The 288358-nt window shown below is 35.6% G+C and overlaps 2 protein-coding genes across 4 annotated transcripts; both read right to left on the bottom strand.

Moving 5' to 3' along the window:
• Window positions 1-5659: 5659 nt before the first annotated feature.
• On the bottom strand, window positions 5660-161466 carry LOC150101179 (uncharacterized). 2 transcript variants are annotated; one of them, XM_090401504.1, is made up of 11 exons: window positions 161357-161466; window positions 133376-133506; window positions 114184-114987; window positions 83340-83492; window positions 78846-78956; window positions 54697-55012; window positions 48832-48994; window positions 44790-44974; window positions 24926-25037; window positions 18440-18506; window positions 5660-6020 (listed from the first exon to the last, which is right to left on the bottom strand). In XM_090401504.1, exons 2-11 carry the CDS (start codon window positions 133494-133496, stop codon window positions 5929-5931), a joined length of 2124 nt encoding a protein of 707 aa, XP_090257630.1. In that variant the 5' UTR covers window positions 133497-133506; window positions 161357-161466; the 3' UTR covers window positions 5660-5928. The 2 variants fall into 2 exon arrangements, with proteins under 2 accessions (XP_090257630.1, XP_090257631.1); XM_090401505.1 differs by lacking the exon at window positions 161357-161466 and adding an exon at window positions 160970-161053.
• A 25219-nt stretch (window positions 161467-186685) lies between these two features.
• On the bottom strand, window positions 186686-284451 carry LOC150101180 (uncharacterized). 2 transcript variants are annotated; one of them, XM_090401722.1, is made up of 8 exons: window positions 283132-284451; window positions 259388-259543; window positions 255009-255080; window positions 230120-230248; window positions 216276-216445; window positions 207457-207776; window positions 194304-194562; window positions 186686-187093 (listed from the first exon to the last, which is right to left on the bottom strand). In XM_090401722.1, the coding sequence occupies exons 1-8, from the start codon at window positions 284110-284112 to the stop codon at window positions 186706-186708; spliced, it is 2475 nt and encodes an 824-aa protein (XP_090257848.1). In that variant the 5' UTR covers window positions 284113-284451; the 3' UTR covers window positions 186686-186705. The 2 variants fall into 2 exon arrangements, with proteins under 2 accessions (XP_090257848.1, XP_090257849.1); XM_090401723.1 differs by having other exon boundaries at window positions 259388-259503; window positions 283132-283299.
• Window positions 284452-288358: the final 3907 nt, after the last annotated feature.

A 288358-nucleotide genomic window follows, 5' to 3' on the forward strand; every position in this document is an offset into this window, starting at 1 on the left:
GTACTATTCATGCTCGGTAACAGAAGATAGTTATCTGAAGAATCCAGATCTAATTTGTAGATAGGAGTGGGAAGGGGATTGTGCCACATTCTCCACTGAATGTTGGCATCTGGTTTGGTGTCTCTAGTGCGATATGGTAGGTCGCAGTGAAATGGTGTTTACTGGAATGATACAGGATTATCCATTGAGGTGCTTTGGTTGGACTGTTGTATTAGATTGCTGTAGATTTGTTTACAGGAGGAGGATTATAAGTCTCGCCCATGTATCTGTGGTTTTTCTCAAAAAGATAGGCACTGGATATGCTGCCTCAGGAGGTGCAAGTTCTTCATTATTCTATCAGGAATAGTCGACTGTAAAGCAGATTACACAATATCATGCTAAAGCTGGCCTTGGCCTGATTCCCAAGTTTGTGAATGATTTTGGAAAGTGCCAGGTGAGGCTCAGAGGAAGAATGTCAGACTCTCACTCCTCACCAGCTCCATGGAGGAAAGAACCCCATCACTCTTTCAGTGATGGGGTTCTTTACCATTATACTGTGGAAGATGAATTCAGTGAGGATTTCAAGAAGATAGTCTGTCTTCACCATGTGCTGGAGGTTTAAGTTCTTCCATCTTCAAGTACATCTATAGAAATTTTTTACTTATTACAGCCTTAAGAATGACAACATAGGCTGTTGTCAATCTTAAGGCTGTGGAGAAAGTCCTCTAGTAGCAGAACTGAAAATATATTCAGTGGTGCATGTGTGCCATTCCTGTTGCTGAAGAAAAAGTGAGTGCAAAACTCCTTGTTTAAGAGCAATACTTAGCTTCAATAGGAGAGCCAGTTTTTGGTTCCATATGAATCAAAAGATGGTTGAACGTATTTGTTTGATAAATTGCACTGGTGTCATGAGAATCTTTAGTGTATGCCCAAGGACACAGGTGGCTATTTGATTAACAGTTATTACTGTTCCTCTTCTGGAGGCAGCAGCTGGTATTCTGCCAACTTTCTTAGTACTTGCTTAAAATATTTAACTAGTGTATCTCGGTTCTTGTACATGTAAGAGGGCTTGTTTCCTATGTGGACAATACATCCACATCATCAGCATGTGCTTTGAGAGTTAGGGCTTGGTAAGAAAGTTTAAGACAAGATGCCTTAAGCAACATGTTTACTCTGTGCAGAAAGGGCTCTGTGGTTGATTGTGTGAAGGGGACCAGAAAGCAGACAGCCTTGTTTTAATACCCTTACTGTATGGTATAGAAGATATGGTGAGCCTGTTGTTTAATCTTTAGAGGTACCTGTCGCATAATAAATTAATAACTTAACACACATAAACCAACAGTAATAACTTTTAATGAATTAAAGGTACAAATATTTCTTACTGAAAGTAACAGTACATCCTCAGTGTAGAACAAACAGTTAAAGGAATGGAATACAAAGTACAGAATAGTTGGTGGATCACCAATTAAACTGTTGTCGCATGCCAGAAGATTAATTAATGAAATATTAAATAATTCTTTAAAGATAATTATTTCATTGATAGTTGCATAAGATAAGAATCTCCCAAACTTTTGGGAGATAGAATCATTTCAATTCAAATTTGGCCGATGTAAAAAGGCTTCACAATTAACTTTCTTTAAAAAGGCATTCATATTTAAACCTGCATCTGTGGAGAAGACAAGCTTTATCCCAATGGATATTATGATTAGTGTCAATGCTATATTGTGCTAGACCAGACTTATGAGGTTTCATGTATTCGATATAATACTGATGTTCCTTCATTCTTTTTTCTACAGAAACGGCCTGTTTGTCCAAAGTATGATAAATTACATTCACATGGTATCTGGTAAACACCAGCCAATGATAGAGGTGCCAGTTTGTCTTTTGTAGATGGCAACAAGTAAGAAATTTTGTTGATAGGAAAATATGTGGAAATAAGATGATACTTCTTCAAAATTCTGCCAATAGGGTCTGAAATGTAAAGGATTGGAACTTCGCGGTCTGTTGAAGAATCCCGAGGTGTTAGAACAAAGGAGTCAATTATCTGCTGGATTTGATTAGGGTTGTAACCATTAGATTCTATTAACTTTTTTATAGTGAAAAGTTCTTGTTGTAAGCTTCATGGAGAGAGTACACTTTATGTGCTCTATTAATTAAAGATTTGATAATGCCGATTTTTTGAGAGGTGTGATGAGCAGTCTTTTGATGAATGTATCTGCCAGTAAAGGTAGGTTTTCAATACACTTGTAGACAAAGCACCAGAGGATGTGCATGTAAGGAGGATGTCCAAGAATGGTAAACTACCAGACTTTTCTTTTTCCATGGTGAACCGAATGCGTGAGTGAAGGTTATTTATCTGTTGTAGAAATGTGGTAAGTTCCTCTAAAGCATGTGGCCAAATAGCAAAGACAACATCATTGACATAACGAAACCAAAGAGAGTTGGGGACGAATGGATGAAAACAGGCTGTCTTCCAGATGTTTCAAAAAACAGTTTGCCAGTGGAGACAGAGGGTTACCCATCAGTACTTTAGACTAGTTTGTAGGTCGTTTTTCCAGCTGAAATATCCTGAACATATAACAAATTCAAAAATATTTGCAATATCTGGAGGGTAATCATCATATAGTAAGTTGACAGTGTCAGCTAATGGAATATTGGTAAAAAGGGAAACATTATCAAAACTGACTAATAAGTCAGACTCTTTGATTTGAACATCCTTGATTTTTTGGGCATTATCAAATCTTTAATTAATAGAACACATAAAGTGTGTTCCTCTCCATTAAGCTTACAACAAGGACTTTTCACTATAAAAAAGTTAATAGAATCTAATGGTTACAACCCTAATCAAATCCAGCAGATAATTGACTCCTATGTTCCCCCCAGGATTCTTCAACAGACTGCAGAGTTCCAATCCCTTACATTTCAGGTATCTCAGACCCTATTGGCAGAATTTTGAGGTAGTATCATCTTATTCCCACATATTTTTCTATCAATAAAATTTCTCACTTGTTGCCATCTACAAAAGACAAACTGACACCTCTATCATTGGCTGGTGTTTACCAGATACCATGTGAATGTAATTTATCATACTTTGGACAAACAGGCCGTTCTGTAAAAAAAAAGAATGAAGGAACATCAGTATTATATTGAATACATTAAACCTCATAAGTCTGGTCTAGCACAACGTAGCATTGACACTAATCATAATATCCATTGGGATAAAGCTCATCTTCTCCACCGATGCAGGTTTAAATACGAATGCCTTTTACATCAGCCAAATTTGAATCGAAATGACTGTCTCTCTCCCCAAAAGTTTAAAGAATTATTTACTATTTTATTAATTAATCTTCTGGCATGTGACAACAATTTAATTGGTGATCCACTGACTGTTCTGTACTTTGTATTCCATTCCTTTAACTTTGTTCTACACTGAGGATGTACTGTTACTTTCCGTACGTAATTTGTACCTTTTTTAATTCATTAAAGTTATTACTGTTGAGCCTATTGTGCAAATAAATTAGCATATAACATCTGAATGATACTGAAGGTTTTGGTATCTTTTATAAAATTTTAGTCGAGTTTCTCATCTTGTTTTTATTCAGTGTTCTTTTAATTGTTCAACAAATTTTCTGAAATTTCTTCATCTATATGTTATTATGCAGTCTAAATAATTAGACCGTGTCATCTGTTCTATTATTTTATATAACTGTTTTTGATCTAACATTATCTCGACCTTTAAAAATTTCACACAAGAAAAACGTCATGGCATTTAAATAAATAGTATTGTTGGCTTATTTTAATTCATAAAATGATTTTTGAAGGTCATCTGCATACAGCATTGTACTGAGAGCTGTTCTTCTGGTTAACTACATACCTTGTTTTATTGTAGTTTTCCATATTTTAATAATCTGATCAATATATATACTGAATAGAGTTGGAGATAAGCTACATCCCTGTCTGAAATCTTGATTTATTTCAATTTCTTCTGTTAATTTATTTTTGTATAGTTTGTACCAATGTAATGGATATCCTTGTTTTTAATTATATTCCATAGTTTTCTCTGTGTATGTTATCAAAGGTTTTCTTGTAATCTATATAAAGACCATATAAATTAAATTTGTTTTTTTTATGTTAAAGATACCAAGCAATTTTAAACCTGGTTTTACTCCATTTTTCCCAAACAGACAAAAATGTCAAGTTTGCGCCTGCAAGTGATGCAAGACTAGCTATAATTGTTTTAACATAATTATTTTCATGAATATTGTCTATACATGATCTTCAATGTTTTGAGAGTATATTGTTTGCAATATTTTTACGCCTTTTTATTCAAGGTTTTATCGTAAATTTTGCAACCTGTATTTAATAAACTTATTCCTGCGTTAATTCCACAATCATCTGTCTCCTTTCTTAAATGTAGATATAACCTTAGCTTTTAACCAATCTGATAGAATGTCGCATTTCCTCCAACAGCTATTTATTAATTTTAATCTGTAATGTAAATATTCTCCACCATATTTCTAAAGCTCAGCATCTATGCCATGTAATCTAGTTGATTTTCTATTTTTTGATACCTTTATTGTTGCTTCTAGTTCTTCCAATTTTATTGGTTCTGTCTTAGTACAGATTTCTTAATTATTTTTTGTTATTAAATTTGGGTCATACCATAAATTCTTAGTGTTCTATCCATTGTTTCTCTTGTATTATTCTATATTATTAATAAATCTGTCCAAAGAATCTTGGTGAGCTTTCTATACTATAGTTTTAACGGAGTGATTTGTATGCAATTTTGTTTTTCTATATCTGTGTTCCAGATTAACATCTTTCTTTTCTTTCCAAGTGCTTCAGACGGTGCTTTATGGATTATCTTCATTAAAGTTTTTATTCTTCTATGTCTTCACTGATTTGGGTTTCTTTTAGGTAATCTGTTAATCATGATTGATATAGCATTCTAATGCTTTCTTCTTGTAATGGATATATTTTGTATACTTGCTCTAATTCTTGTTTTTTTCTTATTTACTTCCTTTCTCCAGTTGGCTAGTATTTGTATTTTAGACTACTAAATAATCTGAAAAATTTTCACTTCCTCTGTAAATATGGATGAAGCTAGTTTCTGATTAGTAATATAATCAAGTATAAAGGATGAAAAAAAAAAAGTATTAGTTATTTTAAAATTATTGAACGTACAAAAGTCTACTAGTTCTTGACCATTGTTTTTCATGCAAATTTCTCCATATTTTTCTAAGACATTTGGGATTAGGTTATTTCCAACTCAAGCATTAAGATCTCTTGATATTAATATATAGTAGTTTTTATTACATTTAACTGTTTTTTGTAGGGATCATAAACTTGTTCAGAATCCTCTTTCCTACCTTCTTCACAGGCATACACTATGATATTTAAGTAGTTCCGTTTGTTTTTAATTTAACTGTTATAATTCGATCATATACAAAATTGTACTTTATTCTATTTTTCCATTTATTATCAATTAAAATGGCCATACCACTAAAGTTCTGATAAGTTAGTCCACTCCACTATATACATAGTAAAACCATCTATATCTTTGTTTCTGTTATCACGGCTATATTAATATTTTTTTGTTGTTGTTGTGAAGCAAATTTTTCAGATATAAATCATAAAGGAATAACAGAACCAGCTGGAGAGTTTTGTGTAAAATGTTTATATAAATACTTCTATTTGGCCAGATCAAAACTGAATATTTAATGTTTTCAGTGTAGCTCAAAATGAGCTCTATCACAACTCAACTGCGAGTTACATTAAGAGGTTATTAATAATCAAACCTCTTAACCTCTGTACTTATTCAGATTTCCTTTTTCTAGATTTTGCAAACTTACGATTTTATTTTTTAAAATATACCCTTTTTAACATTACTATTTAACATACAAACTGAAAAAACAAGTATTTTCAGCAAAATACATGCAATATTGATTATTACGGAAATCCTATTCTATAGGTCTTCTCTTGATCCCTTCTTTGAGATTCAAATATTTTAGTAGTCTCATCTATCTTACGCTGCAATACAGCTACAAAAAAAAGAAATCAATAGAGAATTAGCAATTGCCTAGTGGATTAAAATTTATTAATATATATATATATATATGGCAGCATCTATTCAGTATTAGCCATTTACAAAGTACAGGCAGTTCTTGGGTTACACACGACCCACTTATGGCATCCTGTACTTACGAACAGGCTCCCCATAAGGATAATTAAATTAATAATTCAGAAACTAGTTTCTTCTGCGCATGTAAACAAATGGTGGACATCAATGAAAATGATGTCCTTGATTTGCTAGATTCCCATTCACAAGAATTAACCTATGAAGACAAAAAAAAAAACTGCAGCTGATGATAACACAAAGAATCAGAAGATCCAGAGGTAAGAAAATTACAACCTAAGAATTAGTTGAAGCCTTTCATTTCATTAAAGCAGGATGCAAATCCTTTTCAATGAGACGAGAGGAGGAGGAACAAGATCCTAACATTGAACGGTTTACAAAGGTTTATTGTGCAGTTAATGAGAATGTCATCTGCTACAAGGCCATTTATAATGAGAAAAAGGCTGTGAAAACAACCCTGGATACCTTTTTTGAGTGGTAAGCTCCCCTCCTCCAGCACCATTTCCATCATCAGCTTCCGATTAATGCCTATGTTCTTGCCTCAAAAATACCCCTTCCAGTAAGCAAGACACTGATGCAACATTAGGTGAGTGTTAACCTTTAATATTTTCTTGAAATATCTCCTATCTATACTTTTTTGTATAAGTTTGCTTTTATGTTCTGTTTCTTTGAATTAAAAGAAAGAGCACAATAGTTTCATTAACTTATTACAGTACAGGGGTATTATTATTGCCACATATGAGCAATTATAGTATCGTTGTTATTATTACCAGATATGCATTGTTCATGAGGGATCTGAGTTGCATACAAATCAAACCTAAAGATGTTCTCGGGGACTGCCTGTACTGGTTTCCCGAAGGAGATTTTCACTTTGTGGCCCCAATCTGTGAAAGATTTATTTGTAAATGTATCGTACATTTGCACTGTAGGTGGGCTATGGTTTTTTTTTTCCTGTTTTATATATGCATACTTATTGTATTTTCATTTGTTTTTCTTACATGGTCCAGAAACCCTGCTTCAGTCTCCACCTCCTTCAATAGGAGGGGGGGGGTAAATTGAAGAATAAAACTGAAGAAAGCATACTGAAACAGAAATTCAGGATTAATTTTGATAAGAGATGAAAAAAAAAATTAGACACCTTAAAATGTGAACTGCAGTACATAGTATCAGCAATACTGCATAATTGAAAATCCTACAAGTTCACATAGTACCAATTTATTAAAAGAAAAGGGGGTGGGAAGGGAGAAATACAACATAATATGGATCTATATTTAAGCTTTATTGATATTTAAAAGGCATATGACGAAGTTCCAGAGATAAAACTATTTAAAAACACTAGATATAATTTATACCAAAGATGCAAATTTGGAACTGTAGGATAGGAAGATGGTTTGATATAAAGTCACCTGTGAGACAAGTGTGTACACTATCTTCACCGTTCATCACATTATGAAGAAAAGTTTGTATCAGTTCTAATATCAAAACTGGAGAAGCTAATCTCAGCATTTTACTTTAGGCAAATGTTATATTCCTAAATAAATCCAGTATAAGTCTAGGAATTTAAATTGAACAGCAACTGTAACAAATATGGTTGGTTGCTGCTGTAGTCCAGAGAATTCCAGGAATGATCTGGAAGACATATATATCAGCAAATTACTACAATGAGTACAGGTCAAGTGATTATTACGAGGGAATCCAACTATGGAGATGTAGCCTGGAAGGAATAAAAATCACATGGCAGAAAGGAAATGGAATTTATACATCTACTGAGAGATGATTACTGGAGACAGCATATGATAGTGGGGAACTAAGAGTGGGAGAGTACTGAACTTAGTCATACAATCAGAAGAGCTATCCATAACTAAGGTGACCACATCACCTCTGAGATTGCAAAACAGGAGCAATATCTGTCAAGATGGGGTATATGGGGGAACTACCAGGCAGGTGATTATGAGAAACTTAAATCCATACCATGACATACAACACTGCAAGAGAAGGATGTTAATAGTCATCTAGAAAAAGCAATATTAAATTGTATACTTAAGGAGGATTGTTAATCGGATAGGAGTTAGATTGATGAGTAATATCATTAAGCATGAGCTGCAGACAAAAATGCTATGAAGGGTATATATATATATATGTAAGTAAGAAGAAAGTGAACAGTACAGCCAAGAAGGCAAAATCAAATTACAAGAAGAATCTAGCCGAGCAGGCCAGAGGAAATCCCAGAGAGTTCTTTCATTAAGTAGCAAGAATGGCTGTGGGGGTAAAACCTTAATGAGTGATAATGGTCACAAGGTAACAGAAGCAAATAAAATAGTTGAGTTACTGATGACCACTTTGTAATGGTATATCATCCAAGGGAAGTTACTGTTGTAACATATGTGGGAATAGAGGTGGATGAATTGGATGTTCTTGGAATATTGCAGAATCTCAATGTAAATACATCTGTGGGATTAAATGGGATATCAGCTTGGGTTTTGCAAGAACACGCAAAAGTGTCTGACTAGACTGTTTAAGTCTCAGCGCTGAGAGTGTAAAGATGGCAAAATAATTCCCTTAGATAAGGGAAGTTTTAAGACTGCAGTAGCAAATAAAAGACCAATCAGTATCTCGGGAATGGTGGTAAAAGTACTGGAAACATGTTATGCAAATTATGGAAACAACTACCCGTAAAACTTTAGTTTAATATAAACCAAAATAAATACTCGACATTTCAACCTTCACATAAAGGTCATCAACACATATACACAGTGCCGTATTTAGGTATCTCCCCCCCCCTAGGCCCACAGAAAGTGCCGCCCATCATGACCTGTCCATAGGCAGGTCATGATCCCAACCTCAAGTGACTGAAGTTGCCGTTAAATCCCACTTGCTTCACATCGCATGACTTTCTTCTGGGTAGTGTCATTTTCAATTTCGGAAAAAGTGGAAATTATTTCCATCCATCTCTCATGAAGACTCTGACCAACCAGTAGGCGAAGGACATTTGATTGCTTTTGCAGAAGTTTCCAGGTGTTTTCTGAGAAAACTCCACTGATGTGTTGAAGATGTCAAAAATACGTACAGTTTCTAAAGGAGAGATCAAAAAATGCGGAATAGTACGGACAGGATTCGGCAGCGCAAGCACCAATTAGAGACAGAGAATGTCCAGGGCACAGTGTGAATTCTGCCAATGGATTTATTTCAAGAATTCTTGCTTGCAGTCCTGTGTACTTGCATTATCATATGCCTGCCCTCTGCCACATCAATTCCACCTCTTGTAACTCTTCAGATTTGTGACTTACGTTAGGAATGAAATGCTCCACAGGAGTTCCATGTTCTTTCACATATCGTACAATGAAGGACAGCTGATCAACACGAGACATGTGGTGTTGAGTCAACACTTATGGAATAGTACTTAGCTATTTTAAGTTCTTCCACAGTAAATTTTAATCACTGTCTCGCCCATTATTTTAATAAATTCCTTATGTGCCAAAGGAAAGATAGGAAATGCAATGTTTTCCTTTTTTCCTGCTTTCAGCAATGTGCTCAGTAAGAAAGGGATCAAATTCGCTAATCCCTTGTGTCAACTTACCGACAACAATACAGTAGCTTTCCGGGCACGTGTCTCGGTCTGTTTAGTTATGCAGAATCTGATTACATGTTAGTATACTTGCAATGAGGAAAAGAAAAATATTTCTCTACTTGTGAGTAGATGCGGCGTATAAGGAACGTTATAATTACAAAAATGAGAGCCTGGAAATTTCCGTTGCTGCTCTAGGCCTATATGGACCATACCTAAATATGCCACTGTATATACACAAAGAAACAAGCTGCACTACAATCTACATGGCATGTAATGGTTGGTCAGTAGCTTTAACAACTATTGGCCTGACCTCTGGTGAAAAAAAAAAAGTTACAAAATTGAATTAAGCTGGTGAACAACATGTTTACAAAAAGGAAAAAATTAATAAATAATAATAAAAAAATTATTACTTATATAAGTATACATATAAATTACAGCCAACTGGTATGGGTAGTGGCCAATAAAAGCTGAAAAATTGCTTAGTCCCAATTTTTCAGCTTTTATTGGCCACTACCCATACCAGTTGGCTGTAATTTACATGTATACTTATATAAGTAATAATTTTTTACCTTTTTGTAAACATGTTGCTCACCAGCTTAATTTAATTTTGTAAACTAATGGATAATAATAGGACTCTAGCTTTGATGTAAAGTTTTTTCCCCACAAGAGGTCAGGCCAATAGTTGTAACAGTTGGTCAGTAGCTTTAGCATGCCATGTAGATTGTGGTGCAGCTTGTTTCTTTGTGTATGTGTATACTGATAATGACCTTAATGTGAAGGTCAAAACGACAAGTGTTTATTCTGGTTTATATTGAACTAAAGTTTTACTCTAACACAGTAGTTGTTTCCATAATTTACGTAATGTATTCTGATCACTGTGTAAGCACTGAAGGAAAGGATACTAGAAACACTGGTTAAGAAAAAGAATTCAAGAATAGGTGGATGTATGAGGGGTCAGTCGTGCCTTAGCTGTTATTGTATCATAAAAAGTTAGTAAATTACTAAGTTGGATTTTATGAAGGCATTTGATAGAAAGTCTGTCAAATGCTTTTCTGTGTAACAGAGTTCCTGTCAAATGACAGGAACAAATTACAGCAAATGGGAATGGATAAGATGGTGACTGCTGGACAGATATCAAAGAGATATATGGAGGAAAGAATCAAGGCAAAAACAGATGACTAGCAGTGTGCTGCAAGATTCTGTGCTTAGACCACTACTGTTTAATTTGTACAAAAATGATATAGGAAAATAACCTGGAAGGAAATATTCAGTTGTTTGCTGATAAGGCAAAATTACATCTACATCTGGATTAGCATGCTCAGGTCTGGTCTCCTAGCTTTCTTGGAGATGAAGCAGTGGAGAAGATTTTGAGGTGAGTGGTCTGTGGAATCTTCATTATGAGAAGAAATTGAGGGTGTGTGAACTGCAGTAGTTAGTTGATAGAAGAAAACGAAGGGATATGACAGTAACATTTAAGATGCTTAAAGGGTTTTACAGGATTAATGCAAGGGAAATGTTTCAGCATTTGGCTAGAGGGGACAGAACACTAGGTCAATCCTTGAAGTTGAATAAAGGTGTGGGTAGTGGGATGATGCAAGGATTAATTTTTTGTTCAGAGAGTTATGAATAAGTGGAATGGGATTACCTGCAAGTAATTTGTATGTTAATGGGTTCAAGGAGAGGCATGATAGATTGCATGGATAGTCTGGGTCTGCTGCAATGAGTCTTTGGACTCCATGGAGATGCACGCATGATAAAAATATCAATACAAGTGTGAACTATGAAAATAGGCAGAAAAAACATCAACTGCATTTTGAATAAGATACCTGTGGTACAGTATAAATTAAACACTGTAGATATCCATGCATAAAAATGGAAATGTATAAGTAAACTTTCTATGACAGGAAGCCAGATGAATACAATTACATGGAATAAAGTAAATGCAAAATTAACAAAAAATATCAAGTTAGCAATAGATAAAGACAGTGTTCAAAACCAATATGCAGTTTTCTATCCATAAGCTGGCTTTTAACAATAGCTGATTAAAGAATGAAGATATGAAAAAATTAGAGTGAACAGACAGTATCAATACCACAACCATACTAGAAATAAATTATTTGATATTCTTAATATTCAAGAACATATGCAGAGATAATCTAAATGATATGACCACTTGAACAAACACCAAGAGGGAAGATAATTCAAGGTATAAACAGATTGATGCAATTTGGAGTGCTTTAGAAAGCTGAAACCTAAGAGATAAAGCTGAATCAGAGCCGACATGTAAGGGATCAATTGGAAAGAAAGCCGATTGAAAATTAGTTGATATGGCTTTCGACCAACATAATAGCCAGTACAATCCTAGTAGGTTGATATGTGCTGCTGACAAATGAAGCTGCATGTACCTGACCCCCTCCCACACACACACACATTCTTGCCTCTCAAACAACATGTGATATTATGCATATTCAAGTTAGCATTAAATTTAGTCTTGATCAGACTAAGACTATAAAAATGGTATTTGAGGATACTCCTATCAAGAACTGATGATTCTATGCCATTGCCTTTTTTATTTCACTTTATTATATTTTCCCCATTACTGGTCTGATATCGATGAATGCACAAAATAATACTGATTTTTACAATAATTCATATCTTATGAGATTACCAGTATATCCAAAGTACAAGTTCAGAAGTTTTATAGGCTCTTTTGGTCTGCTTCCTCAAGATTATGTAAAATAAACTTAGTGCTGTGTATATTTAATATTTCTATCATATTTTTTATTAGTAAAAAAAACTGTTACAAGTTTTTTTTTTACTTGTAAAAAAAAACTTGTAACAGTTTTGTTACATCAGATAAACTAACAATTACTTTATATTAATAATGTCAAATATTGCATTGTTGCAAAGTTACACCTCTTTATAACAATGAACAAGTGGTTGAATATTAAATCATGGTTCTTAGTACACTCTTTGAGTGAGAAAATCTCTTTAAATGCTTCTTTGAACTTATAGATGCAGCTTATATCTCATATAAAAGTTACATTTAAGTTCAAAAAAAAAAAGAACTAGGATGACATCTTCATTTCTGACACCACCCTGTTTTGCTGCCAAATAATTCTTTCTCCAATTGTGTAGAAGGCTAGATCAGACTTGTGTTCTAAACCAAGGATGGGCTTGAAAACAGTGTGCTTGGTCTGGTTCAAACTGATAATTTTCAGCTCAGCATACCAACTTCACTATGCACATATCTATGCAACTTCGATTTGCTACCCAATGGAATGATTATTATCAGGGCAAATTACCGTTTTATAGACACTTACCTGAATCAGAATTAATCAGTCAACAACAACCCGAAACCATGGTAATGTGGTTTTGGGTTGTTGCTGATCAAACCAGATAAAAGCTATTATTATCCTTGATAAAGTTAGTTTTCTCCTTTCCATTTTTCTTCTTCCATTCATTTACTGATTTTAAGGTAATTGTATATCTTCATTTCTGATGCCCAAGTCTTGTAATAAGAATTTGAATATTATACCTCAAGTCAAATATTTATATCATTATTACATGAGACCTCCAAGAATTCATTGCAGTAGGGGAATCTGATAATTTAATGTGTTTTCTGAATTATATGCTGGAAAGACCTGCTGCCTCACCTTTAACTGAAAAAGCCCATGTAAGATTTTTCTCATGAGGAGAACAGAACTTTTTTTAAATATAAGCAAAGGGTACAGTGTCCCATTTTTCTTCCAGCTGCATTAGAGAATCACCTTAATACATAATGTCATATGTAATTCATCTGAATTTCTAAATATTTAGTTAGACTACAACTCAAGGTTGCCTACTAATCACGTTTCTCCAGTTTCTTTTTTCCCCCTTTTTTGAAATATGTTACATTTTAGCAAAATACTTCTCTCTGTAAATTATCGTTGGCCTCTACTATACCATGTTATCCTCTCAATTAGAAATCTTTATGAAGGTGTACATAAACATAACTTATGCAACGTATATGCAAAATACTTGGTCATGTATGTCACCACATATTCTAGGCTAGTATCTGAGCACACTGCTGGAAAATCGTCATGTGTATTGATCACAATGGAAGAATTTTTCAGAGTTTGGTAAAGGGCTTATTGTGGGTGTCTGTCTGGCTGGAGTCATGGTACTTAAAACAGCAGAGCTGACTGATTTCCCGGGTGTTTAATCAGAGGAAAAATAACCCACTTAACTTGTCTACAGTTATGCTTCTTAGTTCTAAGATAGTCTATTTATCAGAAATGAAATTGCCATCATCTGAGAAGGCTTGTATGGATAAACCGAACTTCCTGTGTACAGGAATTGACCAAAGCATTTAATGAATGATGTTCCTGACCCATGTGCAGAGAATTGATATTGGCAATTGCATGTCTATATGGAAACTGATTTCTGTAAAGAACTGGAAAGTTCATCTACAGTGATGTCAGGAACACAGTGACTGGAAGATTGTAAAAAAAAAAAAAAAAAGTCAAGTGGTCTGACAAGTCATGGTACACCTTGCTCTATACCAACAGTAGGCAGAGAGCCCTATGAAGAAATGAGAAATGAACTCAGCTTGCCTTGTAAACACAACTTAAGTTCTGGAGGTGGTGTCATGATATGTTAGTATATTAAGTCCCTGATATTGCTGGAAGGTTGGGTGTCCTCCAAGAAATAACTGAACATTGTTCCTGATCAAGTCTATTCTGCAATGTTGACTTTTAATCCAGTAGGTGATGGACAGTAATGTTACTGTCTGTTGAGTAAGAATTGTTCAACAGTGGTTCAGTGAGCATGACAGCAAAACCTGGATCTGAACCCCATTGAGAATATATGGGACATGTTAGAAAAAACAGATCCAGGAGCAAGTCCTCTTCCATCAAATCTGAGCTAGTTAAAGTAATGTCTGGTGCACACCTGTTGTAGTCATAGATGCAATCCAACACTTTGTAGAATCGATGTCAAACCACATACAGTGTGCCCATTAAGTAATGAGACAACAATTATATCAAAACAAAGAACTATATTCAGAATTGTCAATTACACAGATTCAAAATAATCTCTCTCCAACTCCGCACACACCATTTTACATTTTTGTCATACAAGTGTTTGAAGGCACGATGAACGGAAATGTCCTCCAGTTTCTGGGTCACATCACAATGGATGTCCTCAATGTTTCTGAAGCATTCCCCTTTCAAGCCACACTTCATCTTTGAGAAGGGGGGGAGGGGAGTCTGCAGGAGCCAAATTTGGTGAATGGGTCGATCACACAGATCTACTTCAAAGCCAGAAACTGCTTCACAGGCAATGCACAGCTGTGGAACAGTTCTTTACTGACACCTCGCATGCAGGCATACAGATATTGCATTACTGCTAAATAATACTGACCATTCACAGTGGTGATGGTCAGCATTATTTGCAAACAATACTGACAAATTTGACTCTGGAACAAATTTGCAAATATCTTGATCAACTGCATGGATGAAATTTTGACAAAATGCAACCTGGTACTCTCTCTGTTTGTGTGTCAACATGTGGTAGCACCAACCTCGAACAAATCTTCCTCCTGTGCAAATTTCGTTCTAAGATTAATCTTTTTCTCATTGTTCCATGACCCAATTTTTGACTTGCGCATACACACTTTTCAATGGTTGCCACATGAAAACTGCTGCATCACCCGACTTGAAAGTTGCACCAGCGATTACAACACACTAGCAGTCAAAACTATAAACACATCTGTTACTTTTATTCAAAGGGCTATCCTGTAAAAAAAAAAAAAAAAAAAAATCTCATTATTTAATGGACACAGTATGTGTGTGCTGTAATTTGGGATAAAGGAGGTCCAACACAGTATTAAATAAAAGTTTCTTATTCAGTGGCTGGTATGTGTGTACCATTGCTATGCTGCATCAGTATAGTAGTTTAGATTTAATATATTATCAAATTTCATTCCTGTTTAAACTTTTTTTTAATTCTGTTATTATTTAATCCATTAGAATATTAAGCAGTAGTGGACTTAACAAATCATCTTGTCTAATTTCCTTCTTTATTTCATTATTGCAGCACTTTATTACATGTCTACTACCTGTATGAATATTTTTGATTAACTTTACTATCCATTTTTTCACTATTATATTTAGAATATATTAATTTTATACTATCAGATGCTTTATGTAAAAACTTGAGTTATATTCTACAAGCTGCAATGTTTGTAGTTATAAAAAAAAATAAATTAAAAAAAAATTGCACACACTCTTCCAGATCACCCTGCTGTGTATTTAATATCAGATTCCTTTACAGAACTTGTACGGATTTTCAAGATAAACTGATAACAGGTTAATTGATTAATTAACCCCTGTAAATTATTTAGAGATTTATTTATTTAAATGACAGTCTAATATTTTCCTCCTTTATCTGGTACTATTATTTTAGAAAATACTTTAATAGTTAACTGAAATATTACTTCAGTTACACAAAGTATTAACAAACTGTTAATGATGTACTTCTCGCTTAGGTTAAAATAAAAGCATATAATACACCATGATGTACGTTACTCAATGTGGGTCCACTGACTTGCATATGGAATGACATGAAGGGAATTTAAAGCAGAGTTCCCAGATTATCTAATTTGTAGGCCATGTTTTTTTTTTTTTTTTTTTTTTGAATGTGGCTAAGGAAAGGTTACAAACCTTTAGTACTGTGGGTAGGCTAAGGATTTTAAAATTTTATTTTTTACCTAATTTGGAAATTCTGCTCTAGAAGCCAATTGTGGTGGAACTCGAGAGTTTGATAACATGCTTATTCTATACAGCAGTGCCTTATTTAATCAATCTTGTTGGCTGGAATCCTGCAATGGTATGATTTAGGCATAGACTAAGGACTATTTCTGCTAATATAAATCAAAGTGAAAAAGTAACAAATGATCCATTTATAATTAACAGTAAAAAATTTCATCTATTCCTCTATCATTAGCTAATAAAATAACTATGCTCCTATACACAATAAGCATGGTATTAAATTCACTAGTAATACAATTAGGAGCTTAATGAATATAATTTCAAAATAATCATATACAAACATGGAAATTTCTCATCACTTCAGGATTCCAATAATTAATGGTACAACAGACTGCAGATTGGATAATGCAGAAATAGCAAAATATAAGAATGTTTAAAATCCAGAAAAAAACTAGCAACCAATATGAAAGGAAAATAAGTAAAGTTTGTGCTTAAGAATTGTATAGCATGAAAGATTAAAAGGATTAGATTATAATGACTGGAAAACTTATGGAATGAATGATTGAAGAAGAAAATAGACGAACAGGTTGTTCCTATATATAAGCTTGCTATTAGACTCACTAGTAATACCATTAGGAGCTTAATCAATATAATTTCAGAATAATCATATACATGAAACTCTTTCAAGGCCACCTGCAGCTTCCAATAAGTGGAATAGTGGTTCCCTAATGAGCGATAATATTAGTCTTCCCCTTGAAGACTATCATAAGCATCCATGCCATGGTAGCAATTGAACCTGCAGCCTGGTATAATAACCACTTGTCCAACCACAATACCAAAGTGCTATAGGTTTATAACTCCTTCATGGATGCAAATGATCTGATTTCATCTTCCATTTATATATTTAACCAAATAAGGTAGTAAATAGGATAGTGAATATCATACAGTCTACTATGTTTGCTATTTAGTTAGCCTGAATTTTGGAAGTTGAGGATAAAATCCACCACTATATGAAACTAGATGCTCACCTTCAGTTGAAAAAGACTCATCTACCTTGTGCTTTCAGTTTCAACAAGGAAAATATCTCAACACAACTTTATCCAATCCTAAATGGGATTCAATGGAGGACTTTCCAGTCACTGGTGATTAATGTGACCTTGTAACTAAAAGAATTTAATAATGGAGATAAGATTCTCAAAAAACTTCTGAAACAAGAACTTTTTTTAAAATAACCATATCTTCAAGCACTGAGCTTTCAAGTATCAAACAAAATTTCAGTCTTTAATGAATGAATTACCTCAGGGTAAATAAAATTTACAAGGAAATCACATCTGTTAATTGTACATGTTCTCTAGTTGGTCTTATCTCTTGCAGAGAGAGTAGGTATAAATTTCAAGAGAAAAACTTGGCCACATCCATGTAAGGCTGGCCTAACTCACAGTTGAGAAACTTATAAATACCTTAGGTTCAAATCTTGTTAGGCCATATTTCAAACCAAAGGGCACTGTCACACTACTGACTGTTCTATGGACATATTAAGAAATCAAGTTAAAGTTCTCAGAATCTTTGAAATTAATGGCAAATAAATACTATTTCATGTTGTAATAGTTAAAAAAATAAGTACACAATTCATTCCTTCTCATGGATCCATAGGTACTATCTATCTATAGCCCTTAGAATTTGCACACACACAGGGTCAGAACTACTGAGCTTGAGGGATATAAAATTAAATATTTTTCACTGGATATGATATCTTTGCAACCTACGTGACTCTCAAATCATTACTTATCACTATTACTTAAATGTTAAGCTAACAAGATATACTTTAGATTCAGTAATGTGCCTCCATCTTAGTGAGCAATCTTTTGTGATTCAATAATAGGCTGACTAAACTACCTTACCAGCGTAAGAGTAGATAATGTAATCCATAACAATAATACCATAATATAACATTGTTATATATAAATATATTGCTTGTAGTCACATGCAATAATCAATACTTACTTGTATTTTCTTCAATCCACTGCAGTGCATCCATATGAGCATTAAGGATTTTGGAAATCTGTTGAACCTAATGTGATGATTTGGGATGGGGAAAGGAAGAAAATTTATCATTCAAGATCTATATGAAAAATACTTGAAAAAATAAAATCATAACATGCCCATATTATCAGATACATTATTTTTCTATATTTAAGAGAGAAATTTAGGGGTGAAACCATTACATATACATTGTAGAACAGACCAAAAATCTTTTTAGTTTCCAAACTGAACAGCATAAAATATCATCCTTCCCTTCACAACCAATCAAAACAAACACCCACTTAAATTACCTCTCAAAAAATGCAACACAATAATTTTAACTACAGTCATGTTATTTTTTTTTCTTAAATGTACTTAAAGACAAACAAAACAACTAACACATCATGGGATTCCAAGTATGATTTCATTTATCTTTACAATTTTGATCAATTCAAAACAAATGGTTGTCTCAACATATGTCAAATTTTTTCATGGTTCATCTTCAAATTTATAGATCGTAATTAAATGTTTACTTCTTTATTGAAATTTATTATGGAATCTCATCATCAAATTCCTGATATGTATCCACAAGGGGTATACAGGATAAACTTTCATCATTACTAACTTCTTATCTACAATTTTCCTCCAAATCAATCTATTACCTGTCAAGACTCCAATTTTATCAGATCTTATATTTCTATCTTCTAAGACCTTGTTCTTCAACCTGTGGTCTGTGGAAATTTCCTGGTGATCTGCCAAAAATGTCTTTGTCTCTCAGAAACAACGCTCCACCACGTATATCAAATTTTCTAACCTCTAAGCAGCAGCAGATGTCGCACTAGCTAAAAATCGTAATTTTATAACAATGGATTTAATAAATAAAATACTATCTACATTGGTTTATGTTTCTGAATTAACCGTCAGCCAATCTGCGAAATATTAACCTGGTCCACTGGTGAAAAAAGTTTGAAGAACGCTGTTCTAAGGCACTTTTTACTGTATCTATCCACCTATATCCAGGTCTTCCTCTGGGTCTTTTTCCTGTCTGGCAGAAAACACTATTGCTAATCTTTGCTCTCCCATTCTGTATAAGTGACAATACCACCTGCAATTAGCTCTGCTAACACATTCCTAGATGCTAACAATGTCAAGTTCTAGAAAATAAGGGGATAAACAACCTTTGTTGTTTTATAGCCAGTAAGCGAAACTAAAGATCAAGAACTACGATCTATAAGTTTCATGCCGAAAAACTATCGGTGAAGGCAATTCGAAGTAAAGGTGGAGCAAGCTCCGTCACTATTCTTGATATTTTCTCATAACGTAAAACACAGCTCCTAGGAGATGTAATACTGTCATTACATTATTACATCTCCTAGGAGCTGTGTTTTACATTATGAGAAAATATCAAGAATAGTGAGGGAGCTCAAGAATGGAGAGGTCACTACCCCAACTATATTAAGGTGCCAGAAAACTAGCCATTTGGCTTTTTATCTTAACTAAAATATTAAGTTCTATTCTAATATCCTCGTTTTTAACATGATATTGCCATTGATGCCATCTGTTCACACCCCTAATCTTTCTCAAGACTCCACATTTGTGGTCTCTAGTCTTTGGTCAAGTGTTTTATTTCTAACCCAGTTCTCAGATCCATGAGTTAAAATTGGTTTGAACACTGTCTTATATACAGCTAATTTAGTGTTTTGAATAATTTCTTATTCCATATAAATTTATTCAGTTGACTTCCACGCATACCAGCTTTGTTGATTCTGTTGTCTATTTCCATATTTAATTTACCATCTTCGTTAAGCATCATGCCTAAGTAGCTGAAATGTTTTATTTGTTCTATAGGTTCTCCATTCACAATGCAGTTGATATTTTCAATGCTTTTGCCTATTTTCATTGTCTTGTTATTGCTGACCTTCATACCATATCTATTGCAACAGTTATTCAATTTAGTAAGAGAATCTTGCAGACTTGTAGTATTTAGAAGTATACCATCATCTGCATAAAGCAAAGATCAACATCTAAAATTTCGATATCAGGTTTAATACCACTTTCCTTCATAATGTGATCCATATAGATAATGAATAACAAAGGGGGATAATATATATTCTTGTCTGACACTCGATTTAACATTAAACCATCATCCTGTACTTCAATTCTAACTGCTGACTTACAACTCAAAGACTGAGTATTGCTTGATATAATACCAGATTGATAACATACAACTATAGTGTTTTGAATAGCTTCTCTCTTGGCACCGTGTCATATGTCTTTTTCAAATCTACAAAGCTTAAATACAGATGTTTGTTATATTCCCATGATTTCTCAACTATTTGTTATAAAGTGAAAATCTGATCCTGAGAGCTTCTATTTGACTGAATCCAGCTTGTTCTGCACCAAGCTTCCATTCCACAATCTTTCTCAAGTATACTTGCATAAATCTTACAAGGAACACTCATTACAGAAATACCTCTGTAATTCTCAAATTCAGTTTTATTTCCCTTTTTATATATAGGTACTAGGAGGGCGCTCCTCCAATCATCTGGAATTCGTTCCTCTGAACTATACAGTGCAGCCACTGTAAAACTTATACTTCCATACTTGAGTATTTCTGGTCAAATATGATCTACTCCAGCTGCCTTTCCACATTTCAGTCTTCTGATAGCATATCTGTTGAGTATTCTTTTTTAACACTGTGCTGTCATCACTGCCCGCTTGTTTCATTTAGCAAGTTTTCCAAGTAATTACTTCATACATCAGGATGCCTTTTTCTCCAGTTTTCATGTTACCTTTATCATCTCTAATCCCTTTTACAGCACTCTTTCCTCCATTTCTGGGCTTTTTCAACAGCCTCCAGTATATTTATTTTCTATGTTCTTAAAGTTTTCATATGACTTTTGTTTAGCTAGTTTTACATAGTGTTTAGCTCTCTTACATTTGTCTCTGTATTCTTTAAGAGTACAAGCTGACTTATTTGCCAGGAACTTTTGATATGTTTTCTTCTTTTCCTTCACTTCCTCTAACTTCCTGTGTCCACCATGGATTTCTGATTTTTCTATCCTTGCAGACACCCTCACCACATGCCTCTCTGACTGAATTAATCAATGTTTTCTTCAGGATTTGCTACTGAATCTCCTAGCTATGGTTCTTGTTCTCAAACTCTTTCATTTTTTCTTGAATAATGTTTGTGTATTTTAGTCTACAATTCACATCTGAGAGCTGCTCAACTTACATTTGCTTTAAAACTTTATTACATATTCTTCTTTTCAATATGAAATTCAATTTTATCCTGCTCAAGACTAAATGGGTATGAAAATGGAGGATTTCAAAATGGAAGTGATCACTTCCAATTTTAAATCCTCTGTACACTCTGGTGTCTTGCGGCAGGGAGAAAACATTACTATCAACAATAACATAGTCAATGAGACTTTTCTTATTCCTTGCGTCCTCTCGCCATGTGAATTTGTGCACATTTTTATGTTGGAACATTGTGTTAGTAAGAACCTGTCCATGTTCTGACCGAAAATCCAACAGGTATTTGCCATTATTATTAGCTTTGCTCTTTTCTGCAAATTTTCCCAAAATATTTTTGTATGTCTGACAATCATTTCCTACTCTGCTATTTAGATCCCCAACAAGGACCAACTTTTCCTTTTTCATTGTGTCAGTTGCTTTCTCTAAAGCCTCCACTTCTACCTTAGTAGAACCTTCTGTGGGACCATAGGCACAAATAAGTCATTGTCCAGTATCCCAATCTCATATTTGCCCACATCACTCTACTTGAGACTGCCTGTCATTCAATAAAATTAACCTCATATTTAGTGTTGAATACTATGGCTACTCCTTATTTTCTTTAGTTGTCATTGCCTGAATATAACATTTTGTATTTATTGCTCAGAAAAAATTCACCAGATTTTGTACAATACAGACAGCGAGGGACAAGGATAGTTTGGGCCACAGGATTCAAGGTTTGATATTCTTAGGATTGTTAAACTCTGAATGTCTGACTTCACAAATGCATAGGTTCCACCCTGATGGGAGGAATCATGTTAAGTGTAGTTAGGAAAACTGAGATGTAAAGCACAGGTTGGGCTACTAGTTAGCTATTTTCAGAATAACAGATTAGGTTTTGATATTTGCAAGCAGTGGTATACGTAATTTAAAGTGGATATGAATTTTCTTATATTGACTTTCATGGTTATGTTAGAAAAAAAAAAGTGGGGATACACAGCTGGAGTGGAGGACCTACACATCCAGTTTCTAGTGTATTGCTTGGTATTGGTAGTCACATAATCTGGAAATCCTTGGTAGTTCCCATGCCATCCCGATTATGGTGGCAAAAGGATTATTTAGTAGCTGACTGGAAGCTTCCTGATGCATTACCATTTGATTGGTCTTATGTACCATCTAACAGCCAGCTTGCAGAACAGTTTTACAACTATAACCTTAAGAATATGTGGGGATTGCATTGTTGGAGGGTCTGTGTTCAGCATGTCCATGGGGCTGTCACTCACACCAAATGTAAAAAAGAAAGGGGGGGGGATTTGTTCTGTGAAGCTAAACATATCAAAAGCCCCCCCCCCCCCCATAAGCAAGGTGGTGTCTCATGAGACAAAGAACGTTATCTACCACCTATTAGTCTAGATGGAATTTCTTCCAACTAGGAAGGTATACATTTTTTGTGATGGCATGGGTATATGTCGCATGGCACTAGTTAATTAATTGCCAAAAAAAGCAAAAGAATGTTGTTTATAGAAAACATGAGTTCTGGCTAAATCAAAATTTGCCACTTGAGTACAAAAAGGCCACCTGGTATAAAATAAGTCAAAGCATTTTAATAAATAATGCCAAATTTCATCATAATATGCCCAACTTTTATACTTCTATTTCTATGCATTTCAGTTCATATATTCTTCGCATTACTTGCTCTTCTTTCTATATTTCATGTTCTAATTGAATGTATTTTTTTTTTAAAGTCCCATCTTGATGAAATGAAAATATGCTTCAATTAATAAGTATCTCTCAGAAGGTCGAGTCAGCAGTCTCACCCTGAATTCTAGAAAACTGACTATAGTCATGTTGTTTATTTTTTAACGGTATATATTAGAACACAGAAAAATAAGTAAATAATTAATTTATTAACTTATTGCTGATATTTCACTGGTGTTATAACCAGCATCTTCAAAGCACAAAAACACAGGTTGTCACAATACACGAGACTTATAACAACATGGTGTAATCAACGGACTAGTTAAACAAAATTGTAGCAGCAACACAAAGACTAGAGTCCTGATTTTGGCGCCCTCTATATGAAAAAAAAAAAAAAAATTGCAGCTATCACATGAGACTAGAGTCCTAAACAGAGAAAAACCCCGGTACTAGTTTTTTCTTAAGATGACTGCCTCCCAGATTTAATCTCCCAGATTAAATATTTGTTGAGAATATTTATTTCTCAACAAATATACAGCCATATTTGTTGAGATTTGGAGTGTGTTTCAGGGCTTCTGTTGCCTCTAAGAACAATCTCTCTGACTTGTAAGAGCTTCTGTGCAGTACTTTTGTGTTCTTTCAGTTGATCCTGTGTGCAGGGGTATCCAGAGCATGGTCTGCTAGGCCTGACTTACCATAGTGATAATGCCGGATGTATCTTTTGTGTTCGCTGATGCGGATGTTCACAGTTCTTCCTGTTTGACTGAAGTAGGCTTGATTACATGAGCAGGGTACTTCATAGACTTCTGGATGTGATAAAGGGGGAATGCTGTCCTTGGGTGAGCAGATATTAGCTCATAACAAGCAAAGATATTCATGTATGAAGGTGATCAGACTATACAGCATGAAACAATAAGAAAATATTTTAAGTGAATTATGACACTGGACATCCAACCAAACACCATCTTCAATCTTTACTGTTAGTTTCATCCTTTTTTTCTTAAGATTTTTACCTACCAGCTAATTTCTTGGGAGGAAGTCAGATTTAGTCTCTCTTTTCCTTCCCCCCATCATACTGAGTTATTGTGGTTGTAACAATAACATTATGCTATATTTTAAAACAATGAGTTGGGTAATTAATAATTTTCACTTATTTCAAGGAATAGCAAAAATAACTTAATTATCAAAAGTAGAATCATGCAAATAATTTTCTTGGATGCTAGTTTTCAGCTAACTGATAGAAATAAGCATGGTTGTTGTAGACTAAAGTATGGGCAGGCATGAAAGCATCTTTCATAGTTCACAATTAAGAAGTTGTGACCTAGACTTTGTAAAAATCTATGTCATACGATATGCTGATAGTTTAAGTGACTTTCTTTTTTTAAACTATTCATAATTTTTATTACCATCTAGAAATAAGTTTAAATGTATGAGTTATAGATCAATATTATATTCAAACTAATATGCAACTATTTTTTTTAAAAGGTAAAGATTAACTATATGAATGTATAAATTCACATGAAAACAGTTTCTTACCGGATCATTTTCATCTTGGATGCTATTTGTGGTATTCAAATATTCGATTATTTCCTTTATATCCTCAGCCATTCTCTTCAACTGGGCATCAATATTTTCTCCCAAGTGATATCTATTAAAGACAGAGCAATACACCAAGTATAATTCACTTTCATAAATAAATGTATCAATGTATAAAATAATAATAACTCAATAACAGTAAGCTAACTTCTGTATGAAACATTCAAGGGTGATCCAAATGATTGGATTATCACTCACCATGTTCAGTGGAGTAAACACACATCTAGAGATAATAATTTGTAATTTATTATGTCAATATTTTGCCTTGGTCACCAAGGCATCGTCATGGAACATAAATACACTAAGCAGCACGCACCTGCAAGAAGGCCAACAAATAAGACTCTCTGACCAGGCCTGAATTATCTAGTGTAGCCACTGTAAAACTTTTAAACATCCATATCTGAGCATTTCTGATTGATTTTTCCCCCCCGTTTTTAATGGATTTGTCTACCTCAAATATCAATTATATTCCTGATTGCTCTTCTTGAATGTTTTTTCTCACTGTGCTGTCATTGCATGTTTCAATTAGCAATCTTTCAAAATAATTACTCCAGACATCTAGAATATATCTTCAATGGGTTTTTAGCTAGTTTTACACACTGCTATGCTTTTTTACATTTTTCTTCGTACTCTCTCTCTCAGAGAATGTACTGACTTAAATTCCAGAAACTTTTTGATATGCTTTCTTTTTTAACATGACTGTCTTTTTCTTCTCTAGTCCACCATGGAGTTCTACTTTTGAAGACAACTTCACTACATCTCTCTGAATGAATCAATGTTTTCTTCAGGTTCTGCAACTGAATCTCGTGTTTTGAAACTTTTTTTATTTGAATAATAAATGTATATTTGAGTCTATGGTTAACCTCTGAAAACTTCTGAACTTTGATTCTTTTTTAAAACTTTCTTACGTTTTTTTTTTTAATTTTTCAATAAGATATTCGAATTTATCCTACTCAAAACTTCCTATTTCAAATCTGCTATATACTCTGTCCTGAACTAGTATGAATATACTAGTATCAATAATAATAAGTCAATGGGCCTTCTTTTTTTTTTTATCTTCTCTCTTTGTGAATTTGTGCACATTCATGTTGGAACACAGTGTTCCAACATAACACCAGGCCTTTAACAGAAATCCAGCAAGTACTTATCATTAGTATTAGCTTTGTTCTTTGCTCCTAATTTTCCCAAAACACTTCCATATGCCTGGTCATCATTTCCTACTCTGCTGTTCAGATCTCTAACAATGACCAACTTTTCCTTTTTTGTTTATGTCAGCTGCCTAAATTCCTTAACTTCCTCATTAGCAGAATCTTCTGTAAGACTGTAGGCAAAAGTAAGTCATTTTCCAATTCGCCATTCGTGCAGTTCAAAAGGAGGCAGTTCAGTTGGTTTATGGCCTATCTTTCTCTGTCACACACAATTTTTCCAACCAATGTCTCAGAAGTTTTTTGCATTGTGTCTACAAATATTTTCATTGGTATTGTTCATCAGAAATTGTATCCTCTATTTCTACTAAATCTACACCAACATGAGACATGGCTGCCCAACATCATTTTAAGAACAACCTATTCAATGAAGTATTCCTCAACTACTATAACTTTTTTCTCTTCAAGAGGTTGTAGTCCTTGGAGAACAGGATCTTAAAAAAAAAAGTTGTTGAAAAGATTGAAATATGGATAGACATTTAAAGTAAATAACCTGAACTGATGAAAGTTTTACAGTGCCTATACTGCACAATTCAGAAATATTAGTGAGAAGGTCAAATTTCCATAGCTGAATGATTAATGTATCCACTCTCCAACCAATAGGCTTCAGGTTGTAGATCTGATCCAATCCAGCAATGGGAAATGAATTTCATCACATGGTGTAAGTGGTCTATGTAAGACCACTGCCCTGCTTATAGGCCTCTGAAGTAGCTTGAAAAAGTTCTATGTTCAGTCTCTTGATCATGGTTTTAAGACTGTAAAATATTTAAATATATATATATATATATATATATAAAGTTACTAAAATGAGAAAAAAATCCTTAGCCCTCTATTTAATGCATTATATGTTAACTTTTAATGGGTGAGAATCACAAAACAAAAAAAGGAGGGGGGGCTGAAAATTATAAGAAAGATTATAGAAGAGAATACTGGTGATTAATAATTTGGATGTAGGCCAAATAAAGGTTGCAAAGACCAGATTTTTAATATCATTGTAGCTTAAGTTATCAAGAATCAGGGAAATATAAGAATATTTAAGCTTTATTGATTTCATTAAAACAATAAAGTACTAAGGAGGAAATTATTTCAAGCTGAAATTTAAATATTACAACTAACTGTTACACATATTATAAATTTTAAACAAACTGAAAAAACTTTGCAATGGTTATATAGATAAAATATTGTAATTTTGTATTGACATCCAGCAGAACACACACTGATTGTAACCTTCGAAATTTTGCTCAATAAAAGAAATGTTATACCAGAGTAATAATCCATATGCGGTCCTCTTAACAGTGCTTCCCAAGCCAATCACTGGTTGAGAGACATAACTACACTGGTGTGCAAAAACTAAGGACGAAATATTTTTACCTATATATGAAAACATTTTCATGACTACAGCCAAATGTTGACATAAATTTATTAGCAGCAGACTAATAAATTATATTACACAAAGAAATGTGTTATAAATTTTGCATGGATTAAATTGCAATACATTTTTGGCAAAAGTTACAATTTCCTAAGGATGCAGTTAAGGAATTAATGTACAGTGCTTACAGAAAACTATGTCGATAGACAAGTCCGTATGGAATATGTCCACCTCAAACTGCGATGCGGCTCTCACAACATCGTACCATGCTTAGAACCAAGTGATTCAGGTTTGGTTTGGTTTATAGTTTATTTGGCACAAAAACTACCAAAGGTCATACTGTGCCATACTAAAGGTTACAACATTAGCATTTAAAAATTGTAAACAATATGTCTACAAGAATCTAGTTTCACAAAGCAGCATCTCTAGGTAAACAGAACTGCTGCAGGGGGCATAGTAACACACAAGGTTAGAGGTTATCACAGTAGTGCAAAAAGAGTTAACAATATAAGTTAATACATAATATATGAAACACTAAGCCAAGGAATGCAGTATCTACATATGTAAAATTATAATAGATGCCTTTATAGCAGTGCAAAAATGGATTATTATAAAATATGCATGGATGAAAATTAAATTTAGCAATGCAGTAGAAACAGAATATAGAATACATATAAATAGAATTACTACAAAGTACACAAATAGGTAAGATGTCCTACAGCACTACATGAATATTTGAAAAATAAAGTAGTAAATAAGATGCAAACACAAAATGTATGTTAAGTGATGCAGTATCTACATACAAATAAAATTACTGCAGAAGTTTCAGCAGTACATAAATAGACAATACAAAATACGAGGCTAATCTTCTTGAATGACAGACAGTATCGAGTACAGTGATGCGGGCAAATATCAGAATGGGGAATTGGACAATGAGACTTATTTGTGCCTATGGTAACACAGAAGGTTCTACTAAGGTAGAAGTGGAGGAATTTTTTGATACTTTAGAGAAAGCGACTGACACGATGAAAAAGGAAAAGTTGGTCCTTGTTGGGGATCTAAATAGCAGATAGGAAATGATTGTCAGATATACAAAAATATTTTGGGAAAATTTGGAGAAAATAGCAAAGTTAATAATATTGGCAAATATTTGTTGGATTTATGCTCAGGACATGGACTAGTTATTACTAACACCATGTTTCAACATAAAAATGTGCACAAATTCACATAGAAGAGGCAAGGAATAAGAAAAGTCTCATTGACTATGTTATTGTTAATAGTGATGTTTTCTCCCTGGTGCAGGACACTAGAGTGTACAGAGGATTTGAAATTGGAAGTGATCACTATTTTAGCCTTGAGTAAGATAAAATTGAATTTCATATTGAAAAGAATAGCATGTAAGAAAGTTTTAAAGCGAATAAAAGTTGAGCAGCTCTCAGATGTGAACTGTAGACTAAAATACACAAAGATTATTGAAGAAAAAATGAAAGAGTTTGAGAACAGGAACCAAACCTTGAAGAATCAATGGAAAGCCTTGAAGAAAACCCTGATTGATTCAGCCAGAGGCATGTGGTGAGGTTGTTGTTGTTTGCAAGGATAGAAAAATCAGAACTCCATGGTGGACACAGGAAGTTAAAGAGGCAGTGAAGGAAAAGAAGAAAGCATATCAAAAGTACTTGGCAAATAAGTCAGCTTGTGCTCTTAGAGAATACAGAGACAAATGTAAGAAAGTTAAACACTGTGTAAAACTAGATAAACAAAAGTCATGGGAGGACATTGGCAAGAACATAGAAAATAAATATCAAGAAGATGGTATGATATTCTGGAGGTTGTTGAAGAAGCTTAGAAATAAAGGAAAGAGCACTGTAAAAGGAGTTAGAGATGATAAAGGTCACATGAAAACAGGAGAAAAAGTTATCCTTAAAGTATGAAGTAATTACTTCAAAAAATTTCTGAATCAAACAACCAGTGATAGCACAGTGGTAAAAAACACTCAACAGGCATACAGTCACAAATACACATCCATACTTGAAGTAGAAAAAGCCATCAAAGGCTTGAAATGTGGAAAGGCAGCAGAATTAGATGATATTCGACCAGAGATGCTGAAGTATGGTTGTATAAAAGTCTTACAGTGGCTGCACAGCATAGTTCAGAAGGCCTGGACAAAGGGACGAATTCCTGATGATTGGAGCAGAGCTCTCATAGTACCCATATATAAAAAGGGAAATAAAACAATGCGAGAATTACAGAGGTATTTCCCTACTGAGTGTTCCTGGCAAGATATATATGCCAGTATACTTGAGAAACGGTTGAGAAGAATTGTGGAAGAAAAGCTTGAAGAGCAAGCTGGATTCAGACCAAATAGAGGCTTGTCAACATCAGATCTTCACTTTGCAACAAATAGTCGAGAAAGCATGGAAATATAACAAAGATCTGTATTTAAGTTTTGTCGATCTGGAAAAGGCATATGACAAGGTGCCAAGAGAGAAGCTATTCAATACGCTACAGCTAATGGGGCATTATATGAAGCAATACTTCGTCTTTATTTGAGTTGTAAGTCAGCAGTTAGAATTTAAGGAAGTACAGGAAGATGGTTTAATGTTAAATCTGGTGTGAGAAAAGGATGTACATTATCCCCTCTGTTATTCATTATTTTTATTGATCACATTATGAAGGAAAGTGGTATTAAACATGATATCAGAATTGGAGAAATTAATGTCAGCTGTTTGCTTTACGCAGACGATGTTATACTTCTAAATAAATCTGCTACAAGCCTGAAAGATTCCATGACGGTAAACAATAAAAAGACAAAGATAATGAAAATAGGTAGAATCGTTGAAAATGTCAACTGTGTTGCGAATGGAGAACCTGTGGAACAAGTAAAACATTTCAGCTACTTATGCACGTTTTTTAGTGAAAATGGTAAATTAAATATGGAAATAGACAACGGAATCAACAAAGCTGGTATGGTAGGAAGTCAACTGAATAAATTCATATGGAATAAGAGAAAAATTAGTCGGAACACTAAATTAACTGTATACAAGACAGTGTTCAAACCAGTTTTAACTTATGGATCTGAGAGCTGGGTGAGAAGTAAAACACTTGACCAAAGACTAGAACCCGCAGATATGAGAGTCCTGAGAAAGATTAGAGATGTGAACAGATGGCATCAATGGCAACATCATATTAAAAACGAGAATATTAGGAAAGAACTTGACATTGTCAGCATCCAGGAATGGGCGAGGAAAGATTAGCAAAACAAGTGTTCTCTGCCAGGTTGGCAGGAAAATGACCCAGAGGAAGACCAAGATATAGGTGGGTTGATACGGTACAAAGTGCTTTAGACAATAGAAATATAAGATCTGATAATGTTGGAATCTTGACAAGTAACAGACTGATTTGGAGGAAAATTGTAGATAATAAGTTAGTAATGATGTAGGTTTTTCATGAAGTACTATCGTATCCTGTACACCCGTTGAGGGTAGATGTCACGAATTTGATGATGATAAATAGATAACCATAGGTTAACATGTATATACAAAACAAGTCGAGCAAAGCGGTGCCTACATCTAGTAAGATTACAACAAACATCATCATCAAATTCCTGACATGTACCCTCAAGGGGTGTACAGGATATGATAGTACTACATGAAAAACCTACATCATTACTAACTTATTATCTACAATTTTCCTCCAAATCAGTCTGTTACTTGTCAAGACTCCAACATTATCAGATCTTATATTTCTATTGTCTAAGGCACTTTGTACTGTATCAACCCACCTATATCTTGGTCTTCCTCTGGGTCGTTTTCCTGCCAACCTGGCAGAGAACACTTGTTTTGCTAATCTTTCCTCGCCCATTCTGTTTAAGTGACCATACCACCTGAGATTAGCTCTGCTAACGCATTCCTGGATGCTGACAATGTCAAGTTCTTTCCTAATATCCTCGTTTTTAATAAGAAATTGCCATTGATGCCATCTGTTCTCACCCCTCATCTTTCTCAGGACTCTCATATCAGCAGGATCTAGTCTTTGGTCAAGTGTTTTACTTCTGACCCAGCTCTCAGATCCATAAATTAAAACTGGTTTGAACACTGTCTTGTATACAGGTAATTTAGTGTTCCGACTAATTTCTCTCTTATTCCATATGAATTTATTCAATTGACTTCCTACCTTACCAGCTTTGTTGTTTCTGTTGTCTATTTCCACATTTAATTTACCATCTTCAGTAAAATTGTGCCTAAGTAGCTGAAATGTTTTACTTATTCCACAGGTTCTCCATTCACAACGTAGTTGACATTTTCAATGATTCTACCTATTTTTATTGTCTTTGTCTTTTTATTGCAGACATTTATACCATATCTATTACAACAGTTATTTAATTTAGTCAGGGAATCTTGCAAGCTTGCAGCAGATTTATTTAGAAGTATCACATCGTCCACATAAAGCAAAGAGCTGACATTAACATCTCCAATTCTGATATCATTTTTAATACCAATTTACTTTATAATGTGATACATATAGATAATGAATAACAGAGGGGATAATGTACATCCTTGTCTAACACCAGATTTAACATTAAACCATCTTCCTCTACTTCCTTCAATTCTAACTGCTGATTTACAACACAAATAAAGACTAAGTATAGCTAGATATAATGCCCCATTGACACCATATAACTGTAGCGTATTGAATAGCTTCTCTCTTGGTACCTTGTCATATGCCTTTTCCAGATCGACAAAACTTAAATACAAATCTTTGTTATATTCCCATGCTTTCTCGACTATTTGTCATAAAGTGAAGATCTGATCCTGACAGCCTCTATTTGGCCTGAATCCAGCTTGTTCTTCACCAAGCTTTTCTTCCACAATTCTTCTCAACCGTTTCTCAAGTATACTTGCATAGATCTTGCCAGGAACACTCAATAGGGAAATACCTCTGTAATTCTCACATTCATTCTTTTTTTCCCTTTTTATATATGGGTACTACGAGAGCTCTACTCCAATCATCAGGAATTCGTCCCTCTGTCCAGGCCTTCTGAACTATGCAGTGCAGCCACTGTAGGACTTTTAAACACCATACTTCGATCTTTCTGGTCAAATATCATCTACTCCTGCTGCCTTTCCACATTTGATGGCTTTTTCTACTTCAAGTATGTATTCCTGACTGCATGCCTGTTGAGGGCTTTTTATCACTGTGGCATCGCTGCTTGTTTCACGTAGCAATTTTTCGAAGTAATTACACCATACTTCAAGGATATCTTTTTTCTCCTGTTTTCATGTCACCTTTATCATCTCTAACTTCTTTTACAGCACTCTTTCCTCCATTTCTAAGCTTCTTCAACAACCTCCAGAATATTTTACCACCTTCTTGATATTTATGTTCTATGTTCTCTTCAAAGTCCTACCATGACTTTTGTTTAGCTAGTTTTACACAGGGTTTAGCTTTCTTACATTTGTCTCTGTATTCTCTAAGAGCACAAGCTGACTTATTTGACAGGAACTTTTGATATGCTTTATTCTTTTCCTTCACTGCCTCTTTAACTTCCTGTGTCCACCACAGAGTTCTGATTCTTCTATCCTTGCAGACAACCTCACCGCATGCCTCTCTGGCTGAATCAAGCAGGGTTTTCTTCAAGGCTTGCCACTGAATCTCCAGGATTTGGTTTCTGTTCTGAAACTCTTTCATTTTTTCTTCAATAAACTTTGTGTATTTTAGTCTACAGTTCACACCTGAGAGCTGCTAGACTTTTATTCGCTTTAAAACTTTCTTACATGTTATTCTTTTCAATATGAAATTCAGTTTTATCCTACTCAAGACTAAATGGTGATCACTTCCAATTTCAAATCCTTTGTACACTCTGGTGTCTTGCGCCAGGGAGAAAACATTACTATCAACAATAACATAGTCATTGAGACTTTTCTTATTCCTTGTGTCCTCTCGCCATGTGAATTTGTGCACATTTTTATGTTGGAACATTGTGTTAGTAAGAACCAGTCCATGTTCTGAACAGAAATCCAACAGGTATTTGCCATTATTATTAGCTTTCCTCTTTTCTGCAAATTTTCCCAAAATATTTTTGTATGTCTGACAATCATTTCCTACTCTGCTATTTAGATCCCCAACCAGGACCAACTTTTCCCTTTTCATTGTGTCAGTTGCTTTCTGAGCAACTGACATCTAAAGCATCAAAAAATTCCTCCACTTCTACCTTAGTAGAACTTTCTGTGGGACCATAGGCACAAATAAGTCTCATTGTCCAATTCCCCATTCTGATATTTGCCCACATCGCTCTCCTTGAGACTGTCTGCCATTCAAGAAGACTAGTCTCGTATTTTGTGTTGAATACTATGGCCACTCCTTCTTTTCATTATTGTTATTGCCTGAATATAACATTTTGTATTTATTGCTCAGAAAGATCTCACCAGTTTTTGTCTTTTTTGTTTCGGTCACCCCTATTATGTCAATCTGCTACTTATCCAATTCCTGCGCTAGCTGCATTTCTTTGCCATTCAGGCTTCTTATGTTGATAGTACCGATCTTTAACACTGGTGATGTTGAGTTGGGGTTTATTTTCAGATTTGTTCCAGTAGCTGACTTTTCGCCCTGGTTCCTTGGTGAAAACAACGTGGGCCTTGTGTAACCAGGCGATGCCCCAGCCGGCATGAAATTATTGTTTATCATCATTTTGTATATTGGTTTAAGCTAATAAGAGTACAATTTGGTAAGCTAAATCCCAAATTGCCAGCCCATCCTCATTCATTCAGTATCCAGGTGGATACCAAACAGGGTGCACCACGAGAAGGTGAGGATTGGACATTAGGTCAGAAGCCCGGGTCGGTTCTCCGCATTCCTTTAAAAGCTATGTGGAGGTCTCCTCCCAGTTATACAGCGTTGACCCTTAAGCACCCCTACAACAAACATTATTATACTAATACTTAAAGAGTCGGAAAGGAATTATTATACATCATTGATGGATAAAATTTAAGTTTAGCATTATGGTATTTACATGTTAACAAAATTACAGCAGGGTGATACAAATATACAAGATCAAGGCCCATGGTAATACATAATTGGTCAGATTTAACCTAACGAATAATATATATGTGTAAAAGTTAAGCAAAAAAAAAGTATTTACATATAAACAAATTTATGGTCAAATGTGTTTGTACAAATTAATTCTTTCTAAAAAATTAAAAAATCATGCAATTTGCCTTAGTCTGCTAGCATTTCCCTGAGTGTATATGGCTTGGTTAGATAGTGAAAATTTCATTCCTCTCTCATGTAAATATTTGACAATCTACCAGAATATGATGAATAGCGAGTTGTGTGTTGCATTTTTCACATATGGGAGGGTCATCAGCTCTCAGTAAATGAGAATGCGTAAGGTGTCTGTGACCTATGCGGAGCCTAGCAAGGACAACCTCCTCCCTTCTCTTTGTACGTTGACTAGAATGCCAGTATTAAATTAAATTATTTTAATTTAATGTTATGTTGATGATGTTTCTTGCCATGTTAACTTCCACTGAGCAATTAGCTTTGATCTTATAAGTTGTCTGTAGTCTGTATATGGAACTATCAAATAGTATGTGGAGAAGGTATTTGCTGATTTAGCAGCTGCATCTACAGTCTCATTTCCTTTGATTCCGATGTGGCTGGGAATCCAGCAGAACTGAACATCGAAATTAAGGATTTTCATTTTGTTCGAAGCAGGTGTAGCACTTCATAAAGTACTGGATGAGGATTATACATAGGAGAGGAGATAGCCTGTAAAGAGCTCAATGAGTCTGTATAAATTATACACTTTTGGTAGCAGTTTTCTTTTATATGCACAAGTGCAAGCTGAATGGCATGTAACTCTGCTGTATAATTACTGCAGTCAGGTGGGATCTGATTTGAGATAATGTCAAGAAACACAGCAGCACAGCCAATAGAGGTGTTAATTCTTGAACCATCAGTATAGATGGGTAAGAAACCAATGTGTGCTGCTCTGTGTGCATTAAACAATTGCAGGTAAATGGATGATGGGGTATAATATTTCTGTAGCTGACAAAGTGAGAGGTTGCAGGATGGTGTGCAAACCAGCCATTGATGAATACTGTTATGTTTAGTGTAGCTAATGTTATCAACATTTATACTAACAGCTTGCACAGTTTCTTTAATATGCATACCAAAAGGATGTATAGCAGTTTGATGTGTGTGTAATACTGAGCTTCCCCATGCAGAGAGAAGATACTATTCCATGTAGGGCGATCTGGGAGAGATTTTATTTTTAGGGCGTAATTAAGAGACAACTGTTTCCGTCAAAGTGATGGAGCTGGTTCATTTGCTTCCACATAGACTTGGAGTGGGTGAGGTGCGAAAGGCACCAGTAGCTATCCGCATACCCTGATGATGGATGGAATCCAACCATCGTAGGTTACTCTGTCTTGCCGAACCATAGACTTGGGATCCATAATCCGGCTTTGAACGTATAAGTGCACGATAAAGATGGAGCAGTAAAGCTCGATCAGCACCCCATCGAGTAGAGGATAGAGTGCAAAGGAGGTTCAGAGTTCTTTTGCACTTTTCTCTTAGTTGACGAATGTGTGCTAGAAATGCAAGTTTTCTGTCAAAAATGAGTCCCAAGAACTTGGTTTCTGTAGTTACTGGAATAACAGCAGGCCCCATTCTTAGTTCAGGATCTGAGTGATGAGTGAGTTTTTGACAGAAGTGTACACAGACACTTTTTTTCTGTTGTAAACCCATTATTAAAAGCCCACAGAGAGAGACATGATCAATTGCTTGCTGAAGTTGTCTTTCAATTACCCTCATGTTATGTGAGTGACAGTAAATTGTGAAGTCATCAACATATAGAGCATTGTCTACAGTGGGAAGAAGCTGTCCGATGATTGAGTTGATTTTAATAGCAAAAAGGGTTACATTTAAGACAGAGCCTTGGGGAACACCTTGTTCTTGTAGATATGGTCGAGATAGCGTACTTCCCACTCTGACTTGGAAAGTTTGCCTGGACAGAAAGTTTTTGATAAATATAGGGAGGTGTCCTTTGAGACCTAAGTTATAAAGGTCTTTTAATATGTCATATCTCCAGGTTGTGTCATAAGCTTTTTTCATGTAAAAAAAAAACATGACAAGATGTTCTCGCTTCAGAAATGCATCTCTTATACAAGTTTCTAACCAAACTAAATGGTCTAAAGTTGATCGATGTCTACGGAAACCACATTGTGTATTGGAAAGAAGACTTGCTTTCTAAATACCAGAGAAGTCTGGCATTAACCATTTTCTCTAGTATCTTATAAAGACAGCTGATCAGAGCAATGAGTCGATAATTATTTGCTTGTGTTGTATCTTTTCCTGGTTTTGGGATAGCAATGACAATTGACATGCCAAGAATTTGGAAACTCTTCCTCTGCAAGTATTCTATTGTATAATAAGAGAAGAAGAAGATCCATAGAGGATGATGGTAGATGTTTTATCATTTCATAATGGATGTCATCAGGTCCTACTGCACTAGGGTGAGATTGTAAAAGAGCTCTTTTTAGTTCTTCCTTGACAAATGGCTGATTATATCGCTGAAGAATGTTAGTAGAAAAATTAAGCCTTTGTTTCTCTTGCTACTTTTTCAGTATTAAAAATTCCAGAGAATATGAAGCTTTTGCTGAGATTTTAGCAAAAGTTTCTCCCAAAGTATCTGCAATAGCTTTGGGATCAGCAAGAACACTTCCATTATAGTCTAAGGTTGACAAACAATGTGTACTATATCTGCCTTTCATTTTCTGGATTTTATCCCATACAATTTTTGGACTGGTCATTTGATTAACTGATGTAGTAAATTGGATCCATGATTGTTTTTGACTCTGACGTCTTACAAAACATGCTTTGGCTCAAGCGCGCTTGAAAGTTATTAAATTTGATGTGATGGGATATCTACGAAATATGCTCCATGCTCTGTGATCTTTTTTGGCTGCCTGACATTCTGGGTTCCACCAAGTCTTTGGATAGACTGGAAATCGAGATGATGTTTTTGGGATGGAGGTTGTTTTTGCCTGGACAATGCATTCTGTTATATATTTTACAGCTTCATTGATAGGTGTTTGACTGATGGCATCAGCATTAAATTTTGCAAGAAGAGAGAAAGTGTTCCAGTCAACCTGGTCCATTTTCCATATAGGTATCTGTGTGGGTGAACATGGTTCCTGTGAAGACATTGTACAAAGAACAGTAAAGTGATCACTTCCATATATGTTCTCTTCAACGTCCCACATGAGCAGTGGAAGAATGGAAGGGGAACAGATTGTAGGATCAATTGCAGAATATGAGTGGGTAGGCATATGGAAGAAAGTATTGAGTTTATCATTTAGAATGGAAAGGTTATTATTATCAAGAATTTTTTCAATGATTCGACCGCATCTATTAGTATTGGCACTACCCCATAGAGTATTGTGACCTTTAAAGTCACCCATCAAAAGTATGGGTTCAGGCAGTTGCGAGATAAGGTTATCAAGATCAATTTCATTTAACTCAGCATTTGGTGGTAAATAAATTGAACATACTGTAATAAGGAATCCCACAGAGAAGCGAATCACTACCACTTCCAGAGAAGTATTAAGCTGGACCTGATGGAAAGGAGTATGACTGCCCACTAAGACAGCTACTCCTCCATGAGCAGGACCATCTCCAGTTCTAAGTTCTATCCTTACATACAACAGTACTTAAGGATAGAACTGGAGTTAATCCTGCTCATGGAGGAGTAGCTATCTTAGTGGGCAGTCATACTCCTTTCCATCAGTGATTCAGGAGTTCTTGAGGCAAAATTGCCCAATTCTCCTTGAGAGAGAGAGAGAGGATAACACCTTGTTTGTTTTCTGGAGGAGAATTTTGAGCAGCAATACATCTCTCTATTGCATCCCAAATGTGTTCTATAGAGTTGAAATCTGGGGAGTGTGCTGGCACGCCATTCGATTAATATACTTGATCTCCAGAAGTATCTCCACTGCTCGTATATGATGTGTGGAAATGTCATCCATAAAACTTGATTCTTCGGTTTACAGCACCACGGAACAAACAAACATGACGTTGAAGAACTTTGTTGAAAATGTCTTTCACTAATCATAGTCCCTTTTTCAGTGAATCTCTTAAGCATAATGCCTCCCCACATCAATACATTGATGTATCTATCCCTTTCAAGAACATTCTTGTGATGGTAAGCAATACCACTTTCATGCCAATCAAGTGTCATCTAGAATTGGAGGAAATACTAAAACAACTCATCTGTAAAGAGCACTTAGCCAATTAGTGTCTTGTCTAATTTTTATGGATACCACACCACTGTAAACATACTGTATGATGAGCTGTGGATAAAGGGACACAGACTACAGGCTGCAGTTTGTCGAGATATCTGCGTAGCTGTGCTTGATTGGAGAGCCGACTTGCAAGTGTCCTGCCATGGTGTGATTATGTTTTGCTGATATAACAAAAAAAAAGATCTGTCTTCATGCTCTGTAATAGAGCAAGGGCAACCTCTTAGACAAGATCTGGAACATGTTCCATTAGTTTTGAAATGCTGCTCAGAGCCTGGATACAACGCTATGTGACATTCCAAACTCTGGCAATATCAGTAATTCTGCAGCCTTCTTCAAGCTTTTCAATAATTCTTCCCCATGTGAAATCATCTAGATGATGTCTTTGAGATATAAGATATCCAAAGTTTGCAACTTTATTCCTTCACAAAAAGAGCTTCCTTCAAACACAATTTGCTTAGCACAGCCTTTTATCCTGTTGAGTACTACCATATGCCCCCTTTGCGCACCATTTGAAAATTTGAATGGTTATCTGCTTTCTACTTTAAAATCATCAGTTATACAAATTTCTACAAGCTGATTTGTCTGAATTTGCAGTTGTAATCTTCAGAAATAGTGTTCATTCTTAGGTTTTGGACACTAGTGTATTTAAATTTCTTTTAGTTATATGATTTATGTACTAAATTTCACTTAGGAAGATACTTAACAATTCAGCACCTGACTCATATGAGATTTTCTGCATGTATGTTTCTCATACCTCCCCCCCATATTTAGCAGTGTGCTCTCATCCAATAAAGATTTTGCATATAATGACATGAAAATACACATGACACTGCAATATAGCTTCAATTTGGTTAACAATTATTCTGCAGGTATATTACTCTTAAGGGGGGGGGGGGGGTTGGTTCTTGTACAAGAATAAATCAAAAAAAGTATTAAAAAAAAAATCTAGAAAGGTAAAAAATAAAAAGCAAATTCTTTTATTATAATAATGCTTTACCAAATACTATTTAAATTGGTCCACAAGCTTCTTAAGGCCAAATATTTTCTGATGTTTGACTTTTTTACATGATGAAATTCATGTAAAAGACAGAGGACCAAAAGTGATATTTGAAGTATACACTGACACAAGTGAGAAAGAATTCGAACTTAAGTTCTTGAATAGTTTCAGTGGTTGTATCAGCTAATAATGTCAAGAATGCATTTTGACTGCGATCCTCTGTTTAGTGTAAATAGTTTCTCATTTGAACCTATTCAACATTTTTTGACTTATATCACCATACCATGCTAATATTCTTTTGTAAATCTTGTCAGACCAAAAAATTCTGTGACAGCATGCTTATCACCTACTGCACAATCAGAAACCATACCTGAAATGTTTACTCCTCGAGTGCAAGAGATAATGAACACCAGCAATTGTAAGCATTCAAACACGTTTATTTAAGTGAAAATTATGTAGGAACACATCATAACATGCCATTCTTACTTGCAAAATTGTCTCGACTTATTGTTACTAAAGCTGCTATTACGGAAGAACCCCCCCCCCTTAACCATAACATTATACACAATAAACAGAAGATGGGAGAAAAGCCAAAATAGCCATGTATTTTAATCCTTGGGAATACTGAAGTAAAAAACATGCTGTTCCTAAAAATGTAAGTAGTGATGCATGAAGAAAAAGAAAGGAAAAGTATGATTTTTATTAGGTTCTCAGTAAAGTAGAGGATAATGGATACCAATTCAGCTGAACAAATGACAATGGTAGAAAAGAGTGGAATGAAATGTGTGGAGTGGAATGCTAAAGCTTTCGCTTGACCACTTGGCAGTTGATTCAAACTGGAATTGAAAATCTGAATTTGAATGCAGTAATGTTTATGGAAGTCATTGCTTACTTACTGGAGGAGCAAAGTAGCAGTGGAAAACTATTTAGTTTCCCCAAATAAGGTTTCTAGTCATAGCTTAACCAAATTAATAATGTGCTACAGGTTTCCAATTTCTCTAATGAATATGACAAAGGATTTTGTGAATGCTTTCCTAATGGAGTTTCCTAACAAATGAGAACAGGCCGTGGTCAGTTCAAAGGCCTGCTGGCTATGAAGCCAAAATAAATCACATTTCAGGTATAGCAACTAAATAAGGCTGTCTTCAATGATCAGATAAGAAATATTTAATTATCCATGATTACAACAAAGAAATTCTACTGTTTTTCATGCACAATTTGTATGTTATTCATCATCATCATCAAATTTCTGACATGTACCCTCAAGGGGTGTACAGGATATGATAGTACTACATGAAAAATTTACATCATTACTAATTCCCTATCTACAATTTTCCTCCAAATCAGTCTGTTACTTGTCAAGACTCCAACATTATCAGATCTTACATTTTTTTAGTCTAAGTCACTTTGTACCGTATCAATCCACCATTTTCCTGCCAACCTAGCAGAGAACACTTGTTTTGCTAATCTTTCCTTGCCCATTCTATTTAAGTGACCATACCACCTGAGATTAGCTCTGCTAATGCATTCCTGGATGCTGACAATGTCAAGTTCTTTCCTAATATCCTCGTTTTTAATAAGATATTGCCATTGATGCCATCTGTTCACACCTCTAATCTTTCTCAGGACTCTCATATCAGCGGGATCTAGTCTTTGGTCAAGTGTTTTACTTCTGACCCAGCTCTCAGATCCATAAGTTAAAACTGATTTGAACACTGTCTTGTATACATGCAAATTTAGTGTTCTGACTAATTTCTCTCTTATTCCATATGATTTGACTTCCTACCATACCAGCTCTGTTGATTCTGTTGTCTATTTCCATACTTAATTTACCATCTTCACTAAAAATTGTGACTAAGTAGTTGAAATGTTTTACTTGTTCCCAGTTCACAATAACCCAGTTGACATTTTCAACAATTCTACCGATTTTCATTGTATTTTTAATGCTGACCTTTATACCATATCTATTACAATAGTTATTCAATTTAGTCAAGGAATCTTGCAAACTTGTAGCAGATTTATTTAAAAGTATAACATTGTCTGCATAAAGCAAAGAGCTGACATTAACATCTCCAATTCTGATATCATGTTTCATACCACTTTCCTTCATAACGTGATCCATATAGATAATGAATAACAGAGGGGATAATGTACATCCTTGTCTCACACCAGATTTAACATTAAACCATCTTCCTGTACTTCCTTCAGTTCTATCTGCTGACTTACAACTCAAATAAAGACTAAGTATTGTTTGATATAATGCCCCATCGACACCATATAACTGTAGCATATTAAATAGCTTCTCTCTTGGCACCTTGTCATATGCCTTTTCCAGATCAACAAAACTTAAATACAGATCTCTGTTATATTCCCATGCTTTCTCGACTATTTGTCACAAAGTGAAGATCTGATCCTGACAGCCTCTATTTGGTCTCAATTCAGCTTGTTCTTCACCAAGCTTTTCTTCCACAATTCTTCTCAACCATTTCTCAAGTATACTTGCATAGATCTTGCCAGGAACACTCATTGGGAAATACCTCTGTAATTCTCACATTCAGTTTTATTTCCCTTTTTATATATGGGTACTATTAGAGCTCTACTCCAATCATCGGGAATTCGTTCCTGTGTTCAGGCTTTCTGAACTATGCAGTGCAGCCACTGTAAGACTTTTATACCACCATACTTCAGCATCTCTGGTCGAATATCATGTACTCCTGCTGCCTTTCCACATTTCAAGCCTTTGATGGCTTTTTCTACTTCAAGTATGGATATGTATTCCTGACTGTATGCCTGTTGAGTGTTTTTTACCACTGTGCTATCACTGATTGTTTCATTTAGCAATTTTTCAAAGTAATTACTCATACTTCAAGGATTTCTTTTTCTCCTGTTTTCATGTCACCTTTATCATCTCTAACTCCTTTTACAGCACTCTTTCCTCCATTTCTAAGCTTCTTCAACAACCTCCAGAATATTTTACCACCTTCTTGATATTTATTTTCTATGTTCTCTTCAAAGTCCTCCCATGACTTTTGTTTAGCTAGTTTTACACAGTGCTTTGCTTTCTTACATTTGTCTCTGTATTCTCTAAGAGCTAAAGCTGACTTATTTGCCAGGAACTTTTGATATGCTTTCTTCTTTTCCTTCACTGTCTCTTTAATTTCCTGTGTCCACCATGGAGTTCTGATTCTTCTATCCTTGCAGACCAACTCACCACATGCCTCTCTGGCTCAATCAATCAGGGTTTTCTTCAAGGCTTGCCACTGAATCTCCAAGGTTTGATTCCTGTTCTCAAACTCTTTCAATTTTTCTTCAATAATCTTTGTGTATTTTAGTCTACAGTTCACATCTGAGAGCTGCTCAACTTTTATTCGCTTTAAAACTTTCTTACATGTTATTCTTTTCAATATGAAATTCAATTTTATGCTGCTCAAGACTAAATAGTGATCACTTCCAATTTCAAATCATCTGTACACTCTGGTGTCCTGCACCAAGGAGAAAGCATCACTATCAACAATAATATAGTCAATGAGACTTTTCTTATTCCTTGTTTCTTCTCTCCATGTGAATTTGTACACATTTTTATTTTGGAACATGGTGTTTAGTAATAACGACTCCATGTCCTGAGCAGAAATCCAACAGGTATTTGCCATTATTATTAACTTTGCTCTTTTCTCCAAATTTTCCCAAAATATTTTTCTATGTCTGACAATCATTTCCTACTCTGCTATTTAGATCCCCAACACGGACCAACTTTTACTTTTTCGCTGTGTCTGTTGCTTTTTTCTAAAGCACCAAAAAATTCTTCCACTTCTACCTTAGTAGAACCTTCTGTTGGACCATAGGCACAAATAAGTCTCATTGTCCAATCCCCCATTGTGATATTAGCCCACATCACTCTACTTGAAATAGCCTGCCATTGAAGAAGATTAGCCTCGTATTTTGTGTAGAATACTATGGCTACTCCTTCTTTTCCTTGATTATCATTTCCTGAATATAACATTTTGTATTTATTGCTCAGAAAAATCTCACCAGTTTTTGTCTTTTTTTGTTTCAGTCACCCCTATTATGTCGATCTGGTAATCATCTAATTCCTCAGCTAGCCCTATTTCTTTGCCATTCAGGCTTCTTATGTTGATAGTACCGATCTTTAACTCTGGTGATGTTGAGTTGGGGTGTGCTTTCAGATTTGTTTCAGTAGCTGACTTTTCGCTGTTCATCCTGGTTCCCTGGTGAAAACAATGGGGGGGGCCTTGTGTAACCAGGCGACGTCCCAGCCGGCATGAAATTTTGTCATGTTGTACATTGGTTTAAGCCAATAAGAATGCAATTTGGTCGGCTAAATCCCAAATTGCCAGCCCATCCTCGTTCATTCAGTATCCAGGTAGATACCCAACCGGGTGCACTACGAGAAGGTGAGGATTGGACATTAGTTCAAAAGCCCTGGTCGGTTCTCCACATTCCTTTAAAGGCTATGTGTAGGTCTCCTCTCAGTTATACAGCTTTGACCCTTAAGCACCCCCCCCCCATTAGATTTACAAAAGGTATGAACATCATATCACGAAGATGTTCGTAGATCCTTTTATGGTTTTTTCATATTCTGCAATATATGTGCCCAATAAAAGTGGAGGTCATGGCTAATATAAAAATATGAAAATGTATTTGCGTACTATCAAAATGATTTAAAAAGCTTGTAAGCAATTTCATGTGATGTGGTGCAAAAATATGGTAAATCCATCTATAGGAATCAATGAAAGTTTTAATTTACCAATGTAAATGCAAAATAGTGATTCATTTGCTCTAGTTAATTATTTTTTATTATTAAAAGGAGTTAGACTAACACAAAATTAATAATGAAAAATTCTATATATTTCGACGATTAATATTTATATGGAAAGAAACAAAATTCTCAATAGAGTAAATTTGAACATACGTATGCTCTCTCTCTAAATCAGCATGCTGTTGAATCGATATTCCAGGAAGTGACTCTAGACTTTTCTCTAAAGGTACAATTAATTCTTCAAGCTCTCTCTGTTGTGATAAAATAAAATCTAGTTCATGATCCAACCTCTGTTGATCTAGTTTCACTCGTTCTACAGATTCATTTAATGCAGTGATCTAAAAAGTAATAACAAAACTATACTTTTTTTTTTAATCAGATAATCAGTTATCAAAAACTTTGAAAACTCAACAGATAAATATATTAAATCGCTGTTCTTAAAAAACTGATCTTTGCCTATTGAATATATTTTTTTTTAAATTTACCTTTCATTACAAAGAAAAGGGTAAGTATGAATGTGGCATAAGTGAATAATGATAATTTCTTAATAAATAATACTTTATTAAATTAGTTTCAACTGCTTATTTGTTTCATTTAGAAACAAGAAAGGACACTGATGTAGAAGAGAATATCCCCATAAAACCACCAACAACTAGTGAAATTAAAGTTAAAATACAAAAAATGAGAAATAATAAAACTCTGTGAGAAGATAATATAAATGCAGAATTACTGAAATACGGAGGAGATTTAATATGTTTGGTGCTACAGGATATATTTTCGACAGCTTGGTCAAAGGAAGAAATGCCAGACCCTGTTGGCATAGTCTGTCCTATTTATAAAAAAAGGTGATAAATTTGATTGTACTGACTACAGGGGTATTACGTTACTTAATGTAGTTTATAAAATTCTCACATCCATAATAAATGACAGTCTTAAAGAAATTACCGAAAGGAAAATAGGAGAAAATCAATGTGGATTTAGATTAAACAGAAGTACCACTGATCAACTTTTTGTTATCAGACAGATGATGGAAAAATGTTTTGAGCATGCAATAAACCTACATATGTTATTTATAGACTTTATTTGACAGTCTAAACAGAGATAGTCTACAAAAGGCTATGAAAGAATTAGAGATACCACAAAAATGAATCAGATTAGTAAGGATGACAATGGAAAAAACAAAAGCTAAAATAGATAATAAATTTAGTGACCCCCTTCAAATTTAATAAAGGTGCAAAATAAAGAGATGCATTATCAACAACATTACTCATCATAGTTTTACATCATGCGATTAAAGATTTAGATCAAAGAGAGACAATTTTTAATAAATCAAGCCAATTATGTGCTTATGTTGATGATCTAGTCTAAACAGAGTCTAAACTTTGGTGCAGGACATCTCATGTTCTGTTAAGAACTAAGAAATGGTTAATTGAGGTGTATAATGAACTGGCAAGAAAAACTAATGATATGGGATTAGAGATCGATGTAAATAAAACTAAATACATGGTGATGTCGACTTCAGAAATAAGAAGAAAACCAGTAAATCTACAAGTTGGACAGAAAATTTTTAAAGGAGGTGTCCAGATTTAAGTATCTAGGAGATATTGTTGAGAATGAAGCACGATCAACCATAGCAGTTAAAGAACATATTCAAGCTTGTAATAAAGCATACTATGCAAATATGAGCATGATTAAAAGTAAGCTAATATGCAGAAATATTGAAATATTTATATATAAAATGCTCATTAGACCCATGGTTACATACAGGAGCAAAGCATAGACTGTTAGTGAAAAAGACCAAGACAGCTTGAGGAAATTTGAAAGGAAGATTATAAGAAGAATTTATGGGCCTATTCAAAAAAACAGTGTATGGAGAATGCAGTATAATGAAGAAATCAGTCAGATACTGCTTAGTTCATAAAAGCACAGAGATTGCAATGGTCAGGTCATGTCGAGAGAAGGGAAGATTTCTGTCTGTATGCCAAGAAGAATGCTGAGAGAGAAGAAATATGCAACAAGGAAAAAAGGAGGACCGAGATTAAGATGGATTGATAACGTAATCCCATTATGAAAGTAAAAAACTGGGAAAAATTATCCAAGGATAGAAGATTGTGGAGACAAGTTGTACAGGAGGCTAAAGCTCACAACAGGCTGTACTGCCAGATGGTAGATAGTAGACCACATCATAGGAGAAACAATGGTGTGTGTTTTCCTAATGCATATTCCAAAAGATTATAGTCTATTTCATGAAAGCTTCACATACATGTGGCACTATATTACCGTATATTATTGCGTATAATGTGATCCAAGTATAATGCGAACTAGAAATTTTGTTTGAAAACTTGCCCTAAAATGCAATGTCCACGTATAATGCGATCTGTTAATCTTGTTGCATAACATTATAAATAATATGATACGAATTAACGAAAGAAATATTTATTTTAAAACAAAATGTCAAAATCCTTTAAATTCTTCATCTTTTGAGTCATCAAACATTTCATTTATAAATTCATCTGTAGGGATTGCGTCATCAGTGTAGCAGTTGTCGTCATCGTCTTCATGCTCTCCATTTTGTTGTGCGTCATCCTCGCTTTCCTATATGACGTGATCTTCGGATCCATCCATTGAATTACTTATTCCACATTTAAGAAATGAGCGTTGAATCATTTCAGATGGTATCGAATCCCATGCTTCTTTAACCCAGCTGGTGACTAGGGTGATCTCAGGCTTCTGAAAATTCCCACCCTTTGTCATCTTCACCAAACCAGATGACATCCATTCTCTCCATTTTTCACGTAAGTGATCTTTAAACGGTTTATTCAAGCTGACATCAAGCGGCTGCAAAACGGAAATTAGGCCACCCGGTATGACTGCTAGGCCTGTACCTAGCTCACGTGCTTTTTCTTTGCTTGCCTCCGTTAAATGCACCCGGAACATATCCCAGACTAGCATGCTTTGTTGACGTAACAAGCTACTTGGATGTATGTTCCATACTTGATCCAGCCACAATTGTACACCTTCTTCATCCATCCAACCTTTCTGATTAGCACGAACAATTACACCTGGTGGAAATTTCATATGCTTCGGAATTTTCTTCCTTTTAAATATCACTGCTGGCTTTAATTTGGTTCCATCTGCCATGCATGCTAGAACAACGGTAAAATGTGTTTTTTCATGTCCCGTTGTTTTTATGAAGACACCCTTTTCACCAACTGAGTTTACTGTTCAATTCCCAGGCATATCAAAGTACATGGGTGTCTCATCCATATTGCCAATTTGGGAAAGTTTATATCCGTGACACTTCCGTAATTTTATGATAAATTTAAGGAAGGACTGAACTTTTTCTTCAAGCTGCTTTGGTAACTTCTGTGCAATTTTTGTTCGGTGTCGTAATGTTAATGTTTTGTGTTCCATAAATCTGTTGCACCACCCAGGCGAAGCAAGAAAAGATGAAATACCTGGTGTGTCCATGAATTTACCATTCTTGAGTTGTAGAGCTCGAAAACGAATTGTATTTCTTGTTGCTATAATGCCATCTTGTTGTTGCATCAAAATCCATTCAATTAGCTCTTCTTCGAGTTCTGGAAAGGATGTTACATCTCCACAACGGGCACGTTTCGTTTTGGGGATTTTTCCAAGACTGTCTTTTTGCTTATGCCAAAGTCTAATATTATTCTCTGCTACACCAAATTCTCTCATAGCAACACTGTTATTATGTTCTTCCGCAAAATGCACGACATGGAATTTAAATCTTGCTTCAAAAGATGAATGTTTATGTTGCTGTTGGCTCATTTTCAGGCTAGGTTTGTTTAACGAATAATATTTAAAATGAACTCTGGTTATACCAATATACCTAACAGTGCTCTATCTCACCGTGCTCTTATCATTCGGCGACCGAGCGCACATTTATGCGCAGATACGATGCGCGCTCGGTTGCCGAATGCAAGTGGGTCAAGTAGATTTGGTTGCATATATTGTGTGTGCAAGTCTAATAAGACATTATATTTTTTAGGATCTGCATATAATGCGAACCCCTAACTTTAAGTAGTATTTTTTTACCATAAATTTTTTGCATTATACGCGATAATATATGGTACGTGTCTGTCAAAACCTCAAGTATAATGATATTTAAAATATTTATTCATTAAGCAATTAGTGTAAAACGGACTTTACAAAAGTTGATTTTCATGTTTACCTTTTCTCCATTAGTTACTAGCAATCGATCCCAAGCATTAACTTGAGTTGCTTGATTTAAAAAAATCCTTTCTTGTTCTTCCAGTTCTAATTTCCATTTATTTATAGTATCTTCAAGCTGACGAAAATTCATTGTTGTAGAAGGTGCTATAGGAGCTGATGTACTGTTAAATATATCAAAATAATTTAAAAAAATGATTAAAATTGCAGTTTTCATTAATATAGAAATCAATTATAGTTTGTTGCAGTTTGTATTTTTTGTAACTCTCGTTTCCTAAAGGCCATAGCATACATTAATACAATGAATGAGCTAAGGATTTTTTCCTCATTTTTATTAATTTATTTATTTTATTATTATTTTGACATTTTCTGTAAATGCATACATTTGAGGAAAAAAAAACTTTTGTATTTTAACCGTATTGTTACACATATAATTATAGACGTGTGGACAGACTTATGTGTTCGTCGAACATGTTGTTTATTATTTTAACGGTATAATAGAACACAGAAACTAAGTAAATAATTAATTTATTAACTTGATGCTGATTGTGACAAATAGTGTTTTTGTGCTCTGAAGATGCTGGTTATAATACCAGCGAAATATCAGCATCAAGTTAATAAATTAATTATTTACTTAGTTTCTGTGTTCTATTATACCGTTAAAATAATAAACAACATATAATTATAGAGTTTGCTTTTTTTTTTCCTCTCAATTTTTGGAGTGAAAATACAGTATAGCACAAATAAAAGAGCACGTGTAGTCTATGCCATTACATTTAGCTGTAGCAATGTAAGAATTCCCACATTCTCCTTATTTCACATCACTCGATGCCTTCATTTGGGGTATGTTGAAGGAATGACAAACCTTGAAAGTGGGTCATATCATCCAGCAGATGTCAAAACATTGGTTCTCCAACATCGTATATTGTTTAAGGAAATTAACAATGTAGATTTCATAATAACTAAAAATATTTGATTACTACTTAGCCAGAAGATGTGATCAAGAAACTAAAGTCCTACAATTCCAGACACAGGGGGTGTCTGGAATTGTAGTACTTTTTTTTGTTTGGACTTCCAAAAATCCATAAAGAGGATGTATCTCTACATCCAATTGTAGATGGTACGGACTCACCCACCTACAAACTAGCTAAACATTTTACTACTGGCAATACCTTGTCACATATCAAAAATTCAGCCCATTTTAAGTCCAGTGTACAAGACCTCATACTCTGCCACACTGATCTTATCCAAGTAGAATTTCCTCCTGATATCTTAGCCCTGTTTCAGTTCACTATGAACTCTGACTAATTTGTTTGGATTTTACAAACAAATCGAGGTACCATGGGCTCCCCTCTTTCTCTCTCTTGGCTAACTTTTTCATAGAGACATGAAAAGAATGCCCTAAATCCCCCCCCCCCACACACCCAAACCCATTATTTGGCTATGCTATGTGGATGATATGTTTGCACATTGCACCTTACACACTTTCCTACCTCATTTGAACAATAAACATCCAAGGATCCAATTCACAACAGAAAGTAACTGCCATTCCTAGACACCTTAGTTACAAGACAACCAAATGAAATGTCTGATCTTCGCAGTCCACAAAAAATCCACACATACGAACACATACACACAGATAGATGCATCCATCAACAGTCACATCATCCTTCCTCCTCCCCAACTATAAAAACCTTTGCCCACTTGGCAAGATTAATTTGCTCAGATAACACTATACTCAACATAGAACTCATCCACATAAAAAATACTTGGGCAATAGCTATAATTCCCACCAAATAAAAAGAATTTTAAACACCATGTACCAACACTGCCCTCCCCCTTCCAAGTCTACATTACAAAAAATTAATCACCATCCCCCTAGATTTGTGGCATCTCAGAAAAGGTGGCCAAGATCTTAAAAATGCACGATCTTGTGACCACTTATAAACCACACAAGAAGTTTGCAGCCCTTATCTGCTCCTCTAAACTACAACCTCTGGATTTACTTGGAGTATACCAGGTACCTTGCAGCTGCAACCTTTCTTATTATGGATAAACACGTAGGACAGCCAACATCTGTATATCAGAGCACCAAGGTTATATCCAATTCCACCACTATGGTCGCTCAGGATTAGCAGACCATGCTCTGGATAACTGGCAGGATTAGGTAGAAAAATACCACCTTACTCCACCAAAGCAAATTTAAGTTTGAGAGGTGTTTCCTTGAATCTGCTGCAGCTCTTACCAACCATCCCAACCTAAACAAATGTGGTTGTATCAAACTGCCTCTCATATGAGAAACCCTGATCAGCAGACAGTTTATCTTTGTGTCTGTGTGCACGTGTTTAATACAAGTATATTAATCCCAAAAGATGCTGATTTAGCTTCGGCAAAATATATAAGCATAATAGTTACCACTTTAAAAACTAGAATGTTCATAAAAGAAAAGCTAACGTTCTGACATGTAATAATAAACACTCATCCCAAATTCGCTGATTACCCTATTATCGGAATGGATTCGCATTCTTCTGCCATGCACAGAAGTGTTGAGGGCTCTCTCATCTGTGGTCAGACTGTACATCTATTCAGTACAGTTACAAAATAAGTTACAAGTATGTGTGTGTGTGTGTGTGTGTGTATATATATATATATTTACAAGTATATTCTTCCCTTGCAAAAGCATATACTTGTAAATATACTTATATATTTACAAGTATATGCTTTTGCAAGGAAGAATACTCTTTGAAGCAAACAAACCTACTCTCTCTCTACAATGGAAACAGTTATCAAATTAACTATTCTTTAAAAACGAAATCTTTGCCTAACCAAAACCTTCTGAATTATGCAGTGTATCAACTGTAAAACTTATAACTCCATATTTTAACATTGCTGGTTGAATATTATCTACTCCAGCTGCCTGTCTACACATCAGGTTTTTGATAGCTTTATCTACCTCAAGGATTGATATACCCAATATATATATATATACTCCTGAGTACATTTCTCTTGATATTTTTCTATCACTGTTCTGTAACATCTTGTTCCATGAGGTAATCTTTCAGGGTAATTACTCAAAGCATCATCAGTTTTCATTATATAAATTAAGGGGATATTAAATCCCACATTATTTCAAAATTATTTTAAATATTTCAATATTTAACATCCCCTTAATTTATATAATGTTACATTGCCAAAGTGAAGCCTATTAGCTTTTTTTATTTAAGTAAATCAGTTTTCATGTTTCCTTTATTATCTAATTCCTTTTACAGTACACTTTCTTCCATTTCAAAGCAACTTCAAAAATATATTCCTTGCCACTTCATGAAATGTCTAGGAATGGCTATCATTTTCATCAATATTTAACATCCCCTTAATTTATATAATGTTACATTGCCAAAGTGAAGCCTATTAGCTTTTTTTATTTAAGTAAATCAGTTTTCATGTTTCCTTTATTATCTAATTCCTTTTACAGTACACTTTCTTCCATTTCAAAGCAACTTCAAAAATATATTCCTTGCCACTTCATGAAATGTCTAGGAATGGCTATCATTTTCATCCTCTTGACTACTTGTTAAATTCTTCTCTAAATCTATCCATAAACTTTTTTTTTTGTTCCATTAGCAGAACACAATTCTTGTATAGTTCATGAACATGTTCTGCTACTACTCAGATAAGTTTGTTGAAAATTTGAACCTGCTGCTTCATACCTATGAAGTTAGGAAGCTGATTCACAGCCTTTCTGAAAGATATGAATGGGATGGATAGTTAATGAAAGATGTAAAAAAAAAAAAAAAAAAAAGTTAGTGCAACACCTCTTGGTCATTGGAAGTTTATTTTGCACTTGGTTAGACTATAATAAATTTAGTTTAATCCTTTATCCAAGTGTAAGCAAACAAAGTTTGCGCCTGAAAATATCTTCAGGACTGAGGTAAGGTGGTACATCACTTGGCAACTCGGAGCAAAGGTGGACCAAGCTCTCATCACTCATGGTCTCAGTATCTCCCATAATGCAAAGCACATCTCTTTGCAGACATGTATACTGCTATGCATTAAGGGAAGGGCCACTACCCAGACCTGTTTCGACCTTTGAGGTCTCGTCAGTGGGAGGCAGACCCATAGTGGTGATACTAAGGCGGAAGCAATGGAGAGGTCATATTTCCCGGTCTGGGTAGTGGCCCTTCCCTTAATGCATAGCAGTAAATATGTCCGCAAGGATATGTGCTTATGGGAGATACTGAGACAATGAGTGATGAGAGCTTGGTCCACCTTTGCTCTGAGTTGCCAAGTGATGTACCACCTTACCTCAGTCCTGAAGATATTTTCAGGCGCAAACTTTGTTTGCTTACACTTGGATAAAGCATTAAACTAAATTTATTATAACCTCTTGGTCACTCCAGAATTAGTTGCCAAGATGGTCAATAAAAATCCACCCACCCTTGTATGTAATTAATAACCAGAAAGGAAAGTATCTACTCAACTGCAAAATGAAGGACAAAGACCAGAGAATAGGAGCTTGTTCTTAAGACCACCACAAAAACTCAAGCGCTATGAAAATACTGAAGGCAACAACCTGGATTTCTCCAAATCTTTCCAAGCTTGAGTGCTCAGGTGGGCAACATAAATTAGTTATTTCCTGTGGAGTAGAGGCAGCAGGATTCTTACTAGCAATTAGTGATGATGAGCTCCCAAGTATTCAAAAGCTGGCTATTCATTTCTCCACTATTTCCAGAGTGGACTGAAAACAACAGGTCAAAAATCTGATGGGAGGGTTTGAATATGAACAAAATTCAGAATAGTTTCTCTTTAACCTATTCCCAGAGCAGTTATGGAAGTGGCAATATATATGGTCATCATCATAATGCTAAATAGATAAAAACCATATAGGTCTGTTCCAGAGTGAGTGATCTATAAGATCACTCTAAATCTCATTGAGTGAACCTAAAGGATGATGATGATAATTTATGGTTTTTTAATGGTGTAATGACAGCAAAAGTCATACTGTGCCATACTAAAGTTTATAGTAGTACACAATCACAAACATCCAATGCTGCAGCAGGATTCGAACCTATGACTTGTTGGTTGGAGAACAGGTATGCTAACCACTCAGCCAATCAGGCTGGTGATTGGCTGAGTGGTCACTATTAAAACTCACTCTTTACCTGAATCACTCGAGAACAGGAAACTCAGTGGTGGCTCAAAGTTTCAGGTTTTTGCCTGTCGATGACAGGCAAAAACCTGCCACTGAGAAGAACCTCTCTTCCTGAAGAGTAGAGAGGTTCTTCTCAGTGGCAGGTTTTTTGCCCATCAACATTATTAAATGTCATCAATGGGAGCCAGACCTAGAAGAGATAAACATACTTATATATTGACCCCTTATGACTCATGGAACTTGATTAGTCACAAAAAGAAATGGTCAAATTAATATATTAATACATGTATTAACATAACTATGACTTCAGATATTTAAAGAATTTGCATTTTTTTTTTTAGTTGATTTATGGTCTCATGAGGGTTAAATTGACTGCAGTAATAACGAAATAGGGAGAATATTAAAAATTATGCAGACATCTCTTTTGAAGTGAGTAATATACATATGTACAATACGGTACTAGAATTATTTCTGTCACAACTCCACTGGTGAAATTATGCCATCATATGCTAAATGCAGTCATGAGTGAACCTGTACAGACTACAGAATAGATTTTTATATATCTATTTAATAGATGTCTGAACTGTGAATTTTCTTTAAAATAGCACTTGTGTTACAGAACTCCAATGAAGAATTTTGCATTTGTTATAGCAAGCAAGCAAGCCTGCTATAGCAGTACTACCATGTAATAAATAATATCATTAAAAAGTTACTCACACAGATGTAGCTGTTGTTAGAGAAACCGCAGATGTTGATACACTTGGTATTACTGATGTGGTTGGTGCTATCGATGAAGATGATGTTACTGATGTGACTGGCAAAATTGATACTGAAGGCAAAGATGAAGTGGCTGTTAAAGTGGCAACAGATGAAGGAGTTGTAGTTGTTGTTGAACCAGTATTAAACACAAGGCCAGGGAGTCCTATTGAAGAATTAGAAGTTGTCATGGGTGGTTTGGTACTAGCTGAAGAAAATGAGCTAATAGTAGCAGGTGCAATAGCAGTAACTGGTGTTGTTAATCCAAAAGAAAACCCTAAAATGAAACATTTTCCAGCTATAATAATTAGAATACCACTAAAAATCAGATGTTATTTAAATAAGTAAAGGATGAATAAATTTCTTAAATGAAATTCATTTTAATGAATAGTAAAAGATAGAATACAGAGAAAACTTAGAGAAGTAAGTATGGGTTATAAGAGAGTAAATTAACTGAATTTGAAATTAATCCTTTAATGCCTTAAAATACTAGTGCATAACTAACAACTGCCACCTGTAGCCTTCAGCAAGCAATCCAACATGCTAGATGCATGTACATCTTCATAGGAAAATGACATGACGATGCTTACAAACCGATTTCTTCAGTTTGACTTAACCAATATAAATATTTTGTATTTTTTTTTATGCACTAAGAAATAAAGAAAATTAATGTATGTATTTATTTATTTTTTTTTTTTTATGGATAAACTCCTAACAGATCCCATATAATTTTCAAAAAATGGAATGTCAAATTATCTTAAAAACTTTACATAATAGTATAAGTCTTTAATACCAATATTTTGGGCTGCTTTCAAGTTAATGGAAATAAAATGTGTTATGTGTAAATTTAAAAATAATAAAATAAAATAAATAAATAAAAATAATGTCAGTCTGGTTGGCTGAATGGTTAGCATATCCACTCTCCAGTCAAAAGGAATGCAGGTTTGAATCCTGCCATGGGCATGGATGTTTGCAATTGTGAAAATACTAGTGGTGGTAGTCGGCAGTGATGGTGTGGGTGTAGATGATGAAGGTAGTTGTAGAGTAGATGCCCTCCCTTGATGAGTCTTCGGATTCCCTGGAGGTGTTAAGTAATAATAATATACGAGGGTGGTCTGAAAAGTTCTTGGCCTAACAATGAAAAAAAACTAATTTATAATTTCAAAACGATTTTTAGTTTTCAACATAATATCCCTTAAGACTAATACATTTATTCCAGTGATGCTACAGTGCCATTATCCTGTCCCTGTAGTGATACATAGTAAGAGCTGCAAAATACCTTTCTACAGCTTCAGTCACCCCTTGATTCGGGAAAAAAAAAAAAGCTGACCAGCGAGCAAGTTTTGGGAAGAGATAGAAGTCAGAGGGAGCCAAATCTGGGGAATATAATGGATGTTCCAACAATTCATAGTGCAGATCCTATAATTTTCCTATTGCCAAAACACCTTTGTGGGCAGATGCATTTTCCTGATAAAAGATGATTTTTTTTTTCTGCAAACCGGGTCTTCTCTAATGAATTTTTTCATCTAGTCTAGTTGAAAGATCAGAATAGTATTCCCCAGTTATTGTTTTACCTTTTCAAGATGATTAATAAACAAAATGTCTTTAGCATCCCAAAACACCAATGGCATGACCTTTCCCTGCTGATGGAACCAACTTTGTCTTCTATGGTGCTGAATAACCAGCTTCTGTCCACTGTTTTGACTGCTGTTTGGATTCTGGTATGGTGAATCCAAGTCTCATCCATAGTAATAAATCGACACACAAAATCATTTTATTCTTGTTAAAATGCTCCAAGCACTGTTCAGAGATTTTCATGTGAGCGCATTTTTGAGCAAGCATGGCACCCATCTAACGCAAAGCTTTTTCATTTGCAATTCTTCATGCAAAATATATCCTACACATTCTTTTGAAATGCCTATAGTCTCAGCAATTTCATGCACTTTGACTCACTGGTCATCCAATACCCATCGTGCATTTGATCAATGATTTCTGGTGCTGTTACACTTTTTGGACGTACTTCACGTGGATCATCTTCAAGGCTGGTACGGCCAGGTTTAAACTCAGCAGCCCATTTCTTAATTGTCGGAAATGAAGGAGAAGAGTGCCCATAAGCTTTTATGAACTTCGAATGAATTTCTTTTGGAGTCAAACCTTCTTTTACAAAGAATTTTACAACCGCACGATACTCAGTTTTATCTATTTCAAGGGATACAGACAACACTTTTCATAATGAAGGTTTATTTTCTTGATCCTGATAATTAGTAATAATACTTTTGGTTTACAGATCTTCTAGCCAGGATGTCACCTCTCTCTTTACAAACGTTCCTGTAGTGGAGGTCATTGACATCTTAAGTACCTTGTTCCCACAAGATATAACCTCATTGTTTGCTCATTGCCTAAATTCTAACTACTCTTCATGGAAAAATAAGATCTACCAACAATTAACAGGCTTGGCGATGGGGAACCCACTCTCACCTTCATGTGCTGACCTCTTTATGGAAGACTTAGAAATAAAATCCTATCCCAAATTATTCCCAAACCTAAAATTTGGTTCAGATATGTGGATGATATCTTCATCGTGTGGAACAACAACAAAGATGACCTATATGATTTTCTCAAAAAGATAAACTCCTTCCATCATTCTATTAAATTTACTCTGGAACTTGAAAGAGAAAAACAACTACCATTTTTAGACATCTTAATCAAAAAACAAATTGATGGCAGTATAAATCTATCGGTGTACAGAAAACCAACCAATACAGGTCGCTACCTACATTTCAGCTCCTCTCACCACATCTCACATACACTCAGCATTGTACACATGTTAAAGAAGAGAGCGATTCGCATCACAACAAACAACGAGACCTTTCAAGATGAGTTAACATTAATTTCCAACAATCTGTACTTGAACGGCTATCCAAGAAGACTAGTCAATAAAGTCCTTTTCTCTGAACCGCCACAAAAAGAACAAGAAGATATTCAATATATAAAAACTATTGCAATTCCGTTTGTAAGTGGCATCTCCTACAAGCTCGCCAGCCTCCTCAAACAACATAAAATAAGAGTAACATTTAAACCAATAGAATCTATTCGTAAACTACTAAGATCTGCAAAAAACAACCACCCTTTCGATAAATATGCTGGAGTTTATAATATTCCATGCTCGAGTGGCTCTAGTTACATCAGACAGACTTCGAGAAGTCTTGAAATCAGGCAAAAAGAGCACATTGGCTATGTCAAAAACAACAGACAGGACATTTCTCCACAGCTAACCATGTCATCGAGTGGGACAAAAGTTGTTCCTCTTACTTAGAGGAAGATTACCATTCAAGAATTTTCAAAGCAGCAGCCACAGTCGCCCGTTCTACTGTCAACCTTAACAGAAATCAAGGCCTAATACTCCCAGAGATATGGAAAACCCTAATCAAATCTTTAAAAACAAAAGAAATGAACTTTAATACAAACTACAGAAAGTTCATGTTAAAGATACCAAGCAATTTTAAACCTGGTTTTACTCCATTTTTCCCAAGTAAGCAAACAGACAAACACGTCAAGTTTGCGCCTGCAAGTGATGCAAGACTAGCTGATCCTACAGGTAGTGCAAGACCAAGGCAATTCGTGGTAGAGGTGGAACAAGCTCCGATCCTTGTTCCACCTCTATCACGAGTTGCCTTGGTCTTGCACTACCTGTAGGATCAGCTAGTCTTGCATCACTTGCAGGCACAAACTTGACGTGTTTGTTTGCTTACTTGGGAAAAATGGAGTAAAACCAGGTTTAAAATTGCTTGGTATCTTTAACATAATTATACCCAAGGTAAAAATACTTTCTACAGAAAGTTCATTAGCAACAGCTAGCTAATAGCTAATCTTGTACACACAATACTTGTTTCATGCACGTTCGATACTATTTTATTTGTAATTATTCTAGTCAGTTTTTTTACAGTTACTCTTGTCAGTTTTATAGTTACACTAAATTGTGAGATTGTTTCAGCCTAAATGTAAGTGCCCTGAAGACGCCAACAGTTAACATATAGCGAAACTAATTGGTTAAGTTAATAAAATTGATCAACACTTGATCTGTAAACCAAAAATATTATTACTAAGACAACACTTTTGCTTCAGACAGCTGTATAAAAAAACTACTTGATAGAATGACTTGCAATTTCACATGGATGTTTTTGACAGATGTACCAACTTTTAAATCTATTTTAAGGGATACAGACAACACTTTTGTTTCGGACAGCTGTATAAAAAAACTACTTGATAGAATGACTTGTAATTTCACATGGATGCTTAAGACAGATGTATCAACTTAGGAAAAAAATCTTGCCAATAGTGTTCCGATATATGGTCGAGGCCGAGAACTTTTCAGACCACCCTCGTATACTGGGCTATTTAAACTCAAAATGCCTAGGGTTTCAAACAATGAGAAATACAAAATTCACAGGACATGGGTAAACATTTTGATCTGTCAACCAGTTACCACTCAGCACACATGTAATGATCTTTCTTCTTCTTCAGCTTCTCCCACTTAAGTGGGGTCACTGTTTGTTATGAGTCTCCTCCACACCTTCCTGTCTTGGGCTGTCACCACATCCAAGTTCTTCATCTTCAAGTCCTCTTCTACCAGCTCCCTCAGTCTCTTCTTTGGCCGCCCACGCTTCCGCCTTCCTTGCACATCCATCTGCATGATCCTTCTTCCCACATATTCGTCCTCCCCCCTTATCACATGACCAAACCATCTCAACCTTGCCTCCTGTATTTTCGCTCCTAAGTTCGTAACTTTCGCCGTTCCCCTGACATAGTCATTTCTCAGATGATCCTTTCTGGTCACACCGCACATCCACCTAAGAGCATTCTCATCTCTGCTACTTCCATCCTGCTGATATTATTTTCCCTCAGGGCTACAATTTCTATAGCATATGTCATAGCTGGCCTCAATACTGTCCTATAAATTTTGCCTTTCAGATTGATCGGCACTCTCTTATCGCATAACACTCCAGCCATCTCCCTCCAGTTCCTCCAACCCGCTTGTATCCTGCATCCCACTTCCTTCTCAGCTCCTCCATCTTCTTCCACTGTTGAACCTAAGTATCTAAAGTCTCTCACCTTCCTGATGACATTTCCTTCCAGCTCCAGATCTGTCTCCTGGCCACCGCCCGCTGCGCAACACATATACTCTGTCTTACTTCTGCTCAGTCTCATACCTCTCTCTTCCAGTACTTTTCTCCATCTTTCCAGTTTAGTTTCCGCTTCTTCTCTTGAATCTACACACAGCAAGATGTCATCTGCATACAACATTGTCCAAGGTGCATCTTCTCTCACCTCCTCTGTTACCACCTCCATCACAATATTAAACAGAAACGGACTTAATGCTGACCCTTGATGTAAGCCAACTGTTACTTGAAAACTTTCTGTCTGTCCCAAACAGGTCCGAACACTTGTCTTCACATTTCTGTACATTTCCAGCACCAACCTGACATATTTCTCCAGCACCTTCTTCTCCCTCAGGCACCTCCAGACTTCTTGCCTTGGCACTCTATCGTATGCTTTCTCCAGATCAATAAATACCAGATGTAGCTCCCTTTGTTTCTCTCGATATTTTTCCATCATCTGTCGTAACCCAAAGATAGCATCTGTTGTTGATCTACCAGGCATGAAGCCAAATTGTTCCTTTGCAATCTCCACCTCCTCCCTCAATCTACCATCAAGAACCCTTTCTAGGATCTTCATTGTGTGGGACATCAACTTTATTCCTCTGTAATTTTTACAGTCTTGTGAATCCCCCTTTACCCTTGTAGATGGGAACAAGAGTACTCTCCCTCCATTCCTCGGGTATATTTTCCTGTTGGCAAACTTTCATGAACAGGTCCCACAGCAGGTCAATTCCCTCTTCCCCCAGTGCCTTCCATGCCTCCACTGGAAGCACACATGTAATGATATATTGCAAAAAATATTTGGTGTGCAACATTTCTTATTCATATTTGTAGATTTAGGGACTCAAAAACACACGAGTTGAACAGATTATTTTATTAATTACAAATAAAATAAAACTTGACGTTTCGACCTCTATATCGAGGTCATCATCGGAAGAATACAACTGTATACAAAACCAAGCTACATGCTCATGCTTTCTATAGCAGTAAACTAAATCTACGTAGTTAATAAATCTTTTTTCTAGCCTGACCTCTAGTGATAGAAAAGAAAAAAAAAAAGAAAGAAAGAAAAAAAAAAATATATATATATATATATATTATAAATAGATAAATGCAACTACAATAAACTGTTAGAGTCCTCATGTATTAATATTCTGGATAGTTACAAAACGATTTCTTTCAGTTGCTATTGAATGTTCTAAACACTTCACCAGGTCACCAGGTTGTCTTCTTGTAGTGGGAATTTTTCTAATGCTAGTTTAGGATGTTATACAGGTTGTAGATGGGTCCTCCACATTCTTGAAATGGTGAGGCCATCATTTTTGTTGAGATTTGGGTTGTGTTTGAGCATTTCACAAGACTCTTTAAATTTTCTCTCAAACCAGGTTTTGGTGCGGTGTAGGGACTTGGTATTTTTCCAGTCAATTCTGTGGTATGTTTGGAGTGCATGGTCAGAAAGGCCTATTTTACCGAAGTGGAGGTATTTAATGTGTCGTTTGTGTTCGTCTTGTCTGATTGGGATAGTTCGCCCTGTTTCCCTTATGTATGGTATGTTACATGTGCAGTGTATTTTGTATACCCCTGGGTGTGCTAGGTGTGGAAGAGGATCTTTAGAGGAACTGAGTAGGTGTCTTAGCTTATTTGAGGGTTTAATGGTGGTTTTAATGTTGTATTTGCGAAGTGTTCTGTCTATTTTTTCAGAAATGCCTCTAACATAAGGAATGGAAATAGCATTCTTGAAATCTTTTTTGTTCTTACTGGTATCTTTATGGAGGATCTTGTGAATAGTTTTTTTATTGTATCCATTTTTGATAAATGTTTGGTTGATGATTTTGTATTCTTGGTTTAAAGCCTGTTCATTCGAACAAATAGTTAGGGCTCTGTGTTTAAGGGTGCTTATGACACCTAATTTTTGTGTTGGGTGGTGGTAAGAATTTTTGTGTATGTATTGGCCTGTGTGTGTGTAGGTTTGCGGTAAACTGAGAAGGAGAGACAGCCAGAGGGAAGACGTGTGACAAGTGTGTCTAGGAAAGGAAGAGAGTCGTTTTTTTCCATTTCAATGGTGAATTGGATACATTTGTGTTGTTTGTTTAGGTGGCTAAGGAATGTATTTAGAGCTTCACGGCCGTGGGGCCAAATGGCGAAAATATCGTCGACGTATCTGAGCCAAATTTTGGGCTTTAGACATGCTGTCTCTAGAGCACGTTGCTCAAAGTCTTCCATATAAAAGTTAGCTATTGGGGGAGAAAGTGGTGAGCCCATGGCTGTACCTTCTTTTTGAAGGTAAAAATCGTTTTGCCATACGAAATATCCAGAGCGGAGTACGTGGGCAAAAAGGGCCGTGATGTCAGGTGGAAATATGTTCTGTAGGAGCAAGATCGTGTCATTGATTGGGACATTGGTGAAAAGGGAAGTTATGTCAAAGCTGACTAATAAATCTTGGTCGGTGAGTGTAATGTTTTTGATTTTACTGATGAAATGTTGTGTTTTTTTTTATGTAGGAAGGGGACTGACCTACCAATTCCTTGAGTGTGGCAGCTAATTTTTTTGTTAAGTGATAATTTGGGCTGTCAACGATCGAGTGAAGCGGTGTGCCAGATTTGTGTATTTTTGGCCGGCCATAAATTCTGGGCGCACGGGCATACTGAGGTATTAATTTTTTTGTCGTTTCTTCGGGCCATGTGTGGACGGATTTGATTAATTCAGTTGTTTTCTTTTTGTTACGTTTTGTGGGGGTGTAGTTAACCATTTGGTAGGTGTTAGGGTCCGATATTAACTGGTTCATTTTTTCAATGTATGTTGTATGGTCTAACAGGACAGTGGAATTGCCTTTATCGGCTTTCGTTATTATAATATCTTGGTTATTTTTTAAGGATTTAAGGGCTAGATTTTCTGTTTTGTTTATGTTGGTGTTTAGTTTTTTGTTAGAATTTAGTATACACGATGTTTCCATTCGTATTTTATCAGCCAGAATGGTGGGGAGGGATCTTAAACCTCTCTCGATATGATACACGATATCAAGCTTGTTTACTGACCTCGGAGCAATGGCGTAGTTCAAACCTTTCTTTAGCAGCGAGAGTTCACCTTTGGTGAGAATGTGGTTTGATAGGTTGATAACTGTTTATTTTTCAGTAGTGAGTGCTTGGCCGAGTCATCAGTGATCCTGTCTAGAATCTCCCAAATTTCTGGAATAACGTAGTCAGATAATTCAAATTTAAGTTGCAGAACTTTGGGTGGATGCTAGATTTTTATGTGCCTCGTGGATTTGTTCTCGTAACAAGGCTTTTTCCAACATCATTTACATCAATTTAATCTAGAATTATCATAGAATTTACTGTTTGGGCCATTTTTTCTTATTCCCTTCTTTCTAACTGTAGCTTTCTGAATATATTTTTTTTGTGACCTCAATAAAGGTCAAAACCAGTCTGGGTAGTGGCCCTTCCCATAATGCACAGCATTATACATGTCTGTAAGGATATGTGCCTTGCATTATGGGATACAAATGCAATTGATGTGAAGTCATTAGCCTCTATACACAAGTAATCCAGTTACGAAGTTACTTCAGGTGCAAACTTTGTTTGCTAACATTCAGAGAAAGGATGAAACCAAGAATATAATTTCTTGGCATCTTTAACTTATTGAATATTTTTTGATTAATGTTTCCTATCATTTCTTACAGAAGTCTTCTTGGCTATTTTCTCTTGCTTTTATAACCACAGAATGGTTATAAAATAGATGGTTTTCCAAAACAAAAAGTAGTGAAGAGTTTCTTCTCAAGGTATCGCTCATGTTATAATCAACTTTCCCTTACTTTTCAATGATTCTTATTTATCAATGAAATGAATTATATGAACATATTTTGCCATTTCCACTTTGTTAATATAATATTCTGGACCCTCTGTGATCTCAGTGTTTGCCATATTAATTTCTTTGGAACATAATTAAAGGTCTTTTCAAGATCAGTAAATAATAGGTGCAAGGTCTTTTCGTTATCTTTGTGCCTTTCTGGTAGATTTCTGATTGGGTGTATGGCATCAATTGAGGATTTTCCTGACCCAAACCCACAATGATTTTCAGTGATGATTGTTAGCTCCTGAAACCTCGGATTAAGCACTTGCTCCCATATTCTGAATGTAGGAGAGATGATTATGACTATAAATTCTTGCAGAGTAACACATCTTTATTTTTATAGAATGATATCAGATAATTTTTTTTTTCTCCAATCATCTGGCATTCTCTTTGTGAGGATCCTGTTTGAAAAATTTGTCAGGAAGGTTATACCTACCATGTCCAACCTTTTCCACAATTCAGCCAAAACAAGTGTTAGTTGCTGTATCTTTGTTGTTTGCCATTTTGTCAAGTGCTGTTTATACTTCTAATTCTGTGATTTCTGGCACAGGTGATCACAGACCTGTTGTTGGCAGGTTAGGCAGAACTTCACTAGGTTAGATGTCATTTAGCAGGTGATGGTAATACTCCTTCTTCCATCTCTGAGTTATGTCAGAGATGGAAGAAGTTCATTCCTTATGTATTTCACTGCCTTGATGTCTTTTGAACTATGATTTCTTTGTTTTGCGATCTTGAAGATTTCTTACTAAATAGCTTAAGGAAATTACAACGTACAATAGAATATACATTAAAATAAATTTCAATACACTTCCAATATTTCAGCAACGTCATGTTGCCATTTTCACAGGAACTTAAAAACAAGACACGTGCACGCAAGCACAACACACAGTAATTGAAGACTAAGCAGGAAGCTATTCTTTCTCCTAAAAAGTCCTGATGGTGCCCCCTAGTGGGCAATGTTGGTATTCTTGGCCGATTGGGCTGAAGGTTTTTTGATGTAGGTTTCCCAAATTTGGGACAGTCTCATGCAACCAAATTTGTCAAGGTTTGGATTGTTTCTTAGGGCTGAGGCTGATTCCATGAATAGCCTTTTGTATTTGAATTTACTACAGTGTATTATCGTGGCTTTCTTCCACCGTATTCTATGGTGGGTATCCAGCGCATGGTCTGCAAGACCAGAGTGGCTGTATTGGTGAAACCGGATGTAGTCCTTGTGTTCTGAAATTCTGATATTAGCTGTCCTGCCTGTTTGGCCAAGCCAAAGTAGGACAGCTTGCAGCTGCAAGGGACCTGTTATACAGCAGGTAGGTCTGGGGGGGGGGGGTTAGTGGAGCGGATAAGAGATGCCAATTTTTTATATGGTCTGTAACAAGAAAATAAGTCATGTTTTTTTAGGATTTTTGTAATTTTTTCCGAGGTGCCTTGAATAATAGGGAATGGTGATGGATTTAGTGTAATCTTTGTTGTGAAAGGGGGGGGGGGTATTGGTTTCAATTTTTTTTTATTTTTTGGGGGGATAGCCATTGGCTGAGAAAGTGTTAAGAATGTGGTTTAGTTCTGTGGTTAGGGCATTGTCATTTGAATGTCCTCATTTACGGTGTGTTGTGCTTGCATGCACATGTGTTTTTAAGTTCCTGTGAAAATGGCAACGTGAGGTTGCCAAAATAGTGGAAGTGTATTAAAATTTATTTTAATGTATATTCTATTGTATGTTGTAATTTCCTTAAGCTATTTAGTAAGAATGTATAACCAATGTCTAAGCCTTTCCATGAGAACTTGAAGATTTCCTTATCATTTTTGGCCATTTCGAGTTATGCATAAAATAAATCATCTGCACACTAGCTTTAGCTTGTGCTAGGGTTCTTCTCGCATCCTTCTTTGCTGCCTGATATGTAATGAGGTCTTCTTCAGTTTTAGTTCAGTGCCATTATTTAAAAAGGAATTTCTTATTATGAAGCTTGTCATTTACTTCTTCCACCATCTGGTTTCCTTGTTGCTGTTTATAAGACCCTTTGATATGGCTAAATGCCGTGCAGCCTGTAATTCCATATTTCATTCATTGAGCTTCTAATTATCTGCATCCCTGCTGGTAATCTACAAGATCTTCCCATATATGTGTTTTCTGTTTGCTGAGTAGTTATACTGATATTTGAAAAAACAAAAATGAATCAAATTCAAGATAATTTGATAATGAAATGATATCCAGACTAATCAGTATATCAATAGATGCAAGACAAAGTTCAGATATTTAGATTTTAAATTCCAATAGAGTTTTTATAGATAAAAAGAATATTTGCCTATAAACATGAACAGTAATATGGATGCTTGCTTATAAATATTGTAATGAGGAGAGCCAATATGGTCTATTACAGGTTTAATGGAATACGTCATTTAGGAAAATCTGAGGAGACCAATATTATTTAAGTGAATATCCATTGTAAGTCTTTAGTTTTTTCTTGAAATTGGCATTCTGACATGATTTCATCTATGAATCGTTTGTAGTCCCTGAGCATTAGGGTAAACTTCCTGTGATATGCATTTTTGAAAATTATGGAGACAACTACTGTGTTTGAATAAAAACTTTAGTTTAATATAACTAAAATCGATATTCGACCTTTATGTAAAGTATCTTCTGGAGCATACAACTATACACAGAAAACAAGCTACACTACAATCAAACTGGTTTGTTAAAGATACTGACCAACCGCTACAACAATTGTTGGCCTGACCTCTGGTTAAAAAAAAAAATTATACATCAACTCTAGAGTCCTATTATTAGTGTTACCTGTTAGTTGTAGAAATACATTGGGTGCAACAACAAGTATCTATGTATATACATATATTAACATCATGATTATACTTGTACATTCCAGCTAGTTGGTATGGAATGGTTTCTAATACTAGCTGAAGATTGGCTGGAGTCCTGACTTATGCTGGATCTTATATATTAGGTAGGTTGAATGTGTGCCATCCAGATCCTTGGAATTTTCATGCCATCTTTGTTGTTGATATTTGGGTGGTTTATCAGGATTTCGCAGGCTTCCTTAAATTTCCTTTCATACCAGGTTTTTGTGTGGTGTAAAGAGTAGGTACTTTTCCAGTTGATTTGGTGTAAGGTGTTGAGCGCGTGATCTGAGAGGCCTGCTTCACCATAACGATTATATTTAATGTGTTCTTTCTTGTGTATAGGGATTGTCTGTCCTGTTTCACCAATGTACGGTAAGTTACAGGTGCAGCGGATGCAACAGACTCCAGGATGTGCCAATGGGAAGAGAGGATCCTTAGAGAAGCTGAATATGGTTTTATGTTTAGTGGGTGGTTTAAAGTGGCATTGAGGTTATAATGTTGTAGGATTCTGTTGATTTTTTCTGATAACCCTTTAATGGGATGGCTATAGTTTTACTGCAATCTAGATTCGTTTTTGTTGTTGTTTTATGGAGTATTTTATTAATAGTATTTTTGTTATATCCATTATTTATGAATGTGTCGCTGATGATTTTTTAGTTCTTGTTTCAGGGCTTGCTGGTTAGAGCAAATTGTTGTAGCTCTGTTTTTAAGGGTGTTAATGACTCCATACTTTTGTGATGGGTGGTGGTATGAATTAGCATGTACGTGTTGGCCAGTGTGTGTCGGTTTTCAGTAGACCGTGAAGGATAGACTGCCTGAAGGAAGACGTGAGACTAGTGTCTAGGAACGGGAGCGAATTTTGATTTTAGATTTCGATGGTAAATTGTATGCGTTCGTGTTGTTTGTTCAGGTGGCTAAAGAATGTGTTTAGCGTTTGTCGCCCGTGCGGCCAGATCACGAACACGTCGTCAACTTATCTAAGCCAGACTGTCAGTCTTAGCATGGTGGAATCAAGAGCCCTTTGCTCAAAGGTTTCCATGTAGAAGTTGGCAATTGGGGGGAGGGGAGATAGTGGTGAGTCTATGGCTGTACCTTCTTTCTGTAGGTAAAATTTGTTTTGCCACACAAAGTAACCAGACCGTAGTACGTGGGCAAAGAGGGTCGCAATATCGGGTGGAAATTTGTTCTGTAGTAGGAGAATTGTGTCATTGATGGGGACATTAGTGAAAAGGGCAGAAATGTTGAAACTGAATAATAAGTTGTCTTTGTCGAATGTTATGTTTTTAATTTTGTTTATAAAGTGTGTGTTTTTTTATGTAGGCAAGGGAATGCCCTACCAACTACTTGAGTGTTGCCGCTAATTTCTTGGCTAAGTGGTAATTGGGACTGTCTATTCCTTCCAGGATAGGTCGAAGGGGCACATTTTGTTTGTGTATTTTTGGGACCCCATATATTCTGGGGGGGGGGTTGAGTTTTTTTAACCGTGTCTGGTGGCCAAGAAGTGATGGACTTCAGTAGTTTCTCTGTTTTATCCTTTTTGTTGGGTTATAATTTACCAGCTTATATGTGTTGTTATCAGATACTAGTTGATTCATTTGAAGTACGTATGTTGACCTATCAAGGATGATAGTGGCATTGCCTTTATTCGATTTCGTTATTATTATGTTTTGTTTGGCTTTTAATGACTTATTTGCTGCTAGTTCTGTTTTTGTAAGGTTGTTCTGTATGGTTTTCTTAGTGTTCAGGACCTAGTTTCTAGTCATATTTTATCTGCTATATTGTTAGGTAGGGACCTGATGCCTCTTTCTATGTGGTAGATAAAATCCAATTTGTTTACCTTTTTAGGTGCTATTGCATAGTTAAGTCCTTTATTCAGTAGCATAAGTTCGGCGTTGTTCAGGGTGTGGCTTGATAGGTTGATCACATGGTTCTTGCTTGCTGGTAGTTGGTCGCTCCTTGTCTCCCTTGTTTGTTGTTCATTGTTGGTGTTTATCGGGGAGGAAGTCTTCTGATTGGATGGATTCCTGTGATTGGCCGCCATATTTTGCTGTTGTTTCAACAATTGTTGTAGCGGTTGGTCGGTATCTTTAACAAACCAGTTTGATTATAGTGTAGCTTGTTTTCTGTGTATAGTTGTATGCTCCAGAAGATGACCTTGACATAAAGGTCGAAACGTCGAACGTAGATTTTAGTTATATTAAACTAAAGTTTTTATTCAAACATGGTAGTTGTCTCCATAATTTTCAAAAATGCATTCAGATCGCCGTGTAAGCTTAAAAGAAAGGATTCCTGTGGTATGCTTTGTTAAAATACACAACTATTTCTAATGTAATACAGACATCTTTTGCTAACAATTTCTTATAGCACTGCTCTCAGCTAGGATTTCTCAGCTTTGTAGTTTCACATTATAACCGTCACAACTGTACCACATTCTTAGCTACTTCTCAGTTAAAAATGTATGATCACTCTTTCCAATTAGGGGTAAGTGATTACCATGTTTAGACAAATTCTGTGATACTAACTCCACATTCAGTACTCTCAAACCTCAGGCACCTTTACATTCCATTACATGCTAAGGTAATCATCTTTTAACAGCTGCATATATTCCATTTCCTCCCTCTAATCTATGTCTTCATATTTGAAGTCTCCATAATGATTACTTCATTAACCTAATTTGGCAATGCATATCATCCATACCTACTTTTAATTTCCCCTCAGTCTATAACAGCAACCAACTATATATTTTGTACTATGGCTTTTATATCACACCAAACGCTTCAAATACACTGCCTCTCTCAACTCTACCTTCCTGGTGACCATCGGCATTTACAGGTTGCAATTCTTCTGCTATCATTAACAAATACCCCTCTCTGAGCCCTGTTCTCTATACCTTCACTGAAAAGAAAATATCTCTTACATTCCATTATTTTGACAATATCTTTCTCTGTAAACCAAGTCTTACTAATGGACGTTTAATTTATGGATGTTTCAAGCTAATCAGTGTCAAAAACTCTTCACTCTACTTCCAGATTCTTCTGGCTGCTTAGTATATGTGCATTGCAAAATCCCTTGGGTCCACAGATACCTTTTAACAAGTGTTTCATTTAGATCTGAGAAATCGTGAGAAAATGCATTCAACATTCTATGATCTTTCTCATTCTCTCACTCACCGCAAAGCAGCCAGCATACAATATACATTCACTTGCATCTCCCCTCTAACTTGAATTTCCCTGATTTTGCATATCCATTCTCTCATTGAACTAAACTTTCCTTCTAATACCAAACTCCAAATCAATCAGGTATATACAAATCCTTTCATATCTGTCCAGTTCACTCCGATCATCTAAAAACTTTATGCCACCATTTCACATATGCAATCAGTCTACTGATTCATTTGAAATCATGGCCATTCGCAAATTTACTCCTATCACACCGTGAGCAAGAGATAAAATTTATCCTCCCCCTCCGACTTCTAGTAACTTTCAAATCCTCCTCATGTATTTCATACTTTTTACCTTTAAATCATTTGTTTCTTTTGCTCCGGTCAAATTAACTCTTATTTTATTATTATTAAAAAAAAAAACTTTCTGCTGGCACCAGAAAGGCATGATTTCATCACACATTCATCAACTATGCCACTAATCATACAATTACCAATCTCTATACAATCTTATCTCCTCACCTTTTTTCACTTGTTAATACTTTCCTCACTTTCCCTTTCACCTCTAATGATTTTGCTCTTTTCTGCTACACCACTTTCCCGACACGTCTCTAAATGATCTACCTCATTCTTTGTTATATGAAATATACTGCATAAATGTGCTGTTTCACTCATTAAAGCTACCTTGCTATTCTCCTAATCTTTCATCACTTCCATTTTAACTTTCTTTCAATTCATACTTTCTGTCAATACATGCATACTTATTCACCTTTAGTTAATTACAGGAACATTCTGCATTCCAATCTATGTCCTCCACAGCATTCGTATTTGTGCACCCTTTTTCCCAAACATTCACCGTACTGCTATCTCCTTTTTGACATTCACTCAGATAATGCTTCTGACACTATCACCTTTTTAGCTTATCACCCCCAAGCTATTAACTTTAAGCAGCAAATACATTATGCATAGTCATCTCATGAAGTTCTTATATTAAATTTCCTATACATCTTGCCTAGCGGTGTCCTGATTCATTTTGGTGACATGAGCAATGCTATAATAATATTTTAAAATAAGCTTATAAAAACGGATACTAAATTAAACAATGCACCCAGAAATATATAATAAACTAAAAAAATAAATAAAAATTATATACATATATATTTTTTTTAATTTAATGACTGAAAGCCTGATAACAAAATAGAAAAACTATTTATTTGAACACACATCTGGTTTTGTCTTCTTAGAAGACTTCATTGGGTGCATGAAAAGAGAAATACAAAATATATATACATTACAACAAAACAATAACTATAAAGTGAGTTGCAAGTGAATTGCTGACACCTGAAGGTGTTCTGGATGCCATAGCATTAAGAATTTTCAAACAAGCATGATCTCGCATGTGCCAAAGTTGAATAGCTGAGTGACAATCAGAAAGGTTATAGCTGAAGTTAGTATTAAGGTGGACCAGATTGAAGACAATTTCTGTAGATTCAATAATTCTTCTCTCAAGCTCATCATAGCATCTATAAATGCTTTCCGATTTGTTCCAGATCACTGGATGAATGACAGAATCTTCACCATTGGGGTGCAGAATTAAGCACACAATTAGACACAGTGATGGTTGTAGTTCTGTCATGTGATGTCTCTTGCACGTTTCTTCAATATGCAACTCAATGGATTTCTCCACCTGACCTAAATAGAGCACATTACAGTTACACCAAAGAAGATAAACTTGGATACTTTAGGCTGTCATGTTTTGGTTTAGGTATACCAAGTAAGGAATGAAGTTTGGTTAGAGGAGTAAAAGAAATTTCAGCTGACTTTGGTGAAAAAGAGCTGATATATGGTAGAGCTATAAAACCTTTTACACCATTACTATCTTCAATAAGGTGGATTAAATAGCAGCTTATTAATAGCCTATTTATGATAACAGTTCTTCCAATAAGTTGCAAGAAGACACTGTAGTTCTTTAGTGCTTTCTTCTTCACTGAGAAGGGAGTGAGCTTGTTTACCTAATGTACAAATGATGCCAAGCTTTTGGGATGGATAATGATAAGACTGCACATGAAGATATCTATTGGTATGTGTGGGTTTTCTGTAAATAGAGATCTTCAGTTTTTCTGACACATAAGTTTGACATGAACGGGAGAGAACCATTAACTTCCAACTCTGAGGTAAATTGTATTTTTGGGTATTGATTGTTAAGATGGTTCAGGAACCTGGTCCATTGCTCCAAATTAAGAAAATATCATGAATATACCTTTCCCATAATCTTGGCTTTTAATGGGAAGGAATTGATTGCTTTTCTGCAAAGGCATCTAAATATAAATTTGCTAATATAGGAGATGGGTTGCCCATTGCCAAACTGAAGTTAGTTACTATTTACAAACAGTAAATGGTATTCCCCCCCCCCCAAAGTCCTGCTATGCTGCCTCACCACGGCATGAAGGCCATCCCACTATGCCCAGCTAAATGCTAGCAGGCGATGACAGAAGAGGAGATTGGCACCATCTGTCTTAATTAACTGCCTATTAGACATTCATGGCAAAGGATTCAATACAGTACACCATGCCGGCTTGGACGTTGCCCGGTTCAGCAAGGTCCACATTGCCATTTGGTAGCAGCTCCAGGGGTGGCAATGAGGTTAGTGACTGGCGCTACCACCATCACTATCACTGACAAAAATAATGAAAAAACTGGATCCAGATTCAGACTCTGCAACCATTTAATGACTAGAACTTGGAATATTAGGACTCTACTACAATCAGGCCAACTCAAATTACTACAGCACGAACTAAAAAGATATGAATGGAATGTCATGGGACTTTGTGAAATTTGATGGCCCAAAACAGGAGAGCTAACAACAGTTGAAGGACATTTGCTTCTTTACTCTGGATGTGACTGCAGTGGAAAAGAAGGTGTCGGGTTTTTGATACACAAATCATCACGAAATTCTGTCATGGAATTCAATTCTATCAATAGCAGAATTGCTCTAGTCTGCCTAAGAGGAAAAACCACTCAATATCACCATCACACAGGTCTATGCCCCAAACACAGGCCACGAGGACTCCGAAGTAGAGGAGTTTTATGGTCAACTTAATGCAACAATCACTGGAGCGAATAGTAAAGACCTTTTGATTGCACAGGACGATTGGAATGCTAAAATTGGAACAGACATCGGCAAGGATTTCTCCCATTTGTCGGATCATATGGCTATAGGGAGACAAAGAAAGAAATTTTGAATTGATCAATTCTGCCTCATAAAATGAACTCACCATTACTAACACTCTATTTCCCCATAAACCTTCCAGAAGATGGACATGGACTTCCCCTGATGGAAAAACACACAACCAAATTGACTTTATCCTTGTAAGCACAAAATTTAAAAACTTCATCAACCTCACAAGAACCAGATCATTTCCTGGAGCCAACATCAGCAGCGACCACGATATGGTCATCACAACTGTGAATATGAAAATGAGGGAAATATTACCTACAAAATCAACTCGTAAAAGATATATCTTTTATGGTGTCCAGAATAATCCGTCACAACTTTTTAGACCTTCAAAAAGCTTTTGACTCAATATGGCATGAGGCATTATGAAAATTTTTAGAACATTATGGTATTGACATATATAGAATAACTGTTTACAACAGTTATCGTAAACAGACTATTAATGAGCGGCTAGTTAATCCACCAGCTCACCATACCGAAGATAGCAATGATGCAAGAGGTTTTATATTTCTACTGTATATATCACTCCATTTCACCAAAATTAGCTAAAATTCTCAAGAAATTTAAAATCTGCACTTCTTTTACTCCTCTAACCAAACTCCATTCCTTACTTGGCACACCTAAACTGAAATATGGCAGCCTAAAGTATCCAAGAATTTATCGTCTTTGGTGTAACTGCAATGTGCCCTATTGTGGTCAGACGAATAAATCCAATGAATTGTGTATGGAAGAACATGTCAGACAACATCACTTGACAGAACCAGGGTCAGCACTATCTAATCATGTGCTTAATTCTGTTAAGCTAGATGATGAAAATTCTATCATTCATCCAGTGATCTGGAACAAATCAGAAAACATGTTTATATGCTATGCTATGCATGAGAGAAGAATTATTGAATCTACAGAAATTGCCCTTACTCTTGCCCATCTTAATACTAACCTCAGCTATAAGCTCTCTGACTGACTCTCAGCTATCCAATTTTGGCATACACCAGATCATGCCTGCTTTAACAAGCTCAATAATACTATGGCATCCAGAAAGCCTTCAAATTTCAGCAATCCGTTTACAAATTAATTTATAGCGCGGGCGCACACACACAGTATACAGCTAATCAAAAACATATGTAAATCATATCTTTTTACAGACATTATGTCAGCCAACTGTCCTTCATGCATCACCTAGCAGCTACTCCAATGTTGTTAGCCTGTAGAATCCCACTGCTGGGCAAAGGCACCCCCCCATGTTATTCCATTCGGCTCTATTTTGGGCTGTTCTCGACCAGGTTGGTCCTGCTGTTAGAGTAAGTTCATCTCTCCATCTGATCTTCTGTCTACCTTTACCTCTCTTTCCTTCTCTAGGTATCTAGTAAGTGGCGAGTTTATCCCATGTATCATCTTGTTTTCTCATCAATTATCCTGATCATTTCCATTTTAGGGATTTTACTGTTCTTATGACGTCAGTGACTTTTGTTTTCTGTCTTATTTCTAGGGCTCTTGTTTATTCCATCCTTTTGATGTTTAACATACATCTTTCCATTGCTCTTTGGAATGTTCTTAGCTTGGTCGCTTGTTTAGTTGTTAGTGACCATAGGTTAGAATGGGTAGTATGATCATATTATGAAGTTTGCATTTTTGGCTGATTGGTAAGTCTTCCCTTCATCAACTCTTTTAAACTCCAATAGCTCCTTCAAGCATTGGTGATTCTGGCATCTGTTTCTTTTTCCATCCTTTTTTTTAATGATGTTATCTTGCCCAAATATTTAAAATCTTCATAACTTATTATTCTGTTTTCAACAGTTATTGGAATTTCTGTGTGGTTAGTCATTAGTTAAGATTTGCTGTAGTTTATGTTTATTTGCTTTTATTACTTATTTTTATTTGTTTATTTTGCTTTTATTACGTAGATTTCTAATCACTATTTCTAGTTCTGAGATGTTTTCGGAGAAGAGTGCTATGTCATTGGCAAATCTAAGACTGCTTAAATTTTTGCCTAAGATGTTTAAACCGTAATTATCCCAGTTCAGTTCTCAAAATAACATTTCTAACAATGAAGTGAATAGCTTGGGTGCTATTAGGTCTCCCTGTTTAACTCCTCTTGCTAGGTTGAAGGATGTCCTGTTGTCTCAAGTTTGATTTTTCTGCCATGTACTATTATAAATATTTTGATATATTTATTTTCTATACCTTGATTTTGAAGTCCCAGCAACAGCAGTTTGTGTTCTATTGAGTCGAATGCTATGTATAGAGGATTATTATATTCTTGATATTTTTCAATAATCTAGTTGATAACGTGTAGATCGGGGTTTCCCAAACCGTGTTCCGTGAAAAATTATCAAAATTAATATGAGCCTGGAATGGTTTTAAATGCTGCGACAAGTTCAAACATGTTTGAAAATCAGGAACTCCTCACTCTGCATATGGATTATGCTATTAAGGTCAGTGCCTGTGTGCTTAGCTTTACATTGAATGTGAGACCGATGATACTCTATACTAGATAGATACTCGCCTCCAACCAAGGTGTTCTGTTAAAATTTCAGGATTTGTGAAATGTTCCATCGTAGGAAAAGTTTGGGAAATGCTGGTGTAGATGATCAATAGTTGAAAAACTTATTCTAAATCCTGCTTGTTCACATGGCTGGTTCTGATCTAGTTGGCTTATGATTCTATTTTGGATAATCTTAAGTATTTTATAATTATGTGAGATGAGACTTATGGGTCTGTAGTTGCTTATATTTGATCTATTACCCTTCTTATGAAGTAATATTATTTCTGAATTTAACCACTGCCTTGGTACTGTTTCTGTATGTAAGATGCCATTGTATAGTTTGAGAAGTTCTGGTAATAGTTCTACAAGTCCTATTTTGAAGTATTCTGCTGGAATTTGATCACTGCCCTGTGCTTTGCCATTTTTCATTTGCTTGACTGCCTGTTTTATTTCTTCTTTGATGATGTCCAAGATAAGATCATCACACTTCCATTTGTTTGTTAAACTATTTACTTGATTACCTGAGTATAATACTTGGTAGAATTTTGTTGGTATTTTGAGAATTTCAGTTCTATTATTTGTTTTATGACCAAATTCATCTACTAAGGAAGGGATCCAGGATTTGCCATTTTTTGCTGTTTTTAAAGATGTGCCATGTTCTAGGGTTTGTTTGAATCTTATTTATGTTGAAATTCCTTAGATCCTTTCTAATTTCTCTTTTGACTAATTTATTTAGTTCAAACTATTTTGTTTTGTATTGATTGCAATCTTTTTTTTTTTAGTAGTTCTCTTTGTTTCATTAAGTTTTTGGTATTGTCAGTTATTTTTGACTCTATTTCTCTTGTTGCTGCTTAGTGGTTGGTATGCTTGCTTCATTACTTCCTCTATATTATTGCAAAACTTCTGAGTATTATTTATAACCTGGTTGATTTTTGAGTTGTTAATATTTGCCTTAAGTGTCTCTAATTTTCTTTGTAGATCTTAAACTTCTGGTTAGCTTTCTCTGAACCAATTATTCCTATTTTTGGTTTTCTGGAACCAGAAGGTTACTCTTATTAATCTATGATCTGAATTAAAGTTTAAATTGTTAAGAACTTCAAAGTTATATAGATGAAGTGAATCTTTTAATAATATATAGTCTATTTCATTTCTTGTTTTTCCATCTGGTGAAATCCATGTCCATCTTCATTTTTTTACTTTTCCTAAAAAAAAGAATTTCCAATTTTCAGCTGATGTTTGAGGCGAATTGTAGGAGTTGCCTTCCTCTGTCATTCCTTTTCTGGCTATTGTGGTTTCCAAGAGTTAAGAGTTGTGAGGTGTTATTGCTAGTGTAAGTTCATCATAGAACTCTTCTATTTTTTCCTGATCATAGCTTGTGGTGAGAGCATAAAACTGTATTATTGTTAGTGATTTGTTTTTTATTAATTCTAATTTTAAGAAATCAATTCTACTTGTATAACTTTTAAATTCTGCTATATGCCTTTTCCATTTGCTCTTAATTAAAAAACCAACTTCAATAAGTCCACTTTCACCTTCATTATGGTAAAATGGAAGGACATTGTCTCTTTCGATAATTTTTTTCAGTATCATCACTTCTGAAAATCCAATTACAATCTATCCCCTGATTGTAATGTATGGACATTCAATGAGGCAATTTATACTGTATACATTTTAGTAGTAGATTTAGTTGTTGTTATCTTGTCCTTTGAAGAGTCTTAGATGACTAAGACTTCTATTAGATTCAAGGTGGCTAGCGTGGCAATGGCATCCAATTTTCTAATGAAGAGTCATGGTAGATTTAGTTATAGTTTTAATAGAAGTTTTTGTGATGGTTTTTCCCAGTTCTTTTATCAGAATCAGACCTCCCTTCAGGGTTTGAGTTTGCATCTTCATTCATTTGGGGGAGATTCATCAAAATCAGTAAATGTCCTTTTTGGCCTTGGACAGTGTGGCCTTTTTTTCTTCTCTCTTTGCCATGAAACATCTTGGGGGGGAGGTCTAATCTCCCACACTGACTGGGTAGCTTGGGAGATGCATTCTATACCTTTCTGTCAGGTTTGAAAGTGGCTGCTCCTCTGGAGTGCAGAAGCCATTTTTAGCAGCTCCACTGGAGAACAGATGCTAAAGAAAATACACCTTGCAACCCTCGTGGGTTACACCATCTTTACTATATAAGGCAAAAAGAAATAGCAAAATAGAAAAGTTTCACCCCTAGCCTTTGAGTACTATAACAGCATTGGGGGAAGGGGGAGAGAAAGAAAGAAGAAAAAAGTGGAGGGACCAGTCTACAGATGATATAACAGCATCAGGTAACTTAGGTTTGCCATGCCCATACTCACTAGAGAGTCCTTGAGAGGCTACTCTGATGACATTTTTCATAATTAATTCTAAATGGTTGATGCAGTTAGAAGGCTGAAATATAACAACTGGAAGACAACTGATGATAGAAAACTAGTCAAGTTTTTTTTTGTTTTTTTTTATGTACCTCACCCACAAAAGATTGTAAATCTATAGTACATTAGTACTTTGGGTGAACTAAGGATTTCTTTTGTATTTTTTATTAATACTTCATTTTATAATTTTTTTTAAATTATTTTTTACCTAGTCTGGGAAACCCTGCTCTACAGACCAAATATAGAACTTTTTCAAGCTACTTCAGCATCCAATAAGCACTGTGAATTTCATCTTCCACCTAAAAATGACCAACATCCATGCCCACAGCAGGATTTGAACCTGCAACCTGTTGGTCAGAGAGCAGACACACTTACCAATTGGCCAACCAAGCCACTGAATTGCATGTTATAATATTATAACACTAATGCAATTAATGTTATAACATCCGGTGAATCCTATGAAAGAATATATCAGAAGATGATAGTAATCAATCGATTAATCATAAGTATTTTGTGGCCAAACTAATTTGAGAAACTCCATTCTAATTTTCTGTTGGAGCAGTGTATATGCGGATATAATTATATCATATATATTCAATTCTCTAATGTCAATATAGTAATAAGTTGCTGGCTGGTTGGCCAAGTGGTTGGTGTATCCGCTCTCCCAGCAAAAGGCTCCAGGTTCAAATCCCGGCATGGGCATGGATGTTTGTGATTTTCTGTGAAAATACTAGTGGTGGTGATGGACAGTAGATGGTGTTTGTGTAGATGATGATGATTGTTGCGGTTCCTAGTAGTTGGTGGACTGAGTGGCAGAAATAGAGAGTTGTAGAGTAGGTGATCTCCCTCGATGAGTCTTTGGACTCCCTGTTGGTGTCACGTAATAATATTAAGTTATTATTTATTAAACTGTTTTAAACACCATATGAAATACTGCTTACTACTGAAAAGCTTAGTAATCCTTGTCATCAAACATGCTTACCAGATAAGGTGGTTGTAACAGGAGCAGCATTCACTGAAGTAGCAGAAACAACTGGAGTCGGAGCACTTGTTACTGTCACTGTTGGAGCAGTAATAGTAGCAGGAGTAATACCTGAAATAAAAAAAAACCTTTTATCATTCTGAGAGATAGGATGCAATTCATTTTTTCTTATAAAAACAATTTTTAAAACAAATCTTTAAACAAAAATCAGAATGCAGCATTTCTACTTTGAAGCTTCCATTCTTTTGCAAGATGCATGCAGGAAGTGAAAAATAAACAAAAAAGAGCAGGATGGGAAACTCAAATATACAAGACTATCACATTAGCAAGAGAAATTAGAAGAAATGTGAACAGTGTAGAATAAAAATAAATATGGACTACACTACCACAGAAAAAAATTTCTTAAGATGCATGCAAAATCAATGGATATACACTGTTTTTGTCTTCTGTAACATAGAAAACAGCAGAATTAAAAGTTCAGACACCTAATGGTGTGCATAGGTGGAGTATGCAGATTTCCTTCAGCACCAGCAACTGCCAAAGTAACTCTTAACTACAGCAAAGGAACCATTACAGTACTCTACTGAAAACTCCTTGATGTTGCACCAATACTATTTTAAAGAACATTTGCTATATCAAGCCTTCCACTTTAACAAACTACTTTATAACAAACTTTCTTTGGTTCCATAAGGGGCAAAGGAAATAGTTTCTTAGAGAATATTAGTCAGTATGGTCCATTATTCAACTGACATAGTTTACACGACTGGAGAGCACTGTCCCAATTGAATACACTATTCAATACAAAATAAGTCGCCTTATTTTGTATTGAATTGTCTAAAATTTTAAATATATATTAAATTTTTAAAAATCTAATTTTAAAACTATTTTTCAAAGGATGATGACTGCAAAAGGTGATGTTTTCATTATCCAAAAGATTTATCCAAACAAATGCATATACATTAAAAAGTTAGTGAAAAATTGTTTTTTGAAAAAAACAGTACTTCAATAGCAAAGCATAAACTATTTTTAGCATTTTTTTATTTAATTATTTTTTTAATTATTAGCATTTTTTTCTCATACTTTTGTAACAGCTGTTAAAAGACAATTCATCTTAATCATTAAAATACTTCTATTTCTCATCATCATCAAATTCCTGATATATACCCTCAAGTGGTGTACAGGATATGATAGTACTACATGAAAAATTTACATCATTACTAACTTTCTATCTACAATTTTCCTCCAAATCAGTCTGTTAAATGTCAAGACTCCAATATTAGCAGGTCTTATATTTCTGTCTTCTAAGACACTTTTTACTGTATCAATCCACCTAGAGCTTGTCTTCCTCTGGGTCTTTTCCCTGCCAACCTGGCAGAGAACATTTGTTTTGCTAATCTTTCCTCTCCAATTCTGCTTAAGTGACCATACTGCCTGAGATTAGCTCTGCTAATGCATTCCAGGATGCTGATAATATCAAGTTCTTTCCTAATATCCTCGTTTTTAATATGATATTGCTATTGATGCCATCTGTTCTCCCTAATCTTTCTCAGGACTCTCATATCTGCAGTCTTTAGTCAAGTGTTTTACTTCTAACCCAGCTCTCAGATCCATAAGTTAAACTTGGTTTGAACACTGTCTTGTATACAGCTAATTAGTGTTTTGGCTAATTTCCCTCTTATTCCATATAAATTTATTCAGTTGACTTCCTACTATACCAGCTTTGTTGATTCTGTTTTCCATTTCCATATTTAACTTACCATCTTCACTAAAAATCATGCCTAAGTAGCGGAAATGTTTTACTTGTTCTATAAGTTCTCCATTCAATGCATATTTTCAACATTTCTGCCTATTTTCATTGTCTTTTTAACTGACCTTCATACCATATCTATTACAACAGTTATTCAATTTAGTCAGAGAATCCTGCAGACTTGTAGCGGATTTATTTAGAAGTATAACAGCATCCGTATAAAGCAAAGAGCTAACATTAACATCTCCAATTTTGATATCATGTTTAATACCACTTTCCTTCATAATGTGATCCATATAGACAATGAAGAACAGAGGGGACAATGTACATCTTTGTCTCACACCAGATGTAACATTAAACCATCTTCCTGTACTTCCTTCAATTCTAACTGCTGACTTACAACTCAAATAAAGACTAAGTATTGCTTGATATAATGCCCCATTTCTAGATATCTGAATTCCTAGTGAATTTGATGCAACTTGCCTTTTTCCTTTATTCCAGAGTCTCAAACCAATTTTTGCTCTATTATCACTACATTCAAATTTTCCTTCTAAAATAATCAACTTTTGCATCCTTTTATCTCTTCCATTTTATCTTGTCCATGTTTAATGAAGATATCACATTAAGGACAGTACAGTGATATAAAATAAAATGTCATGGCAGAAATGTGCTCACATTAGGACAGTCAGAGCTACACTAATTTCCTGCACCCATACATGCATTCTTTGAAAAATTTAGTTTACATACAGTAACTGTATTCTGAGCAGAAAATTGCACTAAATTAAATTTGGATAAACGTCATAGCATCTTGTTTTTGAATACTCTCAGGTGGTCGGCTTGCCTCACTGTGAGAGTCCACGCTTCGGCACCGTAGAGGAGAACAGGTCTAATCAGAGTCTTGTATAATCTCACCTTTGTAGTCTAAGTCAGTATACGCGAGGCAAAAAGGGGATGCGCTTGGTAGTAGGCTACATTCACCCGACTCTGGACATCAGCTTCAACTTTGTTGTCTTCAGTCACGATAGACCCCAGGTACATAAATTCCATCACCCTCTCAAACTGAGCAGCTCCCTCTAGATCTTGAGCAGCATGGCGACTCATGAAAAGGCACTTTGTCTTCTCGGCATTTATCTTTGAGCCAACGTCTTCTGCAGCTTCTTCAATGGCAGTAACCAATGCCACTGCATCATCTCGTTGATGCGCCATGATGTTCAGGTTGTCTGCGTAGCCAAGAATCCTGACTTGCACACCCATGTTAACTCTACCCACCACTTGCTGTGTACTTCTAATTACTTTTTCCAGCACTAAATTGAATCGGAAAAAGCTCATCACCCTGCTTCACGCCGGTCTATACTTGAAACGGGTCTGACAGATCATCTTCTGCTTTCACTCTTGCTCTCGAACCAGCCACACACAGCTGCACCATTTTTGCGAAGTTTTCAAGGAATTCCCAGTTCTTCTAACACCTGCCACATTTTTGGACGTATAACTGACCGGTTATATTCCCAGCACTTTTCAAAAACTTGGCGCAGTGTGAAGAGTTGGTCTATTGTAGAACAGTTCCTCCTGAAGCCCGTCTGGTAGTCACCAATACACTCTTCTGCATATGGTGTGAGGTGCATTAACATGATGTTAGACAGCACCTTGTAGCCAGTCATCAACAGTGAGATACCCCTATAGTTGCTGCATTGCTATCTCGTAGTCCCTAACACTATTACACCATCTGAACGTGCAAGTTCTATGGTACATTTTCTTGAATTGCAAAAAACATTACAAACACAAAATATATTTGATGTGTCAGATAAAATCTCCCTGAATGTAAAAGATTCAGGCAGACTGGTAAAAGCAGTAAAATAGGGAGAGTCACTCATTAATTGAATGAAGGCACAAAACATGAAAGATAGTTAAAACTGAACTACACACATCAACAATAGGAAAGGGAGCTCTATTATGCACAGCCAAGCAAGAACAACTTCAATCTACTAGACTACCAGTGTAATTTCTATTATATGTATACAAAGCCTTAGGTGTTGGTAGTTATTCATAATAGGGTTTGATAGTATAACCAACTTTTTTTTTTTAATCAAAAATCCTTACAAAAATCTAAGGATTTCAAAATCCACAATTTCAATAAAATTTGTCCAACCATAGAATAAATTAAAAAAAAAATAAAGATATCTGTAAACACCATTTATTCCCTAAAGAGAGTAAGCGAGGTCATTTGGCCCTAACTTTTGAAGACTGGTGGGCAGCCCTATCTCCACCATTAGCAATCACTGACAGCTGGCCCAAAACTACCATGATTTTTATTGCCATCTGAGAAAGAGTAGGGCAAACAAGTGCTGCTATCTCGTAGTCCACACTATTACACTGTCTGAATGTGCAAGTTCTATGGTCAATTTTCTTGAATTGTAGGTTAAAAACCCAGAATGAAAACCTACTTGCTATGCCAAAGATCAACCAACTTTGGATGTAGCTGAAAAAGACCCCGAATAACTTCCTCTAAGCAGCAACTAGAACTGAACTTATAACACAACTTATATTATGGAATCAAATGCCATTTCCACAGGCACTTATCCAGCCATAGTTTGAGAACAACAATAAATCGAAAAGATGCTCATGTATTCTAAATTGCATCTATCAAGAACATGATTTTATCCTACAATATATTAGAGAAAAAAATTCAAAGTGATCCTATTTTCAACAATTTAATAAACTTGCATACAGCAAAAGTTAATTTTATATACCAGTTGATTTTGTAGTTTGTCCAAAAGAAAATCCAGACACTCCGCTTAATGCCTGTGTAGTTGCAGGAGTTGCTGCTACATTAGGTAGTCCAAATGTAAGTCCACCAGAGGAAGCTGATGTTGCAGGAATTGATATCAATCCTTGACTTGCACCTAAAAAAAATGAAAGTTTGTTAAACACAATATTTTTGCTCTTATTATTTCCGAATTATAAATTAAAAATAAACTTTTATTGAAACAAAATTCAGTACTCTATTTCAATAATCCTACTCTAAAACAGTAGCTATTTTAAATCACTATGGTTTTGAGATATTAAAATATATCCTTATAATTATCACATTCCAGCTATGTACCCTCAAGGAATGTAGAAGATACTGTGGCCATAGAGCATGATTAAGTTAACATTATTACTAATATCCTATCAACTATTTTCTTCTAAATTAATCTGTTATCTGTAAGAAGTTGAATTGTAGTCATTTAAGGCTATTAAATGCATTATCTCCTAGATCTTTGGTATTCCCCAGCCATCTTTGCATCAAACATCTGTTTTGCTAACCTTAAATAATTACTTACTTTGTACTCACTTATTCCTGAATACTGACAGTGTCAAGTTCCTTTCTAATACCCTCATTTTAAACATGATGTTGCCATCTATTCACACTCCTAAGTATCCTACGACATTATTATCTGTGGTAAGATAATATACGATAATCTAATCTTTGATCAATTTATTTTTAAACCAACTCACAGATACAGGAATTTAAATTGGTCTGAATACTGTCTTGTATATTTCTATTTCAGTATTCTCTGACTAATTTCTTTCTTGCTTCACTATACCAGCTTAACTTACTAAGTGTCCATTTCCACATGTAATTTGCCATCTTCACTAAAAAATGTGCCTATTATTTGCTAGTTTGTCTTTTTATTGATGATTCTGATATTAAATTTTTTATAGCAGTTACTGAATTTAGTTATGCAATCCAGAAAATGTGTACTAAATTGATTTATGGCATGCATAAAGTAAAGTGCTATGCTGAATATCTCCAATTTCGATATAAAGTTTAATATCGCCTTTCTTATAAATGTGATCTATATAGATAATGAGTAACAGCAGATAGTATGCACTCTCATCTTACATATGATTTTACATTAAATCATCTTCCTGTACCTCCTTTAATTCTAACAGCTGACTAAGAACATAAAATGTTGCATTTATACCATAGAACTAACATTTTGAGTAAGTAAGTTTTCTCTTGGGAAAGAAAATCTAATTCAGACCAAATTAGGTTGTCAGGACAAGATCCTTAATATACATCAATTAAAACTAGTATAACAAATACAGCATATGCATATATATATATATTATTTCTCAAAAAAATTCCATGATTTTGTTTCATTGTGTGAATATACCTGAATCAGCAGTGTATACAAGTTTTATGCTTACAAAAAAATGTCAACTGGGACATGACACACATGCACTGTATCCATCTCTCGATTCTTTCCAATTGCACTTCTGAGCAGCACCAGAAACCTTCTAAAATATTTTTCCATGCTTAATATGGTGATGGAACTGTTATGCAATGGCACAATAGCCTGTTTGAATATACAGGGAATGGTGTATTCAGAGTAATCCATCTCTTGATAATGTTCAGACCAGTTCTTGTGAATATCCAAAAAGCACAGGCTTCACTTTTCCCAGTGAAGGCTGGAAAAAGGATGCATTTTTGTTTGACATTATCTGATATAATTCCAAATACTGTCATTTGCTCTCCAACAAATAGTTCTGATGAAAGTGGATCCAGCTCATAGTGATGGATTCACATTTCACCATCAATGATATGTGCACTGCAGGAAATCTATCTTCATGGTAGAGACGCTTGAAAATGTCCAATATGGTTTTACTTGCAAATATGTTTAAAAACCAGTAATTAAGGAAAAGAAATTATTTATTTTCCCCTCATTGCTGTTTCTTGATTTAATCCTTTCATTACGTCTTCATTTCTGTTATGATCAAATATGGTATATTTGGCTGTTTATCTCAGGTTTATTTCATTTAGGCTGCAATTATTTTTTTTTTTTTTTTTATTTGATAATGTGATCGTCTCTGGGAAAAAGAGTGGTGGTAGTCAGCAGTAGATGGCATTGAGGTAGTTGATGGATAATTAGTGAATGAGTGGTGGAGACCCTCGATGAGTCTTTGGACTCCCTGGAGGTATCGAAAATAATAATAAAAAATAGTTATTATTGTTCATATTTCACTTCTAAGTAGTAGTAATAGTATGGATTATGTACTGTAAAAGCATTTAATCTATAAACTGTAAAAGCTTTTGCACCACATGAGGTTTACGCAGCTTCTCTATCCATGGATAAAAAGAGTGCACTAAAATTATGAACAAGCACCATGGGTTTTGATATACTTAGATCCAGTTCAAGAACAGGAAACATTTTAATAACCTCAAGATTCCATGAAGCATTTACGCTGCAATAAACAAAGAATATCATTATTTATTATCTATTTTTTTGATAATCCTAACAACTTTCTCAAAATAGTTATATTAACTTACACACCAATGGTTACAAAAACATCTGACATTGGTGTCAAAGCAAAACTGTTGTTCAAATGACTATCTAGACCAGTGGTCACCAAAGTGGTCGATATAGCATTGTTAAGGGTCGATTCGGGATCAGGGATCAATAGAAAAATATAAGACATCATTGTGTTGCACCAAAACCATTTGGTGGCAAAAACTCTCAGTGACGAACTTCATGATACTCTAAGAGTGTGTATTAAATCTATCACTCAAATTAGAGCTCATCCTCTTAAATCACGATTATTTGCCAAACTTTGTGAAAAAAATGATTTAGTATCAAACCAGTTACTCTTGCATACTGAAGTAAGATGGTTGTCTAGAGGTGCAAGTCTACAAAGATTTGTTGAGTTGTTCGACTCAACTCTAGAGTTTCTTACAGATATTAATTTGTTTTTGAGTGATGAACTGAAGAGAAATAAGAATCATATTTTCTACTTGGCGGACTTATTTTCAAAATTTAATGACAGACCCGTCTACAAGGTAAAGATGTCACGATTATTCAAGCTCAGAAGATTCTTTTAGGCTTCCAAACTAAATTAGCCTTATTTAAATCATCATTGTTACGAAAAGATTTTCAGTATTTTTCGAATCTAGCAAATGGAAGTAAAAGATGAAGACTTAGAAATATACACAAAACAAATTCAATATTTGAGCGATGATTTTAAATTGTGCTTTGCAGATTTTGAAAACATGCACATTGCAGATTGGATTATCACCCATTTTCTGCAGATATTGAAAATATCGAATGTAACTTACAAAATGAACTTATTGAATTGTCAGTTGATATTGAAGCTAAGAAGCTTTTTAAAAATAGGACTTTAAGTTACTTTTGGACGAATATAAATGTTGTAGAAAAATACCAAAACTTTCTGAAGTGGTACTCCCCTTTTTGCTTGCATTTCCAAGCTCGTACATGGTTGAAGCTGGTTTCAGCCATGTTAATTCCATTTTAACAAAATGAAGAAATAAGCTAGATATAGAATTCCGTGGCGATTTAAGGCCGAAACTTACTAATTTTGAACCCAACATTGCTAATCTTGTCAAGAGTCACGAAGCACACCCTTCACGTTAGTAAATTGTATACTAAGTTAATAAGTCTTATTTTCATGTATATAAGGAAGATTGTATCATTGTTGTATAATACAATCTAAATTGTATAATTTAATTTAGATAACATAATAATACAATTTTGTTATCTAAATTAAATGTTATATATTATTTATCCCTCCTATCAAATATGTAATGTTAAGAAGGACGTCAAAAACAAAAACATATCCCTTTAATGTTAAGTCAATATAATAAAATATACTATATTATACATACAATAAACACTGTAACTATAAAATAAACAATCTAAAAACTCACATAAGCGTATTTTTTGCTCATCCTATTATAATTTTGTAATAGTAAAATAGAGGGGGTCGATAAAAAGTCAAACTCTTGAAGGGGTTAACAGTCAAAGAAGTTTGGCGACCCCTGATCTAGACAGATTCTTAAAATGCAAGGATGCTTTTTTTTAAAAAAAAAAGTAACTGACATAAAGATGAGATGCTCACCTATCTATCCATTATGATATTAGCAAACAGATGGAAAGTTCGCTACTCACTGGGAGAGAGAGACTTCACAAAACATTATATTAGGGTAAACTTTTCATGAAAACATGAGGGAAACCTGGTACCAAAATAGAGATAACGATGAAGGAAAAGTTATCTGAATGAGCTTGGAATAATTTGGAGTGAAAGTGGAAGATGGTTACTGATGGAGAAAAAAAAAATAAATAAATACACACACACACACACACACACACACACACACACACACACACACACACACACACACACACACCAGTCCTGATGATAGTAAAAGAATAACACCAGAAGCTAGTCATTATGATAATTACTCTATTCTCAACAGAGTCAAGAATTTTTTGGGAATTTAAAATTCCCATAGATGTGAGAACAATAATGTATGGTTGGGCTGATTATATGTGCACTTTTTAGATTTATATCAATGCAACAAAAAAGGAGTGAGAGAGAGAGAATTACACCTCAAGTGTATATGTTCACTGGCCTGTTCATCATTTCCTTAGTTTCCAGAAGACTGCCACCTTTGCCTGAACCAGCTGGATTACTTATAGTTAATAAGAAACTACTCCTAGAGATAAGATTCAAGTCCAAGTCTTTCCAAGAAAATGGGCATATATCCAACTCTTAAAAGTACATTTCATCTTGTTATATATGTTATCAAAGTTCTTATTGATAAGCTTATATATTGGTGACACGACTATTAAATTATTTCAGGAAATTACAATGTATACTAAATATTAATTAAAAGAAAACTTTAATCAATACTTCCTATATTTTGGCAATGTTACATTGCCATCTTCATGGGAACATAATGCTATGATAAGTGCAGATCATAGTTTTATGTTCCCATGAAGATGGCAATGTAACACTGCAGAAATATAAGAAGTATTGATTAAAGTTTTCTTTTAATTAATATTTAGTATACGTTGTAATTTCCTGAAATAATTTAATAGTCATGTTATCAAAGTGAATTGTCAAGTAACATTTTCTTCAGAGAAGAAAAAAAAAAAAAAAAAAAAAAAAGGACTGTTTCATTGATAAGTTGTCTGTTTCTGTTTCCAAAGCAGAATAGCATTTAAGAAGTATGTTAATATACTGTCAACTGAAAATTAGTTGTGTAACTAATTTTCATCAGAAAATTAATATCATCAGAAAAATTCAAAATATTTAAAGCCAGTTCAAGAAAAACAACTGATATAGTGAAGGACAAAAGAACACTGCTTTTTTCAGTATAAAGGTGTCAAGATGTCATGAAAGAACACAAATTTGTGGGAAATAAAAATGCTTCTTTAGCTTCTGCATTACTCATTCGTGAGAAATTATCCTTTAAATAATTATCTTTAAAATCATTACCATCACAAACTAGTCCTAACAAGAGTTTTCATCAAACAATGTCTAATTCCCAGCAATGTCAGGAAAACTTTCCCAAGCTTCACAAAGGTGATGGGATGTCAAATTTTTTTTTTTTTTTTTTTTTTTAAGACAAGCCTTTATAAGTTCAAGAATCTATACAAGCTCGTCCAGAGCAGGCTTTTACAAACGCTCATGCCCAAGATGGGATTTGAACCCACAACCTCTAGGTTGGAGAGCAGATGTGCTATCCACTTGGTGTCAACCAGATCAGTGAACTATAATCCAGAAGCTAAACATGGTACTGGTAACCACCGTATAACATAGCATTCCTACAACACCGTACGAGAATTGGGGAAATCCCAGTACAACACGGGACGTGATGAGAGCTTTTAAGAGCAAGCACCATCTCATTCCATATTTTCATTTGAGCATGTATGTCGTGTCAGATTTGCATACAGAATTTTAGAATTTATTAGAATTTTAAATTCATTTCGTTTGTGGAGAATTAAACATATTTTAGGACTTTCACTTCTTCTTTGTACTATTCTTTGTATGTATTATTAAACCTTTTTTAAAGAGGTATTAAATATTTCTTTTTTGTGAATTAATTTGTAGCCCTGAACAATGTCTGCTGGAAGTAAAAAAAAAGTACCTCTTAAAAGACATTTCATCTCGCTAGAATTAAAAATGCAGATTTTGGATAGTCTTAAAAAGGGGGGAAAATATCATATGTTGCAAAAACCTTGGATTTAAATGAAGCAACAATTAGGACCATACAGAAAAATGAACAGAAAATTACAGCTTCCATTGCTGCATGTTGTTCTATTTCCGCAAATATGACAGCTTATCCCAGAGCACCAATACTTGAAAAAATGGAAAAAGCTCTTAGTATTTGGATTGTTGACTGCTAAAAAAAAAAAAAAGAGGATCCCACTGGACACTAATTTATTAAACATAAAACTCTTTAAAAATTTAAAACTACTTAAAAAAAAAATGGAGAATCTGCTGTTAACCCAGACTTTGTTGCTAGCAAAGGTTGGTTCAGCCGTTTTAGAAAACGTTTTCATTACAAAACGTAAAAATACAAGGGGAAAGCGCATCAGTTGATAATGAAGCTGCCAAAACTTATCCAAAGGAATTGCAAAAAAATATTGAACAGGGTGGATATACAACAGATCAGGTTTTTAATGCCAAGAAGATGAGCTATTGGTGGGGAAAAAAATGTCCAAGAGAACATTTATTTCAAAAAATGAAACAGTTGCACCAGGTTTTAAAGCATCAAAAGACTGTGTAACATTACTTATGTTCAGTAACACTTCAGGCGATCACATGGTAAAACCCATGCTAGTTTATAAATCCTCGTACAATGAAAAACTTAAATAAGAGTGCTTTACCGGTATACAGGACTGCAAATAAGAAAGCTTGGATAACTACTGATTTATTTAAAAAATGGTTTCTAAACTGTTTTGTACCAAGTGTGGAAAACTACTTAAAGCAGAAAAATTTAGCTTTTAAAGTTCTACTGATATTGGATAATGCACCCAGCCATCTGAAAGATTTAAATCACCCAAATGTCAAAATAATTTTCTTACCACCAAATACACGTTTATTATTTCAACTGTTAGATCAGGGAATTATAGCTACATTTAAAACAAATTACATCAGGAAATTGTTGCAATGGATTTTGAATAAAGTCAACGAAGAATCTATCAAAATCATGAAGGCATGGAAACATTTTACAATTTTGGACTGTATTAATCTCATAACTTCATCCATCAAAGAAATAAAATCAACAACGTTAAATGCCTGTTGGAAAAATATATGGCCAGAGTCATTTCAAAGTGAAAATCTAATCAAGCCAGCAGAAAACAGAATGGATGCAATAATAGAACTTGCTAAGTTTCTAGGAGGGGGGGAGATTTTGATGATATGAATGTTGAAGATATTCCAGAATTACTGGTGGAAGAAGAGACTGACGAAGCAAATTTGGTGGAAATGGCATTTGGGATAAACCAAATTAATTCAGAGGACGATAGCACAGATGGAAACGATGAAGTTAAACATTTCACCCTAAAAAGCATAAAGAAAAGCTAAACTTAGCTGAACAATTGAGTTACATTTTCTAAATGAAGATCCTCCCACTGAAAGATGTACAAAATTTAAGAGAGAACTTCACAAGTGCTTAGCTCCATACAACGAAATTTATAAAGATCTCTCAGCTAAAAGCAAACAATCAAAAATAACAGATTTTTTGCAAAAAGCAGAGCACAGAACTCAAGATGCTGCTGAAGAAAGCTCAGAAGATGAGGATATTTTGCCAGAAAGAAAATGCCCTCGTTTAATGGTGCTTAGTAGTGATGACGAAGAAAACATTATGTAATAATATTAACATGTAATAATTTTGATCAATTATTGTTTTAATAAATATACATTTCTCTTAGTTATAAAAAGAAAATAGTATACTTTTTTTTAACTTTTGGAACCTAACCCTGTTTTTCGTACTGGTTCTTTTTGTATAACACGAATTCGCATAACATGCCATTTTTTAGGAACCTAATGACCGTGTTATATGGGGGTTACCTGTACTTTTTCAAGCCACTTCTGGCATCCAGTAAGATGGGCAGCATTCTCACATTAGGAACTACATTAACATTTATGTGCTATATCACCTTATGCTGTAGATCTGAAGCAGCTTACGGTCATGTTTGGACTAAGAGCAATGGGTGAAATTTCTGTCCCTCCCTCTCACATGCAAAACCCTTTAACAACACTGTGGAGACCCAGTAAGGATCTTCCCACATGTGAGGATACAACAGAAAAATGGTTCTGTAAGCTGATAGTAAACCTTAAGTCTCCAAACAAACTAGCGAATAATCCTTGTCCAAGTATTGAGTCATGCAGGAGGAATCATCACGGCCACACCTTAAAGGAGACAGGATTCCTCAATGTGCACAGTATATCATGAGTCTTTCACTTTCCACTGCATGGAACCATTCAAACTCTTTCTTTCCACCAACAATGAAGAACATATTCAAATTCACTTATAATACAGATCACAAAAATTTTCTCACAAAAAAAAATTCCCATATCCACTTACAGATGCTACCACCACTTAGTCATCCCCATCAGATCCTGTTATGCCTATAATAAATTTAGTTTAATCCTTTATCCAAGTGTAAGCAAACAAAGTTTGCACCTGAAGTATCTTCAGGACTGAGGCTACTCGTGGTAAAGGTGGACAGGCTCTCAATCAGTACAGTTTGTTAATGTGTGGAATGAGTTCGAGGGACGAAGTGAGCTGTATGGGAGTGATGGACTGCATTTGAGTGGTTATGGTGCGAGTCGCTTGGAGAGACTGCTGCTGGAAAGTGGAGAAGTGAATAGAGAGAATGAATCAGATCGAGAGGGGAGTGATGTGGAAGAGCAGGAGAGTAAGACAGGAGAGATTGAAGGAGTGGAAATGAATGGGGAAGTGAGTGGTATGAGTATAGAAAATGAGAGAATGGGTGTGCAAGAGGAGCAGGGAAACGGGGAGGCTCAGGGTGGACAGGGATACACAACGTGAGAAAGGTGGATGCTCCAAGAGGAGGTGAGAGCATGTGTAGGCAGGAAAGTAATGGGATGATCAGGGATCAAAAGGAAACAGATGGAATTGCAAAGGGTTCTAAAATGAAGAAGCAGAAAGGGAAATGGCCCCAGTCCAGCATGGAGAGATCACATCAAGTGAGTGGCATCAGTGGAACTAGCTGTAGATCCAGAAATGAGTTGTTGTGTTTGTATACCAATGAGGAATTATTTGATAGAGAAAGAGTTATGTCCATACAAGGTAGAGATGCAAGAGGGAAATGGGGCCAGTGGTTTTGAGGCAGTATGGTGTGAGATAGAGGTGAATAGAATCAAATACTTGGTGGGATGTTGTTATAGAAAGAGAAAATGGTTTGAATGATAAAAAAAATGAGGAATTATTTGTAGGAAGTGAGATCGCTAGGCTGCGCGCAGTGATACAAGATGCGCAGCGGCAATTAGAGCACCTGCAAAACTCTTTCCAGAGTGATTCGGCTAACGGAAATAAACAGAGTGGGCGAGTTTCCGAAATGAAGGAGAGAGTATTGTATGGTGACTCGTTATTAAGAGGAGTAATAGATGGGAGTGTAACTAAATCGTACTTGCCGGGTGCAAAATTTAAGGATGTAAGTGAGAGCATTAGAGTGCAAAAACAGAGGGTGAAAGAATTGATAGTTGTGGTGGGTACGAATGAATTGAAAGCAGATAAATTTTTTATGAGAGAGGACTTGAAAGTATTGTTAAAGGTAGCGAAAGAAAAGAGTGACAGAGTTAGAATGGTGAGTCTGTTACCGTGGTATGACAGAGAGGAGTTTAGAAGGAGGGCCATAATCGCAAATGATATTATGCGCAGGTTATGCGGACGGTGTGGTGTGGAATTTGTGGACGTGTGGAATGAGTTTGATGGGCGAAAGGACTTATACAAGATGGATGGACTGCATTTGAATGGACTTGGTGTGTGGAGACTGGAAAAAGTGTTGCTGAATGAAGTAAAAATGGATGTGCAGAACCAGGGAAACTAGAACTACCAAGGAGGGGGGGAAGTGGATATCCAGACATCAGTAAGACAGTTGAGTGTAAAAATGTATATAATGTACCTGTGTCAGCAATAAGGACAAAAAATGGGAATGGGATATTTAGAATAACGCATCAAGATAGGGGTGGGACAAAGGGAACACTGCAATTCATGTATACTAATGCCAGGAGTATTAGGAACAAGAAGGAAGAATTTTTGGCCTTGATTGGCTCTTCCTGGCCACAGGTTATTGGCATTAGTGAAACATGGCTGACGGAAGATGATATAGTTAGTGGGATAGAATGTGTAGGTTATAGTATGTTTAGGAGGGACAGAGAGAATAAAATTGGGGGAGGGGTGTTATTGATGATAGCTGATGAACTGCAGCCAAGGAGAATTGAAGTATTGCAGGATAGTGAAAGGAGCTCATTTGAGGCTATTTGGTGTGAGATTGATACTGGCAGAATAAAATATACAGTTGGGTGCTGCTATAGACCAGGTGATGGAATAGATGGTGGAGATGGTATGCATAAACAAATTGATGAAATGAGTGGAAGGAGGGTAATTATTATGGGGGATTTCAACTATGGTAACATTGATTGGAAGGAGGAGAGGACACATGTGAGGAAGGAAATGGATTTTATTCAATTATTAAGGGATAACTATCTGAAACAGCATGTAATTGAAAATACTAGGGGTGTGAGAGTGCTTGACCTGGTAATAGTATCTGAGAATTTGACTGTAATGAATATGACCATGTTGCCACCTATTGGTGAGAGTGATCATAAGGTCTTGACCTGGGAGGTGGCTAAAGGTGTGAAATTTGCGATTAAGACAGGGTATATGTGGAATTACCGTGCCGGCAAGTATGACAAGCTTAGGAGATTGCTTGGATCAGTGCCATGGCATGTACAACTGCAAGGGCTGGACGTCGATAGAGCATGGGAAGTGATCAAAGAGCATTTACAGGAGGTTATGGCTGATTGTATACCTAAGGTCCGAATAGTGAAACAAGGAGGGGTTAAATGGATGAATAACACCATTAAGCTTGAGCTGCAAAAAAAGAAACAACTATGGAGGGAATTTAAAGAAAGGTGTGACCTGCAGGCACACGAACGGTATAAAGTACAGGCTAGAAGGGTAACGAGTGTGGTAAAAACAGCAAAAGCCGATTATGAAAGGAAACTAGCTATGCAAGCAAAAGAGAATCCCAAACAGTTCTTTCAATATGCTGCAAGCAAGAAAAAAACTGTACATGGCAAAATGATTTTAAGGAATGACGATGGTAAAGAGTTCACTGAACCAGTCGATATAGTGGAGTTACTGAGCGCACACTTTGCAAAAGTATATCATCCAGGTGGTGACGTTGAAAAAATGAAGGAACCATTAGTTTATATGGGAATTGTGATGAATGAAGTGGAGGTGAATAGTCTATTATAGAACCTTAATGTGAATACATCTGTGGGATTGGATGGTATACCGGCACGGGTCTTGCATGAAGCGGCTAATGAATTATCAGTGCCCTTGACCATGTTGTTTAATCTGAGTCTCAGGTCTGGCTTAGTCCAGAAGGCGTGGAAAGAGGGGAAAATAGTTCCACTGCATAAATGAGGATCCAAGACTATGGTTGCAAATTACCGACCGATCAGCATATCAGGAGTCGTTGTCAAGGTCTTGGAGAAAGTAGTCAAGGGAAAAATACAGGAATGGATTGATGAAAATGAGATACTGTACAGAGGACAGCATGGCTTTGTGACGGGTAGATCATGCCTCAGTAACTTGCTCAAGTTTTATAACAAGGTGACGGCTGAACTGGATAAGGGAAATGGGTTTACAGTGATACTGCTGGACCTGGCAAAGGCGTTTGACAGGATACCACATGGAATTCTAATCCGTAAACTACAACATATGGGAATGGATATAGGGTTGGTGAGATGGATAGCTGGGTGGTTGATGGATAGATATCAAAGAGTAGTTTATTCAGGAGTAGAGTCCAAAAAACGGCCTGTGACTAACGGTGTGCCACAGGGTTCCGTTCTTGGACCACTGCTGTTTAATCTGTTCATTAACGATATAGGGAATGGTCTAAGTGGGACAGTTCATTTGTTCGCTGATGATGCAAAGTTGGGTAGGGCGATAGTGAATGCAGAAGATGTCAAAGTCTTGCAAGATGACTTAGATAGATTGGAGTTCTGGACTAAGGAGAATGGATGTCAATTTAATGTGACAAAATGTAAGGTTATGCATTTCGGAGTGAAAAGATTAGCAGCAGTATACCACATTGGTGGAACTGTACTCCAAGAGATTGATGAGGCCAGGGACTTGGGAGTGTTGGTGGATAGGGAGATGAAGTTTAGGGGGCACATTGCGAAAGTAGCTAAATCAGCTCATCAACTCACTTGGTTGTTGAAAAATACCTTGACAAGCAGAGAAAAACAAGTTATTGTACCTCTGTACCGAGCCCTGATAAGACCTCATCTCGACTACTGTGCCCAGATTTGGTCACCTCGGTTCCTTCTTGATGGGGAGGAGGTTGAGAGGATCCAGAGGCGAGTGACTAAGATGATAGCAGGTCTATGGAATGAACCATATGAGAACAGGTTGAAGATTTGTGGGTTGCAGAAATAGTTGATAGGCGAAAAAGGGGAGATATGATTGAGACATTCAAATTGCTAAAAGGATTTTATAGGATTAATTCAGATGATATTTTTGAGATCAGGACTGGTGGTGGGAGAACTAGGGGACAGCCATGGAAGCTGGGCAAGAGCATGGTTAGCAGGGGTGTTAGAGCTGGGTTCTTTACTTTTAGAGTGGTAAATGAGTGGAATAAGCTGCCAGAGTCTGTTGTGGGTGCTATGACAGTGAGCGAGTTCAAGGCAAGGTATGATAGATACTGTGAGAATGTTGAACAGCTGTGTGAACATGATGTTTAGGGCCTCCCTCGATGAGTCTAAGGACTCCTGGAGTAGCCCGTGGTAATAATAATAATAATAATGCTAGAAGTATAAGAAACAAGGCGGATGAAATGGTTGCACTAATTGCGTCTGTGCACCCAGAGATTGTCGGAATAAGTGAGACATGGTTAGATGAGGATGACATCCTGACAGGAATAGAGATGGAAAGGTATGATGTGTTTCGTGAGGATAGAAGGGGTAAAAAGGGAGGGGGAGTGCTATTGATGATAGAGAAAGAGTTATGTCCATACAAGGTAGAGATGCAAGAGGGAAATGGGGCCAGTGGTTTTGAGGCAGTATGGTGTGAGATAGAGGTGAATAGAATCAAATACTTGGTGGGATGTTGTTATAGACCTGGTAATGTGGATGGTGGTGATAGTGAAATGTATAGTCAAATAAGCCAAGCAAATAAGAAAAGGGTGATCATTATGGGTGATTTTAATTATGGCAATATGAAGAGATAGCAACTGGACGTAAAGAAAATGAGTTTCTTGAGTTTTTGAGGGATAACTACCTCAGACAGTATGTAACAGAGGGCACAAGAGGATTAAGGGTCTTGGATTTGGTCATCTCATCGGAGGATGTAATTATCAATGAGGTATCAAATCATCCACCAATTGGTGAAAGTGACCATGAGGTGATTACTTGGGTGGTTGCAAGCAGTGCAAGGACCCCTGTGAAAAAAGGGTATATATGGAACTACAAGCGGGGTGATTATGAAGAGCTCAGGAGACAAGTTGCAGGTGTAGCATGGAATGAGGAGTTAGCTGGAAAAGAGATCAATGCAGCTTGGGGGATTTTCAAAAAATATTTAGTGGATGCAATGTCTAAATGTATACCACGGGTGAGAAGGTTAAATAAGGTAGGTGTGAGATGGATGAATAAAGAGATTAAGCATGCAATACAGAGAAAAAAGAGCATTGTGGAGGCAGCATAAGAGAAGTGGAAGTAACCAATTTTATGAGGTCTACAAAGACCAGGCAAGGAGGGTGACTTGGTTGGTGAGAGTAGCTAAAGAGAGGTATGAACAGCAGTTAGCTAATGAAGCTAAAAAGAATCCTAGGGAGTTCTTTCGATATGTAGCCAGCAAAAGAAAGAATGATTATGGAAGGATGACACTGATTGGAGGAAATGGTATAAAGACAGCTGTTGCAGAATGTGTGGTGGAGATACTTAATGAGCAGTTCATAAAGATCTTTCAATCTTGTGAATGTGACTTCATAGAGAGATTAAGAGCAGTTGATGATGGGGAGGAGAGACTGACTGTAAGTGAACAAGAGGTGTTTGGGGAGTTGAGTAAACTAGATGTAAATAAGGCTGTGGGACTTGATAATATATCACCGCGCATTCTGTAGGAATGTGCCAGAGAGTTGACACCTGCCTTGACATAATTTTTTAATACGAGTCTTGCACTTGGTCATGTCCCTAAAGAGTGGAAGGAGGGCAAGATTGTGATACTTCATAAAGGAGGTGATCGAACTCAAGCATCAAACTATAGGCCTATCTGTGTGTCAGGTGTTGTGGTTAAGTTGTTGGAGAAGCTTGTGAGAACTAGGATCCAGAGTTGGGTTGACAACAATGGTATAATCTTTGATGGACAGCATGGATTTGCTAAAGGGAGGTCGTGTTTTAGTAATCTACTTATTACAATAAAGTGACTGCTTCCTTGGACAGAGGAGAAGGATACACAGTAATATACTTGGATTTTGCAAAAGCTTTTGATAGAGTACCTCATGATAAGTTGACAGTCAAACTAGAGCAGATGGGGTTGGATATTAGATTAGTACATTGGATTTGAGACTGGCTATCTGATAGGTATCAACAAGTTGTGTATGGGGGTGCAATATCCAGGAAAAGGAAAGTCACTAGTGGAGTGCCTCAGGGAGTTGTTTTAGGGCCATTACTATTTAACTTGTATATTAATGATATTGGCGAAGATTTGGATGGAGATATTTAGTTGTTTGCAGATGATGCAAAGTTGGGACGAACCATAAAGAGTAGTGAAGATGTTGTGGCCTTGCAAGAAGACTTGAATAAATTGAGTGATTGGGCAAGCAAATGGGGATGTGAGTTCAATGTTGCAAAATGTAAGGTTTTAAAATTTAGAAAACAAAGATGGGATGGGATGGAATTTATGCTTGGTGAGAATATATTGTTGGAAGTAGAGGAAATAAGAGATCTGGGAGTGATAGTGGATAAGGATCTAAAATTTAGGGGACACATCGCCAAAATTGTGAAGACAACACAAAGACTTCTGGGAATGATGAGGAGGACACTGACGTGTAGAAGTAGGGAGATTCTTGTTCCATTGTATAAGGCTTTGATTAGGCCACACATGGACTATTGTGCCCAGATTTGGTCACCTGGTTTTCAGAAGGATGAAGAGATGTTGCAAAGGGTCCAAAGACGACTGACTAAGGTATGTCGAGTATGAGGAAAGATTGAAAAGATGTAATTTGCAGAGTCTAGTGGAGAGAAGGAAGAGGGGAGATATGATAGAGACCTACAAGTTGGTAAGGGGTTGTTATAGGATCAATGGTGGAGAAGTTCTACAGAGAATAGTGGGAGATCAGGGGAGAACCAGAGGTCATCCCTGGAAACTGTATAAAGAGGGTGTGAGTAGGGAAGTGAGAGGCAGGTTTTTTTCGTGCAGAGTTGTGAATGATTGGAATGCCTTGCCTGAGAGTGTGGTGTCTGCAAGGAGTTTGAATGTGTTTAAGACACGGTATGATGAGATGTGTGAGATAAAAGGACCTCCTAGATGAGTCTTTGACTTCATGAGGTCTTGTTTAATAATAATAATGCAAAGCACATCTCCCTGCAGACATGTATAATGCTATGCATTAAGGGAAGGGCCACTACCCAGTCCAGTTTCGACCTTTATTGAAGTCTCGTCAGTGGAAGCTAGACCCAGAGGTGGTGATACTAAAGTGGAAGTGATGGAGAAGTCATATTTACTCATATGAGTTGCCAAAAGGCATCTCACCTTATTATTAAATTACTCTGGATTTAGAGAAAGATGTTGGAAGTTTTTTCCCATGTGGTTAGACTATAATAAATTTAGTTTAATCCTTTATCCAAGTGTAAGCAAACAAAGTTTGTGCCTGAAGTATCTTCAGGACTGAGGCAACTCGTGGTAAAGGTGGGCCAAGCTCTCAACACTCATATAGTCTAATTAAATGGAAAAAACTTCCAACATCTTTCTCTAAATTCAGAGGAATTTAATAATAACGTGAGACACCTTTTGGCAACTTGTATAGGTAAATATGACTTCTCTATTACTTCCACCTTAGTATCACCACCTCTGGGTCTGGTTCTCACTGACAAGAACTCAATAAAGGTCGAAACTGGTCTGGGTAGTGGCCTTTCCCTTAATGCATAGCATTATACGAGGGCTGTTCAATAAGTAATAAGACTAATTTTACTGTCGTGAACCCACTCATCACAATATTAATTTCTGTGGAATAAAGAAATTATGCTGTCTGTATTAACAAAAGAGGTTGATAGATGGCGTATACGAGCTGATGTGCCAGAGTGTCACATGACTAAACGCAAGCTTGTTTCGGCGCACCTACAAGCCGCGACCAGTCGTCGAAATGGAAGCGTCCTTGGAACAGAGTTATGCAATTAAGTTTTGTGTGCGTTTGCAAAAATCAGCATCGGACACTTTTAACATGATACGCGAAGCTTTCCACGATGAAGCAATGTCGAGGGCAAGTGTTTTTCGCTGGCATAAAACTTTTAAGGAAGGAAGGCAAAATGTGGAAGATCTTGAACGCGAGGGAAGACCTTCAACGTCCATCACAGAGACAACACAGCAACGATTATCATCAAGGAGGATTGCAGAATTACAGTACGCCAGCTGCATGTTGTCCTGAATATTTCTGTGGGAAGTGTTCACTCAATCATGGCTGAACCTTTGGAACTGAAACGTGTTTGCACCCAGTGGATTCCCAAACTCTTGACACCAGAGCAAATGCAGCATCGAGTAGATGTGTGCACAGAATGGAAAGAAAGACTGGAACAAGAAGGCGACAACTTCTTAAAACTCATCATTACAGCAGATGAAGCTTGGTTGTATCACTATGACCCTACAATGAAACAGCAAAGCAGTGAATGGAAGCATCCGTCTTCGCTTACCCCCAAGAAAGCAAAAACTGTAAAATCGGCTGATAAAGTTATGACCATAATGTTTTTTTGACTACGAAGGCATAGTTTACCAACACGCTGTAGAACCCGGGAATACTGTAAACGGCTCATACTATGCGGATGTTTTACGGACAATGGTACAGCACGTCAAAAGGAAGCATCCATTGCTGAAGAATGGCTTCTTATTGCACCATGATAATGCAAGGCCACATATTGCTGGTGGTGTAGTGGACGTTTTGCAGAAGAACAACATAGATATCCTACCACACCCTCCATACAGTCCTGATCTGGCACCGTGCGATTTCTGGCTGTTTCCTCAGCTCAAGAAACCACTAAGAGGCCGCCATTTCGAAAGCAACAAAGCATGTGTAAAAGCTGCGGAGGCAGTTTTGAAAGAACTCTCAAAAAATGGACTTTCACATGTGTTTAAGAAGTGGACGCAACGTTGGGACAAATGCATCGCGTCTCACGGTAGTTACTTCGAAAAAGACCATGTAAATGATGACGATTAAAGGTAATCTGTTTTCTGTATAAATATAGTCTTATAACTTATTGAACAGCCTCCGTACATGTCCGCAAGGAGATGTGCTTTGCATTATGGGAGATACTAAGACAAGTAGTGATGAGAGCTTGGTCCACCTTTACGAGTTACCTCAGTCCTGAAGATACTTCAGGCCCAAACATTGTTTGCTTACACTTCGATAAAGGATTAAACTAAATTTATTATAGTCTAACCAAGTGAACAAAACCTGTTATGCCTAATATAACTTTAACTGCTTATCTCAAAAACTATCATCCACCTGAACTTTCCAAACTATTTACACAATTCCATCAATCATAAGGGCAACATTTGAGCATTCACCAGAACTGATATAACATGTCTAAACATCGAATTTCCCCTTCTGATGTGCTCTGGTTCAAAATTTCCTTACCAAACATTACTGCATTCATCAGCTGTCTCTTTGGCTCACTGAATTCTGACCCTTTCTGATCTTTATGTTCACCTATTGCTAAAGCTAGATTTCCTGAAGGTAAAAAAAGCGAAGTCATCTTCTTTGGGGATTTCAAAGTCCACAACTCAAAACTTGCTTCCCTTTTCCAATTCAAATGATTAAGCTGGTAAAGATACTGGGTATTTTCTATTAGCAACAATCTAACACGTATAGTCCATCTACCACCAGAATATCAGACAACCGTCACTAATATGCTTGATGTATTCTTAAATAGCTCTCTTCCAAACAGATGATGGTTCTACACTTGGTAACTCAGACTATAACTTTATCAAAATTTCCGTAACTACAGAATACTCTTTGCCCAGCCATTCTAAATACTGTCTTTGATATTACAAAGGTGCCAAATGGGACAACCTCAATTATATTCCTCCTTTCCATAGATAATTATGTTTCTGTTTTTCCGATCCAAACATTGCTGGGACCAAATAACAAAAATAATTCTTGGACATTCTGCCAAAATTCCATTCCAACCATTCTTCAACAAATATACCAACAAGGTCTGAGGAAAAAAAAAATCCATATCATAAGTAGCTCAAGAACAAAACTGAAGTTTCACACTCAACCTCCAATACAGTTCACAACATCTAGGAAACAACTATCAGATTCTGAGAGGGCCAAATGCACACAACTTCCTTCCTATACAAAAGGCAGTCTAGTCTTCTGGTGCACCAAAGCCATTAGACACAACTTTTGCTCATCCGTGTTTCATCCCCCCCCCCCAAAAAAAAGGTGTGGCCATTTGTGACCAAGGCAAAGTACACCAGCCCCACTTCACCAAAACACACACAGAGAGAGAGAGACTTTTTATACTTATGGGTACTAGGTAACTGTGCAATTTTTTTTACACATTTACCTAGTATATAGCACAAAGAGTACCTACTGCACTTACTGTTTTACAAAATATGCACTGGATGGACACACACATGTCAGTGCATTTCCCTAGTCTTTAATTAAAAAGAAATCAAAGAATTCTGAACAGCCTAGACATCAGCAAGTCATCTGGGCTTGATGACTTGCCGATGTCTAAGTAGATGTTATTCTTTCAACTATAATAGAGTGCTTTACGCCCACAGATGCGAGACCCTTCGACACTTGTGCGCATGTCAGAAGAAGGACAATGCATTCCAATAATAGGGTAATCAATCTGTCTTGTGGTACAAGTTGTTTATTATTACACATAAAATTAACTTTTCGTTTATGAACATCATAGTTTTTAAAGTGGTAACTATTTTGCTTGTATAACAGTTGGAAAATTTTACGTATAAAGCACGTGATTTTGCGTGTTGGTGACCAATTTGTACATCCTTTATTTCTTTCTCCCCTTCAGCACGAATTGACTATTTTTGGCAATCTGCCAGACTAGGTCCTATGAACTGGTCCTATGTGGGTACAATACCTGAATTCTAGAACCAACACCTATTCTATATTGCATTTACAATATTTCCTATTCATCCGACATCTACCTTCGGAAATAGAAACAAGCTTATATTTAGCCCATCAAAAAAAAAAAAGGTGATGATGGCATGTTCTGGACTTGCAAAACAAGCCATCATCACTAGACAGAGTTCATTGGGAAAAGACAAGAGTCCTTCACAAAAGTCGGTTCCTTGTGGAACGGCTTTACAAAGAAACATGTGAAACTTTACTTCACTCGCCTAACTTAAAGAGATCTGATGGTTTACGTCTATCCCCCTTTATGGGAGATAGTACTTTATAATTCAGCTAATCTTTCCTAACTTTTTATTATATATATAATTTTTTTTTTTGTTAGGAAATTTATTGACCTTTTTAGTTATCTTACACTAGCTACTTAGGTGGCGCTTTTTGGAATTTTCAGTTAATGTTTAATTTGAGCTTAAAATGTACTGAAGATGCCTGTGACACCCAGGCAAAAATTATACTATTAAATAATCTTTTTACGTGAGTTTTTCCATTATTAATTTTGTATTTATATGTCTGCTCATGGTTTGCCATTATTAAAACTTAACTTAATTATTTGTTCTTCTACTCCCCTCTCAACAACAGGAAGAGTTCATTCCAAGAGACTATATCAAATGCCTTTTCATAGCCTATAAAGCATATATACAGGTGTCATCTTTGTTCTATCACACATTCACTGAGATGCCTTAGGACTAGAATTGCATCCCAAGTTTACTGTTTTTTTCTGAAATCAAATTGGTTTTCTTCAAGCTAGGTTTCAGATTTTAATTCCAGTCAATCTTTTATTATTTTCAGGAGTATTTTTCATGTATGATTTACTAAGCTCATTGTCCTGTAGTGGGTACATTCTACTGATTTAGTCTTTTTAGGGATGGGTACCAACAAAAAATCATCCAACATGGTGCTAAACATGAGGCTACAGAGATCCTGAAAACCACATACTGGCCTATTAAGAGCATAAAAGATTCTGAAATTATCTTAAAAGAACTTATCTTCCAGTAAATGACTACCATTAACTGAAAACTGGAGATCCACAATTTTGTTTAATATAAGGCAAAGATTCAAAAATTCAAGCAGGTGACTTCAGGTAGAGAAAGGAGCATATCACAGATCTCCTCAACACGATGGTGTTAGATTTTCAAACTGTATTTAAAGATAAACTAAATTCTGACCACTGAAGAGATGCTAGTTTACATAAACTACAGGAAGTTGCTACTGCAAACATAAATTTATAATGGTCAACATTAAAACTCTTAATATTAAAGGATTTAAATCCAGCAAAAAGCAGTATTATGCATGGAAGCTAATGCTTTTACAGTCAGCACCAGGGTTGTGTAAAGTGATCACCAACCCACAAACACACTTCCAAGAGACTTTGCAGTTATATACATTGCATAGCAGGTTATCAAAGATATAGACACCTGACTTAATTCACTGGGAGAAAACTGTGCATCATTACCCTTCATGACAAGTTACAAAGCATTGGTTATCCATTACTATTGCTGAGATTCTTCAAGTTGTATACATAGAAAACAAAGAAAAAAAAATCAGAAAACTTCTTTCATTCAAAGAAAATGTTTAGCATAAATAACGAAGGGGTAATGCAGAGTTTCCTACCAGTGAATTGAGTCAAGTGTCTATAGATTTGACAACCTGCTCTGCAATGTATACAACTGCAAATAGGGCTGCAAACACTTATTCCATAGTACAACATGCATTTGTGCAAAAACTTGCCCCAAAAACTTACGGGGTGGTAAGTTTTTGGGGCAGCAAAATTGACAAACTATATGATAAATAAATCATAAAAATGTCATTTATTCCTTCTCTGTTGAAACCAAACTACAGGATGTCATTAGTTACGTTTTTAAATAATAAAACTTCATTGTACTGTGCATTTTTTAAAATCATAATAATTTAAAATAATATAGTATTATGTTGTGTTTAATATTGCATTTTCAGTGTTAATATAAGAGGATGTGACAATAGCAGAACTCCTTCTATCTTGCATTTATTCCGATTCCATTGTTGGCCGAGAGATGACCTTGACCTGAGGTCAAATCTCATATATACAGGATATAATAGTACTACATGAAACATTTACATCATTACTAACTTCCTATCTACAATTTTCCTGCAAATCAGTCTGTTAACTGTCAAAACTCCAATATTACCAAGTCTCATATTTCTGTCTTCTAAGGCACTTTTTATTTTATCAATCAACCTATATCTTGGTCTTCCTCTGGGTCTTTTTTCTGACAACCTGGCAGAGAACACTTGTTCTGCTAATCTTTCCTCTCCCTGTTTAAGTGACCATACCACTGAGATTAATATTGCTATTGGCAATCAATGGCAATATTATATATATTTGATATTACCATTGATGCCATCTGTTCATGCTCCTAATCTTTCTCATAGTCTTTGGTCAAGTGTTTTATTTCTAACCCAGCTCTTAGATCTATGAGTTAAAATTGGTTTGAACACTGTCTTGTATACAGCTAATTCAGTGTTTTGACTAATTTCCCTCTTATTCCATATAAATTTATTCAATTGACTTCCTACTATACCAGCTTTGTTGATTCTGTTGTCTAATGTCTATGTTTCCATATTTAATTTACCATCTTCACTAAAAATCGTGCCTAAGTAGCTGAAATGTTTTACTTGTTCTATAGGTTCTCCATTCACAACACAGTTGATATTTTCAATGTTTCTGCCTATTTTCATTGTCTTTGTCTTTTTAATGCTGACCTTCATACCATATCTATTACAACAGTTATTCAAATTTAGTCAGGGAATCTTGCAGACTTGTAGCAGATTTATTTAGAAGTATTACATCATCCACATAAAGCAAAGAGCTGAGATTACATCTCCAATTTTGATATCAGGTTTAATACCACTTTCCTTCATAATGTGATCCATATAGATAATGAATAACAGAGGGGATAATGTACATCCCTGTCTGACACCAGATTTAACATCAAACCTCCTTCCTGTACTTCCTTCAATTCTAACTGCTGACTTACAACTCAAATAAAGACAAAGCATTGCTTGATATAATGCACCATTAACACCATATAACTGTAGCATTTGGAATAACTTCTCTCTTGAAATAGAATCAAAATACATATATACAGTTGTGCAGCGATTGTTAATAATACTTTTTTTTTTGATAGAGTTATTAGGATTTGGCTTTTAAAATAATTTTAACATTCCAATATGTCTGATAAAAGAAAAAACTGTCTGGTGCAGAATATCACAAATGAAAATCAGAAAAAGAATGTGATATTCAGAAACAAAGCGGGGCTTTGCATAAATATCTACAAACTGAAACAGCTAATGTAGTACAAGATAAAATAAGCAAAAGCACCAAAACCAAAGAATTTCTGAGCTCATGGCAAATACTTCTAATTAATTGCGATCCCAGTAATGTTGATATTAGTAACAAAGAGGGTGGCAAAATTCCTAGGGTCAGCCCTGACTGCAAAGTCTCTTGGGAGTATGTGGCAGGGATCACTTTGTGCCACCAGGGTGGCGCAATGTGATCACCCCCCCCCCCCGTTTTCGGGTGCACAATAAGAGAGAACAACCAACAAAAAATTGTGGGGGAAAAAAAGTCTAAACATCACAAACCGTTAGCATAAAAAGTCTAAACATTAAAACGTTGCCGTATGAACATTTGATGGTATTCTCCACATTGTTGAGCATGCACTTGCATTCAAAATCACATGAATGCTAAAGTTGGATGGCAGCACAATGGCAGTCTGAGAGATCATAGCTGAGGTTGTTCTTAAGATGTATTTCATTAAAGATGATTTCTTTCGATTCCACAATTCTTCTTTCTAGTTCATCACAGTAGTGAAAAATATTTTCAGATTTATCCCATAAGACTGAATGAACGAGGTTTTCCTCATTAGTGTTAGAGAATTCAAAACATGGTTCGACAAAGCACTAGCTCTTGTTCTGCCGTATGCGACATCTTTTATGTTCTTCAAGACGTAATTCGATGGATTTCTCCGTCTGGCCAAAATAAGGTTTATCGCAGTTGCACCAAATTCAGTATATGCCGGGATATTTAAGATTATCATGTCTTTGTTTGGGTCTACTTAGCAAGGAACAGAGTTTCAGAAGAGGAGTGAATGAAGTCCGGATGTTGTATTTGTTAAGAACTTTGGCCAATTTTGGCGAAACAGAGCTGATGTACGGTATGGAAATGTGGCCTTTTTCACTATTTGTATCTTCATTATGGCAAGGAAGTGGATTGAAAAGTAACTCATTGTTTGCTTCGAATAACCATTTTGTTGAAAAGCAGTAAAAAAGAAACTGAAGCTCTTTGTTAATATCTTCCTCTTCACACAGGAGTGAATGAACACATTTGCCTAGTATAAAGATCAGTGCCGGCACGTACATAAGCACTGCGACACTGCAGCACCCCCAAGAAAAAAATTACATTATATAAATGCAATACATGTTAAAGGTTACAGCTTATGTTTTGACATTTTGTTCGATTAACGCTTTAGATTATAAAACAGATGCACTGCGATCTAACGCCGATATTCGTTTGCGCCTGTCATTGTATGTTACGTCATTAGACACTGCCCAAACGGCAGTGTATTTTTAGTATCCTTACGCACGTTATTTCTGTGAGATATGAAACGTTTATTATTGGTGCGTGCGTGGTGAACTATTTTTTGTATATCTTATTTTATTTTGCTAAAATAACATTTATTTATTATAGATACAAGGCTGAATTATGACGAGTGTCACTGTTGAAAATATGAAAAGAATTATATTTTTTCAATTATTGTTACACGAAACAAATGCACTGCGATCTAATAATGCTGATATTCGTTTGTGCTTGTCATTACTATTGACACGAAACTTTTATTATTGGTGTTTGTTCGTGGTGAGGATGAAATATTTTTTAAAGCAATTTTTAATATGCAAATTTATTTATTAATATATTCGTTACTGATCAGAATTTTTTTTTTTTTTTTTTTTGTATATGCAGCACCACCACTTAAAATTTTCACCGGCCACCACTGGTAGAAATAATACCGAGTTTTTGAGGTGGATAGTGATAGGATTATGCATGGAGATATCTGTTGGTGTGAGTTGGTTTTCTGTAAATTGATATTTTTAATTTCTCAGAAATGTGAGTAAGTCTAACATCCAGGAAAGGGAGAGTGCCATCAACCTCTAATTCTGCAGTAAATTTGATATTTGGTGTTGACTGTTGAGGTGGTCAAGGAAGTTCTTTAGAGATTCAAGACTGTGGCTCCAAATTAAAAAGGCGTCCTTGATATATCTTTTCTTTTATAAGTTTCAGTCATCTCTTTGATAAGTTTCCAAGTGTCGTTGTCTAAAGTATGTTCAATAGTATCAGATAAAGAAGTTTTTTTAGTAAATAAATGAACCAAAGTACATTTTGTATCAGATTCTTTCATTCAGAAGATCCATTTTAGCTCTATGGTATATTCTCTTAGAGTGTTTGGATTTAATATTTTCTTTAAAAGAGATGAAACTTGGAAAGAGGTCATGGAATTTGCAATGCTTTAGAAAAACTAACCTGTTGATGTTTAGGCCAATCTTTTTCAAAGTCTTTTAGAAGTCTCTGATGTTACCTCGTCATAAAGGCTAGAGATATGGCATAACGGATTTACTCAGCTGAGTATAGACCATATTGGCCTGTTCTGGTCTCATTATCTATCCAATATCCTTTTTTGAGGTCTACCCTGCCTTCTCTTTCGAATTGGCTTATATTTTAGTAATTGTTTAAGATGTCGGGTATTGGCCATTCGGTTTGCATGTTCAATCCATTTTTGTTTATAATTGTTTAGTTTTTCTTCTATTAATTTTGTTTTTAGATGGTAAATCTTCATTCCATTTTTGATCGAATAATGTGTATTTTGCAGTTGTTCTCATTAATCTCATTTCACTTGTTTTTATTCTTTGTTTATCTTGTTTGTTTATCGCCCAAATTTCACTGCCATATAATAATGTGGGCATTGCTAAAGTATTGTATATTTTCAAGTGTATTTCTTTTTGTACTATATTTAAGTTGAATGTTCTATTTATCAGGCCTATAATCTGTAAAAATTTTGAAGTTTTTAATTTTATGTCTTTTTCTCCTCCATATGATATTTCACATCCAAGATAACTATATATATAAATAGATAGATAGATTATTTTTTTATTTTTCCTATTAATCTGTAAAGAGGTGGGAGAAACTCTTGCAAATAAGGCACTTTAGATAATGGCAATAAGATGATTTACCATTAAAGAAGCCAATGATGTGAGACCTTGGAGCCTCAATATAGGTCAAAAATGGTCTGGTAGCAACTCTTCCCATGCAGTAGCAATATACATAACAGAAAGGAAGTATTCTTTGCATTATGAGAATCATCTTTTTCATTCCATCTACTTTCCTTCCATTCCACCTATTTCATTCCATCTACACAACAGAAAGGAAGTATTCTTTGCATTATGAGATAGTGAGGCAAGTGATATGAAGTCAACAGCCTCTGGATACAAGCAGACTAGTCATGAGGATTCTTCATGTGCAAACTTTGTTTGCTTGGCCAGTAAGAACATGTGCAATTCAACATCCATTTACTGTCCAGCTTCAAACTTGCTGAATCACCTTTTTCATTCCATCTACTTTCCTTTGAAACAGCCTCCCTGATTATATATTCCCCACCTGAAGATTATATATTCTCACTTCATTCTTCTTACTCTCTTGCACACCCATACAGACAATGCAATGTACCATAAGTTTTGCAACTTTTTTGGTGTTGCACTCTGAATATAATAAAAATCAAAGTGTCTCCACAAACACACATTCCAAAGTAGTATTCAAACCTGCATCTAGCCAAGTAGGTATGACATCTATCAGCCAACCAAGCTACAAATAGCTTCCCACAATCAATCCTCGAAATCCATAGGAGTACTTTAGAGTTAAGAAATGTACAAACAAAACTAATTCTCAACTTCGCTGAGAAGCAGTGCTATTTAATAGCAAATCTGTGATACTTTGCAATTATTAATTAAAGCACAATTAGAGAACAAGAACTCTGACAATATACCTGCTTTTTCGATTCCACATGAAAGATCTTATTTAAGACATTAGCTTCATAGTTTACTGATAATTTTAAGTAGCAAGATAAATTCTATACACAAACAGAACAAACAGCACTCTTTTGCTCTGGTTAACCAGTTACTTTCTGGAAGTATCTGAATAAAAAATTTTACCTGCAGCTTCTTTACATTTGTTATTTCGCCCTATTATGGAAATTAACATCTCTGCAAGGGGTGCTTAGGGGTCAAAGCTGTATAACTGAGAGGAGACCTCCACATAGCCTTTAAAGGAATGCAGAGAACCGATCAGCGCTTCTGACCTAATGTCCAATCCTTACCTTCTCGTGGTGCACCCTGTTGGATATCTACTTTGATACTGAACGAACGAGGATGGGCTGGCAAATTTGGGATTTAGCCGACCAAATTGTATTCTTATTGGTTAAACCAAAATAAAAAAAATGATGGTACAACATGACAAAATTTCATGCCGGCTGGGGCATCGCCCGGTTAAACAAGGCCCCCATTGTTTTCGCCAGGGAACCAGGGCGAACAGCGAAAAGTCAGCTACTGGAACAAATCTGAAAACAAACCCCACCTCAACATCACCAGCGTTAAAGATCAGTACTATCAACATAAGAAGCCTGAATGGCAAAGAAACAGATCGACATAATAGGGATGACTGAAACAAAAAAGACCAAAACTGGTGAGATCTTTCTGAGCAATAAATACAAAATGTTATATTCAGGCAATGACAATCAAGGAAAAGGAGTAGCAGCCATAATATTCAACACAAAATACGAGGCTAATCTTCTTGAATGGCAGTCAGTCTCAAGTAGAGTAATGTGGGCAAATATGAGAATGGGGAACTGGACAATGAGACTTATTTGTGCCTAAGGTGCAACAGAAGGTTCTACTAAGGTAGAAGTAGAGGAATTTTTTGAGGCTATAGAAAAAGCAACTGACACAATGAAAAATGAAAAGTTGGTCCTTGTTGGGGATCTAAATAGCAGAATAGGAAATGATTGCGAGACATACAAAAATATTTTGGGAAAATTTGGAGAAAAGAGCAAAGCTAATAATAATGGCAAATATTTGTTGGATTTCTGCTCAGGACATGGACTGGTTATTACTAACACCATGTTCCAACATAAAAATGTGCACAAATTCACATGGAGAGAAGAGGCTAGGAATAAGAAAGTCTCATTCACTATGTTATTGTTGATAGTGATGTTTTCTCCCTGGTGCAGGACACCAGAGTGTACAGAGGATTTGAAATTGGAAGTGATCACTATTTAGTCTTGACCAGGATAAAATTGAATTTCATATTGAAAAGAATAACATGTAAGAAAGTTTTAAAGCGAATAAAAGTTGAGCAGCTCTCAGATGTGAACTGTAGACTAAAATACACAAAGATTATTGAAGAAAAAATGAAAGAGTTTGAGAACAGGAATCAAACCTTGGAGATTCAGTGGCAAACTCTGAAGAAAACATTGATTGATTCTGCCAGAGAGGCATGTGGTGAGGTTGTGTGCAAGGATAAAAAAAATCACAACTCCCTGGTGGACACAGGAAGTTAAAGAGGCAGTGAAGGAAAAGAAGAAAGCATATCAAAAGTTCCTGGCAAATAAGTCAGCTTTTACTCTTATAGAATACAGAGACAAATGTAAGAAAGCTAAACAGTGTGTAAAACTAGCTAAACAAAAGTCATGGGAGGACTTTCGCAAGAATATAGAAAATAAATATCAAGAAGGTGGCAAAATATTCTGGAGGTTGTTGAAGAAACTTAGGAATGTAGGAAAGAGTGCTGTAAAAGGAGTTAGAGATGATAAAGGTGACATGAAAATGAGAGAAAAAGATATCCTTGAAGTATGGAGTAATTACTTTGAAAAACTGCTAAATGAAACAAGCAGTGATGACAGCACAGTGATAAAAAACACTGACCAGGCATGCAGTCAGGAATACATATCCATACTTGAAGTAGAAAAAGCCATCAAAGGCTTGAAATGTGGAAAGACAGCAGGAGTAGATGATATTCGACCAGAAATGCTGAAGTATGGTGGTATAAAAGTCTTACAGTGGCTGCACTGCATAGTTCAGAAAGCCTGAACAGAGGAACGAATTCCCGATGATTGGAGTAGAGCTCTCATAGTACCCATATATAAAATGGGAAATAAAGCTGCATGTGAGAATTACAGAGGTATTTCCCTACTGAGTATTCCTGGCAAGATCTATGCAAGTATACTTGAGAAACGGTTGAGAAGAATTGTGGAAGAAAAGCTTGGTGAAGAACAAGCTGGATTCAGGCCAAATAGAGGCTGTCAGGATCAGATCTTCTTTACCACAAATAGTCGAGAAAGCATGGGAATATAACAAAGAGATGTATTTAAGTTTCGTCGATCTGGAAAAGGCATATGACAAGGTGCCAAGAGAGAAGCTATTCAATACCGTGCAGTTATATGGTGTCAATGGGGCATTATATCGAGCAATACTTAGTCTTTATTTGAGTTGTAAGTCAGCAGTTAGAATTGAAGGAAGTACAGGAAGATGGTTTAATGTTAAATCTGGTGTGAGACAAGGATGTACATTATCCCCTCTGTTATTCATTATCTATATGGATCACATTATGAAGGAAAGTGATATTAAACCTGATATCAAAATTGGAGATGTTAATGTCAGCTCTTTGCTTTATGCGATGATGTTATACTTCTAAATAAATCCGCTACAAGTCTGCAAGATTCTCTGACTAAATTGAATAGCTGTTGTAATAGATATGGTATGAAGGTCAGCAATAAAAAGACAAAGACAATGAAAATAGGCAGAATCAGTGAAAATGTCAACTGTGTTGTGAATGGAGAACCTGTGGAACAAGTAAAACATTTCAGCTACTTAGGCACGATTTTTACTGAAGATGGTAAATTAAATATAGAAATAGACAACAGTATCAGCAAAGCTGGTTCTGTTGTCTATTTCAGGTGAATAGACTCCCCACAGCATATTCGTGGTGGGAAGTCAATTGAATAAATTCATATGGAATAAGATAGAAATTAGTCGGAACACTAAATTAGCTGTATACAAGACAGTGTTCAAACCAGTTTTAACTTATGGATCTGAGAGCTGGGTCAGAAGTAAAACACTTGACCAAAGACTAGAGACCGCAGATATGAGAGTCCTGAGAAAGATTAGAGGCGTGAACAGATGGCATCAATGGCAATATCATATTAAAAATGAGGATATTAGGAAAGAACTTGACATTGTCAGCATCCAGGAATGCATTAGCAGAGCTAATCTCAGGTGGTATGGTCACTTAAACAGAATGGGAGAGGAAAGATTAGCAAAACAAGTGTTCTCTGCTAGGTTGGCAGGAAAATGACCCAGAGGAAGACCAAGATATGGGTGGATTGATACGGTACAAAGTGCCTTAGACGATAGAAATATAAGATCTGATAATGTTGGAGTCTTGACAAGTAACAGACTGATTTGGAGGAAAATTGTAGATAGGAAGTTAGTAATGATGTAATTTTTTCATGTAGTACTGTCATATCCTGTACACCCCTTGAGGGTACATGGCAGGAATTTGATGATGATGATGATGACGACATCTCTGCAATATAATTCTCAGAATCAAATTTCCTCTTGAAAGAGAGAGACAATGATGTTGCTATTCCTCAATTACCTGAGAACTGGTGGGTGAACTGTTCTTAACAGTTTATAGAATTCAGTCATTTTTCAAGTTACACAAAATCACCTTAAGCATTGAAATGAATGCATTATGTCTGTAAGTTGTGTTTTCCAGCTGGTTTGCATGTTTTTCTAGAATGAAAAAACCTGCACTTCTGTATGAGGCCAGCTATCTCACCTGTTTATAAGCCTTCTCCTCCCAAAAGATATATCCACAAAGATTCCATTATCTATCACAGAAGCAAGGAATAATCAAAACCATAATTCACAGCTATTGCTGTTAACTAATATCAAAATAACATATATTTACGTGATATCACTAAATAGAGTATATAATTTTTCTGCCAACCACCTATAAATGCATATATCCATCCACAAGGCACACATGCACACACACACACCAATTATTAATACAAATAAAATATAATACCTCCTCCACTGCTTCCACCAAAAGAAAAATTTCCTATAGCAGTAGTACTTGGAGTAGGTGAAACAATAACAGTAGAGTTAGTGGTAACAGCAGTAGAAGTAACAGCAGGAGTAGCAGATCCTCCAAAACTAAATGCTGATGTGCCGAATGTGCTGGATGGAGCTGACGTGCCAAATGTGCTGGATGGAGCTGACGTGCCAAATGTGCTGGATGGAGCTGATGTGCCAAATGTGCTAGATGGAGCTGACGTGCCAAATGTGCTAGATGGAGCTGACGTGCCAAATGTGCTAGATGGAGCTGACGTGCCAAATGTGCTAGATGGAGCTGATGTACCAAATGTGCTAGATGGAGCTGATGTACCAAATGTGCTGGATGGAGCTGATGTACCAAATGTGCTGGATGGAGCTGATGCAGTGTTTCCACCCAATGTAAAAGATGCGGTATTACCAGATGATGGCATAGATATTGGTGGATTAAATGCAAATCCACTTGAAGAGATAGTTGAAGTTGTCTTAGGAGGAGTAGCAAATGAAAAACCACTACTAAATGCTTGTGGTGTTCCAAAGGAGAATCCTGAGCTACCAGGAGCGGATGTTGTTGGCGGTCCAAAGGTAAATCCTGAAGTTGGAACAGTAGTCATAGCAGTAGTCACGGGAGCACCAAAAGTGAAAGCTGGTGTTGCTGATGGTTGCGAGGTTGCAGTATTACCAAAAGAAAATCCAGGTGTACCAAATGTTGCAGGAGAAAATGTTGAACTTCCAAAACCAGAAGGTGCAGATGTTGTTGGTGATCCAAATGTAAAACCTGAGGAATGAATAAAACAAAATTTTATTGCAAAATTAACTTAATAGTGTTAATTTCTCTTAAATTCATCAATATGTGTGACAAAGCATTAAATCATAAGTTATACCATTGTGGATTAGAATCACAAGATTAAAACCATTAAAACCGATAATTTTAATGGTTGATCAGTAACTTTAACATACCATGTAGATTGTAGTGCAGCTCGTTTCTTTATGTGTGTGTGTGTGTGTGTGTGTGTGTGTGTGTGTGTGTATGTATACGAGGGCTGTTCAATAAGTAATAAGACTAATTTTACTGTCGTGAAACCACTCATCACAATATTAATTTCTGTGGAATAAAGAAATGTTGCTGTCTGTATTAACAAAAGAGGTTGATAGATGGCGTATACGGGCTGATGTGCCAGAGTGTCACATGACTAAATGCAAGCTTGTTTCGGCACACCTACGAGCCGCGACCAGTCGTCGAAATGGAAGCGCCCTTGGAACAGCGTTATGCGATTAAATTTGGTGTGCGTTTGCAAAAATCGGCATCGGACACTTTTAACATGATACGCGAAGCTTTCCACGATGAAGCAATGTTGAGGTCAAGTGTTTTTCGCTGGCATAAAACTTTTAAGGAAGGAAGGCAAAATGTGGAAGATCTTGAACATGAGGGAAGACCTTCAACGTCCATCACAGAGACAATGATCAACACAGCAACGATTATCATCAAGGAGGATCGCAGAATTACAGTACGCCAGCTGTTTTACGGACAATGGTACATTGTCCGTAAAACAGCTGGCGCCTACCCAGTCTTCGCCTACCCTGAAGAAAGCAAAAACTGTAAAATCGGCTGGTAAAGTTATGACTATAATGTTTTTTTAACTACGAAGGCATTGTTTACCAACATGCTGTAGAACCCGGGAATACTGTAAATGGCTCATATGCAGATGTTTTACGGACAATGGTACAGCACATCAAAAGGAAGCGTCCATTGCTGAAGAATGGCTTCTTATTGCACCACAATAATGCAAGGCCACATACTGCTGGTGGTGTAGTGGACGATTTGCAGAAGAACAAGATAGATATCCTACCACACCCTCCATACAGTCCTGATCTGGCACCGTGCGATTTCTGGCTGTTTCCTCAGCTCAAGAAACCACTAAGAGGCTGCCATTTTGAAAGCAACAAAGCATGTGTAAAAGCTGCGGAGGCGGTTTTGAAAGAACTCTCAAAAAATGGACTTTCACATGTGCTTAAGAAGTGGACGCAATATTGGGACAAATGCATCGCGTCTCATGGTAGTTACTTCGAAAAAGACCATGTAAATGATGACGATTAAAGGTAATCTGTTTTCTGTATAAATATAGTCATAAATTATCGAACAGCCTCCGTATATGTGTGTGTGTACTCCAGATGATGACCATAATGTGAAGGTTGAAACGTCGAGTGTTTATTTTGGTTTATATTAAAACTAAAGTTTTACTCTAATGCAGTATTTATTTCCATAATTTTCATTATTTATTCTGATCACCATGTAAGCATGAAGGAAAGGAAAGAACAATAATATAACCAGCTATTAGTTAAAATTAAAAACTTATTATAAGTAAAATTCAAAAGGAAGAGTATTGCTATGTTTTGTTCTGAACATATGTTTATATTAACGTGTATTCATCTATTCAATTTTAACCACCTTACCGGCCATTAAAGATCAAATACGTATCCTCAAAAGCTTCGTATCCATCATAAATTTCAATGTAATATTAATGGTATTACCATTTTAATATGCACTTCGCATCCATGGTAATGTGGACGTATATATATGTCCTAGCCAGTAGCGTGGTTAATTATCTAGCTATGCAGTCAACTCTAACAATAAGTTACTACTATTATAGCACATTTATTCACTATAAAAAAAAAAACTATCAAAAGTCCTAGCACCAATGTTACTTTGAAGGAAACCTAGCTATAGAAAACCTTTGATTATAACAATTATTTTGATCAATACAAGTTTGCTACAATGAAGGTTTACTATAAGCTTACTTTTCATGAGCAACCTGCCAGATATTAAATTAATTCATATTTTTAAAAGCAATGGGAAGTTAAAACAAATTTACTTCACCTTTGGAACATAATGGAACTTCTTTTAATTATTTCATCATCATCATCAGCCAGTAGTGTACTAAGTGATGCTACTTTTAATTCATCAGTTCTGAATCCACTTCATTCAAGACTAGCTATTTCTAATGACCTATCTAAAATTGTGGGTTAAATCATTGGTCCATTTCAATTTCCAAACTAATAAATAGTGGAAATTACCGTATTTTTCCATGCATATGACGAACCCTACTTTTTTTAATCCAAAATTTCGAACAAGAAATCAATATTTTAAACATCTCCACTGTCAAATCATATGCTCAGTCAGAGAGAGGCTCAAACTGTCTCTATGAAGCTTTATTTCCATGTTCTTTTGCGTAATTAATGAATTAACTTGAATTTTGAAGAATATGACAATCGTTTTATTTTCAGACATTTTTATGGGATAGTGCTTAAAATATTGTTAATGCATTACCTTGCCCCACCAACGTGGGGCAAGGTAATGCATTAATGAGTTGCAGACTTGTTGGTGGGCAAGTTCAGAATCAGCCATTAATGATGTCAATCGAAAGAGTTAACACCTAGTGATTGGCAGAAGCCTCTTCGCAGAGACAAGGTACTGGCAGTTTCGGCACGGCAACAACGGGTCTCTCAACCGGTTCCCCCTCCCTCGTGTATAAGACGACCTCCAATTTTTGGTCTAAAAATTTTAGAAAAAAAGTATCTTATACACGGAAAAATATGGTAATCATGATGCGGTACAAAAAACTTGCATAATGAGACCATGTGGAAACACACAGTTTTCTCATAAACTTAGAAACTAAACAAATCAAATCCCTGACATGTACCTCAACAGAAGGATGGGACACTGCAGCCCTTGAGGGATAGTGTATCCTGCAATAAACAATCATACAGTAGACATAGTACTATAGATCAAGTTTCTGATATTACTAGCATGCTATCCCTGTTTATTCCAAATAAATCTGTTATTTGTTTACATTATAATATTGTTTTATTTTAATCTTATAAGGCACTAAGAAATGCAACACTTAAATGCAGTTCTCAGTGCTCTTCGATTTTAGTCTTTCTCTGGGTTCCCCACTTTGACATCAAACAAACATTAGTTTTCAAAATCTTTCTCACCCAATTCTGCTTAAGCAACAGCACCATCTTAATCTTGGCTCAAAATTTCCTAAATGCTAAAAGGAATTTGACATTTTTAGCATTTCCTTTCCTTCCTTGAAATGTGGAAATTTCCTTTCCACATTTCAAGTACTATTATATATTCCTTTCCTTCATGCTTACATGGTGATCAGAATACAACATGAAAATTATGGAAACTACTAAGTTAGACTAAAACTTTAGTTTAATATAAACCAAAATAAAAACTCGATGTTTTGATCTTAACATTAAGGTCATCATCTGGAGTATGCACATATATACAAAGAAACAAGCTGCACTATAACCTACATGGTATGCTAAAGTTACTGATCAACTGTTAAAATTTTATCAACTGATCAACTGTTTAGTTTCTTATTCTGGAGGGATACAGGTCAGCTACTTTGTACTGATTCAAATGAGTTTGGTAGTGATCCTTTAGGATCACTCAGTGAGATTTAGAGTGATCTTGTAGATCACTCAGAGTTTTTGGAGAGGTCTCCCTGCACTCAAACATATCTAAGTAAAGGTTGAAACTGGTCTGGATAGTGGCCCTTCCCATAATGCATATGGGAAGGGCCAATAGCGCGTGCACGTGTGCTTTGCATCATAGGATACTAAGGCTGATGTGAAGTCATTAGCCTCTATATACAATTAGTTCAGTCATGAAGATACTTCATATGCAAACACTATTTGCTTACACTTGGATAAAGGTTAAACCAAAAATATAATTTCTTGGCATCATTAATTTATAGTATAACAAAGTGAAAAAACTTTCAACAATGCTAAGAAAACTGGCAAGAAAGAACACAGTTTAGCTGCTTTCTCAATGAAGAACCTACAGTTAGTAACAAAATATTTCAGATATTTAGGCACCATTTTTAGCGAAGATGGCAAATTAAATATGGAAATCGACTGAGAATAAGCAAAGCTGGTATGGTGAGGAGACACCTGAATAAATTTATATGGAATAAGAGCGAAAAAAGCCAAAACACTAAATTAGCAGTACACAAGACAGTGTTCAACCAGTTTTAATTAATGGATCTAACAGTATGGTCAGAAATAAAGCAACTGATGAAAGACTGAAGACCACAAATATGGGAGTTACTGAGAAAAATTAGGAGAGTGAACAGATAGCATCAATGGCAGTACCACATTAAAAATAAAGATGTTAAGAAGGAACTTGACAATGTTAGCATCAATAATGAGTGAACAAAACTAATTTAAGGTACTGGTCACTTAAATAAAATGGAAGAGAAAAGGTTAGCAAAACAGATGTTTGATGTTAAGATGGCAGAAAAAGGACCCACAGGAAGATCAAGATCTATTTGCTTCAACAAGAAGTACTCTAGAAGACAAATATTTGACATGACAGCATCAGAATGCCAACAAACAGACTAATTTGGAAGAAATATTGTTGATAGGAGATTAATAATGTAAACTTAATCGTGTACTTAATTATAGTAACCAGTACACCCCTTATGGGTACTAATCAGGAAATTAATTATGACAATCCTGTCAAATGCATTACAAATTTACATTTAATCAGGATGATATTTTATATTTGGCTACTCAATCCTAGGAAACATTCAAACTACTTTTCTGATGAACCTACTTTTCACAGCTACTTTATGAATGATAGATCTAACAGAAACACAGTGTAGTCTTTATTCCAACTCATTTGTCATTTTATTATGGAAAGAATAAATTTCACAAGTCAAGACTTATGCTTCACAAAACCATGTTGCCTCCTATAGAGTATTGTATGTTTTTTACTTTATATGATGATATTATCATCATCAAACCTCCATGGAGTCAAGAGACCCAGAAGGGCTCATTCTCACATGCACAGCTCATCATATCTTGACTTAAATGCATTCACTGCCTCTGAACTCACACTTTCACCACATCAACTTATGTATCTCGATCATGCCCCTTCTGTCCACTAGGCTCTGCAATTTGCATTTTCTCAATGTGTCCTCATACTCCACATTCCAGAGATCAGAAACTGACTTAGTCAATCATGTTTGAATCCTCTCCAACAATTCATCATCCTTTTGAAAACAAGACAACCAAATCTATGCAGTGATCCATGTGTGGCCTGATCAAAGCCTTGTACAATGGAATCATAACATCCTTACTTCAGCATTGTCAGTATTCTCTGCATATTGCCATAATTTACGGTGTTATCCTCATAATCTTAACAAAATGTCCCCAAAATTTCTAGTCCCACCACAATCCCCAGATCTTTCATCTCCTCTTAGATCCTATACTCCACATCCCATCTTTGCTTCTCAAATTTTAAAACCTTACACTTTGCTACATTAAACTGAATAAATTAAACAATGACCCAAAACAGACCCCTGAGGCACACCCTCTAGTGACTTTTCTCTTTTTGGATATCACACCCACATACACAACCTGCTGATATCTATCAGATAGCCAATCACCAATTCAATGCACTAATCTACCATTCAACCCCATCTGTTCCAATTGCTAATTACTAGCTTGTCATGTAGCAATCTATTGAACATTTGCAAAATCTAAATATACTACTTTATATGCATCCCTCTGTGTCCAATGTATTCATCACCTTGTTATAATAAGTAAGCAGGTTGCTAAAAATACAATCTTCCTTTGGGAAACCTATTCTGTCCATCAAAGAGATGGACAGCATGTTGTTGTCAACTCAGCTCTGAATCCTTGTCCTCCCTAGCTTCTCCAGCACCTTGAACCCCCAATTCCAGACAAGTAGATTGACCTATAATTTAAAGCCTTGGTCTTATCACGTCCTTTATGAAATGAAATAATTTTGTCTTCTGTCCACTTCATTGGAACTTGAACCAATCTAAGACTCGCAAGATAAGGAAAGCTGTTGTTCAATCCCTAGAATATTCCCCAACACACAGTGATATACAATCAAGTCCCATGGCCTTGTTGACATCAAATTTACTCAATTTCTCATTTACCTCCTGTTCACTCAACCATTAGTGGTTCCTCTCCCATTTCAATTGCTCTTAAGTTCTGGATTATGTTACTTTCACAAGGATGGAATAGTTTAATGAACTGCTCATTTCAAACCTCTACTATATCCTCCCCAATATATAGTATTGTAAAACTCAATGTAGCTTGGAAATACCAAAGCGCTTTTCATCGATTTTTACAGAGGTCAAGTCTCATGAGATTGTTACAAAAATAACCTTGTATATCTCTATATATTTTATGCTAAATAAAATATATAGAGATATACATTAATGTAAATAACCCTATGGGAATTGACTACTTACTGCTTTAACAAAAATTTCTAGAATGTCAAAAACAAAGGCAATGCTTTGCCACCAGAACTTTGTATAATAGCTTTATATAAGGGCATAAGAAAGTTGTTTATGATTTAAGGGTATGAGAAAGTTGTTTGTGAGCTCTGCGTATAAACACCTTCAAAGGTTAGTGTCAAAGAGATCGGCAAGTTTCAGCAGCCTGACAAGATAGGATTAAAGGAGTGCATGGAGGAGAAGAAAGAACAGGTCAGTCTTAATAGAAGGTCAAGGAGTTCCTGTAGGATATCAATCATTAATGCTAGATCTTTTAAAAATTCCAAATTGAGAAGTCGGTTTAAAAAGCCCTTATATTTGTCATTCGATGCAAAATGCTTGCATAAATCTGGTAATTTCTCCATAAAATAAGAGCCATTCGTTAACTGCAAGCTGCCCATCATGGTCCAAACACACGGCCAATCTTTAAAATTTCAATACCAAGGTCTTTTGCAATCGTATTTAATTCTCATTGATTTTTTGGTGATTGATGATAAAAAGCATATAATTTATCCATAAATATTTCAAAATGATTTATTTCATTAATGTTTTTTATCGAATTGTCTAATGCTAAGTGTAAACGATGAGCACAATGCCAAATCACAACGTTGGGAAATTTTTGTAGAAGTTTGATTGCAACACCTGGTTTGTTTCCTAACATTTCACTAGCTCCATCAGAACAAAATGCAATGAAATGGTTTTTTATATAGTTATCAGAAAATCCATATGAATTTAAAGTAGCACATATGCATTCCACAGTGGTATTTTCTAGTTCTACAAGATTATTAAACAAGAGGAACAAGGGGCTCGCAAATTTGAGAAAAATTTAACAAAGGGCTTGCGTGAGCCTCTTATAGTTCACCACTGCTTACAACCCTTTGTGCAAGGTCCTGGAGAACATGAAATAAAAAGGGACAGAGACAAACATCGTGGTCAGCAGAGAACCAGGGAGTCGGCAGTTAGAGGCAGAAATATTGGCAGTTAGAAGTAGAAGTTCCAGAAGTAGGATCCAGAAAACTGGAAGTTAGAGTGAACTCATGCCAGAGGAGAAGAATGGGAATGACGAGAGAACAGCCGATGTAAATACCCGAGGCAGTGTCAGTCGGATGTCTCTTTCCTGCGGGAGGTCAACCGAAGCCAAAAGCCACAGAGAGATCTTCAAGCCTGTATATTGAAACCTCTTGCCTGAGCTTTTTGAGTACCAGAAAAATTGCAGTCCAAAGCCCGCCAAAACGCCCCCCGAAGCATGACTCTCCAGACGGAAGCCTAAGGCCCAAGATGAAAGGAAAAACATAGGGACTTTAGTGCAGGACCTTTGGATGAGTGTGCGACACATAGCCTCTTTAAGTTTTTCCATCTTTTGGTGTATATTCCTTTTGTAATCTAGGAGATACATTATAGATGGACTGATAAGAATTAACTTAATAGTAATAAGAGGTGTCTATATAAGAGTGTCCTCTGATTTATTATTAAATGGAATATAGGCTTATACGTTGGTTATGCATTATTAAAACACTTAAGGAAATGAACAATGTAGTTAAGGATATAAATTAAATTATACTTTAATAAATATTTTCCGATATTTCAGCAACGTCACGTTGCCATCTTCTAAAGGAACTTACAAAAAAAGGCACGTGCACGTAGGCACTACAAATACAGTAACTGGGAATGAAGAGATGAAGCTATTGTTCTCCTAAAAGTCCTGATGGTACCCTCTAGCGGGCTAAGTAGGTGTTCTTGGCCGTTGGGCTGAAGGTCTGCTGATGTAAGCCTCCCAAATTTGGGACAGTCACATACAACCAAATTTGTTGAGGTTTGGAGAATTTCTTAGGGCTGAGGCTGATTCCATAAATAGTCTTTCGAATTTGTATTTGCTACGGTGTATTACTGTAGCTTTCTTCCACCGTATTCTGTGGCGTGTATCCAGAGCATGGTCTGCAAGACTAGAATTGCTGTACTTGTGAATTCACAAGTACAGCCATTCTGGTTTGACCTTGCTACTGCTTCTGCCTGGTATCTCCAACTCTGGGCATGGCTCCCACTGAAGAGACCTCAATAAAGGTCGAAACTAGTCTGGGTAGTGGCCAATCCCTTAATGCATAACAGTATACACTTCTACAAGGAGATGTGTTTTGCATTATGGGAGATACTGGGACAGGAATGTTGGTAGCTTGCTCCACCTTTGCTACGAGTTGCCTGGTGTTGTACTACTTACCCAGGTAAGATAGTACAACACTATATTCAGTCCTGAAGATATTTTCAGGCACAAACTTTGTTTGCTCTCACTGGGATAAAGGATTAAACTAAATTTATTATAGTCTAACCTAGTGAAAAATAAACTTTCAACACCTTTACCAAACAAGTTACCTTCCTTACTTGCTCTTCATACTCCTCATGTAATTGATCATTGCCACTCATCTTGTGCTGCCTCAACAATGATTTTCTTCTAGATTGCATGCTTGACCTCTCTAGTCATCCATTTTACACCTGCATTATTTAATTTCCTGACCTTTGGAATACACTGAATCACTGCCTCTGCCAAACAGTTCCTGAGGTAGGAACCACTGATTGCCTTCCCATCCAATTCCTCATTCCATAATATCGCTGCCTCCTGAGTGTCATAACATCCTGGACTCACAAAAGTCCAGATATGGCTGACCATCACCCAAGTGATCACTTCGTCACTTCAACTGGCAGAAGATATGATCATTCATTTACAACATCTTCTGTCAAGATAATTAAATCCAAGGCCCTCAAATCTTTGTGTAACCTTGGTTATGCCTAAGATAGTGTCCCTCAAAAACTCAAGAAATACATTCCCTTTGGTTTCAGATGCCATCTCTTCATTCCAGTCTATATTACTATAATGATCACCCTTTTTCTTATTAGTCAGACTAATTTGTCTAGACATTTCCTTCTTACTGCCTTCCACATGACCAGGACTATAGCAACACCCTACTAAACATCTCATCCTGTCCACCTCCACTTCACACTATACTGCTTCAAAACCACCATTACTATTTGCTTCCTGCAGATGGGCACAACTTCTCTGCCATCATCAATAGGAATCCTCCTCCCTTTTCGTCTTGTCCATCTTCACAAAAGACTACACATCCTTCCATCTATATCCCTGTCACAATGTCATCCTTGTTGAACCATGTCTCACTTATTCCAACAATTTTTGGGCAAATAAACTATTAATGCTACAATTTCATTCCCCTTGTTTTTTATACTTCTAACATTTGTAAACATACATACTACCTGATTTCTGTTTCTATAACAAGTCTCACTAACCCCACTTCTTGGATATGACTCCTATCATCACACTGATATTACACCCCCTTGCAAGACCTAAATATCACCCAAGCATCCTTGACTATCTTATTCCTTTCTTGCACACTTGCACATCTACTCCTGAAACAATCATCTAAACTTCTCACGCAGTTCTCCCTGTCCACCATGGCTCTCCTCATTTCCATCTTGTGATCCTTCTCTTCACTTATACCACTCACTTCTCCATTTGCAAACTCTCCTGCTCTTCCATAAGATCTCTTGCTTCCTCAGGTCTTCCATTCACTTCAATTGTAATTTTCTCTTGCTACAATAAGGTCTCCAAATGACTCACACCAAATATATTTAAATGTAGCCCATCTCTTCTATACAGCGATATCCGTCCCTCAAATCCATCCCACACACTCAAAATAAACTCCTTTCTGACTACCTTATCTACCACACTGTTATTTTTCACTCTCCTTAATAACCTCTGATATTCTCCTTATTACCAATCAAACCATTTGTGCAAATTACTCCTACAAACTCTCTCTTGTTCGTGTATTATTCCTTTTATCCACTGCTTCAATTACCCCACTCATTCTACCTCCTGGAAAATAAACTTTGTAAGCCTTTTCACTCATCACACCTATAATCATCAAATCCTCATACACTGCTACTTTTGAATTATTTGATATTGCTTTCAAATCTTCTGTCCCATTCTTCCTCACATTTCCATGAAAATCTGTAATTCTCCTCGGTATCATTTCTGATATCAAACTGCATTTAATCTCTTGCCTCATCTTTATTTACTCCACTTTCATCTCTTCAATTACTTTCTCAGTGCCATTTATGCCAATTGCATTTTTACTACTTTGCACACCTGCTATCTTACCGTTCACCGCCATCTAACCACTCAATGGTGCTAGCTCATCCCCACTTTCACCCACTGCCTTATCATTACTGTTCAAGCATTCTACTGCCCAATTCAAATTTGGGCACTGGACCCAGAAACAAATATCATGGAGCTAATCTAAAGAGATCCAATTTGTTGTAGTCCTATCCTATCAAAATCATTGAGAAACAAAAATATGGCACATAAAAAAAATCAACATAACTCACATTGTGAGTATATTATATTCATGGAGGGACTAGGTTATGATGGCCTACAAAACATGTTGCAAGGCTCAGTACTCACTCACTGAATAAAAATAATGAATAATGGACATCACTTTTTGAAAAGTAGGATTCCATTTAAGCAGTTCTGTGAATAGCCAGCCATATCTTTTACAGGTTCAATATTATTATTATTATTAGACCTCCAAGGAGTCAAAGACTCAGTGAGAGAGGCCACATATGACCCACATTAGCTGTCACACCTTTTCTCTTAAACTCATTCACACGTGTGAATATATTATTAATAAGACCTCCAGGAAGTCAGAGACTGGTCGAGGGAGGCTACATACTACATGCACCAGCTGTCACTTGTTCTTGAATTCATTCATACTGCATGCACACACAACATCCAATGGCAATCCATTCCAATCACACAACACGCTATGTGAGAAAAATCTAGTCCTCACCCCCGTCTTAGCAGCATTCATTCTCTGCTTCCAAGGATGACCTCTTCTTTTGCTCTCCATCAAATGAAAAATTCCATCAAATGAAATCCTGTATGACTTTTTCAGAATTTTGTAAGTCTCAATCATATCACCCCTTTCTCCTGTTTGCTAGTGTGTGCAGTCTACATATTCTCAATCTGTCTTCATAATCAGTATTCCAAAATCCTGATATCATTTTTGATGCTCTCCTTTGCACTCTCTCCACTGTATCAGAATCACCACAGAAACCAGGAGACCAGACCAGCACACAACAGTCCAAGTGAGGTCTTATCAAGGCCTTATAAAGAGACAAAATGAACTTCAATATATGAACTATGTAACTAATTCTCAGATAAACTATTAGTATATCTGAGAACTAGTTATAATTCTCAACTAGTTTCATATACGTGGTACATTTCTTCATATGAGTTTGTAAATATAAGTTAGATGACAAGAGATACTGTATGCAAGCTAATTTCAACAGTTTTAACCACTAACATTAAATACTTTTTTATTTTCAAAAATAAAAATAAATAAATACTTGGAATAGTAGAGAAACAAGATCTATAATTGAATATATCATCACTAATCAGACACTAGCTCTAGATTTAAGGATGTACATGTTTACAGAGAAAAAGAAAATTTTTTTCAGATCATTATCAACAGTTTCTAAAACAGAAATACTAACAAAATGGAGAAAAGTAAATAAGAAAATAAAAGAAATAAAACAAGTATACAAAGTATCTATTAGAAAAGAAAGAAAAAATGCATTAAAATGCATTATCAATTATTACATTAATTATCTAAAAGAAGTCAAAATTAATGATGATATACAAGACAAATGGAAAACCTTAATAAAGATAATTCATGAGGCAGTTTCCGAAAAGAGAAACACGTTAAAACTTTTGAACACATATATAGAAAATGCAATGAAAGAAAAACAAGTAGCATAACAAATCATTCCTTCAAAAGCAAACAAAGAAGAGAGAAAAAATATATTAAAACAATACTAAAGAAAGCTTACTAAGATTCATGAGATAGATTTATTTATTAATAAAATAGAAGATTTACATGTAAGACAAGACATGTTAAAAATTAAACAATGAAGAGGTATAAAACAAATCAACATAATACAAGAGAAACAATGCATAGAATGTTATAAGAATTTATTGTATGAACCAAATTTATTAATAGAATATAACAATGAAGAAATCAATATTAATATAGATCCGATTAGATTAAAAGAGCTAAAAGAAGCAAAAAAGGTAACCAAAAAACAGAAAACAAATTTAAAATGTTTTAAGATCAAGTAGTTCTTTTTTTAATCTTAAAAGAAACATATTTAATTTTTATTATTTATTATTTCTTTTTTGTTATTTTTTATATTTTGATGGAAAAAAATCACACATTGGTGTTGATTCACAAATTGATATACTTATTCTAAAGTTTTATCTCAAAGGTATATTGATAAGAAGCACAAAAAAGCTTACATATTATAAATATTATAATAATATATGTCTGTATAACAATTTTATTTTTCCGATGGTGGAGTTGAAATATTTTAATTTTTCAAGGGGGCCTTTACATCCATAAGTTTAGGAAGCACTGGTGTACAGGATAATCATGATAGTAATGGTGTAACTTTGCAACTTTTTCATGTAGTACTAACTTCTGATCAACAATTTTCCTCCAAATTAATCTGTTATTTATCAAGATTCCGATATTATCAGATCTTATATTTCTGTCTTTTAAGGCACTTTTTATTGTATCAATTTATCTACCTATTGGTCTTCCTCTGAGTCTCCTCCCTGCCAACCTGACAAAGAACACTTGTTTTGCTAATCTTTCCTTTCCCATTCTGTTTAAGTGACCATATTATCTGAGATTAGCTCTACTAATACATTCTTGAATGCTAACAATCTTCCTTAATATCCTCATTTTTAATGTGATACTGCCATTGATGGCACATGTTCATTCCACTAATCTTTCACCAATTTTGATATCAGATTTAATACCACTTTCCTTTCTAATGATCCATACAGATAATGATTAATAATGGAGATAATGTGCACACTCTAGCTGCAGACATGATTTTAGTTCAAGTCCTGTACTTCTGTACCTCCTTCAAATCTAACTGCTTACAGCTTAAATAGAGACTATGTATTGCTTTATTGCTTGATTAACATCCCATTTACATCACATAACTAACATTTTGAAGAGCTTTCCTCTTGGCATCTTGTCATATGCCTTTTCCAAATCAACAAACCTTAAATACAAATCCTGGTTACTTCCTAAGATTTCTCAATTATTTGCCTTGAAGTGAAAATCTGATCATGACAACCTCTATTTGCATGAATCCAGCTTGTTTTTCACCAAGCTTCCCTACCACAATTTTTCTTAGCTGTTTCTCAAGTATACCAGGAACACTCAATAGGGAAATACTTCTGTAATTCTTGCATTCAGTTTATTTCCCATTTTTATAGATGAGTACTACGAGAGCTCTGCTCCAATCATCTGGAATTCAACCCTCTGACCAGGCCTTCTGAATTATGCAATGCAGGCTTTCTGGTCGAATATCATCTACTCCTACTACCTTTCCACATTTCAGGCTTTTGATGGCTTTTTTTTCTCCTTCAAGTAAGAATATGTATTCCTGACTGCATTCCAGCTGGGATGGGATTTCTACTATCATGCTGACACTGCTTGTTTCATTTAGCAGTCTTCCAAAGTAATTACTCTAGACATCTAGAATAACTATCTTCAGTTTATGCCACCTTTATCATCCCTAATTCCTTTTCCAGTACTCTTCCTTCCATTTCTAAGCTTGTTCAATAGTCTCCAGAATATTTTGCCACCTTCCTGCCCATGACTTAGCCAGTTTTACACAGTGCTTCGCTTTCTTAGATTTTTCTATGTATTCTCTAAGAGCACAAACTGGCTGACTTATTTGCAAACTTTTGATAAGCTTTCTTCTTTTCCTTCACTGCCTCTAACTTCCTGAGTCCACCATGCCTACCTGGCTGAATAAATCAATTTTCTTCAGGATTTGCTATTCAATCTCCAAGGTTTGGTTCTTGTTTTCAAACTCTTTCATTTTTCTTCAATAATGTTTGTGTATTTCAGTCTACAGTTCACCTCTGAAAGCTGCTCACAGCCTTGATTCGTTCTAAAACTTTCTTACATATTTTTCATTTCAATATGAAATTCAATTTTATCCTGCACAAAACTAAATAGTGATCACTTCTTATTTCAAATCCTCTGTATACTCTTGTGTCCTGAACCAGTGGTAAAACATCACTATCAACTATAACATGGTCAATGAGACTTATTTCTTGCATCTTCTCTCCATGTGAATTTGTGCACATTTTTATGTTTGAAATTTGTGTCAGTAATAACGAGTTCGTGTCCTGAACTTTCGATCCAGCAGGTATTTACCATTATTATTAGCTTTGTGCTTTTCTCCAAATTTTCCCAAAACATTTCTATATGTAATCATTTCCTACTCTTCTGTTTAATCCTTTAACTGCTACGGTCGAGTTAACTTGAGTGTGGAAAAAAATGGCGATCTTGCTACGATCGAGTTAACTCGATTGAAGTTTATTTGACTTGGGTTTCTGTCCTTGTATGACATCTAAAGAGAAAAATTTGAACTGGCAACTAATTATATTAAGCACCTCTATAGCACAATTGGAAGAACAACTGTACATTGCGCCCTTCGATTGGAAAAGGCCTAAGTTTGATTCGCGTCGTGATGGGAGGAATCTTTATATATGGACTTTTTCAATCGAAGGTGAGTTAGTCGATCTCATACAGGAGGTAGCAGGGTTTTTCCCTCCTGGAAACTTGGGTTTTTCATCCTGCATACAGACAAATCGGCCCTTCAGAACACACAAATTTACAGACAAAAAATACTAGTTGTGATGGAGGGCAGTAGATGGCGAGAATTGTGTACTTCAGATGAAGAAGATCCTGGTGATTCTACATAAATTAATGTGTGTAATTTGCTTAATCAAGTGGATACCCCTTGATTATGCAAATTTTATAAAACACCATTATTGCCATTTTTGTGAGTGAACAAATGTATATCAAGAATGTATGATGCTGTCCGGACTTCTTACTTCAATAAGAATTTTAATCGATTTTATTTATAAACTTTTTGCAAAATTAATTCAGCACATGGGACAATGTCAGTAGAATATAAAATCAGCAGTTAAAGGGTTAAGATCTCCAACAAGGACCAACTTTTCCTTTTTCATTGAGCCAGCTGCCTTTTTTAATGCCTCAAAAAATTTCTCCATTTCTTCTTTGGTAGAGCCTTCTGTGGGACAGTAAGCACAAATAAGTCTCATTGTCCAGTTCCCCATTCTGATATTTGCTCATATCACTATTTTTTATCCTCATATTTAGTGTTTAATACTATGGCTACTCCATCTTTTCCCTGAATGTTTTTGCTGAATCTTAAAGTTAATAATTATTGTAATAAACTGAGGTTCCATCAGATTGTTCAAAAGCCGTGTTTATATCTATATTTAAAAAAGGAAATAGAGATGATAGTGAAAATTACAGATGAATAAGTTTAATAAATGCAAGTTGTAAAATATACAGTAAAATTTTGGATAAAATACTTAAAATATTGCAGACAATCTACTCTCAGAAGAACAAAATGGTTTCAGAAATGAAGATCATCTATAAGCAATATTCACGATTTAAACCAAATTATCGAATAAAAAAATTTAAAAAAAAAAAAGATATGAGAACAATCTGTACATTCATTTGGCCTTCATAGATTATGAAAAATCTCTTGGCAAAATGCAAAGAGAAAAATTATGGAGTATAATGAAAAAAGAAGGATACCCACTACATCTGGTACAAGCTATACAAAGTTTATATAAAGACACAAAAATAAAGTTACAATTAGGTAATAAAACAACAGAAGAGATTGAAATTAAGGTGTAATTTAAATTAAATATACCAAAAAATTATATTCTTGTTTAATCTTTTATCCAAGCAAAAGCAAAGAAAGTTTGCACATGAAGTATCTTCATGACTAGTATACTTGTATATAAAGGCCTTCACATTAATTGCCTTAGTATCCCATAATGCAAAGCATACATCTTTTCAGGTGTGTATAATGTTTTGCCTTATGGGAAGTTCCACTACTGCTACCCAGACTGGTTTCAACCTTTACTGAGGTATGTTTAAGTGCAGGGATACCTCTCCAAAAACTCTGAGTGATGGAGAAGATCACTCTAAATCTCAGTGAGTGACACTAAAGAATCACTACTAAACTCATTGCTCTTGAATTGAATCACCCCAGGAGACAGGAAACTCAGCAGTGGTTCCACCCAGTGACAAGCAAAAACCTGCCACTGAGTAGAACCTCTCTACTCTCCAGGAAATAAAGATGAGTATTAATGCCATCAGTGGGAGCCAGACCAAGAAGAGATACCAACCAAGGTTGAATTGAAGTAATGCAGAAATCATATTTCTCATATACAAGTAGCGAAAAGGTGTGACATCTAAAGACAGGGATGTAGTTTATCTCAAACTCTATTCAATATATATATATATATATATATATATATTGATCAAACTATTAAAATATGGAAAACAATAATAAAACAAAAGGTATATACATTTAACCAGAAGAACTTTATCAACATGCTATCAATACTGCTGTATGCAGATTATCAGATTATATTATAAACAATGAAGATGACCTTCAAAAATCAGTTAGGAATTAAACAAAATAGGTCAACAATACAATTTAAAAATTTCACAAAAGAAGCAAAAAGTCATGGCATTTAAAGGTTGAGATCATGTTAGATCAAAAATAGTCATAGAAAATAAATAATAGAACAGGTGACACAGTTTAATTATTTAAGTTGCATAATAACATATCTAAACAATAAAGATATAGATGAACAAATAAAGAAAGTTCAGAAAATCTGTGGAACAATTAAAAGGGCACCAAACAAAAAAAGACGACATACCTGCTCTCTATTATATGGTTCATAAACATGGACTGTAAAAAAGAATTAAAGTAAAATACAGGAAGTAAAATGAGATTCTTAAGAGATTAAAGAATGCAAAAAACTGAACTATATAAGAAGTTAAAACATTAGAAGAAAGATGGGTATTTACAAAGTAAATAAAAAAATCAAGGATTAGTGAGAGAAATGAAAAAAGAATTTATTTAGGATGGAGGGGGAGAGAGAGAGACCGGCTGCAAATGTGAAACCATATGAACATTAAATTTGCAATATAATAATAAAAAACATGATACCAGATTTATGAAGAAATTCTTAATGAAGGCAGTTACAAAATTGCTTTTTATTATTTAGAAATATAGGAAGTAAAATGAGATTCTAAAGAGATCAAAGAATGCAAAAAACTGAACTATATAAGAAGTTAGAACATTAGAAGAAAGATGGGTATTTACAAAGTAAATAAAAAAATCAAGGATTAGTGAGAGAAATGAAAAAAGAATTTATTTAGGATGGAGGGAGAGAGAGAGAGAGAGAGAGCGACTGGCAGCAAATGTGAAACCATATGAATATTAAATTTGCAATATAATAATAAAAAACATGATACCAGATTTATGAAGAAATTCTTAATAAAGGCAGTTACAAAATTGCTTTTTATTATTTTGAAATACAGGAAGTAAAATGAGATTCTAAAGAGATTAAAGAATGCAAAAAACTGAACTATATAAGAAGTTAGAACATTAGAAGAAAGATGGGTATTTACAAAGTAAATAAAAAAATCAAGGATTAGTGAGAGAAATGAAAAGAGAATTTATTTAGGATGGCGGGAGAGAGAGACCAGCTGCAAATGTGAAACCATATAAACATTAAATTTGCAATATAATAATAAAAAACATGATACCAGATTTATGAAGAAATTCTTAATAAAGGCAGTTACAAAATTGCTTTTTATTATTTTGAAAAATATGCAAAAAAATTTATGTTACCTGAACTTGGTGTTGTTGATGTTCCAAATGTAAAACCTCTTGATTGCTGCTGCTGTGGCTGACCAAATGTAAATCCTGTTGACTGAGCAGTTGTCTGCTGACCACCAAATGTGAAAGCCATCTTAAATTAGCTGAAAGATATTTATCATTGTGTAGTTGTTTGTGATGAGTAAAATGTTAACTGACAATGCTATAAAATTAACAGATGACATACTATACAAGCTATGAACTACAGCTGACTCTCACTATAAAAACACCACTAACCCACACCTCAAACCGCTGAAATGTCCACTCCAAAGTACCACTGTCAGGAGGTATGCTAAAAGAAATTCACTATAGCAAATTATCCACTATAACAAAAAATTCCTACAAAAAAGTCCCTATGAGTTTGCTATAGTGAGAGTCGACTGCATTTGAGCATAACAGCAAATAAGCAGATTCATCCCACAATCAACAACCATGTTTGTTATTATTTGGCACACAGGATAGTTCTGCAGCTGCAAGTCACAAGGAACATCAAAATTACATTAAACCCAAAGAGATGGAACATTCTAGTAATGCAGAATTTGCTGTTGCCTCTAAACATGAGGTTCTTCAGAAAAGAGACATCCTACATAAAAGCCGTTTCCTCAGAGAATGATTATACAGAGCTGCAAAGCTTTGTTATATTGGCATAATCTCAATAGACCGTGAGACAGTGCTCCTGACCATCTTGTCTCAATTCCCCACTCTCACAGATCATTAGAAACTTAGTGTATTTGCACTGTGTTACTCAAAGCTGACACATAACTTCACTTTCACATTTGAAATGTTTAATTTTTTGTAACATTTGCTATTGATTAAATTTCAATCCATTCAAACTAAAGACGCCCTTGATACTTAGGGTGAAAAATTTTATATGAAATAATATTTATCATACAATTAAAAGTTTTATCAATTGGTAACAACATAAATTATACTTGCAAGAAATTGTATTCTTGCCGAATCCTTTATCAAAGTGTAAGCAAATAAAATTTATGCATGAAATATCTTCACAACTGTGGAGCATCTTCACTACTTGTATGTAGAGGCCGATGACTTCATATCGATTGCCTTAGTATCCCATAATGCACAACACACTTCCTTTTGGATATGTATATTGTTATGCATTAACATGTACATTAATGTGTAAAGAGTATATTAAAGTGTATTGGTTTGCTTACACTTGAGTAAAGAATTAAACAAGAATTTCTTAGCAAGTGTAATTTACTTTCTAACCATATGAAAGAAACAATCAATATAATATGACAAATGCTTGTATTCTTAAAGGGCATCCCCATATAGAAACATTGGTTTTTCCTGTGATTTATATGAATAAAAACTAAAACATAAATGACATATTTAGCCATACTTAAAAGTGATGATGATGATTTAGCCATTCCAGTCATGTCCGACTCTTAGTGACTTTGTAGGCAAGTGTTCTCCATGCTGTCCTATCAAGAAGCACTCCTTCTTCTGGTTCCACTGACCATTCCCAACATCACAGACTCCTTTAGTGAGTTGGCAAGTATGAGGTATCGAAAGTAAGTTAGTAGTTGTCTAGTGATTTTAACTACCAGTGATGTTGCTAGTTTTATGAGCTCCAGCACTTCTCTGTCACCCTGGCTGTCCACGGTATTTGTAACAGTTTCTATCAGCAGCACATTTTAAATGCATCAACTTTTCTTCTGTCAGCCCTCACATTCATACATCATTATGGAAAAGACTATAGTTCTGACTAGTCTACTTTTGGTACTTAAGCGATCTTTGCTTTTCCAGATCTTATTCATGCTGACCATTGCTGTAAGGCCCCAAGTGATCCTATGCTTGATTTCAGGGGTGGATCTGCTATCACGGCCAAATTTTGAACCAAGGAAGATGAAATCCTGAACTGATTCAGTTTCTTCATCATTGATTTTAAACTTCAATTCTCCACTAGCTGCTGTTGTCTTAATCTTTGTTTTCCCTATGTTAAGGTGCAGCCCCATTTTTACCTATAACTTAAAAGTATAATAACATAAATTATGTATTTTCAGACAAACCTTGAGGAAGAGATTCGTGTTCTTGTCTTGTTAAATTTAAAATTTTTGGAACATAAATTTGATAAGACATTATTCATAAATATAAAACTATAAACCTACCTCATAAAGGAATAATAAATTATAAGAGAAACCAAACTTGTAAAAGAATGATAAATTACAAGAGGAATTTAAAACCAAACTGTAGCATAAATTAGATTTAAAAAATGCATGGAAAATTTTTTCTATCAGAAGAAAATAAAGTAGAGATTTAAAAATATATAGAAATTTTTAAAAACAGGGGAATAAATACTGTGGTTACATAATGGGACTTCCATAAAAAATGAATGAAAAAAAAAATAATAAAAATGTGCTTTACAGTGTGTGAACAGCATTCGAAGGAAAGTGAAAAGGTGAAGTCTGTGCTAAATTTTCTTTTATGGTTGCATCAAGGTTTCAATCATTGTTCGTTGGCAGAAATCTTGGATTAATTTGAATACAGTGGAGCTTCAAATTTTCTGAAATCACGTAGCTGCGATGGACATTTATAGAATTTCTATCACATCTAATTATTATAGTTTCCGAAATTCTTAGCATGGTTTCATTATTTTGAAAGTCTAGGTGTAGCTTTTTCTATTAGAGGAATGTGGTTCTGTTCAATTGCATGAACGTGATTTCAGTTTTGCTGGTGTAGCCTATAACTTATACTTCTTATAACTTAAGAAATACAATTTAGGATGAATGATTTTAATAAATATTGATGGTAGAAGATGACAGAATAGTTGATTTGCCAAATGATCACCTTACAAAGGTGTATTATTATTATTATATGGGTATCTCCAAGGAGTCAGGAGACTCATCTTGGGAGACCCAAATTATGAAAACAATATCTATCATACCTCTTCTTGAATTCATTAACAGACGAAGCACTAACAACTGAGTCACAATTCATTCCATTCATTTACCACTCTTCAAGCAAAAAATCTAGTTCTCACACCCTTCTTAACCACACTCTTTCTTAATTTCCAGGGATGACCTCTTGTTCTTCCGTCACTATCACATAGCTGAAATATTTCCCCTGCATCAATCTTATAGAAACCTCTTAGTAATTTAAAGGTTTCTATCATATTCACTTCTTCTCCACCTATCAACCAACCTCTGTAATCCACAAACTCTCAATCTATCAATGTAGAGAACATTTTTTACACTCACCAACTTAGTCACTCTCCTCTGAACCCTCTCCACCACTTCCTCATCTCCAAAGAATACAGGTGACCAGACTTGAGCATAGTAATCCTGATGTGGAAGTATCAACTCCTTATAAAGAGGAATAATAACCTCTATCTCTGGATGTTAGTGAACCAAGTAATCCTATGTGCTATCTTGAACACCTTAGCAATGTGCTCTCTGAATTTAAACTCCCTATCCACCAATACATCCAGTCCCTAGCCTCATCAACCTCTTGGAGTACCGTTCCATCAATGTGGTACACAGCTGGTAATCTTTTAATACCAAAATGCATGACTTTACATTTTTCCACATTGAACTGACATACTTTTATCTTTTGCCCATTTTGCCAGCTTATTTAAATCATTCTGCAAACTCTCAACATCAGCTTGATATTTTATTGCGCTACCCAACTTTGCATCATCAACAAACAACTGAATATCTCTCTTCAAGTCATTTCCTATATCATTTATATACAAACTAAACAATAACGGCCTCACCTGCTTCATTCTGGATTCTGCTCCTTCATACACACTACTTTGGAGAGATAGTATCTCTCCATGAGCAATTCTCTTATCCATATCACCAATTTAGTATCCATCCCTACTTGTTCTAATTTGCACAATAGTATGCCATGGGATATCCTGTCAAAAGCCTTCGTAAAATCACGGTATCACGGCTGTGTAGCCATTACCCTTATCCAACTCGGATGTCACTCTATTATGAAAAGTTAATAAATTGCTAAGGCAGGACCTTTAACAAAATCATGTTGGAACCTATAGATATCATATTCTGATCCACCCATTCTTGAATTCTGTCCTTAACCAACTTTTCCAATACTTTTGCCACCACTATCGAGATGGTGATTGGTTTGTAATTTACTACCACAGTCTTAGAGCCACCTTTATGCAACGGAACTATTTTGCCTTAGGGACCATACCAGAGTTCAAACTTAAGTTAAATAACCAAGTAAGAGGCACTGACAATTCCTTTGCACATTCTCGTAACACCTGAGCTGATATTCCAGCTAAACCTACAGCCGTGTTTACATTTAAATTCTGCAATTTACCTACAGCAGTGTTTACATTTAAATTCTGCAATTTACCAATGAATCAGAGGTACTAATAAGCACCTCTGATTCATTAACTTCAATTCTCACACTAGTTATTGCTACAGGTACAGAGATATCCTCACCTGGGTGATAGACTTTTGAAAAGTGGTCACTCAGTAACTCTACTGAGGTGTATCATTCATGTGGAGATTTTGCAGTTGCTGATGAGACAGATACTGATGACAGAACTTAGAGAAGTGGGATCAGATGGTATGCAGGCCCATGTGTTACACAAGTGTGCAAGAGAACTGGCAGTGCCTCTGATGAAGTTGTTTAATCTAAGTCTCAACTTTGGCAACTTCGCAAGGGAGTAGAAAGAAGTTAAATTAGCTCTATTACATAAAGGCAGTGGCCAAAACAGAAGTAGCAAACTAAAGACCAAATAGTATATCAGCAGTGATTGTTAAAGTATTGGAAAAGATGGTTAAAGGTAAAATTCAGGAATGGGTAGATAGGAATATAATACTGTATGGAGGCAGCATGGTTTTGTAAAAGGTAGATCCTGCCTTAGTAATTTACTCACATTTTATAGTAGAGTGACAACAGAAAAAGATACTGGAAATGGCAACACCATAATACTGTTGAACTTTGCAAAATCATCTGGCAAAATACCACATAGAAAACTATCACAAAAGTTGGAGCAAATGGCAATGGATATGAAGCTGGTGGGATTGATGGGGGGAGGGGGGAGAGACAGATACTAGAAAGAAGTATATAATGGAGTAGAATCTAAAAGCATGACAGTGACTGGTGGAGTGTCCAGGAGTATGTACTAGGGCAACTACTCTTTAATTTGTATATTAATAATAAAGGGAATAATTTCATGATAAATATTCAGTTGTTTGTGGTGCAAAACTCGGGATGGAGTTAAAAGGTAATAAAGATATCCTTCAGGATGATTTAAAAAAATTTGGCATTGTGGACAAAGAATAATGGCTGTCAATTTAATGTTGCATAATTTAAGGTTATGCACTTCAGGTTGAAAAGATTACTGACTGTGTATCACAATGATGGTAAAGCTGGCAAAATAGCTCAAAAGATTACTTGGATGTTGAAAAACCATGCCAACAAGTAAAGATAGGGAATTATTATCCTTCATTATAAGGCTATGATTCAGCCACATATTGACTACTGTGCACAGATTTTGTCACCTATGTTTCTTGGAGATCAGGAGGTACTGGAGAGTAATCAGAGATGAGTGACCAGCTGGTGACAGATCTGTGGAATGCTCCCATTAGGAAACGTTGAAGGTGTTTATGGTTTGCAAAAGTTTAACTGACAGACAAAGATGAGGGGACATGATAGAAACTTATAAGTTATTATCATCATTACTATTATTATTATTATTGTGACACTTCCAAAGACTCATTGAGGAAGAGCACTCTACAACAACTCTCTGTCTGATTAAAGGGGATCCTATAAGATTAAAATGTTTGAAAATGCCAAATCCCGGAGATCTAAAGAAATTTATTTCAGTAATTATATAGAGAAAGATAAGTTAATTAAAAGATCTGCAAGAGAAGATAAAAAGAATTATGTGAACAGTTTAGCAGAAGAAACGCCAAAGGCTGCAACATTAGGACACACTGGAAGACTGTATGAGATGACAAGAAAAATATGCTTTGAAGAAAAGCAAGCAAATGCTATAAGACAGTGTTTCTCAACCTGTGGTCCGCAACGATGGAATTAAATATATATTTTTTAATTATCCAAACAAATTAAAATTTAATAAGTAAAAATTATTGAAAGAAATCAAATGGAGACTTAAAAAAACAATAAATAGCGTCAGAATGTTCAAAGGCAGAAGCAATAAAACTATACTGTTGTTCACTTCACCCTCTTTTATTACTCGTCATTCTGGCACTACAATAATTTGTAGCGGCAGAATGACGAATAATAAGTTTTATTGTTTTACAATAAAACTTATACAATAGTTTTATTGCTTCTGCCTTCCCTTGGTGTTTTGTCAGATTTGAAGTAAACATGTGTTATCCACATTTCAACCAATCGCTTGTTGTTTACTGATTTTTATTACCGAAGGTTTTCCTCCTTCAACCAAGGTTCAGTATACCTTCAAAAGTGCTAAATGATACTTGGACAAAGCATGTCGCGAATTAACCCCAGTATTTATATATTTATATATTTTTCGGAAACATTTTTTAATAATGGAAAAGTACCTTAGAACTAGGACTTTGAAAAAAAGAGAAAATGAAACAAGTGATGCTAACCCTAATTGTGATACACATGTTGTGATGGCGAGGAAATCTGATACTATTAAAGTAGAAGAAACAAGCAGTTCAAAGAAAAAATACAGTAGGAAATATAACAGTTCATATTTGAAATTCAGGTTTACTTGGTGTGGAGATGAAAGTGAACAGAACCTCAATATGTTTTGTGTTATGAAGCGTTGTCGAACGAGTGCATGAAACCTGCGAAACTCCGACATTTAGAAACTAAACAATGTGATGTGAAAAATAAACAAATCGAAAAAAAAAAAAAAAAAAAAAAAAAAAGCCAATTTCAGCAATGCTTAACGACATTAAATCATGGGAAAGATGTAGTTTGGGCCATGGATTCGATTAATAGCAAGGCACTGGAAGCATCTATCTCTTAAATTTGTGCATAGCGGAAACAAGGAAACCTCATTCTATCGGGGAAAATTTACTACTTCCAGCTATAAAAGATGTGTAAAAACTATGTTTGGCAACAAGTTGCTAAAGATGTTGATTTGATCCCTCTTTCAATGACATTGTAGGTCGCAGAATTAATGGCATGGCAGGTGACGTAGAATCTCAGTTAATCAAAAGAGTTAAGAAGAGCCCTTATTATGTTACAAATAGAAGAGACTCCTGATGTTACAGATGATGTACAGTTAATATGCTACGTAAGATATGCGATGATAACAACATTCATGACGATTATGTTTTGCAGAACTTTGTCATCCCAAACAACTGGAGAAGAAATATTTCACACTCTCAATAATTACATAATACACAAAGGGATCCAGTGGGGAAAATGCATGGGCTTCTGTTTGGATCGAGCTTGCACCCTTACAGGCAGACAGAGTGGGGTTGTTTCTATGGTCAAGGAAGTGGCTCCGGATATGAATCGGGTATATTGTTTCATACATAGGGAAAGGTTGGCCTCCAAAGGAATGCCACAAGAATTTAAAACTGTGCTATACAACGCAGTAAAGCTAGTTAATTTTATTAAGGCTCGACTGCTAAGTAACAGATTATTTTCAGTATTCTGCAACGAAATGGGCAGTGAATATATACAACTTTTGTTTCATTCTGAAATTCACTGGATTTCCAGGGGAAAAGTACTAACAAGCTTATTTCAATTAAGGCACGAAGTTTTATTGTTTCTAAATAAATGTAATTCTGATTTGCATCACTCCTTGTTGACGAAACATGGTTATCAACACTATCCTATCTTTCAGACATTTTTTTCGAAATTTAATGAACTAAATCTTTCCCTTCAGGGAAATGCTTTAACTGTTCTTGATGCCTATGACAAAATTCGATAAAAAAAAAAAAAAAAAAACTGGTGTTTTGCATTAGTTATGTAAAAGACAGATAATTTGAACCTTTTACAACATTGGAATCCTTTTTGGTGATTCTGAGTTTCTGGAAAGGGTTTGTGACTGCCTCAAAACTCTGAAACAGAATTCTGAAACATATTTTCCGAATAACTTTTATAAGAAATTTCTGTGGGTTTGAGATCTTTTTTCAGGCTTATAGTGACGAGAAAGACCTTTCATTATCGAAAAAAAGAACAGTTAAAAAGAAGTGAATTTCCCAAATTATCTGAAGAAGCACTGAAAATCATCATGCAGTTTTCTACAACCTATCTTTGGATTTTCATCACACCTTCAAATAAAAACAAAATACAGAAATCATCTTAGTGTGTGTGTGCCGATCTTCGACTGAAGTTGACCAATATTGAGCCAGATATCCAGTAACTCTGCAAAGGCTGAGAAGCTGAACCATCTCATTAAAAGTAAGTAGTAACATAATTATATCATACTATTTATTTTGACTACAGTTTCCTATTATTCTCATTACTGGTTTTGGAATTAATCCATTTCCAAAATCGGGGATGAAATAAAAGTTACGCAAAGTGGCGCCACGGTGAGGCTTGGCTCTGCTGGCGAGGAGGATAGCTGCATGCATCCCATTCAGCGAAGTTCCATATCTCGTATGGTCGCTTGCAGGAATATGCAGCCAAGCACACCGAATCCATCACATGCAGACAACAAAATCTGCAAGGTCATGGATTGTACAGAAACACACATCACAACGTAATGAATACCAGCAGCACACAGGATAGATATAAATAAAACCACCACATGATTAATGAATCTGCCAGATTTATGATGACCACTGTTGTGCCTCTGGATAAAACAGAACGGATATAATTAAAACCACCATCATAACACAATTAGTACAAATCGCATGCATACGGTATATACGGAATATAGTTGCTGGCAAGAAAATGCGCCTAACCACATGGATTGCACTTTGCAACTGACATCATGGGTTGGACTGTTTATAGATATCAGGAATGACTTCACATAACAGGATGTCTTAAATTTTTTGCTGGTCATGGAAAACTCTTCAGAGCAATAAGTGATGTGTATTGGCCAGAAGTGTGTGTGTGTGTGGTGTGTGTGTGGATGGGGGGGGGGGGGGGCATTAACGGCATTGGGATGTTCTGAGTGAAATTTTGTATATGCAGGGGATGGTTTGTTGGATAGGACAAGGGATGTTACCCATGATGGAATCCATGGATGTCAAGTTCGTATTCAGTATTATGATGAATGGAGTAAGATAAGAACAACATTTTTCCCTTGTCTCACAACACACTTAGCGAATGGAACAGTTTACATATCGCAGGCCAAATCACAGAGTGCGTGAAGATAAAAGTTGTTGTGGGTATGAGTATGGGCAGATGAATGGGGATAACATATAATATAAAAGTTGCTGTGAATAGATGAATCAGAATTAAAGATAAATGTTGTTGTGAGCAGATGAATGAAGGTGGCAGCAGAACAGCGCTGACATTCCCCATTCATTTGTCCATGGTACCAACGGAGCTAAAAATGTTGTGGGGATGAGGTTATGAGTGTGGGTAGATGGATGGAAATATCATAAAATATAAAAGTTTCTGTGGGCAGATGAATGGAGGTTTCAGCGGGACACTGATATACTTATTCATTTGCCCACAGCAAATCGGAAACTGATACCTTTATTTGTTTAATAAAATTAGAACTTTGTTCAGTGATGATGCACTTTTAATTGTTTACTTCAAACTTAATTATGTTTCCATATGTATTTGTAAATGTTTATGTAAATGTTGTATGTAAAATGTAGTCAATGTATATGTAAATATTTGTAATCCCACATACATTTAAAAAAAAAATACATAATTTAGTGGTCCGTAGAATTGTTTTAGGCATTTTACTAGTCCTTGGGCTTAGACAGGTTGAGAAATGCTGCTATAAGAGATAAAGATAGTTTGCTGCTAACTGAGGAGGATAAGACTGTTAAAAGATAAAACAGACTTCGATGAGATTTTAAATGTAGAAAACAACACAACTGGTATCATTTGAAGTTCGATAATGGAACAGCCCCCTGTAAGCATAAATTTAAATATTACATCAGAACCTGATGATTTAATTTTAATGGTATTAATGAGAACACAGACTGATAAGAAAATAACTTTCAACATATTGCAGATATTTCTCTGGTATTATATTGGCTGTCTGAGACAGATGGGCAATTAATGATTAGGGTATCGGTTTAATGCAGCAAAATATAAGGTCTTGAGATTTGGGACATGTCAATGGGACGATGCATATTCTATTGGAGGAGCTATACCGCCGGAAGTAGAGGAGAGAAGAGATCTCGGGTTGATGATTGAGAGATTGATATTTTTGGTAAAATATTGATAAATTGGACTAAAAACGAAGTAGAAAAGGTAGTAACCAAAAATTCAGGGGACATACTGCAAAGGTGGTAAATGTAACACAGAGGATTGCTGCAATAATGAGAAGGACGCTGACCTGCAGATAAAAGAGTTATCATTCCGTTGTATAAGACCCTGATCAGACCACGCTTAGACTACTGTTCTCAGATTTGTTCCCCAGGATTTGAAGGGGATAAATAAACTGTGGAAAGGGTACAAAGGCGGATAACAAAGATGGTTTCAGGACTGTACAATGTTAGTTATGAGGATCGGTTGAGAGAATGTGGACTGTTGAGTTTGGTGGATAGAAGGAGAGGTGATATGATTGAGACTTTTAAACTGTTGGTAGGTGGTTACAGGGCTGACACTGGGGAGTTCTTTCACTTGGAGTGATGACAAGGGGCCATCCCTGGAAGTTACGAAAGGAAACTGTGAGGAAGAGAGTGAGGAGTGTTGAAGGTTTATTTTGCACTTGGTTAGACTATAATAAATTTAGTTTAATCCTTTATCCAAGTGTAAGCAAACAAAGTTTGCACCTGAAAATATCTTCAGGACTGAGTTAAGGTGGTACAACACTAGGCAACTTGCAGCAAAGGTGAACCAAGCTCTCATCTCTCCTTGTCTCAGTATCTCCCATAATGCAAAGCACATCTCCTTGCGGACATATATACTGCTATGCATTAAGGGAAGGGCCACTATCCAGACCGGTTTCGACCTTTATTGAGGTCACATCAGTGGGAGGTAGACCCAAACTTGGAGATACCAAGACAGAAGCAATAGGAGAGGTCATATTTACTTATACGAGTTGCCAACAGGTGTACCATCTTATTATGGAATTACTCTGGATTTAGAGAAAGATGATAGAAGTTTATTTTGCACTTGGTTAGACTATAATAAATTTAGTTTAATTCTTTATCCAAGTGTAAGCAAACAAAGTCAGAACCTTACACTTTGTAACATTGAATTGATAGTTCCATATTGTTGCCATTCATACAATCTATTCAAGTCCTCATTGTAAGGTCACGACAACCGCTTTATTCCTCATCATTCTTCTCCAGTTTTGCATAAACTGCAAACAGTTGTATATCGTTAAACCCATCCCATGATCATTTATATAAATTAAACGATAGTGGTCCCAAAACAGACTCCTGTGGTACACCACTAGTCCTTTCCACTTCCAGGATAGTATCCCCAAATACACAACTTGCCTATACCTATCTGATAACCAGGCACCTGTCCAGCTCCTTACTTTATCATCCAGTCCCATCTGCTTCAGTTTAGTGACCAACTTGTGGTGTAGCAATCTGTTAAAAGCTTTTTCAAAATCTAAATACACCACTGTATATACAACTCACTTGTTCAGTACATTCGTCACCTCATTATGGTGCATAAGCAAGTTGGTGAAACATGACCTCCGTTTAACAAACCCATGCCACTTTTGTATCCTTGCTTATGCTTGGAATCGCCGAACTTTATATAGTTTCTATATTCGGCATGAAACTCTTCGAGTTTCTTATTCAGCTATGAAACAATGTGGGATGTAATATCCCTTAACTTAAATAAATTTAACTATAAATATAATAGCATTCTTGTTTAAAGATAACTTACCTGTGTAGTAGTGCTTGAATTAAGTACTCTTAATTCAAGCACTGCTACACAGGTAAATTAAACTCCACACACTTATAATGGTTCTGCATTAGGAAACAACTGGAAACTCAAGAAGACTGATATTAACAACTGAATGAGGTTTTACATTAAATTTGCATCATAGAGGTATACTCTACTTATCAAAATAAATAAAAGGAAATAAAACTCTGCAAATAACTATGTCCAAGTCAGTCATGTCTTCTGTTTAAGACCATGTACTGAGTGATTATCATACTGGTATTTTTTTTTTTTTTTTTTTTTATAAAAGAGATAGCATGACTGAAATAACTTGATAATTTCCCATATTTTGCCTTAGCCAAACTGACATCTCCAGGAAACAGCACAAAAGTATAAACATGGGCAAATGCAAGCAATCAAGTCCTAAAATAACATCTTGGATTAGAACTCCAACCAGTACAAAAGAGAAATTAAGAGATCCAAGTGATAATGGAGAGGTCACACCAGAACACAGACCTCAAAATTTAACAAAGATAATACCTGAATGATATTCAAGAGATGGAAAGAGTGATACAGAAAGATCAAAAAGACATGATGAGGATGAAAATAAAGAGACTGCTGAACTCAGTGGCATACCCATGTGCCCAAAATAATAATAATAATTATTATTATTCAGGCCTCCATGGAATAAAAGACTCATTGTGGGAAGTCCTTCCTAGGAAACAAAGTCTATCATACCACTCCTTGAATGCACTACCTGTTCTTATTGTCACCACTCTATCAGGCAATGCAGTCTACATTTCAACCACACTTCCAGTCTTCTACCACCCTTACACAATGGTACCATCCTACCTTCCTTCCATTCCTTGGGTACCTTTTCCGTAGCCAGAACTTTCATTGAAAAGTTCTGGCAATGGAGCTGTCAGTTCTTGAGCACATTCTCTCAAAACCCTTTGTGAAATACCATCCAGTCCCACAGCTTTACTGACATCCAGAGTACTCAGTATTTGAAACACACTCTCCTCTTGCACCCCTAAACCTCGAACCTGCCCTGTCCCTCTACTATTAAAATTTACTTCTCCAGGATGAAATACTCCAATAAAGTGTTCATTGAACAACTGCACTATGTCCTCTGCATCAATCACTCTATTCCTATTTTTATCCCAAAATGTCATTCTTCCATAATCATTTCTCCTCCTACTGGCCACATAGCTAAAAAATTTCCTAGGATTTTTCTTTGTATCTTAGAGCCAATCTCTTCTCATATTCCAGTTTTGGCTTCCTTACCATACTCGTTACTGTCCTGACCCAAGTCTTATATTCTTCATGCATCTGATCTTCACCCCTCTCCTTATATGTCTTCCATAACCTCTTTTTCACCTACAGTTCCTGTTTGATATTGTTTGTCATCCACTTTACACTAAATTGTGTCCTCTTCACTTGTGGAATACAGCTTACTATTGTTACTAACAAATATTCCTTCACAATTTCCCAAGCACTAATGATATCCCGGCCTTCCAATTCCACCCTCCATGGAACTGCCCCAAGTTGATATCAAACTATTATAATCACCCACCTTATAATTTCACATATGTTCCCTTCTCTTTGATACTCCTGCATGTCTATTCATCTTCCAAGTCAAAACCACATGGTCATTCTCTCCAACTGAGGGAGGAGAGATGTCATCTCAGTTACTGTCACTCTTCTAATGCCATGACCAAATCCAAAACTCTTCAACCTCTTGATCCCTCTATTACATGTTGCCTAAGACATTTGTCCCTCAAGAATTCTAGAAATTCTTTTCCCTTATTACTACATGCATTTTCCTCTTCCCAATTTATACTTTTGTAGTTAAAATCTCCCATAATAATCATTCTTCTTGCACTTGCAAAGCTCACCTGCCTAAACATCTCTTGCTCCTTGGCTTGTGGCAACACCCCACTAAATATCCTCTATCTCACATGATATGCTTTCAAAACCATTAGTGTTACTGCATTCCAAAGTCTCCACTCTTAGAGGATATAAGTCATCACTTATCACAAGCAGTACTCCACCACCACATTTTTCCTTCCTATCCTGCCAAAAAATGCTGTATCCTGCTATTTCTATTCCTGTTATTATATCATCTTCCATCAACCACGTCTCAGAGATCTGAATAATCTTTGGCCAGGCTGATGCTATCAGTGACACCAATTCATCTCCTTTATTACATTAGTACAATTCCATTACTCCTGGCATTTCTACTGTTTATCATTACTCTTCTACTGTTTCTATGCTCTCCTCTTCTATCATTCCCTCTCTTCTACTGTTTCTATGCTCTCCTCTTCACTCATTCCCTCTCTTCCACTGTTTCTATGCTCTCCTCTTCACTCATTCCCTCTCTTCCACTGTTTCTATGCTCTCCTCTTCACTCATTCCCTCTCTTCCACTGTTTCTATGCTCTCCTCTTCTATCATTCCCATAACTCTCTCATTCCCTCTCTTCTACTGTTTCTATGCTCTCCTCTTCAATTATTCCCATAACTCTCTCATTTCCTCTCTTCTACTGTTTCTATGCTCTCCTCTTCTATCATTCCCATAACTCTCTCTCACTCCTACTCTGATTCACCTTATCTCATCTTTCATACTTCTCATCTCATTCCCGAGGAATTCCACCTCCTCTTTCAGCTCATCTCTCTCTCTCTGCAAATTAGCCACTCTTGCTTGCCATTCATCCTCCCAATCAAGGCACTCTCTGAAAACTTCACAATCATTCAAGCTTTCCACACTCCCCACTCTAATTTTTTCATTCATATTTCATTATTCTTGCCCTCTATCATGCTACTTATCCCTCTAGGTTGAGATTCTTCTGCCCCCAGATGCAACAAGGTCAGTTATGGTAATCTCTAACTCACTAATTTCTTCCCATTGCCTACATGTTGCGCATATATGTATTTCCCCCTTCTCTCACCCACCACATATCCAACTGCTGGGATGCATACATACCACAAAATCCTGTAGTATGTTACACAAAATATAGTCCTTAAAGGGGGGGGGGACTTGGTGACATACCATTTGTAATTGGAGCTGTGGCTGCTGCCATTATTCAAATAATGCCGTGGAACGAATACAACTAAATGCTAAACTCTTTACTGTAAACTAATTTACTTACGCGATACTATAAGTATAAACCATATTTAACTATACTAAATAACTAAATAACAAAAACTTATCTTCTTCTCTTCCACAGCAGATGCGTCTGACTCTGACTTAGCCTTCTTGGTAACCAAAAATAACAAACAACTAAACTCCAAAAGCAGCACCACTGAAGGACATTTATATTACAGAAAAAAATGTAGCACAATTCACAACAGAAAAGTCACACTATACACTGATTAAAAACAATTTTTTTTTTTTTTTTTTTTTTTTTTTTTTTAAGTGCAGCTCAAATCTCAGGTTTCGATCCACAGATCTCTGGGTTATGGGCCTAGCATGCTTCCACTGCACCACTCTGCTTCATATATAAAATAAAGAAGAGTAAAGGATTTGGGAGGAGCTTTTGCCCAGCAATAGAGAAAATAGATGATTAAGCATAAAATTATCTTAAATCTTGGAAAATTCCATCCTTAAACATTCAGGCATCCACTCATTGTTCATTAGGATGCTTATTCGAAGACTTCAGTTTAACAAGCAACTTTTTTTTTTCTTTTTTTTTTATGATTTTTGATAGATACTAAATGCAAAGATGAATCTATTAATGAAATGTTTACATGGGTTCTAATATTATTTAATGTAAAAAACTTTCTTGAGAAATAGCTAAGAAAAATAGTGGAAAGGAAGCTTGGAGAATAACAAGCTGGATTCAGGCCAAACAGGAGTTGTCAGGATCAGATTTTCACTTTAAGACAAATAGGAAAAGTCATCATTATTATTATCTGACCTCTATGGTCAGGACCAGCGCATAGTATTTTTCTTAAATAAAACAAACAGGAAATGAAAACAAATGAAAACCACTTTACAGTATAATGTTACCTATGGATTAGTTTTGCTTATACAAATTTTTTCAAGTTATATAAATTTTCAAAATAATATAAAATAATAATATAAAGTTAAGAGATTTATTCAAATATTCTTTACATTAATTTTGCTAAAAGGGATTCGTCTGGCTTTCATTTTAACGAAATCCTGTCGCAGTACATCAATGTTGATAGACTGAACAATATTATTTTCTATTGAAATTAGTGCCAAACCATTTAGTTTTTCTTGACTCATGCTTCATCACAGGTAGTTCTTTATTAATTGTAATTTACAAAATGTTCTCTCTCTCTCCCTTAGCAACTGAAACGGACAAAGTCAATAGTATTCTCAATGCAATCAGTGAATTTGTAAAGAGTTCTTCAAGGTTGTTATAAATCCACTTCAAAACCATTTCTGGTGTACTATTTTCTTCAATTTTTCTAGATAATAACTTCAGCTCTATTTGCAGTTCTTCTACCTTCAATGTCCTTATTTTCTTTGTCACTTAATGCTTTTCATCATTAAAGTTTCATCAGTTTCAGCTCCAGGCCTCACAATGGTTACAATTCCACCATCATGCTTAAGCTCACTTGTGTCCATTGGTTCAATAGTGTGAACAGAATTATCCTTGTCTTGCCCATCTTGCAGAAAACTATGCAGCATTCTTTGATTCCTTAATTTCTCTATCAGCCTCTTTTCTCAATTTTGTTTATTCTACCAACCAGACAATTTTCTCTTTCGATCCATATTTTGGGCAAAGTGGATTTCCTGGGTTTTTTGGAAAATTTAAAAATGGGTACAAAAATTAGAGAATGATAAAATTATGAAAAATGCAAAAAATATTTTTATTAAAATAACATAAATTTGAAAATAAAGATAAAATTACTGTCTTTTAAAAATTTAAGAACGAAAAATATTGATTGGTATTAGATGTTATATTGGTGTTTTATTAAAATCTTTATTGTTTATTAAATATTAAACAATGTGAAAACCTATCAGAGGTTTACCCAAGCTATTTTTGAGGTTCTATAAGCAAGATAAATCCCTTGAAATATTGCTTTGGCAAAGTTCTGGGAGGTTCTCAAATATTTATCTGATATTTTCTATTAATTCCTAATTTTTAAAATTTTAAATTCTTCTAATGAAAACGTTAACCCAAAGAGTTGGACCTTTAACTCATATTTGAAAATTCCACTTCACCCCATATTTCTACAAATCTTTTTTAACTTAGTTACATAGGTACATTTCTTCTAAAGCAAGTGAAACACACTTCGTACACGCCACCAGTAAGGCCTGTCCATGGGGAGTTAAAGGACTTGTAGGAGGTCTATACTCTCTCATGCCAAAAGATCATCGAACTGGGCCTTGAACTTTACCCAAGCACAGTTTCCACACTGACCACACTTTCAGGCAATGTATTCTACTCACCAATCACTCTCCATGCAAAGAATCTGTTTCTCACTCCACCTTCCTTATACAGCTTCCATGGATGGCTTCTAGTTTTACCCTTGCCACCCTCTACTCTATGAAATATCTTATCCACGTTAATCTGGTAACAACCATAACCAACTTATATGTCTCAATCATATCTCCTATTCACAAGGCTCTATAAGTTGCATTCCCTCAATCCCTCCTTGTACCTGATATTCCATAGATGCGACACTAAATTAGTAAACCTTCAATACTTCCTCATCCCCCGGAAAACCAGGTGACCAAATCTGTGCACAATAGGGCATATGTGGCCTGATCGAGGGCATTAACATGGCCTCTACATGTTAATGTCCTCGATCCGTTGGGATGTTCTTACAATTTCACAATGTGAACCCTAAACTTCAAGCCTTTGTCTACCATCACACCTAGATCTCTCATCTCCTCCAAAATTTCTCCATTAATTGTATACTCTGCATCCCAACCTTGCCTACCAAATTTCGAGACCTAGCACTTTGCAACACTGAACTGATAGCTGCAGTCATTTTCCCACTCATATAGTCTATTTAGATCCTCCTGAAAGACCAAAATGTCTGCTCTACTTCTCATAGCCCCTCCCAACTTTGCATCATCAGCAAACAGCTGCACATCTCCATTTAAGTCTGTCCCAATGTCATTAATATAAAAGTTAAACAATAATGGTCCAAAACAAATCCTTGTGGCACTTCACTAGTGACCTTCCTTATTTTTGGGATACCACTCCTCCACATACAACCTGCTGATATCTATCTGGCAACCAATCAGCTATCCAAATTGCTAGTCTGTTATCTAGTCCCATCCGTGTCGGTTTAGCTACCAGCGTGTCATGTTGCAGTCTACCAAAGGCCTTTGAGAAATTTAAGTACACCATCATATGTGAATCTTCTTTATTGAGCGAGTTTGTCACCTTGTTGTAATATATAAGCAACTTGCTGAAACATAACCCCCCCCCCCAACAAACCCATGCTGACCATCATAAAGAATACTGCTATTATCAACTGATTTCTGAATCCTTAATCTAGTCCTTAACAACAATCTGTGTGTGTCTAGGGTTGTTTAGCAGGCTACATATTATAGGCATAGTCTTATCTCCCACTTTGTGATGTGGAATAATTTTCCCACCTTCCATTCTTTTGGGACTTGCCCTGTCACAAGACTTATGTTAAATAGTTACGCCAACTGGACTTACGTTTGACTTATTGCTCTTTACACCTATAAGGTGCATGTGGCCACGAGTTTAGTGTGCCATCCTCTTCGGTCCAGTGCCGCTTCTCTTGCTCTCCCCCCCCCCCAGCTTGACCATCCTAGTTTGTTTTGTTCTTTGATTACCATTCAGCACCATGTCATTTTGGGTCTTCCCCTCCTCCTTTTACCATCAGGCACCCATGTCAATACTATTCTTATGTGTTTTGATGTTGGCATGCTCAATACATGGCACTATCCATGTCCATCTGCATTTCTTTAACTCTATTATAATGGGTTTGGTTTTGTTGTAAATTTCAATATTTGAGATTTTATTCAGCCAGTAAATTTTGAGAATTCTGCGAAGACATTTTGTTTGGAAGGCATCTATTTTATTTTCTTGTTTGGTTAATTTCCATGATTCACTTCTTCCATAAAGTAATACAGACTTAACAGCTGAGTTAAAAATTTGAACCTTCAAGTTTGTTTTTATATTGGATGATTTCCAAATTTTCTGTAAATGCGTAGCAAGATTTTTTTTTTATTCTTATTGCAATGTCTTCATTGGTACCACCTTCTATGTTGATAGTTGTTCCGAGGTAATTAAAAGTGTTTGTCACTTCTACTTGATTTCCATTTATAAAGATTGGGTCATTCTTTTTACTGTTGATTTTTAATATTTTGGTTTTCTTCTCATTGATGTGTAAGCCTATTTGTTTAGCAGTCCTCTAACTTTGCTGTCTTAATTTTCATGTCTTCAAATCCAGAAAAGTAGTACAATGTTGTTAGAATAGTCCAAATCTTCTAATGTGGTGTCAATGTTCCATCTTATTTCAGGGTATGCCACATTATCCAATCTATGACAATGATGAAAAGTGTTCCAGACATGACACAACCTTGCTTAACACCAGCTTTGATGTAAAAACTTTTGGAAGCTATTCCATTTAATAGAATTTGCCCTTTACTTCCATCATACAAAATCTTTTATAATATTTATTATTTTGTCGAAAGTTTATTTTTCACTTGGTTAGAATATAATAAATTTAGTTTAATCCTTTATCCAGGTGTGAGCAAACAAAAGTTTGCACCTGAAAGTATCTTCAGGACTGAAGTACTGAAGATACTTTCAGGTGCAAACTTTTGTTTGCTCACACCTGGATAAAGGATTAAACTAAATTTATTATATTCTAACCAAGTGAAAAATAAACTTTCAACATCTTCCTCTAAATCCAGAGTAATTTATTAAAAAGGTGGCACACCAATTGGCAACTCCTATAGGTAGAGATGACCTTGCTAATGCTTCTGACTGGTATCTCCACTTAGGCCTGGCTCCCACTGAAGAGACCTCAATAAAGGTCGAAACTAGTCTGGGTAGTGGCCCTTCCCTTAATGCATTTTGGATATGTGTTTTGCATTATGGGAGATACTGAGATAGGAGTGTTGGTAGTTTGCCCCACCTTACCCCAGTCCTGAAGATACTTTCAGGTGCAAACTTTGTTTGCTCACACTTGGATAAAGGATTAAACTAAATTTATTTTATTATTTTGTCATCAGGAAATCCATAAATTTGCAGGAGATTTTCCATAGACATGCTCTGTCTATGCTGTCGAAAGCTTTGGCAAAATCAATAAAATTGAGAGTTGAATTTTAGTTCAACACTCTGTTCAATTATGTTTCTAAGAATAAAAATTTGATTCATTATGCTTCTTCCATTTCTAAAGCCTGCTTATTCTATTCTCAGTGCTATTTTTTATTCTGTTTATTATGATTCTAGTGGAGATCTCTGATGATACTGACAATAAGCTGATTTGTCTCCAATTGGTGCATCCTGTAAGATCACATTTTTTGGGGAATTTTAACTATTTGTGATTCTTTCTAGGTACTCAGAACCTTCTCAGATGCCCATATGATATTAAACAGTTTATACAGTATAGTTGTTGATATTTTTAGGTCAGCTTTGAGCAATTCAGCACTAATGTTATCATTAGTGCTGAATTGCTTGCTTTTCTATTCTTTAGGAACTTGATTGCATTCACGATTTCTTTCACTGTGATCTCTACCATGTTTACATGAAATTCAAATTGATTTGGTATCTCTTCGAAAGGGGATTCGATATTTGGATTTATAGAGTAGTGTTTAACATTTAATAATTCTTCAAAGTACTCTTTCCATCTTTGTTGGACTTCTTGCTCTTGAGTTAGTAGTTGATCATTTTTATCTTTAACCCCACATTCATTCATCTGATAGGTTCCTCCAAGTTGTCTTATAATTTTATAAACTTGTCCAAGATTTCTGGTATCATTTGCTCTGAGCATCCTCATCCAACAGCTGATAGTAGTTTCTCTTGTCATTTCTGGTGGAGCGCTTTACCATCTTATGTACTTCTTGGTATTGCTTCTGATATTCTCCACGTAATCTTTCTGATTTGCAGTTGTTTATTTTCTCTTTTATCTTCTTCCTTTCTTCAATTAGTTTTAATGTGTTTCCTGTAATCCAAATGTGTGACTTCCCACTTGTCACTCCTAAAATATCTTCTGCAGTTTTATTAAAGGCTTCTTTACACTTTTCCCAGTTGGCTTCAATCTTATTTTCCTCATCATTTTCATTTAATTCTTCCAAAATTGAGAATCTATTCTTCAGTTCATTAGTAAATTTCTCTTTGATTTTATTTTCCTTCAGTTTATCGATTTTATATTTAATTTTTTTTATTCTTTCTTAGTTTTGAATTTCTGGCTAGCTTTAATTTAACTATTGTGGTTAGCAGAAAATGGTCTGAAGCTGCATCAACTCCTCTTTTAACCTTTACATCTTGTAAGGTCCTCTTGAAAGTATGACATATAGTAATGTGATCAATCTGGTTTCTTGTTTTTCCATCGAGGGAGAATTTCCTTATGTTTGAAGATACTACCTCCTATGATGAGATTATTTAATTCACAGAAGGATGTAAAAAGTTCTCTATTTTTATTTTGTTCACCGCTCGCTTCGTTTCCTATATGGAGTTGACCATACAATTGTGCTTTCTCCATTTCTTCGGCATCATTTGTGGGTGCATATACTTGTACGATGGTCAATTTCATGAACCGCGAAAAAAATCTAACTTTAATTATTTGGTTATTTATTGGGTTCCATTCCATCAGACTTTTCCTTGCTTTCTCACTTACAATCATTGCAACTCCTTTCTCATGTCTTTCATCATCTCCAGAATACAATATGCAATATTTGTCAGTTGTTCTCATTTCACCAATACTTGTCCATCTTGTTTCAGCAATTCCTAAGACATCAAGACTTAATTTTTCCCATCTTCCATTCTTTTGTGATTCACCCTGTGACAAGACTTGTTAAATAGTTATACCAAAGGTGCCATTAATTCTGTAGAGCATTCATTAAAGACACATGGTGATATACTGTCAAATCCTACTGCCTTATTAACATCAAGTTTACTTAATTCCTCGTATACTTCCTGCTCATTTACCATCAGTAAATGAGCCCCCTCTGTCATACATTCTACACTCCAGCTCCTCCTGATGCTGCCTTCACGAGGATGAAATGCACTGATAAATTGATCATTGAATAATTCAACTATATCCTCTGAATTGGTCCCCAATCTGCCAGTGTCATCAACAAGCATCACCCTCCCACAGCAATTTTTCCTTCTACTTGCCACATATCAAAAGAACTTACTAGCATTAATTTCTTCTCATACTCCACTTTTGCTGCCCTTACCAACCAAGTTACATTTCTGGTTTAGCCTTTTCACCTTTGGAATACACTCACACATTGCCACTGTTAAATAGATCTTGATCAATGCCTGTGAAGTGCCTAGATCCTTCCCACTCAACTCCTCTTTCTGTGCTATAGCTCCTAGTTATCTCCTAAGCTTTCCATAATAACTGGTCTTGTAGTTCCATGTATATCTCATCTTTGTAGAAGTTCTGTGACTGGCTGCAACTCATGTGATCACTTTCTGCTCACTCTCTCTCTCTCCAACCAGGAGAAGATCAGATACTCCATTCACAATCACATCCTCTGATGATATAACCAGATCTAGGAATATTAACCGTCATGCCCTCTGTTAGATACTGCCTAAGACTGTAGTTGAAATCACCCATAATGGTCACCCTTTGCTTGCTCACTAAGTTCCATTGCCTATACACATTTCTTTGTCTTTCCCTTACAAATATCTCATTCTATCAACCTCCACTTCACACTGTGCTGCTTCAAAACCACTACCACTTTTTTCTCCTTGTAACTCAGCCTTGCATGGATATAATTCCCCTATCACCAACAGTACTCCCTCACCTTTCTTGCCTTTCCTACCTTCACAAGAAACAACATATCTCTCCGTTTCTATTCCCATCAAGATGTCATTTTCATCCAATCATGTTTCACTCATTCCAACTATTTTCAGACACATAAACTAAATCAACAATTTCATCTCCCTTATTTCTGACACTCCGGCATTCATAAATAAACAACAATTCATTTCTTGGCCTATAGCCAGTCCTATTCATGCTTGATTTCTCATCACCTGCTTATGTCTGTTCATCTCTTCTCCCATATAGCCTCCCATGTTCAATCCCCCATTTATTCCTGACCATTCTATTTCTACACTGACCATCCACATTCATGATTTCATTACCACTTCCAAAATCCACTCTCCTTACACTGTGTCCCACTGACTTCCCTAGCCCATCCCATTTCCCAGTTGTCACATTCTCTTCTCCATTCACATCAGTTTCACCTAATTCACTCTCCTAATCATTCACATCATCTTTTGCTTTGATACTTTATTTGCATCACTCATTACTCTTCTCTCCAGCAGCAACCTTCCCAAATGAGTCAATTCAAGACCATTCAGATGAAGTCCATCGCTCTTATACAGCACCATTCATCCCTCAAACTCGTCCCACATATTCACAAACTGAACTCCTTTCTCTTCACACATTTCTGCTAACATTTCATTCAAAATCTTTGCTCTCTACTGCAACACCAGGGAAACACGCAAACTACCCTCCCTACAATTGTATTTTTTTACTCTCCTCAATAATCTGTTGATATCCAATCTCATGTTCTTCCTATGTCCAACCAAATCATTTGTCCCAACTACAATCATTAACTCCTTTGCATGCTTACTTCTCATATCTAGTACCTCAATCACTCTGTTCATTCGTTCTCCCTCCTGGAGAACATATCTCATGCACCCTGATCCACCACACCTTTTATGATAGAATCTCAATACAGTGCTATTCTGTACATGCCTCATTTCATTCCTCATTCTTTAAATCTTGCATTCCAGAAGTCATAGGAATATAATAAGGATTTGTATTTAAGTCTTGTAGATCTGGAGAAGGCATATGACAAGCTGCCAAGAAAAAAGCTGTTCAAAACTCTGCAGTTATATACTATAAAGCGGATATTATATCAAGCAATTCTTCTTCTTCTTCAGCAGCTTTTCCCACTTAAGTAGGGTCGCTGTTTGTGGTGAGTCTCCTCCACAACCTCCTGTCTTAGGCTGTAGCCACATCCAAGTTCTTCATCCTCAAGTGTCCTCCTCCACCATCTCTCTCCATCTCTTCTTTGGCCATCCACACTCCCCCCCACACACACACACATCCATCTGCATGCCCTTTCTTACCACATACTCTTCCTCATCACATGACCAAACCATCCCAACCTTCTCTCCTGATCTTTGCTCCTAAGTTCGTAACATCGTTTCCCTTACATGGTCATTTCTCAGATGATCCTTTCTGGTCACACTGCACATCCACCTAAGCATTCTCATCTCCACTACCTCCATCCTGCTGATGTTATTTTTCCTCAGGGGCCACAGTTTCCATAGCATACGTCATGTCTCACTACGTTCCTGTAGATTTTGCCTTTTAGATTGATCGGCACCTTCTTATCGTATAGCACTCCATCCATCTCTCTCCAGTTCCTCCATCCTGCTCCATCCATCAGGGCCATAGTTTCCATAGGTCTCACTACGTTTCTGTAGATTTTGCCTTTTAGATTGATCGGCACCCTCTTATCGCATTGCACTCCAGCCATCTCTCTCCAGTTCCTCCATTAATCAGGGCCACAGTTTCCATAGCATACGTCATAGCTGGTCTCACTACATTCCTGTAGATTTTGCCTTTTAGATTGATCGGCACCCTCTTATCGCAGAGCACTCCAGCCATCTCTCTCTCTCTCTCTCCAGTTCCTCCATCCTGCTTGTATCCCGCATCCAACCTCCTTCTCAGCCTCACCATCCTCTTTTATTGTTGAACCTAAGTATCTAAAATCACTGACCTTCCTGATGACATTTCCTTCCAGCTCCAGATCTGTCTCCTGGCTGCCATCCACTTTGCAACACATATACTCTGTCTTATTTCTGCTCAGTCTCATACCTCTCTACTTTCCTCCAACTTCCCAGTTTAGCTGCCACTTCTTCTCTTGATTCTGCACACAGCACGATGTCATCTGCATACAACATAGTCCACGGCGCATCTTCTCTCACCTCCTCCATCACAACATTAAACAGGAATGGACTTAATGCTGACCCTTGATGCAAACCAACTGTCACTGGAAAACTTTCTGTCTCTCCCAGGCAGGTTCGAATTCTTCTTCACATTTCTGTACATCTCCTGCACCGACCTGACATATTTCTCCGGTACCTTCTTCTCCCTGAAACACCTCCAGACTTCTTGCCTTGGCACTCTATCATATGCTTTCTCCAGATCCATAAATACCAGATGTAGCTCCTATTGCTTCTTGCGAAACATTTCCATCCTCTGTTGTAACCCAAAGATAGCATCTGTTGTCGATCGACCAGGCATGAAGCCAAATTGCTCCTTTGCAATCTCCACCTCCTTCCTCGGTCTTCCATGAAGAACCCTCTTGAGGATTTTCATTGTGTGGGACATCAACTTTATTCCTCTGTAATTCTTATAGTCTTGGGTATTATATCAAGCAATACTCAGTCTATATTTGAGTTGCAAGTCAGTAGTTAGAATTAATGAGGTAACGAGGATAGTTTGATGATAAATTACGTGTAAGACAAAGAGCAATCATCTCCACTGCTGGACAATGCTATTCATCATCTATACTTAATACATTATAAAGGAAAGTGGTATAAAACCTTAATAACACTAATCTCAGCCATTTACTTTATGCAGATAATACTGCTAAATAAATCCAGTACAAGTCTGCAGGATTCACAGATTAAATTTAATAACCTCTGTAATAAAAAAGGTATGAAAACAGCAATAAAAAGACAAAGGGAACATCAACTGCATTCTGAATGAAAACCTACTAGAAATAAAACATTTCAGCTGTTTAGGAACAATTTTTAGTGAACATCAAAAATTATATATATGGAAATATACAACAGAATTAGCAATGCTGATATGGTAGGAAGTCAATTGAATAAATTTATTCTTAGAGAAATTATGGGAGAATTAAAAAAATTATATATTAATCTGAATTTAAAAAATTAAGAGAAAATCAATCAAAACACAAAACCAGCTGTACATAAGAGTATTCAAAACAGTTTTAACTTATGTATCTGAAAACTGGATCAGAAATAAAACACTTGATTAAAACTACAGACCACTGATAGAGTTCTGAGAACGATTATAGGAGTGAACCCATGGCATCAATAGCAGAATCATATTAAAAATGTGAATATTCGGAAAGAACTTGACACTGCTAACATTAAAAAATATGTTAGCAGAGTTGATCTCAGATGGTATCATCACTTAAACAGAATGGGAGAGGAAAGGTAAGCAAAATAACTGTTCTTTGTCAGAATGGCAGGAAAACAGACTCAAAGGAAGACCACGATTAAGGTAGATTGATATAGTGGAAAGTGATGTAGAAGATAGAAATATAAGATCTGATAATATTGGGGTCTTGACAGATAGCAGATTAATATGGAGGAAAATTATTGATAGGAAGTTAGTAATGATGTAACTTTATTCGGTTAGTATTATCATAATATTCTATAAACTCCTCGAGGGTACATACTAGGAATTTGATGATAAAAATCTTAGGATTGTCTGTCTAGCATTACCACAAACATGCATTTTTAAAAAAAAAAAAAAATCCATCTTGCAATTTGTTTTTATACACTGTAAAATTTCATTCATTATATATTTTGCAACATATGAGTTGTCATTAAATATCAAAAAATCCTTAACTGGTAAGCAAGCAAGAGTTCACAGACACTTATTTTCACCTGCCATGTTGGCATTTGATATTACACAGATACATTTAAACCTTGCTGCTTACCGATTCACTGTCAGATCATCAAACCTCTGTGCATAAAGCCAACATAAAGTTCACGTAATAGATAGTGACCAGAAAGTAAGTCAACTCAGTGAATTTCTTCACTTAAAAAACTGAGTGAGTTCACTTCAATATCAGTTCACTTTATTGTGCATGTGTATTATTGTTATTATGTAACATATCAGTCCTTGAACTCCCTCCCAGGGAGTTCAAGGCCTGATTGCTGGAGGGAATACTACTCCCAACTCACTGTTTCCCCTACTTAATCCTGCAACTATAACATATAATATTCTGAATAAATGATTCACCCTTCATAAATCAAATTAAGGTTTATTTTTAAAATCATAAAAATATTATGGACCACAGAAAAACATTAAATCATCCTCCACTTAATGCTGAGAATAACTAATATTGTCAATCCTGGACACCTGAACAGCATACTAATAAAACGAGCTGAATACTAAGTCACTGTTGCAGAATACGCTATAAATCAGATAAATAAATTATTATAAAGATTTTCACAGATTATCTCTATTAGAATTTTGCCTGCAGAGTGGTGAAATTGTGGAATGGATTGCCAAACACGAGGGAAGTACTAACTGGAAAGGAGAAAATAATAGAATCTTCTGAGAAAAAAAAAGCATCCTAACTTCAACAACGGGGAATAAGTTAAAACGACAACAATACTATAAAACAAAAAAATAAAATAAAATAAATCAAAATGCTCTATTACTTTCGGTGACATTTAAAGTACTTCACCTGCCTGTAACTTATGACAGTTATATACAGTATATACTACACACACACACACTGCTGTGGTTGGTCTTTTTACATATACAAAAAAAAAAAAAAACATCCATTTGGAATATAATAATCTCAATGAGTATGCATTCCTGTGATGATTGAGCATTAATGCAATTTATTTAAGTCGTTTGGATATATTAATAGAAAAATTAATGGCATTCTAACAAGCGTAATCACGTTCAATTCCGCATTGAATGTGATTACGCTCAATGCGGAAGCATGTTTATGTTGGTACACCTGCTTATGAGTAAACTAGCTTGTAATCGTGTAAATTTAATCTGTCATCAATAATCACTAACATTACATCAAAACTTACTTCTTAACACCACACGATAACAATAATATTCAAGAAATCCAGTTCTTATAGATATTTGTATTCTGATAACCCCACTCTGCCATCTATGTATAATCTCAACATCATGTAACAAGTGCGTGCAACTGCCATTCAAATATTAGATATTAATATTAAATAAAAATAAATAAACCCCCGTAACACATTTTAATTTCCAAAAGAGAATAGGCGGCATCTTTTATCTTGAACTTCTGAAAAAAATTTAATAGATGTTCTTATGGACTGCTCAATGCTAAACGAGATTTCACAGATCTCCAATTTAATTGGGTTGGTATTACGTTGAAAGGCATGTACACGAATACCAGAAGCATCTCGAGTAAAGGTGGGTTTTTGGAATTGGTGAGCTCAACCTGGCCAAAAATTATAGGCATCATTGGGACCTGGTTGGCTGAAAATGATATAGTTACAGGATAGAATGTAAAGAGTATTGTATTTTCAGGTAGAATAGAAGGAACAGGGCAGGATGTGGGGTATTGCTGATGATAGCTGTAGAATTACAACCAACAAAATTAGAAGTTAAAGGGTATTTAGGTCTGAGGGAGATGGTTCCATTGAGGCTGTCTGGTGTGAGATAGAGGCAAATAAGACAAAATACGTTGTTGGGTGCTACTATAGACCAGGGAGTCCACATAAAGAAGTAGATGCTATATATAAGCAAATTGTTCTGCCCAATGAGTGTAGGAAGAACAATTATTATGGGAGACTTTAACACTGAGGACATCGATTGGAGGGAGAAAAGAAGGCATAGAAGGATGGAAGTGGGATTTATACAGTTGCTAAGGGATAATTACATGAAACCACATATTATTATTATTATTATTATTATTATTATTATTATTATTATTATTATTATTATTATTATTATAAATAATATAATAAGCTAACTCCTTTTATTCCTTTATAGGGAGTCGGTGAGGCCTTTAACCCTATCTAGCTTTTTGGAGACTGAGTGGGCAGTTCAGTCTCCACCGGTAGCCAATCAGAGATAGTTGGCAAATGTCTATCACTGATTATAGGCAGCCACCGATGAAGAGGCCAGAAAACAAGTGCTGCTTTTTCTTGGTACCTTAACCTAATGGGATGTGTTACTATGTGTTCTACGGTCGATTTTCTTGAGTTCACGGAATGAAAAACCCAATCTTCCAGGAGAAAAATCTCGTTTGCTTGTGCCAGAGATCGACTAACTCGGGAACCGGTCGAAGAAAGGCATACAAAAAGTTCCTTCAGTCGACGACTAGACCCGGACAATAAGTCTATCTTCTTGCTGCCTGGCATAGAGGATGTAAGTGCTACTTACACTGAGCTGCACAGGCCTCCAATATTATTATTATTATTATTATTATTATTATTATTATTATTATTATTATTATTATTATTATTATAAGGACTGTGTAGCTCATTAGAAGTGGTGCTTGCATCCTGAGGGCTAAGCTGCCCGAAGATACACTTATACTTCCAGTCTAGTTGCCAACTGGAGGAACTTATTCTAAACCTTTCTATGACAGGTTACCGAGTTAATCGCTCATTGGCATGGACAAGCAGGTTTTTTCTCCCAGAAACTCGGGTTTTTCATCCCGTAGAACCCACACTATTTCAGACATTAAAAATATTGCATTAGGGTTGGGTACTAAGAGATGGCAGGACTTGTTTGCAGGTCTCTTCACCGGTGGTAGTCTATAATTAGTGATAGACATGGGACAGCTATCACTGATTGGTTACTGGTGGAGCTTCACTGTCCACTTAGTCAGCAAAACCTAGACAGGGTTTAAAGGCTTTGCCTACTCCCTATAAGGGAATAGGCATTAGCTTGCTATTATTATTATTTAATTATTATTATACAGGCAACACCATGAAGTCTGAAGACTCATCATGGGAGACCCAATCTACCATACTTCTCCTTGAACACATTAACAGACAAAGCACTCACAACTGACTCTGGCAACCGATTCTACTCATTCACTACTGTCCAAGCAAAAAACTATGTACTCAGTAGAGGTGTGAGGAAATTATTTTTTGCTTGGACAGTAGTGAATGAGTTCAACTTCCAAGGATGATCCCTTTTTCTGGTTCCTCTATACAAGTGCTGAAACATTTCCTCTGCATCTATCCTATATAATCCTTCAAGTAACATAAATGTTTCTATCGTATCTCCTCTTTTACTCCTATCGATCAACTTCTACAATCCACACACCTTCAATCTGCCCTTATTGGGAATATTCCACAGGCCATTCACCATCTTGGTCACTTGCCTCTGAATCCTCTCCACCGAATCCTCTCATCCATTATAAATGGGACGAACTCTCTTCAACTGCAATGCCATTAACACCTGACATGTGGAGAGAATACTGGTCCAACAATCTTCCAACAAACAGCTTCCTGGTAGATGATCCTTGTGCTCTGCAGCCTGGTTTTCCTCTTCCTAGGAAGATTTGGTCATCAATCAACAGGATCAGAACTAAGCAAGGCAGATGTGGCTATGTATTACATAAATGGAGGCTGTTAGACCAACCTTATTGTGATTGTTCTCCAGTGGCTCAGACGATTACTCATATTGTGTACGACTGCCCAAGGCGCCAATTTCACGGTAGTGGTCTATAGGACATTCACAAGGTGACGGTTGAGGCCTTCAGTTTGCTTTCCAGACTGGATATTGATCTGTAGTTGTAATTACTTTTGCTTTTTTTAAAAAAGGAAGACTTGGAAAGCAGTTTGTGCCTTTTATGTAATGAACTTTTGCATATTAAGATTGTCATCATTTGTTGCTGGATATTGTGATTGTACATTTCACTTGCCATTTTCACAAAGTCATATGCGTAAATAAATAAATAAATGGGACAAGGACATTTAGGGTGTTGAATCTGATAATAACATTAGGGCATGCATCCATAACCTAGATAGACACTCTGTCTTCAACTGGGGAGAGTGACGATGCTGTCTGGTTCTGGGAAGTTGCCATATATGTGAAGTTCTCTGTCAAGAAGGGATTTATGTTCAAATATAAGGGTGGTGATTATAAGGGACACAGGAGCCATCTTGGAATGGTGCATGGCTAGTAGTGCATGGCAACTGCTCAGAGATTGCTTGAGGGTAGCAATATCAAACTGCATGACTGAACCAAGTTAGAATTAAGTGGATAAGTAGCGTAATAAAGCAAGGGCCGCAAAAAAAGAAAAGACTATGAGAGAGAATTAGCCAAACAGGCCAAAGTATACCAAAAAGAGTTTTTTCGTTATGTAGCAAGTAAGAGCAAAAATGATTATAGTAGAATGGCTTTTAACGATGCTCATGGTAGTAAGGTGACTGAACCAAAAGAAATAGTTGAGTCGCTGAGTGATCATTTTGCAAATGTGTATCATTCAGGTGGTGATTTTACAGTTGCTGATGTTACAGATATGCATATCAACATTTAGCTAGATTAAAAAATTTGAATCTGATTAAATACAGCAGAGGGAATGGATAACATATCAGCCCATGTACTATGTGAATGTGCAAGAGAATTGGCATTGCCTCTGATCAATCTAAGTCTCATTTCTGATATGCTGACAGGAATAAAGATGGAATGATATGTTTGATAATAACAAAGGATTTTTTTACATCTAAAGTGGAGATGGAAGGGGCAAATGGAAACAGTAGTTTTGAAACAGTATTGTGTGAAGTGGAGGTGGACAGGATAAAATATTTAGTAGGCTGTTACTATATACACTGGTGTCCAAAAGCTAAAGATTTCTAGAAGTATCTCCACTGCTCGTGTACGACGTGTTGTGACATCGTCATCCATAAAAATGAATTCTTGGTCTAAAACACCACGGAACAATCGAAGATGTCGTTGAAAAACTTCGTTGCAATATCTTTCAGTAGTTAGTTCTTCTTTTCCAGCACTTGTAGCTTGGTTTCCTGTATACTGTAGTTGTAAGAATATTTGAAGGTGACTAGATGAGGAGAACGTCTAAAAAAGATAACTTGTTGTTTTCTTCTATTTCTTCTATTAAACAGGAATTATAAAATTCCTCATCAGAAGAGCCAAAACTAATTGTTCTACTTTTGATTATCTACAGAAAGAACTTTCTACTATCCAATAACACATGAAACTCAATGGCTTTTCTGAAAAAAGTACTCAACTCTCCTCAATTCTTATAATCCTCCACAAAACAACAAAGTTTCAATATATCGAGTGCCTATTCCTTATATCTCCGGTATTTAAGAACCTATCGCAAGAATTTTAAAGAAATATGATTTAACAGCTACGTATTCACCTATTAACAAATTGTCTCCTTATTTTCCTTCTCCTAAAGACAAACGCTCAACTTTATCCCTTCCTGGAGTTTATCAAATTCCTTGCAACTGTGATCTCTCCTATTTTGGACAGACTGGACGTTCTCTTGAAAAAAGAATCCAAGAACATCAATCCTCCATTCTTCACAACAAATCTGAAAAGTCTGGATTGGCTCAACACGGGATTGAAACTGACCACAACATCTTTTGGTCCAGGATTCGCCTCCTGCATAGATCCCGTTATAGGTTTGAACGTTTGTTCAAGGAAAGCGTGGAGGCCTTGCTCCATCGTCCCAACCTGAATCATAATGACTATATATCTATATCAAAAATCTGGGAAAGTCTAATCAAGGTTACTCTTTTTTTTTCAATCATGTCTCTACTTCAAAATATTCCGTTTCATACTTAGTGATATAATATCAATCGGCGTGTTCTATTTTTAACGATCTATTGTTAGTATTCTAGCTAGTATTTTTTTTAAAACTGTTCTTGTAATACCACTGAGGGTGGTCTTCTATTTCCAGACCGAAATATCTGGTTAATTAAATATCTTTGTTGTGTTTACGTGCATATATCATTCAGTCTTATGTCATAAGTATCCTTAAAACAGCGAATTTGATATATAATGGTGAATATAATCACTGGTTAGATGCAGAATGTAAACGTGTGGCTTTAGTAAAAAAAAAAAAAAAAATGAGGCATGTATTCGAATGCAGCAAAGTAACCAGACTCAAAGCTGTAGAGGAATATCATACGCCAGAAAGGAAAACAAAAAAGAGTGCATAAGAACAGAAATAAGAAATACTGTGAGGATGAACTTAAGGAACCGGAACACCTCCAAAGCATAAATGAAAATATGACCTACTATCAGAAGTTAAATAGAAGCCAGAAAGACTTTCAGCCTGAACAACATTATGTAGGGATGAGGAATGCATAACCCTGAGTGGGAATGAAATAATACTAGAAAGATGGGTAGAGTATTTTGATGAACTATTGAATACTAATATAGCTGATCAATTGGATGACATGGATAAAATAGCAATGGTGTATATTCCGGGTGTGCTAGGTTTGAAGTGCTCACCCACAGAACAGCAATATCACCGATATTATATTATACTTTTGCATTTATTCCTGTTAAAGACTCCTCAGTGAGTAGCTAGACCCTAAATATCAAAGTTTTAGTAATACAGAGCCTTATCAACTTTACCTATAGAATGATATTTATGGCAGTATACAGGGTGTTCGGGATAAATTTGACATATTTATAATTAATTATATTTTTCCGTAAGTTACATGTATTAACACACACTTCTCTTCATTTAAAAGTTTGGACCCTTCTTCATTCATATACAAGATGTCAGAAAGGATGGATAGCTGGAACCCACCTGAATCATGGAAGAGAATAACTTGTATCATGATGATTCGTGCCCGCCATCAAAATAAGGATATTACGACTGCTGCCCAATGCTCCCTGAATACAGTAAAAACAATCAGGCATGAACTAGAGACTTGCAATGGTGACTACGAGGATGTAGCAAGAAGAAAGATCCCTAGCAGACGATCTGATTGCGTTCGTACAGCAGAATTCCTCGCAAATCTGCAGGAACAGGTGTTGAAGAACCCTGGCATTGGAATTCGGGCTTTGTTCGTTTAGTTGCTAACTGTAGTCAAGCCCTGGATAACAAGGGTAGCCAATGGTAGGCCGTATGTATGGCAGCAGGATTCGGCCCCTTGCCACACCTCTGGGAAAAGTCAAAAATGGTTGTCTGAAAATTTCTACGACTTCACCAGTCCAAATGTTTGGCCTCCAAACTCCCCAGACCTTAACCCCATGGATTATTTTGTATGGGGCGCAGTTGAAAAAGACACCAATCGCACTTCCAGTAATACAAAAGCCCAGTTAATGGATAAAATAAAAACAGTTTTTGCGGCCCTTCCCAGGGAGACTGTAGCATCAGCTTGTTCGAGGTTCCGAAGCAGAATTGAAGCTGTGATCGATGCTAATGGTGGTTATTTTGAGTAAATCTTGTTGATAGTATTGTAATTAACTCTGCCTGTAATGTTTTTTTGTCAATTCATTAAATTTAATAGATACAAAGAAGATTTTCTTTTTCCTTACGAAACTGTCAAATTTATCCCGAACACCCTGTACATCTTTTAGTGAGATGTGCTTTACATTATGGGAAAATACTAAGAATAGTGATCAGAGCTTTACCCACCTTTACAATGAGTTGTCCTGGTGTTGTACCATCTTTAGACTTGAACTATGTTTCAGGCGCAAACTTAATTGTTTGCATACTTGGGATTAGGAGGTAAATAACCGAGCTTATAAAATTACTTGCTTACCCTAATATGCAGTATCCCCAATTTAAAAAATTAATCACACACACACACACACACACACACACACACACACACACACACACACACACACACACACACACACACACACACACACACACACACATATATATATATATATATGGCATTCCAAGCAAAAATCTGAAGAGAATTTGGGACGATTTTTTTCCTATGCATCAGAGAGTGCAGATAATATGGATTGGGTTTGCTGTAAGAATCTTTTTTGTAACACTTAGTGATGGATTTGATTTGCTGAAATCCTGCAGCATGTTTGCAAGAGAAGAGGTGATAATAGCTGATAGATTCGAATGTGGGTTATTCAGGTTCTGGGTTTGTGCTATCTGTTTGGAGCAGACCACATCAGCATATGTTCTCGCTTGATGTTGAAGATCCATTTTCTTAAGGGGCTCAGTTAATGACGGGCGAGCACCTGTTGTCGTGATCTCACTCTTGGAGGACTGAGGAGCCTGAGTTTCAGGAACTCTCGCACTAGATGACGAGGTAGGCCGATGATCTGGATCGCTCCATCTGTTTTTTGGGGTGATGTATACACATTCTATAATTAGCAGGGTGAGGACCCCCACAATTAGCGCACTTAGCCGGGGTGGATTTTGGCTTGGTGCAGGTGTTTGTGGGGTTATTCTATCCACATTTTAGCCTTCTGAACTGAGCTTTGCATAGCTTCTGGGCATGGCCAAATTTTTGGCATCTGTGGCACTGCCCAGAAGATGCTTTCTTTCTCAATGGTTCTGGGGTTATTTTGAGTCCACATATTAATTTTAGATTATAAATCTCTTTGTAAATATTATGAATTTCTACTAAGACTAAAGGCACAGGTGTCTTATTTGATCTAAACATTCTAGTGACCTTTATGGGAGGTAGATCCTGTAAATTAAGGTCAGTAACTACTTCATCCGTGTCAATATCCTCGGAGACTCCTCGTAGGACCACTTTCAGATTTTTTTCGGAGGCAAGTGAAAATGTGTGATATTGAGTTTCTCTTGCGTCCAGTTCCTTTGTAAGATTTCTATAATCAGCCACCATCTTGGGCTGAATTTTTAGCCTTCGTCTACATTTTTAGCAGATCTATAACTTATTTGTAAGTTAGCCATGATGGTTCTAAGTGTTGTCCATCTCTGCTTTTATCTTAGGATAATCGGTGGCACCTTTTCTTTGGGGAGGCAGAGGGATCTGTAGTGGGAACGTCCTCATCCATGCCAACATCATTTGTTGGCTCAGCAGAGGGAGTTTTTCTCTTCTTACCAGCGTAGATTTCTCCTTGATCAGAAGGATTAGAGGTAGAGACAACTAGATTGAATTTTTCCTCCATTTGAGGAGAGTCTTTATTTTCCTCAACATCGACTTCAGGTGAAGAATATAAGTTTAAGTAGCCGAACCAATCCCGTTCAAACTTTTTGAGAAGCTTTTTATCGAGTGACTCGATAATGATGTCGGGGTCGATCATGCTAGTAGGCCATGTCAGCTTAAACTTTTGGACTTTATCAATAAGTACAAGAGCCGGCTCTTTATCGAGCAAATCAGTGAATACGTGTAGGTCAGGTACGCTCATATCGTTTTAAATGCATATGAGCGTTAGTAAAAATCCCGCAGGTCTAAAGACCTGCCAGCAGAATTTTTTTTTATATATATATAGAATATCACGCAGCCGCAAAGGACTGCCAGCAATACCAAGCGTAGGCTAAAGGAATCAATGGCAATTAAATTGCATCTAATCAAAGTCTTACCTTCATACAAAATGAAGAACGCTTCGAATTCATTCATTCACAATCTATAGTCGAGATCAACACTAGCAAGCGAGCCGCCATCTTACTTCCTCATGCCAAGGTTTTAGTAATACAGAGCCTTATCAACTTTACCTATAGAAGTTGCTGCAAGGTGTTTTTATTTTTAATAAGAATCTCTGGAGGAGATATAGATGTAATAATTTTTTAATTTGGGGATACTGTATATTAGGGTTAACAAGTAATTTTATAAACTTGGTTATTTAACTAAGAATAGTGATCAGAGCTTTACCCACCTTTACAATGAGTTTCCCTGGTGTTGTACCATCTTTAGACTTGAACTATGTTTCAGGCACAAACTTAATTGTTTGCATACTTGGGATTAGGAGTTAAATAACCAAGCTTATAAAATTACTTGGTAACCCTAATATACAGTATCCCCAGTTAAAAAATTAATTTTTTAATTTGGGGATACTGTACGAAAAAAAAATAATATATATATATTTTATATATATATTATTTTTCCATTTTCCCACCCGCAATGAGGACCAGTGGTGGTTAAATGGTTTTTTAGGGAGGTAGGTCGCTGCACTGTGTCCAAGTAAGCTCCCGAAACTCCTTTTTCCTCGTTTTAGGATAGTCACCTATAACAAACTAACTTTTTGCTGGTAGACGCTTACTCTAAGCTGTCTACGGGATTTGCTAGTAGACTCTCAGTGTACAGGATTACTCGGGAAACGCTATTTTCTCTCAGGCCAAACTGTAGACTCTCCATACGATGAGCTTGATTTCAAGCAGCTATTGGCAATCTTTAAGCATATAGGAGGCCTACTACAAAGGAAATGGCCAGGAAAGATGGCCATCCACCAAATAGAAGAGGTTGAAACAGAGGACTGTCAATCCCCTGACCCTCTCCCCAGCACTTCTCAAGATAACACCAGAGAGATTATGTCACCGGTTAACGACCAGCCCCTAGAGGACTCAGATAACTCTACAGACTATCAGGTTGTCAGCAGAAAGAAGCGTAAGAGGGGTTCGCCAGCATAAGATTCTGAAATATTACATCAACCCTTGGAAAAAACAACTCCAATGGACTTAACAGCAACCTGATGTAAGAATAGAGACTGACTCCAGGGCACAACCCAAAGAGAGGATTCCACCTGTAATTTTAAGAACAAAAGAAAAATGGTCTTCAATTACAGCAACGATGAAGAACGCAAACATCAAATTTACATCAGCCAAGAGTACAGATGAAGGAATTTCGGACTACCGCCAGCTCACCAGACTTATGGATGAACTAAAAGTCCCATATCACACATTTCAGCTTAAAAGCGAAAAAAAATTTAAAGGTGGTAATTAGAGGGCTGGCTGAGACCATACCAGCTGAAGAAATAGCTACTGACCTCAGATCACAAGACCTAGAGCCCATTAAGATATCGTGCATGTACCGAGCAGACAAGCGCCCTATGCCTCTGATCTTGGTCGGGATCAGTAAAGATCATAGAGAAATTTACAACCTTAAAATAGTTTGCAGCTTGGTCATCAAGTCTGAGCCTCTCAGAAGAAAGGATTCAGCTAGCCAATGCCATCGCTGCCAAAAGTATGGGCATGCACAAAAATTATGCAAAGCGGATTACAAGTGTGTCAAGTGCGGTAACAACCATCCCTCACTCACTTGCGTCAAACCACGAACCACACCTACTAAGTGTGCAAATTGTGGTGGCCCACCACAACAAATTACAAGGGATGCCCACTCCACCCATTCAACATTCAGAAGGCTAGAGAGGTACTACCCCTGCCCAATCAGAAGCGAATTACACCAGAAATCAAAACGTGGATCGTTACTCCTGAAAAATCATATGCATCTGCGGTCTCTACTAATAGCAAACCGGCATCTTACAACCAAACCACCACAGCAATCCTAGCTGCTACTCTAGGAGAGATGTTAACAGCCTTTAGCAAAACAAATGCCAATCAGGCTGACACCAACAAATTCCTCAAAAACACACAAACCTTCTTCTCTATGATTAATGGATAACACGTTCACCTTAACTAACTCATTACAGATTGCTTATTGGAATATTAACGGGCTAAACAACAACCTCCTAGAACTAAAAGAATTCGCTGAAAGATATAAGATAGACATCTTTTTAGTCAACGAGACGCATCTTCGGCCTTGCGACAACCCCAAAATAAGGTACTACACACTGCTAAGATCAGAATAGACTCAACGCCAGAGGGGGCGGAATTGCTATATTTGTTAAAAAAAAGCATAAGATACAATGAGATCAAGAAATCAGCAACCACAAACCTGGAAGAAATTGGAATTGAAATACATACAAAAAACACAGACAGTCTAAAACTATATTCAGTCTACAACCCTCCAGGCAAATCATTCCTAGCCTCAGACCTCTCCCAGCTCCTTGACCCAGATGAAGCAACAATAGTGGCAGGAGATCTAAACGCAAAACATCCTGTGTGGAACAGTAGAAAGACCAATAATAATGGGAAGAGCCTACACAAATTCGCTATGACAAGAAACATCACCATAGCTGGTCCTGTTGAACCAACACACTACGGACCACTGGGCAAACCTGACGTGCTGGATATCGGCATTTTCAGGAACACCCCACACCAATTCCAGTTACAGGTTATTAATGATCTTAGCTCCGATCACAATCCAGTTCTGCTTAGCCTAGGAGGAGAAAAAGAAACCATCTCCGGACAATGCTACATAAATCTCAAGAAGCTCAACTCAACTCTCAGCAACATCACAGGCCCTGTCCCAACTATCTCCTCACCCAAAGAAGTATACATAGCAATCAATAAACTGGAAAGCACAATCCAAACTGGCCTTGCAACAGCCTCCACCGTTACCATTCCAGTTCAAAATAACCTGCTCCCAGATGCGATTCTAAAGCTTATCCGCAACAAAAACAGGATTAGACGTCGGTACCATGCAACATTATCACCTCAGGATAAACAAGAGCTTAACAGGGCAACAAACCTAGTCCGATATGCAATTAAAGACCATAAGAATCAGCAATGGGAGAGGAAACTAAGCTGCTTAAAAACTGAAGATAACTCACTATGGAAAATGACTAAAGCCCTTCGCCGCGATCACCCCAACATACAACCAATCCATGGAGAAAGAGGTATAGTCTACCGAGATGATGAAAAAGCAGAAGCTTTTGTAGACTCCCTGGAGCTGCAATTCCAACCAAACTACACTCATGCGGACTTGCGCTTCATTGAAAAAATCCACAAGCAAGTACGCTATTCACTTTATCGTTCCACCACCCGTGACAACACAAACTATACCACGCCAAATGAAATATACCAAATCATCAAGAACCTCAATAACAGAATAGCACCAGGTCCTGATCAGATTTCAAACAAAATTATAAAAGCACTCCCTCACAAAACAATAATGCATTAAGTGGCTATCATCAATGCGATGTTAAGACTCAACTACATCCCCACTCGCTGGAAGCAGGCAGATGTAATCATTATCCACAAACCAGGGAAAGCGCCTCAGTTCCCCCAGAATTACAGACCTATCAGCCTCTTGTCAGGCCTTGGGAAAATAGCTGAAAAAGTAATTCTAAAACGCCTACAAAGCGAAACGGACAATCTAGGTCTAATCCCAAAAGAACAATTTGGTTTTCGAACTGGACACTGCACAACTCAACAAATCCACAGACTTATAGAATACATAACTATCAGATTTAATTGGAGACAGCATACAGGTGCAATCTTCCTGGATGTGGCGAAGGCCTTCGATAAAGTGTGGCACAAAGGCCTCATCCACAAACTAATTACTGCAAAATACTCACTAAACCTCATTCAAATCATAGACTCTTACCTGAAAGACCGAAAATTTCAAGTTAAACTTCGTGGGCTCAAATCAACTACAAGAAGTATCACAGCAGGTGTCCCGGAAGGCTCCATATTATCGCCATTACTCTTTAACATTTTTATCTTAGACGACCCAAGCACGACATCAACCACCATGGCATTTTATGCGGATGACATGGCGATACTGACCAGATTGCTCAGACCATACCTGGCCACACAAAGACTACAAAAATGAATCTTGAAAGATGGTTTCGGTTATGGAGAATTGATGTTAATGCAGATAAAATCACGGCCATACTATTTTCAAGGAAGAAAGCAGACCATAATGGAGCAATCACGATGTTCAATACTGATATCCTATGGCAAAAAGAAGTAAAATACTTGGGAATCAAACTAGATAATCATCTCAGCTTCAACTCCCACATCTCTCATGCTTGCAACAAAGCAAACTCAGTAATAGCTCAACTTTACCCTCTACTCAACCGTAGAAGCAAAGTCAGTCCAGAAAACAAATTAAGAATATACAAAGCAATCATCAGATCCATACTGACTTATGGTTCGCCAGCGTGGAGCCACACCTCTCCTAGCAACATCAAACGATTAAAATTAATCCAAACCAAATGCCTCCGAATGATCTTTGATGCCCCGTGGTTTGTAAGGAACGAACACTATTCTCCATCAAGATGGAAACCTGCCAGACATACCTACATTTCTCCTCCAGATAGCAACCAAGTACTTTGCTCAGGCATCACTCCGTCCCAACCTACTCATTCGTGAGCCATCATATTACGATGAAAAAGACAGATGGAAACATAAACGCCCAAAGGCGGCCCTGATCACAGATTGAAATCTTTCAACACAGCCCTAATTAGAGCGAGCCAAGTGCTCAAAAATTTCTTCCTTTAAACCGGGAATCATTCATAGCGATGAAGGGATCAGAGTCCACGGGACTGATATCCATCAAGTGACAGAAGTTATCAGTTATCATTATTTTCTTTATTAAATTTTTCTTCGACACATACAGAAAAAATACACGTTTGTATGTAAATAATTATAAACTTCTTTATTTCTTACTGCAACTTGACACTTGATGGCGTTTCGATTCTGATAAAGTTTGTAGCCTTGGAGAAAAATTACTAGAAACTATCTTCATCACGGATTATAGATGCTCATCGGTCAATCGGGTTCTTTTCTTAGACTTATTAATTTTCAACTGCGAAAAAAACTGTTCATATATAAATGTACTCCCAAACAAAGCGATTCTTATTGCAAAAATTCGTAACTGAGGGTATTTATCTTTTGACAAGTACGAATTAAAGTTAATCAAATCTGTATCTTCAAATTTTTGAATAAGATTTATATCACACTGCAAATTAATTAGCTCAATTTGTAGATTTTCTGGTGCCGTATTCACGTTCGTTTTTAATGGTAATGAAAATAATGTAAAATCGGACTCCAAATCATTAAAATCTTTAAATCTTTCTTCAAATTCTTGTCGTAATAATGCTATTTTTCTTGTATATTCTTGAGATTTTTCATTTGAAATAATAGGGCAGGATTTAAGATGTGGGAAATGCACGAAATTTTTTGATTCCAGTTGTGTTTCCCATAATTGCAATTCAACTTTAAAAGCTTTAATACAAGCATACATGTCAGAGATAAGTTTATTCTTTCCTTGCAATTCTTTATTAAGAATATTTAAATTGCCGGTTAAGTCAACAAGAAATGCTAAATCAGTTATCCATGTATCATTACGTAGCTCGTCGATGGTTTTATTATTTTTTTTTTGTGTCATGAAACTTTTGATTTCATTTATTAAATCAAAATAACGTTTTAATTCAGCTTCTCGACTTAACCACCTCACCTCGTTATAATAAATCATTTCTCCGTACTCACTTTCAATTTCTTCAAGCGATGCAACAAATTCTCGATGATTCGGAGTTCGTCCACGGATAAAGTTAACTGTTTTAGTTGCTGTTTCCATAACATTATCTATCTGCAAACTTTTGGCACAAAGTGCTTGATGAATAATACAATGTATAGTGCAAAATTCATTTTGAATTTTTTCTTCTTTCACTATATTTCTTAATTTTTTTTTGGTAAAAAAAAAATGGCTACTCCATTTTTTTTTTTACCAACCATAGCAGCTGCACCATCACTTGCAAATCCAACCATTTATCCCAACTTAATATATTTAGATTACAGTTTTTATTTCAGAAAAAATATCCTGTACAACAGTTTTTCCTTTCATAGGAATTATTTCCAATAATTCCTCAATTATTTCAAATTCATCAGTAACACCTCGTACTAAAACGATAAGTTGTGCTATATCTGTGATGTCAGTACTCTCATCAACTGCTATTGAGAATGCTGCAAAATACATTTACGATGTCAGTTAATACTTTCTTTTAACTGACATCGTAAATCACTAGCGATTTCGTTAATACGTTCTGCTACCGTGCTGGCTGACAAACTAATATTTTTAAATAATTATTGTTTGTCAGGACAAAGAAGTTCAGCAGACTTAATCAAACAATCTTTAAGGAATTCGCCATCGGTAAATGGTTTTGATCGTTTTGCAATGATTGTTTTGAATGATTGTTTTGCAAAGCAAAACTTGCTTTTTCATTGCAAGTTCATTTGCTTTTCATTTCATTGCAAGTTCATTGCAAGTTCATTGCTCTTTTCATTGCAAGTTCATTTGCTCAATGAACTTGCTTTTTCCTGCAAGTTCATTGCAGAAAAAGCAATGAACTTGCTTTTTCTGGATTTATTTGCTTCAGTAAAAAAAATTTGTTGTCATTGTAAGCCAGATTTCAGAAACTGTAACTTTTCTTCCCTCAATTTGCCTTCCTGCATTTCAAATTTTTCTTCATGATTCGTTTCGTAATGGCAACGTAAATTGTATTCTTTTGGAACTGATATTCCCTTATTACAAATAAAACATACAATTTTATTGCGCACAACACCATAATTTTCCATTTATCTTGAAAAACACGTCCTCCATCCACTTTTCTTTTACTCTTTGTTAAAGACATGGCTTGCAGTTTAATCTCTTAATTAAAATCACTATTATAATTTTATTTACAACTTTAATTCAACAAGATGAATTTTCGTATGAACGCAACACTCAAAAGTTATGCACAATTCTAAACGATTGGTATTGATATAATGCAGATCTAACAACAAACACAAATAAACAGGTTTTATAAGCCCTACGTTAGTTTGTCTCCATCTATATTGCAATATGAACTGCGTAGCTGTGCACTGGAAACACCAGAATACCGAAGCGCCACCAACTGTCGGCTGGCGAACTAAATTTACTTATTGTAAATTGTAGATATGGACTGAGCTTATGCACATTAGCTCAGTCCATATTTCTATGTCTCTCTAAAACTATAAGCACCTTATGTACAACAAATACATAATTGAAATGTATTCGCGGGCCATGTAAAATTGCTTCGGGGGACAGATGCGGCCCGCCAGTTTGAGACCACTGCGCTGCACTACTACTTAATTCTCCAACTGCGACACTACTACCATCAACGCCATCATCACCAACAGTATTTTTGTCTGTAAACTGCATGTGTTCTGAAGGTCGATTTGTCTGTACGCAGGGTGAAAAACGGTTAACTCACCACCAACTGAAAACGCTCATACCCCTCGTCACGAGGTGAATCGACCCTAGGTCTTTTCCAATGGAAGGGTACAATGTTCCGCTTCCAATTGAGCTATGGCGGCTTAAATTAGCGTTCCAATGGTTTTAAACCACTCAGAAGGCAAGGCAGGATGTGTGTGTGCTGAGACAATAGCACCCAGAAATCAGTGGCTGTGATTAGTTATTGTCAACTAATCCAACTGAACGTTGACATTTGTAATGAGTTGCTGTTTTAGTTTTCAGTTTCATCTGTTTTGTGTGTGTGAAGTTGAACTGACGTGCTTAGGACACCAATATAGACAAGTTTTTTTGATATATATATATATAGCATTAAAAAGAGTACAAAATAATAGGAACTTCTCAAAACCACACATCAACTTTGAAAAAGTCGTAATTAACAAATCTTCTCACATACTTTCAGACGAAGAAAAAAGCATCCTTAGTAGAGGTGTAAATTTTGTTCCTTCTCCAAAATTTATCCCAAAAGAATCACTCCTTACCAAAATATAAAATCTACTTCATTCCTCCCTTCACAAGATGCAAAACTTCTGCATATTGAATCCATCTTTATTATTAATAATGCAAAACCACCCCCAGATAACATTACTTCGACAGAACGCAAAACAATTAAGAGTTTAAAAAATCCATAATGAAAACATCCCACTTCGTCTTATTATGGACGGGATTGATTCTCCTACGTACAAACTTCCTAAACATCTTGCAAAAAACCTCACATGTTTTTCAGGCAAGTCCTCATCCTATTTCAATAACACAGCAGACTTTGTTTCATACATTAAGGATGTGACAGTTAATGAAGATGAAATTATGGCTATAGCTTCGACATAATTTCCTTGTTCACTAATGTCCCAACAGACGAAGTCATAACATTACTCAAGGACAAGTTATCCAAAAAAATGTTAGCCTTACTTACCCATTGCATCAACTCCGGTTACTTTCGATTCCAAGATACTATATACAATCAGAATCATGGTCTGGCGATGGGTAATCCTTTATCTTGCAAATATTTACTTGGATTTTGAAGCCAAGGCTATCTCTTCCTTTACTTTAACACCTAAAGTTTGGAAACGTTATGTCGATGACGGTTTCCTCATTTGGAGCCATGGACATGATTCTCTAATGGATTTCCTGAAACATCTTGATAGTCGACATCCAAGTATAAAGTTCACACCAGAGCTTGAAACTGATAGTTTCCCTGCTTTTCCTAGATCTGATACTGACCCGGTTTTCTGGTAAACTTAAAATTTCGATGTATAGAAACCTACATATACCAACAGATATCTTCATAGTCAGTCCCATCATTTCCCTCCCCAAAAACTTGGAATAATTTCTACCTTGGGACATACTGCTCGCTCCCTTCTTGATGACCTAAATGAACTTCAAAAAAAAAAAAATAAACTATCTCAAAACTACTTTCGTACTTAATAGTATTCTAAAAGAATTGTTGAAAAATTCCTTCTTAATCCTCCTAGTCATCACACAGAAGAAATAAACACATTTAAAGGCAATATATCTATTCTTTACATAAGTTCAGTTTCACAAAAAGTAGCCAAGGTTCTTAAAAAAATACAATAGCAGAACATTGTTCACTCCACTTCCAAAAATCTGTTCCTTAATAAGCCTCCCAAAATCATGTCATCATTATCTTAAATTTCCTGGTGTGTACAAAATTTGGTGTGATTGTGATATTCCTTATTTTGGCCAGACAGACAAATCTATTGAATTACGCATGGAGGAACATGAGGGACGTTGCTTACAAGAGACAGCGAGCCAGTGCCTTATCAAGCCATATCCTTTTCTTGGCTAATCCTAATGATGAAACCCCAAGTCATACAGTCCGCTGGGACAGATCTACTAACATCTTTCATTGCCATGATGAATTGGAGAGAAAAATCGTAGAATCTAAAGAAATCATCCTCAACCCTGAACATCTAAATAATAACTTGAGCTACAACCTCCCAGATAGTCATTCAGCTGTAATCATGTTCTGGCGTTCACGTGATGCTGCAAGCACGCACTCTCCTAACAATGCAACAAACGAAAGAACAGCTTTAAATACAACTACAACGTTTTCATACTAATTATGTATAGAGACTCTCTATGTTCTTCATAGCTTTTTTAACTTTCTGTGTTGGTATTTTTTCTTTTATAATGTCACCTGATGAAGGCTGTTATAAGCCGAAACCAGTCGTGTTTTACTATTAAACTCCCTTTTACCTAACTTTCGGTTTGTCATTCAACTCTTTTCACAATACATATTTCAACCAAGTCAATAATTCATCATACATTAATTGAATGCAAAGTAAATGTTTAATAAATGCTTGTACCTACGTTAGTTATTGCAATTTTTACCAAAAAAAAAGTTATCAAGAGTCGTTTGAAGTTTTAGTTTTTTCTTATCAGCATAAATTCTATGATAACAAGCAAAATGATTCTCTAGACCTTAGCAAAAACAAGCATTCTTCGATTAACATCGGGGTCCATATCCATTACTTGCTACATAAGCGATTCTAAACTGCAAAATATTCCATCCAATTCTTTGAATGTTATCTCCTTTGGAACCTCATCTTCCCATTCCATTTGTTTGTCTTCATATACGCGTTGTTGTTCAATTTCAAGACGATAGTTGTCGCTGAAATCTTTTCAATTTGAATTCAATAATTCTTTAACATCTGCATCAACACCATCAAAACCAAGGTCTTCACCAATTGCAACGATTTCTTCAAACCACGTTGTTCAGTTTTTTGAAAACCTGAACAACTTAAGTCATCAGCGCATTCCGACATAAGGTTTTTCCAAACAGCTCTCATGCAACTAGAAGACACTTGCTCCCACGAGTCATGGTTTTCAATTGCGTGTTTAATGTTAAATTTTTCCCGAAATTCTTGGAGCGTAATCGCATTTTCTCCCGTGGTTGTTTCTACCCTTTGAGAATGTCTTTTTAAGAAAATAGGCTTTGAAACTTACGACGACAATGCCTATGGGTTGTAATAATGATGTCGTATTTGATAGAGAAAAAAAAAAAAAAAAAAAAAAAACTTTCACATTCTCAAACAGATCATTAAGAGAATTTGGATGAAATTCTTTTTTGAATTAAAAAATTTACGAAGAACGTAATTTGTAAATACAGCTGGAGCCTGTAATAGCTCCAATCTTAATGCTTAATGGGAGAAATGACGTCGTTATGCTCACGACTTTTTTTCTGTCGGACAGGAAACACTCCTCGAGGCTTGCATGTTTTTGCATGGTAAATATAAAGGCACGTTAATTAAAACTTTTTCCGTGTATATAAAGGGACTGTCGCAATTAATTTCGCTGCGTTAATTAAATCCCACGTTAAGCAAGGGAATACCGGTATTTTTCGAATTATAAGACGTTTTTTCGCACCTAAAATTTATCTGGAAATTAGGATGCGTGTTTTTTTTGTATGTGCAGTTACGGTGAGTTATCACTTGCCGGTATTGTTCGCCCACCGATTAGAGATCCTTCGACACTTCTGCTAATATCAACAGAAGGAGAATCCATTCCGATAATAGAGTAATCAGTCCGTATTGTGGGATGAGTTGTTTATTATTACTGTTCGGAAAATTAACTTCTCTTTTAAGATTATTGTAGTTAACTATGTTGCTTGTATAACAGTTGGAAAATTTTACCTATCACGTGATTTCGCGTGTTGGGGACTAATTCGTACGTCCTTCATTTCTTTCTCCCCTTCAGCATGAATCGACTATTCTTGGCAAGACGCCAAGCAGAGACCTACAAACGGTGGGCGAACTATAACGCATGATAAGTTGGAATAGTCACACGATCGTTAACGGTCATGTATATAAACTAGTATTCAATACATTGTTATATTAATTAATTAATTTATTTATTTTTTTATAATCGATGTATTCTATGAAGCCCAGATATAGCTGTACAATTGCGTTAAGCAGAGTGTGATTGAGTAAGCAAAAAAAAGAATGGTAATAGGTCAGCGGAGCGGTACTTTGGGCCTCTGCCTACAGCAAAAATGGTACGAACTTGGAGGAAACTAGAGCAGCAATTAATATAAGCAAATTCTAAAAAAAAGAACAATCTGCAAAAAATCGGCAAAATGGTCAGAAAATGAAAATTAATTAAAAACTTGGATAATGGATCAAAGGTTGCCGAGTATCTACAAAAACGATTATTCAACAGTCAGGCAAAATTATTGGTAACAGAAAGAAATATCGACTTTACAGGGTCGCCACCACGAAGAGAAATGATTTATGCATGCATGCAAAAACGAAAATATAAAAAATGCCAACAAATTCGAAAATAAAATTATTGAGTTTCACAGATTCATCATAAATGCTAGAAAACAAGACAGTTTTGAACTTTCACAGATAGCTAATATGGATGATGCAACTGTCTTTTGATGTGCCCTCGAACAAAACTTGCCTCAAAAGAAAAAAAAAAAAATTGTTAAAACTTCTGGTCATGATAAAACCAACTATACTGTTTTTTTATTGTGCAGATGGAACAAAATGGCCACCTTTTTTAATTTTTAAAATAAAATCTAAATTTCCCAAAGAGTTTACATTCATATTCATTCAAAAGGATTGGTGGATGAGGAAGGGCTTAAGTTATGTAAAAAAAAAAAGGTGTGATCAGGATGTCCTGGCAGTTTACGTCAGAAACGTAAACTGTTTCCTTCTACATATTTTTTCCTTCTATAAAATAAATAAAGAGATACAATGTTTTTAACTAATGGGAGTGTTAAAGAATGACCTGGGAGAAACAAAATAGAGAATTATATATGAAACCACAGAAATGTTTTTCTTTTTTTTTCAACTCTTTCAAAAAAAAATTGAATAAAGAAAAAACAAAGAATGAAATAGGCAGATTTTACTGCACTTATACAAGAATGATTAAGACAGATATGATGTCATATTTCCACAGCAGAGAGGGTCTACTTACATAACATATGGCAGCATAGTCAATTAAAAGTAATGAATCAGGTTAGATGCCATAAAATAGAAGCTGTTAAGAATGAACTTTGCAAAATGAACACAAAAATAGCTATAATCCCAGGACTCACCTCCACACTTCAACCTTGAGAAGTATCAATAAACAAACCATTTAAAGGAATTATGAGCGGAAAAAGGATAAATTACATGCTATCTCCAAATTCTGAGAAAACATCTACAGGTAGGAGAAAGAAGGCCACAATTTTGCAGGTTTGCAAATGGATAAAGAGTTCACGGAATGAAGTGAAATTCGAAATCATAAAATCCTTTCAAAAGTGGCATTAGTAATTCATTTGACATAAGGGGGATGACTTATTTCAAGACATTGATGACTCAATTTCTGATGAAGAATCAAGTTCAGAAAATATGAAGAGTGAAGATTAATGAAATTTATAAAAATTATTTTGTTTATATTTTTTTTTTTTATATGTGTGTGTGTGTGTGTGTGTGTGTGTGTGTGTGTGTGTGTGTGTGTGTGTGTGTGTGTGTGTGTGTGTGTGTGTGTGTGTGTGTGTGTGTGTGAGCCTGTGTAGCTCAGTGGATGTAGCGTTCGCACACCACCGCACGAAGGAAGACTTCATTTCGAGTCTAGTCGGCGACTAGAGGAAATTTTTCTAAGCCTTTTTTCGACCGGTTCCCGAGTTAGTCGATCTCTGGCACGGGCAAGCAGGTTTTTCCTCCCGGAAACACGGGTTTTTTGTCCTGTAAACTCAAGATAATCGACCGTAGAACCAATATTATTTCAGACATTAAATATATTGGGTTAGGGACCACGAGATGGCAGCACATTTGAGCCGTCTCTCTTCACTGCGTACCGCTTAATTAGTGATAGTTTTGGGCCATCTGTCTCTGATTGGGTACCAGTGGAGATTGAACAGCCCACTCAGTCTCCAAAAGTTAGGGCTAAATGGCCTCGCCTACGTTTTTTTTTTTTTTATATACAGGGTGTTCGGGATAAATTTGACATATTTATAATTATATTTTTCCGTAAGTTACATGTATTAACACACACTTCTCTTCATTTAAAAGGTTGGACCCTTCTTCATTCATATACAAGATGTCAGAAAGGATGGATAGCTGGAACCCACCTGAATCATGGAAGAGAATAACTTGTATCATGATGATTCGTGCCGGCCATCAAAATAAGGATATTTCGACTGCTGCCCAATGCTCCCTGAATACAGTAAAAACAATCAGGCATGAACTAGAGACTTGCAATGGTGACTACGAGGATGCAGCAAGAAGAAAGATCCCTAGCAGACGATCTGATTGCGTTCGTACAGCAGAATTCCTCGCAAATCTGCAGGAACAGGTGTTGAAGAACCCTGGCATTGGAATTCGGGCTTTGTCACGCGAAATGAATGTTGCAGCCTCTACTATGAAGCTTGCACTCAATGAAGACCTCCGCTACTACTCATACAAGCGCCGCAAAGGTCAGCTGCTTACAGAAAAGGCCCGTGAAAAACGTTTGATAAACGCGAAGAAACTTCTAAGCAGAGTGAAACATCCTGCGGAACCACAAACAATCTGGTTCTTTTCCGATGAGAAAAACTTTTGCCAGGATCAAAAACACAACACGCAGAATAACAGATGGCTTGCATACAGTACAAAGGACATTCCTCGTGTAATGCAGACTAAATTTCCCCAAACTGTGATGGTTTTCGGATGTGTATCCTCTGAAGGCAATGTGATGCCTCCGCATTTTTTCCAAGAAGGCCTCAGGTTGACTTCAGATGGCTACGTGGAGTTGCTAAACACTTTAGTCAAGCCCTGGATAACAAGGGTAGCCAATGGTAGGCCGTATGTATGGCAGCAGGATTCGGCCCCTTGCCACACCTCTGGGAAAAGTCAAAAATGGTTGTCTGAAAATTTCTACGACTTCACCAGTCCAAATGTTTGGCCTCCAAACTCCCCAGACCTTAACCCCATGGATTATTTTGTATGGGGCGCAGTTGAAAAAGACACCAATCGCACTTCCAGTAATACAAAAGCCCAGTTAATGGATAAAATTAAAACAGTTTTTGCGGCCCTTCCCAGGGAGACTGTAGCATCAGCTTGTTCGAGGTTCCGAAGCAGAATTGAAGCTGTGATCGATGCTAATGGTGGTTATTTTGAGTAAATCTTGTTGATAGTATTGTAATTAACTCTGCCTGTAATGTTTTTTTGTCAATTCATTAAATTTAATAGATACAAAGAAGATTTTCTTTTTCCTTACGAAACTGTCAAATTTATCCCGAACACCCTGTATATATATGTTATTATATGTTAGATTTTTTAAAGAATAATTGTTTTTTATCTGATAAACGGATAATACATGTATTAAAATAAAGAAATAATATTTCCATGAAAAATTTGATGCATAATTCGTGCGTGTTATACAAACAAATTTTTTTTTCCCAAAAAAATTTGACATGAAAATGTAATGCGTCCAATACAATAGTGCTTCTTATAAGGCAAAAATTATGGCAATTTTCTATAAATAATTTCCAATTTTGTTCTTGAAGTTAGAACCATCATGGAAGCATAATATAAAACTGCCACTTTGACATGAAGAATGGAACTGAATGATTAAGTATAAAATCCAGAGTGAACCATTTCATGATATTAAAGTAATTGTGAACCATTATACTCCACATATAATAAATTTTAATTTTGCAGATTGACTAAGGTAGATGTGACATGTTCTTGTATAAAACAGTATTAAATACATATTCAAATTCTTCATTTACAAGTGGCATGTGGCAGAGTAGGTGGTGTTTATTCTCATCAATAACACATGTCATTAAGAACCAAACAGGCAAGCCTTCTATAACTGCATAGCAAAATATTCTAAACATTTATGATTAAAGTCCACTTATGCCATAAATAAGGAGATACAATGTTTTTAACTAATGGGAGTGTTAAAGAATGACCTGGGAGAAACAAAATAGAGAATTATATATGAAACCACAGAAATGTTTTAGTTTTTTTTTCAACTCTTTCAAAAAAAAAATTGAATAAAGAAAAACAAAGAATGAAATAGGTAGATTTTACTGTACTTATACAACTGAATGATTAAGACAGATATGATGTCATATTTCCACAGCAGAGAGGTTCTACTTACATAACATATGGCAGCATAGTCGACGTAAAATTTCGCATAAAAAATAAACACAAAATGGAAATTGGAAACATGCAGACCTTGGAGAAATTTTAACTTAAAATTGTGGTTCTGTGCAAAATAACATCTATGTCTCAAAAGCAGTAGTTGGTGATGTGAATGTTTATATATATTTTGTTGTTGTTGATGATTATTAGTTGTATTTTTTTTTCCCACTGGTATTTTTTATGGAAGTTTTTCCTTCTTGATAATGTTACTAGATTTATTTATGGTGATTTTGCATGTTATTTACAGAATAAAGGCATTGAGAGTAAAAGACTCAAGAGTGTCTTCAACACAGGGAGCACTCCACTCTATTGTTCATGCACCACTTTGACCAATTGTAGCAGAATTATTCACTAGTTGGTCACAAATATTCTAGATATGCAGCTATCAGATAAACAAGTAACATTTTCTTCAATATGCTGTTTATCTGCTACTATGATTTTTTTTTCAAGATTTGAAATGAGCAGATATCTAAGTGAACTAACAACCAAATGGAATTCTACCTTTAGCAATTACATACTGTATATAAATTGTACTGCTGTATAAATATTATGTAATTGCTGTACTAAACTTAGTTTCTTTTTGTATATTGTACAAGTTATTTCTTTTTAAATTAACAATGATATCAAACTATTTACCCATAGTCAGGTTTTAAAATACTGCTGATGTGATAACTAATATTTAAGGAATTGACAGCGTATACTAGAAATATAGATTAAATAAACTTTAATATATACCTTCCGATATTTCGGCGAACGTCACGTTGCCATCTTCTTGGGAACTTACTACACAGACACGTGCACACAAGTACTACATAACAGCAAATGAGAAACGAAGCGAGGAAGCTACCGTTTTCCTAAAGACCTGATGGTGCCCCCTGGCGGGACTTTAGGAAAACGGCAGCTTCCTCGCTTTGTTTCTCATTTGCTGTTATGTAGTACTTGCGTGCACTTGTCTTTGTATTAAGTTCCCAAGAAGATGGCAACGTGACGTTTGCCGAAATATCGAAAAATATATATTACAGTTTATTTAATCTATATTTCTAGTATACGCTGTCAATTCCTTAAATATTAGTTATCATGTTTAACCAGCGTATAAGCCTCTCAACAAGAATGCTGATGTGAAATTTTGAACAAACTCTGTCCTACTTTTGAGTGATGTGATAAATGATACATGGCATATGACTGATAACAGTTCAGTTACTAGCACCGATTTTTCCATAAAAATGTAAATAAATTAATTCACTAATAATGTACAAAATAATTTATTCAAAAATGCTCATGTTCTTGTATAGACAGTAACTCAAATTTGGACACATTCACATCAGTTGCGATTTCTTTCTCAAGTAATGAATTTCTCTGCTTTCTATACAATTCAGATTTGAGAATTATACAGTCTGATTCAAAGTGGAAGGAACTCTCCTGAAACTGCTTTTCAACATCTTGAAAATTAGACATTCCAGCTGATGTTACTTTATCTGAAGAGTTCGATATCATCGATTCTGTTAAATTTTCGGCTTCATCTTTAGTCAATGCTAAAACTGTTGTTTTCTGATTCAAACTTTCCCGTGAAAAGAAGTGTTTAGGTACAATTAAGACGTCATCTGGAAGAGCTTCATACAGCCAGTGGATGAAAATGATTATTTGTGTTTCTGTCCTGAGGATAGTAATAAAAATTTCAATTAGTATTTATAACGTATATGAGATATTTATAATGTATAACAGATAAAACATTTAAAATCCTTATAAAATACATGCACTCAAGATAATGAAAATCAACGTACTGATTTTATAATACCAATAATTTAAACTTTATCTGTAGCATTTATCTATAAATGCTTAAAGGAGGATTGGAAATGGTAATACCCCAAGAAAATAAACAATTTGATTAAAGCATCTGCAAATGGACTAAAAGAGATTAAAGATCAGTTAACATCATGTGGTTCCATGGATCTACGGAACATCCAATATTCCGTTGCAACTTATTATAGATAGTAGATAGTCTAAAATGTAGAATCTTTAACTGCAAAATACAGTCGGGTCTCTTTTTATGTGGTAGATACGTTCCACAGAAAACCGCATATAAAAAATCACACGAAAAAGGCCTAACTTACGTTGAATAATCAGGGATATGTTCCATAATTTTCTAAAACTGAAGCAATGAATTAAAATAAACCTAAAATCTCATAAAAAATTTTTTATGAAAATTCAAGAAAATAAGAATGCCTAAGTTTGTTTTAAAGCTTTATTCATTTAATTTCATTGAAAAGTAACTTTTTTTTTTTTTTAACATTTTGTCATCAGAATTATCATCGCTATTAGACAATAATCGGCAACGTTTGCAAACTGGTGCAAAATCACTTTCATCACCAGAAGAGATAGTCAGCGCATCAGATCTGTATGGTAAAGGCAATGGTTCTTCACAAACAGAATTAGCTTCACCCTCGTTCTGTGCTAATTTTTTTCTTCTGACAAGTAATCAGTAATTACACTTTGCAATCATGATTTCAGTAATTTTTTATACAGCTCGCAATATCCACACATACAGTTCTTCAGTACACATTGGAATTTAAAGGCTTTCAGAATTTGTGACATTAACAAGAAAACGATTTTCCAATTTATTGCATGGTTCAAGACCTTCTCGAATTATATTTGCAGTGAGGGGGACAGGTTTTTCTTCCACTTCACTATCGTTTTCTGGATCTTCGATGATATCTAAACTTAATCGATATCCAATAATATCATCATCACTTAAGGCATTATCCACAAGCAATTTGTCTACATCATTCTGGCTAAATGTATCAAAACCTTCTCTACCAATTTCATGTGCCAATGTAATGATTTCATCTGATAATGTAGATGTTTGCATGGTTGCACTGTTTGCAATACATCCAGGCCAAGCTGCTTTCCAGCAGGCATTTAAAATTTGTTGTTTTATTTCAGCAATAGCAGATGCAACATGATTTAAGCAGTCCAAAATAAAAAATTTTCTCCAAATGTCAGTTACTGTTAATGATTCATTTTCTAATTTATCAATATAAATTGAAAAGTGTGCTTAACGTAATATTTCTTAAAAGTAGCAATTATGCCTTGATCTAATGGCTGAATAATGCTTGTTGTATTGGGTGGAAAAAACACTACCTGCACATTTGGATGTTCTAAATATGGATGACTTGGTGCATTGTTAACAATTAATAAAACTTTAAAATCGGGAGCTTTTTGCTTCATGTATGTTTCCACTTCTGGTACAAAGCAATTATTAAACCATTCAGTAAATACAGCAGTTGTTACCCAGGCCTTTATATTAGCCATCCAATGTACCGGCAATTGTTTCAGATCTTTGCCTTTTAGAGCACATGGTCTTAGAAATCAATTTACTAGGAGGGGTTTCAACATTCGATCTCCTGATGCATTGCTACAAAGTAACAATGTTACTCGATCTTTGCTTGCTTTAAACCCACTTGCTTTTTCCTCAGACTTTGCGATCCAAAACAATCCTGTTTTGTCAGCATTAAACACTTGATTGGGACAATATCCACCATCTTCAATAATTTTGGCTAACTTCTCTTGAAAATTTTTGGCTGCTTCTTCATCTGCTGCTGCAACCTCGCCTGTAATCTTCACGTTACGAAGTGCATTCCTTTTTAAAAACCCGGTTTACCATCCTTTGCTAGCCCAAAATTCTTTATCAGCCTGGGAAGTGGAAGAAGATGGCTCCAATTGCTTCATCTGTTCATAAAAACCGAAGAGCTTTTTGTTTAATTAAATAACCACTTATAGGAATTCTTCTTTGAGTTAATTCTTCAATCCAAATTATGAGCGCTCATTCCGTGTTTTCTAATAAAGCATCTCTTGAGTACGATGATAATTTGGCACTTAGTTTTGTACCAGAAGTGACAGATTTTCTTATTGCGACTTCATTCTTTTTAATTGCTCTTATAGTAGATTCACTTAAATTAAAATGTTTACCAATCACCATAGATCCCTCTCCTTTTGCTAAGCGATCTAAAATTACAATTTTCATTTCCAAAGAAAATAAATTTCTTTGGTGGTATTTTTTTCCATTGGGCCAAATTTAATTATTAATTAATGATTGATTATTAATTAATAATAAAAAATCAGCTAAATTAACAATTAATTATTAATGAATACATTACAAAATAACCAACGTGTCCATGAAAATTTCAGGATTTGTGAAGTTTCCGTTGTAGGAAAAGTTTGGGAAACACTGGATTACCCTATTATCAGAATGGATTCTCCTTCTGCTGACATGCACAGGTGTCGAAAGGTTTCGTATCTGTGAGCGTGCACCACATAACTTCAAATCTGCATTCAGTTCCTTAATAAAATTATTAAGGAACTGAAGCCAGATAATTTTTGATTTTGAAGAAAATGAGTTATTTTGTCATCCTGTCTTTCTTTCAGATGGAAGAAAAAAATTTTTTTTTTAGATTTTTTTTCTGACATCCTATTAATTACAGCAGCCAAATCATAAAGAAGGACATCATCATTTGGGAGAAATACAGATGAAAGAATATGTTGTTTTGTGCAAAATATTTTATTATGCTTTAAACTCCACACTTAAGTAAAAACAATTACTTATATCAAAAACTGAAAAGATTTCATTGTTCAAGAACATCATCTTAAGAAACCATACTAGACTTATTTAGAAGATTTATTGTAATGGGTGGTTATGCATTTTGTGAAATGCATGTTTCTTTGCTTCTTTTTCTTTTTTTAATAAATAGACTGGACATAACTATATTATTTTATTGATAAATGTTTCATCTAGATTTACCCACAATGACTAAAAGTATCAAGCATTTCTTAGAAATATAACAGAACAAAAAAGTAAACAGAGTTCTTATATAAAAATTCACAACTTTTTATATGTTTGTTACCATATAAGAAAAAAATGAAAATTGATATGGAAGGTACTGTAAGCTACTTAAAAGTTATTCCAGATTTCTGAAACTTCAGAAACAGATCATGAAGTTTTAGTCTTCAGGAGTTCATGATATGCTGAATTATATGAATGACAATTGCAAGACTAAAGCATCAATAGTGGTTGGTAATTTTGAGTAGAGTGAGGGATGATGGCCTTCATTCCAGTTTGAATTATTTCTGTTATTCAGTCTGAGATTTTTTGATCAGGAAAACTGAAGCACAGGGTGCTTAAGGGCCAAAGCTGTATAACTGAGGAGACCTCCACATAGCCTTTAAAGGAATGTGGAGAACTGACCAGGGCTTCTGACCTAATGTCCAATCCTCACCTTCTCGTGGTGCACCCTGTTGGGTATCTACTGGATACTGAACAAACGAGGATGGGCTCACAATTTGGGATTTAGCCGACTAAATTGTATTCTTATTGGCTTAAACCAATATACAAAATGATGGTACAACATGACAAAATTTCATGCCAGCTGGGGCGTCACCTGGTTAAACAAAGCCCCCATTGTTTTCGCCAGGGAACCAGGGTGAACAGCGAAAAGTCAGCTACTGGAACAAATCTGAAAGTACACCTCAACTCGATATCACCAGAGTTAAATATCGGTACTATCAACATAAGAAGTCTCAATGGCAAAGAAATGGCGCTAGCGGAGGAATTAGATAAGTACCAGATCGACATAATAGGGGTGACTGAAACAAAAAAGACAAAAAATGGCGAGATCTTTCTGAGCAATAAATACAAAATGTTATATTCAGGACACGACAATCAAGGAAAAGAAGGAGTAGCCATAGTATTCAACACAAAATACGAGGCTAATCTTTTTGAATGGCAGGCAGTCTCAAGAAGAGTGATGTGGACAAATATCAGAATGGGGGATTGGACAATGAGACTTATTTCTGCCTAGGGTCCCACAGAAGGCTTTACTGAGGTAGAAGTAGAGGAATTTTTTGAGGTTCTAGAGAAAGCTACTGACACAATGAAAAAGGAAAAGTTGGTCCTTGTTGGGGATCTAAATAGCAGAGTAGGAAGTGATTGTCAGACATACAAAAATATTTTGGGACAATTTGGAGAAAAGAGCAAAGCCAATAATAATGGCAAATATCTGCTGGATTTCTGCTCAGCTCATGGACTGGTTATTACTAACACCATGTTCCAACATAAAAATGTGCACAAATTCACATGGAGAGAAGAGGCTAGGAATAAGAAAAGTCTCATTGACTATGTTATTGTCGATAGTGATGTTTTCTCCCTGGTGCAGGACACCAGAGTGCACAAAGGATTTGAAATTGGAAGTGATCACTATTTGGTCTTAAGCAGGATAAAATTGAATTTCATATTGAAAAGAATAACATGTAAGAAAGTTTTAAAGTGAATAAAAGTTGATCAGCTCTCAGATGTGAACTGCAGACTAAAATAAAGAAAGACTATTGAAGAAAAAATGAAAGAGTTTGAGAACAAGAACCAAACCTTGGAGATTCAGTGGCAAGCCTTGAAGAAAACCCTGATTCATTCAGCAAGAGAGGTATGTGGTGAGGTTGTCTGCAAGGATAGAAAAATCAGAACTCCATGGTGGACATAGGGAAGTTAAAGAGACAGTGAAGGAAAAGAAGAACGTATATCAAAAATTCCTAGCAAATAAGTCAGCTTGTGCTCTTAGAGAATACAGAGACAAATGTAAGAAAGCTAAACACTGTGTGAAACTAGCTAAACAAAAGTCATGGGGGGGACTTTGGCAAGAACATAGAAAATAAATATCAAGGAGGTAAGATATTCTGGAGGTTGTTGAAGAAGCTTAGAAATAGAGGAAAGAGTGCTGTAAAAGGAGTTAGAGATGACAAAGGTGACATGAAAATGGGAGAAAAAGATATCCTTGAAGTATGGAATAATTACTTCGAAAAATTGCTGAATGAAACAAGCAGTGATAGCACAGTGGTAAAAAAACACTCAACAGGCATACATATCCATACTTGAAGTAGAAAAAGCCATCAAAGGCTTGAAATGTGGAAAGGCAGCAGGAGTAGATGACATTCGACTAGAAATGCTGAAGTATGGTGGTATAAAAGTCTTACAGTGGCTGCACTGCATAGTTCAGAAGGCCTGGGCAGAGGGACGAATTCCTGGTGATTGGAGTAGAGCTCTAATAGTACTCATATATAAAAAGGGAAATAAAACTGAATGTGAGAATTACAGAGGTATTTCCACTACTGAGTGTTCCTGGCAAGATTTATGCCAGTATACTTTAGAAACGGTTGAGAATTGTGGAAGAAAAGTTTGGTGAAGAACAAGCAGGATTCAGGCCAAATAGAGGCCGTCAGGATCAGATCTTCACTTTACGACAAATAGTTGAGAAAGCATGAGAATATAACAAAGATCTCTGTTTAAGTTTTGTAGATCTGGAAAAGGCATATGACAAGGCCAAGAGAAAAGGTATTCAATGCACTATAGTTATATGGTGTCAATGGGGCATTATATCAAGCAATACTCAGTCTTTATTTGAGTTGCAAGTCAGCAGTTAGAATTGAAAGAAGTACAGGAAGATGGTTTAATGTTAAATCTGGTGTGAGACAACGATGTACATTATCCCCTCTGTTATTCATTATCTATATGGATCACATTATGAAGAAAAGTGGTATTAAACATGATATCAGAATTGGAGATGTTAATGTATGCTCTTTGCTTTATGCGGATGATGTTACATTTCTAAATAAATCCACTACAAGTTTGCAAGATTCCCTGACTAAACTGAATAATTATTGTAACAGATATGGTATGAAGGTCAGCAATAAAAAGACAAAGACGATGAAAATAGGTAGAATTGTTGAAAATGTCAACTTTGTTTTGAATGGAGAACCTGTGGAATAAGTAAGACATTTCAGCTACTTAGGCACGATTTTTAGTGAAGATGGTAAATTAAATATGGAAACAGACAACAGAATCAACAAAGCTGGTATGGTAGGAAGTCAAATGAAATTCTTATGGACTAAGAGAGAAATTAGTCGGAACACTAAATTAGCTGTATACAAGACAGTGTTCAAACCAGTTTTATGTTATTGATCTGAGAGCTGGGTCAGAAGTTAAACACTTGACCAAAGACTAGAGACCGCAGATATGAGAGCCCTGAGAAAGATTAGAGGCATGAACAGATGGCATCAATGGTAATATCATATTAAAAACGAGGATATTAGGAAAGAACTAGACATTGTCAGCATCCAGGAATTCGTCAGCAGAGCTAATCTCAGGTGGTATGGTCACTTGAACAGAATGGGCGAGGATAGATTAGCAAAGCAAGTGTTCTCTGCCAGGTCGGCAGGAAAACGACCCAGAGGAAGACCAAGATATTGGTGGATTGATACGGTACAAAGTGCTTTAGATGATAGAAATGTAAGATCTGATAATGTTGGAGTCTTGACAAGTAACAGACTGATTTGGAGGAAAATTGTAGATAGGAAGTTAGTAATGATGTAAATTTTTCATGTAGTACTATCATATCCTGTACACCCCTTGAGAGTACATGCCAGGAATTTGATGATGATGAACAAGCACTAATCAGTCCATGAAAAGGAGACGAAGAAATCATTGGAGTCATTATCACATTTGGCACCCTTGTAATGCCAGAGGACACAAGACTAAAAATGCTTGGATGTAGGTTGTTCTAAAGTGAAGGAAACTTTTATCTGGTTGTATCCAAATTACCAAGAGAACTGACATCCACACTGTATTAGGAAGAGGAGATTGTCAGGAAGACATCATGGGTGTTGGCAAGGTGGTGAGTGTTGCAAGGAAGTCCTAGGAAGATGGACTACCTGCATTAGATTGTTGGATCTGTGTTAGATCCAGATTAACAGATCATATTCAAAAATTAATCAAAAACCCCACTATTATAATAATACTATTCATTATGCAAAATATACCTTACCTGAAGAAAACTTCCATTTCCACAGAAGTTGGATGAATAAGAATAACAGAGATATTTATTCCATAAAGGGGGGAAGTATCTTTCAAAAACAGCAGCATGTTATTAGAACAATAATTAGTGAGCAGTGGAGGATCAGTCTGACAATGTGAAATTAAAATGTGATGAATGTTGATTAACTGTGTGTGTAATGATAAGATGTCCAATAAAATAGAATGTTGCTCGATCCTTAAAGACATTAATTGTTGTGGAAGAGAGAGCTCTGAAATAAAAATAAAAAGTTAAAATTTATAAATAACAATATAACTCAAGAAGGGGTGGGGAGAACATTTAGAGGCTGCAAGTTTAGTATTTAATATTTGTAAGAAAGATTAAATTCAGTTAAAATATAGCTTTCAATTATCAATGCAAACAAGTATTTTGTTCTCATGCATGATAATACAAGAGAATGAAATATTCAATATAAGTTTCAATATTATACTATATGAGAGATGTTGAATGTAGTGCCTCATTCGTGTTAGCTCCCCCACCCAAACGAGATATACCAGTGATATAAAAAGCAAAAGATAGTTTCTGATGTCTAGTTTTAATATACTATATGTGGATGAGTTTCAACATTACCTCATGAGAGAGATGTTCATAATGTAATGGTGCCATTGTGTTAGCTACCCACTCAAAAGAGATATGCCAGTGATAAAAAAAGCAAAAGATAGTTTTGGATGTCTATTTTCATAACAATCTTCACTTGCTTTCAATATATATTTTTTCCACCATGCAACAAACTTTTCAAAGCTGTCCTAACAGCTGTTCAGATTGCTTTCAGAACAATTTTTTCACCACTTTGCTTTGACCTGTTTGTTATTTTCCAAATGGATCCACTGAGATGTGTCTTCAAGTGGTTGAAGTGTGCTCATGTGTGGCCTTATGTTATCATGTCACTAAAGCAATGGCTGTTCCTCAGTACAAAATTCCTTATTTCAACTTTCTCAAGGTCTTCACAGAGCTTTCCAAATTTACTGTCATTCCTTTCAATGTGATGTCTTCAATGACATCTTTGTTAACTCAAATGACAACAGTATGCAAAGTTAGCAGATGGATTTTAACTTTTTAGCATTCAGAAAGGTAGGATGTAGAAGTTTTTTTACCCCCAGGAAACTGGGATCTTCCTGTTTTACTGGATTTGAAAATCCTGGGAATTAGATAAATATCCCACAATTTTTATCTTTTTTTTCTACATCTAAAATAAGAAGGCATGCTAATGTTACTCACTAAATCATTATAATACATGAAATTATACTTAATTTCCCAAATACAATATTTTTGAATAAAGAATAATAATTTTCACTCTCATAGTATAATATTTTAAGTTTTGATATTCCAGTAATGTTATCTGCAGAATTTTCACTCCTGTAGTACAATATTTAAGTTTTAATGTTACAGCAATGCTGGTGGCAGATTTAGTTTTTCGGTTACCACATACTGTAAGGTATATTTTACTGCATTATTATTATTATTATTTGCTTGGCAATATTTTATTAAGATCTCCAATGAAAAAGTGTAAAATGTAAAAAAATATGGTTTCACATTACTGTGCAAGGCTGGTGAGGATTATAGTTCAAACAAGTATTTGAAGCAAGAACTGTTATTAATCAAGACAATATACAATTTTAAATAACCTGAATTTATTTAGTAATATATTAATGTATTTAATTTCTTTTGAATCAGAAGAGTCTTTCTGCAACAAGTTTATTTATAACTAAGTTGAGAACTCATCTTAGTGGAAAGGGGTGATATTTAAAATATTTTAAAAATAAAAGAATACTTTTCCCAGGTGAATTTTATTTTTATATCACTAAACATTTTAAGATAAAATTTGGTGAGATAAAAGGTTGAAATTATTTTCTGAATGAAGTTTTTATTTATTTATTTTTAATTTACATGTGCACTTTTTAATTTAATATTTCTAATTAGAAATAAAAGAATTATAGCCTTCTATCCATCCTTCGCAAATAGCATTAGAAAAATTAGGAGTTAAATGTCCCAATTTCCTAGGAATTCCCAGGAAAGAGAAAGCCACATACAAAGACAAATCTAGTAAGGTGGCAATATTCCATAAAATCAAATTTAATTTTAAGATCATAACGATAAACCAAACCTTTAATCATTACTCAAGATTTTTGTGAAGAAAAGTATTATCTTCCCATTGGAAACACTGAAGCAATTGGCGAGAAACTTCCAGTCTCATCTGTTTTGTTTTGCTAGTCAACTAATGTGATGCTCAAATACATGATTTAATTGACTCGTTCTAATACAATGTTCAATTTCAGTATAGTGATCTATGACTTATTCACCAATTTTCATGGATTAATTTATCAGTGTTCTGCTTATGGAAATTATCAGCTGCATATTTTGGCACTACTTCATTATCAATCATTAATATCAACTCTGCCATCACTAGTTCTTATTCTTAATTACCAATGACATATAGTATTTACATCTACAGTTACTTCATGATTAAAATCTTGTAAATGGCAGTGAATTTCAATAGTAGTATTAACATAGCCATGCATTCAAAATTTTGAGTACTAATAGCACTGTTTTACACATTTCAAACAAATTTGTAAAACACTGATCTAATATGTATAAGATAAGATGAGAAATACAACTTTGATCATACACCACTTACTACTTAAACTGTAGCAGAGAGATGAAGGAACAAAACAAGAATAGATATGTTTTAAAGCTGTTCATGTTCCAAGTGTCGTGCTCATAGAGATGTTACTTTTGGAATAGCCCTTGCATGTTCCTTTTTTTTGCATATACCCATCAAAATTTTAGCATACCTCTTTTCATGTTTCCACCACCTACCAATCATAGAGAAGGAAAACCTTCTCTCAAATAAATTTTTTTTTCACTCTGGTAAGTAGAAGTTCACAAAAAATCAGATGGCTACTACCCAGTATGTGTTTACGAGGCGCATCCAGAAAGCAAGGCCCATTTAGAATTTAGCCGTTGACCATTTTACTTTTGTCATGTTATCGTTTGCTGTCTTCTACGAAGAATTTATAATGAGTGTAGTGATACAAAAATCCTGGCAGTTGCAAGGTTCATGGTGTAATACAATTTTTGTTGGCAGAAAACAACAGTGTTGCAAAAATTCACCAATAACTGTATAAGGTTTATGGGCCTAACGTAATGAGTGATAGTAAGGTTAGGCAATGGTGCTGTTTGTTTAAAAAAGAACGGAACAGTGTTCATGATGAAGAGCGCAGCCAGCCAAGTGTGGTGACAGATGATTTGGTGGAAAAAGTGAACAAAAATTCATGAAAAATTGTCATTTCACAATAACAGAACTTTCTTTGAATTCTTCGAAGTTTCATGCCCAGTCATTCATGAAATTGTAACAGAAAAACCTGGGGTATAAGAAACTGCATGCCAGATGGGTCCCAAAAATGAACTGATGCACATAAACAATAACGAGTAGAATCAGCACAAAAATTTTTGGAGCATTACAAAAATGAAGATGAATTTTTTTTTTTGTATTGTTTCTGGTGACGAAATATGGATTTCATACACATATGTCAAGTCAAAAGTACACTCAATGCAGTGCTGCCATTCACCATCTCCAAAAGTAAAAAAAAATTCAAACAGGCACCACTGGTCAAAAAAATTATGGCCACTGTCTTCTGGGATCAAAAATGGATCTTGCTCATCGATTTTCTTCAGTGAGGAACTGCAATTAATGCTGATGCATACTGTGAAATGCTGAAGAAACTCAGATGAGCAATTCAGAACAAAAGACGGGGAATGTTGTCACAGGGATTATGCTTTTGCATGACAACACACAAGTTCACACTGCAGCTTGAACTATCCAGCAAATTCAAAAGTTTGGGTGGGAACTTTTTGACCACCCACCCTACAGCTAAACCTCATGCCCAGTGATTACCTCTTGTCTCTTGCATATGAAGCAGTGTTCTCATCTTAGCAGTTTGAAGAAGATGGGAAAGTGAAGAGTGACTCATTGGTTGAACTTGCTGGTGGCAATTTTTTTTTTTTGAGATGGGTATGAAGAAGCTTGTGTCATGATACCGAAAATGCCTGAAGTCAACAGCAACTATGTAGAAAATTAATTTATACATGTAGGAGTATTTTAGCATATAATAAATCTTTTTTTCTTCTTTATTTATTTTTATTTTTTAAATTCTTGACTGGACCTTAATTTCTGGATGTCTCGTACCATACTGAAATGAAAAAATAACAATGCTGCTAAATTAGAAGATTACTATTATCAAACACCTCCAGGGAGTTAGAAACTCATCAATTTAGGATCATATCAGCTGTTATACCTATTCTCAAATTCATTCACACTACTTTCAAGCTAATTCATTCCAATCATGTAGCATGCTACACTCTATGAGAGAAAAATCTAACTCTTACTCCTTTCTTGAGTGCTTTCATTCCCAACTTCCATGGAGATCCACTTGTACTCTCTCCACCTTCCATAAAATTAAAAATCCATTTACTGGTATGCTAAATGACCTTTCAGAAGGTTGTACATTTCTATCATATCACTCCTCATTGTCCAATTTGAGAGTGAATGTTTGCAGCCTACAAATTCTTAATCTGTGGTCATAATCTTTTTACATGATAAAAGTGATCATGAAAACAGATTATAAGGAAACAGTTCTGCTATTATCTTTAATATCCTCCTTTACTCTTTCTCTCTCCCCACTGTATCTATATCAATTGGGAAACCAAAGACCAGATTTGCACACAACAGTTCAGATGAGGTCACATCAAAATCTTGTAAACAGACAAAATTATTTCCTTATCCTTACATGTCACTGCTGGTTTGAGCATTGCAATTATCCTCCAAGTTGTATTTGCAATCTATACTACATGGCTTTGAATTTTAACTTCCTATCTACTAAAACTCTAAGATCTCTAATCTGATCAGCTTTTTTTTTTAGCAAAATCCTGTCAATATAATATGCCACTGCATACCTCATTACAAAGTCTATAACTTTACACTTTTACTTTCATTTACTAACACTGAACAGACAGTCATTTTCACATGTCCACAATTCTAGCTTATGGAAACCATTCTGCAAGTATTACATATTCATCACATTCCTGATTAACCTGCCATCTTTGCATCATCAGCAAACAGCTATATGTCACCTGTCAAATCCATCCCAATGTCATTAATATAAGATTGAATAGGTGCCACCTTAAATCTTGAATATTTATCCCCACCTTCATATACCACTTTTTGATAGTTGCAGTCAGCTATCCTCTTATCCAAGGCAGCAGTTTATAATCCAATCCTATATCCTCCAACTTATGTAATAGCCTTTCAAGCTATATTCTGTCAAAAGCCTTAGCAAAGTCCAAAGTATCATGATGTATCCATTCCCCTTATCTAACTCAAACCATAACATTATCATAAAATGCAAGCAAGTTGCTCAAACATGATCTTTCCTTATGAGCCCATGCTGCTCATTGGAAAGTATAGATTCACCATCAACCATTTCTGTATGCAAGTATCTATCAACTTTTCCAAAATCTCCACTACCAATCCAGAGATAATGACGTTTGACAGTTCAACACATCAATCTTTGCCCCAACCTTGTGCAATGGGACTGTCATAGATACTTTCCACTCCTGTGGAATCTTCCCTGTTCTGAGACTCAAATTATACAGACTGGTCAAAAGGCATAGCCAATTCTGGTGAGCACTCTTTTAGCATCCATGCCAATATCCCAACAGTCCTAACTGCTGAATCTTGTTCAATTTATGCAAGATCTAGAACCTCCTCTTCATACACCTGAGTTTCTTCATCATGCAGGTGAAGAGGTATTATTATTGAGCTTTATTGCATATGCCAGGTTGATAGCTCTTTGCAAAATGGCACTCAACAATCTCTTCTGCATATGCCACCTGAATAACATCTACATTCAGTGGACTTATTCTATCAGATTTATTTCGACATAATGATATCATTCTTCTGGGTTGTCTTTAGTCTGTAAAGCCAATTTCTTTTCATACAAAGATTTAGCTTTCCATACAAATACTTGTAACTCTTTTGGCCTGCACCTTATAATTTTCACAACTGACATGATATTTATGCACACTGTATTCCTTCCACATCATCTCTTTCTTAAGAATCTTTCTTAATAAGGATGCACATCCATTTCACTCTACCTTATTTATCCTTTAACTCTAATGCATTACAATATTGCACTAGCAATATATTTTTTAAATGCACTGCCAATATCCTTTCCATCCAACAACTGGTACCACGGGATAGAACCTAGTGTACTCCTCAGCGGTCATCCTGCTTTGTAGTTCACAGCATGTAACAACCAGAAGCAAAACAATCGCATCTTTAATTGAAACCCTTCTGACACTATAATCAAATCTAACACTTTCTCCTTGAGTTCATTCTGTCATATGCAGCTGAGGAAGTTGTCTCACAACAGCTCAATAAATTTGGTTTCACTCTTCTCATGAGAGTTCATCGCTATCCAATCAATGTTTAGATAATTAAACTTGTCCATGACAATTACTCATTTAGCACCCACCTGGCTGATCTGGTGATGCATTTTGTCATCACTAACAACTGATCCACTAGGTCTGTAACAACATCCAACCATGTATTTGATCTTGTTAGAATCAACCTCACAAAATATAGCTTCACACTCACTGCTACATGAAAATTGTTACATTATTGCTATTATAGTTTTCTAACTCTAACTGGACTCAAATTATCTGATATTGTTTAAAAATGTGCATATATGTTGTATATATATATTAATATATTTCCTTAGTGTTTTTCTGGTATATAAAGCCAGGTTAGGTCTGTACCACAAATATTATTTAAATATTTCTGATTTCTTTCCAATATATTCATCTACTTTAAAAACAATTCTCATTTTCCCCAAACTATTAAAATCTTATATATTACTTTCACTCATCTTTATCTCTTAAATAAGACAAGAGAATTGTAACACAAAAGAAATAATGTTTTATAAATATAACAATATACAATTATAATGATGATGCTAAAAAGAGCACTGCAGGCGAGAACAAGAAGACTAGCCACTAATGAGGTTATTGGAGTTGTGGAGAAGGTTAAGGAAAATGAATTAACCTCCAAAATAGCAAAATTAAAGTAGATCATCAGAGAAACGACACAGGAATTGCAAAAAGTTAAGAGGTTTAAATGAGAATATGGAGAAAATGAAAAGTAAGCAGCAAAATAAAAAACATGGAAACAGGTAAGTCAGGAAGTAACAGAAATCAGGTAAGTAATGTTGTTAATAAAAAGACAGAAAAGAACTGCTAACTCCATGCTCATCTGTTGCCATTACGAAACGTTACTGAAGCTTAACAATATTTCATAACAAACTAGATTTACAAAACTGTTTTGATAACAACATTTTATCAAATGAATTACATCATTTTTATATTCTTTACAAAGACGAGGACAAGTGAAATAAATTATTATTATTGACTCCTCTAGGGAGTCCAAAGACTCATTGAGGGAGGGAACCTGCATAATGCTAAATTAAATTCCACAACAGTATCAAAAGAAACTATTACATTATGATAAATGGAGAGGGGAAAAGAAACATGTTTAATTGTCCCAATTTCTTTCCAATTAGATTGCTTAATTACATAAGTCACCTAATTTATAAAAAAAAAAAAATAATAATAACATGTGACATATCTGAATGAAAGTCATCAGATACTCCATATCATTAACAGCACACCTCCTCCTTTATAGTGTTAAACTATGATAAATTGAGATTCCTAAGAATTCCAATTTTATCATCATTTAACAAGAAAAACCTTGTAGGGAATATGCTTGCTTCTAGGTATGTGCTGTATGCAACTGGTAAAATATAGATTACATTATTATAAAGAAAAAGGAATGTGAATATTTCAAGGAAGGAATACTTACTTGATTGTATAATGCCAGTGATATGTTATAAATTAATAATATTTTGTTAGAGTTGATAATACAATATTTTGTAGTATGACTTGCATTAAGTTGCTGTGAACAAAAGTTCAAAGTGCGAGTATGCCAACGGAAACAAAGGTTGCCCCCAGGCAGTCGCGTGCAGAAGCAAGTGGTCAGAAAAAACAAACGATATGAAACGAGACCCACGTGGGAGAAATTATACACGCTGGGTGAGTTACAGTGATTGCCGATAGGGGGGATGATATACAAGGGTTAGAACCCCCCACACAGGGCTTTTTTTCTCTTCTCTCTTGGCTGGTAGTCTTGTGTATTCTGGTGGGCAGACAGTTGCACAGAGGAGTATCTCTGTCCAGGAGTACTCGGATGAAGGAGCAGCGAAGAGTTCTGTTAGGAATCCCGAGGACAGTAATGCATACGCGCTGGAAGGATCACATGCTCCTAATCGTACGATGAAAGAACACGTCTCCGTTCGATTGACGGGCAATCCATGGAAAGGGGCTCAGCATCTAGGCAACAGGCCTTGTGGAAGCAGAATCACCTTATGCCATTGTTATATCTGGAGTGGGCTAGTTATGCTGGGATCGTGTGGACTTGTCTTTGACCGGAGAAATCCATGACATAGCACCAACTAAATGAATCGGAAGGGAGATCGATCAGAGAATGGCAGTCAGAAGTTGAAGGAACAAGTATGAAGAACCAGTGTGTACGGTAACGTTGAAAATTCTTTGTCTATATAATGTGTATAAGAAAATTTAGATGTTATAAATAAGATTAGGATATTGAGGATTGAGGACTTTCATATAATTAAGACAGGACTGTAGCACCTTAATATTAGAATGCATAGTGAGGTAACTCCTATATGGTTAAACTAATGTGTATGTTTTTGAAAGTATTAAGAAGGTTTAGTCAGAGTAATGTGATATGAAGATTAATGTGAATATTGCAGTCAAGTTTTGTCAGTTTGTGAATAACATATTGATGTTGCTTCTTGATGTCCTTACTTAATAAGGATACCTATAATTTTCTCTGATTAACATTGAAGTTTTGGATTGAGTTTCTTTATATTGTAATTTGTATTAATGTGTCAAATAAACCTTTGCTATCTTTAATCCAAGCATCTGAGTATTAGAATCTGATGCATCACTTGCAAAAAGATACGAATCTTAGCAGGAGAAGATAGATTATGTTATAGGCCATGATTGCAAATCAGTAGTCATTATAGTACACCTTTGAGATTACTGATTAAGAAATGTTTAACTTAATCTAATAGTTTAGGTGGCACAGCAAAAAAAATAAATATTCCTCATGCTTTAAGAGAAGAGAGATTACAAAGACTGCCACGCTGGTTTTGGCTCGACCCTGAGGCAATTCCTTTGTGTTTTAGAGGTACCACGTGACTCCTTAGGAAGGACCCAACGTATAGTACATATATAAATAAGATTTAAGAAAGAGGGACACAACAATAGGAGGAGGTGGTGTGCTGTTAATGTCTATAATCTGAAGCCCTAATGCATTTACCAAGGCAACACGCTCTAAGCCTTTGTTCTTGATACTTCTGGCATTTGTGTAATATAAATAATAAGTTACATGCAGGCTTTTTTTTGTATGCTTTTTGAAGTCAACAGTCGGAAAACTTTCAGATCTCTGTTCAGATCTAATGCTTCACTTGCACCTACTTAGTAAGTCCAAACTGGACAAGCATAAAATCCTTTCCTTATAATCACATCCATGATAATGTTCATTCTTATAATAACACAGTTGTATAACTTGGTTGCTCTTATGCAAAGATTCTCACTATATTCTTCCCATCATGATTTAGTTTCCCTGACTCTTCATCTTAGGTACCAATAAATAAAATTACAATTAATTAAATTAAAAAGAAAAAGCCATGGGAAGACTGAGGATTTTTCTCTCCTTTTTTTTTTTTTTTTTTAAATTAATTTCATGATTTTTAAACAGTCCAGAAATCTTGCTCCAGAGGAAAAACAGAACTTTATAAAGCCACTTCAGGCTTCCAATAAGTAGGGTGGCGGTCTCACACAAGGAAATTCATTTCCCACATCTAAAACAGTAAAATTTCATTACTGAGAACATAACCCCTGTTTTTAACAGTACATTTATGAAAAATAAATTCCCACTTTATAAGCACACACTAAGAACAAATTAGCTTGTAAAGTTGGGAACTACCTATATGTATTTCCTCATATGTTATATGTCTATGGGTGCCATAATTCCTAATATTATTTTGTAACAAAAAAGTAATTTTTGCTCTCCTTCCCCAAACGATTTCTGGGAGCAATTCACCCAAATGAGAAATGCTGTCTAAACACTCGGATGTCAGTTTTTCCATGGTTATGCATTTTGGAATGAGATATTACAGGTAGAGAATTACAAGCATACCCCTTTCATAAGACACATTAGGTTCCAGATCACTGTTGTATAGTGAATCACTGTCTTTCCCCACTTGTATATGCATGTAATGGTTTAATAACATTTCCAAACAGTCATATAAGTGTGTGTGAATGATGTAAATAAAGCACTGATTTACGTCAGTTACAAACGAAAAATTTAGAATAATTTTCACAAACATACAAGTTATTCTGAATAGCTTGGTTTAAGGGAACACACAAAACTGTTTAGTCATCAATCTACACCATTAAAAGTTTTTCCATTTCAGCAATAAGACTGGCACATTTACAGATAACTGTAGTATTAACTAGCATAGCACTTTTTACTTTATCTTTGTTTTCATAAAATGTAAAGAAAAAGTAGTGTGAGGTGAGTTTAGATTGTTGCCTATTTCAGTATTCAATATATGCCACTGTCACTAAATTTAGTAATCTTAATATGTAATGTATTAAATAAGTTTACACATCTTTTCACCAGAAGCAGCAGCAGCACCACCACCCTTACTTTGAATTTTACCTGCCACATTAATAACAATAAAATAAAATAATAGTTATAAAAGTTTATAATTCACCGCAAAACACCTAAACACAATGAGATGTAACAAGAAACAATATTGTAAACAAAGAGTTCATGAAAACTGTATTGGTTTGGTTGATTCATGGAGACATCATGTCATTAAAACCACTATATGAATGAATGCATCTTCATATAAATAGGCACTGGTTATAATTGAAAAGCGTCTTATGAGCAGATAATGGGTGAAGCATCAGATTTGTTAAAATGGTCAATGAAGTTAGCTGTGGATGATGATCGACAGTGAGTTAAAGTTTAAGAGTTATTAATTTTAATAAAGACTGCAAATTAAATATGGAAATAGACCACAGAATTAGCAAAGCTGGTATGATAGGCAGTCAACTGAACTAGCTGTATGCAAGATAGTGTTCAAACCAATTTTAACTTATGGATCTGAGAACTGGGTTAGAAATAAAACTCTTGATCAAAGACTGGAGACCAGATAGCTTCTTGAGAAAGATTAGGGGACTGAATAGATGGCATCAATGGCAAAACTTGACATTGTTAATGTGTTAGCAGAACTAATCTCAGGTGGTATGGCCACTGACACAGAATGAAAAAGGAAAGATTAGCAAAACAAGTATCGTTTGACAGGATAGCAGGAAAAAGACCCGAAGAAAGACTAAGTCGTAGGTGGATCGACACAGTTAAAAGTGCCTTAGAAGATAGAAATATAAGATGGAATGTTGACAGATAACAGGCAAATTCAGAGGAAAATTGTTGATAGGAAGATTGAAAGTATATGGATTGCAGATACTGGCAGACTGAAGAAAGAGGATTGATAAGATAGATGTCTATAAACTTTTAGAAGACGTTATAGGATACGGTTAATAAAATTTTTCATTATATGGAAGGTGGGGAGAGAACAAGGGGACATCTGTGGAAATTAAGTTTGCATGCAAAGAAAGGGATTTTTTTTCCCTCATAGAGATGTGAGTGAGCGGAACGGTGACTGTTGAAGTAGGAAGTGTATCTAGTGTGAATGAGTTTAAGAAAGGGTGTGACAGCTGGTGTATGTGTGTGAATGTATGGCCTTCTTCGATGAGTCCTTGACTCCCTGAAAGTCTAATAATAATGATAATCAACAACCAAAAAATCCTGATCTAAGTCCCACATAGTAGACTTCTATTAGGCAATAATACTATAGCAAACTATTCCTATGGTACCTGCAGATTCACTAAAATGGGAATTGACTACACTAATCGTTTAATTTTATCATCCCAAGAAATTCAAGTAACTGATATGTATCCTAATTATAAGAATAATACCCTCTTTTATTTACTGTAAGAAAATAAGAGATTGGCATTCCTATTTATAACTGTGATCATTTTTAGTTACATTTCACAAAATACATATAAGCCTCTATTTCAATTCATTTTATCTATCCATTTGTATGAACACTGCTCTGGCAAGAGATTTTACTGAAATTTTATAATTGAGATATTTACTCAATTTTGTTAAGTTGTCTTTGACTTTGGTTTAAAAAACACCCATTTTTAGTAGAAAAATATTTCAAAATATATAAAATAAATAACTCCAATTTTTAGATGGAATTTAATGAAATTGTTATTTGTGATCTCTACTAAAATTCAGTGAATCATCTCAATTTTAGTTTAAATCCTACCATTTTTAATGTGAAGTTATATAAAAAATTATTTGAAACAATACCAAAATATAGGTTATAAATGACAATACAATTTATTCACAAACCAAAAACAGATCGAAGTTCAATTACTATGATAGAAACTGATATCAACATAGAAAAACACTACTTCAAAATCCAACTTTTTATAACTGTCTTGGATCATTTCCATACTTGTCATTCTTTATCTGAATATGGGTCTAAATAATGGTTTAAGTTCTTGATTTCTCTAATGCTTTAAAGTAATATGCATGACTAAAAAAATCTGATCGAAGAGATGTATTTTTTTTACTACTCAATTGTAGCAATATATTGCCAACAAACTATAAACTGCCATTTCTGTAAAAAGGCAATGGCTTTACTTTTAATCAATCATACAATTCAAGAATAAATTTGTGAATTTATTTCAAAACAACAAAAAAATTCTTTTTCTAATTATTTAAAGTTACTTTTGACTATTGCAATGAATTCTACACAACCATCTTGGACTCCATTGCATATAGAACAAAAAACTATATAAACAAAAAAAGTTTATTTTACCTCACCTTTTAAACTATCTTCATTTATTCCCATGAGATTTTTCAACTGTAAATTATAATACCTCACAACCTGTTCTTTTCTGTGTTGTTCTTTCATAATATTCCAACTAATAACCGAACAACTAGTCAAAATATCTGTAAAAAAAACTGGAATTGGTATGCTGATTACCAATGACACTACCTGAGTAGGGTCTATATAATTTTTTTTCTCTTTTGTATTCGTCACATAAGGCTGATAAATGCCATCAGAACATCTAAATAATTTACTTAGAAACTTTAAAGGCTGCTCCTCGGTGGTTGAATATATCTGCAGACTATGTATGGATCTGAAAGAAGAATCATATATATATATATGTATGGATCTGAAAGAAGAATCTCTCTCTCTCACTCACTCACACACGCACACACACAAATCCATATTCCCTTAAATGATCTTTATTGTTAAGTAACTGGCTTCAAAAGAAACCATCAATAGGAGCCACTACATTAGGGCAGTTAATCCTATCTATATAATTTGTTACCTGTTCAAGTGTATATGTTATGGCTAGACAGTGGGAGTCTCCATAGATTAGTCAGTTTTGATGATGCTCTTCGGTTGGAAAGACTTAGTCTCATATGAAGATTACAGGGTTTTTCTCCTGGAAATTCAGTTTTTTCATTCTGCATACAGGCAAACTGGCCAGGAAAATACATGCAACTTGTACAAAAAATATGCTTATAGGCATACGGCTAACCATCTTATCCTAGAATCATAGTTACGAAAAGAATAGCTTGGACAATAGCTGATATTAGAAATGAATTTTATGGTAGATTTATTTTCATCTTTAGACACCAGTTCTGGATGTTAATAATAGCCAGATACAATTCACTATTTAGCCATCTTCATCTGTGGTTCTTAATGAACACTTAAGCACCCATAAAGATGGCTAAATAGTGAATTGTATCTGGCTATTATTAACATCCAGAACTGGTGTCTTAAGGTGAAAATAAATCTACCATAAAATTCATTTCTAATATCAGCCAGATATACGATGACAACTAAAAATACAGAAAGTAATAATAATAAAATACATGACATCTTAAAATTTCAATAATTTATTGTTGTAACTTAAGCTAGAATGACATTTCCATTACATAGGACCACATATTTTTCACTAACATTTTGACAGTTTATGTTTTTTTGACTCACATTTTGCTTTACATGAACAATTCTTATAACTCTGGAATGTAAGCTAGATATCTCACAAAAAGACACAAAATCTTAAAAATATGAATTCAATTGTTTATGGTTGCAACTTAAGCCAGAAGAACATTCACTATACACAGATTTCTGGATGCTTTACATTTTTTTGACTCATACTTTGAAACATGAAAATCACTTGGCCTCCAGACGGCAACTGTAAGCCGATCTCATGCCATTTTTTCCTTCTTGCAATACATTATCCAGACATTTTAGGCAAATTGTAAATTAGTTTTTCTTGTGTAGACCTGAGAAAGAGTCCCATATCAGTTTCCAAGTTTGTAGAGAATTTGTCATCTTCTGCTGATATAGCTACAAATGAAGCATTATGAGAAGAGCTTGACAAATATGCTTGATTACTCACCTTCAGTAAATAGATTTTGTCAGCTAGTGAGTGGCTGCAGATGGGACAAAATAATATATATATATATATATATTTTTTTTTTTTTAATTTAATAAAAAATAACTTTCTAAACAAATTCTGTTTTTTTTTTTTTTAACTCTAAGGAAGCACAAATGAATATGAACATAAAGGGCCACTCTAGTAAGACAAATTAATGTAATGTATACTTTACAAAAAAATTAATCCCATTTTTATTGTTCCAGTTGGTATTAATCGACTTCTCTTTCTTGTAACGGTTCTCACACAATGGAAATATTCTCCAAACAATGACAGCACCACTAATCACATCACTTTATGAAACTCTCAACATATTAAAAAATGATGGGGGGGGGGTGCTTGGGCAGGTACATTTTTTTTCATGGCAAATAAGATTTTACATAGGAATTTACATATTTGCCAAGCCCTGATTATGAGGATCAAATCTAGCTAGATATGAGTAAAACCTATGGGCTAAATCTTGTCTTTTTTAATTCATGTCTTTTAACAGTGAAGAATTCTTTGGCTAATGCTCTATTTCTTTCAATAGAGTCATACATGTGAGTTTATTAACTCTGCCACCTCCATCTTTACTTCTTCGGGTTTTTGCTAGTCATGTGATTCATTTCTTCTACCTCTTCCTTTTATCAATTAAGATTTCTTGTTTTTCAAAGTTGTTTCTACAGCATCTTTGTATCAGTTACTTCTTAATTTTCTTGTGCTCTTGTTTCTTCATTCTGCAAACTTTCTTTATCTATTCATTTTATCATCACATTAAGTTCTTCTTTTTCCTAATTTTTAAATACCAGATTAAGGAAAAGTAAGGAAAATTATGAATAACTTATATTACAGCCATACATGCAAAGGTTGCTATAGCAACCTTTGTATTTCTTCATAGTAAGCCCTACTTTTCATCATCACTAAACAAATAAATCTTAGTCCTGAATATGAACTATTATTTTCTGTCTGCATTCATGTTACAAGCATATTTTGAATATCTTGGTTTGCATGCTCTACAGATAAATTACTCCACACAATTTTCAGCTAACACACCATTCTATCAGCAAACAATCTTCAGTTATCTGTCTGCAGTATGGGAGGTATACCAAACATGTCAAAAAATGTCATACAATTATTTACAACTACTTCTGTCACTCTCTTATATTTCATGGTCTCAAGTGAGCAAATCTGGTCAAGTTGTCTTGGTACATGATAATAAAAAGAAGAAGTGTGCAAAACATAAGAAAAAGAAGATTCCTGTCCTGAACTGATGTTTGAAGAAATATGATTTAATATGTATTGGAGAAGAAGCTTATTACTCTAGTAGCAGAAGATAATACTTTCTCTATTGCATTACTAATGAAAAACTCTTAAATGTTGTGCCCAAAACTCACTTAAGATACTTAAGAGTGTGTTTCATGCAAAACATTCTAACATCCTATATTTTCTCACTTACTCCATGTTGGGAAAGCAGAGTGACAGAAGACAAAGAAAAGCGCAAAAATGTTACACAAGAAGCCATTTCGCTCTATCTAAAATTTCGTGTTCTATGTCAACAAAAATTAGTTTATCAAAAAAACAGTTATCAAACCCAGTGTTCACAAAATTAACAGTAGGTCCCAGGCAGACTTCATAGATGGAGTTGATGGTAACTATCAAGTACACCTAGTACCTAATGTTAATTTTGAGAACACTATAGGTTTGATAACTTTGTTTTTTTGAGAAGCTAATTTTTGTTGACATGAAACAAAATTTTAGAATGAACAAAAAAATGGCTTCCTGTGTTTTAAGTAATCTTAAATAAGTATCTTAAGTGAGTTTCATGCAAAACATTGAAGAGTTTCATTAATAATGTAACAGAAAAAAGTATTTATTTATTCTTATGGCAAAAGGAATACAGAACAGCTACAGGTCAATGTCCAGTCTGGAAAGCCAATCCAAGGCCTCATCTCTCACCTTGTGGATATCCTGTAGACCACCACCATGAAATTGGCCTCTTGGGCAGTCATTCACAATATGAGTAATCGTCTGAGCCACGGGAGAAAAATCACAATAAGGGTGGTCTAACAGCCCCCATTTATGTAGTAGGTAGCCACATCTGCCCTGGTTAGTTCTGATCCTGTTGACTGATGACCAAATCTTCTTAGGAAGAGCAAAACCAGGCTGCAGAGCACAGGGATCTTCTACCAGGAAGCCGTTTGTTGGGAGAATGTTAGACCAGTATCCTCTCCACATGTCAGGTGTTGATGGCAGGGTAGCTGAAGAGAGTTTGTCCATGGACTAGAAAGGCTTTCTAGATTTTAGGCAAGACTAGGTGGATTTATAAGAGTTTGGTGCAAGGGCAGGAGTGGGTTGCTCATTGCTTTATTAAATTCTTTAATTGAGGCTTGTCTTCTCTGCATGTTTGGTAGAGCAATGTAAGATAGGACAGGCAGCCAGGAGAGCGGAGTGCTTCTCAGTGTCCCACTAATTGTGCGCATGGTAGAGTTTAGCTGGGTGTCTATAATGTTGGTGTGTGCACTTCTTTCCCAGACAGGGCACAATATTCTGCTGCAGAGAATGCGAGGGCTAGTGCAGATGACCTTCGGACTTCTGCACCACAACCCCAGGTTGTTCCAGCAAGCCTTGAAATGATATTATTTCTCATTTTAATTTTGTTGGACAGGTTGGTGATGTGCCTTTTATAGGTTAGGCTTCTGTCCAGGCTCACTTCGAGGTATTTCAGGTGAGGCTCATGCTCTACCATTTTTCCACAGAAAGAAAGGTTGAGGTGTCGATTTGCCTCTGCACTGTTCAGGTGAAAGGTTGGCAAAGGAGATGGATTGATGTAGGATCGCTAGGTCATCAGCATACATATACTTGTTTGAGCTGGTATGTGGTAAGTTGTACACGTAGATGTTAACAAGTAAAGGGGATAACACAGAGCCCTGAGGGAGACCGTTGTGAAGGAATCTGGGCCTGCTCGTTTTTTTTTTTCCCCACCAATATGGATCCAGATCTTTCTGTTGGAGAGAATGAATTCAAAAAGATGGAAAGTTTTTTGCACCTTATAATATTTCCTCGCTTTAGGAGAAGGCCCCTGATCCAGACTGTCATAAGCTGATGTTAGGTCAATGAAAGTGGCTCTAGATTTAAGTTTCTTTTGGAAGCCTGCTTCAATCTGTGTTGTCAGGGCCAGGAACTGCTCACAGCAACTTCTTCCTGGCCTGAAGCCAGCTTATTCAATTGGGAGTGCTCTTTCGATGAGTGGTGAAATTCTTTTAAGGAGAATTCTTTCAAAGAGCTTAAAGGTGGAGCAAAGCAAGGAGATAGGTCGTAGATCACTGGCCGCCCTTTTCTCAAAAATTATAATGACTGGTATAGTACCAAATCTGTGGCGGGAAGCCAAAATAAGCCGTGCCCAAACCAGAAAAAAGTATTATCTTCTGCTACTGGAGCAATAAGATTTTCTTCATCTCCAATACATATCAAATCATATTTCTTCACGCATAAGTACAAAACATGAATCTTCTTTTTCTCACATTAACGGTTTACTTTCTCAACTATTTCAGAATATCGGTCTTTGGGCTAAATATGCTGAATTATCATCATGACAAGAGTAAAATACTAAATGTGTCATACAATTTTTGATTTTCCATTCTGTATTTGGAGTACATGCTGCAGGATCAACATGTCAATGAAAAGTGACATGAAATACCCTTCAGTTTTGTAGAGATTAGGCTCCAGATAGTAGACAAGTAATTATAGATTAACCTTAACATTAGTCGGATAAAGATAAAAACGCACTTTCAACCCCTCCAGCTCAATTTTACTCAAGTTATTTGATAATATTACATAATGTTACAATTAGCCAGATAACCTTGAGATTAGCTGGATTTTAGTCTTCAGCCATAACATATATATTCTCTGGCTCAGTTGAAAAGCTTTTATAAAGCTATTCAACTGAAAGCTTTAGTAAGGTATACATTCCAGATTGACCCATTAGCTGTCATGAGGGGGTCAAGGGAAACTGAATGAAAGAGCAGAGGTAAAAAATTACAGATATTAAAGCTATCACAAAAGCTTAATTTGAATAAAGTAGTCAGACAAGATGGGATATTGGAACATGCTGAAGGAATATGAAAGAGAACAATGTCCCTAACCTAGCTGTTCAACCTAAAAGGAAAGAGAGTAAGATAATTCCATTATACCAGGATGGAGCTAGGAATGAAGCAACCAATTAGAGAACAATCATATAGAACAATTTGTTAAAAGTTTTGCTTTAGCAATTTGCTCACATTTTATGCCAGAGTGACTGTGGAGTTCATTAAGAGGAATGGATATACCATGATGTTTCTGGATTTTGGCAAGATATCTGACAGGAATGCATACTAAAATTGTTATACAAACTGAAAGATGTATGCAAAATAGGCTTATGACAAGGATGAGAGTGTGGCTGAATGAGAGATATCAGAGAGTAATGCATGGCAGTGCCAAGTCTAAGAGGTGGGTGACCAGTAAACACCTCAGGGTTTTGCAACTGAGACAGTGTTGTTTAACTCGTATATTGATATTAGGGTTGATATGGATAATAATAAACGCAATTAGGAAGGCTGATAAGAGACATTTCTGACACAGAATTCTTGCAGGCTAATTAAAAGAAACAAGTCCTATGGACAAATAACAATGAATGCTATCTCCGATTGGAAACAGAGAATTATATTAATATAATTTTCTATAGGTCAAACTTCAGGGACCATATAATGCAGCTGATCCTATCTATACTGCAACATCTCAGTATATATTTTTTGATCTGTCTGTTTTATAGGAGGGAAAAAAACTTTCGAAAAAAGGATTCGAGTTTGTTCGTCACCGTGAAACTGCTATCGGAACTATTCATTGGCATTGTGCAAAGTTTAGAACTTTACATTGTCGATCGCTGCTCCATACCAGAGACAACAAGATTATCCGTGAGTCTTCAGAACACTGTCATGTTAATTGGACTTTTGAATCTGAGGCTCATCAACTTGCAAATCAAATGAAAAGAAAAATGTCGAATCCAGGCGCAATGGCTCGTGCAGTTATAGCTAACAATTTAGTGACTGTATCAGACGGATTAAAAATGTGCCTACTGAAGAAGAGCTCCATGACGAGGAGATTAAATAGATTCAAAGCTAAAACAATCGGAAACATTTCGTCAAATCCAGATAACAAAAACTTTGAAATACCAGAGAAATACTCTAAATGGATTATTCATGATTTCAGGGCAGAAGATCCAGAACGTATAATACTAATTGGTCACAAGACTCTCCTAGATCAACTTGTAGTTAACGATTTTTGGCTAGCAGATGGTACATTTAAAGTAGTTATAGAAATATATTATCAGTTATACAGTATCCATATCCAATATGATTCAGGCGTCGCTTTTCCTTGTCTACTGGCTCTTCTACCAGGGAAAAAGGAAGAAATATATGTGAAGATGTTGAACATGTTACTGGAGAAAACTCCTCAAGTTTGACGACGAAAAATTCTGACTGATTTTGAAACAGCAGCAACAAATGCTTTCCGTGCCGTGTTTGAAAACATCAAAATTGGGGGCTGCTTTTTCCACTTATCACAATCTATTAAACGCAAAGTAAATGAATGTGGACTAAAATCTCTATATGAATCCAATCAGTCATTTTCAGTACACATTAAAATGTTACAATCACTTGCACGTTTGCCAGAAGAAGAAGTGTTAGAAACATTTTTAGAAGTTGCTGATCTGTTCTCTAATTTAGATGAATATAATGAACAAATCGAGCAAGTTCTCCTTTACTTTGAACGTACATATATTCGAGGTCGACAGCTCAGGAACGGCACGTATAGACAACCTCTATTCAATATTTCTACTTGGAACCATAGACACTCTGCAACCAACCATATAGCTAGAACTACAAATTGTATCAAAGGATGGCACTATGGACTTCAGTCTCTCTTTCAGTGTTCCCATCCAACTGTTTGGAAATTTTTGGATAACATTGTTAAAGAATTATCTTTACAACATACAAACTATTTGCAGCATTTAACTGGTCAATGAAACCCAGGACGTTGTAGGTATATTTCGTTAAAACAACGTATTTCAAATATTGTACAAAATTACGACTCTAATAGACGATTGGAATTTTTACGTTGTATAGCTTATATGACTTAGTGTTTGTTTTTTATTATTTTTTAAAATAAAAGTAATTTTTGCAATATTAAGAAAGTTTGTGTGTTTAATTTGACAACAAAATACCAATAATATTTTAATCGAATTGAAGTCAACAGGAAGGTCTTATAAAGTATTACAAAATTAACGGAACTCTTATCTGAAAATAAATATAAAATTCATCATACAAATTTAAAAACTCTAAAGTAAAAATTATATGTAATTTCATCCTTGTATAATTTCTTCCCTGTGTAATTTCGTCCTCGTGTAATTTTGGCTGCGTAATTTTGTCCTGACACGGCTACAGGTGTAGCCGAGGGCTTTCTGGAAGTAGCTTATATAAAAATGCAATATGTATTTTTTTTTAAAAAAAGTAATTTTTTTAGTGATTTGAATGCTGGAGATTTCATAAAAAAAACAATCGTATTGTGCAATGGTATGAAAGAGTAACTGCACATCTGTTTATTTTTTGTTTAAGAAGTTATGAATGGATCATCATGATTGTAAATGACTACTCACATCCTCATGTGGGCAGTCAATTACTAAAAAATTACTGTTCACTTATTGAACTACTGTTCAATAAGTAACTCTGGGTACTGTCCTCCTGAGATACATGTACATCTGTAAATAACCAGATAACATTCTCACAGAAATTGGATTTCAACCAGAACATTTCTTTCTACTTCTAATTTCATTGCTAAGTAACTCTGGGTACTGTCCTCCTGAGATACATGTACATCTGTAAATAACAAATGTCTGAGTAGCTACACCACATGTGTGGACCTTCAAAGCAAGGTTGGTCCTTTATAGAAATCATCAGTCATTAATCAATATTTTAAATGTTACTGGTCACATATCCATAAATTTAAACAACTGTTCCCTTTAATGGATAAGAATGGGTATCCAAGGGCAAATTATTCTTAATTCTTCATTTTTTGTTTGTTCAAAAGGCAAATGAAGGGGAAAGGCTTTTCTTGCTCTTGTTATCTTATATATATTATGCAATATATTCAATTCAAACAAAAATTTAAACTCACCGAGTGGAAACATTTTTCAGCATCCATCCAATGATCCATCTTTCCTGTATTATAATTTGCCAACAATCCAAAATATTCAACATGGCATTTTCAAGTTTAGGCTGTGACAGAATGTTCTTTGATATCAAAACAACATTGTCTTCATTTGGAATTACATCAGTAAGAAATAACTGAAAGTTAGTGGTAAGATAAATAATAATTTAATATAAAATTCAAAACTCTAAATAGTGATGAAAACATAAGTTTTCATCACTATTTAGTGATGAAAACTATAGAACCCATTCTTATCAGTTCCCACAAAACACATACACTGATTCATTTTATATTCAGAGTCTAAAAGTGCTAAAATTAATTATCTATATTCATAACTTATTTTAACAGTATTACAACACCAAACAAACTAAATTATAAAAAGATGTTTATTAAATGGCTTATATTTTGTTGGATTTCAAACCAGCATCTTCAGTGTAAACATGTTATAGTTTACGTGACACTGAGTAAGTGAAACAATTCAAATTGTAAGAGACAAAATATCTCAAGTCATAATTTAGCACCCTTAAATGATATAAAAAAGGAGTATTACAGTTATGTAGGAACTGATTTTAGGCTAACAATTGCCCAAATTTTTGGCAAATTCATGCAGCCATACTTGTTAAAGTTAGGACAGATCTTCCTGTCTGTCTGTCTGTAGTAGTCTAAGTAAGAGAGAACTACATACACTCCAGGATATACTAGAGGATGAAGTTTGTCCTTAAGAAAGCAAGTCAAAGTTGCTAATTTGGCATGTGGTGCAAAGGTTATATCTATAAATTCACTTCACAGTAGAAAAGAATCAAATAACCAGTTGCCTTTTCTTGAAACCTCAGTCACCTTTCAGTTAGTAGCCGAACAGTATGGAATTCTAAAAACACACGCATAGCTAGGGCTATTGTTTTAATGATGCAGTTCTTTCCACAGAACTCAACTATCTTTGCCATACTTTCTATGATAATGACTACAGCTCCTATGAAATAGATAAAATACTATGTGGCCCTCCACTTTTCCCTCCCCCAAACTCAAGAACAAAATACTACTATTCCTATTTCTCTGTACCATATATCCAAGGTACAAATGAAAAGGTGAAGGTTTATTTTTTTTATTAGTGCTTTGGGTATCTTTTCATTTGTACCTTGGATATATGGTACAAAGAAATAGGAATAGTAGTATTTTGTTCTTGAGTTTGGGGGAGGGAGAAGTGGAGGGCCACATAGTATTTTATCTATTTCATAGGAACTGTAGTCATTATCATAGAAAGTATGGCAAAGATAGTTGAGTTCTGTGGAAAGAACTGCATCATTAAAACAATAGCCCTAGCTATGTGTGTGTGTGTTTTTAGAATTCCATACTGTTCGGCTACTAACTGAAAGGTGACTGAGGTGAAGAAAAGGCAAATAGTTATTTAATTCTCTTCTACTGTGAAGTGAATTTATAGACATAACCTTTGCACCACATGTCAAATTAGCAACTTTGATTTGCTTTCTTAAGGACAAACTTCATCCTCTAGTACATCCTGGAGTATATGTAGTTCTCTCTTACTTAGCCTACTACAGACAGACAGGAAGATCTGTCCTGACTTTAACAAGTATGGCTGTATGAATTTGCCAAAAATTTGGGCAATTTTGTGAAGATTTCGTAATGATTTAAGCGAGTAGTAGTTTTTATGAGATTTTACGAAAGCCTTCTCTTGCTTGCCACGTGAGACTCATTAAATCTAATACAGAAGTTTTATTCAGCTTGATTTAGCAACTTTGATCTGTTCTACTAAGGACAAACTCCATCCTCTAGCATAGCCTGACATGTATGAAATTCTCTGTGACTGTTACTTAGCCTACTATAGATAGATAGGAAAATACATCAACATCCACCTTGAAAAACATAAGAAATACATTTGCTACCATCATTACAGCAAGTCTGGACTGGCAGACCATGCTTTAGATACCCCTTCACATAGGATTAGATGGAAGAAAATCAATATACTATACAGAAGTTGTTACAGATCAGAAATATTATTTTTTAGTGCCAGCAATGGCTATGAAGCATTCTCCTAACCTTAACAAGTATTTGGAAACTGTTATCCTAAGATCAACCAACTACTACAGAACTGTAATACTTCTTTTTTAAAACATTAGAGGGTGCCAAATTAGAACTTTAAATCTTTGTCCATTAGAATTTGAATTCTTTCACTTACTCACTGTCGCATGTAAGCCTATTATAAGATGTTTGCTCTTTAAGATGCTGGTTTGAAATCTAGCAAAATATAAGCCAGTTAATAAACATATTGTTATAAGTTAGTTTATTTGGTGTTGTGTAATACTATTTTTTAATATTATTATGAATAATGTTCAACACCTAAGCTTGTTAATTAGATTAATCAACTATAGCAAGTTTTGAGATTCTTCTAGAACTTATCTTCTACACATACTAGCCACTGAATTAGAAATTTTTATTTTATGTAGCATGCAACTGCCAATACCAACTCTCATCAATTCCTTATGCATAGTTCAGTGAGATCTGGATCAGGAACAGCCGTCATTAAATGCTTTGGTCAATTGCTGCATAAGGGAAGTTCTGTTTGTCCATATAAGTCTTCTAACATGACAGTGATCATGTTCCTAACAGCTTTCATTAAGATCACAGTTATGCCTCTTAGCCAAGCAATATGGGTTATTATTCCACTGATTAAACACTTGGGATACCTAACCTTTTGAGAAACCAGTCAAGCACTGCTGTTTTCAAAATCATGGCTCCAGGCAAACAGACACCCACAATAAACCCTTAATTAAACTCCGAAATATCCTTTCTTTTTGCCATTGTGATCAACACTACTGACGACCAGTAGAATTTTTAAATAATTGCCTAGAAAACATGGTGAATACACATGGCTATGTATTTTATGTAAATATGTAAACGTTATTTATACAATGAATAAATAACGTTTACATATATCTGCATAAAGGTTTCTAAATCAGTAGCCAGTATGTATAGGACTTTTTTTTTTTTTTTCATTAAAGAATTATAGATCACTTTGCCAGGTCATATAACTAAATGTAAACTATACATGGAGCAAAATGTAAATAGTGGTTGTTGTTGTTTGGAATTATAGCTGAATGAATAAGGCAATGAGGCAAGTATATTAACAGTATGTGTTCTATTAGCTCATTTGCAAGTTATGCATGAAAAGCCTGAGGTTCCATAAGGTGAGGAACTCCCTTTCATATTAGACGGGCTATTCATAGTAAACAGTGCAACAGGCTCTTAAAGCAGAAAGTCATGTAGCCAAAAAAAAAAGTGACTCTATAGCATGGTTCTCAAACTTTTTAAGCTAAAGACACCCAAAATCAGTGCATTATAGTTTCCAGTATTCTTTTTCCACAGTCAAGCCATGCAAATAGTGATAGGAGGTTCGAGGACAATGGTTGTGAATTAGAGACAGATAAGTATCCCAGAAGAGTTGGTAAATGTAGTGAAGCAGTTAGCCAAAGACAAAATGCACAAATGGGTGGAAAAGAATATGATACTCTATAGGAAACAGCATGACTTTGTGAAGGGTAGGTCATAATTTAGTAATTTTACTGCTTTTTTTAATAACAGAGTGATTGTTAAGTTAGATAAAGGGCACTTTATCCAACTTAACTGGAGCAGCAAATACAGATGAGATATGAAGCTAGTCATATGGATTTCAGGATGGCTGATAGGCAGATACCAAAAGTAGTAGAGGTTACTCTCATTATACATGGGGTTTTTGTGTTCTTGAAAATCACTGCATATATTGAATGCGTAAAATGGAAAATTTGATAAAATGTCTGCTGCCCAAAGGACTTCATGCAAAGGTCAGCAAGCTGAAGTGAAATGGCTAAATCTGTAATTAGTTTTCTTTCTATTCAAATCTATGAGAATCAGATATGAAAAGTGTTGTCCAAACAGCAGGACTGGAACAAGTTTACTATATTAGTAGAAATAAGTATCATAATTAATCAGTTACATCTTTGCTAGGTGTGTTTGTGAAGAGACTTGTGGCATCCAGGCTGGCCATGAAGTTAAGGGGTTGTTGTAAAACTAATTTTTTTTTCTTCTATGAAATCTCTGGAGGCTTTTTATGTGATACAAATTTTCTAGTGGATGATGTCAACAACTTTGATAAGTATCTGAATAGGCTGTAAGGTAGTAAATTTCCTCCATTAGTCATGTATGCACTTACAGGCAGCCTGTAGATATGCGTGATCACATAATTAGAATATAACCTATCCTCTATTTCTTTTAGCCAGTTAAAAAGATCTTTGATTAGTTATTAGCTTTATTAGGCACTTTTCATGTGGAATATTCTGACAGGATTTGCTAGACATTTCTTCATCCAATAATGGGACACTTTTTCATATATGCTTCTTTATTCATCACAACTGAAATATTGCTTCATCAGCTTATGGTACTATAATGAATTGGTCATTATTGCATTCCTTAATGATATGGTCATGAAGGAATTTTGTCAGAAGTCTTGCATGTAGTAATATTGCAGTCTGGATGTGTATAAATTCTGCTATATTTCTGGCCAGGTTTTCCTAGACCTTTCTTCCCAGAACCATAATGCTTACTTTAGATATATAACTATGGGCATCTGTGCAAATTAACTTTGAAGAGGATACTACATTCTGTGTTCACAAGATGATGCAAAAAGAGATTAATAACCATATTATCTACTGGGAGCGTTTAACACATATATTCCTTCCTCGTGTCACTTTCTTTTAATTTCTTAAGGTGGGTTTATATCTTTCAGTAGAGTGGTTTTATCAGAAAGCGCTGGTCTACAATATTACATATGACTGATGAAATATCAGTCACGTAAAATACAAAGAAATATTGTATGTGAATATCATACAAGTTTGCTTTCTGGCCTCGGTTTTTTAACTATGGCTCTTGTATGTTCTCTCTCTCTCTCTCTCTCTCTCTATATATATATATATATATATATAAGACCCAACAGGTACTGCTTAATATCTTGTTATCTTTCTTAGTGTGGAAATAACTTTTTTCATATAAAGATAATGCTGTTGTCTTTCCATCTCAAGAACTGCATTAAATTAAAGACATCTCAATCAGCAATGGCTATGATGTTAGTTTACTAAGAAGAATATTAATCCAGATATTGGCAAACAGCAGTCAGAATCAAGCTCACTAACACAAAAGGTGTTATGATTCTCCCATACACGAAGCACATGAGACAAACGAGTTAGCACACATTTTGAAGAATAACAGCCTTCATGGTATTTAAAAAGTGTATTTTCCATTCCTAGATTATTGGAACCTGTGTGTGTGTGTGTGTGTGTGTGTGTGTGTCTCTCTCTCTCTCTCTCTCCAGGAAACCAGGTGTCTAAGAAATTTACTGCATATATGATACAAGAGAGGTGATTACTTCATATATTTGTTTATTCAATAAACATTTGTTTACTGAATAAACAAATATATGCAGTAATTGCCTCTTTTGTATCATACATGCCATATATGCAGTGAATTTCTTTGACACCTGGTTTCCTGGACACACACACACATAGGCTCAAATAATCTAGAAATGGAAAATACTCTTTTTAAATACCATGAAGGCTGTTATTCTTTAAAATGTGTGCTAATTCATTTGTCATGTGCTTTGTGTAAACATTTATTCAATAAACAAATGTTTATTGAATAAAGGGTTGGTATCCATTTACCACCACATCCCAACTTTGTAAAGTCATCACTAGCATTCAATATTAAAAAACAATATTGAATGCTAGTTTTTTGTTTTTTTTAGAAAACAATATTGAACAATAAAACAAAATGCACATAAAAGAGTAACATAAGGAAATTCAAAGAAGCAGCAGAGGTTATTATCTGATAAATATTTCAGCAGAATGCAACAAGATCAAGGAAGGATAAAATTATCCACACTGATCAAGCAGTTTAACACAGATGAAATGGGCAATGAGACATTTGTTAAACTTACCAAACAATGAGCTAAATAAGCTTTCCAGACATGTACTGAAAAAAAGAATCATGCTTTTCTTTAAATAGATGTATATTTTTTAAGCTTTTTTTATATTTGGTTTTAAGTATGAAATTTTTTTAGTCACAGTTGCTGACTAATGTCATTGTAACACAGATCCTAAAAAAAAAAGAAAAGTGTTTCAATGTGAAAAAATACTATGCAGATTTCTTTTTTATAATTTTGAAAAACCACAAAAGTTAGCAAACAACATATATTGTGACTATTTTTTTCATTATTGATCTCACCAACAGACACAACTGACACCTTATACTTTTACTAAACCACTAGCTATAACAGTCATCACCCTCCTAGTTTGAAGTTCATTTTAACATGTTGACCACCAACTACGAGATAACTCATAGCTGGCCATCTGGATTAGGATGACAACTATGAGTTATCTTGTATTGTATTTTTCATACTAAGCAGCATTGCAGATTACATGATAATTCATTACAGACACAGGTATTTCAAATAGGGGGAAAAAGGAAAGATTGGATATGGAGCAACTACAGTGAATCGAACTAAATACTTTTTACAAGTGAATAAATGAGAAAAGAAACACAACTGACTTGTAAAATGAAGACAAAAATTGTGAAGTCAAGTTGTATTAACATGATTTCAGAGCTTGCAGGTTTATATTGGTGCAAAGTTTCTAGACCCACATGGGAGGAGCATCCAGCTTATTAGAAGCACACTGTATCAAGATCATACTAACATCAACAGGCATAAGTCATGTTTTTTATAGATGTATTTTTTTTTATGAGCCGATATACAACTTGTGAGTTATCTCATAGATGGTGTGTATGTATGTATATATATATATATATATATATATATATATATTAATCCATACACCAACTTCAAGATAATTCAATTATCTCAAAAATTTCTTCACTAAAAATTTGTAGCTACAGTAACAAAGTGGGGGAAAAAATAACAGGAATTATATATTATTGAAGAGAAAATAGTAAGAACATTTTGGCAGCAGCAGAAGTTGATAACTGGCTTATAGTAGCTGTGTGGGGGATATCAGTGTAACATTGGTATCATTCACTTCTGATGAGCTGGATACTCCCTACCTGAGCCCAGAAACTTTCAACTGGTAATATAATCACACTAGCTCTGAAAGCTTTTCTTGTTTTATTTTAAAAACAAAAAAAACATTTGTAGTTACAGTAACAAAGTGAAAATTGTGCCAAAAAGTATATATTTTTGAAGATAAAATACTAACAACCTATTGGCAATGGCTTACACATTAGGCCAATGGCAGTCAACATGTTAAGGAATGAACATTTGCAAAATATATTACATACTTGATTATTGAGTTACTGTCTGAAAGAAAACTGGAGAAGAAACTGATCTCTCCCTATCTTTCATTTATCTTTAATTTATCCCCACTTTCATTTAAGTTATCTTTGAATCTACTTTTAATGCATCTATTTTGTATTATAATTTAAAACTTCACTTCTGCAGTTTTATGCTGTTCTAGATCATTACATTCCATTTTTTTAATGTTTTGCATCATTTTAAGTGCAATCATTTTTAACACTTTGTTTCAGTAAGTTCTCAAAATGCGAATAAAAGTTACCTGAATGCCAGGTCTGTTTACTAAACAATTAAAGAAACAGTTCAAAGATAACTATTCGGATTGTCTGCTAGAAGGCTACACGGTGTGTATAGTGTTTGCAGAGAGCTCCCAAAAAACATAAGTATTATTTTGAGAAAAAATTGTCAATGTTGAGTCTTGACGTGGTATTGTTTGTTTCTGGTAACTTGGTCTGTCTGTGTGATTTTTGGTGTGTTTTCTGTTTTATTTAAACTAGTAGTTTAAAGATACGATTGATGTTGTTACACTTTTTAGATGTCCTTCACATAGATCATCTTCAAGGCTGGTACGGCCAGTCATCATCATCATCAAATTCCTGCCATGTACCCTCAAGGGGTGTACAGGATATGATAGTACTACATGAAAAAAAAATTACAACATTACTAACTTCCTATCTATAATTTTCCTCCAAATCAGTCTGCTACTTGTCAAGACTCCAACATTTGTCAAACTATCTATTTTCTAGAATTTTAATGGGTTTACTTCTAAAATAAAGAAAATTGGCTAGTGAAACTTGTTGGCTTTTTGTATATTTTATCATTTATCTTCTGGTCTTTTAACAAAAAAAAAAGTTCTTTATTTTAATATATCAGACCAAATATGTACAATTTGAGTTTACTTCTATTTATCGAGTCAAAGGCTTGTTTGAAATCTATAAAGCAGAAGTAATTTTTTTGGTTTTGTCTCTCATAAGATCTGCTAGTCTTTGTTTCACATCTGAGGTTGTTCCCAATTTGCATAATGTCTTCAGAAACAGTTTTAATTTTCAATTCAAAACTAGTGAAACCGTTCCCACAATGCCATAAAACATATCACCCACAGCTCTCGTACTGCTAGCAGTTACTTCAAGCCTTGATTCACCAAATCACAAAATCTGTCCACATTATGGGCCCCCATCTCCTGTTGTTGCTTTTATGGTTTGAGAAAGCACATCCCAAATAACAGGCCTTACTGCTACTAATGGCTCAGTTAAGTAAGTTTGAGGGCAGTTAGTAGTTGGAAGGGACCAATCATTTGATGCTGTTGGCACATTCTCCCTCGATGAGTCTTTGGACTCCCTGGAGGTGTCAAATAATAATAATAGTGTAGCACATGGCGCCAATGCGATGAAAAAAACAATGGCGACCAAAACTTCACCGTCATTGTTCAAAAACTTTAATGTAAAGGAATTCGTCCAGTGTAACTTGTGCGAGATGTATGCTTCCCTGAGAGAGACTGGAGTGGATAGATAATGATAGTGGTGGGAGACCGTGCTGAAAATGTAAGGAAAGTGAGGAATTGAAGTGTGTGTCAGGTCGTGAGATAGTTGTTGTAGAAGAAAGCCAGAATGTGAGAGAAAATAGTGGTTTGATAGTAAATTGTGATGTTGTCCAAGATAGCAATGAGAGTGGTGATGAAAGAGAGAGAGTGAAGGTAATTATACGGAGAGAGAAAATGGTTTGAATGATAAAAAAAATGAGAAATTAGCTGTAATGAGTGAGATGGCACGGTTATGCAGAGTAATACATAGGGCGAAGTGGCAGTTGGAGCAACTGCAAAACTCTTTCCCGAGTGCCTCGTCGAACAGAAATAAGCAAGTGTATGAAAGGAAAAATAAGTGTATGACTGGGAATGGGAGTGTCACTGTACAACACTCTTTCCTTCAGAAATGAAGGAAAGAGTGTTGCATGGTGACTCGTTAGTAAGAGGTGTGATAGATTAGACTTACTGGGTGTGAAAATTAAGGATGTAAGTGAGAGTATTAGAGAGCAAAAGCAGAGGGTGAAAGAAATGATAGTAGTGGTGGGAACAAGTGATTTGAAAGGAGATAAATTTGATATGAGAGAGGACTTATAGGAATTATTAGAGGTAGCAAAAGAAAAGAGTGATAGAGTTAGGATAATGAGTCTGTTGCTGCAGTATGACAGAGAGGAGTTTAGAAGGAGCACCATAACCGCAAATGAATTTATGCGCAGGTTATGCAGACGGTGTGGAGTGAGTTTGATGTGCAAAAGGATTTGTACAAGATGGATGGCTTACATTTGAATGGATTTGGTGTGTGAAGACTGGAAAAAGTGTTGCTGAGTGAAGTGAGAGTGGATGTGCAAAATCAGGGAAACTAGAACTATTAAGAAGGAGAGGAAGTGGATATACAGATATCAGTGAGGCAGTTGAGTGTAAGAATGTATATAGTGAGCCCGAGCCAGTACGAAGGACAGGAAATCAGAATGGGATAGTTAGTATAACGCATCAAGATAGGGGTGGGACAAATGGATCTCTGCATTTCATGTATACTAATGCCAGGAGTATTAGGAACAAGAAGGAAGAATTTTTGGCCTTGGTTGGCTCTTCCTGGCCACAGGTTATTGGTATTAGTGAAACACGGCTGACAGAAGATGATATACTTAGTGGGATAGAATGTGTAGGGTATAGTGTGTTCAGGAGGGCCAGAGAGAATAAAATGGGGGGAGGAGTGTTATTGATGATAGCTGATGAACTGCAGCCAAGGAAAATAGAAGTTGTATTGCAGGATAGTGAAAAGAGTTCATTTGAGGCCATTTGGTGTGAGATTGAGACTAATGGAACAAAATGTACAGTTGGGTGCTGCTATAGACCAGGTGATGGAATAGATGGTGGAGATAGTATGCATAGACAAATTGATGAAATGAGTGGAAGGAGGGTAATTATTATGGAGGATTTCAACTATGGTAACATTGATTGGAAGGAAGAGAGGACACGTGAGGAAGGAACTGGATTTTATTCAGTTACTAAGGGATAACTATCTGAGACAGCATGTAAAGGAAAATACTAGGGGTTCGAGAGTGCTTGACCTAGTAACAGCATCTGAGAATTTGACTGTAATGAATATGACCATGTTGCCACCTATTGGTGAGAGTGATCACAGGGTCTTGACCTGAGAGGTGGCTAAATGTGTGAAATTTTCGATTAAGACAGGGTACATGTGAAATTACCATGCTGGCAAGTATGACAAGCTTAGGAGATTGCTTGGATCAGTGCCATGGCATGTAAAACTGCAAGAGCTGGATGTTGATAGGGCATGGGAAGTGGTCAAGGAGCATTTGCAGGAGGTTATGGCAGACTGTATGAGTCCGAATAGTAAATCAAGTAGGGGTTAAATGGATGAATAATACCATTAAATTTGAATTGCAAAAAAAGAAACAACTGTGGAAGGAATTTAAGGAGAAAAATGACCTGCAGGCAGATGACCGGTATAAAGCGCAGACCAGAAGGGTAACGAGTGTGGTAAGAAAAGCAAAAGCGGATTATGAAAGGAAATTAGCCATGCAAGCTAAAGAGAATCCAAAACAGTTCTTTCAATATGCTGCAAGTAAAAGAAAAACTGTACACGGCAGAATGATTTTAAGGAATGCCGATGGTAGGGAGGTCACTGAATAAGTTGATATAGTGGAATTACTGAGTGAGCACTTTGCAAGAGTATATCATCCATGTGAATGATATACTCATATAGTGAATGCATTGAAAGAATGACGGAATCATTAGTTTATATGGGAATTGTGGTGAATGAAGTGGAGGTGAATAGTCTATTACAGAACCTTAATGTGAATACATCTGTAGGATTGGATGGTATACCAGCATGTATGTGAAGTGACTGAAGAATTGTCAGTGCCCTTGACCTTATTGTTTAATCTGAGTCTCAGGTCTGGTTTAGTCCCGAACGGGTGGAAAGAGGGGAAAATAGTTCCACTGTATAAAGGATGATCCAAGACTACTGTTGCAAATTACCGACCGATCAGCATATCAGGAGTCGTTGTCAAGATCTTGTAGAAAGTAGTCAAGGGAAAAATACAGGAATGGACTGATGAAAATGAGATACTGTATGGGGGACAGCATGGTTTTGTGAAGGGTAGATCATGCCTCAGTAACTTGCTCAGGTTTTATAACACAGTGACGGCTGAAATGGATAAGGATAAAGGGTTTACAGTGATACTGCTGGACCTGGCTAAGGTCTTTGACAGGATACCACATGGAATTCTAATTCATAAACTGCAACATATGGGAATGGATATAGGGTTGGTGAGATGGATAGGAGGGTGGTTGATAGAGAGATACCAGAGAGTAGTTTACTCAGGAGTAGAGTCCAAAAGACGATCTGTGACTAGTGGTATGCCACAGGGTTCTTAGACCACTGCTGTTTAATTTGTTCATTAACGATATAGGGAAGGAACTGAGAGGAACGGTTCATTTGTTAACTGATGATGCAAAGTTGGGTAAGGCAATAGTGAATGCAGAAGATGTCAAAATTTTGTAGAATGATTTGGATAGATTGGAGGTCTGGGCTAAGGAGAATGCATGTCAATTTAATGTGGCAAAATGTAAAGTTATGCATTTTGGGGTGAAAAGATTAGCAGCAGTATATCACATTGGTGGAACTGTACTCCAGGAGATTGATGAGGCCTGGGATTTGGGAGTGTTGGTGGATAGGGAGTTGAAGTTTAGGGGGCACATTGCAAAAGTGGCTAAATCAGCTCATTAAATCACTTGGATGTTGAAGAATACTTTGCTGAGCAGAGATAAGCAAGTTATTGTTCCTCTGTATCAATCTTTGATAAGACCCCCATCTCGACTACTGTGTCCAGATCTGGTCACCTAGGTTTCTTCTTGATGGGGAGGAGGTTGAGAGGATCCAGAGGTGAGTGACCAAGATGATAGCAGGTCTATGGAATGAACCTTATGAAAGCAGGTTGAAGATTTGTGGGTTTTGAAGAAATTTGTTGATAGGCAGAAAAGGGGAGATATGATTGAGACATTCAAATTGCTGAAGGGTTTCTATAGGATTAATTCAGAGGATATTTTTGAGAACAGGACTGGTGGTGGGAGGACATCCATGGAAGCTGGGCAAGAGTGTGGTTACTTTTAAAGTGGTGAATGAGTGGAATAAGCTGCCAGAGTCTGTTGTGGGTGCTATGACAGTGAATGAGTTCAAGGCAAAGTATGATAGATACCATGTGAATGTTGAATAGTTGTGATGGACTTGATGTTTAGGGCCTCCCTCGATGAGTCTAAGGACTCCTTGAAGTCGCCCGTAGTAATAATAATAATAATAATAATAATAATAATAATAAGAGATAACATACAACTGTCTCAAAACTGTTACATTCATGAACCAATCACATTCAATAAGTTACAAGAGGTATATTTAAACTGGTCATCTCATTTGGTTTTGCTCTTTTCATTTGTTCATTCAGCACTACCAAATTAATGTTCACAGTCATTCTGCACTATGGACTGATGTTCTGTTCTCAACCAGTAGTAGAAAACTGCCTTATAACAACATTCCTTGGCATCTTTTTTTTCCCTGATGTGAACTCTCAATATAATGAAACCTTTACTGTAGTTTACTCATGAAGTAACTCTGTGAATGGATTTTTGTATACTGTAAATGATTTCTCTACAAGTGTCTTTGGCATCCACTATAATGTATGTTTCTCAGGGACATTTTTTTTTTGCAATTATAATAACAGTTACTTCTTAGACATGTTTTTTTAACCTATTTTAAATTTTTAACAGTAAGAAGCTAAGGAATGTTGAATAATGAGAGATAACCCATGGCAGAAATATTTTCACTGGATTGATTAGTATAGTATACTACACAAAAAATGTTCTTGTTTTCATCCAAAAAAGATTTGAAACAAAAGATATATTGCAAAACATTATTCAATATCATTTCCCAGGCTGCACTTTGAGAAGGAGGATATTATGATAATCCAACATGAGGTTTATTACTGGTTCATCAGAACAGTTCCCCCCCCCCCCATTAGTCCATTATTTCTAATTTTACCAGCTTTGCGCTTTTCTCTTTTAATGCAATCCTAAATAGATCCCTTAGTAAGGGTCTATTTAGGATTGCATTATTTATTCCACTTAAAACTGAAATCACTAAATTATTTTATTGTAAATTTACATTAATAAGGACATTAAAAATTTTATATAGAAAAAAGAAAAGAATATTTATTGTAATATTTCTAAGTTATTGGTTTTAATGATTAGTAAATATTATAATATTCACTTTTACTGCACTTTTACAACATATTTATTTGTAAAAGTGCAGTAAAAGTGAATATTGAACAACAAACATATAATGCATTTCAGTAAAAGTAATATTGAAGACTAAAGCAGGTTAATTAGAGTCTGAAAATATAATATACTGTAAGAGAAACTTACATTTTTTTCAAATGATTTTTTTTCTCTCATTCCAAGAGATGCCATGTATAGGGAATTCAAAGTTTCATTAATAACAAGCGTTTTTTTTTCAACATTACGTTTTGCATATTCTAATGCTGCTTGGCCAACCTACAGATATTAAAAATAAATTATGAAATTAAAATGCAATAATGTATAATTACGGTTAAATACATCATATCAGAAGTGAAGAGCATCAATATCATTTCCCAGGATGCACTTTGAGAAGGAGGATATTATGATAATATCCTCAAAATGACACTAAATTACATAACTTGTCCATCACCTCAGAAATGAGGTGTAACAGATGATTTAAAAAATGAAAATGGAGGTGTGTAGAAAATAGCTTACACTTTTACTCTTTTTAATTAGAAGTAGCAATCATATAATTAATGAATAATTCACATTACTGTTAATAAAATATAATTACTAGAATTTTGACTACAGTTATATTATGGAAAATATCTGGAAAAATTCAGGCAAATAATAAAAACCAGTGTTTAATACATTGATAATAATCACTGTGTAAGCTTGTATGGAGTGAGGATATTAGAAATGTTTTTGCCAGTATTATTCCACATGAAAAACCAGATGGGATGGAATAATTTTTATTGATCACTCTACTAGTTTCATAAAAATTCTTGTGTTTCAACAATCAGGAAAGCTATATGAATAAACTAAAAAAATATTCATTTCAGACAAATTATGGAGATTATAACCATGTTAGAATTAATTACTTTAATTTCCCAGCATTTCAACCTTCATATAAGGTCATCATCTGGAGTACACACACACATTATATATATATATATTACACACAAAGACAAGCTATATTACATTTCAAACAGTATGCCAAAGAGACAATGATTTCTAAGAGACAACTAATTTATAATTAGTTAATTATAAATAGGACTAAGTAATCCAGGATCTTAACTCTAATATAACAACTCTCATGTTAAATTAGGACACCACTTTTTCTGTAATTAAACTATCTATATGAACATGTTCTCTGGTGATGCTATAAATAGAATATAGCTTTGATGTAGTTTTTTTTTTCTACTAGAGGTCATGCCAGTAGAATAATTGTTAATCAAATCATTGTCTCTTTGGCATACTACTTGAAACGTAATACAGCTTGTCTCTGTGTGTGAGCGTGTGCATACTCTAGATGATGACCTTCATATGAAGGTCAAAACGTCAGGAAATTAAAGTGATTAATTATAACATAGTTGTAGTCTCCATAATTTGTCTGATACGAATGCTGATCATCATGTAACGCTAAAGGAAAGGAAACTAAAAAACAGATTATGAGAGATAATGTACATTATGTAATTTTAAAAGCCAAAAAAATTTTTAAAAAAATAAAATAAACTTTGGAAAGCACACATTTGTTACAATATTGTTTGCTAGTTCAAAGTAGAACCTCGAACCAGCAAAGAAAATGTGTGCTTTCCATTGTTATTCCTGTTTTTTTTAAATATTACAAAATGTACATTATCTGTTATAACGTGTTTTTTTTTTTAAGTTTATTCACATATTTCTCCTGCAGATGTGAAACAAGAATTTTAATGAAACTAGGAGATTAATAAAAGTTATTCCATCCCATCTGGTTTTTCATGTGGAATATTACCTGCAAAAACATTTAATATAGTGAATGTTATTCGACTTCATTAAAACAGGCATTTGAACATAAATTTGTGTCTTTTATTATTATTATTATACAATGATAATTAATCTATAGCAAGCATCCTCTCCCGCTATTCTTTGCAAGCCAAAGTCGATGGTTTCTTGCTGCAGATTTGTATTAGTATAGGAAATGTATTGACAAATGTAAATAATTAATATGAAATAGGAGATAATGATACTAGAATATCCCAGAAATGTGTGATACTTAGGCAAAATGAGGAGTATGAAATGTTAAATGTGAACAGAGTCAAATGAGATAACATGGCAGGTAGTGATGCCATTTCATCTTATTGTACAAACAAGAATGAAGGTGCCATAATAAAAGATGGTGATAGCAGTATCAAAGAGATGAGAGAGAGAAAAGAGATATGAAAGAAACAGAAAAAAAAAAAAAAAAAAGAAGGCTTCAGAACAATATTAAAAATTTTGAGACTATAACAAGTGCTACACAATACTATATGAGAGCCGAAAAGACTAGAAAAGCAATTGACAAATCCCAGGAAAGGAGACAACATGCTGTGATGTAAAAGAAGGATCAAGAAAACAAAAACAGATGAAAAGAATATAGTGGTATGGCAATTCCAAGTTCAGGTGTACTCAACGAGCATGCAATGAAAGTGTTTTCCAAATGCAAAGGTTCGTGACATGACTGTAGCAATTTGTAAGCAAGTAGAATGAGTGGATGTAGCAAGTAGAATGAGTGGATATAGCAAGTAGAAAGAAAAATGACCACGAAAGAATAACCTTAGTGAGTACATTATTCTTGTTGAGAGGCTTATATGCTGGTTAAACATGATAACTAATATTTAAGGAATAGACAGCGTATACTAGGAATATAAATTAAATAAACTTTAATATATACTTTCCGATATTTCGGCGAACGTCACGTTGCCATCTTCTTGGGAACTTACTACAAAGATAAGTGTACACAAGTACTAATAACAGCAAATGAGACTGAAGCTAGGAAGCTTACATTTTCCTAAAGTCCTGATGGTGCCCCTTGGCGGGCTATATTGGTAGTTCTTGGCCTTTGGGCTGAAGTTCTTCTGATAAAAGTTTCCCAAATTTGGGGCAGTCTCATGCATCCAAATTTGTTGAGGTTTGGCATGTTCCTAAGGGCCGAGGCTGATTCCATGAATAGTCTTTCATACTTGAACTTGCTGCGGTGTATTACTGTGGCTTTCTTCCATCTTATTCTGTGGCGAGTATCCAGAGCATGGGCTGCAAGCCCAGAGTGGCTGTACTGGTGAAATCTGATGTAATCCTTGTGTTCTGAGATTCTGATATTTGCTGTCCTGCCTGTTTGGCCAAAGTAGGCAATTTACAGCTGCAAGGGACCTGGTATACACCAGGTAGGTCTAGGGGAAGTGGTTGGTCTTTCGTGGAGCGGATAAGGGATGCCAGTTTTCTGTGGTCTGTAACTAGTGGTCAAGTCATGTTTTTTTAAGATTTTATTGATTTTTTCCGAGGTGCCTCGGATGTAGGGAATGGTGATGGATTTAGAGTAATCTTTTTTGTGAAGGGGAGGGGGCGGTGGATAACTGGGTTAAGTATTTTTTGGAGAGGGTAGCCATTGGCTGAGAAAGTGTCACGGATGTGATTGAGTTCAGTGGTTAGGGCTTGATCATTAGAACAGATTATTTTTGCCCTGTTGAATAATGTCTTAATAACTCCATATTGTTGTGGTGGGTTTTCTATAAACTGAGAAAACCAAGGTTCCATCAGGTTGGCAGGTGACTCGTGTGTCTAGGAAGGGGAGGTTATTGTTTTCCTCTTTTTCCAGGGTGAACTTGATTCTAGGGTGTTGAGTGTTTAAGTGTGTTAGGAAGGAGAGGAGTGAATCCGGGCCATGTGGCCAAATAGCGAAAACATCATCAACGTAGCGAAGCCATATGGTAGGTTTTTATGGGGCTGAGTTTAAGGCTTTCTCTTCAAACGTCTCCATGAAGAAGTTGGCCAAGGGTGGGGAAAGTGGTGAACCCATGGCTGTCCCCTCTATCTGTTTGTAGAGTTTGTATCCTTCCTAACACACTTAAACAACCAACACCCTAGAATCAAGTTCACCCTGGAAAAAGAGGAAAACTTAACCTCCCCTTCCTAGACACACTAGTCACCCGCCAACCTGATGGAACCTTGGTTTTCTCAGTTTATAGAAAACCCACCCATACAGGCAGATACATTCACCAACAATCCCATCACCCCCCCTCACAACAATATGGAGTTATTAAGACATTATTCAACAGGGCAAAAATAATCTGTTCTAATGATCAAGCCCTAACCACTGAACTCAATCACATCCGTGACACTTTCTCAGCCAATGGCTACCCTCTCCAAAAAATCCAAAAAATACTTAACCCAGTTATCCACAACCCACCACCCCTCCCCTTCACAAAAAAGATTACTCTAAATCCATCACCATTCCCTGCATCTGAGGCACCTCGGAAAAAATCAATAAAATCTTAAAAAAACATGACTTGACCACTTGTTACAGACCACATAGAAAACTGGCATCCCTTATCCGCTCCACGAAAGACCAACCACTTCCCCTAGACCTACCTGGTGTATATCAGGTCCCTTGCAGCTGTAAATTGTCCTACTTGGGCCAAACAGGCAGGACAGCAAATATCAGAATCTCAGAACACAAGGATTACATCCGATTTCACCAGTACAGCCACTCTGGGCTTGCAGACCATGCTCTGGATACTCGCCACAGAATAAGATGGAAGAAAGCCACAGTAATACACCGCAGCAAGTTCAAGTATGAAAGACTATTCATGGAATCAGCCTCGGCCCTTAGGAACATGCCAAACCTCAACAGATTTGGATGCATGAGACTGCCCCAAATTTGGGAAACTTTTATCAGAAGAACTTCAGCCCAAAGGCCAAGAACTACCAATATAGCCTGCCAGGGGGCACCATCAGGACTTTAGGAAAACGTAAGCTTCCTAGCTTCAGTCTCATTTGCTGTTATTAGTACTTGTGTGCACGTATCTTTGTAGTAAGTTCCCAAGAAGATGGCAAAGTGACGTTTGCCGAAATATCGGAAAGTATATATTAAAGTTTATTTAATTTATATTCCTAGTATACGCTGTCTATTCCTTAAATATTAGTTATCATATTATAATATCTTAGTGAGTACAGATAGCAGATTACACTGGCTGTAAAAAATGATCTGAAAAGAAAAAAATATAGTACGTGAGAAGAAGATATGAATGGATTGTTGCATTAAAAAAAAAAGAGGGAAGAGAGAAAGAAAGAGAGAGAGAGAGTAAAAAATGTGTTTGCTGCTATGGTATAACAAGAGTGAACTGAGAAGGGAGCTTTAATGGCAAATGATTCAGTTATAGATTGTGTAAGCGAAATGGTACAGGGTGATTATGATGGTCCAAAGGATATGTGGATGCCAGATGGAGTGTGCCTGAATGGTTTTTGGAATTGAACATACAGAAAAATTATAATTTGATGAAAAAGGAAATGTGAACTATCAGGGAAAAGTAGATATCTAAGTCAGTGTTTTTCAAAACTTTTCTGGCAACAACCAACAATAAAAAATACATTTTACATTATTACGCAGCAAGCATGTGTGCAAGCGCGCGCGCACATACACACACACACACTAAATGGAATAAAAGTTTCACAAACCTAAGAGAGTTAATATCAAATATGATTTTATTAACATTTAAATACAATACAGGAAAAAAAAACCTCAAATAAAATGTTTCCTAATAAAATTAGGAAAACATTTTGTTTAATGTAATAGGTGTGCTTGCCATAAAACGGGATTCATTTTTATTCACAGGAATAAACAGATTTTTGCTCACTGCACCTATTCTTTCAGATGACTGCAATGAAAATGTCTTCTAAATTTTCATCTTACAAAGTTAAAAAGATTTCTAACTTTTTAACTTTCTGTCAACCTTTTTAACTTTGTGTTATGAACTCACTTGGAATGTAAAATTATACAAATTGAGGGAACTGCCATGGACTCTACATATTTCTCACTTGGGTTTTTTATTTAAAACATTTAGAGAAGAAAATATCTGCTCTAAATCCCAAACTCTATTTCTGAATCCATTAAGTCAAAGACACTTTTGCCATCTGGAAAAGCACAAAAGAACTATGTCTTCTACAGGGAATTAATAACTTACTAAATCAAATTCACCCTGGAAAAAGAATCGGATGGTACTTTATTATTTCTAGATATTCTTGTTAAGCAATAAGAAGATGGCTCTATCACTACTTCCATATACTTCAAACCTAATTTTGGTGGCCACTATATTCAACAAACATCAGCACATCATCCTTCACAATGATGCTGTGATGTAAAACACATGATGTAGCACATCGTCCTTCACATATGGTATCATTATCATATCACTGCTATCAAGAGCTTGCATAGTCTGTTTTCTTCAGAAAAACTTATCCTCAATAAGAAATCTCTATTATTAAGCAAATCTCCTCTCTTAATGGTTAAAACTAAAAAATCAGGCAAAATCATTAATCATTTTTCTCCTAATTATCATGAGAGATGATCCCCACAAGATTTCCATTCTATATATTCAAGGCACCTCTGCATGTGTTTCTCATATCCTCAAGAAATTTCAGTTGGCAGTCACATACATATCTATCAACAAAATCAGTCTACTGTTACCTTCTCCAAAAGAGAAAATGCATCTGCCATTGCTACTTGTTTATCAAATTACTTTTAACCTTGCAGAGGTCGCGGTTGAAAAAATTGCAGCTTAGGTCGTGTGTATCTGAGAGATGCATTCATTACTAGTATGTACTGAAATGCAATAAAAAGCACTGCAAATATAATACATGATGGTTTATTTATTTTCAGTTACAATCTAGAAATTATTGAACAAAGAAACAAAGAAAAAAAAAACAACAACTAAACCAATATCGGAGTTCGCAGCATCTCTCAGATACAATTTACTATCAAATATCACTTTCGCATTCAACTCTACCATTCTCATCATCGGACTCGAGTAACATTCGCTGAATCTCTTCAACATCTGACTGAATTATCCAATTGATATATTTTTCCAGCCATTTTCAATGGTAAATTAAAAAAAAAAACAAAAACTAAACCAATACCATACTGACATCAAAGTTCGCGGTTTCTCTCAGATACAATTTACTATCAAATATCACAAACCTTTGCATAATACGTGTTAAACTAAAGTGATGGCATAAACAGTGTGGAATATCACTCGTAATATATGTATGCATAGCTAGTCATGATCTCCAAGCTATAACTGGATATGTGTAAGAATATTTATATTAAAGAATTTGTTTGTATCTGTCAGACCAGCCACGACATCAGCAGGGTTAACTGCAACTCATTCTCTTATGGACAAACTGGCTGTTCTCTATTTACAATGCAAAATACATTTCTGAACACCAATCTTACACTGAACTGAATAAATGTCACAAGTCAGCTTTCCAGAACATGATATTAATACACGCTAGCTACAGGATACTTTAGAAATTATATACTTGGTTTAATCCTTTATCCAAGTGTAAGCAAACAAGTTTGCACCTGAACTATTTTCAGGAATGGAGCAACTCGTATACTAAGGCAAGTGATGTGAAATTAGTTTCTTTATACCAGTTGCCCCAATCCTGAAAATAGTTCAGGCACAAACTTGTTTGCTCGTATATGAAAATATGACTGCTGCATTACTTCAACCTTAGTTGAAGCATGTATCACCTCTGGGTCTGGTTCCCACTGATGAGACCTCAATAAAGTTTGAAACTGGTCTGGGTAGCATTATACATGTCCACAAGGAGATGTGCTTTGCATTATGGGATACTACGGCAAGTGATGTGAAGTCATTAGCTTCTTTATACGAGTTCCCCCAGCCCTGAAAATAGTTCAGGAGCAAGCCTGTTTGCTTACACTTGGACAAAGGATTAAACCAAGTATATAATTTCTTGGTATCTTTAATTTCCAAAGTATCCTGTAGCAAGTGTGTATTAATAACATGTTCTGGAAAGCTGACTTGTGACATTTATTCAGTTCAGTGTAAGATTGATGTTCAGAAATGTATTTTGCATTGTAAATAGAGAATAGCCAGTTTGGCCAAAAGAGGATGAGCTTAATTAATCTAATTTCTTGGTATCTTTAATTTACAGTATAACCAAGTGGAAAAACTTCCAACAAGATACTTTGGAACAATGTTAAGTTGCTACACAGAAGCCATCTACAAATTCGAACATCTTTTTCGAAGAAAATCTAAGTCCTCTATCATTCCAACCTCAATAATGAACTATACATTCTCAAAATTTCGAAAATTTTTATTCACAATCATGTTTTTCATTTTTTTGTGTGAAATAAATAAATAAATAAATAAATGGGTGTGTGTGTGTGTGTTTTGCATTTTCCTCCTAATAGTAACCCTACCAGGAGGTAATTTATTCCTACATGCTCCATTGCATACAATGCATATATTACATGTAGTTTCCAAGTACTGATTAACATTTACATGTCTAATTTTGTATCAGTATTCATATTTACATTTCCAATTTTGTATTAGTATTCATATTTATATTTCCAATTTTGTATCAGTATTCATATTTACATTTCCGATTTTGTATTAATATTCATATTTACATTTATTTTTTTACATCTATATGTACATATTCTGACTTTTACATCCATATTTATATTTATATTTTTATACATACATATATTTACACTATATAATTTATACAATATCAGTAATTTATGTTACTTTACAACGACTGGTAGTTGATCTTACTGGCAAAGTAACGACATGTTGCATTAGGGACATCTACTGTTTTGACACTGGCCACTTGTTTCCAGAAGTAATGACATGTTGCATTAGGGGCATCCGTATGGAGTCCAGTAGCTGATGGTCGTAAAGTATGTGGTCAACAGTCTGTTGAAGTTGTGAACAACAAATACCTGATGGTGATTCCAAGATATGGAATCTGTATAAGTAGTGTCTTAGTTTTAAGGGTCAAAGCTGTATAACTGAGAGGAGACCTCCACATAGCCTTTAAAGGAATGCGGAGAACCGACCAGGGCTTCTGACCTAATGTCCAATCTTCACCTTCTCGTGGTGCACCCTGTTGGGTATCTACTTTGATACTGAACGAACGAGGATGGGCTGGCAATTTGGGATTTAGCCGACCAAATTGTATTCTTATTGGTTAAACCAAAATAAAAAATGATGGTACAACATGACAAAATTTCATGCCGGCTGGAGCGTCGCCCGGTTAAACAAGGCCCCCGTTGTTTTTGCCAGGGAACCAGGGCAAACAGCGAAAAGTCAGCTACTGGAACAAATCTGAAAACAAACCCCAACTCAACATCACCAGAGTTAAAGATCGGTACTATCAACGTAAGAAGCCTGAATGGCAAAGAAATGGAGCTAGCTGAGGAATTAGATAAGTACCAGATCGACATAATAGGGGTGACTGAAACAAAAAAGACCAAAACTGGTGAGATCTTTCTGAGCAATAAATACAAAATGTTATATTCAGGCAATAACAATCAAGGAAAAGAAGGAGTAGCCATAGTATTCAACACAAAATACGAGGCTAATCTTCTTGAATGGCACTCAGTCTCAAGTAGAGTAATGTGGGCAAATATGAGAATGGGGAACTGGACAATGAGACTTATTTGTGCCTATGGTCCCACAGAAGGTTCTACTAAGGTAGAAGTGGAGGAATTTTTTGAGGCTTTAGAAAAAGCAACTGACACAATGAAAAAGGAAAAGTTGGTCCTTGTTGGGGATCTAAATAGTAGAGTAGGAAATGATTGTGAGACATACAAAAATATTTTGGGAAAATTTGGAGAAAAGAGCAAAGCTAATAATAATGGCAAATATCTGTTGGATTTCTGCTCAGGACATGGACTGGTTATTACTAACACCATGTTCCAACATAAAAATGTGCACAAATTCACATGGAGAGAAGAGGCTAGGAATAAGAAAAGTCTCATTGACTGTGTTATTGTTGATAGTGATGTTTTCTCCCTGGTGCAGGACACCAGAGTGTACAGAGGATTTGAAATTGGAAGTGATCACTATTTAGTCTTGAGCAGGATAAAATTGAATTTCATATTGAAAAGAATAACATGTAAGAAAGTTTTAAAGCGAATAAAAGTTGAGCAGCTCTCAGATGTAAACTGTAGACTAAAATACAGAAATATTATTGAAAAGAAAATGAAAGAGTTTGAGAACAGGAATCAAACCTTGGAGATTCAGTGGCAAACTCTAAAGGAAACATTGATTGATTCTGCCAGAGAGGCATGTGGTGAGGTTGTGTGCAAAGATAAAAAAATCAGAACTCCCTGGTGGACACAGGAAGTTAAAGAGGCAGTGAAGGAAAAGAAGAAAGCATATCAAAAGTTCCTGGCAAATAAGTCAGCTTTTACTCTTACAGAATACAGAGACAAATGTAAGAAAGCTAAACAGTGTGTAAAACTAGCTAAACAAAAGTCATGGGAGGACTTTGGCAAGAATATAGAAAATAAATATCAAGAAGGTGGCAAAATCTTCTGGAGGTTGTTGAAGAAGCTTAGGAATGGAGGAAAAAGTGCTGTAAAAGGAATTAGAGATGATAAAGGTGAAATGAAAACAGGAGAAAAAGATATCCTTGAAGTATGGAGTAATTACTTTGAAAAACTGCTAAATGAAACAAGCAGTGATGACAGCACAGTGATAAAAAACACTGACCAGGCATGCAGTCAGGAATACATATCCATACTTGAAGTAGAAAAAGCCATCAAAGGCTCGAAATGTGGAAAGGCAGCAGGAGTAGATGATATTCGACCAGAAATGCTGAAGTATGGTGGTATAAGAGTCTTACAGTGGCTGCACTGCATAGTTCAGAAAGCCTGGGCAGGGACGAATTCCCGATGATTGGAGTAGAGCTCTCATAGTACCCATATATAAAAAGGGAAATAAAACTGAATGTGAGAATTACAGAGGTATTTCCCTACTGAGTGTTCCTGGCAAGATCTATGCAAGTATACTTGAGAAACGGTTGAGAAGAATTGTGGAAGAAAAGCTTGGTGAAGAACAAGCTGGATTCAGGCCAAATAGAGGCTGTCAGGATCAGATCTTCACTTTACGACAAATAGTCGAGAAAGCATGGGAATATAACAAAGATCTGTATTTAAGTTTTGTCGATTTGGAAAAGGCATATGACAAGGTGCCAAGAGAGAAGCTATTCAATACGCTGCAGTTATATGGTGTCAATGGGGCATTATATCAAGCAATACTTAGTCTTTATTTGAGTTGTGAGTCTGCAGTTAGAATTGAAGGAAGTACAGGAAGATGGTTTAATGTTAAATCTGGTGTGAGACAAGGATGTACGTTATCCCCTCTGTTATTCATTATCTATATGGATCACATTATGAAGGAATGTGGTATTAAACCTGATATCAAAATTGGAGATGTTAATGTCAGCTCTTTGCTTTATGCGGATGATGTTATACTTCTAAATAAATCCGCTACAAGTCTGCAAGATTCTCTGACTAAATTGAATAGCTGTTGTAATAGATATGGTATGAAGGTCAGCAATAAAAAGACAAAGACAATGAAAATAGGCAGAATCATTGAAAATGTCAACTGTGTTGTGAATGGAAAACCTGTGGAACAAGTAAAACATTTCAGCTACTTAGGCACAATTTTTACTGAAGATGGTAAACTAAATATAGAAATAGACAACAGAATCAGCAAAGCTGGTATCGTGGGAAGTCAATTGAATAAATTCATATGGAATAAGAAAGAAATTAGTCGAAACACTAAATTAGCTGTATACAAGACTGTGTTCAAACCAATTTTAACTTATGGATCTGAGAGCTGTGTCAGAAGTAAAACACTTGACCAAAGACTAGAGACCGCAGATATGAGAGTCCTGAGAAAGATTAGAGGCGTGAACAGATGGCATCAATGGCAATATCATATTAAAAATGAGGATATTAGGAAAGAACTTGACATTGTCAGCATCCAGGAATGCGTTAGCAGAGCTAATCTCAGATGGTATGGTCACTTAAATAGAATGGGAGAGGAAAGATTAGCAAAACAAGTGTTCTCTGCCAGGTTGGCAGGAAAACGACCCAGAGGAAGACCAAGATATAGGTGGATTGATACGGTACAAAGTGCCTTAGACGATAGAAATATAAGATCTGATAATGTTGGAGTCTTGACAAGTAACAGACTGATTTGGAGGAAAATTGTAGATAGGAAGTTAGTAATGATGTAATTTTTTCATGTAGTACTGTCATATCCTGTACACCCCTTGAGGGTACATGGCAGGAATTTGATGATGATGATAGTTTTCTATGTCCTGTTAGTAGCGTGAAACCTGAAGAATGGTGTGTTTTTTCAGCTGGAATCTGCTTCTGATGCTAGGAAAGAATTCTTTTGTTGATGATCCGTTTTTTGATGTTTTTATTCTTCTTCCCACAAGTATAGGCTTCTTTCTTCTGCAAGTGTTTTTATAGCAGTTTTTGAGTACTTTTCATTTTAGCCAACTGATCTGCTCTCTCGTTTCCTGCAACCAGCATGTGCGTTCACCCAGCAAAACTTGATTTCCCATCCCGATAGAATGAGATTCCAAACCAGCTTTCTTGTCTGTTCTATTAACGCTATATGGTTGTTCTGGTTTTTTATGCCATCTATAGTGCTTCTACTGTCACTGAAAATTGTTGCTGTCTTTTGATGAGAGATATTGACTTCTAATTCCTGGAGATATATAAGTGAATGAACTATAGCAAGTTGTTCTGCTTGTTGGAACAGAGAGGATGCAGTCTAGAGCAGCATTCTTGTATAATGGACTGCCTGTTATATGCAACTAAACAACAGCTGACATTCCCTCCAGTTTTGCTTCTGTCAGTGTATATATGGAATTCGTCACTTTCAGAGCTTTTCTTCTCCTTAATATTTGCTTTCTTTGCTGGTCGAGGCCACTTACTGTAGTGAAGCGGATGTTGATAGCAATTTGGATCAATGTTAGAATTTTCGTTATATCTTCTGGAAGAGACTTCGTATATTAGAGATAATTCTTGTATTTTCAGGCAGATCAGTGTTAAAGCTGCAATAACGCAAGCTGCCTCGAAAGATATTGTCCTCATCATCATCAAATTCCTGACATGTACCCTCAAGGGGTGTACAGGATATGACAGTACTACATAAAAAATTTACATTATTACTAACTTCCTATCTACAATTTTCCTCCAAATCAGTCTGTTACTTGTCAAGACTAATATTATCATTATCAGATCTTATATTTCTATCGTCTAAGGCACATTGTACTGCATCAATCCACCTATATCTTGGTCTTCCTCTTGGTCATTTTCCTAACAACCTGGCAGAGAACATTTGTTTTGGTCTTCCTCTTGGTTGTTTTCCTGCCAACCTGGCAGAGAACACTAATCTTTCCTTGCCCATTCTGTTTAACTGACCATACCACCTGAGATTAGCTCTGCTAATGCATTCCTGGATGCCGACAATGTCAAGTTCTTTCCTAATATCCTTGTTTTTAATATGATATTGCTATTGATGCCATCTGTTCATGCCTCTAATCTTTCTCACAACTCTCATATATGCAGCCTCTAGTCTGTGGTCAAGTGTTTTACTTCTGACTCAGCTCTCAGATTCATAACATAAAACTGGTTTGAACACTGTCTTGTATACAGCTAATTTAGTGTTCCGACTAATTTCTCTCTTATTCTATATGAATTTATTCAATTGACTTCCTACCATACCAACTTTGTTGATTCTGTTGTCTATTTCCATATTTAATTTACCATCTTCAGTAAAAATTGTGCCTAAGTAGTTGAAATGTTTTATTGTTCCACAGGTTCCCCGTTCACAACAACACAGTTGACATTTTCAACAATGCTACCTATTTTCATTGTCTTTGTCTTTTCAATGCTGACCTTCATACCATATCTATTATAATAATTATTCAATTTAGTCAGGGAATCTTGCAAGCTTGTAGTGGATTTATTTAGAAGTATAACATATATAACATATATTTTAGAAGTATAACAGAAGAAGTATATCAAGGTAGCAAAAGAAAAGAGTGAGAGAGTTAGAATGATTAGTCTTTTGCCATGGTATGACAGTGAAATGTTTAAAAGGAGGGCCATAATTGCGAATGACTTTATGCGTGGGTTATGTTATGTATGATGAGTGGTGTGGAATTTGTGGATGTGTGGTGTGAGTTCGATGGGCGAAAGGATCTATATAAGATGGATGGCTTGCATTTGAATGGTTACGGTGTAAGGAGACTTGAGAAAGTGTTGCTGAATGTAATGGATGTGCAAATTCAGGGAAACTAGATTTATTAGGGGGGGGTAGATATACAGTCTTTAGGGAGGCAGTTGAATGTATGAATGAATATAATATGCCCGAGCGAATAAGGACAACAAATCAGAGTGGGATAGTTAATATAAGGCATCAAGGTAGGGTTGGGGTTAATGGGGGTCTTAAATTCATGTACACTAATGCTAGGAGTATTAGGAACAAGAAGGACGAGTTTATGGCCATGGTTGACACTTCCAGACCACAGGTTATTGGTATTAGTGAATCATGGCTGACTGTAGATGATATAGCTAGTGGGATTGAATGTGATGGGTATAGTGTGTTCAGGAATGACAGGGAGAATAAAATGGGGGGGGAGGAGTATTGTTGATGATAGCTGATGAGCTACAGCAAAGGAGAATAGAAGTTGAATTGCAGGATAGAGAAAAGAGCACATTTGAGGCCATTTGGTGTGAGACTGTGGCTAGCAGAACTAAATATACAATTGGGTGCTGCTATAGACCAGGTGATGGAAAAGATGGTGGTGACAGTATGCACAAGCAAATAGAAGAAATGAGTGGAAGAAGGATAATTATTATGGGAGATTTCAACTACGGTTGCATTGATTGGAGTGAGGAGAGGACACATGGGAGGAAGGAATTGGATTTTATGCGGTTATTAAGGGATAACTATCTGCGACAGCATGTAATGGAAAATACTAGAGGTCAGAGAGTGCTTGACCTAGTAATTACATCTGAGGATTTGGCTGTAACAAATATGACCACATTGCCACCAATTGGTGAGAGTGATCATAGGGTCTTGACTTGGGAGGTGGCTAAAGGTGTGGAATTTTCAATTAAGACAGGGTACTTGTGGAATTATCGGACTGGAAAGTATGACAAGCTTACGAGTTTGATTAGTTCAGTGCCATGGCATGTACAACTGCAAGGACTAGAAGTTGATAGTGCATGGGAGGCAGTTAAGAAGTGTTTGCATGAAGCAATGGCTGACTGTATACCTAGAGTCCGAATAATAAATCAAGTAGGGGTTAAATGGATGAATAACACCATTAAGATTGAGCTTCAAAAAAAGAAACAACTATGGAGGGAATTTAAGGAGAAAGGTGACCGGCAGGCACATGAACGGTATAAAGTGCAGGCCAGAAGGGTAACGAGTGTGGTAAGAAAAGCAAAAAAGGATTACGAAAGAACATTGGCCATGCAGGCTAAAGAGAATCCTAAACAGTTTTTTTAGATATGTAGCAAGTAAAAGGAAAAATGTACATGGCAGAATGATTTCAAAGAATGCCAATGGTAGGGAGGTAACTAAATCAGTTGATATAGTTGAGTTACTGAGTGAGCACTTTGCAAGTATATATCATCCAGGTGGTGACATTGCAGAAACGAATAAACCAGTAGATTATACGGGAATTGTGGTGAATGAAGTGGAGGTGAGTAGTCTATTGCATAACCTCAATGTCAATACATCCGTGGGATTGGATGGTATACCAGCTCGTGTCGTACGAGAAGCAGCTAAAGAATTGTCAGTACCCTTGACCATTTTGTTTAATTTGAGTCTCGGGTCTGGGTTAGTCCCGAGGGGGTGGAATGATGGGAAAATAGTTCCACTGCATAAAGGTGGTCCCAAGACTGCTCTTGTAAATTACCGACCAATTAGCATATCAGGAATCATTGTCACGGTCAGAGAAATTAGTCAAGAAAAGAATACAGGATTGGATAGATCAAAATGGGATATTGTATTGGGGACAACATGGTTTTGTGAAGGGTAGATCATGCCTCAGTAACTTGCTCACGTTTTATAACACAGTGACGGCTAAACTGGATAGGGGTAATGGGTTTACAGTGATACTACTGGACCTTGCCAAGGCCTTTGACAGGATACCACATGGAACCCTAATCAGTAAACTGGAGCAGATGGGGATAGATATAGGGTTGGCGAGATGGATAGGAGGGTGGTTGAAGGAGAGATACCAGAGAGTGGTTTATGCAGGAGTGGAGTCTAAAAGATGGCTTGTGACTAGTGGTGTGCCGCAGGGCTCTGTTCTTGGACCACTGCTTTTCAATTTGTTCATCAATGATATAGGAAAGGATTTGAGAGGAAGTGTTCACTTGTTTCCTGATGATGCAAAGTTGGGTAGAGCAATTGTGAGTGCACAGGATGTTAAAATTTTACAGGATGATTTGGATAGTTTGTAGGACTGGACTAGGAAAAATGGATGTCAATTTAATGTGGCAAAGTGTAAGGTTATGCACTTTGGGGTGAAAAGAATAACAGCAGTATATCGCATTGGTGGAACCGTATACTCCAGGAGATTGATGAGGCCTGGGATTTGGGAGTGTTGGTGGATAGGGAATTGAAGTTTAGGGGGCACATTACAAAAGTGACTAAATCAGCTAATCAAATCACTTGGCTCCTGAAAAATACTTTAACATGTAGAGACAAACAAGTTGTTGTTCCTCTGTATCAAGCCTTGATAAGACCCCATCTGGACTACTTTGCCCAGTTATGGGCACCAGGGTTTCTTCGTGATGGGGAGGAAGTGGAGAGGATCCAGAGACAAGTGACCAAGATGATAGAAGGTCTGTGGAATGAACCTTATGAGAACAGGTTGAAGATTTGTGGGTTGCAGAGATTGGATGATAGGTGAAGGAGGGGGTGATATGATTGAGACATTCAAATTACTGAAGGGTTTCTATAAGATTGATCCAGAAGATATTTTTGAAAATATGACTGGTGGTGGTGGGAGGACTAGGGGCCATACATGGAAGCTGGGCAAGAGCGTGGTTGACAAGGGAGTTAGAGCTAGGTTTTTTACTTGGAGAGTGGTGAATGAGTGGAATAAGCTTCCAGAGTCTGTTGTGGGTGCTACGGCCGTGAATGAGTTCAAGGCAAGGTATGATAAATACTGTGTCAATGTCAAATAGTTGGTCTTGACATGATGTTACGGCCTCCCTCGATGAGTCTGTCGACTCCTTGGAGTTGCCCGGAACAATAATAATAATAATAATAATAACAACATCGTCTGCATAAAGCAAAAACAGCTGACATTAACACCTCCAATTCTGATATCACGTTTAATACCACTTTCCTTCATAATGTGATCCATATAGATAATGAATAACAGAGGGGATAATGTACATCCTTGTCTAACACCAGATTTAACATTAAACCATCTTCCTGTACTTCCTTCAATTCTAATTGCTGACTTGCAACTCAAATAAAGACTGAGTATTGCTTCATATAATGCTCCATTAACTGTAGCATATTGAATAGCTTCTCTCTTGGCACCTTGTCATATGCCTTTTCCAGATCGACAAAACTTAAATACAGATCTTTGTTATGTTTCCATGCTTTCTCGACTATTTGTTGCAAAATGAAGATCTGATCCTGACAAGCCTCTATTTGATCTGAATCCAACTTGTTCTTCAAGCTTTTCTTCCACAATTCTTCTCAACCGTTTCTCAAGTATACTGGCATAAATCTTGCCAGGAACACTCAGTAGGGAAATACCTCTGTAATTCTCACATTCAATTTTATTTCCCTTTTTATATATGGGTACTATGAGAGCTCTACTCCAATCATCAAGAATTCGTCCCTCTGTCCAGGCCTTCTGAACTATGCAGTGCAGCCACTGTAAGACTTTTATACCACCATACTTCAGCATCTCTGGTCGAATATCATCTACTCCTGCTGCCTTTCCACATTTCAAACCTTTGATGGCTTTTTCCACTTCAAGTATGGATATGTATTCCTGACTGTATGTCTGTTGAATTTTTTTTTACAACTGTACTATCACTGCTTGTTTCATTTAGCAATTTTTCGAAGTAATTGCGCCATACTTGAAGGATATCTTTTTCTCATGTTTTCATGTAACCTTTATCATCTCTAACTCCTTTTACAGCACTCTTTCATCCATTTCTAAGCTTCTTCAACAGCCTCCAGAATATTTTGCCACCTTCCTGATATTTATTTTCTATATTCTTGCCAAAGTCCTCCCATGACTTTTGCTTAGCTAGTTTTACACAGTGTTTAGCTTTCTTACATTTGTCTCTGTATTCTCTAAGAGCACAAGCTGACTTATTTGCCAGGAACTTTTGATATGCTTTCTTCTTTTCCTTCACTGCCTCTTTAACTTCCTGTGTCCACCATGGAGTTCTGATTTTTCTATCCTTGCAGACAACCTCACCACATGCCTCCCTGGCAGAATCAATCAATGTTTTTTTCAGAGTTTGCCACTGAATCTCCAAGGTTTGATTCCTGTTCTCAAACTCTTTCATTTTTTCTTCAATAATCTTTCTGTATTTTAGTCTACAGTTCACATCTGAGAGCTGCTCAACTTTTATTCGCTTTAAAACTTTCTTACATGTTATTCTTTTCAATATGAAATTCAATTTTATCCTACTCAAGACTAAATAGTGATCACTTCCAATTTCAAATCCTCTGTACACTCTGGTGTCCTGCACCAGGGAGAAAACATCACTATCGACAATAACATAGTCAATGAGACTTTTCTTATTCCTAGCCTCTTCTCTCCATGTGAATTTGTGCACATTTTTATGTTGGAACATGGTGTTAGTAATAACCAGTCCATGAGCTGAGCAGAAATCCAGCAGATATTTGCCATTATTATTGGCTTTGCTCTTTTCTCCAAATTTTTCCAAAATATTTTTGTATGTCTGACAATCATTGTCCTTTAATTATACGTATGGCTATAACACGTTGAACTCTATTTAGCTTTTGTCGATTTTTCTTCGATTTTAGTGAATGTTTCCAGGCAGGTGCAGCATAAGATATTAATGGTAGTATAACTCCGGTATATATTATATTATTTTCAGCACTCATTGGCCTAATCCCCACTTTATCCTTGCCAACTTTGCTAGAAGGTTTACAATTTGTAAGCTTTTTTTTCGGCAACATATGAGATGTGCTTGTTGAAGGTAAATCTTTCATCTATTATTATCCCTCTAGTTTAGCTCACTGACTACCTCGAGAACTTCTCTATTTAGGAAAACTAACAGGTTGTTTTGATTTTTTTATGTGAGATGTGAAGCACTTTAGACTTGCTGCTATGGAATGTAACTTTCTTCTCATGTGTCCACTCTGCAATTTTGAAGAGTTCCTTGTTGGCCGTTACTTCTAATTGTAAGCCGTCGCATCCCTGAATCATTATCATCGCATCATCGGCGAAAGCTATGACTTTTGTTTCAGTAGTGAAAGGAAGTCTTAATTGCAAGTCGTACTGGATGTTCCAGAAGCCTGGAGGGCAGCCTCTTTGACTTCTTTCATTACAGCTGTGATTTTTAATAGCATGGTTGCTCTTCTGTCTGTAAAATAATTTTTTGTAAGATCGAGTAAATTTTTTGGACATTTTAAATCTCTTAATTGATTGATTATGGCTGGCCACCACGCAGCATTGGAAGCTCTTTGTACGTCAAGTGAGATCAGCAGCACATCTTTTTTTTGCTGTAGACTGTCTTCTGTGAATTCTTTTAGCTCCTAATTGCATCTACTGTGCTGGATTGAGGTCTAAATGTGTATTGATTGCTGCTTAATAGGTTTCTTGAGTAGACATAGTGCATTATTCGGTTTATCAGAAGCTTTTCTAGCACCTTACCAGCAACGTTTATGAGATTGATTGGCCTGTATCTGCTAATTTCATCAGATGTTTCTTTTCCTGGTTTTATTATGGGTATAATATTAGAATATTTCCATTTTAAAGGAAATCGCCCTCTTTTTAGGCATTTGTTGTAAACTGTTGTTATGAATTCGGGGAATTTCACAAACGCTCTTAGTAGTATATTGCTGGTTATTCCATCCTCTCCAGGAGTTTTACTTGGATCCATTGATCTTAATACTGACTCTATTTCTTTAATTGTAAATAAGTCATCATTAGGAGTATCCATGTCTGTTTTCATTCTTTGTCTGTAGGTTTTGTGGATTTCTTCATCTGTTGATTCATTGTCATTGGGAATAAACTTGTTGACCATAATAGCTGCAGTTTCTGCTAAGTTTTTAGTGTAGTTGCCATCCGTTTTCTTGATGGTTGATAATATAGGTGTTGACTTATTCTTGCTTGCTGTTAATTTATATATGCAATTCCAAGGATTCGATATGGTTGAAACAGTACAGAATTTTTTCCATGATTCTGTTTTTGCGTTTGTAATTTTGGACTGATAGCTGTATCTGGCTTTAGAGTAGTTCTGTCTTCTGCTCTCTCTTAAATCTTGGTTATTGTATGTTCTTTGATACTGTCATCTGAGTGCATTAACACATTTTCTTAGGACTGTTAATTCGGCATTCCACCAAAGTACTAATTTTCTTCCTTCAATGTTTAGTTTTTTGGTTGTTCTGAGTGTTTGATCACTGGATTTTTTCAGACCTGATGAAAGTATAGACTTCCTTGCTTATGTGCTTTCATCAGGTCTGAAAAGAATAAGTTGTTCTGATGCACAGATGGCTAAGTTCTTGTCTAAGCTGAGCTTGTTTGCTGATCCCATTAAAGTGATGTTCTGAGATTAGACATGAAAATTTGGTTTTTAATACTTTAGCGAATATCTCTAGATTGGTTTTATTGGTGAAGTCCTTGATGTTAATGCGATGGTTTGTGTTGTTTATTCCATCTATATTTTTGTTACTGATATTAAAACTTAATATGCGATGATCAGAACAGCTTTCCTCTTCTTCGCATTTCCATTCAAAAACCTGAGTTAAAATAGCGTTGTTTACCAGTAACAGATCAATGAAGCTGATTCCTCTGGTGTTTTCAAATGATGGAGTGTTACTGTCACCGTTTAATATGTGTAGGGAGTTTGATGCTACGAACTCTTCCAAATTTTTACCTCTATTGTTTGTGCTCTCATTAAACCATAAAACCAAATGGGCGTTGCTATCTATTCTCATAATTAAGCCGTGGTTGATGGTAAAATCCATGATGTTGCCCATTTTTTCTAAGTCGTATTTTATGTCAGTGTGATAGTTTAGATACATGCTTGCAGCAAAAGTTTTAATTACTCTGTATGTAATTTCAATAAGTACCGAGTCCTCGTTGCTGTGTGGAGAAATTAATATTGCCTTGATTTCAGGGTTGACCACGAGTATTGCAGCTCTCTTTCTTTCAGATCTTTGGAAAATATTTTATAATTACTTGGAAAGCCGCATATTTTGTTGTTGATGTTGTAGGGTTCTTGTATTAATGCCAGTTCTATATTATTTCAATTTATGAGTTCTGTTAAGTTATTGACAGTCTTGATAGAGTGTCGTAGATTTATTTGAAGACATGCCAGGAAAGTAGTGCTGTTTCTACAAGCTTTATTATTGCTTTCAAAATTTATGTTTTGAAATTTGAGCTGTCTGTAGTAGTTGTATATCGGGCAGTCTTTGCTTAGTGCCATATGTTTGTAGTCGTTTTTGGTTTTCGCATGCTTGTTGTGATTTTGGCAATTTATGCAATTCATCTTGGACTTATTTTGTGGGCACTCGCTGAACTTATGTTCTTTAGAGCAGAATGGACAGGTGGTTTTTCCCCTGCAGTCTCGTGTATGATGGTGAAATTTATTGCAGTTGAAGATCACAGAACGCTTACATAGTCTGCACAATGGCAAATTCTCCATAGCATTTTAACACCGGTTTGGTCCTCACCATTGAATCGACTTCTATAATCAATCAGGTTTCTTTTCTTCATTTTTTTATTTGTCCTGGTAAATTTCTGTGTCATCTTTGTGTCGCCGATGAAGAGTTCTTCGTTCTGCATGTGGATTGAGTCTAATGCGTTGTTCATATCAATTTCACTGGGAATATCATATATTATCAGCCTTGGAAGATGTTTCTTACTAGGATTTGCTAGTAATGTGTCTTTGCATTCCTTAGATATTTCATTATGTAGCAAGTCCATATCGGTCTTTTCTTTGGATTCAATTAACACTCCTCCGTTATTAATGCTTTTCATTTTTGTGATTCCGATTTTTATTTTTCTTGGGTCTATTTTTTCTTTTATAAGATTTTTGGTTTCTTTGCTGTTTAGTTGAGCTATCGGTTTTACTATTAATTTATGGCAAGGATTGTTTTTGGATTCGTCTTTGTTTTTAGCGATGTTTTTAATGACTTGCAAGTATAGCTGAGTAGGCTGAGCTAAGTTAGTCTGTCTCTGGTTGTTTGAAGTAGTCTGTTGTTCTATCGATATTTTAGTTGTATTTTTCATTTTATTAAATACCTTCATTAGTTTGCTCCCTGCAGTTACACAGCAGATCTAGGAGTTTTTTGAACTCTAATTCATTTCGTGCCGCCATCTTAATGTTACTTAAAGTTGTGTGTGATAGCTTTCCTACTGAACTGCTATGCTTTCTATGATACAAAGTTTAAGATAGTGTACTTACAGTTTTTCTGCTTGTTTCTAGAAGTGATGCTTCCACTGAATTAGGCTTCAGAGGATTGTTTCTTGTATCCTTTGTACCTCCCAGTGGCAGCAGTTGGGAGAAGCGGGAGGTGATAGCCCTTGCTGTTGCAGCTAATCTTATTATGACCAGGACATTGTCTTTGAGATAGCTGAACAATAGATAGTCTGACCACAGTAATATTCAGTTCAAAAAGATGGAATAAAATTTCAGTCATACGCGCTTAGAACTACGAAACTATAGAGTAAATTACTCACTGTTAGATAGAGCACTGTATGAGCTATCAGTCGATACTAGATACATCCAGTTTTTCTGTTCGATACAGCACAAAATCAAGGTAAAAGCAGGAGCGATTTCAGGCACGTTTGCATCCGAGCGTGTGTATGTGTGAGAGAGAGAGAGTGATGCAATGTATTTACTCAGCTACCCGACATAATAAAAGAAACTTAAATGACTAAAATTGAGGGATAACAATATAGAAAAAACTATTTATTATTTTTAACATAGTTTCATCTTGCTAGAAGACTTCATCAGGTGCACAACATGGAAGTGAAATAAAGAGAAATACAAATTGAAATAAAGAGAAATACAAAGCATACATTATTAGAGAACAACTGCTATAAATTATGGAAACGATATAGATGATACTTTTGTAATTTATCTTTTCCTTAATTTATAGCAGTTGGATTTCCTCCAAGAGTTCCTGAACCATCCAAGAATACAATTTACTGTGGAGTTGGAAGTTAACAGTTCTTTCCCATTTCTGGCAGGCAAACTTACACATCTGTCAAAAAAAAACTGAAAATATCTATCTACAGAAAATCCACATATACCAACAGATACCTTCATGCACAATCTCATCATTACCAACCCCAAAAGCTCGGCATCATTTCTATATTAGGTAAACATGCTTGCTCCTTCATCAGTGAAGAAGAAGCAGAGATCACCAAAGCACTAAAGTTTCTTCTGACAAACTTCAGAACAATCATAAGCAGAGTATCAATAAGCCTGTTTAATAAATCTGCTCACCATATCAAAGATAATAATGATGTAAAAGGTTTTAGTTCTCTTCTGTATAATCAGCTCCTTTCACCAAAGTTAACCAAAATTCTCAAATAACATAAAATCTGCACTTCTTTTGCTCTTTAAACCAGGGGTTTACAGTCCCTGGTGTAACTGCAATTTATTGTATTTTGGTCAGATAGAAAAATCTAGTGAACTACATATAGAGGAACATGTGAGAGACCTCACCTATGGCAGAATTGTAGCTACTGCTCTATCTAATCATGTTCTTAATTCTGTTAATCCTCATGATGAAGATTCTATCACTCACACAGTGATCTGGGATAAATCAGAAAGCATTTTCAGATGCTATGATGAGCCTGAAAGAAGAACTGTTGAATAAACAGAAACTGCCTTCAATCTGGTCCACTTAATATTAACCTAAGCTATTCTAATACTAACCTATTATTCAGAACCAACTAAATAATAGCTGTTATTTAGTTGTTATTCAAATGGAGCAGGTGGTTAGATCAAAAGAGAAGAATCATTAATAATGCCATGCAAAGGAAAAATAGAAGACAGAGAGGTCATGTGACACTTTGAATTTGGAAGAGAGAAAGGGGGGTGAAACAGAAAGAGACTATCTCAAGATCAAACAGAGTAATGGTCACTTCAATTCCCCCAATATATATAACAGTGGTATTTTGTTGAATGAATTCATCCACTACCCAGGTGCCTAAATGGAATTTCCTCCAACTAAGGAAGGTTTGCATTTACAGTTGCACTACTCACAGTGGAAACAGGACAGTCTACAGATGGAGTCAGTTTAGCTAAGAAAGACTATTAGTCATGAATGGACAGCCCATAGTGGCCTACCACAATTCTGTAATAATTATACAAAGACCTGTATAGAGCTGATTATTACTGGAAGCAAGGATGCCAATGATTTGTTCAGTTCCATATTGTAAACCTTTCTCTCTATGTTTTCTCCTGCAACACAGAACACATTATTCTGCTATTAAGCATTCTTTTTGCAGAAATAAAGAAAGAAATGATAGGGGTACAAAGCATTTTCACTTGTTGCTTGTATTACCATATTCTTTATATCAGTTCTTCTTCAACACTTTCTTAATCATAATTTCTGAATCTGTTTCTCTTAGTCTTGTTCATCACCTAATCAACTTCTTATGCATAGCATTCTCAAAAGAGCTTCTTAATGAATTTGCCAATCAGTAGAATTCAAGTTTCACATATTCACAAAATATATTTATCACTTTAGTGATAAAGTGATAAAGCATACTATACCACATTTATAATGAACTTCATAGTTATATTGTAGTTATATTTTTCCCAATAATTATTTGAACCCCACAGGATAAGATCATAATTGAAATATTCCTTAGATTGAAATATACTGCACTTAAAATCATGTTATTTGAAATATTACACAAATGAATATATTTGAAAAAAATTATTACTTACAATGACTCTCTTTCTTAAGCCTAATACTGTAGATTCTTTTTTCTCAAGTCCATCATCACTGACTGGCACTCTCTGTATAGAAAGTGAATAGTAGTATCCTTTTAATAGCTTGATACGTATTTAAAAAGTTCATTATTTAAAATAATGAACAATCACAGAAAAAACATTTTTACTGGCAATGTTAAGATAAAGTATATTATCAGTAAAACATTATATGACAAGTATTTTACTAGTAAAGACATTTCCTACAGTATAACTTTCTGGTTGGAGAAAAAAAAAAGAAGCTTATGTATATAAATGTGTGAAATTTTCGGTTAAGACAGGGTACATGTGGAATTACAGTGCTGGCAAGTATGACAAGCTTAGGAGATTGCTGTGGTCCAAGAACAGAACCCTGCTGTTTAATTTGTTCATTAACGATATAGGAAAGGATCTGAGAGGAATGGTTCATTTGTTTGCTGATGATGTAAAGTTGAGTAGGGCAATAGTGAATGCAGAAGATGTAAAAATTTTGCAGGATGATTTGAATAGATTGGAGGTATGGGCTAAGGAGAATGGATGTCAATTTAATGTGTAAAAATGTAAGTTTATGCATTTTGGGGTGAAAAGATTAGCAGCAGTATATCACATTGGTGGAACTGTACTCCAGGAGATTGATGAGGCCAGGGACTTGGGAGTGTTGGTGGATAGGGAGTTGAAGTTTAGGGGGCACATCACAAAAGCGGCTAAATCAGCTCATCATCTTGGATGCTGAAGAGAGCAGAGATAAGCAAGTTATTGTTCCTCTGTATTGAACCTTGATAAGACCCCATCTCGATTACTGTGCCCAGATATGGTCACCTAGGTTTCTTCTTAATGGGAAGGGGGGGGGGGGTTGAGGGGATTCAGAGGCGAGTGACCAAGATGATATCATGTCTATGGAATGAACCTTATGAAAACAGGTTGAAGATTTGTGGGTTGCAGAAATTGGTTGATAGGCAGAAAAGGGAAGATATGATTGAGACATTCAAATTGCTAAAGGGTTTCTATAGGATTAATTCAGAGGATATTTTTGAGAACAGGACTGGTGGTGGGAGGACTAGGGGCATCCATGGAAGCTGGGCAAGAGTGTGGTTAGTAAGGGTGTTAGAGCTGGTTTTTTACTTTTAGAGTGGTGAATGAGTGGAATAAGCTGCCAGAGTCTGTTGTGGGTGCTATGACGGTGAATGAGCTCAAGGCAAAGTAGGATAGATACTGTGTGAATGTCGAATAGCTGTGATGGACATGATGTTTAGGGCCTCCCTCGATGAGCCTAAGGACTCCTTGGAGTCGCCTGTAATAATAATAATTCTGCAAGTCACATATTGAAATCTCTGTTAAGAACATGTACCAGGAATATAAATACAGTGATTTGTTAGTAATCCAAATAATCAGTTTCTGAAGACTCGATATAAATTGTTAATTTCCGCAATTAGTTCTGTGGCCAGTTGGTTACCAAAGTGTGATATGACTATTATATCTCATATCAGCCACATACTTCTTTTTTATGAAAACCATATTTTTCACACTGCAGTATTCTATATATATTGAATATGGAGGTGGTTCAAAAATTGATAATGCCAGTGTTTCACTTTTTAACATCATTCATTTTTTCTGTGTTTTAGAAAAATGATTATTCTATTCCAATTAAAAAAAAATTGTACCAGTTTTTAAATTATATTGCATTAATCACGTTAATGCAATATGAAGAATGTTTAAAATATTTACTATTAGTCTGTTTATATTTTGTATATTAAAAGTTAATCTGTTAACTAAGTTGAGTAATGTTTTTTTTAGATTTAAAAGAATATTACCCATTAATCATTCTAAATACTGTGATTGTATATAATCATGCCCTCATAAAATTTTTTGAAGATAGCTCACTGAGAATGTGTTTTATTCCTATCTCTGAAACCATATAAAATCTAATGTGATTTCATACCACTCTATTAATATGACTCTGCTATTCATACTTCTGGAAATTTGCTATTATGAGTTCACTGCTACATCTTCACTGGATAAAGAAAATCAGTTATATGAGGAGGAGGTATTACAGCTGCAGTACAAACTGAATAAGAATTCAGCAACAGGGACTGATAAGATATCAGCATGGGTGCTAAAAGAGTGTTCAGCTGAACTGGCTATTCCTTTAACTAGGCTATATAACTTGAGTCTCAGAACAAGGAAGATTCCACATGAGTGGAAAGAATGTATAATAATCCTATTGCACAAGGGTGGTGCAAAGACTAATGTATCCAACTATCGACCAATCAGTATATCTCATGAGTTTTGGTGAAGATTTTGGAAAAGTTGATTAGGTCTCGCATTAAGAAATGGGTTCACAGAGAATCTCTACTTTGCAATGAACAGCATTCGTTTACTAAGGGAAGGTCCTGTTTTAGCAACCTGCTCACATTCTATAATAATGTTAGCAATGAGCTAAACAAGAGGAATGGAAACACAATGATACTTTTAGATTTTGCTAAGGTCTTTGACAGAATACAGCATGGAAGACTATTACATAAATTGGAGAATATGTGTTTGGATTATAAAATATTAGTGTGGATGAGAGGATGGCTGAGAGGTATGAAAAAGTGGTATACTGGGGGGGGGGGGGGGTGATGTTAGTCTGCAAGATTTAAGGTAATCAGTGGTGTATCATGAGGATCAGTCCTTGGTCCACTGCTATTCAACCTGTACATTAATGACATTGAGAAGGTTTTGACAGGTGACACACAGCTATTTGCTGATTATGCAAAGATGGGTAAGTGTAATCAGGAATACAGCTGATATGCAGTACTTGCAAAATGATTTGAACAGGCTGGAATTGTGGGCATGAGAAAAGGGATGTCAGTTCAATGTCAGTAAATGTAAAGTCATGCATTTTTGCATGATTACATATCCAATGTCATATTATATTGGTGAGATATACTAGAAAAAACTGATCAGGCTAGGGATCTTGGAGTGTCAGTAGATAGCAAGTTGAAGTTCAGGGGCCATGTAGCAAAGAATGCAAATACAACTGAAAAGATATTTGCAATGCTGAAACGAACTTTGATATGTAAAGATAAGAAAGTCATTTTGTCTCTTTACAAGGCCTTGATAAGACCTCACTTGGACTATTGTGCACAGGTCTGGTCTCCTGGTTTCCATTATGATTCTGATACACTGGAGAGAGAATGCAAAAGAGAGTGTTAAAAATGATATCTGAATTGTGGAATACTGATTATGAAGACAGACTGAGAATTTGTATACTGCAAACACTAACAAACAGGAGAAAGAGGGGTGATATGATTAAGACTTACAAACTTCAGAAAGGATCACACAGGATTTCAGTTGATGAAATTTTTTATTTTTATGGAGGTTGGGGAAAGGGCATCCTTGGAAGCTGAGAATGAATGCCGCTAAATAGAGGATGAGATCTAGATTTTTCTCTCATAGAGTAGTGTGTGAATGGAATGGATTTCCATTGAATGTTGTGTGCGCAAGCAGCGTGTGAATGAATTTAAGAACAAGTGTGGTAGCTGGTGCATGGAGTATGTGGCCTCTCTTGATGAGTCCAACTCCCTGGAGGCCTCTCTCTTAATAATAATATTCATGTAAATGAACTATGACCAATATTTTCAAAACATGGGTGACATAGTTGGCTGTTGAAATGGAAACTTATTTATACGTAAGTATAAATAATATACTTAGAAAAATAAAATATAAGGGAAATAAAAATATAGTTTTTACTCCTTAAGTGAAATCTTTCAAATGTCCACTCGCCTCAATGATGCTCATCATACACAAGTGCTAGTTCCTCAATTTCAAATGCAAACCATTAGCCTTATATAAGTTATTTTGTCCATTTAACAGACATTCAAAACTGCACAACTTAAGCCACGCCTCATTTAGAATCACGGGCCTTCTTCTCGATTTGTCTCTATTGTACTGGCAAGAGATTCACTATCTTTACACTCACTCACTCTTCTTTTTTTGCTATTTCACTCTCACCCACCAAAATTATCAATTCTTTTGTTTTACCTTTGTATTTTTAACAGACATACTAATATCATTAATTGTTATGCCTGCAAGAAAAGGAGAAAGAAACACACACACACACAAAAAAAACATTAAAGAAAGATGTGCTAAATCACATCTTTCTAATCTGGAACATGGCGTTTAATAATGATCCAGAGCAAGTATTTGTTATTATTACTAATGGCTCTGCCATTACTGTTTTCAGATATTCTTAAAAAGTGGCAAAAAGTGTGAATTTATTTTCCTATTCTACTATTTATGTCCCTAGAAACCCATATTTAAATCTAAAACAACACAATTACATGTAAAATGATAAAAAAAAAGCTGTTGTTACTTACAGGATAATAGAGAGTAGTACAGTCAGTTATTAAGTAGGAATTAAACAGGAATGTGGTATCCTTATCAGCATTAAGTAGTAGCAGCAATTGCAAAGATCCCTTTCCAATTATATCACCTGCAATGACAGTCAAAATATTCTCCCATATCTGCAAGCACTAAAAAAAAGTTGCATAAATAAGATAAAAGCTGTGAAATCTTTTAAATACTTTTATTTTTGAAAGATTTTAAAGCAAGCAAGGCAAAATTTAAGAACTTTAAATTTCAGTTTGGAAACATGTAATGCACTTCACTTATTTGCTAACAATATCTGCTTTTAAATATTAAACAAACTCTGTGAATTCCTCCTCCTCCATTCCATCACATCAAGATCTTCATTACTATGGTTTATTATTAAAGATGAGAATGATTCACTGGGGTTTAGTGACATCTAAGATGGAAAGAATTCAGGTAATATCCTCCATCCACAAGAAATCAGAGCAAACAATTGATTACAATGAAAGAGATAGCAAAAATAATTAATTAAATTTAATAATAATAATAAAATATAATAAAATCATCACCATCATCAAATTCCTGACATTTACCCTCAAGGGGTGTACAGGATGTGACAGTACTACATGTAAAACTTACATCATTACTAACTTCCTACCTACAATTTTCTTCCAAATCAGTCTGTTACTTGTCAAGACTCCAATATTATCAGATCTTGTATTTCTATCGTCTAAGGCACTTTTTACCATATCAATCCACCTATTTCTTTGTCTTCCTCTGGATCATTTTCCTGCTAACCTGGCTGAGAACACTTGTTTTGATAATCTTTCCTCGCCCATTCTGTTTAATTGACCATACCACCTGAGATTAGCTCTGCTAAAGCATTCCTGGATGATGACAATGTCAAGTTCTTTCCTAATATCCTCGTTTTTAATATGATATTGCCATTGATGCCATCTGATCACACCCCTAATCATTCTCAGAACTCTCATATCTGCAGTCTCTAGTCTTTGGTCAAGTGTTTTACTTCTAACCCAGGTCTCAGATCCATAAGTTAAAATAAAATAATAATAATAATATAATATAATAAAATAATAATCTTCTTTGAGTGCCATCTCCTATTGGAGGTCGTCGACCATCTTGACAAATTTCTATCCTCAGCCACTCTGAACAGTCCCTCAAAGCTCATGCCAGTCCATTGTCTAATGTCTGCCAGCCAAGATCATCTTTGGCTTCCTTGTCCTTTTCTTCCATTTATGGAACATAAATGAAAAGACTTTTATAATCAATTGAAGTATATTATATTTTTCATTATGAAGTAGGTGACCAAGATATGCAGTTTTTCTTCTTTTTATGGTATCTAAAATTTCAAGTGATTTCCCCATTTGTTCCAGTGCTTCTTGATTGGATGTTTTTGAGGTCCATTGAATTTTTAACATTCGTCTGCATAACTACACCTTAAAGACTTCAAGTTTTTTTTTTATCAATGTTGTCTTCAAGGTTCAAGTTTCTGCACTGTACAGCAGTACAGACCATACATAGCATTTAACTATGCATACTTTAAGCACTAAATTTAAACTGCAGTTACACAGTGTTGATTACATCAGGAGAAATTTTTTCTTGCCATTTCAATTCTAACTTTTATTTCTATTTCTGGGTTGCATTCTTTATTTTATCAGCATCTGGGATATTTAATTTTCTCACTCTTTCTCTTTGTTTCCAATTTCAATAAATGCTAAATTAAGAATGGGTTTCTTGCTTATGACTATGGATTTAATTTTAGTGATATTTATTCTTAACCCCATCTTTTCACTCTCTTCATTCACTAGTTCATGAAGATCCTGAATATTGTCAGACAGGTGAGCTGTGTTCATCAGCATATCAGATGGTATTGATGATTTCACCATTTACATTAATCCCTTCCTCTCTTTCTTTTAAGATTTTTTGCAATATAACTTCTGAGTATATGCTAAAAAGGAAAGGTGACAGCATGCATCCTTACTCCTCTTTTGATGTTAATGGAGTCTGTAATAATGTCATCAACTTGAACAGATACCTTTAGGTTCCAATATAAGTTTTCAATGAGCCTAATGTCTTTACCATCTAATCCAATTCTTTTTAATAATTTCATCATTTTAGTATGTTGGACTTTGTTGTCAAATGCTTTCTTAAAGTTTATGAAACAAATGAATACTTCCTTGTTTTGGTCACTACATTTTTTGGAAAATAAGATTTGAAAACAGAAAAGAGCCTCTATCATTCCCAAACCACTTCAAGCTGAATTGAGTATCACTGATGGTATCTTCACATTTTCTGTATATTCTTTTTTGAAACATTTTGAGATTTTGATATTCTTTTCAGAAACATTTTGAGAACAAGACTCATTAGACTGATCATTCTATAGTTATTACAAGTTTTGGCATTTGCTTTTTTAGGTAGCATCGTGAAGGTTGACTGTAACCAGTGTTGAATGATGCCTGTATCATCAATCTTATTACATAGCTTTACTAATATAGTAATGTTGTCACATTCTAATAACTTGACTATTTCTGCTGGTATTCTATAAAGCTTAACCATTTTTAGCTGAGTTCAGCACATATTCTACCTCAGATCTTAAAATACATAGGCCTTCCATCTGTTCACAAGTATTTTCTGGAGTTTGTATGTTATCAGTAAAGAGTTCTGCATATTTCATCCATTCTTGTATTTTATCATCCTTTTCAGATATAAAGAGAGAAATTATATCTTTCTTCCTTTTTGTTTCAAAGGATAAATAGTTGTTTTTTTCTTAAATACCAGGGTTCTCTTTCAGCTTTTTGTGTAGATTAAAACTGTCATGATTTTCCTGTAGAAATTCTATTTCTTTACATTTTTCATTCATCTATTTTGATCTCTTGTCTTTAATAATTTTCTGAACCTTTTTATATGGTCTGTGTTGATCCATGTCATCAGTTATCCAATCTTTCTTTTTTACTTCTCTATCAGGACAAAAAGTATTGGCTCAGTCTTTGATTACTTTGATTAATTGATTACTTGCTAGTTGATTAACTAGCAAGTAATCAATTTGGTTTCTGACTATATTGGAATTATTATCCTGTGGCCAAGTATACAGCCTTTGGGGTGGTAGATTAAACCATGAGTCTGTGACTATTAGTTCCTTTCCTTGGCAGAACTGAATAAGTTGGTCTCCTCTCTCATTTCTCATGTTTGCCAACTATATTTCCACTTCTACTTTCCCAGCTTTAGCATTGAAATCACCTACGATGATGCTAATATCATGTTTCTTTGTATTTTTCATTAGCTCTTTTAACTGATTATAAAATTCTTCTATCTTGGTATCATTATTGTCAGTATCACTGTTAGGGACATAGACCTGTTTAAGATTTATACTAGTAAATTATATGCGTGGATAGGCTTATGTGTTCATCAGACATGTTGTAATAGGTTTCACGGTATAAAAAGAACACAGATGGTTAAGAAAATAACTATTTATTAACTTAAAAGCTAATATTTCGCTGAAATATTAGAATCTTCAGAGCACACAACAGAAAGTTTGTTACAAAGGCAAGACAATCACAATCCGGTTATAAGAAAATAACTATTTATTAACTTAAAAGCTAATATTTCGCTGGTATTATATCCAGCATCTTCCGAGCACACAACACAAAGTTTGTTACAAAGGCCTTTGTAACAAACTTTGTATTGTGTGCTCTGAAAATGCTGGATATAATACCAGCGAAATATTAGCTTTTAAGTTAATAAATAGTTATTTTCTTAACCATCTGTGTTCTTTTTATACCGTGAAACCTATTACAACATAGTAAATTATATATTTAGTTTAATCCTTTATCTAACTGTAAGCAAGCAAAGTTTGCTACTGAAGTATCTTCAGGACTGGGGAAACTCATGGCAAAGGTGGACTAACTTCTCATCACTTGCCTTGCCTTAGCATCCCATAATGCAAAGCACATCGCTTTGCAGACATGTATAATGCTATCCATTATGGGTCTGGCTCCCACTGAACAGATCTCAATAAAGGTCGAAACCAGTCTGGTTAGTGACCCTTCCCATAATGCATAGCATTATACATGTCCACAAGGAGACGTGCTTTGCATTATTGGATACTAAGGCAAGTGATGAGAAGTTAGTCCACCTTTGCCACAAGTTGCCCCAGTCCTGAAGATTCTTCAGGTGCAAACTTTGCTTGCTTACACTTGGATAAAGGATTAAACTAAATATATAATTTATAGTCTAACCAAGTGAAAAAACTTCCAACATTTATATCTAGTGGTTGACCTTTCAGTTTTAATAACATCATCCTGTTTGAGTAGCGGATGAAGGTCAACAGTGACTTATTGGCATCTTTGTGTAATATTATCCCAACTCTATTTTGATGATTGTTTTCATTACTTCCAGAGTGGTACATTGTGATGTCATCGACTTGAGTTTTACCTAATCCTGGCCACCTAACTCCGCTCATTCCTAAAATCCCAATTTCAAGTCTTTTCATTTCTTGGATGGTGCTTCATACAGGGTTTCTGAAGCCATTTTGAGCCCAGAGATTCTTTGCAGTCCTGTCTCATTTAAGGGACACCAGGAACTTGGGGCCATTTGTGTGAATTTGTTTGTCATGGTGGTTAATAATTATAATAATAATAAAATAATAAAAAATAGAATAAATTATTTAATTATAATACAAATCAAAATTTTACAATAAATGTTATTAATGAAAAATTAAAGAAAATCATTAATTAAACAGCAATGTTAAAAAGTTCTAAAAACATAAAAAAAGTTAAAACAAAAAAATATTAAAAATATCTGTCATTAGTTTTCTCGCTCATCCCTCTATCGACATATCAATTACCTGCTCTAAAGTTTGTGGTCAATCACTACTAGGATTTAACAATAATGATATGAGATGTGGGATTTTAAATTTATGCCCATTATATACAAAGAATGTATAGCAAATGGTTTCAGAAGAGAGGTTTACCCCACATTTAAAATATGTCAGTTTGGGTTATCTAACCAGGTTAGATAACCCAAACTTAGTGAAAGGTAACTTAAAGAGAATGAAAAAGGGTGCAGAGGTTGTCATGACTGATTTTAAGCTAAAATGTTTATATCAAAATGAGTTTTTAACAAGACCCATGTATGAAAATATGCAACTGTATGAAAAATACACAGGACTCTATCTTTGCACTCCAAAGAGTAAACCTGTACTTAACATCAATGAACTATGATCTCACTTACTATATACAGCATATTCAAATTTTTGTTGAAACATAACATCAGCATTACTCCATAATAATTCTTCCTAGCTTTGGATAATTAAAAATCACTGAATATTTCCCCTTCAAATCACTTGCAATATACTCATTAGATAGAAAAACAGTCCAAGAACAGAATTCTTTGTTTCAATTTAACACACTGGTTAAAGAATCAAGAATTGGTGAGTGATTGCAGTTTTGAATGAGATGGGAGATAAAGGCCTACAATCTAACAAAATGGATTTCAACTAATTCAGTAACAGGTATTTGGATCTGAACAAAATAATCAGACCATGGAAAGGAAGAGAAGACATCATGGAGATTATTCCATTTAGAATCACTGTAGTGCCAAACAACATGAAACTTAGAACAGCAGGGAAATGGAAGCATGCATACCATAAAAAATTTAATTTAGATGAGTTTACCAAGAGAAAAACTGACATCTGCACTATATTTAGAGATCAGGCAAAGGTCAAGAGTATTATGAAGATGGTAAGGATCATCTGGTTTTCTGGTGAGTAGATAGACAATGTGTGAAAAATGCTAGTAGAAAGTACTTAATTTCTTCTAGTCTGATCAGTGATAGTGGAGAAAGAAGGAAAGGCAATATAAACTGTGGATACTAAAGTCCCCATGGAAGATGACTATGCTATCATATTCAACTGCAGAAAGTCAAGCCTCAGAGATCAGAAGTTGGAGAGAATTTCTCACTCAAATGAATGCAAAAGAATAATACAAGGAAATTCTGAGTTAGCAGAACAAAAAAAGAGGGAATTCTAAATTTATCATTCTCTGATATGGGATGATGATTTGATGGATATGAAGTTTTCCCTCCTTCTTGTGAATTGTGCAGAGCATAGTTCAATAACTGATGTTGATGGCTGAGATTCTGTTAGAAAAACAAGTTGTATTTAGATGTCTATAGGTTGTGTGTACAGTTAGAGTGCTAAAACATTATGAAGTGAATGTGGAAGTTTATTCATTTTATTTTTACTTTGTATGGATATGTCGTTTTTGTTGCTTTTTTAATGTTTTCTTTTGTATAATTTTTTATGAGAATGTTTTTCTGATCCACACTGTTGCTGTATTTATTTATGTCTTTTATGGTTGAAAATAAAGGAATTAATGAAGGAATAGGGGCATGCCATACAAGTAAGAAAGCCTAGTGAAAATGCCAGTCACACGAGTACAGCGCCCTGTTGATCTGCTTATAGGTGGTTCCGGGTTTCTATAATGTGTTAAACATGATTTTGAAGAGTGCCATCTGTTTATAAGAAAAGAGATGCAACAGAAAATGGATACTTACCCTGAAGAAAACCAAATATGGGTACATCTACATGCAGCAAAGAACTCTAATAGTCCTTAGTATGTGAGATTATGGATAACAGTCATGACCTGAGTGACTTTGAATGGGGGTTATTGATAGTAAGAGCAAGAGATTGGACTGAAAAATGAACAAAAGATGTACATATATTTTTTTAGGGTACTTATAAAGAAACAAGTCAGTGGCCATCTTCAGTCTAACAGACAACCAGTAGCTAATTCTATATGACTTATTTAAAATCTAGCAGTATTTAACAAATGGCATACTGAAAGCAGTAGCTGTAAATAGGCAGTAAACTGCTTTCTGAAAACAATATATTTCCAAGTCAAAAAGCTATCCTGCTAGGATGGACAAGTGCAGCAGTGTCTCTTAGTTTATTAGATGTGCTAAAAAGTGGGCAGTGGTGTGGCTGTCTGGTATAACCATCCATTGTGAGGGAATGTATCTGAATGTACTAGGCACCAGACACTGTTTTTAATGAAGGTATAACAATAGTAACTAAGGACACCATGCCTATCCAATAAGGACAAGCAGCTATTAGTTAAAGTAGATGAAAGAACACCAGTAACATACACTGCTGAAAGTCATAGAGTGATGAATCCAAGTTCCTTATTTCATGCTAATGGAAGGACAGGGATTTTTTGATAATAATACAAAGCTATGAACTCATCATCAGAAGAATGAAGGTTCATGTCCTGTCCTGGACGTTGAAGTTTTTGTTTTTTTTAACATTTAAAGGAGGATATTCAGTTGTTTGTTGATGATGCAAAACTGGGGAGGGCAATGATTGATAAAGGTGATGTAGATATCCTGTATGATGATGATTTAAATAAATTGGCATTGTAAGCAAAGGATAATGATTATCAATTTAATGCTGCAAAATGTAAGGAGTGAAGTGACAGTAGTGAAACTACTGTTTGGTATCCATCATAGTTGAGTTAGTGCAAGAAACTTATAGGACATGCAGCAGAGGCAAGGAACTTTTGCACATAACTCCTACACATTTTTGCCTAGACTCCATGCAATATCTGATCTCGACAGTTCCTCCTGCATGCTGCTATTCTTTGACTCCCTTCAGGAATGACCTGGCAGAGTTAGCAACAGCAGAATTATTTGCAGCTAAATTCTCAATTATTTTGGTTGAGTGGGATCTAGGAGAATGAGAGTGACTAGTGGAGTACCTCAGGGTTCTGTACTGGGACCACTACTCTTTAATTTCTATATCAATGATATTTAAGATGGGCCATTCAGTTGACTGCTGATGATACAAAACTGGATGGGCAATAGTTGATGCAGATATCTTGCAACATGATTTATTTAAATCGTCTTGCAGGATATCTTGAAGGATAATGATTATCAATTTAATGCTGCAAAATGTAAGGAGTGAAGTGACAGTAGCAAAACTACTGTTTGGTATCCATCATAGTGCAAGAAACCTATAGGACATGCAAGCCATAGGACAAACATCTTGAAGGTTAATAATTATCAATTTAATGCTGCAAAATGTAAGGTTATGCAGTTCAAGTTAAAAAGATTGCATACTGTGTATAATACTGATGAGGCTAGGGACTTGCACATAATGGTAGACAGAGAGTTGAAGTTCAGAGGGCATATTGCAAAAGTTGGTAAAATAGCTTAAAGGATTACCTGGATGTTGAAAAATATGCTAACAAGTAAAGACAGGCAGGTTATTATTACTCTTTATAAGACTAAGATTCAGCCACATCTTGACTACTGAACAGATTTGGTTACCCTGGTTTCTTGAGGATCGGGAGGTGGTAGAGAAGATTCAGAGGTTAAGTGACTACTCTGGTGACAGGTCTGTGGAATGCTCCTTATGAGGTTAAGTTGAGGGTGTGTGGGTTATAAAGTTTAGTTGATAGGCAGAAAAGAGGGCCATGATAGAAACTTAAGATATTAAAGCAGTTTTTATAAAATTGATGCAAAGGAAAGTTTTCAATATATGACAAATAGTCAAACAGCTAGAGATCATCCATGGAAGTTGTGTAAGAGCATGGTTAGTAAAGATATGCAAACTAGATTTTTTGTCCGGAGAGTGGTCAACGAGTGGAATAAATTGCTAGAATTAGTTATAAGTATTGTGTGCATAAACATTACTGTAGGTCTTCCACAATGAGTCTTTGGGCTCCATGGAGATACTGTATAATAATAATCATGCATGATAAAAATTTGTTGAAATTTTTATCTGAATGTAGTAAGGAAAGAAAGCCTTGCAAAGGGGAGGCAACAGTTCTGGATGATGAGAGGTTTGTCTGTATATCAGAGAACAGTGGAAACTGGCAAGAGCAATGGAGGGATTTAGCAATGCATTGTTTTTCCAAATAAAAATACTAGAAAAAACAGGAATAAGTGTCAGGGAATGAACAGATATGCAGTGAGGAGAAAATTTAAGTGAAATTATAATGTGATTAGGCAATTATGATAAGACTGGTAGTCAGTTAGGGATAAAGACCATAGTTGGCATAACTTGAAAGAAGTGAAATCAATAGTGCATGTTAAGAAATATTTTTTACTAGTAGTGGAAAACTACAAATCTGTTTATCTTTTCACCAGTGAAAGGGTTTGGGATGAACAGATTTGGGATGAAATAGATATGGATTATAGAGGGGAAAAAATAATGGGTATGGCAGAAAGAGAGAGGTGAAGGATAGTCGGATGAGGAATATAGTGTTCAAGGAAGAAAAATGATCAGTATAATAAGGTTGGAGAAATTATGATATGAGAGAAGACTAGCAACTTTGGACAACAGGAGGAGAAATTACTGTAGAAGTCATAAGACCTATAATGCAGAAGTGCCATGTGTACGCAAGAAGTCAGACAGAACAAATCTGATAACATATTTCTTGAAAGCTAGGGATTGTATTCATTGGAGAAATCAATGAATAGAATTCAAAGAACAGAAGTAGAAGGAATGCAGTAAGATGAGAAGTTGGTTTGACATTTTTAAGTTGAAATGTACATAGAAGATAACTAGACAGCAGGCAAATAGTGGTAGTGGTGGCAGCATGCTCAGTGTAGCAGCTCATGGAAATACCCATAAAAAAAGACAATGCAGAAAGAGCACATCTATAAGAAAAATTACTAGATGTCAAAGTCAGTGAGAGAGAGAAAGAGGGATCATGTATTAAGTGGACTGTCCTCTCTGTATACAATTAAGAATTCTATGGGAGGTTTTGGGTACATCACCCCAAATGTAAAAGAACAATATTCTAACATTCCTGATTTGGGATATAGCATTAGGAGTTGCGCAATGATAAGCAATGTTTGGGGGGGTAAAAGGGCTATGTTTGTGCTAGAAAATAAAACCGACCTTCGTTGGATCATAATATTATATCCTTCTTCACTCTCCCTCACTTTTGAAGAAGAGTGAAGAGGATCTTTCTTCTGAGAAATAAGACCGGATTGTACTTTGATAGCACTGAAATTCAAAAGATTATTTTCACCCCACATTTGAGAATGGTGTGGCGATGAGTGTTGAAACATTGGTTATGGGATACCTTGAAATCTTAAATTATTTCAATATTAAATGATTTATCAAATGAAAAAAGAGAAATGGAGTATACTGTTATCAGAAAACCTATGAATAGGATTTAAAGTTACTGAGAGAAGGTCATTGATATATAGGATGAAAAAAGAAAGAAAGCACTGAGGCATTTCAGCAATTGATACAAAAAAAAATCTAATGAGAGGAAACTATAGAACATGACAACGTGCAAGGAATGACCAGACAGCTAGCAGTTCAATCATGAGGGAGACTATAAGATGGCAGCCTGGCAAGAAGGCTACAATGCAAGACTATCAAATGTTTTGAAAATATCAAGAGTGACCACAAATCTTCACTGTCCTTGTAAGAATTCCATAGAACAATCAGTATTATGATCACTCACATATTCTACATCTCCAAGAAACCCAGTGACCAGATTTCCTTCCTTTCTAATTCCATCCAAGATTGTGTCTTGATAGGTAGTGGGTATCCAAGTAGCAAAGTGGCTGGCTGTTAATGACTTTTTACAACATTGCACAACATTTTACAACTTTTTACATACAACTATGTTTCTCTCTCTCTTTTTCTTCTTAATTTAGGAAAACAGCTTGGATAAAAGCTTATTAAGTAATTTTCTGATTCCTTTTAGTAAAAAATCAGAGGATGCAGTCTGATATCATTGGAGATTTGCCTTGGTGATCTATAAAGAAATGGAGGAAAACACTGATGCAAATAATCTTCCTTATCTTTAAGTGATGTTATCATTATACCAACAGGATTGTGTGTGTGTGAGAAAGAGAGAGAGAGAGAAATGTGGACAAGAGTTCACACAAAACTGGCTTTCAAAGCTTGTATTGGATCTGGTGATGTTTTTTTTTTCTTCATGTAATCTGAATAATTACATCACAGCCTAGAACAACTATAAAATTTTTCCCCTTGGATTGCTTTGACACACTTCTAACAGAAGTGCTTGAGCAGGAATCACAGATTTTATTATTATTATGTAGGCATTTCCATATGGTTCAAGAGCTCACTGCAAAACTCACTCACACAACACCTGTAATACATCTTTTTGACCTGATTCACTGACAAGGCACTCAATTAACTGTCAACCTATTCCATTCATTCACCTTTACTCTCCAAGAAAATATATCTCATCATCATGTCCTTGCTAACCACACTGTTACTTAAATTCTAGAAATGACCACTTGTTCTCTCCCACACACTAATCATGTACTTAATTTCCTCTGTGTCGGTTAAAAAGCCCTTTTAGAAACTTACATCAAATTACCCCTTTTCTACCTATCAACCAATTTCTATCACCCACAAATCTTCACTGTCCTTGTAGGAATTCCATAGAATAGTCAGTATCATGATCACTCACATATTCTACATCTTCAAGAAACCCAGTGACCAGATTTCCTTTCTTTCTAGAAGTAAGGAATTAAAGGCTATTATTCGAGCAAGAATAATTTCAGATATGAGACCACAGATATGAGAGTCCTGAGAAAGATTATAGGCATGAACCGATGGCATCAATGGCAATATCATATTAAAAACGAGGATATTAGGAAAGAACTTGACATTGTCAGCATCCAGGAATGTGTTAGCAGAGCTAATCTCAGGTGGTATGGTCACTTAAACAGAATGGGCGAGGAAAGATTAGCAAAACAAGTGTTCTCTGCCAGGTTGGCAGCAAAACGATCCAGAGGAAGACCAAGATATAGGTGGATTGATATAGATGGTACAAAGTGCTTTAGACGATAGAAATAATAAGATCTGATAATGTTGGAGTCTTGACAAGTAACAGACTAATTTGGAGGAAAATTGTAGATAGGAAATTAATAATGATGTAATTTTTTTCATGTAGTACTATCATAACCCGTACACCCCTTGAGGGTACATGGCAGGAATTTGATGATGATGATGATGAATAATTTCAGGTCTTTGGTTAGAGCAGATACCTGGATCAGGAAAGCAGATACAATAATCAGATAATTGAGGCACAGAAATTCTGAAGATCAACCAAACTGCACTGTGTTGTAGTAGAACAGGATACAAAACTGAGAGTGGAGAAGAGAAAGTCCACCTGTAGAAAAAGATACATGCACAGAGTTATGGCTCAAATATCAAAAGGAGAGTTAACCAGTAGTTGGAGGGAGAGCTAGTGAAGAAAAAGGTTGGGGATGTTGGGAGAATGATGAGGATTATCTGTTATTTTGGTGGGCAAGTGAATGATTTGTGTTTGTTCATTAACCTAGAACCCAACCTAGAATTGCCCAACTTGGACCTTCTTTGGTTGAAAATCTCCCTTCCTCACTCAGTCAAATTCATTTCCTGTCTCTATCGCTCCACTAATGCCACCAACCACTCAGCTATTGCCTCTCATTAAACACTGATTTTCTCCAGTCAAACTTCTCTAACAGCAAAATCATCCTCCTAGGAGATTTTAATGTCCACAACACCAACAGGCTTTTCTCCTCAGTTGTACAAATCTAGCAGGCAGATATGCTGAAACTTTTGCCATCACTAATGACCTTACACAAATTGTTCACATGCCAACCAGAATACCAGATAACCCTAACCACTCCAGATCTCTTCCTCACCACAAATCCTTCCAAATACAGTGAATATGTGGGCTCTAAGTAATTCCAACCACAATCTAGTGCTTGTCTCCTCATCCCATGTAATAACGCTTACACAGCCACTCCCATACAACAGTATGTTTGGCATTATAACAGTGCCACGTGGGACAGCCTCCATGACTTCTTTGACTCATTCCCATGGTTCGACTATTGTTTCCGGCCTTCGAACTCAAACATGCACTGAACATATCACTGAAGTAATCCTTACTGGCATAGAAACATACATTCCCAACACTACTTCGAACTGCCTTCCCCTAACTAAGCCCTGGTTCTCCAAAAGATGTGCCAAGGCAGTACAAATAAAAAATCAAGCATACCACAACTTACATCAAGAACTCCATCTTCCTTTAATGCTTATACCCAAGCCAAAAATAGCTGCAAGAAAACTATCAATGCTTCTAAAACAGTTTGAAAGAGCAAAAACCAGGAAACTTACAGCCTGTCTGCTGCCCAACAGCCCTGAGCATTTGATCTCTTGTCAAAGCAATTTGTTGCAACTTTTGCTCAACACTATTCCCACCCCTATCATACCTAGATGGCTCTACTGCATCATCACCCACAGAAAAAGTCAATCTCCTGGCTTCACACTTTGTCTCCAATGCAAACATAACTGACTATCATAAATGACTCCCCCCCACCCACCCCAAAAAAACATTCCAGATGCTCAATTTACAATACTCCCTATTTCCTTTTGCTTAAGCTGACCATATTTTGACTTTCCCAAACCGGGACGCTTCTATTCAAGACAATAACTGGTATGACAAATATATTAATTTTAACTTTAAATTGTTTATTTGGCATCAAAATAATTGTACATTTAAGCACAGTTCTTCCAAGAAAAGCAAACAAAATAGGTTTACTGTTAACTTAAAAAAAATTAAAAGTATTTTATTAATTATGTATGTTTTAAAAGTGTATTTTGTTCACATGCCATTGTTTTTTGGAATAAAACTGTTAAACTTTAAAAACAGTTTTTAGTCTATGAATGTTGATGAGATTAATGATTATTTTAAACAATGTTCATAATATTTTTTATCCACTGTCTTTATTCCTTCTGAGCTATTGTATACCCTCATATTTATCACTTGAGTGAACCTTCTTTAAAAATTGTGTGTTGTTTTTTATTTTGTCGTAGAACTGTGTGCAAGTGAGTTAAATATTAATTTTACAATAGCACAAACTTTTAACAGTTGATTCCGATATTCTACTTTTTTCTTCTGACCACACATTGTTCATCACTGAAAATATTCTTTTGACTGGGGCAGAAGTACCAAGAAAGCAGAATATCTATTCTATTGCACGAGAGAGGTTACACAAATTTAGCTTTTGGCTCTTGAAATGGGAGAACAATCCAATCCACTTTTCTTCACAAGTCAAGTTTTCTTCTGTTTGCCTCCTATTTTTTTTTTTTTTTTTTTTTTTTAAGGGAGTGTTTCAACATCCAGAAGTTTAACCTTTATTCCATATTCAGGCATGAAGTACCTGTTTGATGTGTCTGTTGTAATTGTGACAAAATTACATTTCTCTAAGTCCTCATTCAAGACAGTCTCACAGTTTGTTCTGACAAGTGCAAATTTTGGTTCAAAAAGTTTCAAAATCAGTTTAGAAGAACAATCAGAGATTCTGAAACTTGCATCATGTGAAACGGAATGGAATGCAAATGTTGCTTCTTTAGCTTCAATTACTAGGTCCTTTTTTGCAGGATCACTGTTTTTGAAATGCAAATACGTAGATAATGAAGAACAACCTGCCACCGTTAACAAACCAGCTTTATGCTTTGCACAAAGCTGGTTTGTTAATGTCTGACTGCCAGCCATGGGCTACAGAGAAAAACTGAGGCACAATGATTGCATCACACCCGATCAACTTCATCACAATATCTCTTAAGAAAAGGAAAGCCCTTTTGTAGTTCATCAGTGAACTTACAATTCCTTTTAGCCATAACAGGGATAGGAACAAAGAAAACAACAAAAATGCTCTCGGTACACGTCAAGTTCATGTCATGAATAGCACTTGAATCACTACTAGAATGGACAAATAGTTGTAAATATGCACGATGCTATATCATGAACATGTGATTTGCATGACTGTATAGATTCTGCAAGCACATAATTTCATAGTTAGTAGTGGTCTAGCCACAATCGAAGTGGCCTTGATGCACATTGATTGCACATAGGCTAGAGTTTAGTACAGCATCATTGTTTTTATAAACTTATTTGTTTTTCTATTTTTACTTCCCTGCCACTCATGATAATGTGCAATAGAAATAGTAATAGCATGTAATATTGTTTTTCCAGGACAATTCACAAATTCGCTGGGACACCGAGACAGGACCTTCAAACCAGACCTGTCCTGGTCAAATCTTGACATATGGTCGGGCTACTTTTGCTAGAAAGAGATAAGAAAATTTTGTCCAAATTAAACACAAAAAAGTCTCCTAGACTTGATGGCATTCCTCCAATTGTCATGAAGTTTTGTGCACCAGAACTGACTTCTAATCTATGTTGCCTGTATATACTCTCTTACTCCACTGGTATCTATTCCACAGCCTAAAAACTGGCCTATGTTCAACCTATTCCCAAGAAGTGTGACAAATCACTGCCATCAAACTACCACCCTATCTTGCTCACCTCAGTCCTGTCTAAAGTATCATAAATTCTCAACTCCTGCACTATCTTGAAGGCACCCAGCCAATAAATGACTACCAGTATGGATTCCATCACTGTTGATCCACAGGAGATCTATTCACATATATCACTCATCTTTGCACAAATACCATGGAGAGAAGTTTGGTGAATCTCAAGTGGTTGCACTTGATATTTTCAAAGCTTTTGACTGGGTCTGCCACAAAGACTTATTAAACAAAGTACCATCATTTGGTCTATCCCAGGACTTTTGCAGTTGGATTGCAAGCTTTTTGTCTGGATGCACATATGATGGTGGATGGTTCCTTAGCCTCTCACCATTCAACTAATTCCAGGGTTCCACAAAATTCTGTTCTCTCACCAACCCTCTTCCTTCTATATATTAATGACCTACTTCAGTTGACCTCCAACCAATACACAGTTTTGCAGATGATAGCTCATTGCACTCCTCTCTTTGATTTGATAACCCTTACTCTATACAAATCACCCCAACCTATAGAACATCAACCGCTACTGTCCTCAATTCTGATTTCCAAGCCATCCTCCAATAGGGTTCCAATAACCTCGTCAATTTCAATACTAGCAAAACCCAGTTCTGTCTTATTTCTCACAAAAAAAGAACCATTTTCTCCCAGTATTACCTTCGACAACACTCAAATTTCCAGACCAGATGAGATTTCGTTTCTTGGAATTATCCTGACATTAAGCCTCTCCTGGGATAAACAGATCACATCCATTACCTCCTCAGCTTCTAAAAAACTAGGGTTTCTCTTTCACTCAAGATGTTACTTCACCTCTGAACAGCTGTTAACCTTATACAAATCTGCCAGCTATTGAATACTGCTCTCACATTTGGAGTGGAGGGCCCTAAGAGCTCCCTCAAAATGCTTGACTCAATACAGAGGAGGGTAATTAGATTGATTAATAACCCATTTCTTACCAACTCACTCCTCCCACTTTTGCACAGGCATTTGGTTTCTGCAATATGTGTATTCTATAAATATTTCCATGGCAAATGTTCATATGAAATAGAATCAATAATTTCCCCAGTCAGTACTAAGTCTGTTGGAACACATGCAGCTGCCACCCAACATCCCTTCACAGTACACCTTGAAACCCACAGAACAAGTTTCCTTTCCTCCTCCTTCATCCCTGCTACTGCTGTATTGTGGAACAATGTATAGGCTTTTATATCAAATGTAAACAAGTTTCTCCTTTCTTCCCACTACCCATACATGTTACTAACATACTATAGGTTAAAGCATGGGCTCAACATAAAAAAAAAGAAAGCTTTGACTTCTCTTGCAGTTTGATCCATGAAGTCAGAGAATAAGAGCCAGTTCGAATTACAACTGCTGAGGTCTCCAAGGAAGATTATCTCCCTGTTAGAGTAATTAATCGACTTTGAAATAATGTGAGCACAAAGATAACAGAGTGAAACAAGGAAATCTCCAGCCAGAGCAGATCACATACAGGAGATTTAAAGTTTGGTAACTTTTGGCATGAAATATCAGTCCTAACAAAAGCACAAAACAAAAGCTCTGCTATTCTTACAGAAGGCATGATATGATTTAGTTAGCAAAGCTGAGATGAACTGTGACTGTAGAGGATGTCAGTTGAGAATTGGTATTTCACTATTATTAGGACTTGTAACACATGAACATTAATCATACATGTGCTAAAATAAAATAAACTACAGTATTAGTAATTCAGGCTGAGCTTCTACTCACATAAAATGGACATCATCAAAGTATAATTCATAATGTGACTGCTGGACCACAAATGGTTTACTTCTGTTGAAATACTGGAACTAAAGAAAAAGTGTTTATAGCACTAGTCAGAACAGTGTGTCCAACAAATATTAGCACATGCATAAGATGATAGACACTATTTTGTCAGCAGATGACATACAAAAATCACTTGATAATCAAGGCATCATTATGTTTCTAAAGCAGTGGAAAGAATGAAAAACTCTAATGCCACTTCACAAGTGGCTACTGTGATGCTGAAACAGAAATATCAAATTAAAAATCATTTTATAGTTCTGGAGTAGCAGTTAAGTATCTGGATTACTACAATATATAATTCAGATCTTGAATCTTCATAGTGAACTGCAAAATGGTTAATAGAGAGGATGTTCTGCTTCAGCAATTTAGTCAGAGTTTATAAAGTAACTAAGTTTGATGAAAAGGATGGAGAAGAGAGAGAGAGAGAAGATGCATATACATGTGTCCCTCACTTTATGCGATTAATTGGTTCTATGAAATAATCACGTAACACGAAATCGCGTAAAGTGAGTTGAATTTAGCATGAGTGAGATAGGGATAGGGGTTTCTTCAGAAGGATAAAAAAATGAAAACTTTACACCTGTGAGCAAAAGAAATTTTAATGAATGAATTATTTAAACTTATAAACAAAACATACAAATTTTAATGAATGAATGGCTGGATGAATGAATTTAATTAATACAATGTCATAAACACCTAAGCACTACATACTTCTGACAGTCATCAATCGGATAATGAATGGACTGGGTCTGGTGAGCCTGGATCATCACTCTCTTGAAGTCCCTGGGATGATAGGCTGATGATCTTCAACTTTTTTAATGAAACAGTTGAGATTCAGCTGACGAGCTGCATTCTTCCTCTCTCTATAAAGTTCTTTGCAGCAAGTCAAAGAATTCTGAATTTCTCTCACAACTTTGGCGCTTCTAGTCTCATTAGGATCATTTTCTTCAATTATTCTGATGGCACTGTCATTGTGTTTAAAAAATTGGGTCATTTGTTTTGTTGAAAGCTGTTTGATGGGCTCAGCAACAAAGACCTCCTGATTTTCATCATTCATGTTGTTTTCCATTTACAGAAGATCTTCATTAGTGAGCTCTGATGAGTGGGACTCGAGCAGTTCATTCACATTTATCTCATCCATCCTCAAATCCAACAGATTTTGCTATTTTAACTATGTCATGTCTTGAGTAGGCAAGCTCACTTTCAGGTTCAAAATCATTAGAATCAGAAACTCCAGACCAAATTTTCTTCCAAACTCCCTTCATGCAAGACTGCTTAACTTCTGCACATGCCTCTCCAATGTTGTCAATAGGCATTTTTATATCATATTTCTTCCAAAATTCTTTCACTGAAATTTTATCTTCACCATCTGTACATGTAGCTCGAACTAGCTGTGAAAATGTTCTGCGGAGATAATAACTCTTGAAAGTTGGAATAATACCCTGATCCATGGGTTGAATGAGAGGTGGTGTGTTTGGTGGGAGAAAAATAACTTTGATATTCTCATCAATTTCGGCAATGCTTGGAGGATGTCCTGGTGCATTGTCCATAAGCAGAAGAATTTTGAAGAGTACATTTATCCTGTCACAATAAGCCTTCAATTCACGATGCAGTTCATTACATAAGTAGGACTCAAACACAGCTCTGGTAATTGATGCTTTTTTATTTGACTGCCATACAACAGGCAAATCCTCCTTTGAGTATTTGAGTGCGCATGGGTTTTCAGAGTGATAAACCATCAGTATGCATCTGGAGATCAGTTTTATGATCTCCAGATGCATTTCCTTCTGACAGCAAAGTGAGACGGTCCTTGGAAGCTTTAAAACCTGGGGGCCCTCTTTTCTTGCACCGATAGAAATTTTCTACTAGGCATACACTTCCAGAACAACCCCGTTTCGTTGAGATTGAATACTTGCTGAGGCAAATAACCATGTTCCTGAACACTTAGAAATTATTCTGGAAAGTTCTCAGCAGCAACATCAGCAGCTCCCGCAGCCTCGCCAGTCAGCTTGAGATTATAGAATCCATGTCGGACCTTGAGATGTTCAAACCACTCAGCACTTGCAGCAAAAGATTGTACTTTAGGATCAGGATCTATAGCATTCAAATCATCAAACAAACTTTTTGCTTTAGCCTGGACAATCAAGGTGGATAATGGAACAGCACGTTGATTTTCATGTTCAATCCATTGGGCTAACATCCTTTCCGATTTCTCCATAATTGGTGCCCTTATCTGTGTAATCTTAGTTGTCAACATTCTCGTTGCACTTTTACAACTTTCTCTTATTTTCTCTGCTTGATTTCTTATTGTTCTTAAAGTTGATTCTGAAATTCCTGTAGCTCTATGTTGACTGTGCGCTCATTACGTTCATACCTCTTTATAACTTCTAATTTTTCCTCCAGTGTTATAGCTTTTCTGTGTTTTTCAGTCTTGGAAGTATTTTGATCAAAATTACTTCTTTTTTCCATAATGTTTGCATTGCAGAAGACTCCAACAATGGAGCTTACTAGTTCTACACCTTCTGTGAGACTGACGTGCAGCACGATGCCGTCTTGTCAAAGCAGTATGTGCACAAAGTCATGTGACCACGCACAGGGTGACTGCGAAATTGCTACCGGTTGCAATTTTTTTAATTAACTTTTTAAAATCGCATTATAGCGAAATCGCGTAAATTGAGATCACGTATAACAAGGGATACCTGTACTGTGTTACTTTTGTGAAGCAATAAAATGGGAAGGTTCTATTTAAATTACACAAAATAAATGTGCATAAATTAGTAATATGGGCTAGAGAATGGTTATGAGAGAGAGAGATATAAATACATTATATATGAAAGAGTAGTGTCAGAAAAGAAAGTGAAGTGGGGTGCCATAATCCCATTTTGCTGGAGTGACAGGATGGTTTAGCTCATGACAGCAAAACAACTGAAGCCAGAATATGAGTTCAGGGAGGAGAGAGAGATGCAGAAAGTAGTACAACATTTTTTATGCTATCTGGCATGAGATAAGAGGCCAGCAGGACAAAATGTATGACTAGTTGATGCTATAGAGTAGGGATGAAAATAGCATGCATCAGCAAATTAACTTAATTTATAACATTAAGGAAGCATGGAGGAATAATAATAAATCATCTTTACGAAGAACTGTTCTCAATTAAAAAAAAGACACTTCACTTGCAAATTTGGATGAAAGATAGGACATGCATCTTTCAAATGGAAAAGAACCTGGAACTGATTCTCTCATAAAGACAGAGAAATCTTTAAATTTGGCTTTTTCAAATGAAGGCAAGTTAGCCAGTTTTGTACAGAGGTAGTAAGTTTTTTCCTTCCAGAAATACTGTTTTTTCACTTATGAAACAGGCAAGCTTGCCAAACCAGAACATAGGCAAGTAACAGACAGAAGTAGTATGTAGCAGGTGGTAGAAGTGTAAAGTAGATACTGGTCATATAGTGTTGTTTAATGTCAACCCATGATGAGTCTGAGAACTCAATAGAGGTGTCATATAATACTAAGAGTTCTACATTTAATTTACATGCTAATTTTATAGTTAAATGACTCGAGAGAAAATATTAATTAAGTTCCTCAACAACTAACAGTTATGGAGGGGTGGTGTGCATCTTCATCTAAGTTGCTATCAACCAGGTCCTTTATTCTTCTGAGTATAATAATGCAGAGGACCTTTCCTGGAACAGACAACTGCTAATTCTTTCAAAACTCTTACACACATCATGCAATCTCCTTAATTAAACATGGGCACTATTATACTTCTGATGAAGTCTCTGGGAACTAGATTACTTTGACAGAAAATGCATACAATCTCAGTCAGCCAAGTCACTATTCTCTGACCATCTAATTTTAGTATGGCTGCAGTAATCTCATCATATCCATGATTTATGAAATTTGTTTATAGCCAAGTTGATCTCAAATGGTATAATCTGACTGACATCAAACCGGAAGTAAAACTGTCTGTTCACTACAGAAAAAAGGATCACAAGATTGAATACTGTTTAAAAAATTATCAAATACTCACGCCCACCTTATCATGATGCTTGACCATCAACTGTATTATTATTTTTATCTTTTAAATAATTCACTCCATTCTTTCTCTCTCTTCTTACATAACTTATTGATGACCTAATAAATAACAAGCACAGAACCTAACCACATTCAAAGCTTTTATCCCAAATTTACATCAGCAATTAGAAGCATTTCAATAGTATTTCTATTAAGTAACAATCCTACAATACCTTACTTATGTCTGCCATCTTTACATATGGAAGTAGTACTCAATTACTGAGTACAGGAATTGAGAGTAATCCTTCGAGTGTCATCTTTTCCTATCCATCTCGCTACCTGAAGCAAGAATTTCCAATTTTTGCCTGTAAAATTCTTTGGTCAGGATATCAAGCAAAAACTATTGGGTACTGTGTCTATATGTTCCAAGTCTCTATAGAAACATACATTTTATTAAGTCCAGAAAAATTATTTGCTTATTTGTTTCAGGGCACAGCAAAATCAGCTCTCCTAATCACAATCATGGGACAATAGCATCTTACAAGTCCCTTCAGCTTAAGCTACCTAAACCAATTGTACTTGACCATAATATTTCAATTCATTTAAATGAATTGAAATATTAAACTATACCTGAAATATAACTGACAAAAAAAAAAAAAAAATTTCTATCACTAATTTTTCAAAGTGTCAGCAAACAAAACTTTGTTTGCTGACACTTTGAATATACAGGAATAGCCTGTTGTGAAGTCAACTGCACTAGACACAAGTAGTTTTGCCCATAAAGATACAAAAGTGCCAGCTTTTATTTGCTTACAACATATTTGTTTACACTTAAAATATTGCTGCAAGAATATAAAGTCTTGTCAAGCATAATATCCTTTCCAACCCATGGAAAGCACTCAACATCTTATGCTGAAAAGTAATCTGTGTACAAATAATGTAAAGTTGGAGAGGATAATTAGTAGTGGGATCTCATTAAACTTGGATTATGTTAATGATTCAGGAATACCAGTTCAATGTTGCTTACTAGAGAAATGATGTTTTTTTGTTCACTGGAGAAATAATGTTTTAAAATGGAGAAGTGGGGGGTGGGGAGAGACCAACTTTATTGGAAAATCTGTACCACGAGAAAATGAAGTTATGGCATCCAGGGTTAACAATGAACAAGACTGAATTTGGAGAACAAGTTGTAAAGGTTTCAAACCTCTGCAATATTTCACACACATTAAACAATGTAAACAAATAAGGCAGTGATCACACTTTTATTCATTATATTATATTATATACTTTTCTGTTGATATTCTAGTCTTCGAAATATAACCATTACTAGTTTTGTTTTACAATCCTTTTAGTATTTTTTTTTTTTTTACACAGATTTGGTCACCTGGGTTTCTTGGAGACCAGGAGGTGGTCGAAAAGATTCAGAGACGAGTGACCAAGATGGTGACAGGTCAGTGGAATACCCCTACGTGGATAGGTTGAGGGTTGGCGAGTTCCAAAGTTAAGTTGATAAGTGGAAAAGAGGGAGACATGATAGGAACTTTTAGGATATTAAAGGGGTTTTATAAAATTGATGAAAGTGCAATTTTTCAATATATGACAAATAGTTGGAGAACTAGGGGCCATCCGTGGAAGTTGTGTAAGGGTGTGGACCAGATTTTTTTGTGTGGAGAATGGTGAATGAGTGGAATAGATTGCCAGAATTGGTTGCGAGTTCCCAGATGTTGAGTGGATTCAAGGAGAAGTATGATAGGATTTGTGTGTATGATGGTTGATTTGGATCTCCTGCAATGAGTCTCTAGACTCCATGGAGATGCCAAAATAATAATAATAATAATACTTCTGCTTTATATTCTACTCTCCACCATACAACAGTACTAGTTTTTTAAAATTGGACTTTAGCTCATAAAAAGTATGTGTAATAGATAAAGAATGTTAGCAAATAGAAACAAAGTACATGTTCCAGTAAATAAGGGCATGATCAAACCATATCTCAACTTTTTTGAGATATTTTACTTATCAGATCTGTGTATTATAAGTGGTTGAGATAAATTAATATCATGACTAGGGAACTAATGTTCCCTAGTCATGGAACATTAGGGAACATGACTAGGGATACAAAATGAAATGCTCAATGCAATAAATGTCAACAAATGGTATATCACATGCATATCTTAAACAACCACTTTTAAACACCGATTGTGAGGAATGCATATTATATAACACTGTGGATAAAAGAAGTGATATAAATGAAGCATACTGATGGATGAGATGAGTTACCATGCTGATGTTAAGATTATTCACAGGATGGAGATGGTTAACATGAATATAAAGTCATCCAAAATAGTTTATTAAAGTGAGTACATCGTATTAACATGGGAGTGACAACATTCATTCCCCTGAGGATGTGAAATCAATCACATTCTCAGGGATTTGATTTATTAAGTATGCAGTATGAAAGATAAAATTATGACAATCACGATGGATCTCCCAAATAAATCTTTTAATTCTGTGGGATCTAGTAATGATGTTAATAATTATAATAATATTTTAAGGAAACAATACCTGTAGTGATTCTGAATGCTTCCCTTTCCCCACAACACATATACCTCTTGATGACCGTATAATAAACTGCATTCCAAGAAATGGATACCCAATAAACTGCTCAATGCAATAAATGTCAACAAATGGTATATCACATGCATATCTTAAACAACCACTTTTAAATACTAAACACTGATTCTTTAAAGTACAGATAACTGTTGTATTTGCTGTGATGCAGATATCACTCAAATTACTTAATAGTCTTTTCTTGCTACCACCGGAAAATTCGATGCGAACTGCACTAATCACTGATTCATATTGTTTTGGGAAAAAATTGCTTTGCGGAAAGAATTGTGAATCCCTTCCTGAGAATTCACCTTTCTGTTGTTCGGTTAGCAGAGCAACTTTAGTTTCTGTGCTTTCGGTATCATTTAAATAAATCTGGAACACTAATAGAAACACAGTACTTCGATGCAAGGTTGTTAGTCCAAATACACAAAACTGAAATATTACTTTCATTTTGTATTCTTTCTCAAAGCGAATCAGTTGGAGTCCGCGGCGTCTTGACACTGCATTTACACAAGAAAACAGCCATAAATCGTTCTGTGTAAATATCGCTAATCGGGGTCCTGCTATGCCCCACATATCAGCAAGGTTGAAATCTAAACTGAAGTCAACAATACACATACCTAATTCAACAAATTCTATTTTATTATTTGCTGTAATAAGAGAATACATTACTATCAAAGGATTTTTTCCATATATTACAGTTAAACATGGAAAAGTAAAGCAGGTGTTATAGTTATCACAAGAAAATAGGCCGAAGATCTTGATATCATCACTCAGATTTGGCTGTTTGTTTTTGAGGGGAACTTTTGCCATTCCGGAGTTAACAAACTTATCAGATGGCGGATGAAATTCGAATACATCTATTATCAAGTCCCTTTGGTCACGTCTCGGGACGATAATTTTTCCTTTGAAAAAAAGAAGTGGAAAAATCATAATCTTGAAACTTTCGAAAATATATTTATTAATACAGTGCTAAACCACAAACACAGAAACATTGTCACTTATCTGGGAGAAATATATCAAGAAAACAGAATTGGTTTACTGGTTGATAAAAGCGAACAACGAAGGTAGTTTAAACTGAACGCACGCCTCTTTGTATTAAGAACATCCATAAGTCTCCCTTCAGAGTTCATTATTACAAGTTCCTTATTAGTTATGTAAAACATACTTGAAATGTATCTACACTAGATGCATCAAAGAGATACTAAGAATGTATCTATAACAAACACAAATTACTTCCATTATAACACTGCCCACCACGCTATTTTTCGAATACTTCGGTACAAAATAAAATCAATAGTACGCATGTGCGTAGACGATGAATGTGTGTAAGAGAAAGTGATGAACGGAATTACTGTAACTTAAAACTACTTAGTTGCTTCAGAAACATTAAAATACTGTCATCACCGATTTTAATTTAAATCTGATTGTCGATATGAATTAGAATAACTAAAATAAAATGTTACTTTCACAAACGGAGTACCCTGCCCTGATGAGTTTTTACACTCCTTGGCGATGTCACGCAATAATAATAATAATAAGCTGAGTTGTTTCGAATTATGACTATAACAGCTAAGATTGAGAATTCAGTGAGTTATGCTCTGAGACACGGGATGTAGGAGGGGCACTCCTATTTAACTTGCATGTTAATGATATAAGAATTGGCCTGAGGGAAAAAAATCAGTTATTGGATGATGAATAGAGAAGAAGTTAATAAAAACGGTGTACAGAGCTTGCTGGGTGATTTACAATGACTGATAGGATGTACTAGGGAAAGTGACTGTCAATTTAATATAGCAGAAGGTGACGTTTATAAATTTTACAAGCTGTGTACTACATTGATGAAACTGGACTGCAGGAAATTAATGAGGCTAGAGATTTGGGGGATAGTGGTAGACACTGTGAATTTAAGTTCAGAGGTCATATTGCATAGATGGCTAAAATATTTATTATTATTACATGACACCTCCAGAGAGTCCAAGGACTCATCGTGGGATTTTCATATTATTACCTAATTATCGAAGAACATACTGACCAGTAGAGATAAGGAAGTTATTATTCTTCTTTATAAGGTTTTTATTACAACCTCAACAGGACTATTGTGTATTAAAAATAAAAATACTGATCTGTTCACTGGGATTTCTTGGGGATGTGTACGAGATAGAGAGGATCTAAATTAGAGTGACCAAGATAGTGGCAGGAAAGTGTATTGCTCTCTGTGAAACCAGTTGTAGATCAGTGGATTATAAAGATTGGTTTATAGGCGGAATGAGGGAAAATAGCAAATGATTGGAATGGGCAGGGAGCCTGTTGTAACTTCTTTCTTTAGTAAATAAGTTGAAGGCGAAATATGACAGTTTTAGGCAAATGATGGTCAGTGTTTCATCAAATGTTAGTAGATCTCCAACGAAGAGTCTATAGATGACATGGAGGTACCCATATAATAATAAAAAAAAATCAGCTAACGCCTTTTATTTTCTTTAAGGGAGTAAGAGAGGGCGTTTTAGCCCTATCTAACGTTTGGTGACTGAAAAGGGCAGTTCCATCTCCACCAGTAGCCAATGAGAGATAGCTGACCCAAGACTATAATTACAAATGACATCCGATGAAGTGAAGACTGAAAGGTGTCGCCATCTCTTTCATGGTCCGACACCATAACACAAAATGTTATTGTCTAAAACAGTGTGGGTTCTTCAGTCGATTTTCTTGAGTTTAAGGGGGGGAAAAACCGCTTGCTAGAGATCGGCTAACCTAAGTTCGACTAGAAATGAACTTACGTCATTCTTCGGGCGGCCTAGTATAGATAACACATGCAAACAACACTTCCAATTACACACTTACACAGGCCATATAATAATAATGATACATAACAGTAATATATAAATTACTGGAGCGTTGCACCCCACTACGATGCATATTTTTTTCCTTTTTTTCAGCACTGTCAATATTACTATTCTGTCCTTGCTGGGGAAATCAAAATATGTTTTTCACCGAGGCCTAACCCTTCCACCAATTTGTCAGTCCACATTATGCCTTCTTAATTTTCATGTGTTGTTCAGCCAAGTTTTCTTGTAAAAACTTGTAAACGTCCACATAAAGTTTTAAGCATTCTAGATGAAAGAGAAAAAATGCCTAATTTGGTCTTAAGGGCATGGTCACTGGATTATCAACCTCTTAGACCACATATGTTAAAGCACTGTAAATATTTCAGAGGTACTTGTTACATGGAGAGAAAAAAAACATGAAATGAACATGAAAACACAGCTGAGTTTTATTACTAAAGATATATAACCAAATATTTCGATCTGAAATTTGTAGCGCTAAAGGATATTTTTTCTATGCTATTTTTTAGCCATTTCCGAGTTAGATGATGATTTAGTGTGTCAGAGAGAGGTAACGTTTTTATTCCTGAAACTCGAGTTTTCAACCTCATAGCTCACAACAACTTGACTGTAGAACTCACCCTCTTTGAGTCAGTAATATATCAGTTACAGTTCAGAAATAACAAATGCAATACTAGTCTACTGTACTTTTTCTCCTATGCCTATATGATCATCAATAGCCAAGAGCTTGGCTATGGTGATTACTAATGTTACAGATCGTCTGTCCATTTATTTCAAAAAGTTAATTCATAAAAGAGTTCCACCTAACTCCTTTGGTGAATGAAAAGGTGCTGCGAGACGATTCGTTTACTTATTATGATACTAAACCATTAAATAGCAAATTTGATGCAATTTCCATGGAGTACCTCTAAGTAATGTTTTTTAAAAGCCAATTTCAAATAAGCATTCTAAAGATATAAAGTGTACTAAGAGATAATGAACGGCGAAAAAGACGTTTCTTTTAGAAAAAGATAACGCCTTTTATTCCTATATAGAGAGTAGTCCGTTTTAGCCTTATATAACTTTTGGACACTGAAGGGGAGTTCAGTCACCACTCGTAGCCAATCAGAGATTGCTTTCCTAGCTATCCCTAATTATACATGGTGTTGGGTGAAGAGAAGCGGCTGACACAGTATGGCCATCTCGTGGTCCCTAATCCTAATAGTATGTTTACTGTCTGAAAATACGAGGGCTGTTCGATAAGTCCGTGCAAAGTCTAAGAGATGGCGCCACCAGTACGTATCGAGGTTATTTTTAGTTGCTGGCAACTGTTGGAGAATCACACACTAAGTTTTAGTCAGATAGATCTATTACTCTGTGTTTGGGGTTCATTTGAATCGATCAAGTACCGTGATTTGTGAAAAATGGACGAGATAGAATTTCGTGTAGTGATTAAACATTACTTTTTGAAAGGCAGAACGGCTCAGGAAACCAAAGCTAAGCTTGATAAACATTATGGTGAGTCTGCACCTTCTATTAGAACGGTTTATAAGTGGTTTAGTAACTTTCGATGTGGCCATATGAGCACAAGTGACACTTGAATGTTCTGGACGCCCTTTTGAGGTCACTACTCCAGAAATTATTGAAAAAATCCATGATATAGTGGTGGATGATAGAAGAGTGAAGGTACATGAAATTGTTAAGGCTGTGGGCGCATCTCAAATGACCACGTGCATAATATTTTACATGAACATTTACATGTGAAAAAATTATCCGCAAGATGGGTTCCTCGTTTGCTCACACTGGATCAAACTCTTCTGCAATTGTGACCAGAAAATTGTTCGATTTACGCTACTAAGTTCTTTCGCATTCCCCCCTGCTCTCCAGATTTGGCTTCCTCGGACTTCTATCTGTTTCCAAACATGAAAAAATGGCTGGCAGGAAATAGATTTTCATCAAACGAAGAGGTGATTGCCGAAACAACTGCCTATTTTGAAGAATTGGGCAAATCATACTACATGAACAGGATCAAAAACTCGAGCATCGTTGAACTAAGTGTATAGACCACAAAGGAGACTATGTTGAAAAATAAAAAATCTTTGTCCCCAAAAAATTACGTTTTCTTCATTTTTTCACGGACATATCGAACAACCCTCATAGTATAGGTTCTACGGTCAATTTTATTCTGTTTATGAGACAAAAAAACTGAGTTTTTTAGGAGGAAAATCCCGCTTGCCTGTGCCAGAGATGTTTTTCGGGAACCGGTCGAAAAAACTTAGCAAAAGTGTTCTAGTCGGCGACTAGAATAGAACTTACAAATCTCATTCGGGCGGTCTTGCGCCGTTGACGGCACATAC

Source organism: Typopeltis vanoorti, chromosome 12 (genome assembly GCF_054136105.1).
Source record: "Typopeltis vanoorti isolate ZY-2024b chromosome 12, IOZ_Tvanoo_1.0, whole genome shotgun sequence".
NCBI lineage: Eukaryota > Metazoa > Arthropoda > Arachnida > Uropygi > Thelyphonidae > Typopeltis > Typopeltis vanoorti.

Coding starts and splice junctions, on each gene's coding strand:
- LOC150101179 (XM_090401504.1), bottom strand. CDS start 133,496: ATGGCTTTCACATTTGGTGGTCAGCAGACAACTGCTCAGTCAACAGGA. Junction 114,988..133,375: donor ATCAACAACACCAAGTTCAG/GTAACATAAATT, acceptor TTCATTCCTCAG/GTTTTACATTTGGATCACCA. Junction 55,013..78,845: donor TGTTACAACCACCTTATCTG/GTAAGCATGTTT, acceptor GTTTCATTTTAG/GGTTTTCTTTTGGATTAACA.
- LOC150101180 (XM_090401722.1), bottom strand. CDS start 284,112: ATGATTTTTCCACTTCTTTTTTTCAAAGGAAAAATTATCGTCCCGAGA. Junction 255,081..259,387: donor GTACTACTCTCTATTATCCT/GTAAGTAACAAC, acceptor CTTTCTATACAG/AGAGTGCCAGTCAGTGATGA. Junction 207,777..216,275: donor CTGAAAAATGTTTCCACTCG/GTGAGTTTAAAT, acceptor TTCTTCTTTCAG/ATCCATACATAGTCTGCAGA.